The following is a 288358-nucleotide window of genomic DNA, read 5'->3' as shown; positions in this document are numbered from 1 at the left end:
TTTAAGCTGTAGTGTTAAGTCGTTTATTTGTTGATTTCTACTTCTTTTGTTGAATGTGCTCCATGAAACAAATCTTCCTCTAAGTAATGCTTTCATAGTGTCCCAGAGATTTTAATATGATGTGTCTTTGTTCTCATTTATTTCTAAACAATTTTTTATTTCCCTCCTGATGTCTTCTTTATCCATTCATCATATAATAGCGTATTATTTAATCTCCAGGTATTGGCGAAGATTCTGTTTTTTATTCTGTCATTTATTTCTAATTTCAATCCATTATGATCTGATAGAATACAAGGTAGTATCTCTGTCTTCTTGTATTTGCTAACAGTAGCTTTGTGGCAGAAAATATGGTCTATTTTAGAGAAGGATCCATGTGCTGCTGAGAAGAAAGTGTATTCGTTCTTTGTTGGATGGTATATTCTGTATATGTCCGTTAAGTCTAAATTGTTGATTGTGTTATTGAGATTTATGGTTTCTTTATTCAATTTTTGTCTGGAAGATCTATCCAATGGTGAGAGAGGTGTGTTAAAATTGCCTAGTATTATTGTGTTGTGGTCTATTTGATTTCTGGAATTGAGAAGGATTTGTTTGACGTACATGGATGAGCCAATGTTCGGGGCATAGATATTTATGATTGTTATGTCTTGCTGATTTATGCTTCCCTTAAGCAGTTTGTAATGTCCTTCTTTATCCCTTCTGATTAGTTTTAGTTTGAAGTCCACATTATCTGAAATGAGGATGGATACTCCAGCTTTTTTGCTGTGTCCATGTGTATGGTATGTTTTTTCCCATCCTTTCATCTTTAGTCTATGGGTATCTCTTTCTATGAGATGAGTCTCTTGCAGGCAGCATATTGTTGGGTTTTTCTTTTTAATCTAATCTGCCAGTCTATGTCTTTTGATTGATGAGTTCAGGCCATTAACTATTCAGGGTTATTATTGTGATATGATTTGTATTCCCAGTCATTTGACTCATTTTTGTTTTTTGACATGATTTGGTTTCTCCTTTTTTGGCTATTCCTTTAGGCTAGTTCCTCCCATTGCTGATTTGCATCATTGTTTTTCATCTCTTCCTCATGGAATATTTTGCTGAGAATGTTCTGTAATGCTGGCTTTCTTTTTGTAAATTCTTTTAGCTTTTGTTTATCATGGAAGAATTTTATTTCGTTGTCAAATCTGAAAGTAAGTTTTGCTGGGTATAAGATTCTTGGTTGGCATCTGTTGTTTTTTTTTTTCAGGGCTTGAAAAATGTTGTTCCAGGCCCTTCTAGCTTTTAGGGTCTGGATTGAAAAATCTGCTGATATTCTTATTGGTTTTCCCCAAATGTAATTTGATTCTTTTCTCTCACAGCCTTTAAAATTCTGTCTTTATTTTGTATGTTAGGTATTTTCATAATAATGTTCCTTTGTGTGGGTCTGTTGTAATTTTGTGTATTTGGAGTTCTATAAGCCTCTTGTGCCTGGTTTTCCCTTTCATTCTTTAGATTTGGGAAATTTTCTGATATTATTTCATTGAATAGGTTGTTCATTCCTTTGGTTTGTTTCTCTTAGCCTACCTCAATTCCAATAATTCTTAAATTTGGCCTTTTCATGATATCCCATAATTCTTGTAGATTCTGTTCATGATTTCTTACCATCTTTTCTGTTTGGTCAACTTTGTTTTCAAGATTAAATATTTTTTCATCAGTGTCTGAGGTTCTGTCTTCCAGGTGTTCTATCCTATTGGTTATGCATTCTATGGAATTTTTAACTTGGTTTATTGTGTCCTTCATTTCAAGGATTTCTGTGTTTTTTTTTTTCAGTATCTCTAATTCTTTATTGAAATGATCTTTTGCTTCCCTTATTTGCTCTTTTAACTGTCAATTGGTGCCTGCATTTGCTCTTTCATCTCCTCATTTGCTTCCCTGATTGTTTTAATTATGTACATTCTGAACTCCCTTTCTGACATTTCTTCTGCTGTGCTGTATTGGGTTTTATTGATATAGTATCTAGGTTTGTTTGGGACATTTTCTTCCCTTGTTTTCTCATATTGGTCAGATATCAGTGGGACTCTGAGATATTGCAGATTTCCTCCATTGGAAATAGAGGCTATCTTCAGTAGCCTGAAGTCTTGGAGGAACTTGATAATGCAGTGCTTCCAATGAAATCTGCCCCTAGCCCGCTACTGGGTCCAGGGCTGGGTGCTGGTTCTGTGTGGAAATCCTCTCACTAGGTGGTCCTGCTCCTAGAAGCTGGCTATAGACAGGGCCTGCCCCCACCTGAGTGAGTTAGGCTGCTCAGGGAAAGCCTCTCCCAGTCCTGCCTTGGTCCCAGAAGCTACCTGTTGGCCGGGTCCCACCGCTGGGTCCAGCGCTTGGGGTTGGCACTGTGCGGAAAAGCTCTCACTGGGCGGGCCTTCTCTGAGGAGCTGGCTGTGGATCGTGCCTGCTACCAGAGGGAGCAGGGCTGCTTGGGGAAGTCTCTCGATGCCCTGCCCTGGTCCTAGAAGCTGCCTGAGGGCCGGGGCTCGCTGCTGAGTCCGGGGCTTGGGTTTGGCTCTGTGCAGGAAAAGCTCTCACTGGATGTGCCTTGCTCCTAGAATCTGGCTATAGACAGGGCCTGCCCCCACCTGAAGGAGCAGGCTGCTTGGAGAAAGCCTCTCCCTGTCCTGCCTTGGTCCCAGAAGCCGCCTTCAGGCCGGGGTCTGCTGCTGGGTTTAAGGCTTGGGGTTGGCTCTGTGAGGAAAAGCTTTCACTGGGCGGGCCTGCTCTTAGAAGCTTACTGTGGATCATGCCTGCCACGGGAGAGAGCAGGTCTGCTTGGGAAGACTCTCACTGCCCTGCCCTGGTCTGAGAAGCTGCCCCCCGTCCGGGCCTCCCACCCGGGCCAAGCTTCACCTGGTGGGAGAGACTCATCCTGCAGCTCTATGTTGGTCCGAGTCTCTCAATACCTCCCCTTCTTGAATCCTGAGTTCTGGAGTGACGGGAGATGCAGTCACCTTCTAGTCTGCCATCTTGGATCTTCCTAGAGATGTTTATTAGGCATCCAAATGGAAATCTCTGAGGTTGGCAGATGTGGAGCTTGATGATCAGAGGAGAGGTTTGGGCTGGTGATTTAAATTTAGAGGTAACTTGCTTGATAGTGACCCTGAAAGCCACAGAAGTGAGTTCCCCAGGGAAGAGAATACAGAGACACTGAGCCATAAGGAAGTCTCCAATGTAAGGCTGGCAAGAGCAGTCCAAAAAAGCAGGAAGAAAACAAAGAGTAACACTCTTCATCCCTTACCTGGTATAGATGATGCTGTCCTCAGCACCACACCTAAAACATAAAATCACTCAAAACATTTTGGTTTTTCTATGAGGGGCCAAACTAATGTGGCTCAGGTTGTGCAATTCTCTACACTCAAGTTATCCAATTTCTAAAGGCCAGTTCCTTAGCTCCCTGCAAATAAATCACTTTTTAAAGACCAGGTCTCCATGGCAGGGGATAAGAAGAAGACAACAGAGTGAATTCATCTAGAGGCACAGTGATGGGACAGCTGCGTGAACTCGCCTCCTCTCACTTTCACCACAGGCATTAGAATGTGGTCTAATCATCTGAGTGAAGATCAGGCTCTGGGGTTCTGCAATTTCACTGTGATGAACCCTTCTGAATATTCTCCTTTGGAACTGCACATGTGTATTTAGGCTGTTGATTGCCACAATGTGATATTTGACATTTAATCACCAGGAAAAGAGGTGCACTTGTTTGGCTCCAATGCCAAATGCTTGTGTACAATAGTTGACAGTGGTTCCAACTGAAAGTAAACAGGGAAGAGCAGGATTTGATGAGATTCCACAGACAATAAAATAGCAGTCAGCCTGTAGGGCAGGCAGGCAGGATCAGAAAGCATGTACACATATGTGAAAGCATCCCAGGCCTTGCATGATCATCCACACAACAGCATAACTTCCACAGAGACTTTCCACACCTGGGAGAACTGAAAAGATCTCAGGGCCAGGCAAGGCAGGAGGATTGCAAGTTTGAGGCCAACCTGGGCACTTTCATGAGACCTTGTCCCAAAAAATGATGGGAGAGAGCCTGGGATGTGGTAGAGTGTCCCTGAGTTCAATCCCCAGTACTGCATCCACAACAAAAAAGAAACCTTAGGGACCTAAAAGGGCAGCTGAGGATGGGGAAGCCAGGAGAGCCAGGAATTTTCCCAGAGATGTGGTGATAATAACCAAAACATGGGGGGGTTTTGGTCAACACAGTAGCAGTAGCCAGAACCCCAGTGTTAATGTATTCATTCAACACACATTCACTGAGCACTGATTGTGAGTCTTACATAAGGCTCATCCCTAAAAAAAACAAAGAGGAGCAAGACCAAGAAGAAAGAGTTGTGAGAATGTTGTGCTACACCAACTAAGAGGCTGCCTGGCTTCAACTCCATTTAAAAATCTAAATCAGAGTCAGTCTGGTACTTAACTTTTTTTTTCCCTTATGAAATGAGAATATCACATTGCAATCAGTGCTTTGGACTGAGGTGGATAATAGTTAATAGGAAGAATTCTTTCCACCAATGACCAGATTCAGGAGTTGCTGACTCCTCCAAGCTCTCCCAAAACATCAGCAGGCAGAAATATTCCAGAACTTGACCTTGATGGCAGTAGTGAGCACCTCCATCATCTCCACAAGCCAGATAGATGAATCCAATGTGCATGCACAGATCACACTGTAAAGTGCAAACCTGGGTGCAAAATAATCTGACAACGCGTGTTCAGAAATTCTGAGATCTGTGCAACAGTTGACTACACCTCCACAAGCCTCCCTTTTTATCTATGTAAGCCCTGCTCTTTGCATCTCGAATGAACAGTAGGTAACAGTAGGTAAGCCTACCCTTGTGCACTGTCTCCCCTGTGCTAAAGCACAAGCCCCAATAAGGCTTTGTTGAGATGATATTGCTTGCCTTCTCCTCAATTTTATTTAAATTGAGCACAAGAGCCCTTGGGTAGCTGATACCACTAAGAGCTGGGAGTTGGTAACACTAAGAATTGGTAACATCAAAAAGTGCTATACTTTGCCTTTTCATAATTTCTACCCTGAACTGCGAAAAGAATCTTATGCTGATTGATAACAATGTTGTAGCTCACACCAGAAATCTGACCATTCATGGATAATATAGCCTTGTGCCCGGCATAAAATAGGTGCTCAGATGTTTTAATAAGCTAATGTCTCTTAAAGAGACACATGAATCTTGCCCAAGTTTGGAAAATAATTAAAGTCCATAAAAAAATCTTGGTGGCATAGCTGATATAAAGAAAATTATAGCATTTTACTTTGAGTTAGGAAAAAAAAAATCTCTTCCAGGTAGCATCTAGCCTTATCTTTCCACAGAAAATTTTTACTAGTATGTCCCATATTCTAGTTATTATTACAACATAACAAATCACCCCAAAATTCAGTGGTCCATAACTATAATAATCATTTCATTCTCTCATGTGTTTTATAGGTCTGGAATTCAGGAAGGACTAGGCTGGTGCTTTTCACCTTGAAGTCTCTCATTCAGGTTCTGGCAGGCAGTCTGCAGCTGGAAGAGAGAAATTGGGGATCATTTATGACTGCTGGGGTAAGCTGGGCCTTACTCTTGCTTCATCTAGTCAGACCAATATGGTAGCTTTCTGGTGGTTGGACTTCTGGTTCAGGATTCCTGAGTATTCTGGAAGAACAAAATTGGAAGTGTATCACTTTTAACAACCTAACTTTGGAAGTCACATAGTGTCACTTTTGCTATTACCCAAGTCCACTCAGATAGAAGGAGCATGATTATTATGGCATTGTGACCAACTCTGGAAAATAAAATCTACCACATACAAAACTCAGAAGATTGGATTCTTTTTTGTTTGTTTGTTTTTGTTGTCTTTAACTCTGCTAAGAAGTAACTTAGAATTTGACGTTGGTGTTGTCTGCTCTGAATCTGCCAGATAGGATGGCAAAATTAAATCAGAGTGTCCCAGAACTGATGTGGCTATTGCCTGAAAAAAGTTAGACAAAAGAGGGCTTGATCAGGCCTCTTCCTCTGTGGTTTTAATTTTACTTCCCTGTGACTAGTAATGGTGAGCATCTTTTTATGTGCTTATTTGCCATGTGTATAGCCTCTTTAGTCAAATATCTGTTTTATAAATTGGGTTTCTGTTTTATTGAGTTATAAGAATTTATGCATTCTGAAATCTAGTATTTTATCAGTATATACTTTGCCAATATTTTCTTTCAGGGGGTGCTTTACATTTTCATTTTCTTAACTTTTATCTTTGAAAAACAAAAGTTTAAATCTAAATAAGACTTAATTTATCATTTTTTTCTTTTATGACTTTTCCTATCTTAATCAAGGACTCTGTTTTCTTCTGAAAATTTAATACATTCAACACAATTTGTGTTTTCACTTATTTTAAGATAGTCTGTATATCACAAAAATAAAGATTCATGGTTTTGGATATGGATGTTAACTTGTTCTAGCATCATTTATTGAGAAAACCATCCTTCTCCCCAGTGAACTTCCTTAACACCTTTGTCAAAAAGCAATTACTTAGGGACTGGAGCCTGGCTCAGTGACAGAGCACTTGCCTAGCATGTGTGAGGCATTGGGTTCAATCCTTAGCACCACATAACAAATAAAGGCATTCTGTTCATCTACAAATACAAAAAAAAAACCTAAAAAATTTTTAAAAAGAAATAATTGCCTCTACGTATGCTGGTTCATTTCTGCAACATCTATTCAGTTCCACTAATACATGTCTATATTAATTTCTCTACCATACTCTCTGGATCAATATAGCTTTATAGTAAATCTTGAAATTAGTGTAAGGGCTCCACCTTTATTCTCTTTCTTCAAAAATTTCAGGCTATTGTGATTATTTGCAATTCTAAAAATTTTAGAAATATCTTTCAATTTCTACAAAAATGCCTATTTGTATAGCAATTGGAATTGGGTATAGACAACTTTCAATATTGATTGGAATTGTATAAACAACTTGGGAAAAATTGACATCTTAACAATATTGAGTCTTTCTTTCCATAAGTACATTGAATATTTTAATTTTAATTTTTTTATTTCTTTTTTTTATGACTTTTTTTTTTTTACGTTTACATAGGGTAATGATGTTTCTTTTTTTTTTCCCTTCCCCCCCACCCCTCCCACCCTTTTCCCTTTATACAATCCTTCTTTCCTTCATTCTTACCGCTCTCCTTAGCCTAACTCTAAACCTAACCCTAAACCTAATGCTAACCCCTCCCACCCCCATTATATGTCCTCATCTGCTTATCAGCGAGATCATTCGTCCTTTACTTTTTTGAGATTGGCTTATCTCACTTAGCATGATATTCTCCAATTTCGACCATTTGCCTACAAATGCCATAATTTTATCATTCTTCATTGCGGAGTAATATTCCATTCTATAAATATGCCACAGTTTCTTTATCCATTCATCAACTGAAGGGCATCTAGGTTGGTTCCACAATCTGGCTATGGTGAATTGAGCAGCAACGAACATTGATGTGGCTGTATCTCTGTAGTATGCTGATTTTAAGTCCTTTGGGTATAGACCAAGGAGTGGGATAGCTGGGTCAAATGGTGTTTCCATTCCAAGCTTTCTGAGGAATCTCCACACTGCTTTCCAGAGTGGCTGCACTAATTTGCAACCCCACCAGCAATGTATGAGTGTTCCTTTTTCACCACATCCTCGCCAACACCTATTGTTGCTTGTGTTCTTGATAATCGCCATTCTAATTGGGGTGAGATGAAATCTTAGGGTAGTTTTGATTTGCATTTCTCTTATTACTAGGGATGTTGAACATTTTTTCATATATCTGTTGATTACTTGTACATCTTCTTCTGTGAAGTGTCTGTTCATTTCCTTAGCCCATTTGTTGAGTGGATTATTTGTATTCTTCGTGTAGAGTTTTTTGAGTTCTTTATAGATTCTGGAAATTAGCGCTCTATCTGAGGTATGGTTGGCAAAAATATTCTCCCACTCTGTAGGCTCTCTCTTCACATTTCTGATCGTTTCCTTTGCTGAGAGAAAGCTTTTTAGTTTGAATCTATCCCAGTTGTTGATTCTTGCTTTTATTTCTTGTGCTATGGGAGTCCTGTTAAGGAAGTCTGATCCTAAGCCAACAAGTTGAAGATTTGGACCTACTTTTTCTTCTATAAGATGCAGGGTCTCTGGTCTGATTCCGAGGTCCTTGATCCATTTTGAGTTGAGTTTTGTGTAGGGTGAGAGATAGGGGTTTAATTTCATTCTATTGCATATGGTTTTCCAGTTTTCCCAGCACTATTTGTTGAAGAGGCTATCTTTTCTCCATTGCATATTTTTGGAACCTTTGTCTAGTATGAGAAAATTGTATTTATTTGGGTTTGTGTCCATGTCCTCTATTCTGTACCATTGATCTACCTGTCTATTTTGGTACCAATACCATGCCGTTTTTGTTACTATTGCTTTGTAGTAGAGTTGAAGATCTGGTATTGCAATACCCCCTGCTTCGCTCTTGCTACTGAGGATTGCTTTAGCTATTCTAGGTTTTTTATTCTTCCAGATGAATTTCATAATTGCTTGCTCTATTTCTGCAAGGTACATCATTGGGATTTTAATTGGAATTGCATTGAATCTGTATAGCACTTTAGGTAGTATAGCCATTTTGACGATATTAATTCTGCCTATCCAGGAACATGGGAGATCTTTCCATCTTCTAAGGTTTTCTTGAATTTCTTTCTTTAGTGTTCTGTAGTTCTCATTGTAGAGGTCTTTCACCTCTTTTGTGAGATTGATTCCCAAGTATTTTATTTTTTTCGATGCTATTGTGAATGGGTAGTTTTCCTAATTTCTCTTTCTGAAGATTCATCACTTATGTATAAAAATGCATTGGATTTATGAGCATTGATCTTGTAACCTGCTACTTTACTGAATTCACTTATGAGTTCTAAAAGTTTTCTGGTGGAATTTCCAGGTTCCTCTAAATATATAATCATGTCATCAGCGAACAGGGATAGTTTGAGTTCTTCTTTTCCTATTCGTATCCCTTTAATTTCTTTGGTTTGTCTGATTGCTCTGGCTAGAGTCTCAAGGACGATGTTGAATAGAAGCGGTGAAAGAGGGCATCCCTGCCTTGTTCCAGTTTTTAGGGGGAATGCTTTCAGTTTTTCACCATTTAGAATGATATTAGCCATGGGCTTAGCGTAGATTGCCTTTATAATGTTTAGGAATGTTCCCACTTCCCCAATTTTTTCTAGTGTTTTGAGCATGAAGGGATGCTGTATTTTATCGAATGCTTTTTCTGCATCTATTGAAATAATCATGTGATTCTTAACTTTAAGTCTGTTGATATGGTGAATGACATTTATTGATTTCCGAATGTTGAACCAACCTTGCATCCCTGGGATAAAACCCACTTGATCGTGGTGCACTATCTTTTTAATATATATTTGTATGCGATTTGCTAAAATTTTGTTGAGAATTTTTGCATCGATGTTCATTAAGGATATTGGTCTGAAATTTTCCTTCTTCGATGTGTCTCTGTCTGGTTTAGGTATCAGGGTGACATTGGCTTCATAGAACGAGTTTGGGAGGGTTCCCTCCTCTTCTATTTCATGGAATAGTTTGAGGAGTATTGGAATGAGCTCTTCTTTAAAGGTTTTGTAGAACTCAGCTGAGAACCCATCTGGTCCTGGACTTTTCTTTGTTGGTAGGCTTTTGATGACCTCTTCTATTTCATTGCTTGAAATTGGTTTATTTAGGTTGTGTATGTCCTCCTCGTTCAGTTTAGGTAATTCATATATCTCTAGAAATTTGTTGATGTCTTCGAGGTTTTCTGTTTTGTTGGAGTATAGATTTTCGAAATAGCTTCTAATTATGTTTTGTATTTCACTCGTGTCTGTTGTGATGTTTCCTTGTTCATTCCGAATTTTAGTAATTTGAGTTTTCTCCCTCTTTCTCTTTGTTAGTGTGGCTAAGGGTTTATCAATTTTATTTATTTTTTCAAAGAACCAACTATTTATTTTGTTAATTTTTCCAATTGTTTCTTTTGTTTCGATTTCGTTGATTTCGGCTCTGATTTTAACTATTTCCTGTCCTCTACTACTTTTGGTATTGGTCTGCTCTTCTTTTTCTAGCGCTTTGAGCTGTAGTGTTAAGTCGTTTATTTGTTGATTTCTACTTCTTTTTTTGAATGCACCCCATGAAATAAATCTTCCTCTAAGTACTGCTTTCATAGTGTCCCAGAGATTTTGATATGATGTGTCTTTGTTCTCGTTTACTTCTAAGAATTTTTTTATTTCCCTCCTGATGTCTTCTGTTATCCATTCATCGTATAATAGTGTATTATTTAGTCTCCAAGTATTGGAGAAGTTTCTGTTTTTTATTCTGTCATTTATTTCTAATTTCAATCCATTATGATCTGATAGAGTACAAGGTAGTATCTCTATCTTCTTGTATTTGCTAACAGTAGCTTTGTGGCATAAAATATGGTCTATTTTAGAGAAGGATCCATGTGCTGCTGAGAAGAAAGTGTATTCGTTCTTTGTTGGATGGTATATTCTATATATGTCTGTTAAGTCTAAATTGCTGATTGTGTTGTTGAGATCTATAGTTTCTTTATTCAATTTTTGTTTGGACGATCTATCCAGTGGTGAGAGAGGTGTGTTAAAATCACCTAGTATTATTGTGTTGTGGTCTATTTGAATTCTGTAATTGAGAAGGATTTGTTTGACGTACGTGGATGAGCCAATGTTCGGGGCATAGATATTTATGATTGTTATGTCTTGCTGATTTATGCTTCCCTTAAGCAGTTTGTAATGTCCTTCTTTATCCCTTCTGACTAGTTTTGGTTTGAAGTCCACATTATCTGAGATGAGGATGGATACTCCAGCTTTTTTGCTGTGTCCGTGTGCATGGTATGTTTTTCCCCATCCTTTCACCTTTAGTCTATGGGTGTCTCTTTCTATGAGGTGAGTCTCTTGCAGGCAGCATATTGTTGGATTTTTCTTTTTAATCCAATCTGCCAGTCTGTGTCTTTTGATTGATGAATTCAGGCCATTAACATTCAGGGTTATTATTGTGATATGATTTGTATTCCCAGTCAATTGACTCATATTTGTTTTTGACATGATTTGGTTTCACCTTTATTTGGCTATTCCTTTAGGCTAGCGCCTCCTGTTGCTGATTTGCATCATTGTTTTTCATCTCTTCCTCATGGAATATTTTGCTGAGAATGTTCTGTAATGCTGGCTTTCTTTTTGTAAATTCCTTTAGCTTTTGTTTATCATGGAAGGATCTTATTTCATCGTCAAATTTGAAGGTAAGTTTTGCTGGGTATAAGATTCTTGGTTGGCATCCGTTTTCTTTCAGGGCTTGGTAAATGTTGTTCCAGGCCCTTCTGGCTTTTAGGGTCTGGATTGAAAAATCTGCTGATATTCTTATTGGTTTCCCTCTGAATGTAATTTGATTCTTTTCTCTCGTGGCCTTTAAAATTCTGTCTTTATTTTGTATGTTAGGTATTTTCATAATAATGTGCCTTGGTGTGGGTCTGTTGTAATTTTGTATGTTTGGAGTTCTATAAGCCTCTTGTATTTGGTTTTCCATTTCATTCTTCAGATTTGGGAAATTTTCTGATATTATTTCATTGAATAGATTGTTCATTCCTTTGGTTTGTTTCTCTAAGCCTTCCTCAATCCCAATAATTCTTAAATTTGGCCTTTTCATGATATCCCATAATTCTTGTAGATTCTGTTCATGATTTCTTACCATCTTTTCTGTTTGGCCAACTTTGCTTTCAAGATTAAATAATTTGTCTTCAATGTCTGAGGTTCTGTCTTCCAGGTGCTCCATTCTATTGGTTATGCTTTCTATGGAGTTTTTAACTTGGTTTATTGTTTCCTTCATTTCAAGTATTTCAGTTTGGTTTTTTTTCAGTATCTCTAACTCTTTATTGAAATGATCTCTTGCTTCCTGTATTTGGTCTTTTAACTGTTGATTGGTGCGATCATTTAATGCCTGCATTTGCTCTTTCATCTCCTCCTTCAATGCCTGCATTTGCTCTTTCATCTCCTCATTTGCTTCCCTGATCGTTTTAATTACGTACATTCTGAACTCCCTTTCTGACATTTCTTCTGCTGTGCTGTCATTGGGTTTTATTGATGTAGTATCTAAGTTTGTTTGGGACATTTTCTTCCCTTGTTTTCTCATATTGGTCAGTTGTCAGTGGGACCCTGAGATATTGCAGTTTTCCACTATTGGCTTATAGTGTCCCGGTAGATTTCCAGTGTATCACCTCCCAGCCTTCAGTAGCCTGATGTCTTGGAGGAATCTGATAAAGCAGCGTATCCGAAGAAAACTGCCCCTAGCCCCCTACTGGTTTCACGGTTTGGAACTGGCTCTGTGCTGAAATGCTCTCACTGTGGGCCTGCACCGTGCAGCTGGCCGTGTGGGAGGAGCTCACTGCCGGAGTGTGGAAGGCTACCTTGGGAAGACTCTAGCTGCCCTGTCCGGCTCCAATAAGCCACCTCTATCTGGGCCTGCCCCCCGGGCCAAGCTTTACCCAGTGGGCAGACTCACCCGTGGCTCTATTTCAGTCCGAGTCTCTCAATGCCTCCCCTTCTTAACTCCTGGGTTCTGGAGCGACAGGGGGTGCAGTCTCCCTCTAGGCCGCCATCTTGGATCGCCCCGAGAAGAGAGCCTGCAGCCAGAGTGGGCAGAGCCGCCTGAAGAGGTGTCTGGCTGCCCTGCCCTGATCCCAGAGGCTGTTTGCGGATCGAGGCTATCCGTTGGTTCGGGGGCTTGTGGCTGGTTCTATGTAGAAAGTCTCTCACTGGGCGGTCAGCTCCGAGAGGCTAGCCTTGAACGGCACCTCCCACCGCAGGGGTCCAGACTACTTGGGGAAGTCTCTGGCTGCCCTGTCTGGACCCTGAATCTGCTTGCGTGCCAGAGTACGCTGAGCTGCACTGGCTCCGGGACTCGGAACTTGTTCTGGTCAGAAAGGCTCTCACCAGCGGGCCAGTTCCCTTCCGAGAACCTGGAGAAGCTGGCTGTGTGGGCGGGGCCCACCGCCGGAGTGCGCAGGGCTGCCTGTGGATGACTCTAGCTGCCCTGCCCGGCTCCGATAAGCCACCTCTATCTGGGCCTGCCCCCCGGGCCGAGCTGTACCCAGTGGGCAGACTCACCCATGGCTCTATTTCAGTCCGAGTCTCTCAATGCCTCCCCTTCTTAACTCCTGGGTTCTGGAGCGACAGGGGGTGCAGTCTCCCTCTAGGCCGCCATCTTGGATCGCCCCGAGAAGAGAGCCTGCAGCCGGAGTGGGCAGAGCCGCCTGAAGAGGTGTCTGGCTGCCCTGCCCTGATCCCAGAGGCTGTTTGCGGATCGAGGCTCTCCGTTGGTTCGGGGGCTTGTGGCTGGTTCTATGTAGAAAGTCTCTCACTGGGCGATCAGCTCCGAGAGGCTAGCCTTGAACGGCACCTCCCACCACAGGGGTCCAGACTACTTGGGGAAGTCTCTGGCTGCCCTGTCTGGACCCTGAATCTGCTTGCTTGCCAGAGTACGCTGAGCTGCACTGGCTCCAGGACTCGGAGCTTGTTCTGGTCAGAAAGGCTCTCACCAGCGGGCCAGTTCCGTTCCGAGCTAATTTTTTTATTTCTAATAGCTCATTACTATTATATAGAAATAAAATTGATTTTTGTACTAAATTTAGTTATTAGTTCTGGTACTTTTTGTGAGGGGGAGAGGGTAGATTTCTTTAGATTTTCTATATAAAGCTCATGCTATTGTTGAATAGAGATTTTTTTCTTCTAACTTTTACTCTTGTATACCTTGTTTTCCCTATATTGCTTTGAAACAATGATCAGGACCTCTTCTCCAGTGTTAAATAGAACTTGTGAAAGCAGACATTCTCCTCTTGCTTCTAATCTTAGGGAGAAAGGACTCAGTGTTTCACCATTAGGTGTATTATCTATGGTTTATTCAAAGATACCTTTATCAAGTTGAGGAAATTCTTTTGTATTTCTAGTTTGCTAAATAATTTTATGGTGATTGATGCTCAAATTCTTTCCAGTGCTTTCTTGCACCTTGTGAGATGTTTTGCTGTTTGGCTTTTTTAGTCTCTTAATATGGTGAATTAAATTGATTTTCAGTTGTTAAACCAACCTTTCATTCTCAAGATAAAACTAAATTTGTTGTAATATATTTTCATTCTGATGTGTTGCTGGATTTGGTTTGGGTTTTATTATGGTTTGAATGTTAGGTGTCTTCCAAAAGCTCATGTATGACACAAAGCAAAAAGGTTTGGAGGAGAAATGATTGGGTTACAGGCTTAACCTAATCAGAGAATAGATCCCTGATGGGATTAACTGACTGGTGACTGAAGTAGTAGAGTGTGACTGGAGGAGGTGGGAATTGGGATGTGGCTTGGGGGTATATATTTGTATCTAGCTAGTGGCATCTCTCTCTCTCTGCTTTCTAATCACCAAGATGTGAGTTGCTTGCCTCTGCCACACTCTCCTGCCATGATGTTCAGCCTCACCTTGAGCCTCGAGAAATGGAACCAACCTTCTATGGACCAAGACCTCTGAAACCATGAACCCTCAAATAAACCTCTTTTCCTCTACCATTGTGCTGGTCAGGACCTTTAGCCACAGCATCAAAAAAACTAACTAAAACGAATTTGTTAATTACTACTACTACCACTATTACTACTACTATTATTGTTACTGATACTGGGTATTTAACACAGAAGTGACTTTCTGCTGAGTTGCTGGCTACATCCCCTGCCATTTTTATTTATTTTGAGATGGGGTCTCACTGAGATGCTGAGGCTGGCTTCAAACTTAGATCCTTCTGCCTTAGTCTTCTGCGTCTCTGGCATTACAGGTGTGTGCCACCATGCCTGGAAGTTCTCCTAATTTTTTGTTAAGGACTTTTGTAACTATCATGAGGACTGTTAGTGAAGACTTTTTTGTAATTTCTTTTTCTCTGTGGTATAGAGTTGCTGTCTTCACAACATGAGCTAGAAAGCATTCTATTTTTTTCTTTTTTTCTGAAATTTTGTTTCCTGCTTTGTACAGAATTGTTTTATTTCCTCCTTAAATATTTGATAGAATTCACCAGTAAAGCTATCTTGACTTAGAGGTTTCCTTTTGGGAAAGATTTTAAATGTAATTGTAATTTCTTCAATAGATGTAGGACTGTTCAAGCTATTTATTTCTTCTTGATATTTGCTTGATTATGTCTTTCAAATAGTTTCTCCATTTTAGTCAAACTATAGAATTTTTTAAATAAAATATTCATAATATTTCCTTATTAGGTTTTCATTATAGGATCTGAAATGATATTCATTTTTATTTATAATATTGATAATTTCTATCTTCTATTTTTTCATTCCTCATAACTGGCTAGAGATTTTTTTAATTTTATATATCTTATTGAGAGAAGCAGGTTCTGGCTTCATTAATTTTTTTCTATTGTTCTTAAGTTTTCTAATTCATTGATTTAATATCTTTCCTTCCTTCCTTCTGCTTTCTTTGTGTTTAATTTGCTTGTTTTTCTAGATTCCTAATGTAAAATCTTAGATAATTAGTTTGAGTACTTACTAACCTAAGTACTTACTGATGTAACTTCTTCTTAAAGAAATATCTGAAGTCTTTTAGAGGTTTCAGTCCATGGTCACTAGACCCATTATTTTAGGCTTATGATGAGGCAGAAAATCGTGGCAGGGTGTCTGTGGTTGTTATGGTTTAAGGGTGAGACAGCCCCCAAAAGCTCATATGTAAAACAATGCAAAAAGATTTAGAAGTGAAATGATTGGGTTATAAGAGCCTTAACCTGATCAGTGCATGAATCCCCTGATAGGGTTTAACTGAGTGATGACGGTAGGTAGTTAGAGAATGACTGGAGAAAGTGGGTCATTGTTTATATTTTGTTGGGTAAGAAGAGCTCTCTCTCTCTCTCTTTCTCTCTCTCTCTCTCTCTCTTTCTCTCTCTCTCTCCTTCCTGGTATGATTTCTTGAGTCACTTTCCTCTGTCACATTCTTCTGCTATGATGTTCTGCTTCACTTGAGCAAGAGAGTCAGTCATTTATGGACAGAGACTTCTGAAACCAGAGCCCCAAAATAAACTTTTCCTCTTCTGATTGTTCTTGTCAGGTCTTTTGGTCACAGCACTAAGAAAACTGACTAAAATAGTGGTGGAGCTGAGCTGCTTGCCTCATGGCAGTAAAGAAGCAAAGAGAAGGAACAATCAGGGGTCCCAATATCTTCTTTAAGTGCACATCCTCAATCATCTAATTTCCTTCCACTGAACCCCACCACCCAAAGGTTCCACCACCTATGAATAATGCCACAGGCTAGTGACCAAGTACTTAACACATGTTTAAATCTGAAATGTCATTTAGAAGTGACAGATTTAAACAGCAGCAGATCTTTCATTTGTGTATTTACTTATTTATTTATTTATTTTTATATTTATTTTTATTTCCAATTTTTAAAATTTCGATTCATGGTACACGAATGGGGTACATCTAGTATTTCTCTGGTTGTACACAAAGTAGAGTTGCACCATTTGTGTAATCATACATGTACATAGGGTAATGATGTTACCCTATGTAATGATGTCATTCTGTTATTTTACCTTCCCCTCACCCTTTCCCTACCCCTCATTTTCCTCTCCACAATCCATCCTTCCTCCATTCTTGCCTTCTTGCCCCTATTATGTATCATCATCCACTTATCAGAGAAAACATTCAGCTTTTGGTTTTGGGGGATTGGCTTATCTCACTTAGCATAATAGTCTCCAACTCCATCCATTTACCTGAAAATGCCATAATTTTATTCTTTATGGTTGAATAATATTCCATTGGGTATATATACACCACAGCTTCTTTATCCATTCATCTATTGAAGGGTATCTAGGTTGGTTCCACAATCTAGCTATTGTGAATTGAACAGCTATAAACATTGATGTAGCTGTGTCCCTATAGTTTGCTGATTTTACGTCCTTTGGGTATAGGCCAAGGAGTGGGATAGCTGGGTCAAATGGTGGTTCCATTCCAAGTTTTCTAAGGAATCTCCATACTGCTTTCCAGAGTGGCTGCACTAATTTGCAACCTCATCAGCAATGTATGAGTGTACATTTCCCCCCACATCCTCACCAACACCTATTGTTCTTTGTATTCTTGATAATAGACATTCTAGTTGGGGTGAGATGAAATCTTAGGGTAGTTTTTATTTGCATTTCTTTTATTACTAGAGATGTTGAACATTTTTTCATGAATCTGTTGATTGCTTACAGGTCTTCTTCTGTGAAGTGTCTGCACAGTTCCTTAGTCCATTTATTGATTGGATATTTTATATTCTTGGTGTAAAGTTTTTTGGGTTCTTTATAGATTCTGAAGATTAGTGCTCTATCTGAAGTGTGTGTGGCAAAGATTTTCTCCCACTCTGTAGGCTCTCTCTTCACATTGTTGATTGTTTCCTTTGCTGAGAGAAAGCTTTTTAGTTTGAATCTATCCCAATTATTGATTCCTGCTTCTATTTCTTGTGCTTTGGGAGTCATGTTAAGGAATCTACTTTTTCTTCTATGTGATGCAGGATCTCTGGTCTAATTTCTAGGTCTTTGGTCCATTTTGAGTTGAGTTTTGTGGAGGGTGAGAGATAGGGGTTTAGTTTCATTCTGCTGCATATGGATTTCCAGTTTTGTCAACACCATTTGTTGAAGAAGCTATCTTTCCTCCATTGTATGTTTTTGGCTCCTTTGTCTAGTATGAGATAACCATATTTATTTGGGCTTGTCTCGGTTTCCTCTATTCTGTACCATTGGTCTACATGTCTATTTTGGTGCCAATACCATGCTGTTTTTGTTACCATTGCTGTGTAGTATAGTTGAAGCTCTGATATTATGATACCTCTTGCTTTGCTCTTCCTGCTAAGAATTGCTTTAGCTATTCTAGGTCTCTTATTCTTCCAAATGAATTTCATGATTGCTTGCTCTATTTCTATGAGGTATGTCACTGGAATTTTTATTGGAATTGCATTGAATTTGTATAGCACTTTTGGTAGTATGACCATTTTGGCAATGTTAATTCTGCCTATCCAAGAACATGGGAGATCTTTCCATCTCTAAGGTTTTCTTTAATTTCTTTCTTTGGTATTCTGTAGTTCTCATTGTAGAGTTCTCTCACCTCTTTTGTTAGATTAACTCCCAAATATTTTATTTTATTTATTTATTTTTATTTATTTATTTTTTTTTACAAATGGGATACATGTTGTTTCTCTATTTGTACATAGAGTCAAGGCATACCATTTGTGTAATCATACGTTTACATAGGGCAATGATGTTTATTTTTTTTCCCTTCCCCCCCACCGCTCCCACCCCTCTTTTCCCTCTATACAGTCCTTCTTTCCTTCATTCTTACCGCTCTCCTTATCCCTAACCCTAAACCTAACCCTAACCTAATGCTAACCCCTCCCACCCCCCATTATATGTCCTCATCCGCTTATCAGCGAGATCATTCGTCCTTTAGTTTTTTGAGATTGGCTTATCTCACTTAGCATGATATTCTCCAATTTCGACCATTTGCCTACAAATGCCATAATTTTATCATTCTTCATTGCGGAGTAATATTCCATTGTATAAATATGCCACAGTTTCTTTATCCATTCATCAACTGAAGGGCATCTAGGTTGGTTCCACAATCTGGCTATGGTGAATTGAGCAGCAATGAACATTGATGTGGCTGTATCTCTGTAGTATGCTGATTTTAAGTCCTTTGGGTATAGGCCAAGGAGTGGGATAGCTGGGTCAAATGGTGTTTCCATTCCAAGCTTTCTGAGGAATCTCCACACTGCTTTCCAGAGTGGCTGCACTAATTTGCAACCCCACCAGCAATGTATGAGTGTTCCTTTTTCACCACATCCTCGCCAACACCTATTGTTGCTTGTATTCTTGATAATTCTAATTGGGGTGAGATGGTATCTTAGGGTAGTTTTGATTTGCATTTCCCTTATTACTAGGGATGTTGAACATTTTTTCATATATCTGTTGATTACTTGTACATCTTCTTCTGTGAAGTGTCTGTTCATTTCCTTAGCCCATTTGTTGATTGGATTATTTGTATTCTTCGTGTAGAGTTTTTTGAGTTCTTTATAGATTCTGGAAATTAGCGCTCTATCTGAGGTATGGTTGGCAAAGATATTCTCCCACTGTAGGCTCTCTCTTCACATTCTGATAGTTTCCTTTGCTGAGAGAAAGCTTTTTAGTTTGAATCTATCCCAGTTGTTGATTCTTGCTTTTATTTCTTGTGCTATGGGAGTCCTGTTAAGGAAGTCTGATCCTAAGCCAACAAGTTGAAGATTTGGACCTACTTTTTCTTCTATAAGATGCAGGGTCTCTGGTCTGATTCCGAGGTCCTTGATCCATTTTGAGTTGAGTTTTGTGTAGGGTGAGAGATAGGGGTTTAATTTCATTCTATTGCATATGGTTTTCCAGTTTTCCCAGCACCATTTGTTGAAGAGGCTATCTTTTCTCCATTGCATATTGTTGGCACCTTTGTCTAATATTAGAAAATTGTATTTTTTGGGTTTGTGTCCATGTCCTCTATTCTGTACCATTGATCTACCTGTCTATTTTGGTACCAATACCATGCCGTTTTTGTTACTATTGCTTTGTAGTAGAGTTGAAGATCTGGTATTGCAATACCCACTGCTTCACTCTTGCTACTGAGGATTGCTTTAGCTATTCTAGGTTTTTTATTCTTCCAGATGAATTTCATAATTGCTTGCTCTATTTCTGCAAGGTACATCATTGGGATTTTAATTGGAATTGCATTGAATCTGTATAGCATTTTAGGTAGTATAGCCATTTTGACAATATTAATTCTGCCTACCCAGGAACATGGGAGATCTTTCCATCTTCTAAGGTTTTCTTGAATTTCTTTCTTTAGTGTTCTGTAGTTCTCATTGTAGAGGTCTTTCACCTCTTTTGTGAGATTGATTCCCAAGTATTTTATTTTTTTCGATGCTATTGTGAATGGGGTAGTTTTCCTAATTTCTCTTTCTGAAGATTCATCACTTATGTATAAAAATGCATTGGATTTATGAGCATTGATCTTGTAACCTGCTACTTTACTGAATTCACTTATGAGTTCTAAAAGTTTTCTGGTGGAATTTCCAGGTTCCTCTAAATATATAATCATGTCATCAGCGAACAGGGATAGTTTGAGTTCTTCTTTTCCTATTCGTATCCCTTTAATTTCTTTGGTTTGTCTGATTGCTCTGGCTAGAGTCTCAAGGACAATGTTGAATAGAAGCGGTGAAAGAGGGCATCCCTGCCTTGTTCCAGTTTTTAGGGGGAACACTTTCAGTTTTTCACCATTTAGAATGATATTAGCCATGGGCTTAGCGTAGATGACCTTTACAATGTTAAGGAATGATCCCACTATCCCTATTTTTTCTAGTGTTTTGAGCATGAAGGGATGCTGTATTTTATCGAATGCTTTTTCTGCATCTATTGAAATAATCATGTGATTCTTAACTTTAAGTCTGATGATATGGTGAATGACATTAATTGATTTCCGAATGTTGAACCAACCTTGCATCCCTGGGATAAAACCCACTTGATAGTGGTGCACTATCTTTTTTTTTTTTTTTTAATTATTGTACACAAATGGGATACATGTTGTTTCTCGGTTTGTACATGGCGTAAAGGCATACCATTTGTGTAATCATAAATTTACATAGGGTAATGTTGTTTGATTCATTCTGTTATTTTTTTCCCTTACCCCCACCCCTCCCACCCCTCTTTTCCCTCTATACAGTCCTTCCTTCCTCCATTCTTGCCCCCCTCCTAAACCTAACTCTAAACCTAATACTAACTCTTCCCACACCACATTATGTGTCCTCATCCACTTATTAGCGATATCATTCTTCCTTTGGTTTTTTGATATTGGCTTATCTCACTTAGCATGATATTCTCCAGTTTCATCCATTTGCCTGCAAATACCATAATTTTATCATTCTTTATGGCAGAGTAATGTTCCATTGTATATATATACCACATTTTCTTTATCCATTCATCAATTGAAGGACATCTAGGTTGGTTCCACAATCTGGCTATTGTGAACTGAGCAGCTATGAACATTGATGTGGCTGTATCTCTGTAATATGCTGATTTTAAGTCCTTTGGGTATAGGCCAAGGAGTGGGGTAGCTGGGTCAAATGGTGGTTCCATTCCAAGTTTTCTAAGGAGTCTCCATACTGCTTTCCAGAGTGGCTGCACTAATTTGCAGCCCCACCAGCAATGTATGAGTGTACCTTTCTCCCCACATCCTCGCCAACACCTGTTGCTGCTTGTATTCTTGATAATCGTCATTCTAATTGGGGTGAGATGGAATCTTAGGGTGGTTTTGATTTGCATTTCTCTTATTACTAGAGATGTTGAACATTTTTCCATATGTTTGCTGATTGCTTGTACATCTTCTTCTGTGAAGTGTCTATTCATTTCCTTAGCCCATTTGTCAATTGGATTACTTGCATTCTTGGTATAGAGTTTTTTGAGTTCTTTATAGATTCTGGAGATTAGCGCTCTATCTGAAGTATGATTGGCAAAGATTTTCTCCCACTCTGTAGGCTCTTTCTTCGCATTGCTGATAGTTTCCTTTGCTGAGAGAAAGCTTTTTAGTTGAATCTATCCCAGTTATTGATTCTTGCTTTTATTTCTTGTGCTATTGGATTACTGTTGAGGAAGTCTGGTCCTAAGCCGACATGTTGAAGCTCTGGACCTACTTTTTCTTCTATAAGATGCAAGGTCTCTGATCTGATTCCGAGATCCTTAATCCATTATGAGTTTAGTTTCGTGCATGGTGAGAGATATGGGTTTAGTTTCATTCTGTTGCATATGGATTTCCAATTCTCCCAGCACCATTTGTTGAAGAGGCTATCTTTTCTCCATTGCATATTTTTGGCCCCTTTGTCTAGTATGAGAAAATTGTATTTATTTGGGTTTGTGTCTGTGACCTCTATTCTGTACCATTGATCCACCTTTCTACTTTGGTACCAATACCATGCCGTTTTTGTTACTATTGCTTTGTAGTAGAGTTGAAGATCTGGTATTGCGATACCCCTGCTTCACTCTTTTTGCCAAGGATTGCTTTAGCTATTCCGGGTTCTTTATTCTTCCAGATGAATTTCATAATTTCTTGCTCTATTTCTGCAAGGTACATCATTGGGATTTTAATTGGAATTGCATTAAATCTGAATAGCACTTTTGGTAGTATGGCCATTTTGACAATATTAATTCTTCCTATCCAAGAACATGGGAGACCTTTCCATCTTCAAGGTTTTCTTTAATTTCTTTCTTTAGTGTTCCGTAGTTCTCATTGTAGAGGTCTTTCACCTTTTTTGTGAGATTGATTCCCAAGTATTTTTTTTTTGAAGCTATTGTGAATGGGTTAGTTTTCCTAATTTCTCTTTCTGAAGATTCATCGCTTATGTATAAAAATGCCTTAGATTTATGGGCATTGATCTTATATCCTGCTACTTTACTGAATTCACTTATGAGATCTAAAAGTTTTCTGGTGAAATTTCCTGGTTCCTCTAAGTGTACAATCATATCATCAGCAAATAGGGATAGTTTGAGTTCTTCTTTTCCTATTTGTATCCCTTTAATTTCTTTGGTCTGTCTAATTGCTCTGGCTAGAGTTTCAAGGACGATATTGAATAGAAGTGGTGAAAGAGGGCATCCCTGCCTTGTTCCAGTTTTTAGGGGGAACACTTTCAGTTTTTCACCATTTAGAATAATATTAGCCATGGGCTTAGCGTAGATGGCCTTTACAATGTTAAGGAATGTTCCCACTATCCCTATTTTTTCTAGTGTTTTGAGCATGAAGGGATGCTGTATTTTATCAAATGCTTTTTCTGCATCTATTGAAATAATCATGTGATTCTTGACTTTAAGTCTATTGATATGGTGAATGACATTTATTGATTTCCTGATGTTGAACCAACCTTGCATCCCTGGGATGAAACCCACTTGATCATGGTGCACTATCTTTTTAATATATTTTTGTATGTGATTTGCTAAAATTTTGTTGAGAATTTTTGCGTCAATGTTCATTAAGGATATTGGTCTGAAATTTTTTACCTCGACGTATCTCTGTCTGGTTTCGGTATCAGGGTAATATTGGCTTCATAGAATGAGTTTGGGAGGGTTCCCTCCTCTTCTATTTTATGGAATACTTTGAGAAGTATTGGAATGAGCTCTTCTTTAAAAGTTTTTTAGAACTCGGCTGAGAACCCATCTGGTCCTGGACTTTTCTTTGTTGGTAGGCTTTTGATGACTTCTTCTATTTCATTACTTGAAATTGGTCTATTTAAATTGTGTATGTCCTCCTCGTTTAGTTTAGGCAATTCATATGTCTCTAGAAACCTGTTGATGTCTTCAAAATTTTCTATTTGGTTGGAGTATACATTTTCAAAATAGCTTCTAATTATGTTTTGTATTTCAGTCGTGTCTGTTGTGATATTTCCTTGTTCATTCCGAATTTTAGTGATTTGGGTTTTCTCTCGTCTTCTCTTTGTTAGTGTGGCTAAAGGTTTATCAATTTTGTTTATTTTTTCGAAGAACCAACTATTTATTTTGTCAATTTTTTGTATTGTTTCTTTTGTTTCAATTTCGTTGATTTCAGCTCTGAGTTTGACTATTTCCTGTCTTCTACTACTTTTGGTGTTGGTCTGTTCTTCTTTTTCTAGGGCTTTGAGCTGTAGTGTTAGGTCATTTATTTTTTGAGTTTTACTTCTTTTATTAAATGCGCTCCATGAAATAAATCTTCCTCTAAGTACTGCTTTCATAGTGTCCCAGGATTTTGATATGATGTGTCTTTGTTCTCGTTTACCTCTAAGAATTTTTAAATTTCCTTCCTAATATCTTCTGTTATCCATTCTTCATATAATAGCATATTGTTTAATCTCCAGGTGTTGGAGTAGTTTCTGTTTTTTACTCTTTCATTTATTTCTAACTTCAATCCATTATGATCTGATAGAATACAAGGTAGTGTCTCTATCTTCTTGTATTTGCTGACATTAGCTTTGTGGCATAATATATGGTCTATTTTAGAGAAGGATCCATGTGCTGCTGAGAAGAAAGTGTATTCGCTCTTGTTTGGATGGTATATTCTATAAATGTCTGTTAAGTCTAAATTGCTGATTGTGTTATTGAGATCTATGGTTTCTTTGTTCAATTTTTGTTTGGAAGATCTGTCCAGTGGTGAGAGAGGCGTGTTAAAATCACCTAGTATTATTGTGTTATGGTCTATTTGGTTTCTAAAATTGAGAAGGATTTGTTTAACATACATGGATGAGCCACTGTTTGGGGCATAGATGTTTATGATTGTTATGTCTTGCTGATTTATGCTTCCCTTAAGCAGTATGAAATGTCCTTCCTTATCCCTTCTGACTGACATTGGCTTGAAGTCCACATTATCTGAAATGAGGATGGATACTCCAGCTTTTTTGCTGAGTCCATGTGCATGGTATGTTTTTCCCGATCCTTTCACCTTTAGTCTATGGGTATCTCTTTCTATGAGGTGAGTCTCTTGCAGGCAACATATTGTTGGATCTTTCTTTTTAATCCAATCCACCAGTCTATGTCTTTTGATTGATGAATTCAGGCCATTAACATTCAGGGTTATTATTGAGATATGATTTGTATTTCCGGTCATTTGGTACATATTTAAAATTTTATTTACTTATTTATTTATTTTTTGACACATCTTGGTTCCTCCTTTATTTGATAGTTCCTTTAGGATAATTCCTCCCTTTGCTGATATGCTTCTTTATTTTTTATTTCTTCCTCATGAAATATTTTGCCGAGAATGTTCTGTAATGCTGGCTTTCTTTTTGTAAATTCTTTTAGCTTTTGTTTATCATGGAAAGATTTTATCTCATCGTCAAATTTGAAGGTAAGCTTTGCTGGGTATAAGATTCTTGGTTGGCATCCATTTTCTTTCAGAGCTTGAAAAATGTTGTTCCAGGCCCTTCTAGCTTTTAGGGTCTGGATTGAAAAATCTGCTGATATCCGTATTGGTTTCCCCCTGAATGTAATTTGGTTCTTTTCTCTCACAGCCTTTAAAATTCTGTCTTTATTTTGTATGTTCGGTATTTTCATTATAATGTGCCTTGGTGTGGGTCTGTTGTAATTTTCTGTATTTGGAGTCCTATAAGCCTCTTTTTTTTATTATTATTTCTTTTTTTTAATTTTTTTTATGTTTACATAGGGTAATGATGTTTATTTTATTTTTCCCCTCCCCCCACCCCTCCCACCCCTCTTTTCCCTCTACACAGTCCTTCTTTCCTTCATTCTTACTGCTCTCCTTAGCCTAACTCTAAACCTAACCCTAAACCTAATGCTAGCCTCTCCCACCGCCCCATTATATGTCCTCATCCGCTTATCAGCGAGATCATTCGTCCTTAATTTTTTGAGATTGGCTTATCTCACTTAGCATGATATTCTCCAATTTCGACCATTTGCCTACAAATGCCATAATTTTATCATTCTTCATTGCGGAGTAATATTCCATTGTATAAATATGCCACAGTTTCTTTATCCATTCATCAACTGAAGGGCATCTAGGTTGGTTCCACAATCTGGCTATGGTGAATTGAGCAGCAATGAACATTGATGTGGCTGTATCTCTGTAGTATGCTGATTTTAAGTCCTTTGGGTATAGGCCAAGGAGTGGGATAGCTGGGTCAAATGGTGTTTCCATTCCAAGCTTTCTGAGGAATCTCCACACTGCTTTCCAGAGTGGCTGCACTAATTTGCAACCCCACCAGCAATGTATGAGTGTTCCTTTTTCACCACATCCTCGCCAACACCTATTGTTGCTTGTGTTCTTGATAATCGCCATTCTAATTGGGGTGAGATGGAATCTTAGGTTAGTTTTGATTTGCATTTCCTTTATTACTAGGGATGTTGAACATTTTTTCATATATCTGTTGATTACTTGTACATCTTCTTCTGTGAAGTGTCTGTTCATTTCCTTAGCCCATTTGTTGATTGGATTATTTGCATTCTTGGTGTAGAGTTTTTTGAGTTCTTTATAGATTCTGGAAATTAGCGCTCTATCTGAGGTATGGTTGGCAAAAATATTCTCCCACTCTGTAGGCTCTCTCTTCACATTTCTGATAGTTTCCTTTGCTGAGAGAAAGCTTTTTAGTTTGAATCTATCCCAGTTGTTGATTCTTGCTTTTATTTCTTGTGCTATGGGAGTCCTGTTAAGGAAGTCTGATCCTAAGCCAACAAGTTGAAGATTTGGACCTACTTTTTCTTCTATAAGATGCAGGGTCTCTGGTCTGATTCCGAGGTCCTTGATCCATTTTGAGTTGAGTTTTGTGTAGGGTGAGAGATAGGGGTTTAATTTTATTCTATTGCATATGGTTTTCCAGTTTTCCCAGCACCATTTGTTGAAGAGGCTATCTTTTCTCCATTGCATATTTTTGGAACCTTTGTCTAGTATGAGAAAATTGTATTTATTTGGGTTTGTGTCCATGTCCTCTATTCTGTACCATTGATCTACCTGTCTATTTTGGTACCAATACCATGCCGTTTTTGTTACTATTGCTTTGTAGTAGAGTTGAAGATCTGGTATTGCAATACCCCCTGCTTCGCTCTTGCTACTGAGGATTGCTTTAGCTATTCTAGGTTTTTTATTCTTCCAGATGAATTTCATAATTGCTTGCTCTATTTCTGCAAGGTACATCATTGGGATTTTAATTGGAATTGCATTGAATCTGTATAGCACTTTAGGTAGTATAGCCATTTTGACGATATTAATTCTGCCTATCCAGGAACATGGGAGATCTTTCCATCTTCTAAGGTTTTCTTGAATTTCTTTCTTTAGTGTTCTGTAGTTCTCATTGTAGAGGTCTTTCACCTCTTTTGTGAGATTGATTCCCAAGTATTTTATTTTTTTCGATGCTATTGTGAATGGGGTAGTTTTCCTAATTTCTCTTTCTGAAGATTCATCACTTATGTATAAAAATGCATTGGATTTATGAGCATTGATCTTGTAACCTGCTACTTTACTGAATTCACTTATGAGTTCTAAAAGTTTTCTGGTGGAATTTCCAGGTTCCTCTAAATATATAATCATGTCATCAGCGAACAGGGATAGTTTGAGTTCTTCTTTTCCTATTCGTATCCCTTTAATTTCTTTGGTTTGTCTGATTGCTCTGGCTAGAGTCTCAAGGACGATGTTGAATAGAAGCGGTGAAAGAGGGCATCCCTGCCTTGTTCCAGTTTTTAGGGGGAATGCTTTCAGTTTTTCACCATTTAGAATGATATTAGCCATGGGCTTAGCGTAGATTGCCTTTATAATGTTTAGGAATGTTCCCACTACCCCAATTTTTTCTAGTGTTTTGACTATGAAGGGATGCTGTATTTTATCAAATGCTTTTTCTGCATCTATTGAAATAATCATGTGATTCTTAACTTTAAGTCTGTTGATATGGTGAATGACATTTATTGATTTCCGAATGTTGAACCAACCTTGCATCCCTGGGATAAAACCCACTTGATCGTGGTGCACTATCTTTTTAATATATATTTGTATGCGATTTGCTAAAATTTTGTTGAGAATTTTTGCATCGATGTTCATTAAGGATATTGGTCTGAAATTTTCCTTCTTCGATGTGTCTCTGTCTGGTTTAGGTATCAGGGTGATATTGGCTTCATAGAACGAGTTTGGGAGGGTTCCCTCCTCTTCTATTTCATGGAATAGTTTGAGGAGTATTGGAATGAGCTCTTCTTTAAAGGTTTTGTAGAACTCAGCTGAGAACCCATCTGGTCCTGGACTTTTCTTTGTTGGTAGGCTTTTGATGACCTCTTCTATTTCATTGCTTGAAATTGGTTTATTTAAGTTGTGTATGTCCTCCTCGTTCAGTTTAGGTAGTTCATATGTCTCTAGAAATTTGTTGATGTCTTCGAGGTTTTCTGTTTTGTTGGAGTATAGATTTTCGAAATAGCTTCTAATTATGTTTTGTATTTCACTCGTGTCTGTTGTGATGTTTCCTTGTTCATTCCGAATTTTAGTAATTTGAGTTTTCTTCCTCTTTCTCTTTGTTAGTGTGGCTAAGGGTTTATCAATTTTATTTATTTTTTCAAAGAACCAACTATTTATTTTGTTAATTTTTCCGATTGATTCTTTTGTTTCGATTTCGTTGATTTCGGCTCTGATTTTAACTATTTCCTGTCTTCTACTACTTTTGGTATTGGTCTGCTATTCTTTTTCTAGTGCTTTGAGCTGTAGTGTTAAGTCATTTATTTGTTGATTTCTACTTCTTTTTTGAATGCACCCCATGAAATAAATCTTCCTCTAAGTACTGCTTTCATAGTGTCCCAGAGATTTTGATATGATGTGTCTTTGTTCTCGTTTACTTCTAAGAATTTTTTTATTTCCCTCCTGATGTCTTCTGTTATCCATTCATCATATAATAGTGTATTATTTAGTCTCCAGGTATTGGAGAAGTTTCTGTTTTTTATTCTGTCATTTATTTCTAATTTCAATCCATTATGATCTGATAGAGTACTAGGTAGTATCTCTATCTTCTTGTATTTGCTAACAGTAGCTTTGTGGCATAAAATATGGTCTATTTTAGAGAAGGATCCATGTGCTGCTGAGAAGAAAGTGTATTCGTTCTTTGTTGGATGGTATATTCTTTATATGTCTGTTAAGTCTAAATTGCTGATTGTGTTGTTGAGATCTATAGTTTCTTTATTCAATTTTTGTTTGGACGATCTATCCAGTGGTGAGAGAGGTGTGTTAAAATCACCTAGTATTATTGTGTTGTGGTCTATTTGATTTCTGGAATTGAGAAGGATTTGTTTGACATACGTGGATGAGCCAATGTTCGGGGCATAGATATTTATGATTGTTATGTCTTGCTGATTTATGCTTCCCTTAAGCAGCATGTAATGTCCTTCTTTATCCCTTCTGACTAGTTTTGGTTTGAAGTCCACATTATCTGAGATGAGGATGGATACTCCAGCTTTTTTGCTGTGTCCGTGTGCATGGTATGCTTTTCCCCGTCCTTTCACCTTTAGTCTATGGGTGTCTCTTTCTATGAGATGAGTCTCTTGCAGGCAGCATATTGTTGGGTTTTTCTTTTTAATCCAATCTGCCACTCTGTGTCTTCTGATTGATGAATTCAGGCCATTAACATTCAGGGTTATTATTGTGATATGATTTGTATTCCCAGTCAATTGACTCATATTTGTTTTTGACATGATTTGGTTTCACCTTTATTTGGCTATTCCTTTAGGCTAGCGCCTCCTGTTGCTGATTTGCATCGTTGTTTTTCATCTCTTCCTCATGGAATATTTTGCTGAGAATGTTCTGTAATGCTGGCTTTCTTTTTGTAAATTCCTTTAGCTTTTGTTTATCATGGAAGGATCTTATTTCATCGTCAAATTTGAAGGTAAGTTTTGCTGGGTATAAGATTCTTGGTTGGCATCCATTTTCTTTCAGGGCTTGGTATATGTTGTTCCAGGCCCTTCTAGCTTTTAGGGTCTGGATTGAAAAATCTGCTGATATTCTTATTGGTTTCCCCCTGAATGTAATTTTGTTCTTTTCTCTCGCGGCCTTTAAAATTCTGTCTTTATTTTGTATGTTAGGTATTTTCATAATAATGTGCCTTGGTGTGGGTCTGTTGTAATTTTGTATGTTTGGAGTTCTATAAACCTCTTGTACTTGGTTTTCCATTTCATTCTTCAGATTTGGGAAATTTTCTGTTATTATTTCATTGAATAGATTGTTCATTCCTTTGGTTTGTTTCTCTAAGCTTTCCTCAATCACAATAATTCTTAAATTTGGCCTTTTCATGATATCCCATAATTCTTGTAGATTCTGTTCATGATTTCTTACCATCTTTTCTGTTTGGCCAACTTTGCTTTCAAGATTAAATAATTTTTCTTCAATGTCTGAGGTTCTGTCTTCCAGGTGTTCTATCCTATTGGTTATGCTTTCTATGGAATTTTTAACTTGGTTTATTGTTTCCTTCATTTCAAGGATTTCTGTTTGGTTTTTTTTTCAGTATCTCTAACTCTTTATTGAAATGATCTCTTGCTTCCCGTATTTGGTCTTTTAACTGTTGATTGGTGCGATCATTTAATGCCTGCATTTGCTCTTTCATCTCCTCATTAGCTTCCCTGATCATTTTAATTACGTACATTCTGAACTCCCTTTCTGACATTTCTTCTGCTGTGCAGTCATTGGGTTTTATTGATATAGTATCTAGGTTTGTTTGGGACATTTTCTTCCCTTGTTTTCTCATATTGGTCAGTTGTCAGTGGGACCCTGAGATATTGCAGTTTTCCACTATTGGCTTATAGTGTCCCAGTAGATTTCCAGTGTATCACCTCCCAGCCTTCAGTAGCCTGATGTCTTGGAGGAATCTGATAAAGCAGCGCATCCAAAGAAAACTGCCCCTAGCCCCCTACTGGTTCCACGGTTTGGAACTGGCTCTGTGCGGAAATGCTGTCACTGTGGGCCTGCACCGTGCAGCTGGCCATGTGGGAGGAGCCCACTGCCGGAGTGTGGAAGGCTACCTTGGGAAGACTCTAGCTGCCCTGCCCGGCTCCGATAAGCCACCTCTATCTGGGCCTGCCACCCGGGCTGAGCTTAACCCAGTAGGCAGACTCACCCGTGGCTCTATTTCAGTCCGAGTGTCTCAATGCCTCCCCCTCTTAACTCCTGGGTTCTGGAGGGACTGGGGGTGCAGTCTCCCTCTAGGCCCCCATCTGGGATTGCCCCGTGAAGAGAGCCTGCGGCCGGAGTGGGCAGAGCCGCCTGAAGAGGTCTCCAGCTGCCCTGCCCTGATCCCTGAGGCTGCTTGCAGATCGAGGCTCTCCGCTGGTTCTTTGCCGGAGTACACTGCGCTGCAGCGGCTCTGGGACTCGGAGTCTGCTCTGGTCAGAAAGGCTCTCACTAGCGGGCCAGTTCCGTTCCGAGAACCTGGAGAAGCTGGCTGTGTGGGCAGGGCCCACCACCGGAGTGCGAGGGCTGCCTGTGGATGACTCTAGCTGCCCTGCCTGGCTCCGATAAGCCACCTCTATCTGGGCCTGCCACCCGGGCTGAGCTTTACCCAGTGGGCAGACTCACCCGTGGCTCTATTTCAGTCCGAGTCTCTCAATGCCTCCCCCTCTTAACTCCTGGGTTCTGGAGCGACTGGGGGTGCAGTCACCCTCTAGGCCGCCATCTTGGATCGCCCCTATAAGCCTCTTGAACTTGATTTTCCATTTCATTCTTCAGATTTGGGAAATTTTCTGTTATTATTTCATTGAATAGATTGTTCATTCCTTTGGTTTGCTTTTCTAAGCCTTCCTCAATCCCAGCAACTCTTAAATTTGGTCTTTTTCTTGATATCCCACAATTCTTGTAGATTCTGTTCATGATTTCTTACCATCTTGTCTGTTTGGTCAACTTTGTTTTCAAGATTAAATATTTTTTCTTCAATATCTGAGGTTCTGTCTTCCAGGTGTTCTATCCTATTGGTTATGCTTTCTATGGAGTTTTTAATTTGGTTTATTGTTTCCTTCATTTCAAGGATTTCTGTTTGTTTTTTTTCAATATCTCTAACTCTTTATTGAAATGATCTTTTGCTTCCTGAATTTGCTCTGTTAACTGTCGATTGGTGCCATCATTCAATGCCTGCATTTGCTCTTTCATCTCATCATTCAATGCCTGCATTTGCTCTTTCATCTCGTCGCTTGCTTCCCTAATCATTTTAATTATGTACATTCTGAACTCCCTTTCTGTCATTTCTTCTGCCATGCTGTCGTTGGATACTATTGATGTAACATCTAGATTTGTTTGGGTCATTTTCTTCCCTTGTTTTCTCATATTGTTCAGGAATCAGTGGGTCATTAAGATTTTGCAGATTTCCTCTATCGACTTATAATGTCCCTGAAGATTGCTAGTATATCCCCTCTTATTCTTCAGTAGCCTGAAGTCTTGGAGGAAGTTGATAATGCGGATCTCCACGAAGAAGCTGCCTCTCTAGGGTGGTGACCCTCAGGTGGGGTATATTCCCTGCTAGTGGTCAGAGGTGTCTCCACTTGTTGACCAATGGTCATCCAACGGGGAACTAGGCTGCGGGCTGAGGCAAGGCCTATTTGTGCCTGTGTCTCTGGTTTAACCGTCCCTGTGGGAAAACCTCTCCCGGTAGGGAAGACTCACTCGGTGGGAACGTCTCGCTGGTCAGTTCCCCTCCTAGAGGTTCCCCTCAATCTACAACTACCACCTGGGCTGGGTTGTCTTCCTCTGCAACGTTCCCAGGGGCCCGGACCTACCTCCTGGGCCTGGGAGCCTCACCCTCCGCAGGCAAGTCTCCTTAGGCTGCCTCTCCCAGATAATCTGCCCGCAGTCCTGGAAACTTCACTCCGCCCCTAGACATGTCTCTGTGCGGCTCTTCCAGCAAGAAGCCACCTAGCTCCTGGGACCCTACTCTGCACCTAATCGCCTGGCTATGCAGTCCCTCCTCTGTACCGCCACCTGGAGCCCAGTACAATAGCTCCTATACCCAGAGACCTGCCACTCACCTCCTCCACCAGACAGCAACCTGGTTTCCGACACAGTCACTAGGAGTCCAAGCAACTCACTTCGTGTCTCCTCCTCCCGCCAACCTCCCATAGCCCTAGGCAGTCACTCCAAGCCCAAGTGACCCACCCTGTTCCTCCTTCTCCTCCTCGGGGTAGCCCCCCGGGTGTTCAGGGGCGGTGGTTCCAACACCAAGTGACCCACCGCGCTCCTCCTCCAGGCAGGCCACTGGTGTTCAGGAGCGGTTGCTTTGAGTGCAATCAACTCACCACTTGCCTCCTCCTCTGGCAACCGCCTGTGGTTCTGATGCAGTCACTCCTAGACCAAGCGACCCACCGCACTCCTCCTCTTCCTCCAGGCAACCCCCGGTGTTCAGAAGCGGTTGTTCTGAGTCCAAACAGCTCGTGATGCAGCTCCTCCTATTAACCGCCTGTGGCTCTGATGCAGTCACTCCTAGACCAAGCGACCCACCGCACTCCTCCTCTTCCTCCGGGCAGCCCCCCAGTGTTCAGAAGTGATTACTCTGAGTCTAAACAGCTCGCCACTCAGCTCCTCCTCAGGCAGCCGCCCGGAGCCCCAGTGGTTGCTCTGAGTCCAAGGGCTGTGCTGAGCCGCCTCCTCTATTATGATCCCAGTTGTTCGTGTTTACCGCTCCAGCGGGGGGGAGGGGCATCTCGCTGAGCAACTCCACTTCACAAATTCCCTTCGTTCCGGGGCTACCGCCCCATCCGGGACGCCTCCCCAATGGGAGAGACTCACCCGGTGGCTTTGAGTTGGTCCCAAGTCTCTCACTATCTCCTCTTTTGAATCTTGCGTCCTGGAGCAACGTGAAATGCAGCTGCCCTCTAGGCCGCCATCTTGAATCTCTCGCACTATCTTTTTAATATATATTTGTATGCGATTTGCTAAAATTTTGTTGAGAATTTTTGCGTCAATGTTCATTAAGGATATTGGTCTGAAATTTTCTTTCCTCGATGTGTCTCTGTCTGGTTTAGGTATCAGGGTGATATTGGCTTCATAGAACGAGTTTGGGAGGGTTCCCTCCTCTTCTATTTCATGGAATAGTTTGAGAAGTATTGGAATGAGCTCTTCTTTAAAGGTTTTGTAGAACTCAGCTGAGAACCCATCTGGTCCTGGACTTTTCTTTGTTGGTAGGCTTTTGATGACCTCTTCTATTTCATTGCTTGAAATTGGTTTATTTAAGTTGTGTATGTCCTCCTCGTTCAGTTTAGGTAGTTCATATGTCTCTAGAAATTTGTTGATGTCTTCGAGGTTTTCTGTTTTGTTGGAGTATAGATTTTCGAAATAGCTTCTAATTATGTTTTGTATTTCACTCGTGTCTGTTGTGATGTTTCCTTGTTCATTCCGAATTTTAGTAATTTGAGTTTTCTTCCTCTTTCTCTTTGTTAGTGTGGCTAAGGGTTTATCAATTTTATTTATTTTTTCAAAGAACCAACTATTTATTTTGTTAATTTTTCCAATTGTTTCTTTTGTTTCGATTTCGTTGTTTTCGGCTCTGATTTTAACTATTTCCTGTCTTCTACTACTTTTGGTAGTGGTCAGCTCTTCTTTTTCTAGCGCTTTGAGCTGTAGTGTTAAGTCGTTTATTTGTTGATTTCTACTTCTTTTTTTGAATGTGCCCCATGAAATAAGTCGTCCTCTAAGTACTGCTTTCATAGTGTTCCAGAGATTTTGATATGATATGTCTTTGTTCTCGTTTACTTCTAAGAATTTTTTCATTTCCATCCTGATATCTTCTGTTATCCATTCATCATATAATAGTGTATTATTTAATCTCCAGGAATTGGAGAAGTTTCTGTTTTTTATTCTGTCATTTATTTCTAATTTCAATCCATTATGATCTGATAGAGTACAAGGTAGTATCTCTATCTTCTTGTATTTGCTAACAGTAGCTTTGTGGCATAAAATATGGTCTATTTTAGAGAAGGATCCATGTGCTGCTGAGAAGAAAGTGTATTCGTTCTTTGTTGGATGGTATATTCTATATATGTCCGTTAAGTCTAAATTGTTGATTGTGTTGTTGAGATCTATAGTTTCTTTATTCAATTTTTGTTTGGACGATCTATCCAGGTGAGAGAGGTGTGTTAAAATCACCTAGTATTATTGTGTTGTGGTCTATTTGATTTCTGGAATTGAGAAGGATTTGTTTGACATACGTGGATGAGCCAATGTTCGGGGCATAGATATTTATGATTGTTATGTCTTGCTGATTTATGCTTCCCTTAAGCAGTTTGTAATGTCCTTCTTTATCCCTTCTGACTAGTTTTGGTTTGAAGTCCACATTATCTGAGATGAGGATGGATACTCCAGCTTTTTTGCTGTGTCCATGTGCATGGTATGTTTTTCCCCGTCCTTTCACCTTTAGTCTATGGGTGTCTCTTTCTATGAGATGAGTCTCTTGCAGGCAGCATATTGTTGGGTTTTTCTTTTTAATCCAATCTGCCACTCTGTGTCTTTTGATTGATGAATTCAGGCCATTAACATTCAGGGTTATTATTGTGATATGATTTGTATTCCCAGTCAATTGACTCATATTTGTTTTTGACATGATTTGGTTTCACCTTTATTTGGCTATTCCTTTAGGCTAGTGCCTCCTGTTGCTGATTTGCATCGTTGTTTTTCATCTCTTCCTCATGGAATATTTTGCTGAGAATGTTCTGTAATGCTGACTTTCTTTTTGTAAATTCTTTTAGCTTTTGTTTATCATGGAAGGATTTTATTTCGTTGTCAAATCTGAGAGTAAGTTTTGCTGGGTATAAGATTCTTGGTTGGCATCCGTTTTCTTTCAGGGCTTGGTATATGTTGTTCCAGGCCCTTCTAGCTTTTAGGGTCTGGATTGAAAAATATGATATTCTTATTGGTTTCCCTCTGAATGTAATTTGATTCTTTTCTCTCGGCCTTTAAAATTCTGTCTTTATTTTGTATGTTAGGTATTTTCATAATAATGTGCCTTGGTGTGGGTCTGTTGTAATTTTGTATGTTTGGAGTTCTATAAGCCTCTTGTATTTGGTTTTCCATTTCATTCTTCAGATTTGGGAAATTTTCTGTTATTATTTCATTGAATAGATTGTTCATTCCTTTGGTTTGTTTCTCTAAGCCTTCCTCAATCCCAATAATTCTTAAATTTGGCCTTTTCATGATATCCCATAATTCTTGTAGATTCTGTTCATGATTTCTTACCATCTTTTCTGTTTGGCCAACTTTGCTTTCAAGATTAAATAATTTTTCTTCAATGTCTGAGGTTCTGTCTTCCAGGTGTTCTATCCTATTGGTTATGCTTTCTATGGAGTTTTTAACTTGGTTTATTGTTTCCTTCATTTCAAGTATTTCAGTTTGTTTTTTTTTTTTTTTTCAGTATCTCTAACTCTTTATTGAAATGATCTCTTGCTTCCTGTATTTGGTCTTTTAACTGTTGATTGGTGCGATCATTTAATGCCTGCATTTGCTCTTTCATCTCCTCATTAGCTTCCCTGATCGTTTTAATTACGTACATTCTGAACTCCCTTTCTGATATTTCTTCTGCTGTGCTGTCATTGGGTTTTATTGATATAGTATCTAGGTTTGTTTGGGACATTTTCTTCCCTTGTTTTCTCATATTGGTCAGTTGTCAGTGGGACCCTGAGATATTGCAGTTTTCCGCTATTGGCTTATAGTGTCCCAGTAGATTTCCAGTGTATCACCTCCCAGCCTTCAGTAGCCTGATGTCTTGGAGGAATCTGATAAAGCAGCGCATCCAAAGAAAACTGCCCCTAGCCCCCTACTGGTTCCACGGTTTGGAACTGGCTCTGTGCGGAAATGCTCTCACTGTGGGCCTGCACCGTGCAGCTGGCCGTGTGGGAGGAGCCCACTGCCGGAGTGTGGAAGGCTACCTTGGGAAGACTCTAGCTGCCCTGCCCGGCTCCGATAAGCCACCTCTATCTGGGCCTGCCACCCGGGCCGAGCTTTACCCAGTGGGCAGACTCACCCGTGGCTCTTTCAGTCTGAGTCTCTCAATGCCTCCCCTTCTTAACTCCTGGGTTCTGGAGCGACTGGGGATGCAGTCACCCTCTAGCCCCCATCTTGGATCGCCCCGTGAAGAGAGCCTGCGGCCGGAGTGGGCAGAGCCGCCTGAAGAGGTCTCTGGCTGCCTTGCCCTGATCCCAGAGGCTGCTTGCGGATTGAAGCTCTCCGTTGGTTCGGGGCTTGTGGCTGGTTCTATGTAGAAAACCTCTCACTGGGCGGTCTGGTCTGAGAAGCTAGCCTTGAAAGGCACCTCCCACCGCAGGGGTCCAGGCTACTTGGGGAGGTCTCTGGCTGCCCTATCCTGGTCCCTGAAGCTGCTTGTGTGCCAGAGTATGCTGTGCTGCACTGGCTTCAGGACTTGGAGCTTGTTCTGGTCAGAAAGGCTCTCACTAGCGGGCCCGCTCCGGGAACCTGGAGAAGCTGGCTGTGTGGGCGGGGCCCACCTCCGGAGTGCGCAGGACTGCCTGTGGAAGACTCTAGCTGCCCTGCCCGGCTCCGATAAGCCACCTCTATCTGGGCCTGCCTCCCAGGCCGAGCTTTACCCAGTGGGCAGACTCACCCGTGGCTCTATTTCAGTCCGAGTCTCTCAATGCCTCCCCTTCTTAACTCCTGGGTTCCGGAGTGACTGGGGGTGCAGTCTCCCTCTAGGCTGCCATCTTGGTTCGCCCCATGAAGAGAGCCTGCCTATTTATTTATTTATTTTTGAGGTTAGGATGAATGGGATAATTTTCCTAATTTCTCTTTCGGAGGATTCATCACTTATGAATAAAAATGCATTAGATTTATGAGCATTGATTTTATATCCTGCTACTTTACTAAATTCATTTATGAGCTCTAGAAATTTTCTGGTGGCATTTTTCAGCTTCTCTACATATAGAATCATGTCATCGGCAAATAGAGATAGTTTGAGTTCTTCTTTTCCTATTTGTATCCCTTTAATTTCTTTGGTCTATCTTGCTGATGTTTCAAGGACAATGTTGAATAGAAGTTGTGAAAGAGGGCATCGCTGCCTTGTTTCAGTTTTTAGTTAGAATGCTTTCAGTTTTTCTCCATTTAGAATGTGGTTGTCCATGGGCTTATCATAAATAGCCTTTACATGTTGAGTTGTATTCCCACTATCCCTCTTTGTTCTCATGTTTTGAGCATGAAAGGGTGTGGTATTTTATCAAGTACTTTTTCTGCATCTATTGAAATAACCATATGATTTTTAACTTTAAGTCTGTTGATGTGGCGAATTACATTTATTGATATCCAGATGTCGAACTAACCTTGCATCCCTGGGATGAAACCCACTTGATTATGGTGCCCTATCTTTTCAGTATGTTTTTGTATGTAATTTACTAAAATTTTGTTAAGAATTTTTGCATCTGTGTTCATTAGGAATGTTGGTCTGAAATTTTCTTTCCTCAATGTGTCTTTGCCTGGTTTTGGTATCAGTGTGACATTAGCTTCATAGAATGAGTTTGGAAGGGTTCCCTTCTCTTCTATTTTATGAAATACTTTGAGGATTATTGGAATGAGTTCTTTGAAGGTCTTGTAGAACTCAGCTGAGAATCCATCTGGTCCTGAACTTTTCTTGGTTGGTAGACTTTTGATTACTTCTTTTTCATTGCTTGAAATTGATCTATTTAAGTTGTGCATGCCCTCCTGATTCAGTTTGGGTGGATCATATGTCTCTAGAAACCTGTAGATGTCTTCAAGATTTTCTATTTTGTTGGAGTGTAGATTTTCAAAATAGTTTATAATAATTTTGTTTTGTATTTCAATAGTGTCTGTTGTGATAAGTCCTTTTTTCATCATGAATTTTAGAAATTTGAGTTTTCTCTCTCTTTCTCTTCATTAGTGTGACTAAGGGTTTATTAATTTTGTTTACTTTTTAAAAGAACCAACTTTTGTTTTGACAATTTTTTAAATTGTTTCCTTTGTTTAAATTTCATTGATTTCAGCTTTGATTTTAATTTTTTCCTGTCTTCTTCTACTTTTGGTGTTGATCTGTTCTTCTTTTTCTAGGGCTTTGAGCTGTAATGTTAGGTTGTTTATTTGTTGACTTTTTCCTCTTTTATCGAATATGCTCCATGCAATGAATTTTCCTCTTAGTACTGCTTTCATAGTGTCCCAGAGATTTTGATATGTTGTATTCTTGTTCTCATTTACCTCTAAGAATTTTTTTATTTCCCCCCATGTCTTCTGTTATCTATGGATCATTCAATAGCATATTATTTAGTCTCCAGGTGTTGGAGTAGTTTCTGTTTTTTATTTTATCATTGATTTCTAATTTCGTTCCATTTTGATCTGATAGAGTACAAGGTAGTCTCTCTATTTTTTGTATTTGAAGAGTAGCTTTGTGGCATAGCATATGGTCTATTTTAGAGGATTCCTGTGCTGCTGAGAAGAAAGCATATTCACTCATTGATTGATAGAATATTCTATATATGTCTGCTAAGTCTAAATTATTGATTATGTTATTGAGTTCTATGGTTTCTTTGTTCAAATTTTATTTGGTAGATCTGTCCAATGGTGAGAGAGGTATGTTAAAGTCACCTAGTATGGTTGTGTTGTGGTCTATTTGGTTCCATAATTGAGAAGGATTTGTTTGACATACATGAATGAGTCACTATTTGGGGCATAAATATTTATGATTGTTATGTCTTGCTGATTTATGGTTCCCTTTAGCAGTATGAAATGTCCTTCTTTATCCCTTCTGACTAACTTTGGCTTCAAGTTCACTTTACCTGATATGAAGATGGAAACCCCTGTTTTTTTTTTTTTTTTTTTTTTTTTTTACTGAATCCATATGTGTGGTATGTTTTTTACCATCCTTTCACCTTTAGTCTGTGGTTATATTTTTCTATGAGATGAGTCTCTTGAAGGCAGCAAATTGTTGGGTCTTTCATTTTAATCCAATCTGCCAGTCTATGTTTTTGATTGATGAGTTTAGTTCATTAACATTCAGGGTTATTATTGAGATATGACTTGTATTCCTGGTCATTTTGGCTTATTTTTGTTTTTTTAAGTCGGCTTATTTTCTCCTTTAATAGGCTATTCCTTTAGGGTATTTCGTCCCTCTGCTGACCTACATTGTTGTTTTTCATTTCTTCCTCATGAATATTTTACTGAGAATATTCTGTAGTGCAGGCTTTCTATTTGTAAATTCTTTTAACTTTTGTTTATCATGGAAGGATTTTATTTCATTGTCATATATGAAGGTAAGTTTTGCTGGGTATAAGATTCTTGGTTGGCATCCATTTTCTTTCAGAACATGAAATATGTTTTCCAGGCCCTTCTAGCTTTTAGGGTCTGAGCTGAAAAATCTGCTGATATTTTTTTTGATTTCCCCCTGTATATAATCTGATGCTTTTCTCTCGCAGTCTTCAAAATTCTATCTTTATTTTGTATGTTAGGTATTTTTATTATAATGTGCCTTGGTGTGGATCTGTTGTAATTTTGTATATTTGGTTCCTTTGGTTTGTATCTCTGTGCCTTCCTCAATCCCAGTAATTCTTAAGTTTGGTCTTTTCATGATATCCCATATTTCTTGTAGGTTTCATTCATGATTTCTTACCATCTTCTCTGTTTGGTCAACTTTATTTTCTTTTTTTTTTTTCTTTTTTTAATGTTTTTTTAATCAGTTTTTAATATTTTCAGTTATGTCAGAAGTAACCAGGCATGTTAAAGTGACAAACTGATTTATAATATCAAAATGACAGAGATTCAACCCATTTAGCAAGAAAAACAATAAATCATCAAACTCATTCTTTTTTTTTTTTTTTTTTTTTTACCTTTTATCCTCCTGGGAACCACAGTCACCCAATCAGGTCCACTGGAATTGGTTGGCATTTTGATATTGACACCACTTTAAGAGGAATAAAAAAGCACAAGCTTAGATTCAGGGGCATTTATTTCCAGTTATGCATCTTTATCTGCACATGAAAAAAAGGATATGATTTTACAGAGCCTTATTATGATAAAAGGTGTTAGCCAACAATATGAATAATTGACAAACTAGGTCTTTTGTAATAAGTACACTATATGGGTATATAAATTGAAGAGGAAGTTAACATATTCTTAATAAGTTTTCAACACACTATATATTCTTAGCCAGTCCTAAGAGTGCAAAATCCAAAAGGACAAATGCTGGCTTATATTACTTACTCTTCTAGTACTCAGAATAGCTCACGCTGACAAGAATGCCTAATTTGTCACTACCTGCTTTTCACGCTGCACAACTCCGTAGAATGCCAGATTCCTTAGGCCTTGCCAGATCTGAGATGAGACCCACTTGAAAAGACTCTTGCCTCCAGGTACGTACTGATGCAGTGCTTTGTTCATCATTCCTCTGACTCTCAAGTGCCTGTCCCCCTTACCAAAATATATATTCCTCAAAAGACGTGGATGGCACCTCATTCACCCTGTGACAAGCCCTGGACTAGAATCCATGTTCAGATTCTTTTTGAATGGCTGCATGAAAAACTGAGGGAGAGTGAAGATCAGAAGAATACTAAGAACCTGATACAACTATTACAGATACTGAGCCACAATAATTACCTATTATACTTAGATCAAAACAAATTTAAAAATTAAATTTCCAGACTCTTGATGAAGGAACATTCAGTCATGTTTTTTTATTGTTTCATCAATTTCAGAATAGATGTGTTCATTCAACAAATAACTCTCAAGCTTTTACTACATGCCAGGAACTGTCCTAGATGCCAAGAGCTATCATAGTAAACAAAACGCACAGAATCTCTCTCTTCATGGAATGACTTTCTAATGAGAGACAATACAAAAAACAAGTAATGAAGAATGTATTCAGGGCTGGTTACATAGAGATAAGTGATATTTAAGGAGAACGTGACTTTTAAAAGAGCACATATAAACTACTTTCATAAGCTTAGAGAATTATCAAATGACAATTATATAATAATTTTCCCATAAAAATATTTGTAGAAAAATTCCCTCTATAGTTTTCCTGCAAAAATACATAACCTGAATCTAGTCATGGAGAAACAATAAAGCAAACCCAAAGTAAAGGAATTCAACAAAACAGCAATATTTAAACTATCCATGTCATAAAAAATAAAATAGGCTAAATAGACCTCCTGGATTAAATAGAGAACTAAATACACTGTGTAATCACAGATTAGATTAGCTAAAACAGATGACTACAAAGGATATTACTAGGGTGAATGGAAAAACTTGAACATGGATTGAATATTAGATAATAGGACTGTATCAATGATATAATACAAGTCCCCATTGTGATAAATGTGTTATGGTAATATATTAAAGTCCACATTTTTAGATTCATACTTATGGGGTACAGTTACATGATGACTGATTTACTCTCAAATGGTCTAGGGGCAAAAATTACACACACACACACACACACAGAAAGACAAACCAAATGCAGCAAAACATTAACAATGATGAATCTAGGAAAAAGCTATATGGGTGTTCACTGTTATTATTCTTAAAATGTTTCTAAAGACATGAATTTTTTAACACAAAGTTAGAAAAAATATAAATTGTGCTAAAGTAAAAGGGAAATTTTCAGGTAATAAGCTCATTCTTTCAAAAGGCCTTCCCTTACATTAATAACTTTATTTTCAAGATTAAATATTTTGTCTTCATTGTCTGAGGTTCTGTCTTCCAAATGATCTAGCCTGTTGTTTAGGCTTACTATTGAGTTTTTATTTTGGCTTATTGTTTCCTTCATTTTAAGAATTTCTGTTCGTTTGATTTCAGAATCTCTATCTCTTTATTGAACTGATCTGTTGCTTCCTGCATTTGCTCTTTTAATCATTCATTGCCTGCATTTGCTCTCTTAACTCATCATTTTCTTCTCAGATCTTTTTAATTATGTACATTCTGAACTCCCTTTCTGACATTTATTTTGCCTTGTTGTCATTGGATTCTATTGTTGTAGCATCTAGGTTTGTTTCAGATGCTTTCTTCCCTTGCTTTCTCATGTTGTTCATGTATCTTCCCCTCTAGCAGTGCAAATCCAAGGTATTGCTGTTTCCCCCCTACAGACTTATAGAGTCCCTGCAGGTTTCCAATACCTCACTTTGAAGTGAGAGATTAATATTAGCAGCAAATCATACAAACAATATGCACCCTTAACTCAAATAGTTTCTGTTAAGATATTAACCATATTGTCTCAATAAACAGGGATTATGAGTTCAATTATTATCTACAGCTTAACCAATAGGTTTGTAATAAGGACCATAATTTCTAATGTTGGACAAAGAAGATAGGGAGAGGGGTGTAGGATATGACTTTAATAAGATTAGAAGTGAGTCTATAGAGGTACTGTGTTATAGGAGTAGTGAAAGTGGAATTAAAAGAAATGGTTGTAAACATAAGAAAAGAAAGAAAGAGTCTCCAAGGAAACAGATAAATAAGAGGAAAATAGGAAGGGTGAGAAAAATATTAATAAAAGAAAAGTAAGAATAATAGGTATACTAGGAATAATTATAATAATACTACTAATAAAAAATTCTACAATAAAATTATATTGTTCAAACAACCTCCAAGTCTTCAGTAGCCTGATATCTGGAAGGAACTTGATAATGTGGTGACCCAAGAAGGGTGGTGCCCCACTAGGGATCGTGGCCTCTAGGTCAGGAATAATCCATGCTAATGGGCAGAGGTGCCCCTACGTGGTGATACATGGTCAGCCACAGTGTTGGCACTAGACTGAACGCGGTTCAGGCACTGGAGACAGCAGGCTCTGGCTGGTCCAGACCTTCTAGGTGTGGGAGATGTGCATGGGTGGTGCTGGGCCTGGTGACTGGGCCAGGTTTCCCTATTTATTTATTTTGAGGTGGGGTCTTACCCTGTTGCTGAGGCTGAACTCAAACTCCTCAGCAGCCTTACAAGAAGCTGGAACTACAAGCTTACAATACCACATCTTGCTAGATTCTGTCAATTTTTGCTTCATATTTTTCAAAACTTTATTATTAGAGGTATAAATGTTTAGTATTGTTATATCCTCTTGATGGATTGACCCTTTTGTCAATAGGGAGTTTTCTAATATGCTTTGCATGTTAGTTTCTGATATTAATAAAGTCACTCCATTTTTCATTTGATCAATATTAGATTGTTATCTTTATCCATTCTTTTACTTTTGAAAATATAGAATTTTTTTTTAAAAGCACTTTTAGACTTATGGCAAAATTGAGTGGAAAGTACTCAAAGTTCCTATATATTCCCCTGCAGACAGTCAGAGCCTTCTCCACCATCAACATCCCTCATCAGAGTAGTACATTTGTTAGTCAATGAGACAACATGACACATGATTATCACCCAAACTCCATAGTTTATATTAGGGTTCATTCTTTTCCATAATGTTATGCAGTTAGAATTATAAAGAACGTAACCTTTCAGATGACTTCTTTCACTTGGTAAGATGCATTTAAGTTTCCTCCATGTTTTTCATGACTTGATTGCTTATTTTTTTAGTGGCAAATAATATTTCACCATCTGGATCTATAGCAGAGCTTATTTTTCCATTCATCTACCAAGTGACATTCTGATTGCTTTCAAGTTTTGGCAATCATGAATAAAGCTGCACCTGTGAGTAGGCTGTGTGAACATAAGTTTTCAACTCATTTGGGTAAACACAAGGAGTACAGTTGCTAACTCATATGCTAAGAGTATGTTTAGTTGTGTAAAAAAACTGCTAAACTCTCTTTCAAAGTAATATGACTTCAAATTCCTACCAGTCATGAATGAGTTTCCATTGCTTCACATATTTGCCAGCATTTGATATCAGTGGCTTGGTCACTCTAATAGGTATGTAGTGGTATCTCATCGTTTGCATCCTTTTAACTTGTCTTTGCCTTTATAATTAGTGTGTGTTTATATAAAAGGAAGATCAGTAGAGAAAGGGAAGCAAGAGGGAGGGAGGAGTACTAGGAAGTACTGGGGAATAAAATCTACCAAATTATGCTATGTTCATGAACAAATACAGCACAATGAATCCCACATGTATGTACATATGAATACATATAATTATAATGCACTAATAAAATAACAACAATGATAGAACAGAGATCAGTAATGCAATGATAGGAGATCAGAGAAAGTAAATCAGGGTAAGAATGAAGGGAGGAAAAGGAAAGATACTGGGGAATGAGATTGATCAAATTACCTAATATGGATGTATGATTGTGGCATAATAAATCCATTAGGTATAATTTTAATGCACCAATAAAACATAGTTTTCTTTTAAGCATCAGATAGGGCTTGCTTTTTTATCCACCCTAACAATCTTTGACTTTAAATATAAATTGACATTTAATGTGGTCATCTAGAGGGTTGATCTTAAATCGATAATATTGCTATTTCTTCTCTTCTTTTTTTGTTTTTTGTTGTCTGTGTATGTGTGTGTGTGTGTGTGTGTGTGTTTATTAATGCATTATATAATACATAACATTGTGGTTCATTTTGACATAATCATATATGAAGCATGGAATATAATTTGTTCAAATTTAGTCCCCAGTACTTCCTCTTACCCTCTTCTCCTCCCAACCCTGTTTCCCTTTCTTCTATTCTACTGGTCTTCCTTCAATTTATTTATAGTCTTTTAAAGTTAGTTTTTTATAGATATATAAAATAAAATTCACTGTGGCATAGTCATACATATACATAGGATAGTTTGGTCGAATCTAGCTTCCACATATGAAAGAAAACATTTGACTTTCTAAGACTGACTTATTTCATTTAGCATGATGTTCTCCAGTTCCATCCATTTATAATTTCATTCTTCTTAATGGCTGAGTAAAACTCCACTGTGTATATATACACCACATTTTCTTTATCCATTCATTCATTGATGTGTATCTGGGCTGGTTCCACAACTTGGTTATTGTGAATTTCACTACTATAAACATTGATGTGGCTGTATCACTATAGTATGCTGATTTTAGTTCTTTTGGATAAATACTGAGGAATGGGATAGCTGGGTCATACGGTTGTTCTATTTCTTGTATTTTGAGGAATCTCTTACTGCTTTCCAGAGTATTGGATATCCACATGTAGAAGAATGAAACTAGCTCTCTATCTCTCACCCTGCATGAAAGTCAACTCAAAATAAATTAATTAAAATCTAGGAAATAGGCCAGTAAAACTGCAACTGCTAGGAAAAAAATGCAGTCTCAACACTCCAATATGTTGGCATAGGCACCAACTTCCTTAGCATGACTCTTACAGCTCAAGAAATAAAACCACATAACAATAAGTGGGACTGCATCAATTAAAAACTTATGCTCAGCAAAGGAAATAAAAAAGAGTGTGAAGACCTACAGAATGGGAGAAAAAATTTTGCCATCTACTCCTCTAACAGGGAATATTAATCCAGAATATATAAAGAACTCAAAATCGTAACATAAAAACCCTAACTAATAAGCAGACAAAAGAACTAAGCAGACACTTCTCAAAAGAGGAAATACAAATAAATGGCCAGCAAATACATAAAAAATAAATGTTCAACATCTCTAGCAATCAGGGAAGTGCAAATCAAAGGTACTACAGTGAGACTAGTAATTATCAAGAACATGAATAATAACAAATGCTGGCAAGGATGTGGAGGAAAAGGAACACTCGTACATTATTGGTGGAACTACAAATCAGTACAATAACTTTGGAAAGCAGAATGGAGATTCCTTTTGATGAAGTGTTTGTTTGTTTATTTGTTTCTACTGGGGATTGAAACCAGGAGTACTCTATCACTGAGTTACATCCCAGCCTTTTTATTTTGAGGCAGTCTTGCTAAGTTGTCCAAGCTAGCCTCAAAATTGTGATCTTCCTGCCTCAGCCTGCTGAGTAGCTGGGATTACAGGTGTGCACTACCATGCCCATCTTGAAAAAGTATTTTTATGGCTTTATTAATATTCATTATTGTCTTCTTATCTATGTCTTTTCAGTGGCTGCTTTAGTGTTAACAGTATACACTTTATAACTTATCACAATCCACCTCAATTTATCATGCACTTCCTGCACTTCATAATGACTTACAACAGTGTACTTTCTTTCCTTCTCCTAGACATTGCACCATGTTTGTTATACATTTTACTTACACATTATAATACCTACAAAATCTTTGCAATCATTTTGAAAGTTTCTTGTTCCTTTATATAGATCCAAATTGCTGTCTTTTGGCTTTTGTAAAATATATTTATTTTGTTTTCCTTTCTGAAAGATATTCTAGGTTAATAGGTTTTTGTCCATTGGTCATTTTTTCATCAAATGCTTCCTTCTTTTGTTCTTCCCTTTTCTCTTCTTCTGGGACTCCAGCTGTATTTTATAAGGCTACCTGATGTTACTTAGAGTTGATACTATTTTTTAGTCATTTTTCCTTTCTGTTTCCTTTTGGACAATTTTTTTTCTTTTCTTTCTTCCTCCCCACTCTTTTTTTCCCCATGCATGCAATTGAACCCTGGCTTGTGCTAAAGCATTCACTCTATGTATTGCGCTATAACCCTGACTCTTGATGATTTTTTATTGCTATGTTTTAAAATTCACTGTTTTTTTTCTTCTGAAAATGTCTATTTTGTTCATCTCATCCATTGTTTCTTTTTTTTTTTTTTTGATACTGGAAATTGAACTCAGGGGTGCTCAACCACTGAATCACATCCCCAGTTCTATTTTTGTATTTTATTTAGAGACAGGGTCTCACTGAGTTGCTTAGTTCTTTGCTGTTGCTGAACCTGGCTTTAAACTCATGTTCCTCCTGCCTCATTCTCCAAAGCTGCTGGTATTACTGGCATGCTCCACTTCATCCAGCTTCATCCATTGCATTTTTAAAAGATACTGCATTTTTAAAAATTTCTCTTGAAGTTTAATTTGGAATTTTAAAAATTTATCTCACATTCTTTCCTTATGTTTTCCCCTATTTTATGTACATACACAAAATATTTACAATAACTCTATTAACAGACTTGTTTGGCAGTTCCATCCCATTTTTATTTCTAGTTCTAATTTTGTTAATTAATTTTCTTCTGGTCATGGGTCATAATTTTCTATTTCTTTCCATGTCTGTGCTAGGAATCAAACCCAGGGCCTAACATGCCAGGCAAATTCTCTATCACTGAACTGCACCTCCAAACCCCTGTTCATTTTTTACTGGATGCTGACTTTGTGAATTTTCCATTTTTGGTTGTTGGGTTTTGTTATTTCTTTAAGATCTGTGAATTTGCTTCTATTATATAATTAAATTAGTTGGAATAAGTTTGAAGTTACTTTTGAGACTTTTGGGGTAGATTCAGAGTTTATTTAGCCCAACCAATGAAACATCCTTCTAAGTACTCCATTTGGTGCCCTGTATATGAGGAATCCTTTGTTCTTGACTGATGAGAACATAAACTGGATTGTTATTTCTTCATCATGAGAAGGAATGGAGGTTTGTGAGCACTACTAGTAGCATGTAAAAAGAATGTCCTAAGTCAAAAGTAGCTCTCCTAAAAGGGAATTATGGTATAAAGTGATGGTTCTTGAACAGAGTTAATAAGATAAGGGCTATGGGCTACAATGCAAACATACTCTCAAAGTAAGAGTATTAACCTGCAAAGATGAATAGAAAGAAACATTCCATTTTTTAAAGAACATTCTTAAATAGTTGGTCATCCTTTCACTGTCTACAGAAGAGTACAAAATATAAAATAAAAACACATCTGTATGTGTACCTTTATAAATATCTGCCTTTTTTTTTCTGTACTGGTCCTCATGCATGTTAGGTAAGTCAATATCAATGAATTATAACCCCAGTTCTCTGATAACTTTAAAAAAATGTTTTTAACTTTATTTGCATTTAATAGGAGAAAAAAGAATTTAACATTAGGCTAAAGGAATTGCCAAGACTTAAAAATAACAGATGTTTGTGTCTAAAATTATACTCTAAATTTAAAATGGAAATAAGACAATCTTTAAGAAGATGAAATTACATATTTTAAAGTGAAAATTGTTTTTAATATTTAAGGTTTCCAGTTGGTAAAGATTACTCAGCTGTCTCATAAAAGCCAGAAAATACCATTAACATGGCAATAAACTGCTTTTGAAAAGTGAAATAGGGTTATGGATGTAGTTCAGTGACACAGTGTGTGCTTAGCATGCTCAAGGCCCTGGCTTCTAGCCCCGGCACCTAAGGGGCAGGGGTGTGGGAGGAATGAAGGGGGAGTTGGGACATGAAGAAAGAAAGGGAGGGAGGGAGGGAAGGAAGAAGTAAGGAAAAAATAATACTAGCCTAATTTTACAATATTTCTTAGGAGAAAGGGAAATTGTCTTTAGACAAAATATTTCTTAGAAATGTCAGCTCTCTTAGGGGAAAATAAAGCAAATGAGCAAATAAAATAAAATGATTTTAAGTAGTACCGTTAGAACCTAAAAAATAAAATGTATGCATGAATTCAAAATTTCATGTTTATTCTCAATTAAATTACTTACATGACCATTAGAGGTTAGATTTTGTTTCAGAAATTGTTGCTTTTTATATCCCACCAACTGCTTGAAATTGCACCAGCATTTTCCTGTTTACAACCTTCTTTTTGGCAGAACTTTAAATTTCCCAACTTTGTTCTAATTGCCTTTTTAAAACTCTTGTTGATCAGAAAAGCTGTGACTATTCCAACCACTGGCTTTACCAGTTCCTATTTGTACAGAGTGTGTTACTTAGCTTTCTATCCCTGTAAAAAATACCTGGGAAAATCAACTTTAAAGAAAGAATGGTTTATTTTGATTCATGGTTTCAGAAGGTCCAATCCATAGTCACTTGGTCTGGTTGCTTTGGGCCTGTGGTGGCACAGTATATCATGCCAGGAGCCAGGAAGCAAAGAGAGCCAGGAAGGGGCTGGGTCCTACTATTTCATTCAACACCACATCCTCAATGACTTAACATCCTTGCTCTAGGTCCCATTTTTCAAAGGTTCCACTCCTAACACTTCTATCAGCTGAGGACCAAGCCTTTAACACGTGGGCCTTCAATGGAATTCAAGATTCATATACACATGCAGTATATATGAAGTGTATATGATAAATCCCTATTTTCCTTTGGAAGATTCTAGTCATAGAATCCTCCCCCTTTCTCTGTCTCTCTTCTTCCTTCTTTCTTCTTCTTCTGTACTGGGGATTAAGTCCAGGGCCTTGAGAATGATAGGCAATGCTCTATCACAGAACCTGATCCTCAACTTTTTCTATATTGATCCAGGATCTCAAGAGGTTGCCAAAGTTGGTCTCAAACTTCATGTCCTTCTGCCTCAGTCCCTGAGTAGCTGGGATTATAGGCATGTGCCACAGTGCCAAAATACACCCCCTCACTCCTCAACTACATTGTTATTTTTCCTCAGGAAGAGTACTGTGGGTTTGCTTATTACCCACGGAAGCAAAAAAAAAAATCTTAATTTTTCTGGGAAAAGAATTTCTGTTTAAGATTGTGATAAGCAGAATTTGAAGCTGACCTCAATGACCCTCACCATTGTGTGATCTCATTCATTCTCTGGAGGGTGGCAGGACCTGTGAAGATATGTCATTTCTGTCATATGGCAAAGTGGGAGGAGTTCTTCTGTGATGGACAGGATAGGGTGGAATTAGGGAAGCCATTCTCTTAGGGGGAAAATTTCAGGAGAGAGAGAACTACTCTCACACAGTGCCACATACTTCCTGGCAATTCCTAGAAGCCACGTCTCTGTGTCCCATGGCTCAACCTAGTTTGATTCTGCTAAATAAGGATGGCTTCCCGCATCTCCCCCTTTTTAATATTTTAAAATGCAAATGATCGGCAGTTAAGTTGAGGCTCCGAATCTTGGTTCTGAGAGCAAGTCCTAGGTCCTGGCTCTTGGTTTGTAGGGTATAGTAACCTATTATCACAATACAAGAAGAATTAGTAGCAAGCATATTATTCCAATATCATTTAATTTAGGAACTATTTGATCAACCAGAAATGCAGAGTCCATGAAATAAATTTTATCTTTTGAATATCCTCGATGTGGTGATATGATTTTACAAAATCCAGGCTATTATTACTGCTATATCAAATGTCCATTAGATGGTAATTGGGAAGTATGATATTTAGTTGTAACAGCATACATTCTTACAGTCATTATGACATTTAAGCCTTTGTTTAAATTAGAGAGCAAAAGGATCATTACTGATATTTGCAATAGTAGCTGTTAAAGCATTTAACGTTATCTCAATCATTCTATTAATACTTAATTTTCAGGGGCCATAGCATCTTAACAGAAGGAATCATGCCCCTAGATATAATGAATGTGGGAATAAATAGAAACCTAAAAGAATACATTGAAATATATAGGAACCAAACTATCATCAAAGAAATAACTGTTAGAATATAAGTGTAAATTATTCATCTTTCTAGTGTAAAATCAGCTTGTTGGATTCTACTTTGGTCTTTATTACATGGTTACCAGTAGTGCAAAGTAATATCCAAATAATAGGGAATAGTTCAAATTACATGAAGTTTCAAAAATCAGAATGATTGTATATCTAATCTTATTTTCATATATTGAAAATAGTTTTAAACAACTCAATTATTTGCCTAGTTCCTTAGATCGTTCATAGCATTAAAGATTTAAGTTAAACATCGTTGCTTATAAATTCTATTTTTTTTTTTTTTTACAGTGCTGGGGATTGAACCCAGGGGCACTCTACTAACTGAACTATATCTCCAGGTCTTGTAAATTCTTTTTGAGAAGTAAAAGTGAAACATTTAGTGGCAATGTTGCCACGTTAGGCCTTTCTGACTTTGAATCTTCTAGAGGAAAATATGTTGATGTAACTGTCTTTCATCAATTTTTGAATGTCAATCCAAAAACATATCCACTTTTAGAGATAATATGTAGCATTGGCGAGACATTTGCCTGTTTTATCCATTTAGGAAAAGTGTCAGGTTCTATCACAAAACAATTAAGGCAGTAAGATATCAGTGGATATTTCATAGAAATGACTGGCTTTGTATGAGAAAGTCCCATTCTAATAACTGTTTAACGTACAATCCTAAATTCCAAAGGCCAGTATAATTGGCTGGCCTAGGTATTCCTTTTGCTGTCTTTTTCTTAAAGGTTACTTCTAGACAGCCAGAGTCTACCATGGGAACAGCACATAGATAAGTTTCCACTGCAGGCAGTATAGTCAAAGCCAGCCACATGGATAGGTGTAATGTGAATATCTGTAAAACCTCCCATCATATGAATATTATCAGTAAATATTGGGATTCTCTAGTCCATATCATTGGATATATTAAAGGTGGATCTGGGAAATGGGCCCAATGGGTTTCCCATATAGTTTACTTACCTGAGCGCTCAAAGAGCTAGTGTATAAATTTTACAATTGAAGAGTTAACATCTCCTTATTGTAAGATCTGGTGCATTCTATTGCTCCTTGTGTCACTCAGTGGTGGTGAAACTCCTAATAATCATAATTTTTAGATAATATTTTTTGAAATTAAGTGCGTTTATATAGGGATCTGTTTCCCCCTTTTTATTTATTTATTTTTTTAATGTATAAAAAGATGGCTCTAACCTGGAGCATTATTAACCTTAAGTTGTAGACAATGGCCTATCATTGTACAAATATTTAAAGTGTAAGAAGTGACTTAATAAATATTTATATTTGACCAGGAAGATTAATAAAAGTTACCTATTATTAAAGTCAATGTTGTTAAGTTGAAAAATGCATTACAATAAAAGGCCCAGTTTCCACCAAATATAGGATTTGATTTTTCTCTAATAGTAGACTGAGTTGCAAAAATGCAGTCAGTACAAACACGAAAATTAGCCTCAGGACCTGTTTGTTTTATAGGTAATAGCCTTAATATTCTAAATTAACTTAAGCTATTATATTAGAATTGGTAGTATCTGTCAGGATAGTGATTCCATAAATTATTTAAAAAGTCTTAGAACTTATGTCATTGATCCAGCAATTATATTTTAAGGGATCTATGGAAAGATAATCTTTTTTGTATAAATATATAATTGTATGAATATCTTAAATAACCTTATTTTTAAAGTGTAAAAATAATCCAAATGTGCAACATAGGGTTTTGGATAAATAAACTATATGACAAAAATTCGGCATTAAAAATAATGTTGTAAAGGAATACTAATTATGTTCAATCTAAAATGGTATAAGCTTTAAAAATAGCAATATAATTGTGTATGTACAAAATATGTATATCCCCGAGCTTATGTATAGAAAGCAGTTTAGAAGATTATTTAGTAAATGTTAACAATAGCTGTCAGAACCTCAAAAAAAATTTTATGTGTATTTAATTTTTCCTAAGTGAGTCTCTTGACAAAAGGGAAGTTACCTTAATCTTGAAACCATTTTTAGCCTCTTTATCTGAATATTATTTTAAAAAATTTCCATATATAATTCTTTGGATTAATATAAATTAAGTAGCATAATCTAATATCACATCTGAAACATGAAAGAGACAAGCCAACAGCTTCCATTCCCTCTTGGGGGAAGGTGTGAAAATACGTCTATATCCCATATTGTTAGACTTTAAATAAGCCAGTATTTCCTGAAAGTCCTCTAAAAATATAGCTAAGTTTACTTCTTAGTGTAGAGAGTAACATAAAAAGTGTATAACATATTTAATTTAAAAATATTAAATAACAATAATTTATTAATTTGTTATTATTATATAAGTTTGAAGTTTGGGGTGCATCAGCTTAATAACATGTCCCTGTACATATAATATTTTAAAGACTTCTTTATCTGGAAAACAAGAATATAAGTAGCAGAGTAAGTACTAATTGCCATGGTTAATTAAAATGCAGTCATTGATTTTTTTCTTTTGATTCATTGTACACAAATGTACAACTTTTCATTTCTATAGTTGTACACAATGTAGATTCACACCATTCATGTAATCATACATATACATAGGGTAATGCTGTCTCATTGTACCATTTTTCCTTCTCCCACTCCCTCCCAACCCATTTTCCTCTACACCATCCAAAGTTCCTCCATTCTTCTCTTGACCCCTCTGCCACTCCCCACCCCATTATGTATCATCATCCACTTATCAGAGAAAATATTCGGCCTTTAGTTTTTTGGGCTTGGCCTATTTCACTTAGCATGATATTCTCCAACTCCATCCATTTACCTGCAAATGCCATCATTTTATTCTTCTTTATGGCTGAGTAATATTCCATTGTGTATATATACCAGTTTCTTTATCCATTCATCAATCCATTCCACAATCTTGCTATTGTGAATTAAGCAGCTATGAACATTAATGTGACTTCATCACTGTAGAATGCTGATTTTAAGTCCTTTGGGTATAAACTGAGGAGTGGGATAGCTGGGTCAAGTGATGGCTCCATTCCAAGTTTTTTGAGGAATCTCTATACTGCTTTCCAGAGTGACTGCACCAATTGCAACTCCACTAGCAATGTATGAGTGTGCCTTTTTCCTCACCCCCACGCCAACACTTATTATTGCTCGTGTTCTTGAGAATAGTCATTCTAATTAGAGTTAGATGAAATCTCAGGGTGGTTTTAATTTGCATTTCTCGAATTACTAGAGATGATGAGCACTTTTTCATATGTCTGTTGATCACCATATATCATCTTCTGTGAAGTGTCTACCCAGTTCCTTAGCCCATTGATTGGGTTCTTTGTATTTTTGGTGTAAAGTTTTAAGTCCTTTATAAGTTTTGGAGACTAGTGCTCTGTCTGAAGTGTGTGTGGAAGATTTTTCTCCCACTCTGTAGACTCTCTTTTCCATTATTGTTTCCTTTTCTGAGAAAAAGTTTTTTAGTTTGAATCTATCCCATTTATTGATTCTTGCTTTTATTTCTTGCGCTATGGGGGTCTTGTTGAGGAAGTCTTGTCCTAAACCAACGTGATGGAGATTCGGGTCTCAGGTCTAATTCCTAGATCCTTGATTCACTTTTGAGTTGAGTTTTGTGCAGGGTGAGAAGTAGGGGTTTAATTTTTTACTGCATATAGATTTCCAGTTTTGCCAGCACCATTTGTTGAAGAGGCTATCTTTTCACCATTGCATGTTTTTGGCACCTTTGTCTAGTATAGGTTACTGTACTTATGTGGGTGTGTCTCTGTCTCTTCTATCCTGTACCATTGGTCAACCTGTCTATTTTGGTGTTAATACCATGCCATTTTTGTTACTATAGCTCTATAATACAGTTTAAGCTCTGATATTGTGATACCTTCCACATCACTCTTCCTGCCCAAGATTGCTTTGGCTATTCTGGGTTTTTTGTTCTTCCAGATGAATTTCATGATTGCTTTCTCTATTTATATAAGAAATGTCATTGAGATTTTAATTGAAATTGCATTAATTCTGTATAGTGCCTTTGGAAGTATGGTCATTTCAATAATATTAATTCTGCCTATCCAAGAACACGGGAGATCTTTCCATCTTCTAAGTTCTTCTTCAATTTCTTTCTTTAATGTTCTGTAGTTTTCATTGTAGAGATCTTTCACCTCTTTGGTTATATTGATTTCCTTTTTTTTTTTTTTTTTTTTTTTTTGAGGTTATTTTGATGGAGTTGTTTTCCTCATTTCCCTTTCAGATGTTTCATGGCTTATGAATAAAAATGCTTTAGATTTACGTGTGTTGATTTTATATCCTGCTATTTTGCTGAATTCATTTATTAGGTCTAGAAGTTTTCTGGTGGAGTTTTTTGGATCTGCTAAATATAGACTCATGTCATCAGCAAATAGTGACAGCTTGAGTTCTTCTTTTCCTATTCATATCCCTTTAATTTCTTTGGTCTGTCTAATTGTTCTGGCTATTATTTCAAGGAATAGAAATGGTGAAAGAGGGCATCCCTGTCTTTTTCCATTTTTTAAAGGGAATATTTTCAGTTTTTCTCCATTAAGAATGATGTTGGCTGTGGGCTTAGCATAAATAGCTTTTACAATGTTAAGGTATGTTCATACTGTTCCTATTTTTTCTAGTGTTTTGAGCATTATTATTTTTTATCTCAAGTTTTGTAAAATTATTCTACCAACATATACAATTCTTTCCTTACTGGTTTGAAATGCTACATGTTTGAATTGTTAAATCAAATTTGGCTTTTAAAGAGAGATTTGAAATTTGGAATGCAAGGTGGTATTTTAAAATAAGTTATTGTTAAGCCAAATTGTATAAACCATAATGTCTTTGATATTAGCCACTTTTTTAAATAATGGAAATTCAACAGGCACAAGAAATTGTTTTATTATAATGAGAAATTAGTGTTTTAAGTATTTTCTTTTTCTTCTGTCCTTTAGTTAGAAGGTTCAATATTACTTGTAAATAGCTTTTATGATAGAAACTTAGTAGAATTTAAAGAATAAAAAACTTTTAATAACCTTAACTGATTGTGTTAATTATACATAGCCAATTTAATTATTGTAAGAAAAATGTGGCTGAGCTTGGGTCCCAAGGCAGCTCAGATCCTTAAATCCAGGGGAACAGGCACTCCGGATGCCCAGAATTGTGGTCCAACAACAGCACCCAGAAAGCCACTCCGGACAAGGGAACTCACTCAAGAGATTTTATTATGTGGACAACTAGAGCATCCACTTGGGGCTGGAAGGAAGGAAGAGAGATGGCATGGGAGCTTCTCCCAGATATTGGAATCTAACGGGCTGGCAGGAACCAATAGTGGAGGAGAATACTTGCAAGCTGACTAATGAACCAATGGCTAGCTAGGATGTTCACAGACTGACAAGCTAGGATATAACTTGGGAGGTGGGGAAATGTGGTGTAAAGGGTCAGGGAGCAGTTTTATATTAATTATATATATATATATATAATATATATTATATTATATATATATATAGCCAATTATACAGAGCCAATTTAATCACATGTAAATCCTTTAAAAATTATTTTGCACAAATTTTGTTTTTAATTTAACATGTTATAGTCTTCTATTTTATCAGGTGACAAAAAAAATTTTTAGACACTTATATATCACACCTGATAATTTAAGTGCTAGTATCTTGGTTCTCAATGAGACCATAGAGAATAAATGAATTTTAGACCATCTTTATATTAATCAAATTACAAATATGCTTAATGTTTAAATATATTTTAGTTAAAAGTATCTGATATTTTCATATTTAGTAGATGATGTTCCAATCGATGATCTTTTAGCATCCCATCCTTGTAAATCAATTAAGTATCTCCTGTAATAAAAACTTAGATAATTAATTTTATTCACCTCAAATTAAATTTATTCTTGATTGCAAAAGTCAAGATATAAAGCAATGATATTAATAATTCCTTTTGTTAAAAAAACATTAGAAACAAGGAACATAGATCTTAAATATAGAATTATCAATTTAATTATTTATTTGATCACCTGGAGAATGTGAATTAATTAAGAAGCCTGTTTACCTGGAAAATGTGAGTTAATAAGTATAAAGAAGGTTTTCGATTTCAGTTTAATATACATTAAATCTCATTAATTCACATGAATTAAAATTATATGGATCCATTTTTAATTTTAAAGTATGAGTATGCTAATTAAACTTTAAGTAAATTTTGCAATCATGTAAATATAGTCATTGTGTGCACATATTTATAGATCAGTCAAAAAAAGGAAATTTTTATAATTTATTGTAAGTGAAGCTACATAGCAACGAACAAACACGTAAGTGAAGCTCCACAGCAAGGAAAAAATGTACATTAAATATTGATTCAATTTGTCTAAGAATTCAAGACATAAAAGAAAAACTTCAGAATAATTTGAGTTGCCAACTTTTGTCCTGGTGATTGTTATTCACCTTTAAAATCATCCCTAAAAAGCAAAAGATTAATCCACCAAAAAGCACAATTAGAACATCTTTTAGCAACTTCAAAAATTTTTTTCTTTTCCTTTTTCTTATTTATTTTTTCTTGGGTCTGAATGGTTTCCTAGTGGGCCTGCAGTTTTCTCCATTTACATTTCAATGTAAGCCTTCCTGGAGACCTGTAAGAAACTAAAGAGAGATTAGTGGTTCCAGCAAAAAGTTGATGCTGAGGGCATTTTAACCATTTCTTATTTTTAGGGCAGGTTTCTATATCAAAGAAAATTATGAAACCTTACTTTCCATTACTTTTGAGAATAAAGCTACTATGCTAAGCTCCTTACTGTGATATGCCATTGGCTATTGACCTTTTTTGTCCATGGCTGTCTATCTAGTAGTTTTGGGTGAATATTTTTAGGGTTATTTTTCTCTCTGTGACAAACATGTTAAATCTTGTTCCTTAGGTAAGCTGAGAACAGGGACTTGAAGTAAGTCCCCCCATCCCGTTTTTTTTTTTTTTTTTTTTTTTTTTTTTTTTGCGGTGTAGGGGATTGAACCCAGGGCCTTGTGCTTGCAAGACAAGAACTCTACCAACTGAGTTATATCCCCAGCCCAAGACCCATTTTTGATATTTTAAAAACCTTTAGTATGCTTTGGTTGGTGTACAGTTTTTTAAGGAGGCTGTAAAGAGGCTTAGCTAATTCCCTATACCCAGGAATCCAAAACCTGCAGTATCGTTATCCCTAGGAAGCCTCTGTAATGGCCTTGATATTCCTCCTGTGTGGTAGCACATAAAGGATGTCATCTACATGTTGGAGAACAATTACAAATGTTTTATCTCTGAATTTTGTTAAGTTCTTAGCTACAGTTTGTTCAAACAGGTGAGGGCTATCTCCAAATCCTTTAGGCAACACTGTCCAGGTTAGTTGTTACAAAGTCTGAAAAACTTTCCTCTGACCCCTGCCAAATTTGGCTGGGGTTTAGAGTTTTTTCTCCTTGGGCAGGTAATTCTCTCCATGCTCTTTGTGCACATGCACTTATTTGAGCATAAGTTTGTAAACTGTAAGTCAATTGCTGTCCCAAATCAGCAAATTGTCCTGAGTCGGTCAGCATATCCAAGATAGTCTGAACTCCATCCAATTTAATTTCCGCCTGATCTGAACAATGCTCTATCCAATTGGATTTCCATGTTAAATATTCGCCTTCAGAAAGGCAGGAGCTACCTAGTAGGAGCCAATCCCTAGGTGGCAGAGCTTCATTACATATAGATTGTAAGAGACTTACTATGAATGGCGTGTTTACTCCAGGATAGGGTGGAGTTAGGGAAGTCATTCTCTTAGGGGGAAAACTCCAAGAGTTAGGGAACCACTCCACACAGCGCCACATACTTCCCAGCACTTCCTAGAAGCCAGGCCTCTGCGTCCCGTGGCTCAACCTAGTCTGATTCTGCTAAATAAGGATAACTTCCCACAATTTGATGCCTGAGCAGCAATAGAAAACTAATACAAAAAGGCCTTCTCTCAGAATTTGAAGACCTTATACTAGAGGCAGTACAGTCTGATTATGGTCACATGCTATGGACCCAGACTGCCTAGCCTTCAATTCAGCTCTGCCACTTAGCTGTGTGATGTCAACTCCTCAGCAAGTTATTTAACCCTCTGAGCTTCAGTTTCGTCAAATGTGAAATGAGGGCAACAATAATAGTATTTAAGAAAGTGGGTGAGAAGATGCATATGGCTAAGCATGTCTCCTTGCCCTGGCAGATACCCATTCTGTGAGGACCTTGGAAGCACAAGGTTAGGGCAGGAACCCCTCCAGGTTGAGGTTAAGCCCCACTTGCTCCAAACAGACCTGGGTTACACTTCTCACAACGTGATTAACAGAACTAGGAAGTGTTGGCCCAGAGGCAGTAGCATCATCAGTGAGTGGACTGGGCTTTTGGTACAAGTTTTCTAACAAAGAGGTCCAGAAATAACTTCAAAAAGCGTGTCCTCAATTTAAAGTATTAAAGCAAAGATTGTCAGATCTACACCTTAGGAAGTCATGTGTGTGTTTGTGTGTGTGTGTATGTGTGTGTGTACTTCCTTACAAGAGAAGTACCAGCCATCAAGACATTAGTGTAGGCTAAATTTAGGTTTTTGTTTCATTTAACCCAAACCAACCATATATACTTAGTTCCTTTCCCTTCTATTATACAGTAATTCTTTGTGCAAGTTTGAAAACTATTTTTAGCTCACCTTTGTTTTATACAAGTGCTAATCTAGGTCAGTAGTTCTCAAAAGTGTGACCCACAGACTTTCTCAGGTCTAGGATCCTGAGGTAGTTTTTGAGGTCAGAACTACTTTCAGAACATGAAGGCAATATTTGCCTTTGTGGCTGTGTTGTCATTTACCCTACGGTAAACTGCTGCTGCCTTAGCAGAAACTGAGGTAGTTGTACTCAACTGTATCATTGCATTCTCCTTTCCCAAACTCTGTTAAAAAAAAAAAAAAAAAAAAGGCCAACTTCATGAAAAATATCCTTGAAAAAGCAGTAAAAATCACTGATTTTATTAAATATCACCCCTTGGGTTTCTTTTTAATATTCTGTGTAATAAATCAAAGAGAAAACATAAAATATTTTTGTTGCATAGTGATTGGAGAAGAGTCTTTGAGTGGCTGCTGAACTGGACTGCCTTTTCTATGGAATACCAATTTTACTTGCCACACTGGTGGACAAACTGATTATTTATACTTGGCTTCTTTGGCAGACATTCTAAGATAAATGAAATGAGACTATCACTTTAAGGAAATTCACTGACAGTGTTTATTATCATTAATAAGCTTGTACTTTCAAGTGAAAATTAGAATTTTGGAAAACTGATATATCATGGAGAAGTTTAACACCTTCCCAATACTTACAAGGCATTTCTGATGAATCAGTGAAAGTGTGCATTATTTGGTATTGTATAATGAAATATATCAACATTTGGATGCTTTGTATATTTCAGTGAACCAGTAGTTTTCAAATGATCAGTTCATGTTACAAAAACACATAATGGAGAAAGACCCAAAGTACAAAAGAGATCAATGGATTGGATGTAATACAAAAATAGTGAAAATTTCTAAGTTCATTGATATGGTTTCAATTCCATAAAACAATCTTGAAAAAGAAAATGACTATTTGTCATGCTTTTATTTGGAATGAAAGAATACTCGCAAGTATCTGAAAACTATTATTTGCTAATACTTGCGTAAGGACAAATTTTTTTCCACAACAGAACAGATCCAAACACATTAATTGTGGAAACAGATAGGAAATTCCAGCCATTACGCCTGCCATTAAGGAGACTTACAAAAATGTAAAATAGAAGATCCAAGATGGCAGACTAGAAGGTGACTGTATCTCCCGTCACTCCAGAACTCAGGATTCAAGAAGAGGAGGTTATGAGAGAATCAGGCCAACATAGAGCCGCAGGATGAGTCTCTCCCACCAGGTGAAGCTCAGCCCAGGTGGGAGGCCCGGACAGGGGACAGCTTCTCGGACCAGGGCAGGGCAAGAGAGTCTTCCCCAAGCAGCCCTGCTCTCTCCCGCGGCAGGCACGATCCACAGCCAGCTACTAAGAGCAGGCCCACCCAGTGAGAGCTTTTCTGCACAGAGCCAACCCCAAGCCCTGAACCCATCCGTGGGCCCCGTCCCGCAGGCGGTTTCTGGGACCAGGGCAGGACAGGGAGAGGCTTTCCCCGAGCAGCCTGACTCCCTCAGGTGGGGGCAGGCCCTGTCTATAGCCCGCTTCTAGGAGCAACACTGCCAGGTGAGAGGATTTCCATGCAACCAGCCCCCAGCCCTGGACCCAGTAGTGGGCTAGGGGCAGATTTCATTGGAAGCACTGCATTATCAAGTTCCTCCAAGACTTCAGGCTACTGAAGGCTGGGAGGTGATATACTGGAAATCTACAGGGACACTATAAGCCAATAGAGGAAATCTGCAATGTCTCAGAGTCCCACTGATATCTGACCAATATGAGAAAACAAGGGAAGAAAATGTGCCAAACAAACCTAGATACTATATCAATAAAACCCAATACAGCACAGCAGAAGAAATGTCAGAAAGGGAGTTCAGAATGTACATATAAAAAAAATCAGGGAAGCAAATGAGGAGATGAAAGAGCAAATGCAGGCACCAATTGACAGTTAAAAGAGCAAATACGGGAAGCAAAAGATCATTTCAATAAAGAGTTAGAGATATTGAAAAAAAAACAGAAATCCTTGAAATGAAGGAAACAATAAACCAAGTTAAAAATTCCATAGAATGCATAACCAATAGGATAGAACACCTGGAATACAGAACCTCAGACATTGAAGAAAAAATATTTAACCTTGACAACAAAGTTGACCAAACAGACAAGATGGTAAGAAATCATGAACGGAATCTACAAGAACTATGGGATATCATGAAAAAGCCAAATTTAAGAATTATTGGGATTGAGGTAGGCTAAGAGAAACAAACCAAAGGAATGAACAATCTATTCAATGAAATAATATCAGAAAATTTCCCAAATCTGAAGAATGAAAGGGAAAACCAGGTACAAGAGGCTTATAGGACTCCAAATACATAAAATTACAACAGACCCACACCAAGGCACATTATTATGAAAATACCTAACATACAAAATAAAGACAGAATTTTAAAGGCTGCAAGAGAAAAGAATCAAATTACATTTGGGGAAAACCAATAAGAATCAGATTTTTCAATCCGGACCCTAAAAGCTAGAAGGGCCTTGAACAAATTTTCCAAGCCCTGAAAGAAAATGGATGCCAACCAAGAATCTTATACCCAGCAAAACTTACTTTCAGATTTGACAACGAAATAAAATCCTTCCATGATAAACAAAAGCTAAAAGAATTTACAAAAAGAAAGCCAGCATTACAGAACATTCTCAGCAAAATATTCCATGAGGAAGAGATGAAAAACAACGATGCAAATCAGCAACGGGAGGAACTAGCCTAAAGGAATAGCCAAAAAAGGAGAAACCAAATCATGTCAAAAAACAAAAATGAGTCAAATGACTCGGAATACAAATCATATCACAATAATAACCCTGAATAGTTAATGGCCTGAAGTCATCAATCAAAAGACATAGACTGGCACATTGGATTAAAAAGAAAAATCCAACAATATGCTGCCTGCAAGAGACTCATCTCATAGAAAGAGATACCCATAGACTAAAGGTGAAAGGATGGGAAAAAACATACCATGCACATGGACACAGCAAAAAAGCTGGAGTATCCATCCTCATTTCAGATAATGCGGACTTCAGCCAAAACTAGTCAGAAGGGATAAAGAAGGACATTACATACTGCTTAAGGGAAGCATAAATCAGCAAGACATAACAATCATAAATATCTATGCCCCGAACATTGGCTCATCCATGTACGTCAAACAAATCCTTCTCAATTCCAGAAATCAAATAGACCACAACACAATAATATTAGGCGATTTTAACATAACTCTCTCACCACTGGATAGATCTTCCAGACAAAAATTGAATAAAGAAACCATAGATCTCAATAACACAATCAACAATTTAGACTTAACGGGCATATATAGAATATACCATCCAACAAAGAACGAATACACTTTCTTCTCAGCAGCACATGGATCCTTCTCTAAAATAGACCATATTTTCTGCCACAAAGCTACTGTTAGCAAATACAAGAAGATAGAGATACTACCTTGTATTCTATCAGATCAAAATGGATTGAAGGGCTGGGGAGATAGCTCAGTTGGTAGAGTGCTTGCCTTGCAAGCACAAGACCCTGTGTTCAATCCCCAGAACCGCAAAAAAAAAAAAAAAAAAAAAAAAAGGATTGAAATTAGAAATAAATTACAGAATAAAAAACAAACTTCTCCAATAACTGGAGATTAAATAATATGCTATTATATGATGAATGGATAACAGAAGACATCAGGAGGGAAATTAAAAAATTCTTAGAAATAAATGAGGACAAAGACACATATCAAAATCTCTGGGACACTATGAAAGCAGTACTTAGAGGAAGATTTATTTCATGGAGCGCATTCAACAAAAGAAGTAAAAATCAACAAATAAACAACTTAACACTACAGCTCAAAAGTCCTAGAAAAAGAAGAGCAGACCAACACAAAAGTAGAAGAAGACAGGAAATAGTTAAAATCAGAGTTGAAATCAATGAAATTGAAACAAAAGAAACAATCGAAAAAATTAACAAAATAGATTTGGTTCTTTGAAAAAATAAACAAAATTGATGAACGCTTAGCCACACTAACAAAGAGAAAGAGAGAGAACTCAAATTACTAAAATTCAGAATGAACAAGGAAATATCACTACAGACGTGAGTGAAATACAAAACATAAATAGAAGCTATTTTGAAAATCTACTCCAACAAAACAGAAAACCTCGAAGACATCAACAAGTTTCTAGAGACATATGAATAACCTAAACTGAACCAGGAGGACATACACAACTTAAATACTTTCAAGCAATTTCAAGCAATGAAATAGAAGAGGTCATCAAAAGCCTACCAACAAAGAAAAGTCCGGGACCAGATGGGTTCTCAGCCGAGTTCTACAAAACCTTTAAAGAAGAGCTTATTCCAATACTCCTCAAAGTATTTCATGAAACAGAAGAGGAGGGAATCCTCCCAAACTCATTCTATGAAGCCAATATCATCCTGATACCTAAACTAGACACAGACACATCGAGGAAAGAAAACTTCAGACCAATATCCTTAATGAACATTGACGCAAAAATTCTCAACAAAATTTTAGCAAATCGCATACAAAAATATATTAAAAAGATAGTGCACCACGATCAAGTGGGTTTTATCCCAGGGATGCAAGGTTGGTTCAACATCCAGAAATCAATAAATGTCACTCACCATATCAACAGACTTAAAATAAAAAATTACATGATTATTTTGATAGATGCAGAAAAAGCATTTGATAAAATACAGCATCACTGCATGCTCAAAACACTAGAAAAAATAGGGATAGTGGGAACATTCCTTAACATTTTAAAGGCCATCTATGCTAAGCCCATGGCCAATATCATTCTAAATGGTGAAAAACTGAAAGAATTCCCCTTAAAAACTGGAACAAGGCAGGGATGCCCTCTTTCACCACTTCTATTCAACATCGTCCTTGAAACTCTAGCCAGAGCAAGTAGACAAACCAAAGAAATTAAAGGGATATGAATAGGAAAAGAAGAACTCAAACTATTCCTGTTTGCTGATGACATGATTATATATTTAGAGGAATTGGGAAATTTCACCACAAAACTTTTAGAACTCATAAGTGAATTCAGTAAAGTAGTAGTTTACAAGATCAATGTTCATAAATCCAATGCATTTTTATACATAAGTGATGGTTCTTCAGAAAGAGAAGTTAGGAAAATTACCCCATTCACAATAGCCTCAAAAAAAAAAAAAATACTTGGGAATCAATCTCACAAAAGAGGTAAAAGACCTCTACAATGAGAACTACAGAACACTAAAGAAAGAAATTAAAGAAAATCTTAGAAGATGGAAAGATCTCCCATGTTATTGGATAGGAAGAATTAATATTATCAAAATGGCCATACTACCAAAAGTGCTACATTCAATGCAATTCCAATTAAAATCCCAAAGATGTACCTCACAGAAGTAGAGCACGCAATTATGAAATTCATCTGGAAGAATAAGAAACCCAGAATAGCTAAAGCAATCCTTAGCAGAAAGAGTGAAGCAGGGGGTATCGGAATAACAGATCTTCAACTCTACTACAAAGCAATAGTAACAAAAACGGTATGGTATTGGTACCAAAATAGGTAGATCAATGGTACAGAACAGAGGACATGGACACAAACCCAAATAAATACAATTTTCTCATACTAGACGAAAGTGCCAAAAATATGCAATGGAGAAAAGATAGCCTCTTCAACAAATGGTGCTGGGAAAAGTGGAAATCCATATGCAGCAGAATGAAATTAAACCCCTATGGCTCACCCTGAACAAAACTCAACTCAAAATGGATCAAGGACCTTGGAATCAGACCAGAGACCCTTCATCTTATAGAAGAAAAAGTAGGTCCAAATCTTCAACATGTCGGTTGAGGATCAGACTTCCTTAACAGGACTCCCATAACACAAGAAATAAAAGCAAGAATCAACAACTGGGATAGATTCAAACTAAAAGCTTTCTCTCAGCAAAGGGAACTATCAGCAATGTGAATAGAGAGCCTACAGAGTGGGAGAAAATCTTTGCCATTCATACTTCAGATAGAGCACTAATTTCCAGAATATATGAAAACTCAAAAAACTCTACACTGAGTACAAATAATCCAGTCAACAGGCTAAGGAAATGAACAGACACTTCACAGAAGAAGATCTACAGGCAATCAACAGATATATGGAAAAATGTTCAATATCTCTAGTAATAAGAGAAATGCAAATCAAAACTACCCTAAGATTCCATCTCACCCCAATTAGAATTGGCGATTATCAAGAACAGAAGCAACAATAGGGGTTGGAGAGCATGTGGGGAAAAGTTACACTCATACATTGCTGATGGGGTTGGAAATTAGTGCAGGCACTCTGGAAAGCAGTGTGGAGATTCCTCAGAAAGCTTGGAATGGAACCACCATTTGACACAGCTATCCCACTCCTCGGCCTATACACAAAGGACTTAAAATCAGTATACTACAGAGATACAGCCAGATCAATGTTCATAGCTGCTCAATTCACAATAGCCAGATTGTGGAACCAACCTAGATGTCCTTCAATTGATGAATGGATAAAGAAACTGTGTTATATATATATACAATGGAATATTATTCAGCCATAAAGAATAATTATGGCATTTGCAGGCAAGTGGATGAAATTGGAGAATATCATGCTAAGTGAGATAAGCCAATCTCAAAAAACCAAAGGATGAATCATCTCGCTGATAAGCGGATGAAGACACATAATGGGGGATGGGAGGAGTTAGTGTTAGGGTTAGGTTTAGGATTAGGGTTAGGGAGGGTGACAAGAATGGAGGAAGGAAGGACTGCATAGAGGGAAATGAAGGGTGGGAGGAGTGGGAGGGGTGGGAGGGGTGGGGGGGAGGGAAAAAATAACAGAATGAATCAAACAACATTACCCTATGTAAATTTATGATTACACAAATGGTATGCCTTCAATCCATGTACAGAGAAACAATATGTATCCCATTTGTTTACAATTTAAAAATGTAAAATAATGCATTTATAATTTTTGTCATATATGTATATATATATTGCAGGACTGCAGAATGAATTCAAGGCTTTGCAAGTACTAACATTCTATGACTGAGCTACACACCCTGCCCTTTTTATTTTCGAGACAGGGCCTCACTAAATTGCACAAGCTGGACTCAAAACTTGTGATCCTCCTGCTTCAGCCTCCCAAATAGCTGGGATTACAGGTGTGTACCTCCCCAACCCATGGAAATGTATGAAATGGGTTTACTGATAATTTAAAAATTCAGTGGTTTTTAAAATGTCTTAATTTCTGCTATAAACAGATGTCTTGCATCAATACTCTCACTCTTAAGAGTTTGGTGGAGAGGGGTATCGTACAACCAGAGTTTGAAAACTGATGACCTTTGGTAAAATTTGGGTAAATCCTCAAGTGACGTAGTCCCTGGCATGCTACATGCACTAGATGGTGCTGACCAAATTCATGAAAGGCTATGTGTGAAACAGTAGGAGGAACTGATGCCATGACATAGTTCAATTTGCCTTCTAAAGTTCACCTATGACACTAAGCTTTTTCATGACCATCCACACACACTGCCAAACACTATTAGGAATCAATACATAAAGAATAGTTCTACAACCTAGAAAGTGTCAAGAAATAACACATTAATTCAGGTGGTTTTTTTATTTGTTTGTTTTGTTTTAAACTTCTCATAAACACTAATGACTTTAAAATGAATGGAGATGGACTAAAGGTATATGGCATCATGGTTGGTATTAATTAAAGGGAAACATTATTGGTAGGGCAGTTAAGATAGTCACTAAACATTCCAAGAAAATCTATCAGTGTGTTATTTTAAAGTGAGGAAACCACTCAATGAAAAGGCAAACCACAACACACTGGATAAATACATCTATGACTGCATTTGACAAAAGCTTTTAAGCAAAATAAAGAAGATTCCTATATCTCAATAAAAGGACAACCTAATATAAAATGAGGAAAATACTTGAGAACCTTTGACAAAATTAAGATGCATAAAACCTTTGATAAGCATATGAAAAGATTTGCTTGATTACCATTAATCATTAGAGGATGGAAATTAAAATCATAAGGTATCATAACATGGCCATGTATAGCTAAGTTGATGATTGATGATTTTTTTTTTTCAACACTGATCAAATCCAGGACCTTGTCATCCTAGGCAAGTGTCTACCACTGAGCTACATCCCCAGCCCAACTATACCAAATACTGATGAAGATTCAGAACAAGTGGACCTCTCATGGATTGCTGGTAGGGGCAAAAATGATACAATACTTTTGAGAACTGTCATTTCTTAATAAGCACAAATCTACTCTAAGACCTAATAACTATACCTGATACTACATATACAAGAGAAAAATTTAAAAATTGTCCACAACAAAGGTTTGCTTATAGGTTTATTCACAATAGTCCCAAACTGTAAACAATCCAAATACTATCAACAGGCAAATAAACAAATTTGTACAATATACTATTAATAAATTACTAATTACTGATATATACAACATGGATGAATTTAAAAAATCTTGTTGAGAAAGAAGGCAGATACAGTAGTATATGTCAGATTCCATTTCTGTGAGATTCAAACTAGGTCCAACTAACACATGGTGATGGGAATCATTCCAGTGGTTGCCTGTGGGCTAGGGAGTATTGATTGAAACATGAGGAAACTTTTTGGAGTAATGGAAATGCTTTATATCATCTTGATTTGGGTCAGGGTGACATGAAGATTTGTCAAGCATTTATCAAACTGCTTACCTAAGATCTGGGTATTACTGAATATAAATTATAACTATTAAAGAGGAGGAAATTACAAATGTTCTGTTTAAGTAATCTATTACAGTGGTACTTTTCAACCTGTAAACATATGCTAGATATGTCTCATACATATTAACAGCAGCATTAAAAAGTGAGGAAAAAATAGCTACCTAAGACGTTTTTATCTAGTTCTAGTTGGATATTTGGATATAGCATCCAGATTTTAAAAAAATACATTTGAAAACTCATTAACAAATAAATGTGCTTTACGTATTTCTTAGATTGCTGAGTAATACATTGCTGAGTAATAAAACTGATTCCCCATGTGAGTAAATCTGTTTATCGTCAGGTGAAAGAAAATTCTCTAATAGCAATATGGCACATGTACAAAGCAATTATATTATCTGTAGATACTATACTTAATCACCAGAAAAAGGCAATCTTTCTAGTTACACTTGCTTTAGTAAAGGCTAATATATTATTTTTGTTTAGTCATTTGGATTAATGCAATTGTTTACATTTTATTTGCCTCAGTTTCTTTCATGAATCCTGGTTTTCCATGACTCGAAACATTCTGGGTGACATTTCATAGGGTTTTAAAACTCTATTTTAGGTACAAGGAAGATTTCAAAGAAGCCATTAGAAATCAATGAAATACAATTTTTAATCACTAAACTTGACACAAGTTTTTCCAAAGGTAAGTATCTCTTTGCCTTAAATGTTTGAAAATTATTTTTTTAAAGAGGTAAAAATGCTTTTTTTAAACATAAAAAGATAATGACTATGTCAGAATTTTTAATCAATTTCCTCTATATAAAAATTAAGGTTTTTAAGTGTCAGAATATGAGAGAGAATAAAACAGATTGCTTTCTGGAAAATAAAATACTAAGTTTCTCTGTACTCAGTTTCTAGAATATAATCCTTAAGTCCCATTAAAATGAGCTTCCTGGGGTTCTTTGCTTGAGATTTTTGCAGTTATAAGATTTGCACCATATCTACTAAAAAAATCATTTGTGAGACTTCTCATTATTGAATAGATTTGAACTTGAAAGGCTAGTTCTTCAGAGGCTGTTTTCCCAAGATGATTTTTTTCTCCCTTGCGATTGCGAGGCAAGCACTCTACCAGCTGAGCTATCTCCCCAGCCCCAGGATGAATATTTCTGCAATCTTACCAGCAGCCCAAGTAAACATTGGTGACTGGCTTACGGTTATATGAGACTAAAAAATTAAGTAAAAACATTTAGCACACATTCCACTTTTTCTATAAAAATATAACTCTTTATTAAATAACATGCACAAATATCAACTAGTCATTTATTAAACAGATATGATTTAGAACAAGATTTAAAAGAAATACAAATCCTTAGGTACAATTTAGTATCTTGTTCATGATATTTGAATAGTTTAAAAAGAATCACTGATTAAATTAACCATCATTTATTTTTCTTTCAGAATCCAGAACCTTTTTAGGTATATACCCCATTCCAAGTATTTTTCTAGTACTTCGGAGCTTCAGAATATCTTTAATATCAAGAGCCCTTAACTACTTACTTGATTATAAATTTCCAATGAGAAGGCAGTAATGTTTTTTCTTTTAAGCTATCCTGATGAGCTTTTAGTCACCTTACAGAGAAAATCTGTAGTAGAATCACGGCAGAGGCTCCAGCTTTTTGAGGTACCATTGAAAGGGGGAGTACTGTGGTTAAGATTAAAAAGCTGGGATGACTGAAACTTGCCAGATTCCTGATTGCTTGCTTTTTTCTTCTACATCTTGTTCTGTTTGGCCAGTGAAATTTCCCCCCATCCTTTCTCTATCTGGGCCATCAGAACAAAATGCTCTATAAATTTATTCCTTTTATTTTCTATAACTTCAATGCTTACTAATCTGGGTTTATATTTTATGACTTGCCACATGATCCCATCAAATTTTCTTTTGAGGTGAAAATATAAACAAAGTTTGCAGTAAGTTTTTCCTATTAAAAAGTATTGCTTTTATAAATTAGCTTTTAATGTTCCCAGCCTTAATAAACTTAACTTCAACAAAACCAGTGCTTCAAAATCTACCCTGCCTTTCTGGCCTGATTTATTCAATAAAAAAGGCCAAAATCGCTCACCTAAATTTCTAAAGAAAACAAACTATATCCAACCTTTATAATAAAGTCCTTGCACTGTGTATTTTTTTACACGTGCTGCTTTATTGCGCATGCTAAGTACAGTAAGAATGAAAATATAAACTGATGTAAAAATTCAAAAATCCCTAAGCTTAATATGTACCTTTGCACTCAAAAACTTTACATTCTCTCCCAATAGCTGTCATTTCCAACTTGCAAGTTGAATTTAAACCACCTTCATTCCTCTTATTTTCTTTTTACTTGATCAGAAAACATCCAGCATTATTTTATAAATCAAGAAAATACTGTGGAAAGTTTCATAAATTTCATCTCAGATACTTATGAATTTTACATTAATTTTCCTTTCAAAAATGTTTTCGAAGTTCAGCAGTAGATTTTAGATCTGAAATAGTCCTGAATATTTAATCTATATGTTATAGGAGAAACTGGATTTTTCTAAGTATATTGCTATTTATTTTATTATAAAACAGCATACCAAATCTAATTTCAATTATAAAATTTTGCAAATTATGTTTTGCATCTTGATACACAAGGAAAAATACATATTCATCTTTCATAAACATTTCAGAGATCAATTGGAATATTCCTAAGAAGCTTTTACTTATTTTGACTAGCAATATCTCTTTTTTAAGTACTCAGTTTTTATTTTAAAAGTGCAAAGGTTATTAAGCTTAAAACATTAAATTTAAGCAATGTAAAAAAGTTTTACAATGATTTAACATGACCAATAAAATTTATTAAACATATTTACATATATTCACAGATTCTTTCATAGTTGAGTATTAAAATAGACATTTACAATTTCAGAATTTTCATTCAAAGGCATATTTGTTGTTCCAGCAGGAAATAGGCTCTACTGTGAGATGAAAAAAGAGCTGAGTTTCTTCATTTGACTAATTCTAAATAATGTGTCCAACACTGTAAGTCACAGGTTCTACCACAAGAGACGAGTATGAAACGCCTCACACTGTTCCAGGCATCAGTTATGGACAGAGTTAAATTATAGGAAGCATGCAATACAATTAAGTCACAATCTTTACAGTTATGGTGATGAAAACAAGCTAACTCAAACACATGCATGCCTTATTTAAAGATTTACTACTTGAACACACTGCTAGTACACTCCATACAAACTACAACTTTGGTCCAATAAAGCATTAGACAAAACAGTTTTACAGTTATTTCTTTGTACATGTTTTGACTACCAATCCCTTTGTATACATTTTGACCATTAATTACAAGATGTACATCTGCACAATATGTATAAAATAAGTTATTAAAAAGGAAGACAATATTAAAACTTTCAAAAAGAAAACTATACAATTAATTTACAGATATAATAAACTGAAGAAATTTTGTGCCAAGTTTTCTTCCACATTAGAAACTATTTGGTAGGAATGGAACCTTTTAGTTTACTGATAAATTTTTAATAAAACCTGAAAGAGATTTGAATACTAGTGGTTATCTTGTTACTTAAGAGTGCTAACAACTTCCAGCGCTGTTAGCAGATTCTCAACTTTTTAAATAACTACTACAGTCTGCCAACGTGCTCTATCCAATAGTTACCTTTCTTCAATATAAATAATAGTTTTCTGTTAGAAACTGTGTTTGGACCTAGGATCCAAAATATTTCTCATTTTTATAAAATGACAGTGTTTACTACATAACCAACTTTAATCCAATTTTACTAACAACTGTAAAGGCATAGTTCAGTATTTTGTCAAAGGCAGTATTTCCACAGTATAATGCTTGAGCATTATCAGTTTAGAAAAACACCATCAAGATGTTATAACTGCTATATAGGAGTCAATTCAAAGTCGTCATTAACATCAACAAGGGGAACATAAAACTCCTGAATTTCATAAATGCTGATAGATTTATAGGTGGCAGGATCAAGTTCCTGGAGTTTGAGCTGCCATTCTAATCTCTGGACAGCATTTAAAGCTGCAGCTTCATGTTGTTGCCTCATTAAAAGACAGGTCTATTTAAAAGAGAAGAGTTAATCAATTATTATGTTAAACGTGCTCAATTCAAAAAAGTTAATCTCATCCACAGTTTCTGTAGATACTTAAGTACACATATTAGGAGTCCTAAAAAAAAAAAAAAAAACCACTGAAATTATAAGTCTACTTTTGTTCTACCCTATTCATATCAACACACTATTTTTGGGTCTGCACCTCTATCCTCATAAATTTTGATTGAAAAACGTTGCTTCAAATTATGAGATTTCCAAAAAAATTACCAAAGGGATTATTAAATCTACAGAGAATTGACTGAAAATCTCAAATCAAATAATTTTCTTTACAGATCTATATTCCTTCTTTAATGCTTCCCTTTTCTTCATATGTTGGAGCTATAAACCAGACTGTCCACTGGGTAATAAGCATAAAAACGAACATCAGAAGTTGCTTGTTTGATGGTAGTTTGGTCTTTTATATTAGTCCTTAAAATGGACTTGTGATCTTTATTTCCCTTTAGCTTTCCAATTGTGATCCATCATGAAAACTCGTTAATTATTATTTCTGTTCCTAATTATCTCTCCCTAATAGAGCAGCAGCTTCTGACTCAGAAAGAACATTTAAATTACTTCAAACCACACATACCTTTAATTTGTCAAATTTATCATCCACATCCTGTAACCAAGACATGAACTGTCTTGCATTAAAGCGATCTCTCACAGAAGTCTTACTGTCATCAGACTGAAAGAAAACATTAAACACGAATAATACTGTAATAAGCCACAAAATCTGTGTCATTAGTAGACCTTTTTTAATGGCACATATCCCTTTTCCAGTAATGATGGAAATATATTTTGAAAAAGATAAAATATAAATTGAATACTGTTAAAAGTTTAATAAAGCTTTTTTCCCTATCAAGTACAGACTAGTTATTAGAAGTCTCAGGTTGATGTTTTTGTTTTTTTTTTGTGTATGTGTGTGTGTGTATTGGGGATTGAACTCAGGGGCACTTGGTCACTGAGCTATATCCCCTTGAACTGCTTAGCACCTCACTTTTGCTGAGGCTGGCTTTGCTCGAGAGCCTCCTGCCTCAGCCTCCTAAGCCACCACACCCAGCTACAGTTTTCACTAAATAAAATCCTACTGCTATATGAGTCAAATGTTTCTTAAGAAGACATGTCATATGTAACCCTTCCCACCTGTAACATTGTTATTGAAGTGTAATTAATTTCAGATTTAATTTTAATGTTAAAGTTTACCATATATAGGGAGAAAAGTGTATTCAAGTGTGATACAATTGCCACTGAGACTACCTTTTCTTCCAGGACTACTATCTGTTATTTATATTTTAAAATTGTAATCCTTATGTTTTTTTCTCTTCTGACAAATGAACTTCTGTTTTATGAGACACAGAAGGAAAACTGATATGCTGGTTCTGAATTTATGCAATTTATATGTGGCAGTAACCTTATTGAAAATACAGCTCCAGTTTTTCACAATTAACTTATTCCACCAAATCCAAGATCAAAACAGGTCTTAGATCTATCACAACCTACAGATTCACCTGCCTGTACTGTGTTCCATGTCCAACAGCTTTCCAAGCTACCTGAGGTCAGAACTAAATGTATAAACATCCACTTTGAAAACATGATGATCGATAAGCGCACTATCCTAAGCACATATGTGTACACATAACAGAAAACAGATGAACAGCTGCTTTGGAAGTTCTTTGGTATTGGGAGTTTTATTTTTCCACTGACATTTAATGAATGTTTAATTCAACTGTCTTCTACAGAAATAGATTTTAAAAGTAACCAACTTGTAGTTTTTGAGAGCACACTAAATGTATCAAAGAGCACTTTACCTGAGAGTCCAATGGTACATTATATACTTCTGCATCCAGTAAGACAGTACAAGCACTAAATGGCAGTGTCTGATTTGCCAATGTTCTTGCAGCTCTATAATGAACACGTAAAACTTCCTGTTCATTGGATACAATAAGTTTTTCCTAGGTGAATTAAAAAAAAAAAAAAAACTTCATCAAGATGTTTCTGAAATGAGATAATATCACTTAAGAGATGCTAAATAACTGTAATCTCAGAATATCTTTTCCTTCACAGTAGGCTTGAGAAATTAAAAAAAATTCCTAAAAGTATAAATACATTTTCTTTCCAAAACTGGCAGTTTCTCTTTTTAAAGTACAAGGTGGTTTTTAGCATATTTACCAATATGTCCAACCATTACAATTTAATTCCAGAACATTTTTATCATTCCAGAAAGAAATTCTAACTCATTAGCAGGTACTCCCCCCGCTTGCCCTATCTTCTGGCAACCTGCAATTTACCTTTTATGTTTGTGGACATACCAGTTCTGGACATTTAATATAAATGCAGTCATACAATATGTGGCCTTTTGTGATTGCCTCATTTCACTTAGCATAATTTTTTCAAGATTCCTTCACATTGTAGTATGTAGCAATATTTCATTTCTTTCTATGAATATTTCTTTCTGTATGGATATACCAGTTTATTTACCCATCATCAGTTGATCATTTGGGGTTGAGGGTGCAAAATATGCTACACAAAGCCTGCCACTTTAACATGGGAATCACTCTGAGCTTAAGTCACTTGAAAAACAGCAGGTGCAATAGCATTCTGACCTCCCCCTTTCTTCCTAAAAGCAGGACATAAAACTCCACATGAAAGATGTCCTCTCTATACCAAGAGGGAAAAAAACAGTTTTAACATCAGAGATGGAGAGTCAAGGCCAAGTGAATTCTACAAACACATCTTATTAAAATAACTTATATATTCCTTTAGCTTTCTTGGGTTTCTTTTCCACAACTGCCTTTGTACAAGTTTCTTTTTTTTTTAAACTCTTTCTCACTTGCTCCTCCACTAAGATAGAGTCAACATCTGCTGCCAAAGTTAGCACTTCCCTGCCCCTGAGGTTCACATAGGGAATCTGATAAAGGAATCTAGAAAAATTATGTAAGTAGTCCCTCCCACTCTGCTGGATAGAAAACAAGATTTGGTGAATACTAGTCAGATAGTATTTTCTAAAACTACTACTTTTTAAAAAAATTTTAATTTATTTTTATTGTAAACAAATGGGATGCATGTTTCTGTTTGTACATGGAGTAATAGCATACCATTTGCATAATCATATATTCACATAGGGTAATGAGGTTTGATTCATTCTGTTATTTTTTCCTTCCCCCCACCCCTCCCACCTCTCTTTTCCCTCTATACAGTCCCTCCTTCCTCCATTCTTGCCCCCCTCCCACACCCCATTATGTGTCATCATCTGCTTATCATTGAGATCTTTCGTCCTTTGGTTTTTTGAGATTGACTTATCTCACTAAGCATGATATTCTCCAATTTCATCCACTTGCCTGCAAATGACATAATTTTATTATTCTTTATAGCTGAGTAATATTCCATTGTATATATATACCACAGTTTCTTTATCCATTCATCAATTGAAGGGCATCTAGGTTGGTTCCACAATCTGGCTATTGTGAATTGAGCAGCTATGAACACTGATGTGGCTGTATCTCTGTAGTATGCTGATTTTAAGTCCTTTGGGTATAGGCCAAGGAGTGGGATAGCTGTGTCAAATGGTGGGTCCATTCCAGGTTTTCTAAGGAATCTCCACACTGCTTTCCAGAGTGGTTGCACTAATTTGCAGCCCCACCAGCAATGTATGAGTGTACCTTTCCCCCCGCATCCTCGCCAACACCTATTGTTGGTTGTGTTCTTGATAATCGCCATTCTAATTGGGGTGAGATGGAATCTTAGTGTAGTTTTGATTTGCATTTCTCTTATTACTAAAGATGGTGAACATTTTTTCATATGTTTGTTGATTGCTTCCAGATCTTCTTCTGTGAAGTGTCTGTTCATATCCTTAGCCCATTTGTTGATTGGGTTATTTGTATTCTTCATGTAGAGTTTTTTGAGTTCTTTATATATTCTGGAAATTAGTGCTCTATCTAAGTATGAGTGGCAAAGATTTTCTCCCACTCTGTAGGGTTCTCTCTTTGCATTGCTGATAGTTTCCTTTGCTGACAGAAAGCTATTTAGTTTGAACCTATCCCAGTTATTGATTCTTGCTTTTATTTCTTGTGCTATGGGAATCCTGTTAAGGAAGTCTGATCCTAAGCCAACAAGTTGAAGATTTGTTTTAACTTAAGTTTTAATTTAAGTTTTAATATTTCAAGTCTTCACTTCCTTATGAGGGCTATGTTATATAAAACTTACATGAAAGTTTTTCTCCTGTTAATCTGCCTTATGTCAAATTTAATTCTCAGGCCCAGACCGAGGTTCTAAGAGGGCAGAGATAATGTTTTGCCTCCTCTACAGGCTGTTATTCTTTGGAGCTATTCTAAAAAAATGTTATTATAAATATTAAAGCTCAAATTTCTGTTTGGACATATTTTCATTCCTCTTGGGTAAATAACTTGGAGTGAAACTGTTGGGTCACAGGGTCTGCTTAACTTGGTGAACAACTAACAAACTCTTTTTCACAGTAGCCTGTATCATTTTACACTCCTACCAGTAATGTATAAAGGTTCCAATTTCTTTACAATCTTCTCAATTCTTGTAATCTTTTTAATTATTCAAATAGATGTGAAGTAATATCCCTCTGAGGTAACAGCTTCTCTTTTATAATAAACATTTTCATATAAAATACTGTTTGCTGGTGCAAACTGATTCTAAACCTCTGACCAACACAGTAAAATCCTGCTTTAAGGAAATGAGGTCCAAAATTTCCAACTATGTAACAAATGGACTCCTAAAGCTAACAAAATGAAATAAGCAATCTTTAGCATTTAGCAGACAGAATTCCAGGGATCCAGCTGAAGATCTTGCCCCATCCTGGAACTGTCTATAGCCAAGTGCCACCTGGTGGTAACTATTTGGGGCTTAAATATGAATGGGAATATATCTGGAATCTGTGGCTGGTGACAACATCAAGGAAAGAAGTAGTGACTCCAGCTACAATACAGGTATATGACATTCATCATTTGTGGGCCTTGTTTGAGAGGCTGGGCTATGAGAATACACTGGATATATCTTGTCTTCTCACTACATGTTCTCTACTCTGCCCTCAAATGACAAGGACTTTAGTTTTCCTTCATTTGAGAATGCAGGTGACGACTAAAGAACATTGGTCCAATTAACTTGTTATGTGACAAACGATATGAAAAGAGGTTAAATCTAAAGTTTATGATTAAGATTAATTTAAGTACAATTTTAAAGTGGAACTTGAAATGATAAATTCAAAAATTTGATCTAATAAACAGCTTAAAGTACCTTCCCTAAGAAATTGGTTAGCATCCTATAGAAGTTAAGAGCAATAATCAAAATTCCTCAAAAGCCAACACTGTGTGAGAAACATTTTTCCTTTCTTCACTTTTAAGTTTTTATTGGTTTTGGTACTGGGGTCAAAGTGTATTTTGTAAAGTTAAATCCTTCTCCTCTTCAAATAATTAAGATATATGCTGCTTAGTTTCTAGTTCAAATATTCCATTTTAGATCAGTGTTTCTAACTTTGTGTCTTTGAATGCCTAGAGCAGGGTGTGCCAAAGTATTGCTTCTTATTTTTGGTGGTGCCTGGGGCAGTTCTGAGCAAAAGGGCCTGGGGCTTGCTGGGGCAAGCCTTGTTAATTCACTTAGCATGGCATTCAAATTGTATTATTTTCTGCAGGAAAAATAAGCCTATAATAAGAGTTCTTAACTTGAGGTCCTCACACCCCAAGAAGCCTACTTTTAAGAGAGCGGGATGGAGGAGGTGATCTATAAAACTGGACAGGACTGTGCCATTCTGAAGAGCATGATGAAATTTTGCACCATTATATTCTGTCCCATCCAGGATGTAAAGTCATCCCTTTGCCCAGAACATACACACTACCAATGCTCCCTTCTTATTAGTCATTTAGTAGCCCTCTCAGCTACTAAGTAGTTACCAGTAGTTATCAGATTGATTGATATCAGTGTTTTTGTTCAAAAGTACCCTTATTTTACTTGGTAATGCCCCCAAGATCCAAAGAGTAGTGATGCTGGCAATCTGGATATGCCAGAGATGCCAGAAAGTGCTTCCTTCAAGTGAAAGGTAAAAAATTAGGACTTAATGAGAAACGGAACACACACACACACACACACAAAACAAAACAAAAAAAAAATCAAACAAAAATCCTACATACTAAGGTTGCTGAGTTCTAAGGTAATAACAAATTTCCAACCTATGGAATTTTGAAGAAAGAAAAAGAAATTCTCTTTGTTAAGTTTTGCTATTGCTCAGTGTGTATATAGTGCAGGATTTTGAGAGAGAGACCACAATCACATAATTTTCATTATAGCCCATTGTTATAATTGTTTTTATTAAGTAGTCAATCTCTACCTATTTATAAATTAAACTTTATCATGGATGACTATATAGAAAAAAACAGTGTATGTACACGTACACACACACACACACACACACACACACATACACATACATGCTTGGTACTTTCTGCAGTCTTAGACCAAGGATCTTGGAATATATACTTGACAGATAAGCGTGGACTACTGTATGTGTCTGCTCTTCTGGTAAAAACATTTGTGCAACACAGATGGCCCAGAATCAAGTTATTCTATAGCTAGTAGTTATTCAGCCACCAAATGGTAAACCTGTTTGTTCTCATGCTGGTCAGATATTTAAGATACTTTCTATTATTCTGCAATTTTCGATTATTGGTCAATACATAAAAGATGACAATCTTGTTATTTGTTAAAGTTCTGCAAAGTATACAATTCAATTGAGAATCCTAAACTGTTAGTAAGATGGCATAGTGTTCTGTAACCTGAAGAGGAGTTTAGATAAATGCTATCAGGTGGTTTCAAACATGCCTGATGGATGAAATAGCTATTGACACTCTGTACAACCTAATTGCTTATTGCTGTCAGTGGGTCATGCACGGTGCTTCTTTATTTCTTGCTTTTCTCTGTGATTCTATGGATTTCACTTCATTCACTTAAAAACATTATTCCAAGGGGTTCCAAATTTTCCAGATAGTTTCAGGAGTCCATTGTACAAAACTTCTGTCCTGGGGAACCAATTATATACAAAGTAGAGTGTGTATTTCCATGAAGGAGGAGAACAGCTTATATATTTAGTCACTTGACTCTCCTACAAAATTAAGAAGGTGTAATATTTTTATAAATCCAAGTGAAATGACTTTCATGATTTCTACAAATCAGTATTTTTTTTCTATCATTTTATGTCAAGACTAACCACTGAAAACCAGATACTAAGGCAGAACTATAAGGCCAAATAAGCACAGCCTCTGTAGCTTAGTCCTAAAGTAGCCAGTATACTAAGCAAGGATTCAAAAACTTGGAAATTTGAATATCCTTCTAGGAATCTACTGCTATCATTCTACAAATTCAACAATAAGTAATTACTAGAGACTTTTTTTTTGGTACTGAGAGTTGAACTCAGGGGTACTTGGCCACTGAGCAACATCCCCAAGCCCTATTCTGTATTTTATTTAGAGACATGGTCTCACTGAGTTGCTTACTTAGTGCCTCACTTTTGCTGAGTCTGGTTTTGAACTCGTGATCCTTCTGCCTCAGCCTCCCAAGTCACTGGGTGTGTGCCACCACACCCAGCTAGAGACTTCTATGTATCAAAAATACATTTAACAAAAAAAAAAAAAAAAAAAAAAAAAAAGAAAATATACTTAACAAAATTGTAGCATGGAGTAGTTATCCTAAAAGAGGCATAAAATTCTCTTTATTGGATAAGCACAAGATAACAAAGTCAAACTATTTCCCAAAATGGCTCCAAATAAGGAAAATCCACTAATGGAAAAACTATAGGCCATTTTGTCACTAAAATAAATTTTGCATAAATGTATTTAAATATATCTTACCCTTTCAATACTGTGTTGCAAACGTAGTTTCATTCTTACAACTTCCTGTTGCCGAAAAAGCTCTTTAAGTGGATCTGACAGAGAAGGTGGTGGTGTAATCTAATTAAAAAATTGAAAATTAGTTATTTACAAAAATAGTTTCATTTCTTTTAAAATTAAACTTCTGGTATATAACTTTAAATTATGATGTTCTGTGAATTAAATAACAGTACCAATTATACAACTGGTTTTTACTTCTCAGGCAATTCCAACTGTTTGAAATACAACAGAGCATGCAATATGCACAGGTGTTTTGATTCTGATGCACAGAATATTTCCAAGAGTAAATCAGAGTGACAAAGAAGTTATTTACTGTAGAGAACAGACATAATAAGCTTCTTTGTGGACATGATAAAAATCAAACACTAAAATACCTGAGCATTACATTTAGTGAACTAACTCATATAAAAGTAGATGAAATGGCCTAATGAATTTGCAGTTTTCAAATTTCATTAGTATGTGTTGTATCACAAATTTGTCTATCCATACTCTAAAATTAAAGTTTATTGGTTAATTTCTATTTTGATATTAAGAGTGTACTAATAGATGCTGGAGGTCAAGGAAATTGACTTAACATACGCATGCACTCTACTGATAATGTAAAGAGACATCCAAATATGGATGTGATCCCTAAGTATTCTCCTCTACCCCTTGGGGAGTATTTGTACTTTCCTTGTTTATACTTTCTGTCAGCATATTGGGGGAAAGTAAGAAAACTCAGGATGTTTGACAGCTTAACTGTCAACTCCACATGAAAGTGGAAGAATTCCTATTGTAGTATAAGAATCATATAACAGTAAGTATGAAAATCTCTTAGCAAAGAATTGGACCTGGATTCACTAAGACTTTATAATTAGCAGATAAGAATTATGGGAAACCAAAATGTATTAGATAAAATCACAATGATTGAATCATTTCAATCAGAATGGAAAATTTTATATGACAACTCACTGGAGCTGATATTTTTTCAGTTCTCTAATTGCAGTAATACATTTGATTTCTGTTCTGTGAACTGCTTTAAACAAGAACTATAGAGAGTCTGGTGTTCTTATTTTAGTTTTACAAAAACTAGCTATCTCGAGGAACACAGAGGAAGACTATCTAGTCATCTGAGATTGGGGTATTAGAGAAAACTTCTTTGAAGGGGTAGTGTCTGAGCTGCAAAACAGGAGAAATGAATTCCTGCAGGGGGAAAAAAGAGAAAGGGAGGGAGATAGTCACTGGAAAAGAGGGGAGCATAATCCAAGGTATGAAACAAGAAACAATACAATATTTACAGGAAACTACCAGAAGTTTTGAATTTCTTTTGGAATATCTTTTTTCTTCCAGTACTGGAAACTAAACCCATGAGCACTCTACCATTGAGCTACATCCCAGTGATCCTTTTTAAAAATTTGAGACAGGGTCCAGCTAAGTTGCTGAGATTGAACTCTATAAACTTGCCATCCTCCTGTCTCTGCCTTCTGAGCCACCTGCCTGGCATGGAACATCAAATTTGAGGAAAGGAATGGTGAGATACGTGGGTGAACAGATCGGCAGAGGCAAAGTAATGAGCTGTAAATCAGCTTTTCCATAGAACACGTGTCCATACAATCTCCAGGAAATGATTTTAAGAACAAGTAAGTTTGAGAAATGTGGCATATTTGTATACATGTATTTACCTGAGAATTGCACAACTAACACAATTAAGGTTCTGGGAACTCCTGCAACAAAGCAACCTATTTATGTGTAGATAAATGCTATTTACCAAACTTCTGGACCATAAAAATCCCCCCACCAAACACATACAAGGTATTTAATTAACATGCTAGAGAATTACCCATAAAGTTTGGATGTAATAGGGAACCACTGAAAGGTCTTATGGTTTACTGCTGTCTCTGGAGAATAGACAGATATTTGGGGGACAAGACTAGGTAAGGAATTAAGTAGATCAATGTTTTGTTGGTGTGAGATGCAAGATGGAGCAGAGAGGCAGGGTTCAAAAATACTAGTGACTAATATGGATAAAAGTCAAAATTACTAGTGACTAAGAGGGATAAAAGGAAGGAACTAGCTTAAGTCTCTAGTTCTCAAATTAAAACCTACACACTTTGAGAACTAGAGGGTGGCAATAATGAAAAAGACCACAGAGGGAGGGGAGAAAGAATTTTTTTGGTAAATTCAGGTCAGTGCTGACATGTTGAGTTTGTGAAGTACAAGGGACATATGCAGAAGCCAAGGACACAGGGGTTTGGGCAGAATATGTAAATTTGGCAAATAACAAATATCACATACAAAAAGAGAGAAAAATCAAAGGAATATATGCTTTTCTGAGGAAACTTTTCCTTTGAGATCTTCCTCATCTTTAGGTAAATCATGCTTGGAGATATATATTTTTTTTTTGCAGGGTGGGGGATGAGCACTGAACCTAGGAATGCTTTACTACTGAGCTACATCCCTGGTCCTTTTTATTTTTATTTATTTATTATTATTATTTTTTGCAGTGCTGGGGATCGAACCCAGGGCTTTAGGCTTGCAAGGCAAGCACTCTACCGACTGAGCTATCTCCCCAGCCCTCCTTTTTATTTTTTGAGATACAGCCTAAGTTGTTGAGTCTGGCCTCGAACTTGAGATCCTCTTGCCTCAGCCTCCCAAGTAGCTGGGATTATAGGCGTACCACCACAGCAGGCTCTTGGAAATTTTCTTTCAATATTTGACTCCAAGAAGCCCTGAGAATACTCTCTTGATAGATTCTAAGGGCACACACTTTCCTCTATCACTCAAACTTGGGAACCCCCCTGAGGGTGTCTGTGAAGTATGTTGTTACTAGTAACCAGAATAGATACCAAATTGTGATATTTTCTCTCCCTGCTCATTTGATTTGGGAAACTTGACCTGCAGTTTTATTTTTTGCTCCTTGATTTCTTCTGGAAAAATGACAACACTGTTGTTAAAATGTGAGGATAAGAATTTAATGGAAGAATAAATATATAAACTGACTTTAGGACCTTTATAAACCATGGTTATAAAATCATACTAATAGGTTTTATTACCACAGCATATAAATGTGAGTCAAAGTTATTTTGTTAAGACAATTCATTGGCTAGGAGAAAATAAGTGGGTAATACCATATTGGAAAGTACAAAAAATAATGTAGCACCAAAGTGATTGCTATATTTCTGGTGTTTATTAGTTTTCAAATTAAACTATGAACAAACAAGTTTCAGAGTTCAGTAAATTCGAAAGCACAACTTTCTATGAGCAAAAGATTGGCATCCACACATCAATTCTAGTAAAGAGAAGCTTATATTCATTTGGAGTGGGATACAGCAATGGTAGCTTCTTAAATCATTTTTTCAAATTTTTAACAGGTTTCAGGATTACAGTATTTCAAAACCTGCTTTAGGATGGGGCAGACATTTTTCTTGTTTTACAGATGTGATTGCTAAAGATCACAGAAGGGAAAGGAATCATCCAAGAATGCGTATCTGGTGTGTAGCAAAATCTAGACTTTAACTCATTTATGCTAACTGGAAATCTGTTCTTTCTACTACATTGTGCTATGTTTCTCTAGTTAGTAATTCTTGCTATGGAAAAAAAAAAATCCACTATGACCATAAGTATTTCTCAGCTCTGCTTACAAACTCTTTTGAAGCAATATTTGATACAACTAAATTCTGATATAATCAGATACTCCTCAGAATTGCTTCATTGGAATCAAATTTTTATTATGTCACCTTTGCAGGAGTAAGATGATAGTACACATAATAACTTCTCTCTCTCTCTGGCAATTACACAGCCTGTGCAAAGAAGACAACCTGACATGGTTTATTTGAAACTGTTTTTTACTAAGATAAGATATTCAAAATTGTAACTTAAAGATGCCTATAATATATAATATTACAGCCTATTATATTATGTAAATAATAAATAACCCATGATACTATATATTAATTTCAGTTAAAATATCTTACCCATTAAGGAAAAATCAAATTAGAAATCAAAGAAACAAAAAGGTTACTAGCTTAATATACTTTGAATCATTAACAAATGGTTTTACTGCAAGTCTATGAATGACAAATTTACCATTCACTACTATTCGACCACTACTGCTACCTAATTTTCTTTTAGGATTTCAGAGGCACTACTGGCATTGGGTATATTCTGTGGAAGTGGGGCTATAAAATCATCTTATAACTTCTTGATCTTTTCTAAACTGAGCTTTGAAGGATGGAACATCTGTAAAGGCATGATGCAAAATAGCATGTGATAGCAGACTTCAAGTACAGTCAGCATGTACAGCACAGGTAGTAACTAGAATCAAATCTAGGAAGAACCCTGTGTGTAAAAATAAGAAATTGGGACTTTAGCCTATAGAAAACTGGTAGGCCCTCAAGATGTTTAGTTTTGTAATTACATAATCAGATATGTTTTACAATGAACCCAGACCATAACAAGGCTCGATTGAGAGATTATTAGTTGAGAACTAGGGAAATAAGTCAGCAATTTAGGATGTTTTGCTCTTCACAGTGAGCATGTAACTAGTACATAGTTACGAATTATTTGTGAATGCAATATGGATATTTGAATATGCAATATTTGAGTGAATAGTCCAAGAAGTAAATGAAATCTCTGAATGGCAGGGTTAATAAAGAAAGAAGGAAGCTGGGTGCAGTGGCACACTGTCATTTCAACTACTGGGGAGGCTGAGGCAGGAAGAGTCCAAGTTCAAAGCCAATCTGGGCAACTTAGTGAGATTCTGTCTCAAAATAAAAAGAGCTAGATTTGTAGCTCAGAGGAAGCTCTGGGGATGCAGCATTCCTGGGCTCAATTCCTCTGTACCATGCCCTCCGACACACACACCAAAAAAAATTTTAAAAAAAGGAGGTGAAGTGAATCAACATGACTTAGTGACTGATTTAATTGGGAGAGCAAAGACCAAACCTTCAGTGTTTCCCCTGTCTGGGAAATTGGAGAGCAGATAACAATAACTAAGTCTTTAATTACTATCTACTATGAATGTTGTGTATTCAAATATTTATCATATTATATATGCAAATAATTTTGATATAAGATAAATGGGTTTGATATCGGACATAACAATTCTAAGCATCTTGAGGGACATTTATATATTCAGAAGGATATTCAGGGATAAATTTGGGAGTCATTCTATAAAAGATGAATAGTGTCCTATTCCTTAATCAGATTATAATACAAGAGACAGAGATGTAAATAGTAAATTATATTATTATAGGGAAGATATAAGGAAGACACAAACAATTCTGCTTTTATAGAAGCAGAAGTGACATCATGGCTAGAACCAAGGCATGGAAAAGTATCAAGACCTAGTGAGAAGAACATTTTAGGCAGAGGACTAGATAACAGTTCTATCTGCTAGGGCATCAAAAGTACTGAACCAGAGACTCTTGTGGAAGAATGAGTTTGCTTAAGGTACTGTGTGATTCTGGAAGTAGTAATGAGAAAATGAAGCTAAATAGATAGACTGGGGTCAGATTGTGAAATCTAGGGACTAGGCCATGACTAAGAATTGGATTTTAAGCTACAGGTCATGCAAAGCCATTAAACAAGAAAATGTTTTTTTCATTTTTATTGATGAAATAAGTAATTCCTTTTGGTACATGTTAGAGCTTGAGGTCTTAAAGCAAGAATGAAGTACTCATGACCTAGATCCTGGGAGTGCTGGTAGATAAGAACTCACGCTGGAGTCCCTCTCAAAGAATTGCCCTTCAGTTTCCTGAGTACTGGCTGCCCAAGGGCATGCTCCTTCCCTGAAGGCAGGCCAACTTATAAGACAGGCCATTCCACTCCCAAGGGTTCCATTGAGATCACTATTGCAACTGAATTTCAGTTCAACTTTTTTGCTCAGTTCTGCTTCCCTCACACACTTATTGCTGATAGCACACACTAATAAACCTCTTGTAACATTTCAGAGTCTGCTTCCTAAGGAACTCAACCTAAGACACTATTTGAAAAACAGTTCTCTGAAAAGACCTGTTTGATTCTGGAGGTCAACAGAAATGATATATCTAGGTAAGAACTTTCTGAGGACTATCTCCTGGAAGAGTCCTGAAACCAGAGAAATAGATAATTTCCATATCTAAAGAGTGCATAGAGCAAAACGTTGACTGAAGAATGGATAGCCAGAGAACTCATGTCTAAAAGGTGGGTAGAAAAAAGAAGTCATTAAGAGAGACAGAAAAGATGAGTCAGTGAGGCAGACAAACTGTAAGAGAGCATCATTATGAAGACCGAGAAGGGGAGAATTTTATGAAGAACTAAATGGTTACAATGTCAAATTTGACAGAGAAAGAAAAATGAAAAGAGACCAATAAATCTGACCATAATAAGTTCACTGTTCTTCTCTGCCAGTGCACAATAGCAAAGGAATTAACAGGAGACAGGAAAAACATCATACACAGACTATACTCCAAGAGTATGGCAATGAAGGAAAGAGACAGTGAGTGGTAAGCCCCATGAGCTATAATAATCAAAGGAGAACTTTTTTTCACTTTCATCCTGGGGAGATCCAAATATATTCTGTGTGGGTAAATAAAAGACAACAAACAGAAAGGCCTAGTTTTACATACCAGTGAAGACAGTGTTTTAATAGAACATGGTTCCACATAGAACTGGAAAGAATGAAATCAAAAGAACATGGAGAGGCATTAGACTTCAACAAAATAAAAACACCTCCTCCAAAACAAAATCAAAGCAAGTAAGGAAAAGAAAATATGGTAGACTTGAGCTATCAAGGAAGAAAGCTACTAGTTGTAAATGGTTATTGGACACTTTCTGAAATGTGGTTAGTCTGAATTAAAATACACTGTAAACACATCAGATTTCAAAGATTCAGTTTAAAAAAGTAAAATATCTCATTAATAATGTCTACACTGATTATATGCTGAAATGGTTCTTTGGACGTACTGAGTTACATAAAATATTACAATTACTTTTAACTGTTTCTACTTTTTAAGATGTTGACTAGGAAATTAAAATAATGGACAGTGTTGTAGATGTATATCAAGGTACACTTTTACTTACTGTGGGAATACAAATCTTGCTTAAGGGGTTTCCATCCAGGAGGTATGATCCATTAAATGTTACATATTCATCATAATACTGAGGTGCTTGAGGAATAACACTACACAATAATTTGCGCTTTTCTTCAATTTTTTTCCTTATGTGCAAGTATTCAAAATATGGATTTGCTCTCTCTGAACTGTATGGCTGAATCTCATCTAGTTTCAGAGAATCTACAATGGCTGCCAGAGATTGCTGTGTTTTCTCTTTTGCTTGTAGTAAAGAAGGACTCACTTGTACAGGCTGAGGTACACGGGACACTTTCCTTTTCCGTGGATGGTGAATCTGAGGATCATCATCTTCAGTTAATCTTATTCTTCCCCTAGGAGATGAAGATTCACTGTCTTTTTCTGGTAATAGTGCACAGCTAGAAAGAAGCTGTTTGCTTTGATTTGCCACTGTATTTGTTTTGTTTCTAGTCATTCTTTGAGGGATTTGGTTTTCAGTTTTATCATCTTCAGCATTTTCTTCTAATTCTACTTTAACTAACTGACCATATTTATGCATTTCTGGCTGAGCTGACTGCTGCGAGTGGTTTTCCAGACTTGATAAAGTGCTGTGTTGAGATTCATCATCTTCAATGGAAAGCAAACACTTTTCACTTTCAGGACAATGTTTTGGATTATCTTGCTCATTTAGGTTTCCTTTTGGCATCCCTACATTCATTTCACATAAATCAGAATCACACTTATTCAAATGAGTTAAAACCAAACTCTCCAGTTTGTTTTCTTTTTCATGTGAAATAACCTGAATGTCAGTTGTGCTGTTCTCAACTTCATGGCCACTGGAAGATTTATAGGTTAGCTTACTAAATGCATAATGTGTATTTAGTTGGGAGGAGGCATCACTTCCATTAAAGTCTTTTTCTGATGGTAATACAGGCAAACTGTTAGCTTTCTCAAAATTTGGTGATGATTCTTGACTAGTGCTTTCAGAGTACACTGGGACATCTGCTAGGACGAAAGTATTTTCCGTATCTTTTGCAGATTCGTTATCAGTATCTAAAACAGAACTGATCATTTGTATAGCATTTTTCTGTTGTAAAATACTGGGCTCTTGATTGGCAACATATGACAAAGATACGTGTTTGGAGACAGATTCAGCATCTGAAAGTGACTGATTGGGGAAAGAACAAGGTTGCTGTAAAGGAAGAAAGGATGGTGAATCCTGAGCACAAGAGTTTCCTTGCAGTTCAGTCTGGTGGAGAGATAAAAAATCAGTAGGATGTTCTTTCAATAATTTGTTTTCTGAATTGCAAAAACCCTGAATAGAGGACTCTTGATCAGGTATACTAGTATTTGCGCAGATAAAGTCACTAGTACTTAGTGACTCCAGTCTATCAACAGGTATCTCCCATGATTTACTCTGGATCACACCAACTTGATTAGATGGTTCTACATGCACAGGACTGTCCATGGCACCCACTGGAGCAGTATTCTTGATTACATTTACATCAGCTGGAATATATCTGCTGTTTAAAGACCTAGTTGGAGAGGCCACAAAACTGGAATGTATGTTAGACACACTTGAGAGATCTCTTTCAGGCACATTTGAGGATAACTCAGGTTTGGGAGAAGGGCAAATATCTCTTGGCACAGCTAATAAGCTACCTTGATTGCTTTCTTCTGATACTGTTTGGAATTGTTTTGTATGTTCACAAATGACAGATGGCATGCTACATCTTCGAACTTCTACAATAGGTCTCCCCTCATTTATAACTAGTTTAACATCTTCTACAGAAGATGACCTGAGATGGGATACTGGAAGTCTATTTGCATATGGTGGCTTAATCCGTTCTGGCAATTCAGCAAGGCTGTCCGACTCCCTTTCATGAAGAGCTGGAGATTTGGCAATTGGCAAAAATGGCGACTGGGAAAATGACATTTGGGACTCAGAACCCTCTAACATAAAGTCAGAGTCATATTCAACCAGCGGCCGTGGAGTTGTCACGGTAGTATGGCAGGAATCTTCTGAACTAGCAACAGAAATCATGGATACAGATCTGGAGCTGAGACCTGGCTTTTCGTTTTCTGATCTAGGAGACCTGTTTAAGCTACTGTCTGAAACAAAAGATGACTTCCCTAAAGAAATTACGTTTTTGGTGTCAACAGATTGTGATCTATTACTTACAGCATCTTTAGACTGCTTCTCCTTGGCATAAGCATCAGCCAGTTCTGAACTCTTTGACCTAGTAAGCTCTTTATTTTTGGACTCAACTAGGGCATGTTTTGCTTTTTCTTTATCTTTTACTTTAAGTTCTAAGCAATTACGATTTCTTAACCGTTCCTTTTCTTTTTGCTTAATTTTTTCCTTATGTTTTTTATGCCACTGTTCTATTTCTAAGTCTTTAAGGCTTAGCATTCGCTCAAAACTTGTCTGCATTAAATCATCATTCACTAACCTCTTTTCTTTAGGTCGAATATCTTTTGATGCTGGTGAGGTCTTAGATTTAGACTTATCTGTTTCGGATTTTAGTTTGAGTAAACTATTTAGTTGAATTTTATCTTTATGTTTGTCTCGTTCTTTGTATCTATCTATATCTCTATCTTTTTTATCTTTTTCTTTTCCATCGGGAGTTTTCAAAGGTTCATCTTTTGTTTTCTCTTTAAGGGATAAAGTTTTCTCATGTTGTGCTTTACTACTACTGTCTACTGTACTTGATTTTTTCTCTTCCTGTAAGTGTTTGGAGTTAGTAATATTTATACTTTCTTTATCTCTGGACTTTTCCTTTTTATCTACTTCCCTGTCTTTGTCTTTACTTCTGCCTTTTTCTGATTTAGCATACTCACTGTTATCTGATTGTTTATTTCTTTTTTCCAAGTGCTTTTCTTTGCTTTCTGCTAAATGTCTCTCTTTTTCACTTTTTTCTTTGTCATGTTTTCTATCCATCTTTTCTCTACTTTTTTCTCTGTCATCAGTTTTTTTAGTAGTACTATTTTTGATCTTCTCACCTTCTTTATAGCATTTTTCTGTGTGATGTGAATATAGCTTGTCCTTTTCTTTTGTTCTCTCAACACATTCACTAAAATCTAATTTGTCTTTTTCTGACTTATGCTCATGCTTTATCTTCTTCTCTTTTTCAGAATTTTTTCTTTCCATCTTTTCAACATCTTTTTCTTTAGTTGGAAATCGTTTCTCAGATTTTTCCTTACTTTCTCTTATATGCTTTTCTTGTTTTTCAATGTCTATTTCCTTTTCTGTTGAATGCAGCCCTAGAGATTCCTCATTTACACTTAAACATGAAGAACCGAATTCTGTTTCTTTATCTGTAGGTACATTTTCTCTTTCTTCTTTTATCTTGTCTTCCCTAAAAGATTTCTCACTTTCCTTTTTAATCTTTTCCCTTTCTTCTTTAAAGTTCCTCTCTTTTGAGGTATGCTTTTCCTTAGTTGGTTTATCATCTTTTATTTTTTCCAATTTTGATTTCTTTTCTAATGTTAAGGACTCATGCTCCATATTTAAAAAAAGATCTTCAGTTTCATCACTTTTAAAAAAATTCTCTTTCCAAAATTCTCTATCAAATTCCACACTCCTCTGCAGTTCCTTAGCACCATCCTTATTTTTATATTTTTCCTTTTCACCTTCAATTTCTTTTTTGTGCTTTTCTTTTTCTCGCTCTTTATGTTTCAACTTATGTTTTTTCAGTGTTTTGCCCTCTTTATCCATTTTTTTCAGTGTGCAATCAGAATTTTCAAATGTTGGACTATGATCTTCATCCTTCATTTTGGTATTTGATTTTTCACCAAATTCTAAGTGAAAATCTTTCTGATGTTTGTTTTTTTCCTTATGCTTGTAAGATTTTACACATGAACTTTCAGGCAAGAATTCAGTTTCTGTATTTTCATACCGAACAAGATCAGGCTGTAGTGACATTTCAGAGCTTCCTGGTGATAAACATGTTTTAGTATGTTCTTGTTTCAGTGGTGTTGACTGTTTTTCACTCAATCCACAAGAATGTTTGGGAGATTTACCAGTGGAAATATGAAATAAATGTAATGAAGTATCATCTTTTGGACTAAAAGATTTCCTAAAATTCCCCTCCTCTCTGGTCTTTTCTGAACAATCTAGTGCGGTTGTAACTGTCAAGTTTGAAACTCTGGTATTTTCTTTTCCCTCTTTTTCTTGCTTTAACTCTTGGTTTTCTTTATTTTTGTTCTGGTTTTTTAACTTTCTTTTAACTTTGCCTTTCTGTTTATATTCATATTCTTTTTTGTTTTGTATATCAGAATTTGTTGTTTCAGGAATAGAACATGCAGTAGAAACCTTTTTGTTTTGAAGAACTTCTTCATCAGAACTTTCAGTACTTGAATAAAGAACCCTAGATGACTTTTGTTTTTTACTTTTAAATGATTTAGAATAGAAGGATTTCTCTTGTTTTGCAAATAAACTACTTTTTTCTGCTTCAGATTCATTCTCTTTTCGTTGTTCTTTCCTAAGAATATGCCTATCATCAATCATTTTATTTATTTCTTCATCATCATCATCTTTGAACTCATACTCATCGAGGGCAGATGGAAGAGGTGCTTTACTGGGAAGAATCTGTTTACTTTCACAGATGAGAGAGTCCTTCTCTGTTTCAGAGTCAATATTTTCATCAACACTAGAAGGATTGACAGACTGAGCCTCTTCAGAATCTAGAATAAGAAAAAAAAAAAAAGCCTTGTTGGTCAAAATACAATTGAGAAAAATAGGTCAGAAAGAAAAACATAGCTTATATAGTAAATATTTTAAAATTCAGACAAAATCATTTCAGATTTTAATGCAATAAAAATATGTAAGAACTCTGGTACAGTATTATAGAACAGGTTTATAGAGAATCTATTTTATGATGAGATCATTTTGACATTTCAACCAGTATATGTTAAATTCAAAATATATAAAAATACATAAAGAACAGAGGGCTTTGTATTTGGGGGAATCATTAACTACTAAAATGACAGATAAAATTCTGCATACATCTCTTCTGGAGAGAGAATAGTTAACTTACATAAGATCCTCTGAACAAAAAAAAAGGTTAAGAACTATTAAAGGGTTTAAGTAAACATGATAAATTGTTTTATGTGTTCAGAAACACTCATCAGTAAAACTGTAAATGATCATGATTCCCATGAAGAATAATACTTTATAAATAAAGATAATCGCCCCCCTCCGCCCCATGCTGATGACTGAACCCAGGGCCTTGTACATGGCAAGGCAAGCCCTACCACTGAGCTATACATACAGCCATAAGTAAACGGTTTACTTATAACGGAAACATGATTCTTGGGGAAAACAAACTATGAAACCCCCACCAATAATCAAGATTATAACAGATAAATTGGATAGATATGTAATTTGAAAAGAGCTGCTCTGTTCCTTGTTATCTACAATTTTGACTTCTTACTAATACATGGTTTAGTTCAACAGGGCTACCTTCTTATGTATTTTTAAGTACATGAAAGCATAATTTTATGAACTTACAACCAGGCTATTGTATAAACACAGTCAAAGCCTTGCTAGATTCTATTTCATTATAGTTTCTTTAACAAAAAGAATGATTGTATCTCCAGGCTGGCATCTTTTCCTAGCTGAAATATATACATGGAACTATAACTGAAAGGAAAACTTAGGACTCTTAAGGGAAAAGAAAACTGAGACCTCTGACCAGGTGGAACCTCCCCAAACTAATGATAATAATAATAATTAAAACAATTCATTTACTAATTGTGTGTGCATGTGTTTTGGGGATGGAGCTGAGGGCCTTGCACATGCTAGATAAGTGCTCTGATACTGTGCTGTATCTCTAGCTCCTGCTTAATATTTAATAATACAAAATTACACCTTGAATATATTGTTTCCTCTAAAGTAATCTAGTTCCTAAACATTCTCTTCTAATGAAAATTCGAATTCTAGAAACATTTTTGAATACCCAAAAGGTACCAGGCACTGTGTTAGGTAGGATCTCTGAGAGATCACAAATTTTTTTTGAAGACATGGTAATATTCCCATATATATCATTATAAAGTGCTATTCAGTGATGAATTTACTCTCTAAGTACTCATACTCAATGTATTCTATGTACTGTCTATGTACTATCTTACTATCTATATGGTATAAAAAAAGAACAATTTTGGAATTGGAACTCTACATTTAAAATGCTATTTGCAGTCATTAATAGATACAACCACTTTGGAGAGCAGTATGGAGATTCCTCAGAAAACCTGGAATGGAACCAATGTTTGTCCCAGTTATCCCACATCTAGGTATATACCCAAAGGGCTTTAAATGGATGGAACTGGAGACTATCATGCTAAGTGAAATAAAGAAAAAAATCCCAAAAAGTCAAAGGTTGATTTTTCTCTCTGATATGCAGACGCTAACACACAATTAGGGGAGAAGGTTAGGTACGGATAGAAGTACTTTGGATTAGACAAAGGGGAATGAAGGAAAGGGAGTGGGGATGGGAGGAAAGACAGAATGAACTGGACATTACTTTCCTATATTCACATATGAATATACAACCAGTGCAACTCTACATTATGTACAACCACAAGAATGGGAAGTTATACTTCAGGTATGTATAATATATCAAAATACATTTTACTGTCATGTATAACTAAAAAGAATTTAAAATGCTATTTATAGTCATTAAAATTGCAATATGCAGTATCAAACCATAGAACTTTATCCAACTAATCTGAACGTCTATTTTGGGGCTGGTATTCCTATTGGTCCTTGAGAAAATGTATCAAAGAATACATACATGAACATCTTACTTATAATTTGGTTTTGAGGACACGTCTCCCCTTGCAGTTTTCAATATTTCATTTTTTATGGTTTCTATTCTTCATGTGCCTCATTAGATTATTAGTTTTCCTGGAAAGTGGGTTTCCTTTTTATGTCCCATAAAACCCCAGTACAATGCTCTATGCTTAGACTCAGTCTTGGGAATGTATTTACCAAGCTCCACTAGGCACATAATGCTAGGTGCTAAAGGAAGACAAAGTGAAAAGAACACAGTCCTTGCCTCAAGAAGCAACTGCATAATTGCTAAAATGGCAGTAGGTACTATGCCTTGAAAACAAGCTGCTTGGGAGGAATAGAGAATTAAGGAAGGTTTCTCAGAAGTAGCACTGAAATGAGGTATGATGTATGTACAAGAATTTCAGGTGGGATTTAAAGGCATGAAAATATTATGTAAACAAGCAGCTGAAATCACAGTATCATTTCATATATGGCCTTTTTCTCCATTCAAAAGATTCTAGATACTCTGACACTGTATTTTCATTACTATTTTTAATGCCTGGATATTACATTTAATATGTAATATGTAATCACTTAAACTAATTCCTCTACTGAGGATACATTTAGGTGGCTACCACTTACTTGATATTACAGATATTTAACAATGGAGAAAAATTTTAGTGTATACTGTTACTTGGAAATAGCAGTATATCAATATGTGCATGTGTTTAAGAAAAAAGGAACAAGGGAAACATTAAAATAGTATCTTTAGGAAACTAGTTGGAGGAATTATGACTTTTATTTTCTTCTTTGGGATTTTCTATATTTTCCAAATTCCTAGCACAATATATCTATTACTTTCATCATTAGGAAAAATATTTTTTAAAAGTTCACTGCTATAAAATGGTCCCACCAACTTTTTTGGTTACTGGTATGGTTTATTTTTCCATGTATGTACTCTTCTTTTTATGTAATATCACTTTGTAATTTCCTCAGCTATTTTCTTCTGATCTTTTTATGCCTATGAATATTAAAATAGCTCAATTATACTGTACAGATGTATATTCATTTAACACATCACAGTTTTTGAATTTTTGAATATGTGCTTTAAAGGCTAAACACAAATTCTCTCAAGGGAGTTACACATACATGTATACACTGAGAGATGCATGGTTTGTCTTTTATGTTCCTGATTCATCAACTGAATGTATGTTCTCCAATGTAAATGATCCCCTCCCCACAACGGTTCTTAAAAGAGCTGTACTGTTTTAAAAGGAAAAACTATAAACTCTAAAATTAACATGTTAACCTGACAGGACTAATGAACACAATGACAGTTTAGAAATTTCCCTGGGCGAGTGAACTCTATCTGACCTGAAGTGCCAAGTCAGATGCTCACCAGACACATTCTGCCAGTTTCTCTGTACATCTGTGATGATCTCACACTGCTTGCAGAGGCAGAAGCTGGTCACCAGTCTCTGGACTTCAGCAAAGATCATTAACCTCCATGATGACAATTTCACTTGCAGAACAGGCTGAAATCCTTTTCCTTCCTTAAGTAGTCCTCAATTTTAAAAATCTACTTTAACCACTGAGAAACAAAGATCAACCTGGTCCTGGATTCGTGGGGCAGTAGCTTTTCAAAAAAATGTCCTGCCCTTCTTAGATGACTACTGAAGTAAGAAAAACCATCAGTCACCAAATCCTCAAATTCCTATAGTCAAAAATGGCCATGGTTATTGTTATACTAAGTTATCATTTTGTTACCCTTTTAAAAGTCTCTAATGTCTATTTAATTACTAAATTTGAACTTGTACTTAACTTACAACTTGTCAAATGTTTAATTTTATTAAATTTTAACTATTTAAAATTTTTTTGATCTCTACAGACTGCATTTTGATTCATTGTACACAAGTGGAGTACAACTTTTCATTTTTATGGTTCACACCATTCATGTAATCATACACTTATATAGGATATTGATGTCTGTCTCGTTCTACCATCTTTCATATCCCTGCTCCCTTCCCCCTATCATTTCCCTCTTACTTCTAACAAGAGGCTGGAGAGGTAGCTGGGTGGTAGAGTGCTTGCCTAGCAGGGGTGAGGCTATAAGTTTGACTCCCAGCACTGTAAAAATAAATAAATAGATAAATGCTAACAAAAAAATGCACCTTTAAAAAATTTTAACATTTATCATATCAATTTATTCTCAACAATTCTATAATCATATTTGGGAAACTAGGAAGGAAAATGAGAAATAATCAATGTTATAATGTTTTACTAAAATTGTATTAAATAATCTTTCCAATGAAAAATAATAATTAAACTCCATTTTATTACTTAACAAATATACTTAAATACATTTGGAAGTTGTTCTTTTACACTTCAAGACAATTTTAAATACCTGCAACTAAGACTAGCATCATTTAAAAAATTGTTAAATGTTATACGAGTTCTCTATTATTCTTAGGCTTGATGGAATCTATCAGAAAATTCCATAATTTCTTGTATATCCAAATCCAGCAGATGTGACCAATTCGGAGATCACAGTATACATAGTAAATCCACCCCCTTGAATGTTCTCTAATAACAAGCAGATAGGTTTTGACACAACATTTGTTTCATGTTGACATTTGATAAAGCAATTACAAACCACATTTAATAGGAAAGTAAATAGATGATGGGCTTTTAAAACAATCTGCATTGTACATTACACATTTTTAGGAAATATATTATTCTATTAACATCATATAATTTCAGGACAGTGAGATGTTGAATCAAAACAAAATATACCATGACTCTAAACTTAAAGTCAAGTCCAAGTCTCTATCTCCCACCTTTCCTCTGATATTCAGCTTACCAACTCTCTGTACTCCTTTCAATCACCTCAAAATTCAAGATTAAAAACATTAACTCATTGTTTTCTTTCCACAACTACTTCCTCTGCTGCTTAAGCCAGTCTTCCCTGAGTAATAACAAATGATATAGTTACTCAAATTAAAAATCCCAAAGTCATTTTCAACTATCTCAATTTCTCAACTTTCAAATTCAACCATTCAGTTTCAGTCTGTGGAATATCTCTGAAGTCCATGTTTTCTCTGTTCTCCCTGCCACTGTTGCAGCTCAGACTTTTGCCAGTTCTTGCCCAGATAAGGAATCGCTTTAAACCACAATGTGGCCAGCATTATAGACCATATTACATCTTGTCTTATTTGAGGGCTCTCCATGCTAGTATAAATCTCCCAAAATCTAGACTTCTATTTTCACTACTACCAAGACTTAACTACAAGCCCTTAGAGAAGAAATCAGCAATGCATCAGCCAGACAGTAAATGCTGGCTGAAAACTACCTAAAATTACACAGTGAATAAATTTATATTTGATATTTTTATGTTGTTCTATATTTTAGACAAATATCTAATCTTTACAGTAGCTATTATTATTCCCTTTTAAGAGACAAGCCAGAGAACCATGAAGGAGCTGTTCCAGGTCACCTATTAAAGGATGTAACCCAGGGTGTCTGACTTCATAGTATGTTCTACATTGCCTCCCATATTTCATTACTTCTTGCTATACTAGGATAGTATTTCATCTCCCTCAAATTTCAAAGCATATATGGATTCTCAGTTGCTCCTCATTATTTTCCATCTGCTTAATTAGGAGATATTTCAGATAAGTGATCAGGGAGAGAGCAAGTTTAAAGATTTTATATATAAGAAGGGATCAATTCCCAGTACAACAAAATAAAATGACAGACAAGAAGTGGGGGATAAATTAAGTGCTGATGGTGGGATAAAAAAATGTAGGATGGGATAAAAACATCAAATACAAAATTTATTCACCATATAATTTTGTGTAGTTTTCAGGTGGCAACTACAAAATTCATTGCTAAACTCAATACTCTAACCTCAGAAATTAGAAGGGGTAACTAACATTTCTTGTGTGTCATTACTTCCTGTGGAAGCACAGATATACTTGATTAGCTTTACCAGCTACTTTCAGCTTCCACAAAACCTGCCCTTTCATAAATTATACACTGTTATGTCTACCTTCCTATAATGAGTTTTTGCTTTAATACATCAATTGCTGAACCTTTTGTAGTCAGCCAAAAGTTTATTTTATACAATAGCACCATTTTTATATAGCAGTGTTTGCATAATTATTTGAATATATATGTATTTTATGAAAATGAAAAACTTGTAGATTCTAGTATTAATTAAGATAAACATGAAAACTGTTAGATAAAAGTGTTTAACTGTGAAAGAAAGGAACATTAGAGAATCTACATGAAGTACTATACATATGTATATGCATGTGTATAGATACACATACATACACATATACACATACATATAAGCATATATAGAAGAGTGCATGAGCAAGCATGCTGTATAGAAAACATCAACATTTTGAAAAGTGATGAAAAATGAGGTTTGAATTTATGGGTAAAATTAACATGTAAATTATTCTAATAATTTATATAAGGTATTCTGTCAACAGTATGTGCTAGAAATCTGTTCAAAAGAAATCCAGTGTTTACCTTAGGTCTTGACAAAAATTAAAATTGATCAGAACCATGAAAATTAAGATTAAAAAGATTTTATAAGAAGAGTTCAATTCCCTTCTTATATATCCTGTTCAATTGCCACTGAAATCTTGCAAAATCACCACAAGCAACTTTTTCCTTCTCAACACTAAAGTCACCATAGACAAACAGAAAATCTGAATCTGAAATAAGAAATACTTAAAAAAAAAAAACTCTTTAAATCACACTATGAGGATGCAATGAGTAAAATCTAGAAACTGGCAAAATTTGCAAGACAAATGACCATTTTATTTCAACTCAAAATTGCACAAATATAAGAAAGGAGGATGTAAGGATACTCAAATATATGCATGCATAAATACACCACAGTGAACTTCACATTTATGTACCTCTATGAAGTACCAATTAAAAATAAACAGAAGGAAGATGAGTACAGGACAGAAAGGAGATTGGGGGAGGAAGGAAGAGAGCGAAAGGTGGGCCATAAGGGCCTGAAAAGGAATAAATTAAATTCCATGCATGTGTGATTATGTCAAAATGAACCCAACTATTATGTATAACTGTAACAAACTTAAAAAAAAGCATAATTGCTTCTCGGTCTTTTGGGTAAGATCAAGTATAAAAGCATTTAAAAAAGATACTTAAGACATATCAATCAATTTCAATGTATACTTCATTAGGATTCAGATTTTGAAAAACTAATTTTAAAAATATGTAATTGCCTTTACTAATTTGCCAAGTAGTGGTATAAAAGGATTTTTATCACTAAGTAGGTAATTAGGGAGATTTCAGCATAAACATTGTCCTGGATTCAGTAAGTTCAGTTCAACTTGGATCATTCACTCTAATTTTTACTTCTAGCAACCACTACCACTAATTTCCATTGATACTGTACTGTAAACTGGTTCAAAACAGAATCAGAGCTTTTCAATCTTGAGATCAAAATTCCGTGATGATGTAACTCATGAGTGTTCTGACTTCACCCATTCCTGTATCAACTTCCTTTCACCATGGCATTCACATGATCAAATAAATGATAACCCAGAATGAAAATTATCCAGAATATTCAGATATAACCATGTATATAACCATGCAGAATGTATGAATAAATAAATAAATAATGCAGCACAAAAATTCCAAAAACATTCAATGAGAAATGACTTGACATACAGGCTTTCAAGAATTGGCAACTTTTAGTTGTTATTTGCAAATACTGTGGGACTTTAGCAACTTAAAGAACAGCAAAGTTGACCAAATTCTCTTTCTTGTCCTCACAGGATAATTTCTGGACTGATGGGGTGATACTTTTGTTTCTTCTGTATTTATCAATGAAACACTATTTTTAGGGTTTCTAAACATAAAATCTTCTGGGTTTGAAATCAAGTGGTTGGAACACTTTTGACTTTTATCTCAAGCATGCTGTAGATTGAATATTTTCATTGAAGGTTTTGATTAATGTGATCTGTGTGAATCTGTAACGGGAACAGCACTTAATGTTTTTACTTGCTCTGTTGTGAGGACCTATGCTCAAGGTGGATTTATTTTTTAAAGAGCTTTATTAATTAACTTTGGTACTGGGGATTGAACCCAAAGGCTCATTAAGTATAAAAATGTATTTTTTAATTAAGGATTTTAAATTAGGTGATAGTAGGCTCTATAGCAAAAAACAAACCAAGACACACCACTCATTTATTTCATTTTCAGCAGCCCTTTGGTACTCAATAGGAAGTGTTACATTTGAAAACATGATGAATAAGTTTAGTCATGCACATTTCATATTGTGGGGTTAAATCAACTAAATGTATAATTACTAAATTCATGCTTCAGTTATATGCTGCCATCAGAATCATCTGACTCTGAACTTCCCATATTGAGTAACAAACAGCCTGTGGTAGTGGAAAAATACTCAGGTTCTAGCATTAGCCTTAGGTTCAAATGTTTTCTCTGCTACTTAACAGATCAGTAATCTGTTACTAGGGATTAATGCCTGCAGGGCTCTTTTGAGGATTAAAAGAACTAATTTATGTAAAGTGCTTGGACTATACCTGGCACATACCATGCATGTGATATTAACTCCCTGCATAGAAAAAAAAGAATCATGTCTATTTAAAAAAATGTAAGTAACATACATTACTACCAAATGCAATGAAGTACATGACAACTTTAAAAGCCCCAAACCTAATCCCATAACTTTTCATATTTGTTTAATTTTGCACTGAGACTGAAGATAAAGATTCAAGCTGACTCCAGGTACTTACTTCATTTATCACAAAGACACAATGAGAGCAATGGAAAACACCAGACATGATGAACATAAGTAGATACAAACGCTCTTCCTCCACGGGATGAAGTAGTGAGGGGAGAGAAGAAATACAGTGAACCCCAAACATTATATTCTGACATCCAATTTTCTATGTATTAGTGTTTGGTGGAATTCACACACATTTTTCCCCCCAGTGGTGGGTCTCCTTTGTATATGCTAGGTAAGCGCTAAGCTACACTCTTAGCTCCAATTTATACTGTCATATATAAAAGTGTTAAGTCACACAACCACATGTGTAAAGTATGTTTTAGTACTCCTCAAAGAAGAGGGAACAGAAATGGTAGTTGGAGAGAGAGAAAACTACAATTTAATGTTAGTATATAATGATTTTAAAAAGTGTTTTTATAACTCAATGAAAACTTACACTGAAAATTAGCCTTGGTAAAATGAATGCTGCATTTAAACAAGTTCTATTGTCTCACTTATCTATTTTACATGCTGAGAATACTCCTATATAACAATGTTAACACATTTGTCCATGACCATAAAGCTGCTAAGCAGCAGAGCAAGGTCTTCAAAGCCAAGTTTCTCTAACATTGGTATTCACAACCATCATGCTGCAAGATGAACTGCACAAACATTCACTAAAATGAACTTTACAGAAGCATTCAAATACCTTCTACTTCTATCTTTATTTCATGATATGTTCTAGCATATTGAGAAAACTCTGCCACAAAAATCTAGGCTCTACAAAAATTATTATTTTTTAATTGTCAATGGACCTTTATTTTATTTATTTATTTATATGTGGTGCCAAAGATTGAACTCAGGGCCTTACACATGCCAGGCAAGCATTCAACCACTGAACCACAACCCCAGCAACAGAAATTATTTACAATGAGACTTATGGTAATCAATTCACATGTAAAGTGATTTGGGGGAAAAAAACCCACAAATTAAACATACCCACCTGAGATTAAAGTTGAATTTCAAATGTGAACTTGACATTTGTTTATCATTCTCTTGATTTTGAGATATTCCCATCTTTGATATAAATGTTTTGGTTTACATGTATTTTTACATAAAGATAAAAAACTCATTCATCACCATTAATAATTTTCAAAAGGAAAAAGTCATGCCTAAATTACTACAAGTGGCTTAAATTAGTGAATGTGAATGAAATTTTTCATCTCTATAATGGTAAACACAAGTGACATTTTAAGTTTGAGGATTATAAAGCTGAAAACCCATGTATAGTTATGAATATTTTATTTTAAATAAATGTCTTATGTGATAGCTTTTCACTATATTTAAAGCTACCTATGTATCAGCTGCTAATGTGGAGTTAGGTTTTTATGTACATTCATGTATTAACTCATTCAACTTTTACCACACCTCCACAAGGTATCTACTGTGATCCCTATTTTATAGACTGTGATCCCTATTTTATAGATGTGGAACCTGAGCACACACAGGTTAACTAATTTGCTCAAGATCAGAGAGCCAGGGATCAAACCTAGACAGTCCAGGAGTGCTAAAAAACAAGTCTTATGATTAATAAAGCTATTTAAAAAGGCAGAGTGGGAAAAGATTATTGTTTGAATTATTTCCATTGTCAAAATCCCTACGATATAAAGTTTTTTTATGCTTATGCACATAAGGTGCTCAACCAAGATTTAAGTATTCTTTCAACACTATGAATACTAAGAACAAACTATCTTTTACCTGGAAGGTGTTTGTTCATAAGTCATTTTACTCAAAATGGGCTAGTTCTTAAAAAAAAAAAAAAAGTCCTAATCTTTACTTCAAGTGATCTTTTTGCTTCATTTATTTAAAAACAGTATATATTGATTTTTTTTTTTGTTAAAAAAAATAAGACAGTTCATGTTAGAAAACCATAAAAACAAAGAGATGGGTTAAGAAGGGAATAAAAAAAATCACCCTAAATAATTCCACTACCTAAAACAATCATTTTTATAGCTTATTTAAAAGTATTACATTTAATTGTTTGAAATGAATTAACTTATAATAAACAATTTCTAAGCAAGTCTCTGTCCTCCTGGTCCTAAATTACCTGACCTGCTACTGTCATTTCAGAAAAGCACGTTCATATACTTCTTAAGCAACTAAAATCATGCCACATTTAGCTTGCTTCATATTTACTCCACGATATGGTCATATCCCTATAGTTTTTGCCATTTTCCTTTTTCATCAAGAGACAGAATGAATTTGTACCATCAGTAGCACGACACAGTGAACTCTGAGAATCTAATTCACACAATGTGTTAAGAATCTAATCTTTTCTTGAAAATAATTTTCCACAAAACTCTGATATTCTGTATTAAGGTACACCAAATGCTTATTGCTGTCATTCAGTAATTTTTCACCAAAATTCTGCGTTTGTCTTCTCATCTTTCTTGCTTTTATTATTAACATGTTTCCCTGATTCTGTTTCAATAAATTTAAAATAAATCCTTATCCCTTATCGTTAAAGTTATGATGTGTCTAGTTGTGCATTCTTTTTTTATTATTATTATTTTTTTGTCTCCCTCTCCTCTTCCATTGCAGGGGAGAGAAAAGGAAAGAAAAAAAAAATTCCTTTTGATCTGAAAACAAGTCTTTCTTCAGTGAAAAGGCACTTTTCCTTAATTAAAATTTTCTTCCCAGCATTTGCTCTTTTTTGGAATATGAATAACAATGTTCTGGGTGTTTTTTTTTTAAATGCCATTTTTCTTGTATTTCCAATGTTTTTGTTTCTAAATGTTTCATATGTTTACCCTTCTTCCAGATCTCCAATTAGATCTTTAGCAATGTCTGATCTAGTCCTTAGTACTGTATATATACTTTAGTGATCAAAAAGTCTGCTACTCTTTTACTCTTTTTCTTGATATGGTTGGTGGATCCACTGCTCTGTGTTTACTCTGAGGACACTGAGAACTTACCCTTTTTCCCTGCATTATTTACAATGTACGGAATCAATTTTTGGCTTTCATTCAGTTCATTTTTCTCAAATCTTGGAATTTCTTTTCAATGGATAAAGAAAAAAATTCCATTTGGTGAAGCAGTTAGTTTATGGAAGAGTTTCCTGTGAGTTAGAGGCCTGTTTGTAGGAAATAATCTCTAATTCTAGTCTTCCATCTGAGACTGCTCTCTAAATAAGCCTCTTCTACTAAGAAAAAATAGAATTTAATTTAAAAAAAAATGAGAATCTCAGTTTAAGAGATTCTCTAGGACCTCAATTAGGAAAAATGTTTTACAACTGTAGCAGTTGATTTTGAGTAGTTTCTTTGTTCACTAATCAAAACTACTCTATTTATAATTAAGAATTATATAAACATTACTATTAGTTGTTACATAACCAAGAAAGTGACATTTAAAAAATGCACCTGCATTTCAGGAAACAGATCTTTACAAGCTTTCACATCCCCAAACTGACTCATGTAGCTTAAAGAAAGGAAAATAAGTAAAGGGAAATTAGATAATTTCATACTTCTAAATTTACATTTGTAAACCTCAATTCTCAATTCTCCAGTGTTTAGTGTTTTATTGGTAAAAAGTAATTAATTATACTTCTATGTGGAAATAAGTATACCACATGAGCATTTATTTTCATTTTAGTTTTATAGTAATAGATATTGGTAAGAGAATTATAGCTGAGAGCTTAGGAGTGAGGTGGAAAGGGAAGAGAATATAATCAATAGCTGAAAATATGTCTAAAAGCAAAATCTACAAATGAAATAAAAATCAAGTACCACCACACTCTATTTACACCCTGTTATCAAACAGTGTTTTTCTACTAAAATTGTTATTAACACAAGAAATTGGTTCTAAATGAAGTTTTCCTCTTCTGAAAATAGGATAGGTACCACAACAGAAATTTTGATGTCACTAAAGGAAACTGACAAAATCACCCAGTCTCAGATATTCCATCATGAATATATAACATTACATAGAGGTCCTTTAAATCATGACGAGAGAAAACATTTTTCTGCAGACAGGATGATGGAGCTCAAGTTGAACTCATTTAAATGTACACACATATAATCAATATTTAATAGTAAAGGGTCTGTTTTCTTAGGGTTCTGCCCAAATATATCCTCTGTAGAGAGTTTTTCTCTTGAATATTCAGTAGTATCTCACTACAATAATTATGTGACAGACTCACTTTAAGTTGCTCACTGGTAGAAATTCAGTTTTTAAGGAAAACCATCAAAACATTAAAAAAAGTAATCTGCGTATTTGTGATAGTTTTACATTTTGGGGGCAAATACACTTGAAATTTCTACTACATTTACATGAATTTCAAAATTTAAACACTTATAATGTGTTTAACCATCTAGAGCACACTGCAGCTGCAACCACAATTTTCCATTTTACATATATATGTATTTATATGAATATATTTACATATGTATGTATATATATCATGTATGTGCAAGTCAAAGATATAGAATGTAATTTTTTATAGACACTGCTAAAGAGTGAATTTTTACAATGCATATTAATTTAGGTACTCATAATTTCTATCTTTACCTCTACTTAAAATCTGACATATTTTTCTGTAATGATCATTCCACCTAAAATTAAAAATTCTTAGGTTTTGGGACTAGGTTAATATAATTAATCCACATTAAACACATGATAAAAATCTGTATTGATTTAAACTAGCAATTTAATTTAAAACTATGGATTTTATTTAAGATATTGGTAGAAGCAAATGATGGTAATTACAGAGGAAACATTTTAAAAATTAAAATTCAGAACTCTGTGTAAAGCATACATGTTACAAAGAAGAGAAGAAAACAGCATGCAAAACACTATAATGAAATTTCTTTTAAGTAGTAATTAAAGAATACCTTGTTGCCTATTATGGTATGCAATAAGATTCCTAAGTAGCTATTTTGAAGTACTGATAATAATGGGATATATAAAAGATAAGCACCAAATATGGTGCTTGCTACTACTCAACAATTTCAGAAACAGGTTTTATCAAGGACATCACTAACAATTTTGGTAAACTAGGCTCCTGAATTATAAATGGATAGTGATTTTACACAAAAGGGCAAACCTGTATTTCCTAACAAATACACTGAAAGTTATTAAGATATGTCATTTGGAAAGGAACAAAAATGCTATTTACATTTTAACTTTACAAATTAAGTGGAGAAATCCTTAGTATACCAATATGCAAACTACTCTATAAAATGCTCTATCGAGTCTAGAGTCCAATGATCAACATGTTGATATATATAACACCCTAAGTAACCTCTTCCTACAGTTCTATAATTCTAATTAAAGGCTTGCTTTAAGCAGGGTATGGTGGTGCATGCCTGTAATTCCAGCAGCTTGAGAGGCTGAGGCAGGAAGATTGAATAAATTTTATCTCTACAAATTAGCAAATAGATTCTACAGAAAGCCACATCATGTTCACCAGGAGAAGCCCCATTTTGTTAGTTTTCTTTAAATATGGTAGACTTCTCATTTATTCATTTCCTGAAAAACCTGGAAGCAGCACTGTGGCTAAGTGCAACCTTGAAGAAAGAAACAGAAAAATAAATGCAAATGCCGGAAAAGAAAATATGTTCTTCATTTGGGGAAAAAAAAATGACAGGCGTTGTAAGTTGCCCCTTCATTCGTTCAACATTTATTACTGTGCTCTTACTATGTGGACCAATGGTCTAAAACCTGAAGTAATAGCATTAAATAAAACAAGATCTAAGCTGGGTAAGGTGGCACACACCTGTGATCCCAGTGGCTCAGAAGGCTGAGGTAGGAGGATCTTGAGTTTAAAGCCAGTCCCAGCAAAAGTGAGGCACTAAGCAACTCAGTGAGACCCTGTCTCTAAAAAAAAATACAAAATAGGGCTGGGGATGTGGCTCAGTGGTTGAGTGTCTGTAAATTCAACCCCTGGTAACCGCCCCTCCCCCAAAAAAAGGTTTATTTTAAAACTTCCTAAGGTGATCTTCCTTTTTAAAAACTGTTAACACCACATAAGTCATTCAGTTAAAAATTCTGGTATAATGTGACTTAAATATTTGGTTGTTTTTGGAACTCTTGATATATTAGCTGTTATAATTTCCGTATAAGCATGTACCGATATTTGTATTTTCAAAGTTTCTGAAATATGAAACTGAGAAAGTGAGTTTTACAAATTATGACAATGTATTTGTGGTATAATAATACAATTTACTATTTTAACATTGACAAAATGAAGATTCAAAAATACTGGTCATTTTGTATATTTTATGACACAGAAATGCACCAGTGGGTAATAATATATCACTGTCTTTTTACAAGTCTCCTGTCTCAAAAAATAACTTGTTTATTTATTATGATGAAACAGTTCATTTAGTTAAAGTATACACATGAGGAAAGTTTATAGCAGCTGGTAAAGAAACAAGGCCAGATTATTGGCAAAGATCAGAAAAAGGTGAATAGCTCTTATGACAATGACTGACATTTTAAAGTTTGTACAGTGGACAGTGGTTTAAAATAAAATCAGAATCTGGCAAAGTTGTTAACAAAACCTCTACTTTGGCAATCAGTAAGTGTCAGAAATTATGGAAGGGCATTATATGACACAGTCATCCACTTCTCCATTATCATAATCATGGTTTATGAGCAAGATCTGGTTCTCTAAATAGGAATTTTCAGCATGGAAGCAGGAAGCAATTATTGGTAGCAAACATTATTAGACAGAATTGCTATAGGAAGGTAATATGGAATAAGACTATGGGAAAAGGGAAGAAATTAAAGGGAAAAAGACTAAAGAAGTATGCAAATTTAAAAGAATTCATATACAAATAAGCTATATTAACCAGGACATGTATTCCTGCAACATTTTCATGTCTGACATAAAACTGCTACTCCAAGTGTGGTCCATGAAGTGACATCATCTGTAATTCTTTATTCCTGATGCCTCATTAAAAAAGGGGGGTTTGTACCACAAATGGAAATTAAGTATGTCATTAAGCTGTTAATTTTAGCTGACATTTATCCACAGCAGTTTTTTCCTTTTTGATGATGAAGGTACTATGTGGGTTTACATTTTGGCATGAGCTCCTTATCTTGAAGCCTAGTAACAAATGGTTACTCTTAATAGAACTGACATAAAGCACAATGCCTAATGGAACAAAACATATGTAGAGTGCTACTTAGATGACACCCTTTCATTTACTCCAAATTTTTTTTAAGTTCTGAAATTCAGGCTTGGTTATTCTCTAACTTTGCAGCACTTAAAGTGTATCTGTCACATGGATGACATGACATAGCAGATAGATAACAATGCTATCTTTCTACATATAAACATCTATGGGCAGTTAAAGTAATTCTTGATTAAATACTAGTAAGTTCTGAATTTAGACTGACGTTTGATAAAGTTAAGTCTAATAAGGACCTCATGTAAATTAAGTTTTGGGTATTTTCATCAGTCTTTTTTAGCAACTCCAAAATCTTTGTATGATACTTACTGATAATTTTTGCATCATTCCTTGAGGGACTTTGCTTAAGCAATAATTCAGGCACATTCACCAGGTGGAAATAAATATTCTGAAAGATCAATACATAGCTGATGAACACAGGTAATCATTAAGATCAGTGAAAATCAAAAAGGTTCTAAAATATGTGTTCTGCTCTAATTAAACACGTAAGTTCAAATAAAATACTTTTCTTATGGGAAAATTTTGTTGTAGCACTTCTTTCTATGGAAATGTTTTTAACAAAAGCTGCTTTTCACAGTGACAGTTTTCAAAAGAGACCAAATTAAGAGCTCATAGCCATAATAAATAGAATTAATATGCCATATAAAAAAATGCTCTACCTTTCAATCTTACTTTCTTACTTTCTCATGGAAGACAATACAATTTCAGATAATATAACCCTGATTCCACATAGCACAAAAAAATTTCAGAGAACTTTCAGCTAAGAGACAGAGTTAGAAAATATGTGAAGGAAATGAAAATGAGATTCTACAGAGAGACAGAAGGATTAGTCTGGGAAGCTGGATGAAGGTCAAAGAGAATTAGGTCCCAGAAACCAAGGCAAGAGAACTTTAGGAAGAACATGATCAACACTAAATTCTACAGAGTCTAAAAGACAAGGACTAAAATACAGCTAAGGGGATCTGGCAGTAAGAAAAACATGTGTGCTCTGAGTAAAAATAGTTCACAGAAAGTAGTCTATCTTGTACTTTAAGAAACTTAGTTATGAAAGGAAGGAGTTAGACAATTAAATTCAAACCAAGAGAAGATCCTATTCATAGTCTTGTATATTTATGTGCACACAAATATTATCACATGATTGTGGCCAACTCAACATCTACAACACCTTTTCCCTTCCAACAAAATCATCACTTCCTCTGCCAGTAGTCCCCAACACATGCCTCATTAGCAGCCATGCTTATACAATTTTATACAAAAATATTTTATGTACCTATACAAATACATATAGGTTTTCAAAATATTCTTCAGGGCCTGGGGTGTTGTTCAGTGGTAAGACATTTGCCTAGCAGTGTGAGGCCCTGGTTCCATTCCCAGCGTCATAAAAACAAAACCAAACAAAAAACCCTAAAACCAAGGAACACTGCTTACTTAATAAAAATGAGCTATGACTATTCATCTTGATGGTTTCAACTCAATATCTAATGAAAATCTCTCCAAGAAAACTGTAACTCAAAGTATATTACTGACATTCTTTTTTATGATTGTGGGTAATTCATGTCATGGCTGTATCTTTATTTAATAAAAAAATCCTCTAGTGATCATTATACACTTATTTTTACCACCAAAAACATCACTGTAATAACTGCAAGGTATTCCCAGAAGTAGATCAATAAGTGTAGGTATTTTTACAAATACTTTTGTAAAGTATGAACTTTCACAAATAGAGACAGAATCTTACTACCTCAGCTCCAGTAATCATTAATCTTTGGGCAATTCACATCTCCATTCACCCCATTTTTATGTCATTTTGAAGTAGAACTCATTCATCCTATCGTTTCATCCATAAATGCTTCAGTATGTATCTCTAAAATAAAAGTTCTTGTACTTTGTTTACTGTTGCCAGACTTGATAATAACAATTCACATATCCTTTTAATCCCTTCCCCTATTAGGAACTACATTTATAAGATGATTTATTTTTCCATTATTTCTTTCTAAAAACATAAGAAAATATCTATATATTTACATGCTACTTAAATCTTTAAATGTCTGCAATTTTTAAAAAATCTGACGAGTAAATAATATCTTGGTCAGGTACAGGATTCTTAAGTTATAGTTCTTTTCTCTTAGTAGTCTTTTCTTCCACTACCGTAAATTAGAAGTTAAACACTGATCTGACTAGGTCTTTGTAGATAACTTGTTACATTCAGAGCTAAGGAATTTTACCAGTGTATATTTGGGGATTTTTTCTTCAATGCACCTGGGGAATTCACTGAATTTCACAGCCAACTCAGGCTTTTCTCAATTCAGAAAAAAATTTCTTTTATCAATTATGTTATCATTGCCTAGTCTTCATATTTTATTTTTCTTCTAAATTCCTGTAAATATTGCATTAGGCCTGTTAAACCCAATGCCTCACACATAGTAGGCAAATGCTCAAACAGTGAGTCACACAACCTCAGTTCCTAAATCTTTCTTCCTTCATGATTCTTTCACTTAGTATTTTTGCTGTATTGTGCAAAAACAATATTGATTTTTTAATTTAAGTCTTAACAGTGACCATACCATTCTTCCTCTACTGAGTTGTTGTAAAATTACATTTTGTTATAGCCTTTTTGTGCTATATCTGAATTTTCTTAAATGCCCATTTTTATTGTTGAAGTTGTTTCCTCTAGTTGTTTTTATTTAGTTGTTTTATTTAGCTGGGTTAACACTGTTTGCTTGTTCACACTGATAGTTGTCTCTTATTTCTAGGCAGCTATGGAGGGTTTTAACATTTTCTCCTATTGTTGTTGTTGACTAAATGTAACCTAATGTGGGAGTAGTCCAAGTCTCCTGCAAGTTGTGAAAAGCGAAGTGGCCACTACACCTTTAGTTCCCAGGCAGCAACAGAAGCACCAGGAAGTCTCTTTTCTTCTTTAATTCCAGGTCCCCTCAAAGTCATAATGATGGACTCAGCCTATACACAGGTTCAGGTATTCCTTGGATTTATGGGGGATAAGGGCCTTGGCATAATCTCCAAGGGCCAGTGTCTTATCCCAATTTAATAAATATTTATTGAGCAGTACTTATGTACCCTATACTTAAAGATCCATATTTTTTACTGAAGGGTGAAGAGAGGAAAAAATAGAGACCAAGAGCATAATTATGCCTACAGCTTTAGCTCTATTCATTAACATTACCTACAAGTAATGATTGATGTCAATTCTTTACCAATATTATATTTTTCCCTTTATTCACCTCACATACCAACTCCTCTTCCTATAATTATTCTCACTTTTGGATAGATAATACCATAGTGGATCATTTCCTAATGAAACCAAAGAACTATCACTATTGCTAGCCCTTTCTCAAAAATCATAGAATACATTATAAGGCTTTTCTTTTAACATACCATCTCAAGAATCTATCAGTATTTTAAAAAAATGAGTTTATCAATATCCTGAAACTTACATGTGCCATTTAGTGACTTTTGTAAAATCTTTTAGAGAAGAATAAATTGTCTATTAATTTTTAAGTTGTGATCATTATTGGAAAAATATGCCTTTCAAATCATTTTTCTTTTTTTCTACATGATCTCCTCCCCTATATATCTGTTCAAGAATCACATGTTTGGGTTTCCCACAATCTAGATTTTGCACTCTTGGTGCAATTCAACATGCTCTCACTTTGGCATTCCCTATAAATTGGCAACTTGATTCTGAGGGCTGAAAACCTAAGGCTTGCACCCTTTGACAAAGCTGTAGTGGGAGAATAGAGTGTTCTTTCATCTGTGGCACATAATGTTTTCTTATTTGCTTTCTCACTTTTTATTTAATGTTAGCAACTGCTGACACCTGACACTCAAAGCTTAGATAATATTAACTGGGAGTTGCAAAATGGTCTATTTTAAGTTTTTTTTCCACTTATTTTAACTGGATTCATTTTATAAAGATGATTTTCCTTACCTACAATGAGGTTATCCAGTGTCAGGAGTTCACAGAAGAAAGACAAATTATAAACTGATACTCCATTGTCTTCTGATGACAAATTCAGTTTTTATATTATCATAATAAACTCATGGACTTATCTGATGGGTTCCAAACCCCCTTTCAGAACTTAAATTCCATCTTTGACCAGAACAAAACTGCTCCAAGGGGCTGGGGATTTAGCTCAGCTGGTAGAGTGCTTGCCTTGCAAACACGAGGCCCTGGGTTCAATCCCCAGCACAGCAAAAAACAACAAACAAACAAACAAACAAAAAAAACTGCTCCAAGTTGTCTCGTATTTTTTTGTTTTGTTGTTTGAACCCAGGACCTCATGCATGCTAGGCAAGCATTCCACCACTGAGATATAAGATACAAGCCCGGGGCTTGTCTCTCAGGCCTTCTGACAAGACCTCATGTTAGTCTTTGATACCTTTCTTGAAATCTGAAATGAAAAGATGCTTCAAGTTCATCTTACATATTTTCTACTCCTGGTTTGGAATCACCTTTTTCTAAGAAAGTCTTGATTTTCTTTTAGTAGAAAACCTTTTAAGATCATAATCTGAGAACTAGAAATGATTATTGCTACTGTCTTACTGCTCTTAGGTCTTTTTAATGAACAGAGCAAAGAAATTTTTTTATGTGTATATATCTTAAATTTTATTTGGAAACAATTACAAACTTACAAAAAGTTAGAAAAATTAAAAATACCTAACATTATATATCCATTATCTGGACTTGCATATAACTAATGTTTTATTCCTTTGCTTTATAATTCATTTTCTTTTGTTATCTACATGTGCACACGTAAATATATTTTCCTGAAGCTTATGACAGTAATTACAATACATCACAGCACTATACCCATGTGTACTAATAAAAGAAGTATTTCCTAAGATATAAAAATATCCTATGTCACCACAAAACAGTTGTCCACTTTATACAAAACTAATGTCCTGTCCATATTCCTTGTTAAACTATTTGATAATATTCCTCATAATCTTTTTTTTTCCCCCTCTAGTACAGAATCTAGCCTGTGGCATGTATTGCCTTTACGATCATCTCTTCAATATTCTGAAACATTTTATTGTCTTTACTGGTCTCTCATTATCATAGCCATTTCCTCATGGTTATACATAATCAGCAGAAAACTAAAAAGTGATATTATATACCTTTCAGGGTGTTACATCTGGAAGTACATTATGAACATCTTTCCCTTCTGTGATGAAGTTAATTTTGATCACACAGTCTAAGTGTTGCTGTATTTCTCTACTATATCCTTACTGGTTTGTTTTCTTCTTCCCTCTCTTTTGATGAGAAAAGGCTTTGTATTGCTTATTGATTCCCCCTATGTTTATCAAGTCATTTGTGGTTCTTTCCTAATCATCTTGCCATGTTGGGTGTAAAATGATCAATGGTAGGAGTGGGAACTGACCTGGAAGGGGCATGAGGGAACTTTCCGGAGTGTGGAGATATCCTGTACCTTGAAGGGTTTGGATTATAAGTCTACGCATTTCTGAAAACCCACAGAATAATATAGTCAAGAATTGCAAGTCTCACAATGCAAGTATTACCCAAAATTATAAACAAACACTGAACTCGAATGAAATGCATGCTTAAGTATTTAGGGATGTCTGCAACTTATTAGCTAATGCACAAAAAATAAGATGGATTGGTGGATATTTAATAATATGATAATGGACACAGCAAAAGTTAAAGATTATAAAATGCAGTTAATGGGTACAAGTATTCACTGTATAATTCTTAGAATTTTTACTGTGTGTTTAGCTATTTTCATAATATAATACTAGGTTTTTAAAAAAAAATGGTACTCTAAGAAGTTAGGTTATAAAGAACACATACACTAAACAGGTAATTATAACTTGGGATAATTTTCCTATGTTAGCATAGTGTTTAGATTTTGAAAGTACAATACATATAAAAAATTATTGGTGAAAATTAAGATAGAAAACCATTAGATATACCAAAGGTGGTTCTGATGAAGACAAAACTCTAATGTCAAAGTATATGTAAACAATTATTTCAAAAATTGTGGTTGTAGTTCAGTGGTAGAGTGCTTGCCTAGCACATGTGAGGCACTGGGTTTGATCCTCAGTACCATCTAAAAATAAATGAATACAATAAAGGTATCGTGTCCATCTACAACTAAAACAATTTTTTAAAAAATCACGAGAGTAGAGTGGGAACAAAAATAGTACTTCCAAATAATATATGTATATGATTTCAGATGTGTACATTTAAATTAATAAATATTTTGAATAGAGGTCTATTTTCTACATATCACTAAGCAGTTTACTTAAGTAGGCACTTTCTTTTTAAAAATTCTTACTGAAGGAAATGTAGTTTATATTCTGAAATATACAAAACAAAGAAACCAGTTTATAATGTTATTGAAATAATATACAAGCACTATTTTAAATGACTGTACAAGTTACATGTGCTTTAAAATGATTTCTCTGCCCATTTTGGGGCAGTTAGGTCATTTAAAATTTTTATTGTAAGCACTACTGTAATAACAGCTTTATACACCTACTGCCAGCATTTCTGGTTACATCTTTCTGAATTTTTCATTCATATCAAAAAATTGTTTTCCAGAAAGTCCCCTGAGTAAGAGTATATGATACCAGTTTCACTATAAGTTCACAATGTCAGAAAACTATCTTTAAAAAAAAAAGTCTTTACCAATTTTATAGGGCAGTTTTATTAAACACTTCTGTATGCTAAGTACTATGTTATAGTGGAGACTGCTCTGCAGTTTTCTATTGGACTTCCTGTCTCATGGATGAGGATGAGCATTTTACTGGCTTAGAAAAAGTAGCAAGCAGCTGTTAATGCTTTTATATGTTCAAATGAGTCAGAGTAGCAAGGCAGCTTGACTTTGCCCATACCTGCCTCCTAATCTTTCTCCTTTCATCTCTCTCTCCCTAAAGTTGTATCATATAAAATAAAAAGTAGAACTTTCCTGCTTCCAACTATAGATGCTTTACTATTGCTTTCTCAAACTGTCTGAGATACAATTAACTAACATCCAATTGCTTATAGGAATTTTTTAAGATTTTATGAAGATATGGCCATAGACTAATAGAATTCTTTTTCATTGATTTTTATCTAAAATATGATTGAATCTTCTCTATCCATACAAAGACTTTCTTCAACATAATATTTTTTTTATATTTTTATTTTTCAAAACTCCACGTTTTCTAAAATATTATTTTGGCTCTTTAAAAAAAAAAAAAATTTATAGGGAAATTACCCCACCCTACAACAATGTCCAGAGTGAAGATGACTCTTTAATGCCAGAAAAAGACAGGATTTGGTTTGCAGTGCCATAATATAGACTAGACTGAAAAGAAGTCAGGGTAGTAGCTATGTATGGGGAGAGTTTCTACAATAGGCCTGAATGCAATAAAGGAACAGTTCAGCAATTTGGGGGGGAAATATAGAAAAGGTAAAAGCACTATGACATCATTCATACAAGATGTGTGTAGCAAAAACCTACATTACTAACTTCATCATTCTTAGGTAGCTAAGATGCTAATAATAGCTACTAAGCATTATTCTATAGTATTTAAACTTTATGTATTAAAAATCAATCCAGAATGATCTACCAAATGTTGAACAGTTGATTATAAATTATCTAAAACAAACCTGTATAACTTTCATCATCATCAGACAAAGGCACCTCTCTTTTTAGCAATAACTCCAATTCCTCTGTTTCTGCTACATCCACTGGGCGCTCCCCATGTTTATTAGCTTGAAATGGGTTTCCACCATGACGAAGCAACAGTTTCACTATCTGCAACATTAAGTGGTAAGAAGATTTAGTCTCAATAGATAATATCTCGCGATAACACGATATTCTTTACAGTATTAATTCTACTCTTCACCTATTAACTTGCAGTCTACTCTAAATTATTATTCTATTCCAGTTCCATTTTCATCTGCTTCCATCTGATGACTGACATCTACTAAAAAATCTTCCTCATGAACTTTAAACAGGGCTATTTTAGTGCTTAAATCTCTTTGTTTTCTTCCTGTTCCATCACAAAATCAACAAGAATTCAAGTATCTATTACTAAGTACTATTCCAGGTACTGATAAATTAATGAGTAATAACAGCAAGCTCCATAGCCGCTTGAAATGTGTATTCTAGCAGAAATCACAAAGGAAGTAATTCCCTTCTGTTTAAAGCTAATATTACCATCAATGTATTAATGCCCTGATCTTCTTCTCTTCCTCATCTCCCAGGAATTTTATCTAGCATAGTCAACACTTAGAATTAATGAAGCTTAAACTTCAAGGCCTTTCACTTTTCTGGAACCCTTAACAATTTCCTACATCTAATTTTGTACTCATTACTTCAAAATTTTTCGCAAAAAGGACCTCTTTTTTCCACCAAAGTATATAAACTTCAGGAACCAGAATCTGCCCAATGAGTTATCATTTCTTTTCTTTTCTCTTTGTATCCTCTTCCTTTCAATATTTTTGAACCCCTTTTAGTTACTGGCTTCTATCTAGATGACAATCTTTTCAGTTCAAGCCTCTTTCACCTTAAAAATAATAATAATGGCAATGAAGAAATGAAACACAGAAAAAAGACAAAACTGTTCAAACCTATATTCCCAATCCTGGATTCCTGGGAGTCTGAGGTAATAGGATGCCAACCTAGAGGACAACCCGGGCATATAGCAAGATTCTGTCTCAAACTGAAATAAAAGCCAGGCACAGTGGTGCACACTTGTAATCCCAGCAGTTCAGGAGTCTGAGACAGGATGCTAGTTCAAAGCCAAACTCAGCAATGGTGAGGCACTAAGCAACTCAGTAAGACCCTGTCTCTAGATAAAATTAAAAAATAGGGCTGGTGATGTGGCTCAGTTGTTGGGTGCCCCTGAGTTCAATCCCTAGTACCAAAAAATAAATAAATAAAAATTAAATAATAAAATAATAATAAATAATTGAGAGTTTAGCTCAGTGGTAGAGTTTGCCTACCATGCACAAGGACCTGGGTTAGATCCCTAGTACTACCAAAAAAGGAACAACAATAAAAATCAAAGAACTCACTCTCATGCCATATTCTCCTCCTCTAGCTGAATCTTTCTTTAGTCAAGTTCCTGAAAATATATATCACCTCTTGAGGGTTCTCACTTACTCAGACTGAAAGTGATCATTATATAATTCATTCATTCATTTTCATTCTCTTGCTCTCTCTCAGCTCCAAACCCAAATATTCAAATGCTCACTGGATATATCCAATTGAATATATGTATATTTCAATAGAAAAGTCCCAAATCAACAAGTTTCAAATGAAGTTCACTAAAATATGTACCCTTACCTTTTTCCATTCTCAGTGACTGGCCCTGAAATCTATCCATTCACCACAGAATTGGCCAACTGTCATTAATTGTGACTCCTTACCATCTCTTCCCGTTTTGATCTTTTACTTCCACTGACATTGATGTGTTCTACGTGACACAAATCTACATTACAATTTTTCCCCCTTATTCTAGATTATAAGCTTCATATGGGATCAAGTCTCAAAATATATCTCTCTGTACTCCCAACACTTAATGATCATTTTTGGGGGTATTTAGAAAAACATATCTTCTAAAAGAATATTTAAACAAATAACATGAAACAGGTGAGTATTAACTGAATTTATCACTAAAAGAACAATTCAAAGATATTGTAAATCAAGAATTTCAAAATAAATTATTTAATGAAGATTCACAATGAAATAAATGAAAAAATTCTCAACTATTGTAGAAAATCTGAATGTAAGACTGTATAAATTACTTGTAAATCCAACTAATTTTATTCATGATCCTTATTAAATTACAAGTGTTTATGATTTTAAAACATCAACTAGCTTTCCAAAGCTGCTACTGAAGAACAACTGTTCCTGATTCTTAGCCCCATATGGGCAACAACAACCAAGGTAGAAGAGGTGAAATCATCTGGCTATACAGAGTTGGAGAGGGGCTATAAAGGAAAAACCAAACAAAACCCTGATGCAATCATCTTGTTTGCAGTCCTAACAAGCAATTCCAAGGGCAATTGGTGCAATCGATCCCTAAGTTTGTTTCTTTGCAATTCTGTGACATAATGGCTTTGGTTTCAATGTTCTTTTCTCTCCTAAATCAGAGGTGGGCAAATTATGGCCTGTGGGTCCAACAGTTTTTATATTTTTAAAGATTTTTTTTAAAAGAGAAAAGAGTAAAAGAGTGCAAAAAAAGGTGCAAAGTTTAAAATATTTACTATTTGACCTTTATTAAAAAGTCTGCCAAACCCTGTACTAGGTTAGTAACTGTCTATATATCTAATTTCCATCTTCTAAAATCTTGATTTCCCATTTCTTCTGCTCTTTATCCTTGTGGGTCTATGTCTTTTTTAAAATCTCACTTAGGAAAGATGTTTGAGAAGGTTTAATGAAGTTAAAAAAAAACCTTAATCATTACAAATAACACTGTAGTGAACATTTTTATGAGCTGAAATATTTTCCATTTTAAGGTTTACTTTTCTTAGAAAAGAGCTCTAGGATGAGAAAACAGAAAAGAGAATGTTGACATTGCTTCCTATTAATCAGGAAGCAATCAATAAATATTGAGTACATGCCCATGACAATGAGTCAGGTACAGATTCAAGCATGATGCAAAAAATCTAATCAATATTCCAATCAATGTTTTACAGATCATTCTCATAAGCAAATACTCTAAAAAGGATTTAAGGCAAATTAAAGTTACTTATAACAGGCAACAAACCAGAAGTAGGTAAAAATGATGAGGAAAAAAAAAGATAAGACATCTAAAACTACTTGAATGAAGGCTAATATAAAAATATGTATTGTGAGGTACAATACACTTATACAGCAGGTCAAGGATTAGGTTGTCCAGAAGCTATGTTAATCTTTTTATTTATTTATTTATTTTATTGTAAACAAATGGGATACACGTTGATTCTCTGTTTATACATGGCGTAAAGGCATACCATTTGCGTAATCATAAATTTACATAGGGTAATGTTGTTTGATTCATTCTGTTATTATTCAAAATACTTTAGACCTGGTTACAAAACTGCTATCTTTCTGCTTCTTCCACATTAGGAATGTTTTATGGATAGTTGAAGTTGTCATGGCTATCACTGAGTAAAAGAAAACCAATTCCTTAGGGAGAGGCTCATAAGACCAAATACAGATATGCAGAAATCAGAGTTTTGGTAGCTTTCATTTCTTTTCTCCTTAGGCTTAAGTAAAAGAAAAAGGAGAAAATAGATCTCAAATTGTGACTCCTACTATCCTAGGCATGTTGGTGGGAGGAAAAGCAAAGGTCTTTTGAAAATAGAATACCAGTTTTGCTCAGAAAGAGACTGGAAATAATGTTTGAGTCTGTTTTAGTACATGAGCTGAAAGGTCAGCTTCTGGAAATATTTTGGAGCTATGTGCATATTTAGAAACTTATACTCATGTAAACAAACATGTCTTAGTCACAAGGCATAATTCTTTAAAATTACACTGATAAATCAAGAAACTGTTACATAACATGTTTAAAGGAAATTATTCATTTTTGATAACTATCAATAATGCATTTTTAAAAAATGGTACAAAGTATGATATTAGTTAGAAAATACATCTGTTCTGGTAAATTCAGAGGAAAGGGCATGCCTCCTATATTTTCTCAGGCCTTATGGACTAATAAGTCTTTGGCCTTCTGCCTATCCTCAGTCAGTTATCTATGCACCTATCCATCTGTCCATCCATGCCAAATTTATTATTTCTTTTCCAACGAACATTTCCAGAATCATAACAGAAAATGCAAAATGCCTGTATGAATGGTATTCACAGACTAGTATAGGAAACAAGACATTAGAAAAGTAAGCAGGGAAAAAAAGTGCTATCACATAGGTATGTACAAATTGTTGGTGCAGCAAGGAGGAAAGAATGGTCCAATGGTAAGCAAGTTCAATTTAGAGAAAATAATGATTACATTTTCCTTTTATTAGAACTTCTTTAAAGAGAAACATGGAAAGGTATCTTATAAAATTGTAAATGAGGAAAATAGCTTTGTTAATTTCTAAAATATTTGGGTACATTTGAAATAATAATACAGGTAACTTTTAAATTTTCCCCTGACATTTCTACAACATTTTAGAGTTTAAGGTGTGCTTACATGCAGTGTCTTCTTTTCCTTCACCAAATCCCCTTTAGATTGATATTATTTATTATATAATTTTAAGATGAAATGGAAGTTCAGAGGAGAGAAGTAACTTGTTCAACATCACAGCTAGTAAATTGGAAAGGTCATAATTCAATTCAAAATTATCTTCACTATGAATTCCTTTTAAGTCTAAGTTAAAATGCTCTCTAAAAGGTACATAAGTAAAATCTGCTTTAATCACATCTGGTTATCTGACACTAGAATGCCTTGAAATAAAATTTCTTCCAAACTGTTTAACAATCAATTATCAAATCAAAGATTATTTTATTAAAAGATAATGCTAAATCTGACTGAATTAGTAGTTAGGAAAAAAAGGGAAAACAAAATATATATGAGTTGATTAAGCAATGAATAAAACATGACACAATATCATACAACCAATAAGTAAGCTAAATCACTCTGGGTTAAAATTCATGATGGAAATGTACATTATTGATTGCCTCAATCATACTTACATCTCTGTGTCCACTACTAGCAGAATCATGGAGTGGAGTGTCATCATCTAATCCTTGTGTGTTAACATCTGCTCCAGCTGCTATAAGTATCTTAGCAACATCATAATATCCAACATTGCAAGCTTCATGAAGTGGTGTCCAACCTAAAGTTAGAATATTAACTTAACACATGATTTTAAGATACATGTACCAGTTCCAGATATATGCTTCACATATACATAACCTATATGGACACATTAATTCCGAATTGATTTTAAATTGGAGTAATTTAAGATATAGACTTTTCATATTTAGCCTAGATGTGACAAATCAATTCTAAGTCAATCAGCAGCTCCTGAAAAGAAATACCTAAGAACAAAACCAATTTTTTATCAAAGAGGTTTACTCAGGCAGGTATTATTTTTGTTGGAGCTAAATAATTTTCCAGAAGTACTAAATATTGAGCTTATCCCACAAATTTATTTTCTTTCAATTCATATTATACCAAGTTTATACTCAGTATAATTTATAACAAACATCTGATCTATGGAAAAACAAAAAGGAGGTAAAATATGAGTAAGTTTTCTTAGAGACTTTCAGTAAACAAAAGATCCTTGTTTTAATGGTTTTATTCTGTTAATACAATCATTTCTTAACTTACCATTTAACTAAAATAAACATTTTAGCTACATGATAAGAGTTACATTTACAAAAGAAATACTAGAAGATATTAATAAAAAACATACAAAAAATTATCAATAATCTCATCACCCATATACAATAATTTAAAGAATCCAGCATAATAGAGATCAAGATGGCGAACTAAAGGGAGGCTGCATTCCTTGTCACTTCCTGACTTGGGATTCAAGCAGAGGAAATACCGTTTCTCTGCAAGACGGCCATCACTGCCCACCGATTCCCTGTTCTTTACCCCCGATACGACCACCACAATCGCCAGTCATCTGCCAGTATATCACCCACCTTTTTAGTCCTGATCACTTGCTGACCACTGCCTATCATCTGCCATCTGCCTGCCTATCACCCACCTTTCACCTACCCATTGCCTGCCACCCAACATCAACCTGCCAATTGCCTGCAGACCACCAGTGGATCACCTGCTGCCCACTGCTGCCTGAATGTCCATTGTCAACAGTACCCACAGGTTTGGTTACAGGTGGCGGCTGCCATCTTGGGACACTGGCAAGGGCCTGCAGGTTTGCTGCCACCACTGCCACCATCTCAGGGCATGTCCACCTCAATCTGGGGACACCAGTCAGGACCTGGAGATATACTGGTATACCTGCAGGTCTGGTTGCACCTGAGTTCTTCCTGCTGGGTGTGCTAGTGGCAGCAATCTGGCTGCCTCTTTGCAGGATTGCTCCTTTGTGTGAGCACATCCCTAGTGGAATCTCTGCAAGCTGAAAGGGCACTAAGATCTTGGGACCACAGCAAGGCAGAGCCTGGGGAAGCTGAAGCCCAGGTCCATCAGATGGCAGCTGGGTTTGCCTGAGCCAGTCTTAGTCTGGCAAGTCTATGGAAAGCTGGAGACTAGAGGCAGTTCCTTAGGGGGAGCACAGGTTGGAGAAACTGGAGAAAACTGGGCTCTCTGCAGCTCAGTGAGTTCTGAAGTGCACAGGAATGGAAGGGGCCAGCTACTATGGGTGGGAAGACTAGAAGATCGTGTGAGGGCATCTTGTTATCGGCTCGCCCACCCAACTGGTCCAGCATACCACTGGACTACAGTTAATATCAAACTTCAGATAACCCCACCTACTGGGGGAGAAGGGAAGCTGAGAAATTTTCTGAAAACCAACAGAAGTAATCATTCAATTTTCCATTGAGGCTTTCCTTTTATTTTTCCCCCTCTCTCACACTTCTCCCATCTGTAAATCCAAATGTGTTTAATGCATCAATTTATTGAGGAATGGGGTGTCTGAATAGTTTTATTGTGTATTCTTATATTTTACTTTCTTTCTTTTTTTTTTTTTTTAATCTGTATATATTTGCTCTCTCACCTACCTGTTTCCCTGGATTCTCTTTCTCATGTCTCTCATACTAACAGCAAATCTCTATTAACTACTCCCTCACTCTTACTACAAATTTTTGCCTCTATCTTCTCTCCTTCTCCCTCATAAACATCACATCTTACACTACTTCTGTTCCCTCATTGTCCATCATTTGAAATGGTAAACCCTTTTAGCAAAGTAACCGTTTATATTGTAGACAATAATTGAACACATCATTTATGTTTACTGCGATGGAACTGTAGATTCCTTAATAGAAGCTATTTGGTTTAAGGTTGTATATTGTTTGGACTGGGTGCTGTTAATATTGGTCTCCCTCTTAAGGGTGAAGTACTGGAAGCCTTCAGTGACATTGTAAGACTACAGGGTAGAAACTGCACTGCTTCAGATCCATACTGCTAGATGGGAAGATACACAAATAACATGAAAAAATAAGGGAACAAAATGCCTCAAACAAACCAAGATGTCCCAACAAGAGAATTCATAGACAACAAAGTAGAAGAAATGACACAGGAGTTTAGAAAACACATAGCTTGATCTTTGAAATAAAGAATGGTATTGGAGAGAAAATACAGGAGTGAAAGATCACTTCAATAAAGAGGCAGAGTAAAAAAAGGAATCAAGCAGAAACCCTTGAAATGAAGGAAACAATAAACCAAATTAAAAATTCAATGGAAAGTATCACTAACAGACTAGACCATTTAGAAGACAGAACTTCAGACAATGAAGAAAAAATATATACTCTTGAAAATAAAGTCAACCACACAAAAAAGATGGAAAGAAACCATGAACAGAACTACCAAAAAACATGGGATATGAAAAGAACAAATTTAAAATTTATCAGAATAGATGAGGGTGTGGAGATACAAACCAAAGGAATGTACAATCTTTTCAATGACATAGTATCAGAAAACTTCCCAAATCTAAAGAATGAAATGGAAAATCAACTACAAGAGGCTTACTGGATCCCGAATGTACAAAAAACTACAGCAGACCCACACATCAAGGCACACTATAATGAGTATGACCAACATACAGAATAAGGATAGGATTTTAAAGGCTGCAAGAGAAAAAAAAAATCAAATTAAATACAGGGAAAACCAATTAGGATTGTAGCTGATTTCTCAACCTAGACCCTCAATGCCAAGAGGTCCTAGAATAATATATATCAAGCTCTGAAAGAAAATGGATGCAAACTGAGAATTTTATATCCAGAAAAATTAAGCTTCAGATTTGAAGATGAAATAAAAACCTTCCATGATAAACAAAAGTTAAAAGAATTTAAAACTAGAAAGCCTACACTACAGAACATTCTCAGCAAAATATTCCAGGAGGAGAAAATTAAAAAAATAATTAAAAAAAAAAAACAATGAAAACCAGCAAAGGGAGAGATACACTAAAGAAAAAGTCAATCAAAGGAGAAAATAAGTCAAGTTAAAAACCAAAAACAAACCAAAATGATCAGGAATACAAATAATATCTCAATGATAACCCTGAATGTTAATGCCCTAAACTCATTAATCAAAAGACACAGACTGGCAGATTGGATTTTAAAAAAGACCCAACAATATGCTGTCTGCAAGAGACTCACCTCCTAGGAAAAGCCAACTACAGACTGAAGGTGAAAGGATGGGAAGAAACATATCACTCACATGGACTGCATAAACAAGCAGGGGTTTCCATCCTCATATCAGACAAAGAGGCTATCAAACTGAAGTTAGTAAAGGAGAGATAAGAAGGACATTTCATATTGTTTAAGGGAATCATACATCAGCAAGACCTAACAACTGTAAATAACAATTATGATATTAATGGAGTATCTATGAACATCAAACAAACCCTGCTCTATTTCAAGAATCAAAAAGACCACAACACAATAATATTGGGTGACTTTGACATAACAGCACTGGGTAGATCTTCCAAACAAAGATTGAACAAATTAGAGAACTAAATAATGCAATCAATGATTTAAATGTTAAGGACATATATAGAATATTTCATCCATCAAACAAATACACATTTCTTCTCAGCAGCACATGAATTCTTCTCTAAAACAGACCATACATTATGCCACAAAGTAACTCTCAGCAAATACAAAAAAAAAAATACTGCCCTATGTTCTATCAGATCATAACAGAATGAAACTAGAAATCAACAATAAAAAATGGAAGCTATTCCAACAACTGGAGAATAAATAGAATGCTATTAAATGATGAACAGATAGCAAAAGGAATCAGGGAGGAAATTTAAAAATACCTAGAGGTAAATGAGAATGCTGATACAACATATTAAAATCTCTGAAACACTGTGAAGGCAGGGCTAAGAGGAAAGTTCACTGCATTGAGCCCATACATTAAAAGAATAAAAAAAAAAATGACCTAATGTTACATTTGAAAGCCCTAGAAAAAGAACAAATAACACCAAAAGTGGTAGAAGACAGGAAATAATTAAAATCAGAGCTGAAATCAATAAAATTGAAACAAATGAAACAACTGAAAAACAGACAAAACAAAAAGCTGGTTCTTTGAAAAAATAAATAAAATTGAAAAACCCTTAGCCACACTAATGAAGAGAAGGAGATTTCTCGAATTACCAAAACTCATGATGAAAAAGAAAATATCATGACAGACACTACTGAAATAAAATTAGAAGCTATTGTGAAAATCTATACTCCAACAAAACAGAAACTTTCCAAGACATCGACAAATTTCTACAGACACATGCTCCACCCAAACTGAATCAGGAGGACATTCACAATTGAAACAGATCAATCTTAAGCAATGAAATAAAAGAAGCCATCAAAAGTCTACAAACCAGGAAAAGCCTGGAACCAGGCAGATTCTCAGCCAAGTTCTACAACCTTCTAAGAAGTAATACAAATAGTCCTCACAGTATTGTATGAAACAGAAAAGGAGGGAATGCTTCCAAACTCATTCTATGAAGCTAGTATCACCCTGATACTAAAACCAAAGAAAGACATATCAATGAAAGAAAACTTCAGACCAACATCCCTGATGAACATAGATGCAAAAATTCTTAACAAAATTCTGGCAAATCACATTCAAAAACATTTAAAAGAGAGTGCACCATGAACAAATGGGGTTCATCTCAGGGATGCAAGGTTGGTTCAACATCCGGAAATCAATAAATATAATTCATTACATCAATGGACTTAAAAAAATCATATGATTATTTCAATAGATGCAGAAAATGCATCTGATAAAATACAGCATGCTTTGTGCTCAAAACACTAGGAAGAAAACAGGGATAGTAGGAACATACCTCAACATTGTAAAGGCTATCTATGCTAAGCCCAAAGACAACATCATTCTAAATGGAGAAAAACTAAAAGCATTCCTCTAAAAACTGTAACAAGACAAAGATGCCTGCTTTCACCACTTCTATTCAACATCATCCTTGAAACTCTAGTCAGAGCAATCAGGAAGATGAAAGAAATTAAAGAGATATAAATAGGAAAGGAAGACCTCAAACTATCACTATCTGCCAGCGACATGATTCTATATTTAGAGAATTCAAAAAACTACACCATAAAACTTCGTAGAACTAATAAATTAATTCAGCAAAGTAGCGGGATATAAGATCAACACTCATAAATCTAATGCATTTTTATTCATAAGTGAAAGAGAAATTAGGAAAACTAACCCATTCACAATAGCCTTAAAAAATAATAATAAAATACTTGGCAATCAATCTCACAAAAGAGGAGTAAGAATACTACAATGAGAACTACAGAACACTGAAGAAAGAAATTGAAGAAAACCTCAGAAGATGGAATAATTTCCCATGTTCTTGGATAGGCAGAATTAATTTTGTCAAAATGGCCATACTACCAAAAGCACTATATAGATTCAGTTCAATTCCAATTAAAATCCCAATGAGGTACCTCATAGAAATAGAGAAAGCAATTATGAAATTCATTTGGGAAAATAAAAGACCCAGAATAGCCAAAGCAATCCTTAGCAGGAAGAGTGAAGCAGAAGGTATCACAATACCAGACCTTAAACTATACTCTAGCGCCTTAATAACAAAAATGGCATGGTACTGGCACCAACATAGACAGGTAAACCAATGGTATAGAAGACACAGAGAAAAACACACGTAAATACAGTTATCTTATACTAGACAAAGGTGACAAAAACATAAAATGGAGAAAAGATAGCTTCTTCAACAAATGGTGCTGGCAAAACTGGAAATCCATATGCAGCAATATGAAATTAAAACCCTATCTCTCACCCTACACAAAACTCAACTCAAAATGGATCAAGGACCTTGGAATCAGACCAGAGACCCTGCATCTTATAGAAGAAAAAGTAGGTCCAAATCTTCAACTTGTTGGCTTAGGATCAGACTTCCTTAACAAGACTCCCAAAACACAAGAAATAAAGACAAGAATCAATAAAAGGGATAGATTCAAACTAAAAAAGCTTTTTCTCAGCAAAGGAAACAATCAATAAGTGAAGAGAGAGCCTATAGAGTGGGAGAAAATCTCTATTACACACACGTCAGGCAGGTCACTAATCTCCAGAAAAAATAAAGAACTCAAAAGACTTGACAACAAAAGTACAAATAACCCAATCAATGAATGAGTTAAGGAAATGAGCAGACACTTCACAGAAGATATACAATTGATCAACAAATATATCAAAAAAATGTTCAACATCTCTAGTAATTAGAGAAATGTAAATCAATACTACCCTAAGATTTCATCTCACTCCAATCATAATAGCTATTATCAAGAATACAAGCACAACAGGTGTTGGAGAGGATGTGGGGAAAAAGGTACACTCATACATTGCTGGTGGGATTGCAAATTGGTACAGCCACTCAGGAAAGCAGTGTGGAGATTCCTCAGAAAACCTGGAATGGACCCACCATTTGACCCAGCTATCCCACTCCTTGGCTTATAACCAAAGGACTTAAAATCAGTATACTACAGTGACACAACTACATTAATGTTTATAGCAGTTCAATTCACAATAACTAGATTGTGGAACCAACCTAGATGTCCTTCAATAGATGAATGGCTAAAAAAACTGTGGTACATAACACAATGGAATACTACTCAGGCATAAAGAAGAATAAATTTATGGCATTTGCAAGTAAATGGATGAAGAGAGATAAGCCAATCCCAAAAAACCAAAGGCCAAATGTTTTCTCTGATAAGTGGATGCTGACACATAACAGTGGGGAGGAACACTGTAGAGAAAATGAGGAGGGGAGGGGAATGAAAGATGATGGAATTAGAGAAACATCATTACCCTATGTACATGTATGAAACCAGTATGGAAAGCAGTATGAAGATACCTCAGAACACTTGGAATGGACCCACCATTTGACCCAGCTATCCCACTCCTTGGTTTATTTCAAAAGACTTAAAATCAGCATATCACATTGACACTGCCACATCAATATTTATAGCAGCTCAATTCACAATAGCTAAACTATGGAACCCACCTAGATGCCCTTTAACAGATGAATGAATAAAGAAAATGTGGTATACATATATACAATGGAATATTATTCAGCCTTAAAGAAGAACAAAATTATGGCATTTGCAGGTAAATGGATGGAGCTGGAGAATATCATGCTAAGTGAAATAAGCCAAACCCAAAAAACTGAGGCTGAATGTTTTCTCTGATAAACAGATGCTGATCCATAATGGGGGTGGTGGGGGTGGACAAAGGGACTTTGGATTGTGCAGAGGGGAGTGAAGGGAGCAGTAGGAGTGTGGGGATGCGAAGGACAGTGGAATGAGATGGACATTATTACTCTAATAACATGTATGTATGTGTGTGTATACACACAGTGTGACTCTGCACCATGTTCAGCCAGAGGAAGAAGTTGTACTTCATTAGTGTCAAAATGCATTCTACTGTCACACATAACCAATCAGAACAAATTTTAAAAATTAATAAAAAATTTGCAAAAAAGAATCCAGCATAATACCTAACTAGCTTTCTCCCACATTCATGAAAGTGAGATGGATAGTGTTTTACTTGTTCCCTCTACTCACTAAAGTGAAAATGATTCTCCATATCATTTCACTTTTCTACAACACAGTACTGACTGAATATACCATAATTTATCTCAACAAGCTCCTTCTACTGGGGATTTGGATTATTGCCAGTCTTTGAATACTGGAGACAATGTTGCAGCACGTACACTTTCTTACAACTAACTGTTTACGGTAAATCCTTAGAGTTGTCAGGTTAAAGGGAAAGTACATTTTCAAGGTTTGTGATCAATTTCATTCCAGCAGAATGACTGTTGTATATTTTAATCTCATTCTTAAAAGCAAATCCTTTATGTCATTCCTTTCTCCACCAACACCAAAATAGAGAAATAAATTCCAGATATGACAGGACTCCATATAATAAAGTTTGGAAAATGGAATATATAGAAATGTAGTTTTATTATTTAGAATCAAAGAAGGACTTCTTAAACATGAAAGCAAGAATTCAAATAAAAAGATTAATGTAATTACATAAAATATTAAAATTTCAGTACAAAAATAACACTAATGAAAGTTGAACATAAATTATAACAGTGAAAATCTTAATATATGTGATAGAGAAATAAAATCTTTACTTAATGAAGGGCTCTACTAAAACCAATACCAAACCAAAAGAAAATGAACAAAGAACTGGATCACAGAATATAAATTTATAATAAACATATGAAACATTTACTACTATTACTAATTATTGATGTCAAAATTAAAAATTTTTTATGTATTAGATTATTAATAATTAAGTTAATATTACCAAGTTTTAGTGATACACTCTTGATGGTAGTACAAACTGACAGAGGAATTTTTTTGGTGGGCAGTCTGCCATTATTTCAAAAATTTTAACATGCATTTCCTTTGATACAGTAACAATTTCAATAATCACAAGCTACACACAAAGATGATTTTATAACAGTGTTCACTATGGTAATATTATAAAGCTGTTAAAAGTGAAGTAAACTTACTTATACATACTGAAAGAAATACCTATATTACAGACATGTTGAAGAACCACAGAGGGAATAATTATACTTTTTTCAAAAAAAGCCTATGAGTAAGTAAATGTTCATATTCATATATAATCATGAAAATGCAGTGAAATAACTTACAAATTATTAATACCATTTCTGTGGAAGACAAAAAAGTAAAAGGGAAAGAGAGTAGTGTAAGCTGTGAAATTAAGGAGAATTTCTTTATTATTCTCTGTAAACATTTATTTGAATTCTTCATAGAAATAATATTGTGGCATATTATTTGAATAATTAAAGTGAAAATAATGCTACTCTTATGATCTTCATGTTCGAGTTAAAGTTTCTCAAAGAATTATGAATGAATTAACTGTTTTGAAAACAACGTATTCTCAAATTTACTTAGAATAGAACCCAAATTTAATAAAGAATTATACAGTAATATGTCAACTAAAATATGTTTACATGCAAAAATGTAATTACTGACAAGGAAATATAGCAGAGATCAGGGTTTTATGCATATACTCCTGAAGTTTTGTAACAAAATATACTTTAAATACTCTTTCATTTCAGCAAAATGAATGAAGAATATGGATAAAACTGTACCCAGAATCTGTTTCAATATTAGTTCCTGAATATTAGCCTTGAGTTTAATCTTACCTGCAAAATCTTTCACATTCACATTTGCCCCTAAACTTATTAATTCTTTGACTTGTTTCACATCTCCTCGAATAGCTGCCATGTGTAAAGGAGTTTCACCACGTTCATTCCTTTTATTAACTTTATCTTTTTGTCGAGATGAAGAACTGGGAGTTTTCTTTTGGGCTGGTGTTGTTTGTGATGGATGATTTGGTGTGGAATCTGTAAGAAAAGAAAGTTCACAAAAGTCCTAGGCTAAATATTGTATGTACTTACTAAAAGGTTCTTAAAGATAATGTATTTATATCAGAACTTTCTTACTCTAACACCACAAAAATTGACTTGGATGATACATTAATAACTTTATACAAATATATAGAGTGAAATGTTCTTTAGGATTATCAAAGATAACAATTAGAAACATTTTATTCTGTTAACTCATAAAACTGGTTTAAAATGATAAAGTATCAAGTATATACCTTAAAAATATTTGCTTAATGAAGAATTCAATATTATTTGAATAATTAAAGTAAAAATAATGAACTGCAAACAACACTACTTTTCCTGTGCACATTATACTATCAGTCTGACACCTAGATAAAATTAAATTGAAGACCAGAGTTCATACCTCTGGCTCAAAAGCACTGGAGTTTTGTTCTGATGTTAAGTGCAAATTAAGTCAGAGATGATCTTAGTATGAAAATGAAGCCAAAGATCTGAAGTAAGGGTGACTGGAAAAAGTCCCATAGATGATATGCTTTGCTTTGATTCCCAACATTTTAGTTCTTTGTAGTTTTTATATCAAAATCAGGAAAGTTAAACTAAATGATGCCTAAAGCTCCCCTCTCTTTTTAGAACTATGGAGTAGGGGTATGGGGTGCTCTTTTCTTAATTAAAGATATGACAAAATTAATTCTGAAATTTTATAACTATTTAAAAGAAGTAATGCGCTAAGAAAAAACAATCTTGGAAAATAATTTTCCATCATCAGTCTTGCAAACTGACATGATTAGAGTTCTAAACCAATATCAATTACCCTTTGGATTTAAAGTATGTTATCTCAGTAACAGTTTCCTATAATGTATACTCCATAAGAGTAAGAACTTCATCTCTCTTACTCATCACTGTTACTTCTCAACTATTTACAAGACTTCTTGCTATATAGTATAACTCAAGAAAAATTTGCTAAATGAATAAATTTTATTACTCTTTATGGTCAAATTATTAAGACAGTTATCTTGATTTTCTTAAAAACTAAAGGACCTACTTAATGGATAATCAACCTTAAACTCCAGGGTACACCTGTTTGGTAAACAGAGCTTAATATCAGGCTTTCTACTCAGTTATACACATTTTAATAATGAAAACTGACAAGGAATTATCCTTAAGTGAAAAGAGCCAACAACACAATGTTACAGTTTCATTGTATACATACTGGAAAAAATTTTTAAAAACCGAAAGATACATGTCTGTATGTTTATGCCTAAAAAATTCCCTGGAAATGTAGATAAGAAACTCCTTAAGAATGGTGCCTCTCAAAGGGAGGTCACTGGAGATGAAAGAGGACTTCTACTTTTTGCCTTAATGTATTAATTCTTTAATATTCTAAGAATAAAATTCATGGTGTAAAAAAGTCATTTTTATAAAATTCTTTGTAATTCATAACTCCAAGTCATAATTTTACAGAAACATTTAAAATTGTAGCACTATCAAATAATTTGGTCACAGTTCTACTCAAGTTAGGGGCAGAAAAGGTGAGAAAAACCAAAAATACACTATTTTAAAAAGCACAAGGACCAAAGATGTTTTTAGGACTGAAAGATACTATATAATCTCATGCTTTGATGGAAATTAGGATACTTTGAAACATTAAGAATTTAACCACAGTTTCTGCAGTTTTTTCCCCCCCCCAAGAGTCAGTACAGGAAAGGTTCACTGGAAAAACTTCTTCAATGCATTTCAACACTCTTATATAAAGATGCCTTAAATTCAGAGCCGTAAGATATTTTTTTTTCTCCAGACACACAAAAGTCATTTACTTTCCTATATCAGTCAGAGAGAAGTAATGTACTAATAAAATCACCCATTTATCATCAGGGTAGCAATGAACTGGAAGAATGGAAAACATTTTTATAGAAACTGGGATAAATCTTCAATAAGGTAAAAGCACAGTCTTGCCATGAACTACTCAAGTTGTTAACCTATTTCTAAATACTCATTTTATTTAACAATTACTTAATGCACAGTAAGGGCAAAAATCCCTGCTCTTAAATAGTTTCTAATCTAGGGGAGGATTCAGATCATAACTTTTCACACAATCAATCAGAAAATTATGAATTATTGTTACTAATTCTGATTAAATTCAAGACAGGATAAAAATTAAAAGTAGTTAAAAGTAACTTAACACAAAGCTCGATTGCAATATACATTAACTCAAGGATGTTAGGTATCACCTGGACTGTTGTCTCTTGCTGTCATCTGCATGAGAAGTGCCATCTGCTTTCGTTCAGAGAGTGGATAACCAAAAAGAATGCTAACTGGTGTGGATTTCTTATTTCCAGCTTCCTTTTTTGTTTTCTTCTTTTCTGGACCTTCTTTCTCTGAAATTATTAAATACATGAGAATTTGAATAAAAAAAGTACTCCGAAGTAAAACATAAGACAACTTTTTTGATAGGTGCTATAAATGTATATGAGAAACATGTATAATATATGAACTGGTAGTAGCCAGAGAAAGGAGCACTAGCCTTTAATTATATAAGCAATTTCCTACCTAAAAGCTTTGGAAAAAATTTATATTCTTATTTTATTGCTTTCAGGTACTTGAAAATTTATGGTAAGATTTGTATTTTAGTGCTTAGTTCTATTAAAATTTAACAACTTCAAAAACACTTCAAACATTCCTTAGCACAGTCATCCCTTAGTATCTGCAAATGATTGATTCCAGGATCTCCATGTGGATACTAAAATCTGACGCTCGGGTCCTTGACATAAATGGTGTAGTATTTACATATGATCTGTGCAAATCCTCCCATATGCTTTAAATTACCTCCAGATAACTTATAACACCTAAAATAATGTTAAGTACTATGTAATTATACTGTATTGTTTAGGGAATAATGATGAGAAAAAAGCCCGTAAACATACTTTAATATGTTTAGTTGACTCTGCAGATAGAGGGCTAACTTGCATAACATCTTTGAAATTTTTCACTATCATTTTATTCTTACTACTGCTAAACCTACATACCAATGCTTCTTCAAATTACTTTCCTAATTCTAGCAATGACTTGTACAATCTGCCAAGAATTAAGTATTTAAGACAAGTCTTATTACTCAGCAGTTATTGGAAAAAAGCACTAAATCAATTTATTCCAGTCACAACGCAGTGGAGCACGGGATGATATTAATCAAAGCTAAAAATGTGCAAATTAAGGACTCTGTGTGTCTGTGGGTTAGTTAAAAAAAAGTCCTACAAAGATTCAAAAATAGAAATTCTAAGGCCCCTTTCAAAGATATTCCGTCTATCACAAGGTCTGCACTCAGATTCAGATTTTGGAAATCCTTTGGCAAAGCAACTAGCATTTTCCACTAAGTGCCAGGGAATTCAGACTGAATTAGATTCCATAGTAAGAGAAGAAATGTCTTTTCTTTAGGAATCCTCTGGAAGTTAATGCAGAAGACTTATGCAAGTAAATACAGAGACAATAGTCAGACTACTGTCTTGGCATCTATTTCTTGGAAAGCCATATGCAAATACTTGGTATTTTGGGGGTTTGGAGGTACTTGTAAAGTGGAGCTAAAAAGTAAGTAAAATACATTTTAAAATGGTAAAAATGAGTGGGAAAAGGGAAGACTACTTTAGTAGTTAATATACTGGTTTTTTTATCCCCACCTCCCCTCCCCAGCAGGAAAATGCAGCCAGCAGGTAGAATATTTTGAGGTAAGAATTTATTACTCTAATAATTAAAGTTCAAGAAATTAAAATCTGGCATTAGCAGCCATGAGAAATTAAAGGGGCATGACTGTTCAAGCATGTCACGTCAGTTAATTAGGACAAATTGGCATCATAATGGCCTAGAAAAATTGGGTTATAATATTTAACCTCTGCTGCCCAAAAGTCATGGGAAATTCTATAACTTCTAATATTACCATTTTATTAAATATTTGATTTTACATAAAACCAAAAATTTCAAGACTTATTAAAATTGATGTTTATTAATATTTCTAATATAATCTTTCATTTTCATATTTATTTATTTCATATTTCATTATTTATCAATAATGATCCAATTTATTATAATTTAATCTCAATACAATATTTAACCTATTACTAAAATTATTATAAAACCCAAAATAGGTCTTTGAAACAGGCTATTGTTTTTCCTGCAATGTATACTCTTTCTCATCTCTTTCGTCATAATTTTCTGTACATTTTGGTTCCCTAGTATTTAGGAAACAACTACAATTGTTGTTATTTTAATGATTTTCCATCTAAATAAGGATTTTTAAATATAATAGATATATTTCTCTACTAAAATTAAAAGATTTAATATTGTGGTATTTTTATAGAAAGCAGAAAAGATGTTTCAAAGAAAAGAAGTAAAATCTAATCATAGGTAGAAACAAAAATTCTTAGTATTGGTCCCTAAAATATTTTCTAAAATTTGGGGGGGAAATTTGCCTTTTTTTTTTTTTTTAACTTACAAAACAACTAACTTTTTTGTTCTTTCTGCATTTTAAAGTTTTTAAAAAGACACTAAAGTGATATATAGCTGGTGTACAAAAAAAAAAATACTTATAAGCTCATTACTGGAATTTCATTCTGCCGAATAGTCAAATATAAAATCATTATACCGTGGAAAAAAATAAACAAGTTGGAATACTCCAAACATTTAAGCAAAAATTCAAATTAGATATACATGAACTTTAAATGAGAGTCCAGGGTCTGACTTCAAGTTTTCCATAAAACAGGAAAAGGTGTGTAAGTAAATAGTAGCTGGCATAAGGTAGAAGAGTGTGACATCATTATAATATTCTTCAAAAATTTTAAGTGTTAAGACTACTTATGGTGGTACTTATTTTTTTTCAAATTTAAAGCAGTCAGTAAGACTTTGTAACAATTTGATATCTATTCTATGAACTATTCATTTCCTCTTACGACCTGTCCTAAGTCAAAAATGATTCGACAGTCTCCAATTTTCAGTTATCTAAAAAATTTATTTTTCTTTATAATAGACTAGAACTTCAAAATTTAAACTCAGGTATTCATATAAACATGCTCATTTAGCATAGTCTACAGAACCCTAAATTCTACTCAGTTAACCTGCAGATTTTAAGGAAAAATCTGACAGACTTAGGCTACTCAATACAAAAAACTAAATGAACTTTACATCAGTACAACTTCTTTCTGTCAAGACCCAGAGGAGCTTCAGAAAAAGAGAGATATCCCAGTTCTATAATTTGGAAAATTAATGCTTTCTTTTCAGGTCTTGTCAAAATAAACAGAAGTAACATTGTTACTTCCCAATTAAGAGTAAAGTACATTATGAAGACATAAAACTGTTTTTCTTGGGGAACTAGGGTCATAAACCTGTAACAGTCTAAAAAATAAAAGAACATTGCCCTACAAAACAGTCACTGTATAAAAAAAATCAAACCTTGAAGCTACAATTCAAATACAGATGAACATACTTCTATCAATCATGTTTGCAGTGTGCATATTTCAATTCTGATAAACAAAATGTGCCATTATAAGAACATAATCCTAAAGTACTGATCCTAAAGTACTGTGAATTTATAACAGCTAAATGTCTACACTATGACTTATTTCCAGCAATGATACTCAGATCATGAATGGCTTCATCACATTTAGCTCTCTGTATACCTTGGTGGTTAGTTACCTTTCTTAAAGGAAGACCTGATTCCACAGTAACTGATTATAAATATAACCCCCACACAAGTTTGGTAATCAAAAACGACCCACTTAATACTAGCTCAATTAACAACTATCAGAATAATTTTAAGGATAATTGTTTAGTTCTGCCATTATCTCCACCCAACTCCCACAAATTCATAAAATAAAAAAAAGCACATCATAAATGTAAGTTTCATCTCAGTTTTATAGACAAATTTTATACGCTAAAAACTGGACACATAAGTACCCAGGGGCTTAACAATATTTACATTTTAAAAAGTTAAGAAATCAATACATCAGTCCATTTAAAAAACAAAAAACACTTAACTAGTTTTCACATACTAAAGAATACATTTAACTCTTTATTTTAAAGGGGGGTATTTATATATTCTTTGGCCTTCTTTTATATATAGCAATTATGAATCAGTAACATATAATGACTGATGACACAGCCAAATAGAGAGGTTCCAACACAATTAATGGTAACAGCATTTTTCCAGGTAACCTGGTATTTTAATGTACTTAAATTCAACCTGGGCAGCAAAGTCAATGAAGACTTTAAATAGTTCAATGGAAAAAAATTTTAAATGTGCTTTTAAATAAATACCATCTGACTAAAAGGTAAGATGACACTGTGTATTAAAATCAGGGCACTTGGTGTACCTTGTGATGGGAATACAACAAACAGACTAAAGACCTTGGGTATCTTCACATAGGGGTCTTTGTACTGCCCAGCACCATGAGAAGGGGGTTGACTTTCATACTGTTTTCCAAATGAATGGTATCCTCACATTCAAAACTTAAGTGGAGGTATACTGTTGTTTTTACAATGTTCATACACAGCATGTGTTAGATATAATATACTAGTCATCTCACAGGAACAAGTTATCTGTAAGTTCATTTGAAAATAAGTTATTTATAGTACAATACTTAATTGTGAATGTGACAGAAATCACTGGCTGAACAGGAGCACCTGATAATCTAATTACCTGAATATGTCCTGTAAGAAGATATAAGTCTCTCCCCCCAATTTTCACTTGTATGTCCTGGGTCTGAATCTACAGAATGAGAAGAGACAGGAGAAAAGAAAAAGGCACACGAAGGGAAATACAGAATTCAACAAACCAACATTATTTAAAAGACCACCAGTTAGTTAGGCAATGATCTATCATTGTTTTTCCAAAATATTATTTTCAAGGTAAAGCCAAAAGTACATTCAAAACACAGGTGTGGCCACCACATAAGATTTCAGTTTCTTCAAATGGAACTTTTAAAATTAAGAAATTCAACCACATAGTTTTAATAATAGACACTGATGAAATTGCTTATTAAAACATAAATCTTTTGATGTTGTATCTTTTTTTTTTTTTGCAATCTCTGATTAATGGTAAGAGGCAGTACTCCTACATCACTGATTTTCTGTTCAGAATTTGTCTTTGATGACCATGAATCATGCTTTTTACTCTGAGTGCCAAAACTACTCTGAAGACAAAAGAACTCTTTGGACTCAGTATCATCCAAGACCAAAGACCTTTCTACATATTACATATATTTCAATGGAATGAAGTACTACAGAGATCACTACTGAAGAATCTTAGGGAAAAAAAAGCAGATGAAATCAAAATAAAATTTGTTAGTTAAGAATATGGAATTCTGCTTAACAATTCATGACAGAGAAACAAGAATATGAAGTACTGAATTTGGTGATTTGGCCAGAGCAGATATTTTAACTTTTAAAGAAATATGGCATCTCAACTCAAAATATTATCATTCTGAACAATTATATCCTCAATTTATGGACATACATTTTTCTTTCCAGGGTCATTCTTATAGACAGCATTCATGATTTCATTTAGGTGTAAGTAAGTGTGGAAAAACACAAACTTAGAGAACAAGTAACCTCTAAATACAGTATTTGAAAACTTTAAAGATAATCCTAAAAGCTTAGTGATGAGAAGATGCACTCATTCAAAAGGAGAATCATTTAGTAACATTCAGATCAATTCTAAAGAAAGCAGGTAAATGGGCCGAATTATAAGGCCTTCAAGGAACCTTATATTTCAAAATTGAATGCACTAATTTAGCAAGTACAAGTAACAGTATTTTACATTTCATATTAGGACAAGCAAGAGACTGAATATTGCTTCCATATATTGCAAAGCAAAGGTGGCAATCAATTAGGTTATATAAATCAGATTAAATGGCTATTGAAAGTAGATTATATTAAACACATTAAAGCACAGAAGATAAAATGAACTTTCAATTATATTCATTATATAAGGAAGCAGTTTAACAGTTCATCCAACTCTTCCTTTGGAAGTAACCAATTCACCCTGATCCATATACCCTCCTTTAGCTTTAATTTGAATAAGTATGTTTATATTTGGAGCACTCAAATATGTATTCTACAAAGATTTACTTCAGGAGCTGGAAAATAAAAGCTTCCATGTCCTGTCCCTTTACTATAACTTTAGTCCATGCTAAACTGAGATGAGGCTGTATGAGACTATTGCTATTTATTAAACTAATGTAAAACACTGTTAGGCAGAGCTAGTCTCTCACCCTAATAAGTTCTTTATAGGAGAAGTCAATACTTGTATTTGAAAAACAGTCTTCTTTAAAGTTAATATACTCTGCTTTAGGAGTATAGGAGCATAGGAGAAACACACCAAGTATGATTTTGAAAATCTGTACTGTATGTTTCAACTTTTTATAATAAAACATTAGGAAGAGGGCAGGAGTCAATCTGTAGTAGAACATTGACTTTATCTATTTAAGTGTTCCTGTCTGCCAATTTGTTTGACTCACATTCATTAAGGTAAATCCTTTAATGGCATCTAAAGCCTCAGGAGAACAGAACTTCTAAAACTTGCTGTCTGGTAGAGGAACTTAAGCTTATGAAATATCAACATGCTCTATAACTGCCATCACAAGACTTTGGGAAAAGATGATTCTGAGTCTGAATTTCCTCCTATCATATTATCTAAAAATGCCAAAAGAAAAACTATAGTAAACAAATAATGCTTAGTAAAAGGAGACAATTATTAATGAAAAAAATGAATGATATTGTATCTTTCTAGTTAAACATGCAAATTAAAATGATGAAATATTGTTGCTTTACTTTTAGAGGACATTAAACCTATCAAACCTAAAGAAAAACATATCTCCCAATACTCAAAGAACACAGAGTCAAAGAATATTCATATCCTGCTGGAGGCTTTTAAAACTAGAACTTTTAAAACTAGGTATGATTACTTTGGAGAAACATGAAGAATCACAGAAATGCTCCACCCTTTTAATAAAGAAATAGTTCAGAGGATGATAAAAACACAATCTACAAAGATTATCTTGATGGCATCATTCATAACAAAATTATTGCAAATTTAGTTTGAAGCCCAAGAGGAGACTTTTATGTAACCCCCAGAAAGCAGCTGAATACTTTCACACTAAGGGATTATTAATACAAATGTGAAGGAATTATGGTTTTCCCCTGGATGCAGAGTACAGGGAAAGAAGTATGATTTTATGACAAGAATAAGTATGTACAAAGATATGTATAAGAATAAAGTTCATTAAATGGAAACCTTATTGTTAAAGTTAGCAATTATTGATTAGAGTTTATATACAGTGGCAGATATTGTAATCTGCCTACTCAATATTCATTCTCCTCTTCTTCCCAGAATACCCCAATTATGATCAGCATGACAATATGCCTAGTTAAAAGTATTTGACTTTTCAGACTCCCTTGTAACTAGAGGTCTAACCAATGAAATGGACAGATGTTTCTACAGAGGTTGTTTCATCAATAAAAAGGCCAAGTATCACTGGGAAAAAGACATCTTTGTTCTGGGTATTTCATCTTCTACTTTCTGTTAGGAAAAAGCAGCAATCCTGTGACTACAAGTCAAAATGCTTAAGGGCAGGAGAGCAGAGAGATGAATCCAGTCTCAGTTGGCATTACTGAACTGCTATAATGACTCCAGACTGTCTATTTAATTAACATATCACAGAGTGAATTTATGCATTGTCACTTAAAGGTCACAATTTTTTCAGGTTGATATTATAAGCAGGTGAGGAAACTGGGGCTTATAAAGAAGTAAAATTATCTGACCAGGGTTCATAGGAGGTTGAACAGGCAATGAACATTGGTCAGATTCCAAAATCTTCAAAATTAAACATTACAGCTATAAAAACTTATTCTATGTCAAGAATTTGGAGTAGGCAGTTTGAAAGTAAATTTCAAAAGCTAAAAATAAGCAATAAAGCAAGTTGATATGGGAAGTATATCTTCTATATCAGTAGTAGTTGCTTTTAGGTTTTCATATATTCAACGGGTCTTCAGTGTATATACTGGCTTCTTAGTATTCCATACAACAAAATTTGTGCGAATTTTCTAAAAGAATAAGACAATGTGGATAGAGAGTGGAACGATATAAACAGGTATGTTGGTGATTTTTCAAAATAAAGTAATTCTGTATAAAGAGTACTATCATGGAGCTACAAGGACCCATTGGCAAGACTTCAAATTGTACTATAATTCTTTCCAACATTTTATCTGTCTAGCCAACCACATACTTTTCTAGAAAGACTTATCTTTTCAAAAAGTTAATACTAAATAATTAAAATTTCCAAGTTTAAAACACACTAGGTTATTGTAAAATAAGATCAAGAAACCTTGTTCAGTTGATAGCATTATTGCTGATTTGGGGACCACTGGCCTTCACTGGGATAATGAGGCAAATGTCTTTTCAAAAGGTAACTTTATTTTTTAAAAGTAAGATGTGCTTATTATTATAAAGATTCAACCTATACAAGAGTACAAAGAAGAGGCGAGCGCAGAGGCTCATGCCTGTAAACCCAGCAGCTCAGGAGGCTAAGACAAGAGGATCCCAAGTTCAAAGACAGCCTCAGCAATGGTGAGGCACTAAGCAACTCAAAAAGAACCTGTCTCTAATAAAATACAAAATAGGGATGAGGATGTAGCTCAGTGGTTGAGTGCCTTTGAGTTCAATCCCCAGTTGTGGAAGGGAGGGGGGCTGGAGGGGAGGTGCAAAAGAGTACAAAGAGGAAATTAACAAACATCCCAAGCCCTGAAAATAAAGTATAAACATCTGGTGAACATCATTCCAAGCATCCCTCTAAATATATACAAAGACACAGGGACTAATAGAGAAGACACAGGAAGAAATAAAATTTATGTAAGAAAAGGCAAATAACACACACGCACATATACATATGTACATATTTTTAAGATTAATTTTATGTTACTCCAACATAAAAGAAACAGTAAATTGCTTTTTTTCTGTTAAGAGATAGTGCATACTAAAATACAGATACATACACATATAACCTTGCTATAAGAGAAAATGAGCTGAGTACTATTAATACTTCCCATTATTCCTGATTTCCTGGTCTTTTATGCTTTCAAGTCAGGGTTCAAAACCTGTATATTTTGTTCTGGGTCCAAAATACACCCACCAACTTTAGGCTTAGTTCCTACAGTGAAAATTATTTTTATATTTCAATTCTTTATCTTTTCTTATGTGTGTTCATATGCTGTACACATACATACATGCATATAAAACATACCAATGGTTCTATTGCTATTTCATAATCTAGTTTTTCACTTCCAATAACACAAAAGGCTTACCTATCATGCATTTACAATATTATTTTTAAGTGTGAAAAACTATTTCCTCACTGGATTTACCATAATTTAACTAATCCTTTATTATATGATATGGTTTTCCTAGTTTTGTGGGAGGATTTTCTATTATTACAGAAAAGTTAAGATAATAAACATTCTTGAAGATACATTTTGCTCTCATCAATAATTAAGAAATCAGCGGGTAGTAATTTTGTCAATTATTACAAATTATTTCTCTGATTACCACTGATATTTTTTTTTCAGTCTTTCCCAACTTTAATTCTGTTCTTCAGAATTACCTGATGCAAAATTTATTTGTCCTTTTTTCCATTTCCATTTTGTTTACATTTAAGAGATCATTAAACATTACATATATTAAAAGTTGTCATATATGGCATATATCTTTGTCATTATTGTTTCAGATGACAATTTAAAATATAGACCACTCTAATTAAGAAAAAAAAAAAGATCAAGCCAAGTGGGGTGGCACATGTCTGTAATTCCAGCTGCGTGGGGAGTTATGGCAGGAGGATTTCAAGTCCAAAGTAAGTCTCACCAACTTCATAAGACCCCCATATCAAAACAAAAAAAAGGTTGGGGATTGTAGATCAGTGGTAGAGACACTCTGGGTCCAATAGTTTAATTGCCAGTACCACCAAATAAATAAAAATCAATGTTAAGTATAAGTCTGATATTATATTATTTTTCATATGGAAGATGTCACTTAGTAGTATTCTGGATTATTTCTCATATTTTTAATAAAAAAAAAAGTTGGATTGCAAATAATACATTTTCATTTGCGCCTAGGGAGATTCTTCATGTTTTGGTTGTGTGTGGCAAGATTTATAAATTCAGCCTAACTGACACACATTTTTAAATCCATCGAAACTTGGATGAGTTCATGTAACTTTTCTAAAAGAAAAGTAGGAGTTATAAAATGTCCTTCTTTTCTTTTTTTGGTACCAGGGATTAAACCCAGGAGCACTAAACCACTGAGCCACATCCTCAGCCCATTTTTACTTTTATTTTAAGACAGGGTCTCTCTAAGTTCCTCAGGATGACTTTTGAACTTCTGATTCTCCTGTCTCAGCCTCCCAAGCCACTAGGATTACAGGCATGCCCTACACACCCAGCTGTTATGAAATGTTCTTAAAGAGAGTTGTAACATGCCACTAAATGGAAATGACAGGAAAAAATTATCAGGGAAACCAGTATGTAATTTGATTAAAATCTGAATCAGATTATGTTTATTCATTAAAGTTACTTTACTTCCTAAGTAACATTTTCTCATGTTTTTCCAAGTAACATTTTCTCCTTAATTTTACTCTAAATAAAAGAGAAATAATCTACCTGCTTTAATAACAAAGGTTCTCATGGGAAATTTATTTTTTATTTCTTTCTAAAAAAAGATAACAATATTTTAATTTATCAAAATCCCTTCTTCAAACTAATATTAGAAAATATCCCTGGCCAAAAAAGGGACTTCCAAAAAGAAAATATGAGAAGGGTTAAATCTTAAATAGGCATCTGAAGACACACACAGTTATACATCAGTTAAGGAGGGGGAGATGCTCTGAGGAATGAGCCATTAAGAGAGTTCATATTGTTGTGCAAACTGCATAGAGTTCCATATACAAAGCAAAATGGCCACATCAATAGGTGATACAATCTTATGGTATCATCATTGCACATGCAGTCTGTTGGCGACTAAAATTTTATCACATTTCACTGCATAATCATCACCACTGCATTGAGGTTTATTCACAAGTATTCCCCGCTTCTATTCTCAAACAAAAGACAGTTTAGTAATACATGATTTGTAAGTAATACTGGCACAAATTTTCTTTAAAAAAAAAAAGTCTTCATGCAATGCTCATACCCGATCTCTCTCTTTCTTTTTTAAAAAGGCATAAAATCCACAGCTATTAATGCAGTGAAATACAGTATCTGGTAAAAGACTTCTTGGTTACCTGACTAGTAACAGCTTCAGAATACCACTTAAGTAGAGTTGTGGTTCAATAAAAAAGTTTCTGAAACTCTAGAAGAAACCAGTGTAACTTAAAATGAACAAAACATGTCATTTCTTAATTGCCACAAAAAAGAATAGAATTTGAGATTTAAAAATGTCATGACTGAGAAAAATTTCTAATTCAAAATAAAAAAAGGTGAAATACACAAAAGATCTATTTACTAATTGTGTACACTAAAAATTGAGTATTTACTAAAGCTATGCTATCACAGGATATATCAAAATCTTTATTTTCATCGTTTAGTCTAGATTCAAGATCATTCTGGTATTGAAGATTACTAGAAAGATACTAATAGGATATAATCTCTGTACATAAGCTCAAAAATGGAACGATAACTTTCTAAAGGTGAAGCAAAAACATTTTTAAGAAATTTTATTAATATTTCACACAAGGAATAGAACACCTGTGACAAACATATTGAAGTTTAAATTAGTTTCAAAGAATGAATTTTTTTTGTTTAGTTCAGAGCTAACAAACAACCTAGTAATTTATTAGATAGTAGTAAGAAGGTTCTCACCTATCATGAGTAATTTGGATTGACTAATCTCAAACACCAACTTCTGAAATATATGAATTTTGAGAAACTAAAGTTCTATGAATAGCAATTAAGCAGTGAGCCTCTTTTCTGTGTGTGTAAGGGGTCCAATTCATTTCTGAATTTAAAATGCCTGAGGTCTTTGGTGTGTTCAGTCCGTCAAAAAAAACAACTTTTTTTCAAATCTAGTATATCCTAGTGGATGTTTATTAACTGAGCAAAATTTCATCATTATTAAAGAGAATAAAGAATAAACTGTTTCTTTTCTCTAGTGAGAAATCACATTTGTGTGACAGATGAATTTCTGCCCCCAAAATGATAAATCTAAAATACGAATATTTCTCTATAAATTGGGGTATCAAGAGGAGGATACATGTGAAAAGAAAAATCACAGTAAGAAAATAAGTAAGAGTTTACCAGAAAATAACCAATTATTTTACCTGTGTCTGAATCTCGTTCTTCATTTCGTGATGGGCTAATAGTAAAAGGAAGTTTACGTTTCATGGATGATTTCTCTTTCATCTCTTTGCCAACATCACTTCGGTCAATTTTGGGAGTTTTGCTGTAGGACGCAATCTTGTCTTTACTCTATTAAAAAAAGCAAGTATGAATAAAGTTTTATCAACATTATGTAAAGAAACACTATTTAAAAACTACTCTAAGGAAATTTTCAAACAGACATAAATAGAGGGTCTTACAAACCATTATTGTACTCATGACTCAGATCCAACGTTTTTTCTAAGTTCTTTCATATCCCCCTGCTTTTTATTTAATAAAAGGATTTTAAATAACAATAAAATATCTTGACTATAACCTTAGCCATAAGTCGAACTGTAATCTAGATGTTGCACAATGAATAAATATACAACTATGAAAACACAATTCTGGAATGAATTAAACAGACTTGTTTAAAAAAAAAAAAAAAAATATATATATATATATATATATATATATATATATTCTTGGCCTATTATATCCTTGAGTTCATTGTCTGTAGATTAAACCAACCACAGAATAAAAAACATTTGAAGAGAAAATTGTATCTTTATTAAACCTGCAATTTTGTCATTATTCTCTAAGCAAGAGAGTATAACTATTTATAGAGCACTTAATGTTGTATTAAATGTGATAAATAATCATGAGGCAGTTTAAAGCAAATGGAAAGAATATGTATAGGATATCTTAACAAATCCCCTACAAGTATATTACTGCCTAATCATCTATACCAGTTCTTAAGGGATACTGGAATACAGTATCACAGCATTATCTAGGAACTTATTAGAAATATAAATTCTCTAGCTCTATCCCAGACCTAGTGAATCACAACAGCTGGAAGTCTAGTGATCTGTTTTAATATTCCTCCCAGGTGATTCAGTTTGAGAATCACAGTTTTTAATCAATAAAGAAGTAAATATGGAGATCAAAGGACTAGAGAAAGGGTTCATACTTTCCAGCTGTCCCATGGCTTGGGATTCAGCAAGATGAGTGATAAAATTCACTGAAATTCACATCAGGCAGTAAGAGACTTTTACAATTCAGGTGTTTTGGAGAGAAGACAAGAAAGAATACACTGGAGCCAAGGAGGCAGTAACAGTGTTGCCACTTCACCACAGAGTACAGGCGTTAACACAAAATAGAAAGAGAAAAATTCAGCAGAAAAATTTGGTATGTGAAAACTCCATAGAACAAAAAAAAGTCTGAATTTAGCTGAACCAGAGGATTAACACCAGATGGTGTTTGAAAAGTGCACTGTGTTTCTCAACTGGCAAGCAAAGAGCTGAGGTGGGAAGAACTTCTTCTTGAAGAAGTTATGATGTAGCTTGTTGCCACAGGAGCCCAGGAAATTGCGGCAAATATTGTCATACTCTCAGCAAGTGCCTACTGTGAGCCTAGTGTGTACCTAGCAGAATGCAATTGAAACAATCACAGAGAAGACTGTACCCAGGGTTGTTCAGGTTAGAGATACAGAGAATACAACATGCTTCCCTTCTTGCAAGTCTAGAAACTTAACAGGCAAACATAAATGCACTCAGGTCTTAAACCTGGGAAGGCCATATTTGTGGGCAGTATAGTGTGTGAGACCTGTGAAGGGTTGGTTACTGTCCCCTAGAAGTAGAATTCCCCAGAGACCCCTGAGGTCTAGAAGCCCAGAAGAGATCAGCATCTGCCTGGTCCCAGGGATATGCTGATTCACTCTCTCAGGAGCAGATACCATCCAACAAAGTTCCCAAAGGTATGATCAGAGCTAAAACCCAGCTGCTAGAACTTCCTATTTAGGACTCCACATCAGCCCCACACTGGGAGCATATCAATCTAGTCTTTTCAGATGAAACTGCAATGAACAATATTTCCCATTCCATCCTACCTAACACTGGTAATCAGGGAAGCTGAAGGCTATTTCAGTCCATTTGTGTTCCCTGCAACTCCAGCTGGCAGCTTGATAAGCAACAACAACAAAAAAAGAAGCAAAGGTTTAAGATTCCCCAGTTCTTGTTCTAAGAGGTACAGATTCAAAGAATTGGAAAGAAAGGCAGTCTGGCAAAGGCAGTGAACATCCATCCCTGTTGTTAACTGTTTTGACCATTCAGTGGAGATAATCCTTTTTGGCTTTTTCTTTGTTTAGTTTTCTTGCTGTGCTGATTAGTTCATAATAAACATACATGCATATTCCTTTGTAAAGTTTTATTTTGTTTTACTCTTTTCTTCCTTTCTTCTTCCTCTAAGAGCCAACTTCTCTTGTTCTCTATTTGCCCCCACCTTCTTTATAATCATCACTTGCTTTCTCTTTTTCCATTTTGAGTATTTCTTTTGTTCTCCTACCCCATTTTCTTTTATCCTAATGAATTATAATTTTACTGTATTTTAGACCTCTTTAGTTTATATAATTTGTCCCCACCGTTCACTTTGTCACAGTTATTAGTACTGTAAATGGTATAGTTGATGCGTGTTTATTTTAATGCTAGGCCTAGTTCATCACTGTTTACTGCTGTTGTTGTTAATTGCTGACCCTGCCATTCTTGTTTCTGCAGTAGTGTCATAGAGGCCCCAACAGGCAATGGGTATTTATTTTAATGCTGCATATTATTTAATGTTTTTGTATGTATCCCCCTTTTCTGTGAATGGTTAGGAATCTACTAGGACACTATAAGTTCATGGGGTAGAGACTCTGCTAATGAACTATACACACAAACCAATCAAGAGACAGTATACCTTGCTCCACACACAAACTACCCCTGCTCAAGCTTCAACAACATTTTAACACACAGACTAGATACAAAACTCCTAAACCAGTACCCAGGCCACAAGTAAAAAAGGCTATAAAGAGGTGAATTCAGGTCCCACTCATGGACATCTGCTTCTACAACAAAAACAGAGAGAAGCTACAACACAGCATCTCACAGGAACACATTGTTGCACAGCTGAATTACAACAGCAGTTGTGCAAGTGGTAAACTGGCAGCCATTGAAGGTTGAAATTTACACTTTAAGATGAGCCTATGTGTTGAAGCTAAAATACACCAAAAGCACATGGCTTATTACAACAGATACTCAACAAAGGACCTCTTGTGAGAGGAAGAGAACTTCATTTCAACAGATGTACAAGTACACACACCAAATTTATCATCACCCAACTAAGAAATGCAAAGATAATGAAGGGAATGAAATTCCAGAGAAAGTCTGCAAAAAAAAAAAAAAAAAAAAAAAAAAAAAAAGGATTATTGAAATGATTAATGAGCTAAAAAAAAATCTAAGGAACAAATTAAGAGAGAAAACAAACAAGGTAAAAAGGCCATTTCAACAAAGAGAGATTCTGAAAAGAAACCAAAATTTTTGAAATTAAAGACATAATAAATCAAATAAATTCACCTGAAATATCACCAATAGGATAGACTTCACAGAAAATAGAACTTCAGGTCGAACACTCAGACACAGTAAAGAAAAAAAGGCAATGGCAAGAATACAGAAGAATGCTGGGACATGAAGAGATCAAACTTGAGAGTCACTGGAACTGAAAAAGGCTTGGAGATATAGGTTCAAGGTATTCAGAATCTTTTTACTGAAAAAAATAAATAAACTGTACAAACCTTAGAAATGATATAAACATTCATATACAACATGCATATAGTACCCCAAACAGACAAGATCAAAAAAGAACCTTTCCAAGAGGAATCATAATCAAAATGTCTATGATGGAGAATAATAGAATATTAAAAGATGCAAAAGAAAAAAACGTCAAGTCACATTTGGATGTAAGTCAATAATGCTTAAATCTGACTTCTCAGCTAACACTCTAAAATCTAAGGCTTAAATGAGAGAACCCAAGCTTGGAAAAAAAGAAAAAACAAATACAGAAACAACTGCCAAACTAGATTGCTATATGCAGCAAAACTATTATTCAAAACTGAAGAGAATATAAAAACTATCCACAGTAAGGATAAAGTAAAAGAATTCATGATTACTGAGCCAGCACCACACAAAATGTTTAAAGATAAACTATACATGGAATAACTCAAAAACAAATCTTAGAGCTCCCGAGTGGATGGCACTCACAAGAAAAGCAATTAAGGATTGCTTAACTAGATTAAGACTAAATTCAGTATATGAAACAAAGCAAAATGTCAGGAAACAGTAATCGCCTTTCATAATAACTCTAAATGTAAATGGGTCTCCATTCTCCACTTAAGACACAGACTTGGTGAAGTGGATTTAAAAACAAGATCCAACTAAATGCTGTTTGCAAGAAACTCATGAAAGGAAAAGACAACAACAGGTCAAAGTAAAAGAATGAAAAAAGATATTCAATGCAAACTGACTCTGAAAACAAGTAGTAGTAGCTATTTTCACATCCAACAAAGCACATTTCAGGCAGAATTTAATCAAGAAAGACAAGGAAGGTTACAACATAAAGGTAAAGGGGAAACTGCCAATAAGAAGATATAAAAATAGTATATGTTTATGCCTCAACCTTGGTGCACCTAATTACATGAAAAAAAAAAAAAAAAACAATTCTTGATATTAACATCCCAATAGATCCCAATACAGTAATACTGGGCAATTTCAACACACCCTCGTCACCAATAGACAGGTTGTCCAGACATAAAATCAAGATACTTATGGACCTAACAGACATCCATATAACATTTTATCCAACAGTACCTTCTTGGCAGCTCATGGAACCATCTCCAAAATGGACATTATTTTAATTACAAAGCAAGTCTCAGAAAACACAAAAAATTTAAAAAGACAATCCCTTGTAAGTTACCACATCAAAATGAAATGAAATTAGAAATCAACAGCAAGAAAAACTATAAAAACCACATAATCACATGTAAATTGAAGAAGTTAGAAGAGATATTTAAAAAATTCTTAGAAGATATAAGAATTGTGATACAACATATCAAATTTTCTGTAGCACTATGAAGGATCTAAGGCAAGGTTAAAATATTAAGTACTACATTAAAAAGAACAAAGATCCCAAATGAACAATCTAATGTTACAACTCAAGGTCCTAGAAAGCAGGAACAAACTAATTCCATTACCAGTAGAAGACAGGAAATAATTAAGATCAGAGGGAAGTAATGAAATTAAAAAAAAAAAATGTAAGAAAGTATTGGTTCTTAAAAAGGTAAGTAAGATTGATAAACCACTAGTTGAACTACCCATGAAAGAGAAGACCTAAATCAACATGAATGGACATGAAAAAGGAGATATCACCACACACATTCATGAAACTCAAGAGTAACTACAGGCTGCTTTGAAAACTTATATTCCAATAAACTAGCAAATGCAGAAGAAATTGACAAATTTCTAGACATATATGACCTACCCAAATTGAACTAAGAGGATAATAAATACCTAAACAGATGTATGGAAGACAGCAGAAATGAGTTAGGCATGAGGTGGTGATCTACTCACAACACCATAAGGAAGCAATGAAGGAAAAGAAGAATTGAGAAATCACCCATGGAAAATCCACAACCAGATTTTTCCTGCACTCATAGACAGCCCCAAGGATCTTCCACTACCACAAAGAGAACCCAGTAGAGGGGAACAGATACACAGTGATCCACACCAAACACAGAGGCACTTCAGAGCCTGCATCCTGAACTACTGCACACAATAGAAACAGACAACTCACAACACTGCACCCTCTGAGCAGTAAGCTATAGTCCCTGAGCTGACAAACCAGAAACTGCTGCAGAAGGTTCACAGCAATGAGAGAATTGGCTCCTGGGCCCTGCAAATCATGAGAGTTCCACAGTCCAAGACTGATGATGGACAACTGCTAAAGGTTCAAACCCCAATGAAATCCAAATCAAGATTCAACAAAAACTTTCTTCACCTTGACATAGTATACTATAAACAACTCTCATGTCAACACTGATCTTATAAATAACTCCTTAACTTGAACAACATTTGTTAACCCAATAGTCAATACAGCACCTTCAACCCATCTGACTGTATTTCATGTAACAATTTAAAGCATTAACTGGAATCGATCTTCTTATTTTTCCAACTCTAGTTTATACCTGGCTTCTCTTGCCCCCTGCTCATCCTCTTGAGCTTTCATCTATTTCTCCTTTCCACCTTGGTGTAAATTACCCTTTAATAGCTTCCCCCAACCTACTTCCCTCTCCTATTTGCCCAGTCTTTCTTTCATCCCTCCTCTTAGCCCTCACTTAAGGTTATAGTAAGTTTATTTAACAACTAATTTTTGATCTGTTCCAAAACTTTATTATAGGTTTATGGCCTGAATTTCAGGAACTGCAAAGAACAATTGCAACAAGTTGAATAACAACTTTGTGTTATCAAACAGAATGAGGCTTAGCTCAGAAGTGATTATAGTAAATAGGACTCAGTGGTATCTCTTAGAGTAGTGCTGATATTGAGATGAGCAGAGGTCACACACTGACTTAAAATAACATCTGAATATTCACTCAACCCAGGGCTCTTAAAAAGAGGCTCACAAAGTAGTCCTTCACTTAAAAAAAAAAGAAGTCAGAATTATACCAATAAATGGGTAGACATACTAAAATATGAAAAAAATCAAACTAAAAAAATCATCCTAAACAACTCATAATGTTTCAACAAAAGCCTTTACTGACACCACAGTGGAGGAAATGTGAGAAAAGGAATTTAGAAAGTTCACAGTTAAACTGAGAAAAAACACAGGAACTGAAAGATCACTTCAATAAAGAGAAATTCCAAAAAAAGAACCAAATGGAAATCCTTGAAATGAAGGAATCAATAAATCATATTAAAAATTCAATGGAAAGCATCACCAATAGATAAGACCACTCTGAAGATGTATTTTCAGGCCTCTAAGACAAAATATATAATATTCAAAATAAAGTTGAACATAAAAAGAACATGTTAAGAGAAATCTGAGATAACATTAAAAGGCCAAATTTAAAATTCACTGTGATAGATGAAGGCTCTGAAAAACAAAATAAGGCAATGCACAAGCTTTTCAATAAAACAAGAAAAACTTTCCAAACCATAAGAATGAAATAGAAATGCACAAACAGGAGGCACATAAGACTCCAAATATACAAAACACAAGAGATCCACTCCAAGACACATCACTATGAAAATGTTTAACATATGAAAACCTTCCATGATGAACAAAGTTAAAAAATTCATAAAGGAAGCATGCACTTCAAAACATACTTAATGTTTCATTAAATGAAAAATAAAAATGAGACAGACACCATCACTGAGGGACCCCACCTGACCCTGCACCGGAGGCGGTGCCATCACCAGTGGGTCGCAGTTGCAGAGTGAGCTGGCGGTTAAGTCAGGTCACCTGCACCGCGGAGATAGCAGGTGGGCACCCAACCCGCCTGCCTAGCAGAGCTAGGCGGTAGGCAGCCTACCCGCCCAACCATCAGGCCACACACAGACCCCATTACTGGGCGACACCACCTGACCACCACACCAAGGTCTGCTGCTATGGCGGAGCAAGCCGGCAGACCAGCCAGCCCACCTGCATCGCAGAGCTAGGCAGAGACCTCTTTATAGGCTGGTGCAAGCATTTCCAATTATTCCTGAGGGCGTGGCCATCATCATTGGAAGGGCAGCTCCCTTCCTGAGACACATACAGGAGGCCAGAGGACCTTTGACAAGACTCAAGAGCCAAGAAGAGGACGTACCGAGAGACTTGGGACCAACTCAGAGACACTGGGTGAGTCTCTCCCACTGGTCAGGCTCCCCGGATGGGGCAGTAGTCCTGAAACACAGGGAACTTCATGGATTAGAGTGGCCCAGTAAGACTCCCCTGCTGGAGCCGAGAACCCAGTCAACCGGGAGAACTGCAGAAGAGGGCCACACAGTGAGAGGCTTCGATGCAGAGTAAGGGTCCGAGGCCCAGGCAGTAGTTCCAGTCCCCAGGGAACATAGCAGAGGAGGGCTGCTCAGAGAGGGAATCCCTCACAGGGACAGGCTACCAAGCTGAGGCGGTAGATCAAGACCACTGGGAATATAACAGAGGAGGACTTCCCAGTTCAGGTGGTAGTTCTGGACGGAAGGGAACTGCTCAGAGGAGAGCTACCAAGCGAAACTTCCCCACCCGGTGAGTCTTCCCTGCTGGGAGAGGCTTTCCCACCAGGGCAGGAGAACCAGAGACCTGTGCCCAGATGAGACATGCCCCAGTATGCTGTCTAGTCACCCTCTGGCTAACCATCAGTCAACAAGTTGAGGAACCTTTGCCCACTGACAGGGAATATACCCCACACGAAGGCCACCAACCCTAGAGGGGCAAATTCCTAGTGGGCCACGGCATTATCAAGTTCCTCCAAGATTTCAGGCTACTGAAGAGTAAGAGGTGAGTTACTGGAAATCTACAGAGACAATATTAGTCAATAGAAAAAATCTGCAATATCCCAGAGTTTCACTACTCGAGGGGTAGATACCGAAGCAATATGAGAAAACAAGCAAAAAAAAATGTCCCAAACAAACCTAGATGGTATAGCAATAAAATCCAATGACAGCATGGCAGAAGAAATGTCAGAAAGGGAGTTCAGAATGCACATAATTAAAACAATCAGGGAATCAAATGAAGAGATGAAAGAGCAAATGCAGGCATTGAATGATGAGATGAGAGAGCAAATGCAGGCATTGAATGATCACACCAATCCACAGTTAAAAGAGCAAATACAGGAAGCAAAAGATCATTTCAATAAAGAGTTAGAGATATTGAAAAAAACAAAACAAAACAGAAATCCTTGAAATGAAAGAAACAATAAACCAAATTAAAAACTCCATAGAAAGCATAACCAATAGGATATAATACCTGGAAGACAGAACCTCAGATATTGAAGACAAAATATTTAATCTTGAAAACGAAGTGGACCAAACAGAAGATGGTAAGAAATCAAAAAAAGAATCTATAAGAATTATGGGATATCAAGAAAAGGCCAAATTTAAGAATTATTGGGATTGAGGAAGGCTTAGAGAAATAACCAAAGGAAAGAACAATCTATTCAACAAAATAATATCAGAATATTTCTGAAATCTGAAGAATGAAATGGAAAATCAAGTTCAAGAGGCTTATAGGACCCCAAATACACAAAATTACAACAGACCCACACCAAGGCACATAGTAATGAAAATGCCTAACATATAAACTAATGATAGAATGTTAAAGGCCGCGAGAGAAAAGAATCAAATTATATTCAGGGGGAAACCAACATGGATGTGAGCTGATTTTTCAATACAGACCCTAATAGCTAGAAGGGACTGGAACATTTTTTCAAGTCCTGAAAGAAAATGGATGACAACCAAGGATCTTATACCCAGCAAAACTTACCTTCAGATTTGATCATGAAATAAAATCCTTCCATGATAAGCAAAAGCTAAAAGAATTTACAAATAGAAAGCCAGCATTAGAGAACATTTTCAGCAAAATATTCCATAAAGAAGAGATAAAAAAACAACAATGTAAATCAGAAAAATGAAGAAGTACCCTAAAGCAACAGCCAAATAAAGAATAAATCAAGACGTGTAAAAAAAAAAAAAATGAGCCAAATGATTGGGAATACAAATCATATCTCAATAATAACCCTAAATGTTAATGGCCTGAACTCATCAATCAGAAGACATAGTCCGGCAGACTGGATTAAAAAGAAAGATCCAACAATTTGCTGCCTGCAATAGACTCATCTCATAGAAAAATATACCCACAGACTAAAGGTGAAAGGATGGGAAAAAACATACCATGCACATGGACTCAGCAAAAAAAAAAAAAAAAACGAGTATCCATCCTCATATCAGATAATATGGACTTCAAGTCAAAACTACTCAGAAGGGATAAAGAAGGACATTTCATACTTCTTCAGGGAAGCATAAATCAGTAAGACATAACAATCATAAAAATCTATGCCCCAAACAGTGGCTCAGCCATGTACGTCAAACAAATCCTTCTCAATTCCAGAAATCAAATAGACCACAACACAATGATACTAGATGATTTTAACACAACTTTCTCACCACTGGACAGATCCTCCAAACAAAAATTGAACAAAGAAACCATAGATCTCAATAACACAATCAATAATTTAGACTGAACGGACATTTATAGAATATACCATCCAACAAAGAATAAATACACTTTCTTCTCAGCAGCACATGGTTCCTTCTCTAAAATAGACCATATTTTCTGCCACAAAGCTAATGTTAGCAAGTACAGGAAGATAGAGATACTACCTTGTATTCTATCAGATCATAATGGATTGAAATTAGAAATAAATGACAGAGTAAAAACCAGAAACTACTCCAACACCTGGAGATTAAATAATACGCTATTGTATAATGAATGGATAGCAGAAGACATCAGGAAGGAAATTTAAAAATTCTTAGAGGTAAATAAGAACAAAGAAACATCGTATCCAAATCTCTGCAACATTATGAAAGCAGTACTTAGAGGAAAATTTATTTCATGGACTGCATTCAATAAAAGAAGAAAAAAAACTCAACAAATTAATGACCTAACACTACAGCTCAAAGTCCTAGAAAAAGAAGAACAGAGCAACACCAAAAGGACTAGAAGATAGGAAATAGTTAAAATCAGAGCTGAAATCCATGAAATTGAAACAAAAGAAACAACAGAAAAAAATTGACAAAATAAATATTGGTTCTTTAAAAAAGTAAACAAAATTGATAAACCCTTAGCCACACTGACAAAGAGAAGAAGAGAGAAAACTCAAATTACTAAAATTCAGAATGAACAAGGAACTATCACGACAGACGAGTGAAATACAAAACATAATTAGAAGCTATTTTGAAAATGTATACTCCAACAAAATAGAAAATCTCGAAGCCATCAACAGGTTTCTAGAGACATGAATTACCTAAACTCAACTGGGAGGACATACACAATTTAAATAGATCAATTTCAAGTAATGAAATAGAAGTCGTCAAAAGTCTACCAACAAGAAAAGTCCGGGACCAGATGGGTTCTCAGACAAGCTCTACAAAACCTTTAAAGAAGAGTTCATTCCAATACTTCTCAAAGTATTTCATGAAATAGAAGAGAAGGGAGCCCTCCCAAACTCATTCTATGAAGTCAATATCACCCTGATACCTAAACCAGACATAGACACATCAAAGAAAGAAAATTTCAGACCAATATCCTTAATGAACATTGATGCAAAAATTCTCAACAAAATCTTAGCAGATCGCATACAAAACTATACTAAAAAGATAGTGCACCACAATCAAGTGGGTTTTACCCCAGGGATGTAAGGTTGGTTCAACATTCAGCAATCAATAAATGTCATTCACCATATCAACAGACTTAAAGTCAAAAATCACATGATTATTTCGATAGCTGCAGAAAAAGCACTTGATGAAATACAGCATCCCTTCATGCTCAAAACACTAGAAAAAATAGGGATAGTGGGACATTCCTTAACATTGTAAAGGCCATCTATGCTAAGCCCATGGCCAATATCACTATAAATGGTGAAAAATTGAAAGCATTTCCCCTAAAAACTGGGGAATCAATCTAACAAAAAAGTGAAAGACCTCTACAGCAAGAACTACAGAACACTAAAGAAAGAAATTAAAGAAAACCTTAGAAGATGGAAAGATCTCCCATGTTCTTGGATAGGCAGAACTAACATTGTCAAAATGGCCATACTACCAAAAGTGCTATACAGATTCAATGCAATTCCAATTAAAATCCCAATGATGTACCTTACAGAAAGAGAGCAAGTAGCCATGAAATTCATCTGGAAGAATAAGAAACCCAGAATAGCTAAAGCAATCCTTAGCAGGGCAGGGGGTATCGCAATACCAGAACTTCAACTATACTACAAAGCTATAGTAACAAAAACGGCATGGTATTTGCACCAAAATAGACAGGTAGATCAATGGTACAGAAGAGAGGACATTGTCACAAACCCAAACAAATACAATTTTCTCATACTAGCCAAAGTGCCAAAAATATGCAATGGAGAAAGGATAGCCTCTTCAACAAATGGTGCTGGGAAAACTGGAAATCCATATGCAACAGAATGAAACTAAACCCCTCTCACCCTGCACAAATCAACTCAAAATGGATCAAGGACCTTGGAATCAGACCAGAGACCCTGCATCTTATAGAAGAAAAAGTAGGTTCAAATCTTCAACTTGTTGGCTTAGGATCAGACTTCCTTAACAGGACTCCCATAGCACAAGAAATAAAACAAGAATCAATAATTGGGATAGATTCAAACTAAATAGCTTTCTCTCAGCAAAGGAAACAATCAGCGAAGAGAGAACCTACAGAGTGGGAGAAAATATTTGTCATTCATACTTCAGACAGAGCACTAATTTCCAGAATATATAAAGAACTCAAAAAACTCTACACTAAGAATACAAATAACCCAATCAACAAATAGGCTAAGGAAATGAACAGACACTTCACTGAAGAAGATCTACAAGCAATCAACACGTGTATGAAAGAATGTTCAACATCTCTAGTAATAAGAGAAATGCAAATCGAAACCACCCTAAGATTCCATCTCACCCCAATTAGAATGGCGATTATCAAGAATACTAGCAACAATAAGTGTTGGCGAGGATGTAGAGAAAAAGGTACATTCGTACATTGCTGGTGGGGCTGCAAATTAGTGCAGCCACTCTGGAAAGGAGTATGGAGATTTCTTAGAAAACTTGGTATGGAACAACCATTTGACCCAGCTATCCCACTCCTTGGCCTATACCCAAAGGACTTAAAATCAGCATGCTAAAGAGATACAGCCACATCAATGTTCATAGCTGCTCAATTCACAATAGCCAGATTGCGGAACCAACCTAGATGCCCTTCAATTGATGAATGGATAAAGAAACTGTGGTATGTGTATATATATATATATATATATATATACACACACACACACACAATGGAATATTACTCAGCCATAAAGAATAATAAAATTATGGCATTTGCAGGAAAGTGGATGAAATTGGAGAATATCATGCTAAGTAGATAAGTCAATCTCAAAAAACCAAAGGACTAATGATCTCGCTGATAAGCTGATGATGACACATAATGGGGTGTGGGAGGGGGGCAAGAATGGAGGAAGGAGGGACTGCATAGAATGATAAGAGGGGTGGGAGAGGTGGGGGGGGAGAAAAAAAATAACAGAATGAATCAAAAACTATTACCCTAGGGAAATGTATGATTATACAAATGATATGCCTCTACTTCATGTACAAACAGAGAAACAAGATGTATCCCATTTGTTTACAAAAAAAAATGAATTAAAAAAAATGAAGAAAATAAAAGTGAAAAACAGCGTGGGGAAGAATTACCCTAGAAAGGAGAATCAAATTCAATTTTAATTGTAGAAAAAAATCAGAATACCAGGAAATAGAAATCATGTCATAATAACACTGAATGTCAATGATATAAGCTGTTCAATCAAAAGACACAGACTAGCAAATTGGATTAAAAAACAAGACCTAACAATATGTTGTCAACAAAAGACTCACCTCATAGGCAACGACATTTAGAAATTGAAGGTTAAAGGGCGGAAAAAAAACATACCATTCACATGGATCTCATAAACATGGTTTCTATTCTCCTATCAGACAGAGTAGATTTCAAGCCAAAATTAATCACAAGCGACAAAGAAAGTCATTTCATACTGTTTAATGGAATCATACCTCAACACGACATAACAGTTTTAACTATTTATGGCCCAAACAATGGAGCATCTGTGTACATATAACAAAACATTCTCAATATTAAGAATACATTAGAGCACAATACAATAATACTGGGTAACTTTAACACACTTCTCTTATCACTGAATGGATCATTCAAACAAAAACTAAGTGAAAATTCAACAGAAGTAAAAAATACAATTAATAATTTGGACCTAATAGACAGTTATAGAATATTTCATCCATCAATAGTCATTTACTTTCTTCTTAGCAGTACATAGAAAATATTCTGAAATAGTTCATATTTTAGGTCACAAAGCAAATCTCAGCAAATACAAAAAATTGAGCTAATACCTTGTACTATCAGATCAAAAGGGAATGAAATTAGAAATCGGTAAGATAAAAAATAAAAACCACTCTAACACCTGGAGATTACATAATACATTTGTGAAGAATGAAGGGCTAGCAGAAGAAATTAAGGGAGAAATAAAAAAGTACCTAGAGGTAAGTGAGAAGTGATATAATGAATCAAAATCTCTGAGGCAGTATGAAGGTACTTCTAAGGGGGAAGTTCCATAGCATTGAGCTCAGGCAGTAAAAGAACAGAAAGATATCAAATAAATAATCTAATCTTACAGCTCAATGCCTGAGCAAAAGAACAAACCAATACCAAAATCAGTAGAAGACAGGAAACAAAACCAGAGCCAAAATCAATGAAATTAAGATTAAAAAACAATACAAAAGATCAACAAAACAAAAAGTTGTTTTTTTCTCCAAAGGATAAACAAAATTGATAAACCCTTATCCAAACTAACCAAAGGGGGAAAAACTCAAATTATCAAAATCTGAGCTGAAAAAAGAAATACCATCACAGACACAATTGAAATCAAGAAGATCTTCAGAAACTATTTTGAAAATTCACATTCCAATAAGATAGGATATACAAAGAACTCAAAAAGAACTTAATCCAATCAATAAATGGAGAGAGGAATGAACAGACATTTCTCAAAAGAAGAAATACAAATGATCAACAAATGTATGAAAAAATATTCAACATCTCTAGCAATTAGAGAAATGCAGACTAAGCTACACAGAGACTTCATCTTCCTCCAGTCAGAATGGCAATTATTAAGAATGCAAGTCACAATAAATTTGGTGAGTATGTGGCGGGGTAGGGGGTAAGTGTATACTCATACGTTGCTGGTGGAACTACATACTGGTGCAACCACTCTGGAAAGCAGTATGCAGATACCCGTAAAAACTAGGATTGAAATCACCATTTGCTCCAGCTATCCTACTCCAAAGGATTAAAAATCAGCATAGTACAGTGACACAGCTATTTTATAGCAGCAAAATTCACAATAGCTAAACTATACACACACACACACACACACACACACACACACACACAAAGGAGTATTATTCGTATTATTCAGTCATAAAGAAGAATGAATGGAAGTGGAGACTATTATACTAAGTGAAATAAGCCAGTTCCAAAAAGCCAAAGGTTGAATGTTTTCTCTGATATGTGGAAGCTAATCCAAAATAAGCAGGGGGATTAAAAAAAAGAACAGAAGAAAGATGAGTGGAGTAGACAAAGGGAATGAATGGAAGGGAGGAGGGATAAGATGAAGAAAGACAGTGAAATTAATCTGACCTAACATTTCTCTGTACACATGAATATACCACAGTGAATCTCACCATCATGTACACACACAATACACCAATTTAAAAAAATTATAATAGCAGAAAGATCAATGGAGTAGAGGGAAGGGAACAAGGGTGGGAGGAAGCGAGAAAGATACTGGGGTCTGAATTAGAATAAATTATATCTTTTGCTTTTATAATTATGTCAAAATAAATTCTATGTCATTTATAACCAAAATGGACCAATAAAAACATGTAAAAAAAAAAAAAAGAAATAGACCAATATCAAGCAATGAGACTGAAGCAGTAATTAAAAGCTTTCCAATAAAGATGAGTACCAAAAACTCAGATATCTGAGTTCTACCAGACCTTTAATGAAGAAATAATATCAACTTTCAAATTATTCCATGCAATAGAGAGGAAATACTCATAAATGCATTCTATGAAGCCAGTGTCACCCTGATGCCAAAACCAGACAAAGACACAACAAAGAATGAAAACTACAGTCCAACATGCCTGATGAACACAGAAGCCAAAGTTCTTATTAAAATATTAGAAATCTGCATTCAAAAACACAATGAAGACTATACACTATGATCAAATGATTTCATCCCTGGGGTGCAAGATGGGTTCAACAGATGTAAATCAATAATTGTAATTTACCACATAAATAGAATTAAGGACAAGAATCACATCGTCATCTCAACAGATGCAGAAAAAGCCTTCAACAAAATTCAGCACCCATTTAAACACTGAAGAAGTTAGTGAGATAAGGCACTTATCACAACATAATAAAGGCTATATACAACACATCCAGTCAACATCATACTAAATGGAGAAATAATGAAAAAGTTTTCTCAAAAAATCAAGAACATGACATGATTTCTGCTCATATTCAATACAGTTTGTGAAATTCTAGTCAGAGTAATCAGGCAAATGAAGGAAACTGAATACAAAAAAAGAAAAAGAAAGCTAAAGTACTTGTACTTTAGAAGACACATAAAACCTCCACCAAGGGGCATATAGAGCTGATAGATTCAGCAAAGTAGGATAAATGATCAATATACAACTATCAATAGCTTTCCTATACTCCAATAATCAATATGCTGAGGAAAAAAAAACTAAGAACAATTACATTCACAATAGCCTCAAAATAAAATCAAACATTTGGGCATAAATCTAACTAAGAAAGTTAAAGACCTATACACTGAAAAGTACAGAACACTGATGGAGGAAACTGAAGAAGACCTTAGGAGTTAAACAGACCTCCCACGTTTTTTGTTAGGCAGAATTAGTATTGTCAAAATGCACATATGACCAAAAGCAATTGACAGATTCAATGTGATTACATTAAAATACCAATGACAACCCCCCCCCAAAAGTCCTAAAATTTACATGGAAGACCATAAGACCCAGAATAGCCAAAGAAATACTAAGCAATAAGAGTGATGATAAGAGCTGGGTGTGGTGGCACACACCTGTAATCCCAGTGGCTCAGGAGGCTGAGGCAGGAAGATCACAAGTTCAAAGCCATCCTCAGCAAAAGTGAGGTGCTAAGCAACTCAGTGAGACCCTGTCTCGAAATAGAATACAAAATATAGTTGGGGAATGTGGCTCAGTGGTTGAGTACCCCCAAGTTCAATCCCTGGTACCAGTCCCCTAAAAAAGAGTGATGATAGAGGCATAAAATACCTGATCTCAAATGGTACTACAGAGTGATAGTAACAATAGTAACAAAATCAGCATATTACTGGCATAAAAACAGACATGAAGACTGATAAAATAGAATACATGAGACAAATACATATGAATTCAATCATCTGACCCTGAAAAAAATGCTCAAAAAAAATTGGAGAAAAGATAACCTTTGTAACAAAGGGTACCAGGAAAATTGGATATCCACGTGCAGAATAAAATGATGTTATGTCCCACTCATGCTGAGTAAAAATCAACTCAGTGTATCAAAGACCTGGGAATTAAACCAGAACACTGCAAGTGCTAGAAGAAAACAGTGTAAACACTCCCTTATACAGGAACAGGCACTGCCTGCCTTAGTAAGACTCCTGACTCTCAAGAACAAAACTGAGATCCAATGAGTGGGATGGCATCAAATTTAAAAACTTGTGCACAGCAAAGGAAACAAAGGTATGAAGGGAGAGACTACAGAATGAGAGAAAATCTTTTCCAGTTACATGTCATAGGGGATTAATATCCATAACATATAAAAAACAAACAAAAATATTAACACGAACACATATAAAATAACCCAATCAATATACTGGCAAACAAGCTAAACTGACATATCTCAAAAGAAATACAAATAGCCAACAAATGTATAAAAAAAATGTACAGCATCTTGCAATCAGGGAAATGCAAATCAAAACCATACTGAGATTTCACCTCATCCCAGTAAGAATGGCAAAGCAGGAGTAGAAATAACAACTACCAGCAAGGATGTGGTGGGGGAGGTATAGTTATACATTGTTGGTACAACTGTAAATTGGTACAATTACTTTGGAAAGCAGTATAGAGAATTCTCAAAAGCTAGAAATGGGATCCACCCATATGACCTAGCTATAAAACTAACTGGGTATTTAACCAAAAGAACTAAAATCAGCATAATATAGTGTTGTACACATAACAAGATTCAGAGCAGCACATTCACAATAGTCAAGTTTCGAACCAGTCCATGTGCCTATGAACAGATGAACAGATAAAGAAAATGTGGTATATATACACAATGGAGTTTTACTGAGCCATAAAGAATGAAAATTATGTCATTTGCTACTAAATGGATGAAAGCAGAGAACATCATGCTAAGTGAAATAATCCATACTCATTAAACCAAGGATAGGATTTTTCTCTCACGTGGAAGCTAGAGAAAGAGAACCAATCTCACAGAAATAGAAGGGAATCCAACAGAGGAGGAATGGGGATCTTGAAGATGGGAGGAGGGAAGAGGGAAAGGGAGGAGGAAAGCCCTTTGCTTCCCAGTCACCTTGTGAAACATACTAAGGAATGAGACTAATCAAATTATGTTTGTGCATGTACAAATATGGCATAATGAATTCCACTATTATAATGCATCATAAAAAGATTAAATATAAAAAATGAATAAAAATCCTTGTTAACTTTAGATGTCAAACTAAGTTCACAGTCACAAGCAACATATGACTGTCAGCATTTAAAAACATTCAACCAAAAGTTAAAAAAAATAAATAAATATACTTGGATGGAAGGAACCAAAAGTTAATCTATCCAGTTTAGTAGGAGACTACCACACTTCCTTACATCAGAGAAACAAAAGTAAATTTCTAATTCAATTTGGAAAAAGAAAATATATCATCTATTTCCTGCCACTCTGGCACTTGACACGGTCTGTTGGAGTAGAGGATCCGACACTTGACAAGGTCTGTTGGAATAAAGGACTCAACACTTGACACCATTCTGTTGATCGTCCACCCTCTTGGGGGCCATAGGCGTGGCATGTCTCCATGTGTAGTTGCTTTTTAATATTAATAATCAATACATCATTTAGAAACTTATTGGAAAAACATTGGGAAGGTTTTACTATATTGGGACACAAAATAGTGCACAATAAAAATCTGGTAGTAGTACAGAGATAAAATATATGAAAATAAACAACTGTAGCTGTGTTCAAGTTAAAAGGAGCCTGTGATCGCTTTAGTATAATAATAGATGGATAAAGAGGCATTCCTCTGAGCATGGATGTCGTGTTTAGCCTTTTTTGCTTTCTTAGTTTCAATAGTTGATTCTAGAGATACTTCACATAATAAAAACATTCAGGTTAGTCATAAATATAATTTGTGCTTTTCCTATGTTTAGTCTAATTCTTTAAGAATCAGAATAAGATTGTAGTCTGCTACTATATGAAATTAGAATAGACTAAATATTAACTATAAGTTGATTTCTTTGCCCTTTAATAATAGTAAAAGTTTCTCACTGTTAAACACTGGAGTTCATGGTGGGGGTGGTTTCTCAGAAAATCTAGTAACGTGTTTGTTCTGAAGGTTAAAGGCTGGCAGATCATGGTGCCCTCAGTTTAGCTGAAAGAAAAGGTTGTTTTAGTTTAGCTGGGAGACAAGGTTGTTTTACTGTAGCTGGGAAATAAGATTGTTTTGGTCTGGACTGTCATACAGAGAGAATGTGTACTTTGAGAAGAAGCATAGATTGTACTTTTGAAGGTTTTTCTTCTTTTAAACTAACCAAAAATGATATAATCGTTACTAAAGAAAAATATCTATAAAAAGACTGGCAGAAAAATAGAGAGATTCAGCCTCCCATCCACCTAGACCCCTCCGACACCTGCTAGGACTGGACCCCGGCATTTTATGTACCTACCCAGTCAAGTCAAGGTATCCTACTCTCCTGTTCTATACTGAAACCCACCACTCAAACATATGTCTAAACTAGGTTATGAAGCAAAAGACTATCGATAAAAGCAAAGGTCATCCTAAAAGAACAAGAGAATAAACAAACTTGTGGCAAGTTTAATTGTGAAAACGAAAGAGAAAAAAGATAGGTATTACACTTAAGCACAATTCCAGAGTGGGTATTAAAGTTATAAAACCACATTTTTTCTTCTTTATACTACTAGAAAACTTGCTTGGAAAAATTGATAATTTTCTTAGAAAGCCTGCATAATTAAAAACTGGCTTATGAACAGAAGAGAAAACCTGTACCCTAAAGGTTCACATGTTAAAGGCTTGGTCCCCAAAGCAGCAATGTGCAGAGGTAGGACTTTTGAGAAGTGACTGGCTCTAACCTCATCAATGGGATTATCCACTGATGAATCCATGGCTGAATGGATCACTGGAAGGTGATGAAATCTGTAATTGAAGGGAGTGGTACCTTGAGAGTATGCCCTTGGGGACTATATCTTGCCCATGGTCCTTTCCTCTCTAGCTCTCTGCTTCCTAGTCACCTTGAGGTAAGCAGTTTTGCTTCACCATGCCCTTTAGTCAAGGTATTCTACAACTCACCATGGGCACAGAAATAATGAAGCCAGCCAACCACGGACCAAAACCTCTGAAAACATGAGCCAAAATTTTCTCCTTTTTTTTTTTCCTCCTTTGTTTTCTCAGGCATTTTGTCACAGTGACAGAGAACTAACAGAGAGGCTCAGGAAACAGGCACAAATGCTGATCTTCTGGCTACTGCTATTTCTATGAGTAATAAACATTTCTCTATCTCTCCCCACGAATCCTGTGTCATCTGCCAGCATCCATAAAACTGATCAGCTCCCAAGTAGGGTAAAATCTCAGGTCTCTTGTGGTTTTTGAAAATGTAATTTCGTAAAAAAAAAAAAAAAAAAAAAAAAAAAAAAAAGGAAAGGTAATTTCTTATATGTATTTTGAAATTCTTCTACAATAAACATGTATATTACATTACCTGAATAAGGGGCTGAGTTGTGGCTCAGTGGTAGAGCACTTGTCTCTCATGTGTGAGGCACTGGGTTTGTCCCTCAGCATCACATAAAAAACAAATAAATAAATAAATGTACTGTGGCCATATACAACTAAAAAAAATTACAAAATACGAATTGCAAAAATACAGGTATTTGATATGGTCATTCTTTCTCTCTCCCCACCTTTCTAATTGCTTCATTTTGTCTTAAGGAGCAGAAGCAACATGGCCTATGAGGAGGAAATTACTGCCCTTCCTCTCTTAAGACACAAATAATCAGAATATTAATCCATAAAATGCTGAGGGAAAAACATCTAACAGCAGCTTTGGATGTCATGTTGCTATGAAATCCCAAAGCATACTAAAAAGTGCACCAGGCATATTGCCTCAGAAGAGCTTTTCATTTCTGATTCTCACCCATATAAATGTGATATGGAAAATACACAGTGTGAATAGAGATTGAATAGAGTAGTTAAAAATACTTTTATAAAGCTAAAAGTTAATAAAAAGGATTTTAATGGTTTATATTCATTCTTTCCACTTTAAAAATCTAGTGATTAATAAATATTCTTAACTTACCTAAAGCATTCTAATAGAAATGGGGAATATGTTTGCTTTTTTGCTTGTCAGTACACTTTCAAGAAATCACACGTTTAAGAGGACAATTCTCAGGCACTGCTTATTTGATGGCAGCTTTCAAAAGACACAAAGTACAGAGGAAAAATAAAAGCTCCAATGAGTTTAGCTTTACAAATGTAAACTCTGAAAAGTGACATCAAGAAGCCCAGATGAACTGTCAAATGTAATCTTCAAACGTATTTAAAAGTTGTTTTTTTCCCCACTCCATCATTTTATTCTGTACCAACTCACTGAAACTACATTTACCAAGGTCATATAAAGTGAAGGTATATCACTGGCCTCATCTTTCAGATTAATTGCCTGTGGCATTTGGCAATAGAGATTCATTCCTTAGTTACTCATCTCTGTGGAACCTCAGATTTCTCTGTTCTCCTCATGATTTTACTATATTGACTTTCCTAAAATATTTGAATCTCTCAGAGTATGTCCTCCTCCATTCATACCTGACTTTTATACATTGAGTGATAGCTCTGAACCCATAGCTTGCTTTTTCACAAATTCTCACATACTTGATTCCAATCTAGACTTCTGTTTTGAGCTCTTAAAAGACTACTTGTGGGAAGCTGTCCTTATTTATCAGAATCAGACTAGGTTGAGCCATGGGATGGAGAGGCCTGGTTTCTAGGAACTGCCAGGAAGCATGTGGCACTGTGGTTCCCTGTCTCCTTCTAGAATAGACCCTCTTAAGAGAATGGTTCCCCTAACTCCACCCTATCCTGTCCATGACAGAACAAACTCCTCCCAGTCCTGGTCCCCTTACCTGTATGTTATAAATAAAAGAGAGTTAAGCGAGTTGTTGTAAGAGGCCAGAGCTGGTATGGCCAGATCATGCGCCTTCTCATCTAAAATGAGTATTGGTTTTTGTGTGTTTACTGAGTAGATAAGTTTTTTGGGTAACTGACTGATATACAGCCAACATCCTCCTCCAGCAGTTAACCCTCTTCTTGAGAGGCCCCCCACAACTACTATTGCCTATTAAAAAAAAAAAAAATTCTACTTGGACACTCTGATAGCCCACTGCATTCAAAAAATACAAACCAAATTTACTATTCTCAAAAGAACCTGTTCTTTTCCTTGAATTCCCTCACAAGGAATAGTCCAATATAACCTAGTCATTCTAAACAGAAACCTCAGAATATACCCAGACTACTTTTTATACAAAAACAAATAAATTTAATTCATTTAGTGTCTTTTAGTTAGGCTACTTCTCTCCATCCTCTCAAAGTCACTGCCTACACTACCTCTTCTTTGAATTTTTAAAAATAGCACTCTGACTGATCTCCTCTATGGCCCTTCCCTTCAGGCTCAATACTAAAGAATAAATTCCAGGATCCTTACCTCGGATCTCGGTAAACTCATTTCTGTCTAACACCACAGTGAAGTCACTCCTATCTAATGCTACAGACTCATCACCTATCCTTCATTCTTTTTTATATACGTATATTTTTCAGTTGTCAGTGGATCTTTTATTTTATTTATTTACTTATACGTGGTGCTGAGGATCTAACCCAGGGCCTCACACGTCAGGCAAGTGTTCTACCACTGAGCCACATCACCAGCCCCTATCTTTCATTCTTCATGAGTTATATCTCAACTTAGTACTTACTACTACAACAGATTAATGTCTGGTTTTATTTGCTGTTTCGTTTGGTTAGGCTATCCTTTACATCTACTTTCATGTGAGTAAAATTCATATCCTTGATAATACTAAGTATCTTTACTACCCTGAGGTCACCCTTAAACTGACCATCTCCTTCCTTCCCCATCTGTGTTCTCTTCAATATTTTAATTAGTGTGCTTATTACATTGGTACAATTCTCAATTATGGTTCTGAGACCATTTAGAAGATTATATCTTTCTCATTCTCTCAAGAGGGTATGTTGGGGTAAAAATGTTCTAAAATCAAGTATGGTTATGACTACACAACTTTGTAAATATACTAAAAACTACTTAGTCATATAATGAAATTCATGGCAGGTGAATTACATCTCAATAAAACCAATAAAAAGTGACTTTAAATTTTAAAGGTTCTATCAAGATCAAAGAACTTAGAAAATTCGTGTAAGTACGGTAAATCTCAATGAAAATTCTTATAGGCCATAAGGAAGTAACTTGAATTCATAAGAAAAAAATTAAGAGTGCCAAAACTTATAAATTTTATAACATTCTGTTACTGAATTAGTAACATGAAGAGGTAATCTATATTACAAAAATAACACAAAGAAAGGGAAGGAAAGGGAAGTGAATTGGAGTGAAGTTGCTATTTTTTAATGAAATTATCACTACTAACCTGTGGTAGACTGGAAAATAAGGATGTATATTATAACCTCTAGGTCAAAATCTAAGATAATTTGAAAACTTTCTAAAATCAGAAAAATCGACCAGGCACTATGGAACACACCATAATCTGTTACTTGGGAGGCTGAAGCAGGGATTACAAATTTGAGGCTGATTTTACCAAAGTGGTGTACAATTTCAAGCAACCCCCATAAAATTACCAGTAACATTCTTTAGAGAACTAGGGGGAAAAATCATAAAATTGATTTGAAATACCAAGAAGAGACAAGGCAATTCTAAGCAAAAAGAGCAAGGCTTAAGATATCACAATACCTGACTTCAAATTACACTACACAGCTAGAGTAACAAAAACAGAACAGTACTGGCATAAAAAAAGATACAAAACGAAGAAGGAAGGAAGGAATGGAGGAGAGACAAAATTACCTGATATAGTTACCTGATCCTTAACAAAGGTGCAAAATGATACAATGGAGGAAAGATAGCATCTTTAAAAAATGGTGGTGAGAAAACTGGATATTCATATGTAGAAGAATGAAACTATATCCCCAGCTTATCTCTCACCCTACAAAAAAGAAAGTCAACTCAAAATGAATCAAAGACATAGGAATAAGAACAGAAACTCTTCAACTGCTAGAAGAAAACATAATGTCAACACTCCAACATACAAGGACAGACAGGAACTTCCGCAACAGAATGATTAAAGGTCAGGATACAATTCCAATAATTAATGGGATGGCATCAAATTAAAAACTTCTGCACAGAGATTTAAGGTGGCTGATCAGAGGAAGACCTCATTTTCGATTGCTCTGTGATTCAAGATTCAAGCAGTAGGAGTTACTGCTTTTCACTGATGTAATGAAAGAAGGATGTCACTAAAATTCAGCATTAGTGTCTTAAAAACTCAGAAATCTGAGTGCACTGAGTCAAGAACAAGAACACTGGAGTCGACCCAGGTATAGTAGCTGCACTGGTGCAACACAGAGGGGAGGGACAAAAGAGAAACTCAATACATTTGACATGAAAAAAACCTGTAGATCAGAAAAGGAACCTAATTTAGCTAATTCAGAGACTGCACAGGGAACTGGTGGTGGAAAAGTGCTCTGTATTTCTCAACCAGCAAGTTGAAAGCTAAGACAGTAGCCACCCTGAGGAGTCCACATTGCAACTTGCTGCTGGAGCTCAGATCATAGCAAACATTCCAATACTGCTCTGGTAAGTACCTAAAGTGCGGCCTAGGGTATACCTAGTAGAACATGAGTGAAAAAGGCACAAAGAAAATTGTGCCCAGGGGGATTCAGGTCAGAAAAATGAAGGGGAGTCCAACTCGCTTTCTCTTTGAATCTGGAAGCTAAAGAGGGTCAGGAATCTGAATAGGGTGTGAATACACTCAGGGACTAAACCTGGGAAGACTGTTCATGGGCAGCAGTGTGTGTAGAGAACTGGCTCCCCTGATTCATGAGTACAATTGTTAGGAAGCTCCCGAGACCCACATTCACATGAGAGACTGGAATCTGCTGGGGCCCCATGGTGTGCTATCTAATCTCTCCAGAGCAGGCACCACCCAACAAAGCCCCTAAAAGCCTGATTAGACCAAGTCTCAGTGACAACTCCCCTCACAGAACTCTGCAGCGGCCCCACCCTGAAAGTACCTCAATCTGGACTGTGCAGACAGGATTCCAATTGACAATACTTTCATTCTGTTCTACATTATACTGGTGAGAAGAGGAGCTGAATGCTATTTCAACCAATCTCAGTTTTAGGTCACTCCAAATGGCCACGTACAAAAGCAGGAAGAGTTAACTCCAGCCCTTGCTCTTGCTTGCTCTCAATACACAGTGCTAGAAATGGAAAAGAAGGACATTGGGTATAGGTGGTAACCAACCAGTCTTAAATACTTCAGTGAGAAGATTCTTCCACTATTTAAAATAGTTTTCCTTTTGCGTGTTTGTGTATGTGCACTGATTGCTTTGTGGACATAAACATATACATACATATATATATTCTTTTTCTTAATCATTTTTAGCATTCTTAATGTGGTTACATTTCCTTGTCATTTGAGGTTTAAACTTTTTGTTTGATTTTATTTCTTTCTCTTTCTCCCCTTTCATCTCCCACTAACAGTCAAATTCTCTTATTCTTTGTCCTATTTATTTTCCTCCTTTCTTATAATCATAAGTATTTGCATCTCTTCTGCATTCTATGTTCACATTTAGAACACTACAGACTCTCTTCCACCTTCCTATTATATTTTCTTTCTTATTAATGAACTGTTATTTTTATAACTTTTTAGAACTATTTGGTTTATGTAACTCCTGCCCCCGCCAGTTCTGATATCTTAATTATTACTGCTATGGGTGATATAGTTGGCACCTGCTGTCTACTTTAATGCGAAACCCAGTTCACAGTTATTGTTTCTGCTGTTAGCAACTGCTGATCCCACCATTCCGGTTTTTGTGGCAATTAGTGGTAACTGTGGTAGTTTAGTGGTGTTATAGTTGCCACCAGGATTTATTTAAATGCTGTATATTGTGTGCATCACTTGTTGCTACTGTTTGTATCTCATTTTTCTGAAAGGTTCTGAGAATCTACTGGGAGACTACAAGTTCACAGGGTAGAGACTCTACTGCTAACAAACTAAACTCAGTCAAAAGACAGCACATCTTGCATCACATGCAAATTAAAAATAATCAAACCACTTACACTTTAACGTAAAGAAGAAAAAACATACACAAAAATTAAACTAACAACAAGGCATCTCAAGGATCTTGAAAAAGGGTAAACCAATTCCAAAACCAGTAAAAGAAGGAAATAACTAAGGTTAGCACTGAAATCAATAAAAATTGCAAAGGATCAATGAAACAGTTGGTTCTTTGTAATCATAAGACTGATAAGTCCTTAGCTCCAACTAACAAAAAGAAAAGACCCAAAGACGATATCCAGAGGATTATCAGAAACTATTTTGAACTCTTTTATATTCCAATAAGTTGGAAAACTAGAAGAAATGGATACATTTTTAAATACCTGCAACCTGTCAAAATTGAATAATGAGGACACAAAAAACTTGAACAGACTAAAATAGCAATGAGACAGAAGCAGTAATAAAAATCTTACAACAAAGAAAGTTCCAGAACCAGATGGATTCTCAGCTAAATTCTACCAGACCTTTAAAGAAGAACTAATGCCAATGCTCTTCAAATCATTCCATGAAATAGAAAGAGATGGAATAGTTCCAAATTCATTCTATGAAGTCAGTGTCAGTCATACACCAGATAAGGACACATCAAGGAGGAAAACTGCACACCAACATCTTTGATGAACTTAGATGTAAAAACCTTAATAAAATATTAGCAAATCATATTTAACAAATATTAATAACATTGTATATTATGACCAAGTTGGTTTTGCCCCAGGATGCAAGGATGGTTTAACAGGCATGAATCAGTAAATGTTAATTCACCACATAAACAGATTAAGGACAAAAATCAGTAATCTCAATAGATGCAGAGAAAGTTTTCAACAAAATTCAAAATTCAGCACACATTCAAGATAAAAACACTGAAGAAACCAACCTCAGAAAGAGAACATCATAGAGGCTATACATAAAAAGCCCAAAGCCAACATCATAATATTGAATGGGGAAAAACCAAAAGCATTTTCTGAACCTGGAACAAAGCAAGGATATCCTCTCACATCACTCCTATTTAATATACTACTAAAAATTCTAGCCAGAAAAATTACAGAAATATTTTAAGAAAAAAAAACTAGGGGAGATCCAAGATGGCAGACTAGAGGGTGACTGCATTCCATGTTGCTCCAGGACTCAGGATTCAAGAGAAATACTGAGATAACTAGGACAAGCACAGAGCTGCTGGGTAACACTTCCCTGCTGGGAAGGTAGAACAAAAGACCCAGGTCCAGACCAGCCAGGCCCCAGGCCGCAGTACAGAACCCCTTCAGTAAACCATAGGTCAACACGTGGAAGCGCCTCTGCCCACTAGCAGGGAATATACCCCACCTGGAGGCCACCATCCCTAGAGGGGCAGCATTCTTTTTGGGTCACTGCATTATCAACCTCCTCCAAGACTTCAAACTACTAAAGGCGAGGAGGTGAGTTATTAGAAACGTGCAGGGAAACTATAAGTCAATAGGAGGGAAACTGTAATACCTCAGATTTTCACTCCTAGAGGAGAAGATACCTGAGCAATATGAGAAAACAAGAGAAAAAAATGTCCCAAATACACCAAGATCGTACATCAATAAAATCCAATGACAGCATGGCAGAAGAAATGTCAGAAAGGGAGTTCACAATGTACATAATTAAAATGATCAGAGAAGCAAACGATGAGATGAGAGAGCAAATGCAGGCATTGAATGACTGCACCAATCAACAGTTAAAAGAGCAAATGCGGGAAGCAAAGGACCATTTCAATAAAGAGATAGAGATTCTGAAAAAAACAAACAAATTCTTGAAATGAAGGAAACAATAAACCAGATTAAAAACTCTACAGAAAGCATAACTGATAGAACACCTAGAAGACAGAACCTCAGACATTGAAGACAAAATATTTGATCTTCAAAACGAAGTAGACTAAATAGAGAAGATGGTAAGAAATCAAACAGAATCACCAAGAATTATGGGATATCATGAAAAGGCAAAATTTAAGAATTATTGGGATTGAGGAAGGCACAGAAAAACAAACCAAAGAAATGAACACTCTATTCAGTGAAATAATATCAGATAATTTCCCAAATCTAAAGAATGAAATGGAAAATCAAGTACAAGAGGCATACAGGACACCAAATACACAAAATTACAAAGAACCCACCCCAAGGCACATTATAATGAAAATGCCTAACATACAAAATCAAGATAGACTTTTAAAGGGTACAAGAGAAAAAAAATCAAATTACATTCAGGGGGAAACCAATACGAATATCAACAGATTTATCAACCCAGACCCTAAAAGCAAGAAGGGCCTAGAACAACATATTTCAAGTACTTAAAGAAAATGGGGGGGTTTTCAAGATGGCGGACTAGAGGGCGGCTGCATTTCATGTTGCTCCAGGACTCAGGATTCAAAAGAGGAGATAGTGAGTGACTTGGGACCAACTCAAAGCTGCCGGGTGAGCCTCTCCCGTTGGGGAGGCGTCCCAGATGGGGCGGTAGTCCCGGAACCCAGGGAACTTTGTTTAAGTAGAGTTGCCAGGCGAGACACCCCTCCCCCCACTAGAGCGGTAAACACGGACCACTGGGAACTTTGCAGAGGAAGTTGCTCAGCACAGCGCTTGGTTTCAGAGTAACCCGCCAGGCATCGGGTGCAGAACAGGGTCCCAGGTCCTAGGCGGCTTTTAGGTGGAAGAGCTGCAGAGACAAGCTGAGGGGCGGAGCGAAGTTTCCAGGACTGCGGGGAGATTCTCTGAGGAGAGGGAGCCTAAGGAGACTCGTCTGCAAAGGGTGAGGCTCCCAGGCCCAGGAGGTAGGTCCATGCCCCTGGGAACGTTGCCTGGGAAGGCTGCCCTGCCCAGGTGGCAAGGTACCCTTCTCCCTGCTGGAGCAGTGAACACGGGCAGCTGGGAACTTTGCAGAGGAGGCCGCACAGCACAACGCTTGGTTTCGGAGCAACCCGCCAGGGCTCCGGCGGCTGCCAGAGGAAGAGCTGGGCGGTGAGCTGTTTGGACTCAGAGCAACCTCCTGAACAACGGGGGGGCGGGGCTGTCCTGAGGAGGTGGAGGTGCGCAGTGAGTTGCTTGGTCTCCAAGCGCCCACACAGAACAGCGGGTGGCTGCCTGGAGGAAGAGGCCAGCGGCAGGTCACTGGGGCTCGGAGCATATGAACGAGGCTCCAGGTGGCTGCTCAGAGGAGGGATCGAGTAGCCAGGCGATTAGGTGCAAAGCACAGTCCGGGGACCTAGGCGCCTTTTGGTGGAAGAGCTACACAGAAACAAGCTGAGGGGCGGAGCGAAGGTTCCAGGACTGCGGGCAGCTTCTCTGAGGAGGGGCAACCTAAGGAGACTCGTCTGCGAAGGGTGAGGCTCCCAGGCCCAGGTGGTAGGTCTGGGCCCCTGGGAAAGTTGCCTGGGAAGGCTGCCGTGCACAAGCGGTAGTTGTGGACTGAGGGGAACCTCTAGGAAGGGAACTGACCAGCGAGACCTCCCCATCGAGTGAGTCTTCCCCGTCGAGTGAGGTTTTCCCACAAGGACGGTAAAACCAGAGACACAGGCCCAAACAGGCTTTGCCTCAACCCGCAGCCTAGTTCCCCTTTGGATGACCATTGGTCAACAAGTGGAGGCACCTCTGCCCACTAGCAGGGAATATAAATATACCACACCTGAAGGCCACCACCCCTAGAGAGGCAGCTTCCTTGGGGAGCACCCCAGTATCAACTTCCTCCAAGACTTCAGGCTACTGAAGGATAAGAGGGGATACACTAGCAATCTTCAGGGACATTATAAGTCAATAGAGGAAATCTGCAACATCTCAGCAGTTACTGATACCTGAACGACATGAGAAAACAAGGGAAGAAAATGCCTCAAACAATTCTAGATGTTACATCAATAAAATCCAATGACAGCATGGCAGAAGAAATGTCAGAAAGGGAGTTCAGAATGTACATAATTAACATGACAAGGGAAGCGAACGATGAAATGAAAGAGCAAATGCAGGCACTGAATGATCGCACCAATCAACAGTTAAAAGAGCAAATACAGGAAGCAAAAGACCATTTCAATAAAGAGTTAAAGATATTGAAAAAAAAAAACAAACAGAAATCCTTGAAATGAAGGAAACAATAAACCAAATTAAGAACTCCATAGAAAGCACAACCAATAGGATAGAACACCTGGAAGACAGAACCTCAGATATTGAAGAAAAAATATTTAACCTCGAAAACAAAGTTGAACAAACAGAGAAGATGGTAAGAAATCATGAACAGAATCTCCAAGAACTATGGGATATCATGAAAAGACCAAATTTGAGAATTATTGGGATTGAGGAAGGCTTAGAGAAACAAACCAAAGGAATGAACAATCTATTCAATGAAATAATTTCAGAAAATTTCCGAAATCTGAAGAATGAAATGGAAAATCAAGTTCAAGAGGCTTATAGGACTCCAAATACACAAAATTACAACAGACCCACACCAAGGCACATTATAATAAAAATACCTAACATACAAAATAAAGACAGAATTTTAAAGGCTGTGAGAGAAAAGAACCAAATTACATTCAGGGGGAAACCAATACGGATATCAGCAGATTTTTCAATCCAGAACTTAAAAGCTAGAAGGGCCTGGAATAACATTTTTCAAGCCGTAAAAGAAAATGGATCCAGCCAACCAAGAATCTTATACCCAGCAAAACTTACCTTCAGATTTCACGATGAAATAAAATCCTTCCATGATAAACAAAAGCTAAAAGAATATACAAAAAGAAAGGCAGCATTACAGAACATTCTCAGCAAAATATTTCATGAGGAAGAGATGAAAAACAAAGAAGCAAATCAGTAAAGGGAGGAGCTATCCTAAAGGAACTCTCAAACAAAGAGGAACCAAGTCGTGTCAAAAATAAACAAATAAATGAATACAATGAGTCAAATGACCGGGAATACAAATCATATCTCAATAATAACCCTGAATGTTAATGGCCTGAATTAATCAATCAAAAGACATAGACTGGCAGATTGGATAAAAAAGAAAGATCCAACAATATGTTGCCTGCAAGAGACTCATCTCATAGAAAGAGATACCCATAGACTAAAGGTGAAAGGATGGGAAAAAACATACCATGCACATGGACTCAGCAAAAAAGCTGGGGTATCGAACCTCATTTCAGATAATGTGGACTTCAAGCAAAAGTTAGTCAGAAGGGATAAAGAAGGACATTTCATACTGCTTAAGGGAACCATAAATCAGCAAGATATAACAATCATAAACATCTATGCCCCAAACAGTGGCTCACCCATGTATGTCAAACAAATCCTTCTCAATCTCAGAAACCAAATAGACCATAATACAGTAATACTAGGTGATTTTAACACACCTCTCTCTCCACTGGACAGATCTTCCAAACAAAAATTAAACAAAGAAACCATAGAACTCAATAACACAATCAATAATTTAGACTGAACGGACATTTATAGAATATACCATCCAACAAAGAGTGAATACACTTTCTTCTCAGTAGCACAAGGATCCTTCTCTAAAATAGACCATATATTATGCCACAAAAATAATGTTAGCAAATACAAGAAGATAGAGACACTTCCTTCTATTCTATCAGATTATAATGCATTGAAATTAGAAATAAATGAAAGAGTAAAAAACAGAAATTACTCAAACACCTGGAGATTAAACAATATACTATTATATGATGAATGGATAACAGAAGATATTAGGAAAGAAATTAAAAAATTCTTAGAGGTAAATGAGAACAAAGAAACATCATATCAAAATCTCTGGGACACTATGAAAGCAGTATTAGAGGAAAATTTATTTCATAGAGCGCATTTAATAAAAGAAGTAAAACTCAACAAATAAACGACCTAACACTACACCTCAAAGCCCTAAAAAAAGAACAGACCAACACCAAAAGTAGTAGAAGACAGGAAACAGTTAAACTCAGAGCTGAAATCAACGAAATTGAAACAAAAGAAACAATACAAAAAAACTGACAAAATAAATAGTTGGTTCTTCGAAAAAATAAACAAAATTGATAAACCTTTAGCCACACTAACAAAGAGAAGACGAAAGAAAACCCAACTCACCAAAATTCGGTATGAACAAGGAAATATCACAACAGACACGATTGAAATACAAAACATAATTAGAAACTATTTTGAAAATCTATACTCCAACAAAATAGAAAATTTCAAAGATATCAACAAGTTTCTAGAGACATATGAATTGCCTAAACGAGGAGGACATACACAATTTAAATAGACCAATTTCAAGTAATGAAATAGAAGAAGTCATCAAAAGCCTACCAACAAAGAAAAGTCCAGGACCTGATGGTTTCTCAGCCGAGTTCTAGAAAACCTTTAAAGAAGAGCTCATTCCAATACTTTTCAAAGTATTCCATGAAATAGAAGAGGAGGGAACCCTCCCAAACTCATTCTACGAAGCCAATATCACCCTGATACCTAAACCAGACAGAGACACATCGAGGAAAGAAAATTTCAGACCAATATACTTAATGAACATCGACGCAAAAATTCTCAACAAAATTTTAGCAAATCGCATACAAAAACATATTAAAAAGATAGTGCACCATGATCAAGTGGGTTTCATCCCAGGGATGCAAGGTTGGTTCAACATCAGGAAATCAATAAATGTAATTCACCATATCAACAGACTTAAAGTCAACAATCACATGATTATTTCAACAGATGCAGAAAAAGCATTTGATAAAATACTTCATGCTCAAAACACTAGGAAAAATAGGGATAGTGGGAACATTCCTTAACATTTTAAAGGCCATCTACGCTAAGCCCATGGCTAATATCATTCTAAATGGTGAAAAACTGAAAGCATTCCCCCTAAAATCTGGAACAAGGCAGGGATGCCCTCTTTCACCACTCCTATTCAATATCGTCCTTGAAACTCTAGCCAGAGCAATTAGACAGACCAAAGAAATTAAAGGGATAAGAATAGGAAAAGAAGAACTCAAACTATCCCTATTTGCTGATGATATGATTATATACTTAGAGGAACCACGAAATTCCACCAGAAAACTTTTAGAACTCATAAGTGAATTCAGTAAAGTAGTGGGATATAAAATCAATGCTCATAAATCTAATGCATTTTTATATATAAGTGATGAATCTTCAGAAAGAGAAGTTAGGAAAACTACCCCATCCACAATAGCCTCAAAAAAAATAAAACACTTGGGAATCAATCTCACAAAAGAGGTGAAAGACCTCTACAATGAGAACTACAGAACACTAAAGAAACAAATTAAAGAAAACCTCAGAAGATGGAAAGATCTCCCATGTTCCTGGATAGGCAGAATTAATATTGTCAAAATAGCCATACTACCAAAAGTGCTATACAGATTCAATGCAATTCCAAATAAAATCCCAATGACGTACCTTACAGAAATAGAACAAGCAATCATGAAATTCATCTGGAAGAATAAGAAACCCAGAATAGCAAAAAAAAAAAAGAAACCCAGAATAGTTAAAGCAATCCTTCACAGGAAAAATGAAGCAGGGGGTATTGCAATACCAGAACTTCAACTATACTACAAAGCAATAGTAACAAAAATGGCATGGTATTGGTACCAAAATAGACAGGTAGATCAATGGTACAGAATACAGGACACGGACACAAACCCAAATAAATATAATTTTCTCATTATAGACAAAGGTGCCAAAAATATGCAATGGAGAAAAGATAGCCTCTTCAACAAATGGTGCTGGGAAAATTGGAAATCCATATGCAACAGAATGAAACTAAATCCATATCTCTCACTGTGCACAAAACTAAACTCAAAATGTTTTAAGGACCTCGGAATCAGACCAGAGACCCTGCATCTTATAGAAGAAAAAGTAGGTCCAGATCTCCAACATGTCGGCTTAGGACCAGACTTCCTCAACAGGACTCCCATAGCACAAGAAATAAAAGCAAGAATCAACAACTGGGATAGATTCAAACTAAAAAGCTTTCTCTCAGCAAAGGACACTATCAGCAATGCGAAGAAAGAGCCTACAGAGTGGGAGAAAATCTTTGCCAATCATACTTCAGATAGAGCACTAATCTCCAGAATCTATAAAGAACTCAAAAAACTCAACACCAAGACTGCAAATAACCCAATCGAGAAATGGTCTAAGGAAATGAACAGACACTTCACAGAAGAAGACCTACAAGCAATCAAAAAACATATGGAAAAGTGTTCAACATCTCTAGTAATAAGAGAAATGCAAGTCAAAACCACCCTAAGATTCCATCTCACCCCAATTAGAATGGTGATTATCAAGCATACAAGCAACAACAGGTGTTGGCGAGGATGTGGGGAGAAAGGTACACTCATACATTGCTGGTGGGGTTGCAAATTAGTGCAGCCACTCTGGAAAGCAGTGTGGAGACTCCTTAGAAAACTTGGAATAGAACTACCATTTGACCCAGCTATCCCACTCCTTGGACTATACCCAAAGGACTTACAATCAGCATATTACAGAGATACAGCCACATCAATGTTCATTGCTGCTCAATTCACCATAGCCAAATTGTGGAACCAACCTAGATGCCCTTCAGTTGATGAATGGATAAAGAAACTGTGGCATATATATATATATAATGGAATATTACCCAGCCATAAAGAAGGATAAAATTATGACATTTGCAGGCAAATGGATGAAAATGGAGAATATCATGCTAAGTGAGATTAGCTAATCTCAAAAAACCAAAGGAAGAATGATCTCACTGATAAGTGGATGATGACACATAATGGGGCATGGGAGGGGTTAGTTTTAGGGTTAGAGTTAGAGTTAGGGAGGGGGGCAAGAAAGGGGGACGGAAGGACTGTATAGAGGGAAAAGAGGGATGGGAGGGTGGGGGGAAGGGAAAAAATAACAGAACGAATCAACCAACATTATCCTATGTAAATTAAAAAAAAAAAAAGTAAATGGATGCCAACCAAGAATCTTATACCCAGCAAAACTTACTTTCAGTTTGACGACAAAATTAAATCCTTCCATGATAAACAAAAGCTAAAAGAATTTACAAATAGAAAGCCTGCACTACAGAACATTCTCAGTAAAATGTTCCATGAGGAAGAGATGAAAAACAACAATGTAAATCAGCAAAGGGAGGAACTACCCTAAGGGAAGAGCCAAATAAAGGAGAAACCAAATCATGTCAAAAAACAAAAATAAATCAAAATGACTGGGAATACAAATCACATCTCAATAATAACCCTGAATGTTAATGGCCTGAACTCATCAATCAAAAGACACAGACTGGCGGACTGGATTAAAAAGAAAGACCCAACAATATGCTGCCTGCAAGAAACTCATGTCATAGAAAAATATACCCACAGACTAAAGGTGAAAGGAGGGGAAAAAACATACGATGCACATAGACTCAGCAAAAAAGTGGGGATATCCATCCTCATATCAGATAATGTGGACTTCAAGCCAAAGTTCGTCAGAAGAAATAAAGAAGGACATTTCATACTGCTTAAGGGAACCATAAATCAGAAAGACATAACAATCATAAATATTTAGGCCCCAAACAGTGGCTCATCCATGTACGTCAAACAAATCCTTCTCAATTCCAGGAACCAAATAGACCACAACACAATAATACTAGATGACTTTAACATACCTCTCTCACCACTGGATAGATCTTCCAAACAAAAATTGAACAAAGAAACCATAGATCCCAATAACACAATCAATAATTTAGACTTAATGGACATTTATAAAATATACCGTCCAACAAAGAGCGAATACACTTTCTTCTCAGTAGCACATGGATCCTTCTCTAATACAGACCATATATTATGCCACGAAGCTACTGTTAGCAAATACAAAAAGAGAGAGATACTACCTGGTATTCTATCAGATCATAATGGAATGAAATTAGAAATAAATGACAAAATAAAAAACACAAATTACTCCAACATGTGGAGACCGAATAATACGCTATTAATGATGAATGGATAACAAAAGACATCAGAAGGGAAATAAAAAAATTCTTAGAGGTAAACAAGAAGAGATACAACATATCAAAATCTCTGGGACACAATGAAAACAGTACTAAGAAGAAAACTCATTTCATGGAGCACATTCAATAAAAAGAAGAAAAAGTCAACAAACAAATGACCGAACACTACAGCTCAAAGCCTAGAAAAAGAACAGCTCAACACCAAAAGTAGTACAAGACAGGAAATAGTTAAAATCAGAGCTGAAATCAATGAAATTGAAACAAAAGAAATAAATGAAAAATTAGACAAAATAAAAAGTTGGTTCTTTGAAAAAATAAAATTGATAAACCCTTAGCCACGCTAACAAAGAGAAGAGAGAAAATTTGGGATGAAAAAGGAAATATCATGACACACATGACTGAAATACAAAACATAATTAGAAGGTATTTTGAAAATCTATACTCAAACAAAATAGAAAATCTCAAAGACATCAACGGATTTCTAGAGACATATGATCCACCCAAATTGAATCAGGAGGACATACACAATTTAAATAGATCAATTCCAAGCAATGAAATACAAATTCTCAACAAAATTTTAGCAAATAGCATACAAATACATATTAAAAAGATAGTGCACCATGATCAAGGGGGTTCTATCCCAGGGATGCAAGGTTGGTTCAATATTCAGAAATCAATAAATGGAATTCACCATATCAACAGACTTAAAGTTAAGAATCACATGATTAGATACAGAAAAAGCATTTGATAAAATACAGCACCACTTTATGCTCAAAACACTAAAAAAAATAGGACAGAAGGAACATTCCTCAACACTGTGAAGGCTATCTATGCTAAGCCCACGGCAAGTATCATTCTAAATGGAGAAAAACTGAAAACATTCCCCATTCAAAACTGGAATAAAGCAGGGATGCCCTCTTTCACCAGTTCTATTCAACATTGTCCTTGAAACTCTAGCCAGAGCAATTAGACAAACCAAAGAAATTAACGAGATATGAATTGGAAAGGAGAACTCAAACTATACCTACTTGCCAATGACAACATTCTATATTTAGTGAAGTCAGAAAATTCCACCAGAAAACTTGGAGAACTCATAAATGAATTCAGTAAAATAGCAGGATATAAAATCAGTGCTCATAAATCTAATACATTTTTATTCGTAAGTGATGAATTCTCTGCAAGAGAATTTAGGAAAACTACCCCATTCACAATAGCCTCAAAAATAAATAAATACTTGGGAATTAATCTAACAGAAGAGGTGAAAGACCTCTACAATGAGAACTATAGAACACTAAAGAAACAAATTAAAGAAATCCTTAAAAGATGGAATGATTTCCCATGTTCTTGGATAGGTAGAATTAATATTGTCAAAATGGCCATACTACCAAAAGTGCTATACAGATTCAATGCAATTCCAATTAAAATATCAATGACTTACCTCACAGATATAGAGCAAGCAATCACGAAACTCATTTGGAAAAATAAGAGACCCAGAATAGCTAAAGCAATCCTTAGCAGAAAAAGTGAAGCAGGGGATATCACAATACCAGATCTTCAACTTTACTACAAAGCAATAGTAACAAAAACGGCATGGTATTGGTACCAAAATAGAAAGGTGGATCAATGGTACAGAATAGAGGACATGGACACAAACCCAAACAAATAAAATTTTCTCATACTAGACAAAAGTGCCAAAAATATGCAATGGAGAAAAGATAGCCTCTTCAACAAATGGTGCTGGGAAAACTGGAAATCCATATGCGGCAGAATGAAACTAAACCCCTATCTCTCACCCTGCATGAAACTCAATTTAAAATGGATCAAGGACCTTGGAATCAGACCAGAGACCCTGCACCTTATAGAAAAAAAGTAGGTCCAAATCTTCATCATGTCAGCTTAAGATCAGACTTCCTTAACGTGACTCCCAAAGCACAAGAAATAAAAGCAGGAATCCATAATTGGGATAGACTCAAACTAAATAGCTTTCTCTCAGCAAAGGAAACTATCAGCAATGTGAAGAGAGAGCCTACAGAGTGGGAGAAAATATTTGCGACACATACTTCAGATAGAGCACTAATCCCCAGAATCTATAAAGAACTCAAAAAACTTTACACCAAGAATACAAATAACCCAATTAACAAATGGGCTAAGGAAATGAGCAGCCACTTCACAGAATAAGATCTACAAGCAATCAACAGATATATGAAAAAATGTTCAACATCTCTAGTAATAAGAGAAATGCAAATCAAAACTACCCTAAGATTCCATCTCACCCCAATTAGAATGGCGATTATCAAGAACACAAGCAACAATAGGTGATGGCGAGGATGCGGAGGGCTTGCAAATTAGTGCAGCCACTCTGGAAAGCAGTGTGGAGATTCCTTAGAAAACTTGGTATGGACCCACCATTTGACCCAGCTATCCCACTCCTTGGCCTATATTCAAAGGATTTAAAATCAGCATACTACAGTGATACAGCCACATCAATGTTCATAGCTGCTCAATTCACAATAGCCAAATTGTGGAACCAACCTAGATGCCCTTCAATAGATGAACAGATAAAGAAACTGTGATATGAATATTACTCAGCCTTAAAAGAGAATAAAGTTATGGCATTTGCAGCCAAATGGATGAAGTTGGAGAATATCGTGCTAAGTGAGATAAGCCAATTCCAAAAAAACCAAAGGACGAATGATCTCTCTGATAAGTGGATGATGATACATAATGAGGGGTGGGAGGGAGGCAAGGATGGATTACAATGAGGAAAAAAACAGGTGGGAGGGGTAGGGGGAATAAAAAATAACAGATTGAGACAAACATCATTACCCTATGTACATGTATGATTACACAAATGGTATGACTCTATTTCATGTACAACCAGAGAAACAAATTGTATCCCACTTGTTTACAATGAATCAAGATAAATAAATTTTTTAAAAATTGTATTAATACACACAAACTGCCATGGAGAATCATACAACTTAAAACAACAATTTAAAGCAAATAAATTATGAAACTAGCCTAGGTGTCCATTAACAGATGAATGGATAAAGAAAATGTGGTATACATACACAGTGGAGATTTATTCAGTCATAAAGAAAAATGAAATTTGCAAGAACATGAATGGATCTTGAGGCAGACCATTACATTAAGTGAAATAAGCCAAATGCAGGAGATCAAGAGTTGTTCTTTTATTTCATTATATGGACACTAGAGAGAAAAAACGAAAAGAAAACTGGGGGATGGGCAGGAATCTCATGAAAACCAAAGGGAGATCAGTAAATGGAGGGAGGGAGGAGGGGAAAAGGGGGAAGTGCTGAGGAATGATATTGGCTGAATTATGTGTTATATTGTGTGCATGTACAAATACGTAACAATAAATCTCATCATATGTACAACTACAATGCATTAGTAAAAATCTGGAAAGGGAAAAGAATTTTAAAAAGGATTGATAAAATACTTAAAAAAAAAGAAAAAAAAACTAAAATGTGGGAGAAAATCTTTACTAGTCTTCTGACAAAGCATCAATATCTAGAATACAGGAAACAAAAGGAATAAAAATAGGAAAAGTAGATGTCAAATTATCACCATTTGCAGATGACATGATCCTATACTAAGAAGATCCAAAAACTCCATCAAAAGACTACTACAGTTAATAAATTCTGCAGAGTAGCCAGTTAGAAAATCAACACATGAAAATCAAGAGCTTTTCTATGTACTAATAATGAATCTGAGAAAGAAATCAGGAAAACAACCCCATTCATAACAGCAGAAAAAAAAAAAAATACTTAGAAATAAATCTAACCAAGGTAGTGAACAATATCTACAATGAAAAGAATAGAACACTGAAGAAAGAAACTGAAGACTTCAGGAGATGGAAAGACCTCCCATGTTCATGGAAAGGTAGAATTAGTATGTTAAAATGGCCATACTTGCAAAAGCAAAATACAGATTCAATGTAATTCCCATCAAAACACCAATTACTTTCTTCACAGAAGTATGAAAAACAGTCCTTCCTAAAATTCATCTGAAAGAATAAAGACCCAGAACAGTCAAAGCAATTCTCAGTCAAAAAAAGAAATGCTGGAGGCATCACAATACCTGATTACAAATTACATTACACATCTACAGTAACAAAACTGTAGTGGCATAAAAAGAGATACAAAGACCAATTGTTCAAAAAAAAAAGACACAAAAAAATACAGATACAGTCATCTGATCTTCAACAAAGGTGGCAAGAACATACACTGAAGAAAAGACAACCTCTTTCACAAATGGTATTAAACTAGTTATTCACATGTGGAAGAATGAGACTAGTTCCTTATCTCTCTCACCCTACATAAAAATCAACTCATAATGGATCAAAGAAACATTTGGAATTGGACCAGAAACGATGCAACTCCTAAAATAAAACAAAGGATCAATCACAATCAGTCACAAAAGGGGAATGGGGAGAAGCAAGTTTTTGCACAGCAAAAAATTAAAAGCATCAAGAAAAAAAACCTAAAATGTGGGAGAAAATCTTTACTACTCTTCTAGAATACATAAAGAACTCAAAAAGCCACTGAGAAACAACCTAATCAACGAATTAAAAAATTAACCAAAGATATTTCTCAAAAAAAAAGAAACAGAATTGCCAACAAATGTATGGGAAAAATATACATCTTTAGCAATTGGAAAAATGCATATCGAAACTACAGAGATTTCATCTCATTCCGGTTAGAATGGCAGCCATCAAGAATACAAATAATAGTAAAAACTAGAGAAGATATGGGGAAAAAGGAATACTTTGATGGGCAAAAATCATTATGGAGGTTCCCCAAAAGACTAGAAATGAAATCACCATGTGACCCAGCTATATCACTCCTCGGCATCCATCCTAACACACTGAAGTTAGCATACTATAGCAATAGATGCCCATGCTTAGAGCAGCAAATTCCCAACAGCCAAATCATGGAACCAGCCTAAGTATCCATAAACAGATGATTTAAAGAAAAATGTGGTTCATATACACAATTAAAAGAGGAGTGAAGTTATATCGTTTGAAGGTAAAGAGAGAGAATGAGAGCACATGTAAAGCAAACTAAGACAAACTCAAAATTGACTGGTTCATATATCTTTTTTATGTGAAAGGTAAAGAAAAAAAGAGGAAAAGAAGGTGTGTGTAGATGTGTGTGTGTGTGCGTGTGTGTGTGTGTGTGTGTGTGTGTGTGTGTGTGTGTAGCAGGGGTCTCATGAAAATAGAAGGGAGACAAGTAGAGTAGAGGAAGGGAACCAGGGGGATCAAAGGGGAGATAATTGGGAACAAAACTGACCAAATTATATTGTTAAACTGCATGCATTTACAAATATGTAACAACAAATTCCTTTCTTGTGTATAATTACAATGCACCCAATAAATAAATAAATAAAAGTTTGAAGCCAACCTGGACAACTCAGCAAGACCCTGTCTCAAAAAAGGTTGGAGACTGTAGCTCAGTGATGGAGTACCCCTAGATTCAATTCCCAGTACTGAAAAAAAAATAGTAATAAATAAGATAAAAATCAGAAAAATAAAAGAGTATACTGAAAAATATGTAAAACCAAAAAAGGCAACATAGGAGAAATAAGAAACATATATGAACAAAGAGAAAAATAGATATTAACTCTTACTAGATAAAAACCACATCAATAATTATATTAAATGTGAGTGGACTGAATACACAAATGCCAGAGACTCCCATTGTAATCAGGCAAGAAAATATAAAATCCAGACCAGAAAATAAGTAAATTATCTTAAGTCACAGATGACATGACCTTGTATGTAGAAAATCCTAAACAATCATAAACTTTTAGAGTCAATAAACAAGAAAGATCACAGGATACAAGACCATTTAAAAATAAGTTGTATTTCTATTCTATCAACCAAGAAATCTAAAATGAAATGATTTACAATAGCACTGACATGAAAATACTTATGAATAAGTTAACAATAAAAGTACAAAATTGGTACATACCACACACTTGTAAGGAAAACTGAAAGGACCTAAATAAGTGGACCAAGCATGCTTGTGTACTGGAAGACAATATTGTTAAGATGGCACTATTACCCAAAATGACGTAAATATTCAATGTACAGCTTCAATAAAACTCCCATTAAAATCCCAGTAGGCTATTCTTTTCAAAAACTGACGAGCTGAACCTAAAAAATATATATGTGTGGAAATGCTAAGGATCCTGAATAGCCGAAACTGTTTTGAAAAGAAGACAGTATGAAAACAGACTTCTTGAATTTTCAAAGAAGATTTAAGGTTGCTCAGGTATGGGGCAGGAGTGACAACCAATTGCAAATAGGCAACAAGGATCTTTTTGCAGTGATGGAAACAGAGTAAAACTAGATTGTGATGATAGCTACATGAATCTATTGGCAAAAAACTAGGGAAAAATCTTGGATGTCCTTCAACAAGAAAATGGCTTTAAAAGAAAAGACTCAAAACAAAAAAACAAAGAAAAGCTTAAAAATAATGCATAAAAACAACTAGAAAAGGAGACTAGAGATAATGAGATCAGTTAGAAGACATTAGTTTATAGGCTAAGTATCTAAATTAAATAGGAATGGAGGACAGATGTAAAAAGAATCACCTGTCGTTGGCAGTAATTATTAAGAAACTGTTAACATTTACTAAGCATTTACTAGGTTGCAACCTTGTGAAAAGCATAATATGCTATTTCTCCAACAAAACAACTGTTTAAAGCATGATTTCCCTCTAATACAGACAGAGATACGGAGGATGGAGAAGTTATATAAATTTACCCAAGGTTACAGACCTGAAAAATGCAGCAGCTAGTGCGTCTGTGAGTTTTTGCCACCAAAAGATTAGGAGGTGGGGGAAGAATGCCAAATAAGTGTGAGGTCTTGGCTTTTTCCCCCACTTCTCAGGATTAATTATTTTTTAGTTGTGCAATCTTAGTAACCATGTTCATATAAGGGAATGAAATAATTGTATCTTCAGGAATCCAACTGATTTCTGGAGCTTAGATAAACAGTTTGGACTTACCTGGTACTATAGTTTAGATAAAGAATGTTCCCCAGAAGCCCATGTGTTTTTTTAAGGGCTGAGTCCCCAGCATGGTGTCATTAAGAAGAAATGGAACCTTTAAGAGGTGGTGTCCAGTTGTAAATCTTATGTCACTGGGTGCATGCCCTCAAAGATGATAATGGAACCCAGCCTTAATTCTTCTCTTCTTTTACTGGCCATGAGGTAAATGACTCAGCTCCTCCAAAAATCTCACTGCTATGATGTACTCCCTTATCAAAGACATAAGAGCAATGGGATCAATTGCCCATGTGCAGAAACCTGCAAAACTATAAGCCAAAATAAATCTTTAAACCTTTCTTCATTGTAAGTCACCTGGGGTATTTGTGTTATAGTAATGGAAAGCTGACAAACACATTCATGCTGCTTTTTATTTAATGAGTAATTACTAAAACTACCAAATTGGGTGTCATTTCTCTCAGTTCCAAGAGAGTAAAAACAACTTGAGTTACAATCATGTACCTTTCTTCCATATGGTTTCTCTACCATATTGCTGTCACTGTCAGAATTTTCACTCTGAACTGGTTTTGCGAATCCAGATTTGGGCATTTTATAGCTGTTCAGCTAGCTTCTTCTTTTATCAGTCTTCTCATCCTGGATCTGTAAAGAATGGATATATAAGAGTTATTGGTATATACACACAATAGAACCTCTTAAAGTTAAGCACCACTATTAGTGCAATCTTGTTTTCCTTACGTCTCTATAAGATCATTATTTTCTTAAGTCTATTCCAACCTAAATAAGTTTTTACTTAACAATTTGAGGTTATAATTAAGGTTTCATTGTTCAAGTCCACTCAACTAGTCACTGACAAAAGAGAATTATGTTATTTCCCATCTTCTCTACACTACTAGTATCTTTTACATTCTTGATAACCAGAAGCAGTGAAATCTCCAGAAAGATTCCCTGCTAGTTCTGTGAATCTTCATTTCTGAAGATTCGACCAAGAACCATATAGTCTGATTGGTTATTTTACAACATCTAATTTCCTATATTAAACCACTCCACCACTTAAAATCCCTGGTGTAGTTTCCAATTCTTCACTAAATATCCTCAGGCATTTTAACCTGTTTGCCAATACAATATTTATACTGTATTGAAATTATTACTATGTGCACCATTTTCTTCCAATTTGTTCAGTCTTTTCGCTCCTACTCTGTAAACTGACTGAAGAGGTTAAGTGTTTTGCCAGAAGCTTATACTCAGGACAAGATTATGCTTGAGAAAGCTAGAAAAAAATATTGAGGTTTTATATGAAAAAGAGGAAGTTGAAAGCTAGACTCATTTTGCTGTCTGATGAGCTATTAGCTACATGTGGCAATTTAAAGTTTAATTAAAATTAGATGACATTAAAGTAGCTATTACAATTTACACTATAGAAATACATTTCTTTCACCACAGAAAGTTTATTGCACTCTAGTGGGTTAGACAGAAGCTCTTGGTCAAGAGTCGCACAACAAACAGAATGACTGATGAGTTTCTTTTTAACTCTTTCACACTATCAATCTCCTATACATATCACTGGTCTAAGAAAACTGTCATTTTGATATTCACGTGAATAATTAAAACCCAGACACTGTCAACAAAGTATTAATAAAATCTGCTAAGCTCTTCAAATTGTTCTACTGGTGCTTAAAATTTTGGTTTTGGTCTTTTTTGACATTACACAGAAGAGGCACAGCTTATACCTTAGGGCCACTTAACTGTTTCAGCTATTACCAAATAAACAATCGCTTAAATAGCACTGTCTTCAAAGGGGGCTATGTGTAAAGCTTAGGTAAAGGTAAAGTTACATAACTCATATAAAACAGCTCAAAGCCCTAGAAAAAGAAGAGCAGACAAACACCAAAAGTAGTAGAAGACAGGAAATAGCTAAAATCAGAGCCGAAATCAATGAAATTGAAACAAAAGAAACAATCAGAAAAATCGACAAAATAAATAGTTGGTTCTTTGAAAAAGTAAACAAAATTGATAAACCCTTAGTCACACTAACAAAAGAGAAAGAAGGAGAAAACTCAAATTACTAAAATTCCAAATGAACAAGGAAATATCACAACAGACACGACTGAAATACAAAACATAATTAGAAGATATTTTGAAAATCTATATTCCAACAAAACATAAACCTCGAAGACATCAACAAGTTTCTAGAGACATATGAATTACCTAAACTGAACCAGGAGGATATACAAAACTTAAATAGATCAATATCAAGCAATGAAACACAAGAGGTCATCAAAAGCCAACCAACAAAGAAAAGTCCGGGACCAGATGGGTTCTCAACCGAGTTCCACAAAACCTTTAAAGAAGAGCTCATTCCAATACTCCTCAAAGTATTCCATGAATAGAAGAGGAGAGAACCCTCCCAAACTCATTCTATGAAGTCAATATCACACTGATACCTAAACCAGACAGACACACATCAAGGAAAGAAAATTTCAGACCAATATCCTTCATGAACATCGACACAAAAATTCTTAACAAAATTTTAGCAAATCACATACAAAAATATATTAAAAAGATAGTGCACCACGATCAAGTGGGTTTTATCCCAGGGATGCAAGGTTGGTTCAACATCCGAAAATCAATAAATATCATTCACCATATCAACAGACTTAAAGTTAAGAATCACATGATTATTTTGATAGATGCAGAAAAAGCATTCGATAAAATACCACATCCCTTCAAGCTCAAAACACTAGAAAAAATAGGGATAGTGCGAACATTCCTTAACATTGTAAAGGCCATCTACGCTAAGCCCATGGCTAATATCATTCTAAATGGTGAAAAACTGAAAGTGTTCACCCTAAAAACTGGAACAAGGCAGGGATGCCCTCTTTCACCACTTCTATTCAACATCGTCTTTGAAACTCTAGCCAGAGCAATTAGGCAAACCAAAGAAATTAAAAAGATAAGAATAGGAAAAGAAGAACTCAAACTATCCCTGTTCGTTGATGCCATGATTATATATTTAGAGGAACCTGGAAATTCCACCAGAAAACTTTTAGATCTCATAAGTGAATTCAGTAAAGTAGCAGGTTACAAGTTCAATGCTCATAAATCCAATACATTTTTATACATAAGTGATGAATCTTCAGAAAGAGAAATTAGGAAAACTACCCCATTCACAATAGCATCGAAAAAAATAAAATACTTGGGAATCAATCTCACAAAAGAGGTGAAAGACCTCTACAATGAGAACTACAGAACACTAAAGAAAGAAATTCAAGAAAACCTTAGAAGATGGAAAGATCTCCCATGTTCCTGGATAGGCAGAATTAATATCGTCAAAATGGCTATACTACCTAAAGTGCTATACAGATTCAATGCAATTCCAATTAAAATCCCAATGATGTACCTTGCAGAAATAGAGCAAGCAATTATGAAATTCATCTGGAAGAATAAAAAACCTAGAATAGCTAAAGCAATCCTCAGTAGCAAGAGCGAAGCAGGGGGTATTGCAATACCAGATCTTCAACTCTACTACAAAGCAATAGTAACAAAAACGGCATGGTATTGGTACCAAAATAGACAGGTAGATCAATGGTACAGAATAGAGGACATGGACACAAACCCAAATAAATAAAATTTTCTCATACTAGACAAAGGGGCCAAAAATATGCAATGGAGAAAGGATAGCCTCTTCAACAAATGGTGCTGGGAAAACTGGAAAACCATATGCAACAGAATGAAATTAAACCCCTATCTCTCACCCTACACAAAACTCAACTCAAAATGGATCAATGACCTCGGAATCAGACCAGAGACCCTGCATCTTATAGAAGAAAAAGTAGGTTCAAATCTTCAACTTGTTGGCTTAGGATCAGACTTCCTTAACAGGACTCCCATAGCACAAGAAATAAAAGCAAGAATCAACAACTGGGATAGATTCAAACTAAAAAGCTTTCTCTCAGCAAAGGAAACTATCAGTATTGTGAAGAGAGAGCCTACAGAGTGGGAGAATATCTTTGCCACTCATACTTCAGATAGAGCGCTAATTTCCAGAATATATAAAGAACTCAAAAAACTCTGTAACAAGAATACAAATAATCCAATTAACAAATGGGCTAAGGAAATGAACAGACACTTCACAGAAGAAGATGTACAAGCAATCAACAGATATATGAAAAAAATGTTCAACATCTCTAGTAATAAGAGAAATGCAAATGAAAACTACTCTAAGATTACATCTTACCCCATTTAGAATGGCAATTATCAAGAAAACAAGCAACAATAGGTGTTGGCGAGGATGTGAGGAAAAAGGAACACTCATACATTGCTTGTGGGGTTGCAAATAAGTGCAGCCACTCTGGAAAGCAGTATGGAGATTCCTCAGAAAGCTTGGAATGGAACCACCATTTGACACAGCTATCCCACTCCTTGGCCTATACCCCAAGGACTTAAAATCAGCATACTACAGAGATACAGCCACATCAATGTTCATTGCTGCTCAATTTACCATAGCCAGATTGTGGAACCAACCTAGATGTCCTTCAATTGATGAATGGATAAAGAAACTGTGTCATATATATACAATGGAATATTACTCTGCCATAAAGAATGATAAATTTATGGCATTTGCAGGCAAATGGATGAAACTGGAGAATATCATGCTAAGTGAGATAAGCCAATCTCAAAAACACAAAGGACGAATGATCTTGCTGATAAGTGGATGATGACATATAATGGGGGGTGGGAGGGGTTAGCGTTAGGGTTAGGGTTAGGTTTAGGGTTAGGGTAAAGAGGGTGGCAAGAATGGAGGAAGGAAGGACTGTATAGAGGGAAAAGACGTGTGGGAGGGGTGGTGGAGAAGGGAAAAAAATAACAGAATGAATCAAACAACATTACCCTATGTAAATTTATGATTACACAAATGGTATGCCTTGACTCCATGCACAAACAGAGAAACAACATGTATCCCATTTGTTTACAATTAAAAAAAAAGAGGCTTACAGAGCACCAAATGCACAAAATCCCAACAGATCCACAACAAGGCACATTATAATGAAAATGTCTAACATACAAAATAAAGATCGGATTTTGAAGGCTGAGAGAGAAAAGCATCAGATTACATATAGGGGGAAACCAACACGGATATCAGTAGATTTCTCAGCCCAGACTCTAAAAGCTAGAAGGGCTTGGAACAACGTATTTCAAGCTCTGAAAGAACAAGGTTGCCAACCAAGAATCTTATAACCAGCAAAATTAACCTTCAGATTTGAAGATGAAATAAAATCCTTCAATGATAAACAAAAGTTAGAAGAATTTACAAATGGAAAGCCTGCGCTACAAAATATTCTCAACAAAATACTCCATAAGGAGGAAATGAAAAACAACAAGGTCAGCCAAGGGAGGAACTACCTTAAAGAAAAATTCAGTCAAAGGAAAAAACAAGCGAAGTTAAAAACCAAAAATAAGCCCAAATGACTGGGAATACAAATCATATCTCAATAATAACCCTGAACGTTAATGGCCTAAAACTCATCAATCAAAAGACATGACTGGCAGAATGGATTAAAAAGAAAGACCCAACAATATGCTGCCTGCAAGAGACTCATCTCATAGAAAGACATCCACAGACTAAAGGTGAAAGGACAGGAAAAAACCTTCCACACACACTGACTCAGTATAAAAGTGAAGGTTTCCAACCTTATTTCAGATAAAGTGGACTTCAAGCCAAAGTTAGTCAGAAGAGATAAAGAAGGACATTTCATACTGCTTAAGAGAACCACAAATCAGTAAGACATAATGATTGTAAATATTTATGCCCCAAACAAAGGTGCATTCATGTACATCAAACAAATCCTCAATTCCAGGATTCGAATAGACCAACACACAATAATTCTGGGTGACTTTAACACACCGCTGTCATCATTGGATAGATCTTCCAAACAAAAACTAAACAAAGAAACCATAGAACTCAATAACACAATCAATAACCTAGACTTAATAGACATGTATAGCATATTCCATCCATCAATGAGCGAATTCACTTTCTTCTCAGCAGCACATGGAACCTTCGTGAAAATAGACCATATGTTATGCCACAAAGCAGTCCTTAGGAAATGCAAAAAAATAGAGATACTGCCTTGTGTTCTATCAGATCATAATGGAATGAAATTAGAAATCAATGACAAAATAAAAAACAGAAATTACTCCAGCACCTGGAGACTAAATAATATGCTATTGAATGAAACATGGATAATAGAAAACATCAGGGAGGAAATAAAAACATTCTTAGAGGTCAATGAGAATGATGATACAACATATCAAAATCTCTGGGACACTATGAAAGCAGTACTAAGAGGAAAATTCATTGCATGGAGTGCTTTCAAGAAAAGAATAAAAAGTCAACAACTAAATGACCTAACATTACAGCACAAGTCCTAGAAAAAGAAGAATAGAACACCAAAAGTAGTAGAAAACAGGAAATAATTAAAATCAGAGCTGAAATCAATGAAATTGAAACAAAAGAAACAATTCAAAAAATTGACAAAAAGTTGGTTCTTTGAGAAAGTAAACAAAATAGACAAACCCTTAGTCACACTAACAAAGGAGAGAAAAAACTAAAATTACTAAAATTCATGACGAAAACAGAAATATCACGACAGACACAACTGAAATACAAAACATGATGAGAAGCTACTTTGAAAATTTATAGTCCAACAATATAGAAAATACCTAAGATACTGACAGATTTCTAGAGATATATGCTCCTCCCAAACTGAACCAGGAGGACATACACATTTAAACAGGTCAATTTCAAGCAATTAAATAAAAGAAGCCATCAAAAGTCTACCATCCAAGAAAGGCCCAGGACCAGATGGATTCTCAGCCAAGTTCTACAAGATCTTCAAAGAAGAACTCATTCCAATACTTCTCAAAGTATTCCAGGAAACAATAGAGAACCCTACCAAAGTCATTCTATGAAGCTAATATCACCCTCATACCAAACCAGGCAAAGATACATCAAGGAAAGTAAATTTTAGACCAATATCCTTCATGAATATAGATGCAAAGATCCTTAACAAAATACTGGCAAACCGTACCCAAAAACATATTAAGAAAATTGTGTACCACGATCAAGTGGGGTTCATCCCTAGAATGCAAGGATGGTTTAATATTCATAAATCAGTAAATGTAATCCATCATGTCAATAGACTTAAGGATAAGAATCATATGGTTATTTCAATTGACGCAGAAAAAGCGTTTGAGAAAATACAACACTCCTTCATGCTCAAAACAGTAGAAAAAATAGGGATAGTAGGAACATACCTGAACATTTTAAAGGCTATTTATGATAAGCCCACAGCCAACATCATTCTTAATGGAGAAAAACTGAAAGCATTCCCTTTAAAAAATGAGAACAAGACAGGGAAGGCCTCTTTCACCACTTCTATTCAACATCCTCCTGGAAATACTAGCCAGAGCAATTAGACAGACTAAAGAAATTAAAGAGATACGAATAGGAAAAGAGGAACTTAAGCTGTCACTATTTGCTGATAACATGATTCTCTATTTAGAGGATCCAAAAAACTCCTCCAGAAAACTTCTGGACCTTATCAATGAATTCAGCAAAATAGCAGGTTATAAAATCAACACACATAAATCTAAAGCATTTTTATACATAAGTGATGAAACATCTGAAAGGGAAATGAGGAAAACAACTCCATTCTCAATAGCCTCAAAAAGAATAAAATACTTGGGAAGCAATCTAACCAAAGAGGTAAAAGATCTTTACAATGAAAACTACACAACATTCAAGAAAGAAACTGAGGAAGACCTTAGAAGATGGAAAGATCTCCCATAATCTTGGATAGGCAGAATTAATATTATCAAAATGGCCATACTTCCAAAGGTGCTATACAGATTTAACAATTCCAATAAAATCCCTGTGGCATTTCTCATAGAAACAGAAAAAGCAATCATGACATTCATCTGGAAGAACAAAAGACCCAGAATAGCCAAAACAATCCTGGGCAGGAAGAGTGAAGTAGAAAGTATCACACTACCAGACCTTAAACTCTACTATAGAGTAAAAGTAACAAAACAGCATGGTATTGGCACCAAAATAGACCGACCAATGGTGCAGGATTGAAGACACAGAGACATATCCACATAAGTACAGTTATCTCATACTAGACAAAAGTGCCAAAAACTTACAATGGAGAAAAGACAGCCTCTTCAAGAAATGGTTCTGGCAAAACTGGAAATCCATATGTAGTAAAATGAAACTAAACCCCTATCTCTCACCCTGTACAAAACTCAACTCAAAATCGATCAAGGATCTAGGAATTAGACCTGAGACCCTTCACCAAACAGAAGAAAAAGTAGGCCCAAATCTCCATCATGTTGGCTTAGGACCAGACTTCCTCAACAAGACCCCCATAGCGCAAGAAATGGCATAGAGTCAAATTAAAAAGTTTTTTCTCAGCACAGGAAACAATCGACAATGTGAAAAGAGACCCTACAGAGTGGGAGAAAATATTTACCACACACACTTCAGACAGAGCACTCATCTCCCAAGTTTATAAAGAACTTAAAAAACTTTACACTCCAAATACAAAGAACCCTATCAATAAATGGGCTAAGGAAATGGGCAGACACTTCGCAGAAGATCAACAAATATATGAAAAAGTGCTCATCATCCCTACTAATTAGAGAAATGCAAATTAAAACCACCCTAAGATTTCATCCAACTCCCATTAGCATGGCTATTATCAAGAACACAAGCAATAATAAGTGTTGGTGTGGATGTGAGGGAAAAAGCACACTCATACATTGCTGGTGGAGTTGCAAATTGGTGCAGCCGCTCTGGAAAGCAGTATGGAGATTCCTCAGAAAGCTTGGAATGGACCCACCATTTGACCCAGCTATTCCTCTCCTTGGTTTATATCCAAAGGACTTAAAATCAGCATACCACAGTGATGCAGCCACATCAATAGGTTCACAGCAGCTCAATTCACAATAGCTTGATTGTGAAACCAACCTAGATGCCCTTCAACTGACAAATGGATAAAGAAACTGTGGTATATATACACAATGGACTATTACTCAGCCATAAAGAATGGTAAAATGATGGCATTTGCTGGTAAATGAATGAAGCTGGAAAATATGCTAAGTGAAATAGGCCAAGCCCAAAAAACCAAAGGCCGAATGTTTTCTCTGATAAGTACATGAAATATATAATGATGGGAGTGGTGGGGGGAAGAGAAGAATGAAGGAACTTTGAATAGTGTAGAGGAAAATGTGGTAGGAGGGGGTGGAAATGGAAAAACAGTAGAATGAAACAGACAGCATTACCCTATTTATATGTATGATTACATGAATGGCGTGAATATACATTGTGTACAATAAAATAAAAAGCTGTACCCCATTTGTGTACAATGAATCAAAATGTGTCTGTAAAAATAAAAAAGATTTTAATAAAACAAAAAAATTTTTTTTTTTAAAAAGTAAGTGGTGGAAACTTTAAGAGGTAGGGTCCAGTGGAGTTCTTCAGGTCACTGGGGGTGTGTCCTTCAAAGCGACTGTCAAACCCCAGTCTCTCCCTTTTTTCCCCCCTCTCTTTTGCTGCCTGGCCATTAGGTGAGCCATTTTATACCACTATGATATGTGGCTTTGTCACAGTCCTAAAACAATAGGTTCAACTGATCATATCCAAAACCTCTAATAAAAATTTGAGACAAAATAAACCTTTTCTCTTTATAGGTTGATTACCTCAGGTATTTGTTACAGAAAGGGAAAAACTGACCATCACAAATATAAGAAACACTGAATTCTTAAGGTTACATATAACAAAAGGATCTAAACCTAAATCAAAACATTACCCAATTTCCTTCCACATTTACTATAAAGACAGAGTAATCAAGTCAGTATTTACTAACCTAATGTAAATATAGACATGAAGATTAGTAGAACAGAATGGGATATCCAGAAATAGATAAACAGGTATGTCCAACTGATTGTGTCAAAGAGCTGACAATCCAATGCACTGGGAAAAGGATATATTCTTTTCAACACATGGTATTTGACAACTGCATATCCACATGCCAAAAAAGTGGTATTTGACACTCACCTCATATATCAAAACACATCACACATCTAAAAGTATGAGCTAAAACTATACCACACCAAGCAGAAATATAGAATAATATTTCTGTAGTCCTGGATTATACAAAATTTTCCTAAGTGGATTATGAAAAACAAACTTTATAAAAGGAAAAAAATGAATAAACTGGATTTCCAAATAAAACCTTTTGCTCTTTAAATGACCTTGCTAGAAAATGAAAAGTGCCAGGTGTGATGGCACACACCTGTAATCCTAATGACTTGAGAGGTTGAGACAGAAAGATCCCAAGTTTGAGGCCATCTCAGGAACTAGGCAAGACAGTGGCTCAAAACAAAAAATAAAAAGAGCTGGGATGTAGCTCAGTGGTAAAGCACTCCTGAATTAAATCCCCAATACCTCCCCAAAATGAAAAGCATTTCATATAGGGAAAAAAATACCTGCAAATAACATCTCTGCAAATCACATCTTTATAAAAGATTCATGTCCAAAATATATCAATAACTCCTATGACTCAATAAGACAAACAACCCAAATTTAAAAGGAATAGAAGATTTTAACAGTTCATCAATATATAATGAGTTGGGTGCAGTGACACACGGCCAGCAGCTAGGGGGGCTGAGACAGGAGGACCCCCAAGTTCAAAGCCAGCCTTAGCAACCTAGCCAGACCCTGTCTTAAAACAAAAAACAGGACAGGGGATGTGGCTCAGTGGTTAAGTACCCCTCAGTTCAATCCCTGGTGCAAAAAAACAAACACACACACACACACACACACACACACACACACAGAGTGAATGGCAAACAAGCACAGGAAATGATGCTCTACATCATTCGTCATCAGTAAAATTAGTAATGAACCACAATACACACTCAACAAAATGGATAAAATTAAAGTCTAAGATCAAGGGTTGGTAAGGGCATGGAGAAACTGGTACTTTCATATAGTCCTGGGGGTTCGGGAGGAAATGTATAGTGACACAGTCACATAATAAATGAAAATAGCTGGTAGTATCTTCATGTAGCTAAGAAGACTCGTGGTATCTATTACACTACTTGTACTTTAACCTCTTTGCCCTAAGGGTTGCAGAGATGCATGAGTACTTGTTAAAGCGATACTTTATTCCCATCCCCCACCTTTGTCTAGTTCAATGAACTTCTAATCCCTTCTCTTATTGTGGAATATCATCTGCATACTACAGTGACACAGCCACTTCAATGTTTACAGCAGCTCAATTTACAACAGTCAAGCTATGGAACCAACCTAGGTGCCCTTTAACAGATGAATGGACAAAGAAAATGTGGTATCTGTACACAATGGAATATTATTGAGCCATAAAGAATGAAATTATGGCATTTGCTGGTAAATGAAACTGGAGAATACCATGCTAAGTGAAATAAGCCAGTCCCAAAAAAACAAAGGCAGAATGTTCTGTCAGCAAATCTTTCCCAACAAAATTATCAGGTACACTTAGCTTTACCACAACTCCACAGCTAGCTAGAACTGATCCTGTAAGAGTACATTCGGACCAAGGTATTGGGGCCTGGAATATTGGAGCCTGAGACGGCTATAAAAAATTTATTTTTAAAAATTAAGGGGGTGGGAGAACAACAAGGAGAACTGGGTGCATGGTATAAATCAGTGGCAGAGTGTTGCCTATCATACACAAGGACCTGGGTTCAATCCTTGGAACCACAAAATAATATAAAAGTAATTTTTAAAAGGACAAAAGTAGAACAAAACACACCAAAATTGAAAAATACTACATATTAAAACTTACCCTGAAATCTAAGCACAGATGCAACAAGCTGACCTGTTGCATATACAGGTTTCTTTTCCTCATTTCACCTCATCTAAGCTAACCTTTAAAGATCGTCAAACTTGCCAGACGTGGTGGCACATGCCTGTAATCGCAGTGGCTTGGGAGGCTGAGGCAGTAGGATCAAGAGTTCAAAGTCAGCCTCAGCAATTTAGCGAGGCCCTAAGAAACTCAACAAGACCCTGTCTGCAAATAAAATATTTTTTTAAAAAAGGGCTGAGGGATGTGGCTCAGTGGTTCAATCCCTGGTACAAAAAAAAAAAAGAGCTTCAGACTTACTAGCATTGTTTTTAGCTTTGATGACATGCTCCTTGAATTTGCATTACTGCTTCTAGAACATTTTAATTTCTCAATTTTAAAAAGCTCTGCTTTTAGGCTCTTGTTCCTTGATAATTCAAGCTTGCCTGGTTACCAGAAGCAAAAACACTTTTTCAAAGATACAGATTCCTAGCTTCATTTCAGAATACAGAACCAAAATATCTAGAGGTGGTGTGTGTGTGTGATGAAAATCATTTTCTAAAAACCCAACTTAGTAGTTGCTGGTGGATAGAGGAAAGGGGAACTGCCTGATGGGTATAAGAGTTTTTTTTTTGGGGGGGGGTGAAAAAGTGTTCTGGAATTAGTGGTGACAGTTACACATCATTGGAAAAAAAAAACACTGAAATGTACTTCAAAACAGTGAATTATGTGTTATGTGAATTTTATTTCAATTTTATAAAAAAGCTTTCCAGAAAGTACAGGTTTAATAATTCTGAAACCACTATACATGTACATACTGGAAATGAACAACTGAGTAAATGGATGTTGAATGGTGTGAGCCAGATTTGTCACTTTTGGAATGGGAAGTTAAGTAGGTAAGTCAAGATAATGCTAGAATGTAGTATCAGATTACAGCTGGAGTTATCAATATGAACTCATGTTTGGTTTAATATATAGGTGCAGATGGTTACATACAATATTTATAGATATGTATACAGATCTGGTATATACACATATTCCTTTCCAATATCAGCTGTGAGTTACAAGCAGAAATACCTCAGCACCAAGATGTATATCCAAGATGCAGATCTTTGTTATTATATGTCCATTTATTTTATTACTATAATGAGATCTAAGGCTGGTACTTATAAAATACAGAGGTTGGAGATTCAAAGGTATGGTACAGGCATCTACTGAGGGCCTAAAGGTGGATGGCATCAAAACAGCGGGAGCACATGTGAGAGACAGAAAGAGATCACATTGTCAGGAAGAAAAAGAGATTTCAAGGGTCAGCCTTGCTCTTGTAACAACTCTCTTTAGAACTAACTCTGGTCCCATGAGAACACTTTAATCCCTTCCAGGGACACCAGGAATAGTCACCTAATTCCCATTAGGTTCTACCTTTTAAAGGTCTTATCACCTCTTAATATCAACACAATGAAGACAAATCTTTCACACATGAACCCTTGGAAGATAAATCACACATTCAAACCATAGCCATTATCAACACCTTTCTCTAATAAAAGTGTTCCTCAGAGAAATAGTACTAAGGCAGGATACATACAAGATAAGACGAGAGAATCTTATACTGATAGAAATTAAGGAGGTAATCAAAAATATGCATAAATATATAAAACGCAACAATGGTGGACATTATCAAAGGCAAACAGGTGTCAAATGAGAGAGAACCCACTGGGGAAAGAAAAAAATGATTGAGCAAGAGAATGAGTAAAATACTATTATAGACCAAGATATAAATATCTATGCATCCACAGTGACATAAGTGATTGAATAAATAAGTGGAGAGAACAGATAAATCTTCTATGAAGTACACATAGTTTATGCAGATATTATTCTTCTAAAGAAGTGGAGCGTAAGTCCTCACTCTGTTACGTCTGGGCTGGGTATAGTGACATCCTTTCAAAGAGTAAAGAAAGGTGAGGGAGGGAGTAACAGTACTCTAGAAAGACCTAACAAATATACTACTGTGTCAGCCAGGTGATCAAAGTTAAAATCAATGGTGGTAAGTCATATTGATAGTATATACTCTTGATTGATGAAAATGACAATTTACCTGTGTAATCCTCCTCCCCAAACCAGTCTAATTATGGAAAAAAAACAAATTCCAATAGGGGATCATCCTACAAATATCTAATCAATACTCCTTAAAACTGTCAAGGTAAGACTGAGAAACCAAAGTCATGATTACTAAATTTTATATAATGTGGCATCCTGGAGGAGATGCAGGAACAGAAAAAGAACCTCAAGTAATCTGAAGGAAATACAGACTTTGGCTAATCATAATCTATAAATACTGGCTTATCATTTGTGAAAAATTCACCCCATTAACACAAGTTATTAAGAACAGAGAAAACTGGTGTAATGTATAAAGAACTTTGAAATTTTTCTGCAAATCTAAAACAGAATAAATTCACCTAAAAGAAAAATGCTCCCCAGGTAATTTTGATGGCTTGGGAATCAGTAAGAAACAACTCTCTCCACCCTTTTCAGTGTATCTACAATGCTTTCCAGTCACTTTATGTTGACTTTTTGTCACGGCAGTTATTTCTACCTACAGTCCTATTCCCCAGTCTGGTTTACTTCGAAACTCACATCCCACATTCTGGGGGTTGCTTAGGTTAACATCTATCAAAACTTTTCCCAACCTACTTCATCCACTTATTCTCTATTTTGCCTCTTCAGAATTTTGTTAATATACTTTTCAATTTGCCTACTGTGGTAATCACCATTTCTCTATTTATTTCTGAAAAGAAGAAAACCTATGCAATCGTTTTTGTTGCATTGTTTTTAAATTTGTGATTAAATATATATAACAAATTTGCCATTTTAATTACATTTTAAGTATTTTAAGTATACTTTTAAAAAATATTTTTTAGTTATAGATGGACACAATATCTTTATTTTTATGTGGTGCAAGGATTGAACCCAGTGCCTCACGTGTGTAAGGCAAGCGCTCCACCATTGAGCTATAGCCCCAGTCACTTTTAAGTTATTTTAAGTATACAGTTTTGTGGCATTAGGTATATCCACACTGTTTCACAACCATCACTACCATCTACCTCTCAACTTTTTCATCTTCCTTCCTCCCAGCTTCTGATAGTCATCATCACTCTACTTTCCCCATGAAGGTGACTACTCAGGCCCTTTTGTAACCGGCTTAATTCACTCAGCATAAAGACTTCAAAGTTCTGACACATGCTACAACACTCCATTTCCATGCTCTTTCCTGTAAGGTTATGTAATAATCCATTATATATATGTAACACATTTTATAACCCATTCCATTCATCAACGGGTATTTAGGTTGTTTCCATTTAAGATTTGGATACAAAATGTTTCCCAAAAGTTCCTGTGATAATGTGCAAACTGTATGCAGGTAAAATGACTGGATGGTGAGAACTGTAACCTACTCAGTCTATCCTAGTTTGAACAAATTAACAGGGTGGTAACTGCAGGCAGGCAGTTGGGCATGGCTGAAGAAGGTGCATCACTGGGAGCATGCCCTGGAAGGATTCATCTTCCATGTTGCCCCTTTCCCCTTCTCTCCCTCTCTCTCTGCTTCCTGGCTTCCATAGAAGCTTCCCTCCACCACACCCTTTCACCTTGACCTGCTCTCATCTTGGGCCCAGAGCAATGGACTCAGCAGACCATGGTCTAAACTTCTCAAACCTTGAACCAAAATAAAAACTTTCCCTCTTCTAGCTGTTCTTGTTGAGTATTTTGATAACAGTGACAAGACGCTGAGTAACACACATTTATCTTTCAGTTGCTATCAACGATGCTGCTAAACATGAATGAACGACATAATATATTTTTGATGTCTGTAATTTTCTTAAGTCCTTTGCTTTTACATTTTTTCTCTACCTCAAGACCAGAAAATATACTTATTCCTTTAATTTCTTTTAATGTTTAATTCTTCCAACTTATTTCTCTGTAACGCCAACCTAAAAAAAAAATCACAATCTTATTCCTTTATGTAATTTTCTGAACTTTTTAATCTGTTCTATTCCTCTCTCCATTTTGTGTCAATACTACAATATTGTTTTCTCATACTGATTTTAGTCCTTTCCCATTTTTCTTTTTCAAAATTATCTTGACAATCTCACCAAATATATTTTAGAATTAGTTTGACAAGTTAAAAGGATTGGTACCTAAGTAAAAGAAATAACCATAAAAATTAAACCACCTAAGTAGTAGGAAAGAAAAAATCCTTTGGTGGGGAAACTTTTCCAAAATATGATTATGAAAGCTAAAAAAGCATTTTTTTAAAGTCCTAAGTAAAAATTTAAAACTACAATACCATAAATGTAAGTCAAAAGACAAATGCATTTGCAAAACTTAGGAAACGAATAATCAAAAAGTTATAGCCAATCAAAAACAAGGACTAAAATTTAACTCAAGAGAAGGCAATTCAAAGAATAAAAATATTGAGTAAACATAGAGAATTCAAATTCATAGCTTTAAAACTACAAAATAATGACAATATCTCACTTAAAACCCTGACAAAAGATTAAGGCTGTGTTGGCAAGCATACAGGAAAACCAGCATTCTCATATATTAATTGCTAGTGGGGAAGAAATTTTGGATATCCTCTTCAGAATTTGGCAGAAACCATCAAAATAAAAATACATGGCCTTGCCAGGAATGGGTGGTGCATGTCTGTAATCCCAGCAGCTAGGGAGACTGAGGCAAGAGGATCTCAAGTTCAATGCCAGTCTCAGCAAAAGAGAGGTGCTAAGCAACTCAGTGAGACACTGTCTGTAAATAAAATACAAAATAGGACTGGGGATGTGGCTCAATGATGGAGTGCCCCTGATTTCAATCCCCAGCACTCCCCTCCCCCCAAATTTAAGTTCAGTAAAAATCAATAAAATTCAAGCAGAGCAATGATATATCAGATATTTAGTTTTTAAAAATCATTCTGGCTGCTGCCTATAAAGACGGGGTTGTGTAAGTGGGGAGTACAGGCAAGAACAAAAGTAGGCAAATAATTTGGAAAGATTTTGAAATAGTTTATTCAAGAAGTCATTGTGATTAGGGTGGTAGCATTTGAGATGGAAAAGCATGGATTTTATTTATTTTATTTTTTATTTTTTGGTACCTGGGAACTGAACCCAGGAGCACTTAACCACTGAGCCACATCCCCAACTCTTTCTATATTTTATTTTGAGACAGGATCTTGCTGAGTTGCTTAGGACTTCACTAAGTTGCTGAGGCTGGCTTTGAAGTCGAGATCCTCCTCCCTCAGCCTCCTAAGCTACTGGGATTGCAGGGGTGTACCATCACACTTGGCTGAACTTAAAATTTAAACTCAAACTAAACCATCTATACTGTATGAAGCTGAATTAAAAGTAACAAAAACAGTAAGAATGTTAAAAAGACATTTAAAATCCTCAAAGAGACACAAGATTGATAAAAAGAACCAGGAATATACAATTATAAAGAACTGAAAAGAAATATAGGATATGAACATGTAGAACTCTACTGACTAGGTAAATAATGGAATGGATAAGCCAAAGAATATACTAATGAGCTAGAAAGATTACAGTCCTAGAAGCAATTAAAAAAAAAAAAAAAAAGACATTTTGGTCAACAAGAGATAACAGATACAACAGTGGTACCATAAGGTTATATATAACACAGTCTAGGTGTGCAGAAGGCAATACCACCTAGGACTGTGTAAGAACACTCTATGACACTCGCATAATGATTAAATCATTTAATGACATATTTCTCAAAGTGAATCTTCATCATTAAGTAATGACAGTGCTATAATTACCAGGGAGAAAAATGGACAGAAGAAAATATTTGAAAAAAATGACCATAATTTCTCAGAAAAGATGTGAAAACTTCAGATTAAAATGTCTGAAATATGTCCTGGCACACAGCAGGATACCATACGTTAAATACTGGTTGAATTACTGTATAAACATGAATCCCAAGGCAATTTTTCAAAAGAATACAGAAAATTCTACTTACACATTGTCTGAAACTGAAAAAGATGAAAAAATTCAAAATCAGATAAAGAGCAAATGCCCATGAACACATAGGGAAAGAAATCATCTTGACCCCAGAAATTCCTAAAAAGCAACATCAGAGGCAAGATAATAATAGCCACATTTTCAAAATGTGGAAAGGAAAAGAATTTCAAAATGAAATCATCAATTGAACTGAGTTATTTGGAAATAAGGGTTAATTAAAGACATTTTCAGGTATAAAAAGGCCTTAGAAGGTTTACACACAAATACCTTGTTTGAAAATTGTTTTTGCATAGAAATTAAAATATTTTAAATCTCTGAGAATGTAATGTAGTATCTGGAAGATTGCACAAATAACCTAAAAAAAGTATATTTCATAGAAAAAGCAAGAAAAAAGATGGATGGACAAAAGAATATCCCTAACAACTCAGAACAAAACTCCACATAGTATCAACATGGCTACCAGGAAAGGTCAGGGGATCAGAGGAAAGTAAGAAAGCACTTGGCTTAGAAGGATGACACATATTAAGACAGCAACTGTGGAAAATCAGTAGAAACATAAGTTGCAATAAAATAAATCAAATGTATGCTTTTGAAACAAAACAATAATCTACATAACAGAAGTCAAAAATATTTAAAAATCAGTAAATAGAAATGTATATAATTTCCAACACATGTGTGAAGACAAGAAATAAAACTTACTAATCAAAAGGCTAAAAGTTGGGCTGGGGTTGTGGCTTAGTGGTAGAGAGCTTGGCTAGCACATGTGAGGCACTGGATTTGATCCTCAGACATAAAATAAATAAATAAAATAAAGACACTGTGTCCATGTACAACTAAAAAAATAAAAAATAAATAAATTAAAAAAGAGACTACCAAAGGACTCTAAATATGACTGAAAAAAAAGAACAGGAAAGAAGATATACCAAGAAATATAAACTCAGACTGGTAGATGCCCCCCCCCCTTTTTTTTTTTTGGTCAAGCCAAAGGGAAAGTTTACTGGGAAGAAGATGTGGGGGAAAGCCTGGCCAGCCCACACCTAGGGGACACACCTGGGAAATAAATTAATTATGTCTATTACACGTCTACCCACAACACAGGTTTGCATCTCTCCCCTCAGCAGCTCAGCAGCAGCAGGCTCCCCAGCACCATCTCCTAGGTCAGGCTCCTCTCCTGGTCCTCCAGCTCCTGTCGCACCTCCTCCATGAAGCCGCCATCTCCATACTCATCAGGGGCCTCCCTGAGCAGCAGGCTCTCCTGTCTTGGCTGCAGCTACCAACAAAGGCTGGCTGGCACACATACACCAGGCTGTGGCTGTGGTGCTGGCAGAGGAGGCCGCTGGCACGTGGGCATCCGTCCAAACTCCCTCAGGCTCCAGCTCTCAGGTGATGAGATCCAGGAGCCGGCTGGCAGGGTCATGGCAGAGCTCATTCTCCACCGGCAGGAGTGTGTACACGGGGAACAGCAGACCTCTCTGGAAGGCACAGCACAGCCCAGGCTGGCAGTCCCTCTGGTTGTCACAGTTCCATTGCCGCCTCTGGTGGCCTTTTCGTTGCAGTGACCCCAGACGCAAAGCTGGTCTCCACAGCACTCACTGTCCCAGGTGCAGAGCATCTGTTGCTCCCGGCACGTCTGGCAGGTGTACTGGAAGCTAGCGAACTGGCAGTACCTGGAGGGTCCGCAGTCCTGGTCAATGACGCACTCGTGGCTCCTTTTGCCTTCTTCATCTCCCACAGATGTAATTGCTATCTCCGAAAAGACCGTCTATCCAGTTTGGTTGTTGGTTATCTTGTGAATTTCTCGGTGCATGTGGATGGTGCTATTTCCCATCGAGGTGTCTGTGTGGTATCATTGTGATAGCTGGCAGGTAGGTTTGCCAGGTTCACTTCTGATAATGTCTTAGCAGCAGCAGCTTCTGCCTCCATCTCCTCCACTACGCTGCGCAGTTTGTGCTGCGTGTCCTCCATCAGTTCCTCAACCTCGCGGAACATCTCGTTGAGGGTGGCCTCCTCCTACCGGTAGCTGAGAGCTGGGCCTGGCTCAATTGGAGCTGAAGTCGCCGTTGGTGCGGAGTCGATGCGGGAGCCGTGGGGACTACCACTGGCAGCAGGAGGCATAGCAGGGTGCCTCCGAGCCGCTGCATCTTTGCTTTGCGCCGGCCGCCGCCGCCCCGATTGGACAGAGCTGCTAAGCCCGCAGAATCTGCTTGCGCCGGGTGGGAGGCTGTCACTGAGCTGCGTGAGGGGGAGTGGTGCGGCTGACTGGAGGTTGGTGCGGGGATGCAGCAGCCATCGATGGACCTTTTTAAAAAACCAATTTATGAATAATTCAGCCTTCCTGGTCTGGGATTTTACTCAAGGAGCCTAGTTTCAGCTCTCTGCCATTGCTAGGCCTATGGATTCTACCACGGCATTAAAGCTCATACAATAAGGAGTATCTGTTTATTTTCTCCATGGGACCTGGCTTCAATTTTTGTTTACTTCTATCATTTTGAGTTCCTTTTCATTTTAGACATCTGTAGATTACCCTCCTTTCTCACTTTCAAGTTCAGCTGTGTATTTTTACATGTTTTCTTTCCAGCATTTTCATACAATTGAAAAAGGGGGGCTTTCACAGTTCTGCCATTTTGTCCAGAAATCCCCAGCACATGCACTTTAAATACAACTGAATGCAAAACCCAGATTAATTTCATCCTTTGGATTATAAAATGATAAAGTTCAACTCACAAGGCTAGAAAAAGTAAGTAAAATTATAATCTGAGTATAGTCCTTGGTACATAATCCAAAATATTTCAATCCTCCCTCTAACTTACTACCAATTTTACATTCTACCTAAAGAAACCAAAACAAAACTTTGAGCATGGAATGGGAATTCCTAACTTTATCCTGGTTCCAGTTTCCACTGTCCCAGCTGTTCTGAGGGATTCCAGCTGTTCTGGGGGTAAAAAATTGATCTGGAAAAAAAAAAAAAAAAAAAAAAAGGGCAACTATAAAAGGACCAAATTATAGTAACAGATTTCACTGGCCCTTAAAGGATATACACTTAGGAAAGTGACTATTACTTTCTCTGTGATTTGATCTGGGAGCTTGAAGTCCAAAATTCTATTCTGAGATCTACCACTGACTTTTTGGTTGACCATCATTTTTCAATACTGTTTCTTCCTGAAAGTAAAAGTAGATGGCATTTAAAATACTCTTTTCTTCCAAAATTCTGATTCCCGATTAAGAGGTTTGAAATAAATTTCATTCAAATACTAATGATACTTCTTTATGAACACAAAATAGCTTAAATGACTAAGTAATCACAGGCATTCTTATTGCTGTTTTTCCCACATGCAAAGAAAGAATAAGCTACTAGTCAGAAACACTAGTATTTCCTTACTTAAAGACCAAACAACTTAACTGTCTCACATCTGAAAATGGGTTTTGAAAAACAATAATGCAAAGGTTCTCAAAATAAAGGTCCAAGCTTCTGAGATATTAACGGGAGTGCCTCTTCCCCTGAACCATTTAAGTCATTCAAATAAGAATTCGGTCTATCAAAGGGGAATAGGCTTTCTCTATCAAAACTTCTCAAAGTAGTGATTACCTTTCACCACTATCTTTTCTGGCTACTATTCCATAACATTTCTCAACAAAAATCTAATGGTTTAGTTCTATGAGCACATTATTTTCAAAATTCCACAAAAGTAAGCCTAGAGTACAGTTATATTTAGTCAGTCCAATATAAACAACCAAAATCTACTAATCCAAGCCAAGTCTAAGGCAAAATGTATTGGGAATAATGAGCAAAGCAGAAAAAAGCTTTAGAGGACAGGTTCTAATTGTAATGAGAAATTCTGACAAACTGGGTTTCAGTTTTCTCATTTTTAAATGAGGTCCATTCCAGCTCTAAAATCCTTTGTCTCCCCACTTCCTTTCCTCAAATGTATCTGAATAAATAAATGAATTTTAATTCTTCTCCAAACTTCAGCAAAAATGAACTGTGACATTAAATTATTTAACTATGGGTGTTTCTTTTAGCTATTGTACCACAACTGATCATGTAGTTATTCTTTCATTTAACATTTACTAAGTATCTGCATCCCATATAATGGAACTGAGATAAATAAGACACAATCCTAGCATGAAGTTTTAAAAGAGCAAAAGACAAGCTAATTACCATATGAAAAAATAAGTGCTAGGGAATTGTGATAAGAACACAAAAGGATGACCCTTGGTGTGTTGAGTATAGAAGTAGGGGTGAGGGAGACGGGATAACACTAAAATAGTCTTAAGGGTGACTACAAGCAGATAGATATGGATGAGGTTAAGATGGGGAAGGATAAGCATATGCACAGCTGTGATGCATGCCCACACAAGAAAATAGGCCACCTTGAAGGGAAATCAAAAAATGAAAGCACACAGATAGAAAATGAAGCTAAAGAAAAGTAGGAAAAATCTTCATGAAATACCGTTTCACTCTGCAATTTGAACTTACAGTGACAAAAACTAATATAAGGCTTTGTAAAAGATAGTAACATAATTCAGGTAGTATTTAGAAAGGTGCCCTTGATGAAACTCTGGAAGCTGAATTTAAGAGGAATTAGATGACGGACAAGGAGACCACTTAAAGTATAACCAAATTATGAGATAGGGTGGAAAAGCAAACAAGGAGGAGGCTACAATGACTTAAATGTTCTAGCTCCAGCAAGAGGTAAAAATGCTTTGGAAACAATCTAAAGAAACAATTAGTGTTTATCTATTGCATTTATCTTCTAATAGTAATAAACAATACCTCAAATGTTTAAAGTACAAAATTCTAAAAGATTAGTTTTTCAAAAAAAATTGACAATAAACATCTTACTATAAGGAATCCCATTCTAACACCACATTTAGAATTCATAAATAATATAATTAGTTGAATTTACAATTATCTTGTGTTTGTGTGTGCATGAGAGAGAAATGTTTCTCTCCAGAAGTTAAGTGGGTATGTAAAATATTCATCTATAGTCCAAAGGTTTGGCACAGCCAACTTGTAAGGATTTAAGATTGTGAAAGTGAGTTGCTTAGTTTACTGACGTTCTGGCCTTGGTTCTAAATTGTTGCAACCTCCATAAACCAGTAGAGGGCTGCAACAGCTCAGAGAAAATGGTTAGGCAGTTTTACTTGTATTTTTGCCATTGGGAACTGAAAAAATTACCAATGCTTAAGAAAAATCTAATAGCCAGTACATTCACTTCACTGTCAACAATGAAAAAAATCTTACAGATTCAAGGGGTCAGGTGTAAACTCTCAAATCCTAAAAAGCAGAAACACCCATAATTACAGATTCTGCCACCACCTCCTTTCTCTTCTTGCAAACAGGTAAACTATGTGAAAGCCAACTAAAATCTAACATAGAGTAACTGGGGGGAAAAATAAAATAAGTTAGCAATTCACCACTCACTTAGAGATCCCTAGCCCACAAGGCTGCTACTAGACTAATCTTCCTAAAACTATTATTTTGTTAGTTTACTCTTGCATCTACTTTATCAAATCTGTTTGGCAGGCAGTGTAGTGTATAAGTCTAATTTTCCTTTCAACGAATTTAAAGGTAGATTTCTACCTCATGTACACAATCTTTTCACCTCCTACTTAGATGCTCCTAATTATCGTACACAATGCACAACAGGGTTAAGATGGAAAAGGTCAGACTTTTGTTTTGATTAGGTCACACTTGAGTTGAACTCTGAAGAAAGATTTACACAGGACTACAGGAGGGGAAAAGTTACTGTTGCGAAAAGCGAATGCAAAGAAAGAAATCCACACGGGGGAAATGAATTAAGTATATAGGAGCTTCCTTTACATTTGTAATGTTTAGTTTTTAAATTCATTATGCTATTTTTGTATCTCTTAAATTACCTTCTGGTAATATTACAAAATAAAAACAAAGTTTAGGTATTTCAATTTTGCCTCCTCTTCTACCTCTCTCAAAAGACAAGCTATTACAGCCAATCTTTTCAACATGTCGTAACAATTATGAATAAGCCTGGTGACATTCTAAGCACTATTTACAGCTTAAGCTCAAATAGCACCCTATCTCACTCTTACTGCTTACTTTTCAAATCACAGACACATACTTTAGCCTTAAGTAAATGGAAATAACTCTTTAATTGCAGGGATGACAAGTAGTATCAATGGTGGCCACATAAAGTAAAACTAGATTAGTATCATTTAAAAAAAAAAAAAAGAGCTTACAATAATCACTGCTTCTGCAATATAAGTCTGTGATTTCCAAAACTTCTTTACCTCTGCCCAAACTCTTTATGCAGTTATGGAGAACTGTAATTAATACCCTACAGGAAAGAAATGCTAAAGGAAGCAATTTCTAATTCACATACTTCTCCTGACCTAACTATATTGTGATTTTAACATCACTTCAATTAAAGTTTAAAATTGTCACTTCCATGATCTCATATCAGGACTGAACTGTTTAGATCTTACTTTAGTCCTAATCTGCTACCTCACTTTTTCTCTTTCCCATGCACTTTCTAACATAAACCTAGCTCCTCCTATACCAAGCATAAGAATCCAGGACTACTGTATATTTTGCGGCATTTGAAGGAAAACACACTCCACAATGGTTTACGATAGTAATATGTGTCGAGGTAGCTCTTCTGGTCAGAATACTTAAGAATTACAAGCTGTTTTCCTGCCAAAGTATGTTGATAAGAATGATAAGGAGAAATGCGGTAATGAGGGACTGGAGCAGAGTAAGTCCACTATGATCTAATAACTGTAACAAAATAATATGAAAAGGTTGGTACTTTGAAAACTCCAACCCCAAATGGGAAAACATAAGTGCATATTTAGTTTCATTTTTTAAATAAAACATTTCCTGATATATAATCATACAAATGTTTTGAACCAAAAAAAAAAAAAAAAAAGGAAAATCTCACTGGTGGTACAAATATTAAAAAAACTTTGTTAAAGAAAATACACTATAAAAATACCTAAAAATGAAATTTAGAACTATTTAAGAATGTGAGAATGATATACCAAAAACTAAATTTTCAAGTCAGTGGTTCTGAGCCTTTTTTGGAGACCTATTTTTTTAATATGTTCTTTTTAGATATACATGACAGTAGAGTGTATTTTGATACATTACACATATATGGAGCATAACTTATTCTAATTAGAATCCCATTCTTGTGGCTGTGCATGATGTGGAGTTTCACTGTGGTTATTTAGAGACCTATTTTAAAATCTAAATTCCAAAGATCCTATTCTCTAAACACATGTTCATTAAAAAAATTTACAACTTCGAAATATTCACAGAACCTCTTCCTAATTATAGATCCTTGTTTTAAGTAATTTATCTCCTCCTGCTAGACTTTAAGCTTCCCATACTCAGAGATACATGTCTTCTTCAGATACATCCTCAGCACTGGGGCCCAAAACCTTACAACTTAAGAATCTTTCCAATGATCTTCTTTTCATTTGAATTCCACATAATTTCTAGATTATCAAATATAGAATATTGTAATTATATCTGTATCAGTCCATTAGCACTTCATAATGAGTATGACTCAAGTTTGAGACTCCATGCTCTTTTCTGTGCTCAAAGGACTCTCACTGTTTTCAGATAACAGAAGTGTATATAAAAGCTATAGGCAAATTCTTGGACCAGGGATGTGAATGGAATAATAAAAGAGTTTAAAGAGGTATCACCCCTATTAGATAGAAATCAGGAGAAACCCAGATACTCTCGGGATTTGTGAAGGAGTAGTGCTGCTGTAAGAGTTACAATGCAAAAGATAAATGGTAAATTAGGAAAAATACTTGTAACAAACAAAAAGACACTCTCTACTATATGAAGGTTGTGCATTAAGAGGTTGGAGAATTGTTAACCTTTTTATTATACAGTTTTTACTATAACGAAAAGATATACTAATATTAAAAAAAGTTAGAATATTATTTGTCTAAATCTTTTAACTGCTACTCCTAGATGTTTTGTGTAAGAAGGAACAGAGAGAGAAAAATGGCCAACGAATATGAAGTGTCAATTCACAGAAGAGAAAATGCAAATGATTATTTCCCCACATATTAGCAAGTGATCCAAATTACTACAGCTAAAGTCAATACCTTTAACAACTAAAGACAAAAACCTTCAAATATAAAAGTGGTAATAGGATTTATATTTAATAATACAAATATAAGTATATATAAGTACAGATTTTTCACTGAGTGTTTGCAAAGCAAGAGAACACTAACACCTGAAAGAGGAGGAGCCATGAAGGGGGGAAAAGGACAAAGGAAAGAATGAGTAAGCCAATTTGCTGCCAATCATTCTTGTTTACTTTCAGTAACATGAGGACAAAAAATTTGGGAAAGAGGTATTTTTTGTCTTGTTCAACTGTAGCTCAAACAGAACATTCTTCTTCATTCTTGAGATGCTTTTACAAATTCTGGAAGATAGGAATATTTTCTGAAGACTGAGTGACAACCACTGGATAATCACCTCAACAATAAATACGTGAATGAACTGAGTTGATTATAATCAAGAAAATGTTTCTCAAATAGACTGACATTTATATAACACTCCTAAATTTCAAGTTAATTCTCAATAGTATCTAGAGCTGGAGATACTCCAATGACAGCTTATTGCAGTGTTTTCCTAACCAGACGTGTAAGATACCTACTCTGGTCATGTATTAAAATGATGTACGTGCCAACATATATACCTAATATGCAGCTCATAAGAGTTCTTGTCCTTAAGAAATTTCTAATAGTGAGAATTAAAATCTGCTCATACTTCTCTTACCTGAGTGAATTTCAAAGAAGTTGATCACTCCAGATAATTTTAACCTAGGTTCAATCCATAGCTTGGTATCATCAGATTAGCCGACAAACTTTGCTTCACCTAGCTCACGGAGTGTGAAATTAAAAAGAGATCAGATGCAAAAAGTACTTTGTAAACTACAAAGTACTATAACTTTTAAGGCACTCTTTTATCTTGAGTCGATACAGCTATTTCTAGGCAGAAGAGTACAACACATGATTCTTGTTCTCTTTTAGAAAGCAGAATGCTGACAAAACTATATAGGAGGAAAAACAATCTGATATCTGAGGAACTATGCAGTGCACTTGTAACTCTTTCACTAAGTAATGAAGGAAGTAACATATTTCCTCCATTACAACCCACATAAAAACTGATAACCAGTAATGTAAACTGCTACATATTTTGAATCAATTAGTGCAATAAACAGATATTATGGAATTGGCCAAAAACAATTCTATTTTAAAATTTTTAGAATTTTTAAAAACCAAAGAAAACTTACTTCCACCCTACAATTTGCAGCTTCATTAATTACTTCATTTACTTATATTGATTGGAAACATTTCTGCATTTAAACTGATTTTCTAAGGATTTGAGTTAAAATTTAAATTTGCACAAATTTAGTTTGGAACGTCTCACTAACCAGAAAACCCAGTCTTGGATGCTACTTTCTAACTTGAACAAACTCAAATTTTCTATTGCTGGATCTATTCCTTTATAAAAGTGCTGAATTAATTTGGTAAATTATCTTTTTTCCTTCAGTGATTATGATTAATGGCTTATTAGAATGACATCAATAGTAAGGTGGAGTTTTTTAGGAGAGCTTCTTGTAACATTAACAATTGTAGCCCTTCTGTAGCTGGTGGAACAACCTGCTTTTTACAATTGATGTAAAAATGAGAATTACACAGCAACAACTACATCACCATCTCATAAAAAGACTTGTTGGCTTATTTTCTGTGATTTTTCTTTTCTTTTTTGACTACCCTGTAGAAGGTAGAATAGCTAGCCGCCAAAGCATTTTTCATGAAGACTGAAATTCAAAAAGCACTGCCTTAAAATTCTTCAAATCCAGCTAACTGCTCTTAATTAGAGAGAGGCAAAGCACCAAGCTATGGTTAAGAAAGGGGACCATGGAATCTTTTACTTACTTAGCTAGTAAACATTTAATATTACCATAACTATGTACAGTTCAGTTTCTTCTGCCATATATTAGAATAATAACAGTATGTTTTTATAAAGTTAAAAATTATGTAAAACACTATACTTATGCAGTGAATATGCACTCACACATTCTAAGTACTCATCAAAGTTATCTACATTTATCACCGTTTTTATTTTCACGGTTACACACACTCTGGTATTCTATGTAATACTGATATAATTGATTTCCAGTATTATCAATTTAAAGCCCCAAGGGGGGGAGAAAGTTTTTAAACTTAATACCAAAGGCATAAATATTTTAATATTTATATATATTTCAGAATAACCTTAATATGAACTATTTAAGACTGAGTTTATAAAGGAAATTATCTGCCTATCTGCAGACTGATACTTTCATTATTATTTTGAAAAAGTCACTGTAAAAGAAACAGATTATGCAGGCATGAAAGTATACAGGAATGTTTTCAACTGTTACACAAAGAAATGTTATATTCTCTATGGGAAGACAGGCTTTAACAACTGCAATATTTAAAATGTTCATAAGCAGCTTTACTAAGATTAGAACTAAGTGGGGATCAGAAAAATGTTCCTACAGGGAGTTACAATCTGAAACACAGCAGGCACAGAAAACAAAAAAGTGAGGACAAAGCAAAAACATAAGGATCTAAACATCTGTTACCCTTTAAGAATTCCATTTTCCTTTTAAAAAAAAAAAGGTAGTATCCCCTTTTATCTGTATAAAATTTACAGTATAAAATGTGTTTTCTATTCACTGCTTTCATTTGTTCTGTCCAATGGTGCTATAACAATCTACTTTTAATAGACTAAGAAGCCAAGACTCTGAAACTTAATGTGATTTGTCAAAAAACCCTGTTAGAGAGTGACAAATTTACCCTATGTAAATTTATGATTACACAAATGGTATGCCTTTACTCCATGTACAGAGAAACAACACGTATCCCATTTGTTTACAATAAAAAAAAAGAATAAAAATGAAGAATGCCTTTCAAAAAAAAAAAAGAAAGTAACAAATCATGGGGTAGGGAGGAAAGATAACAGAATGAGACAAACATCACTAACCTATGTACATGTATGATTAACTAATGGTGTGACTCTACTTCGTGTACAACCAGAGAAATGACAGTCATACCCAATTTGTGTACAATGAATCAAAATAAATATGTAAATAAAAAAGAAAGTGACAAATCAAGAGTTTAAACACAGGTCCTCTCATCTCAGATTTCAATATTCTTTCCACTACTCCATAAAACTGTTTATTTTTTTGGTACCAGGAATTGAATCCAGGGGAGTTTTACCACTGAGCCACATCTCCAGCGTTTTTTGAGACAGTGTCCCTAAATTGCTGAAACTGGCTATGAACTTGGAATCCTCCTTCCTCAGCCTCACAAGCCACTGGAATTATAGGACTGTGCATAGTTACTTCTAAAAGAGAGAAATAAGCATCTCACGTGACGGAGGGGCCAGGAACCTCCAGGCAAAACCACACAGTTCTAACCAGCTATAGACTGTTTCATAGGATTAAAAATTATCTGATTTACAGACTAGCTGTAAGTGATTTTACCTTGCCAGCCTATATTTCTCATCTGTAAAATGAGGAACATGCATTAGAAAATTTTAGGTCTATTCCAGATTTAAGGACAAATCTCCAGGACTTCACCATTTACAAAGCAAAGGCATTTTACAAATACATGCTGTTAGCAACAAATTACAAGTCAAATGACTAACTGTCCATAGTCACTTCTAAAGCAGCATATTACTGGAGAAGTTTGTCAAGGCTATGCGATAGATGTTAGTATAACTTCATTAAATTTATAAACAGAAAGCATGAGGGCATGGTGGTGCAAATCTGTAATCCCAGTGGATCGGGAGTTCAAAGTCAGGCTCAGCAAAAGTAAGGTGCTAAGCAACCATTGAGACCCTGTTTGTAAATAAAATACAAAATAGGGCTGGGGATGTGGCTCAATGGTCCAGTGCCCCGGAGTTCAATCCCTGGTACCAAAAATAAATAAAAATAAATCATAAATAATAAATTTATATACAGAAAGCAAACTAAACCTTTTGCAGACTATGACAGAAATGACTGATCTCACTAACAATTCTCCTTTTGTACTGAAATGTTCTTGCAACATAAAAAATAGTGTAATTTTTTTAAACTACAGGTCAAATTATACCAAGAAATTGAAAAAAAATTACAATTATCCTTTATACTTTTGAGAATAAAAATCTCTTTCCCTAGGAAGAGTTTCCATATATGCCAACTGACTACCATTTCCCCACTCTACCTCAGATGCATACATTTTCTAAAAACTTCTATAGGGAAAAAAGTTAATACTGGAATTTGGATAAACATCTTCCTTTTATATTCACTCCAGTGACTGGAGACTTGTCTCCAAATAAAATCAATTATTTTCCTGGTTATTAAAGAACTGATACCAGAGACAGTAAAACATTTTCAGCTACTGAGTTCTTTCCTTGTCTGAATATTTTTGTTCTCAGTACTCTTCCTCCAGTATTCTTCATGGAATATACATCCAAGGATTTCCACTTTTCCAACTCTGCTTAGTTCATAAAACTATTCTAACTACAAATTCTAAATGACTACAAAAACCCTAAGAGATGAACACTAAAGACAGCGTACTTTCAACGCAAATTTTCCTTCCACGAATCCACTTAACACACTAGTTTTCCTTCATTTTAACAACTTGCCTGTCTCTAAAATAGGACACATACCCTGAATAGTGAAGCTTGACCTAAGTCAACCTGTCTGAAGAGCTTTAGAAATTTAATTAGTGCTTATATTAATTATAAAAAATTAAGTAGTGAAACCTTTCTCTCCATATCTATCATCTCCAGGAGAAGCAATTTAAATCTTCACAGATTTTTGTTTTTAGCCCAAATTAAAGACTATTCTCCACAAGATTAGTTAATATAACGTCTTCATCTTACATAGTCGACACTATCTCATTTTGCTTTTAAGCCACTTGGCACCAATAAAGCCTATGTCCTGCCAATTCTGAGCTAATCTCCAGGAAAGCCTTTGTATAAGGATTGAAGAAATTGAAACAGATCAGTGCTCAAGATTTTTAACTGCCTACTTGGGCATAAGAACAGTTACTTTAGTCAAAAATAGCATTTTACTATGTCTCCTCCCTTTATAATTCACAGACCATTTTAAAATAAAAAAGATTTCATAACCCAGAACACGAGTTCACTTCAATTTCAGTATTAAAGATAATCTCAAAGCGTTACAGATCACTAGATTCGCACATTTCACCGGAGTTCGAGGTTTACCCAATGGGTGTCCTGTGGAAAACACAATGCCGACGAATACACTGCTTGAAACGTTTCCTAGTTACAACTAGTGCAATGTCGTTCATTTCCCATCCCAAACAGTTTCTTACTGTGATTATTAAAACAGCTGTCAGCTGAGCCTCAGAAACCTCTTTGTACAACCGTTTGTTCAGCGCTTTGGGATCGCGAGGATGCGTCATCTCACATTACTCTTCAAAATGAGATCCAAGAACCCGACGTGCTCCAAGGATCTTTGAACATCATTCCAACCAGCGCTTGAACAACGATGAAAAGACCTGAATGCCCAATGCGGCAAGGATAGATTACGCGCAGACAGAACTGCAGCGGTTCTCCTTTCTCTTGGACTTCTAGGGAGAAATTTCCCTTCTCGCTTTCACCCACCTCGGCTAGGTCCGCGGTACCTCCGACGGCCCTGGCCAGAAGGTCTGGGGCCACTATTAGGCGTCCGCGCACACCCCGCGGGTGGCTGCGAGAGCGCGCAGCAGCCGGCGCGTCTCCGCCCCGCCCCACCCCGCCGGGTCCGGCCGCGGCACGCCGGCAGCGCCCTCTCGGGCCGCGCACACTTGCACGCACAAGCTCCGCCGGCCCCGCCATGTTCCGGGAGCGGCGGCAAGGGGCGCCAGTGCCAAGCCCCACACCCCGCCCGCTGCCCGCAGCCCTCCACCCGGCTCCGCCCCGATACAGGCGGCGCCCCCGCCCAGCGGGCAGCTCCCACCAGAGCCGCGGATGCTCAGGAGGCCGGGAGGGGCGACAGGCGGGCCCGGCGAACCCGCGCCGGGGCTACTAACGGCCTGTCACTGTCAGGACGCGTCGCCTCGGGCCAGGCCCGGCGGTGTGCGGCTCAATGGGTGTAGCGGAAAGGGCAAGGCACGATCCTACCTTGCTCGGGGGAGGGGAGACGGGAGCAGCGCGGAACCGAAGGGTCTCCTCCCAGGCGCCGGGGACAGGCTCGAAACCGCGCCCCTCCTTCCTCCTCTCCTGTCGCCACGCCCCCCTCGCCCGCACGAACCCGAGGCACGGCGGGCGCAGGAGGGTTTACCCCCTGAACGACTGACTTCGCGTGACTGTCGCTGTCGTTGTCTTCGTCGCCGCTGCAACCGCCACTAACGCCGTCGGGACCGGGCTTGAAAACATCTCCGGTCTCGGTCCGTCTCTCACCACAGCCTCCTCGCTCCCAGTACAGCGTCGAACAGCGATTGGCTGCGGTGTGAGCACGTGACTCCCGCTGCCACGTGACTCCTGCGGGCACGGGACGGGCGGTGCGATGACCCCGCCCCCTGTCGCCCGCCCCTCTCGCAGCTCTTTGGGGAAGCATCTTGAGCCGCAGAACGGGGGAGGCAGAACGTACCAACTGCAGGAGGCGGGGAGTGCGGTCCGGAACTCCTCCTCCGGGCTGGTCGGCCTCCCCTCCGCCGTCACCGGCCCAGGGAGGGGGTGAAAATCGAAGGTTGGAAAAGAAGGCAGCGGTTCCTCTGACCCAGCGGGGCGAATGGACTTAGCAGTCGCCTTTTGCGGCGACCACAGTAGTGGCTGTGACTGGAAACTTTTGGAAATGGTGGCGGCGATGAGGAAGCTTCACATAGGGTATTTACATGTTATTTCTGCATTGGTCGTGGACGCGCTTGTGAATTTGGTCGGGGCGGGGGGGGGCAGAACTACGCCTCGACCAACGCTTGGGTTCGAGGCGGGAACTTCCTGATGTTAAGTCGTGGCTGCAGGCTGCTCGCCTCGCAGTGCGGAAAGTGGGGCAGACGGGGGCGCGCTTGCCTTGGGCCCAGTGCGCCTGCGTGGCTACAGTAGGTCGCACCTCCGCCTGGAGCTTGCTGTAACCTGTGCCGGGTGGCCGCAAATGCCTACCCAAAAACCGCAGTGGCATGGGTTCGGTGGCTTTAGAATATGCTTTCTCCCAGCCACACCTTCCAGTGATCTTTTTAACATAAATTTCAGCATTTTCCATATATAGCACTAAGGATTTCAGAAGTAACTGCTCCAGTACAGAAGGGTGCATGAGAATTTAGTCTCAGCATAGCTGCAGTGTGTGCTTACTTTTAATCTGCAGGTTTGTACATGCCGTAACTATCCAAAGCAGGGAGAAACGGTTTTTTTCTTATCGTTAAGTGCCGTCTTAAAACTTAAGCATCCTATTTGTGACTTAGTGTAAAGGTTTACGTTGACTTCTTTTATGACAGTTTCGTAGCGTTCGGATATGACATTCAAACTTGAAAGGGAAAGCTAAATTCCAGCAAAGTACTAAATAAAACCCACCCGCATTATAGAGGTATCCTCCCCCCTACTCCTTTCCTATATTCCTCATTTCTCCTACCTATAAACAGGTTCAGTGTGGAAAAAAAAGAAGCCGAGCGTGGTGGCACATGCTCGTAATCCTAGCAAGTCCCGAGGCTGGGGCAGAATGGCAGATTCGAAGCCAACCTTGGCCAGACCCTATCTCAAAATTTAAAAACAAGAAAGGCTGGGGATGTAGCTCAGAGCTTAAGTGTTCCTGGGTACCTCAAATAATAATGATTAGTAAGAGCACCTAATGAATAGAGATGGAATAGTGTTACATTTGACATATTTATGGTATGAAATACAGACAAAAGGTTGCTCATAATTTGTGTTACCTCTTGTGGTGCTTAGAAAATTAGTTATTAACATTCTCTTGACTTCAAAAAAAAATAATTTGTAAAGACAATAATTAATTAGGGGCTGGAAGTGTAATTCAGTTGTAGAGTGCTTACCTAGCATGTGGGAGGTCCTGGAGTTGTAAAAGAAATGAAGTTTTAGGCATCATAATTACTAGTGAAAAGTCATTCTGTCAAGTACAAGACCAAACAGTGACTTTGACAAATCCTGAAACAATCTAATTAAATTTGTTCATGTAAAACTCTTTTTCTCAGTTTGTAAAACTCATGTACCACATATAGCTAACTTCTTGAATTGGATATAATATACAAACAGTTGTATTCTTACTTCTATATTATAATATCCATAAACCAAGCAGTGTATTTTGAAGGTGCACCAATTTTTCCAACTCATGATTATACATCCAGTTTTCCCCCCAATTATTTTTTTGGGTGAAGGACATTCCAATACTTGAAAGTATCGAAGTGTTTTGTACCTTTCTTTTTAAAAGTGATAATGCTTGTAGACAAAAACTACCTCTTATTCCTACACTGTGCTTGAAGTCTTCTGTACCAGTTGGAAACACACTAATATTTGTGTGTGTACGCTAAAAATATTAAAATAATTGAAGTACTGTCATAAATAATAAGTTTACAGAAAGATAATATGAACTGAAACTTAATTGTGGTTAAAGATGGGAAGGCAAAACATTTGAAATTTAACAAAAATTTTACTTTATAATAACAGCATTACTGATAAAACATGATTTGGCAGTTGGAAATTTGGGTGACACTGGAGTAACTGTTAACTTGATTATGTAATATGACTTCTTAGCCATTGATAGCAGACAACTTTAAAATCTTGTTCTGTCATTTTGACATAATATTTACACCTGGAAGTTACTGTTACTGCCAAGATAATACAGAGTAGAATAAGAAAATATAAGAAGTTTATGTAGATAACATTTTATTTCTGCAATAACATATTTACAGTTGAATATAAATTAAAGGCCTGCTTGCACACCAAAGCCAGGTCCTTTGGGTGGTTCAGTCAAAGAGGTAAGACCTCCAGCTGGCTCACAACAGAAACGTCCACTCCTGAAAAAAGTAACATTAAATTAATGTTAATTAATGATGAACATTTGTAAATTCTTAAAAAGTTATAGTTGTTACTTCACAACAGCTCAGTTAATTAGCACCCCCAAGAACTAACATGAATTAACTCAAACATTTCAAAATGTATAAGATTTCTTTCTTCCTATGAAGACATGTCAAAACTCATCATACCACAAATACATAAGTAGCACTTAGTCCCCATCTACTAAGCAGTGTACATACAGTAGCTTATCTAATCTTTACAACAATACTATGAGACAAGTGATATTGGCTTTATTTTACAGATGCAGAAAGCAAGGTTGGTAGTATTCATCATCTGTCCAAGGATCACAGCTAAGAACTATGGCAAAAATAGCTCAAACCCAGAAGACGTTTTTAAATTATACTTTAATAAACTAGGCTACTACAGTTCTTCTTTAATACTTTAGTATTAAAGATTGAAATTCACTGTCACAGTAAATGGAAAGAAAACACACACACTTGCACACTGCATTTGGAAATAAGTGAATTCATGGAGAAATCTGAACAACTAGGAGGCAATGAATTCTAAATCTACTTGTGTTTGATTTTTAAGGATATAATTAAAAAAGGTTTTTAAGTTTCCAGACTTAGGACAGCCACTAATCACTACAAAATGAAGAAAACAACAACAGGTCCCAATGGAAAGGCAGTGCAGGGCTAGGGGATGTAGCTCAGTGGTAGAGCACTTGCCTAGCAAGTCGATTCCCAGCACTAAAAAAAAGAAAAGGCAGTAAAAAGGGCAGAAGAATCTTTTTTATCCCCACACATACTTTCCCAGGTAATTACTTATGCGTACCTTATTTGAACTCTGTTGCTACAACCCATCACAGTATCTTTATATCACCTCAACCACTACACACTATTTTCCCTTCCTCCATTTCCTGGCTTTGCTGATTTATATTGTTCCTGTCAGACTTTAGCTGAAGAATTTACTTAATCTTTTCAATCTCTTCTGGCTTTGCCCCTCATGTTCTGTCATCAATCCAATAAGTCTGTTCTTTAGAGTCCCAGTATATCACTTTTTGTTGAAAGGAAAAGAAAGTGACACCACATAATAATTTATAAGATCTTTCAAGGTATCACAGTACATAATACAAGGAATTAAGTAACATACTGTAGTGACTTTGCCTACAAAGTCAGAAACCAATATATGTTTGCATTATAAATCTTTTTTGTTTACTATGAAAAACAGATCAAAAAGCAGTCACTGGTTTGTACTACTGTTAGAGCATAAAGTAGGTTAAGTAGCAAAATGATTTTTAACTTAAAAACGAAAAGGAGTAAAAGACTTATTTGGCTTTTTATTTATTTTTCTGGTACTGGGGATTGACCCCAGTGGTGCTTTACCACTGAACTAAATCTCGGTCCATTCTATTTTGAGACTGGGTCTTCTGAATTGCCTAAGGCTGGCCTCAAAATTTCAATCCTCCTGTTTTGGCCTTCTGTATAATTGGGATTACAGGCCTATACCCACCTCTCACAGGTGGCTTTGTAATTTTAAAATATTTAGTAACACATACACCTACTGCTCTTAAACTGCCAATGAAATAATGAAATTTATTTTGAAGGACCTTTGATATCCCCTATCATCAGATTTCTTTCTCTACCTACAACTTTTTTCTTATAAAATGTCAGAATGGAATGATTTAAATGTTTCATTTTAAAAGTCTACAGATAGCTGAGCATTTAGTATCTTAAACCCCTTACCAGTTTAGATATGGGTCTTTATACATGAATAAACTCCTTAATATTGATACATTCTTTATCAATACAAAGGATCAATTTAAGTAAAGTAAAAAAACTGAAGTTTCCAGAAAAATAAATGGGAGAATTAATTATGTATACTTACTAAGATCTTCACAGAATTAAAGAATTTTACATATGGAAGTAATTTTTAAGGAATCTAGTCCAAAGTTTCCTCAAGTTTTTTCCATGAAATTACAATGCTACAATATATTTAGAGGGGGAAAAAATGTGTTGCCAGTGGTCCAGTATGTCTAGCTGCAAATCTTTTCCTTTCTACATCATTCACACAATGCATATTAAAATATAAGGCTATAAAAACCACCAGAAAATCCTGTAACTTTATTAATCATCTAACCATTTAATGAACAAAAAAGTGATTTCCTGATACCACATTCTTAAAGTGCTACCTAGTACCCCATCTTCATTAAAATCTCAAAAATAAATGATTTTTCAGTCATTCCAGCATTATAGGTATAAGCACCAATCTAGCTCATTTGTATTCTAGAAATCCCTTTCTGTGAATCTCTATGGCTTAAAAAAAGTGCTATACATTAAACAGAAAAACTTCTTTAGTGCTTATTTTACTACTACTGAGATACACTTACTTTTAATATTAAAAACCCAAAGTTACTTTACTGTCTTGAATTGTCTAGCAACAACTGCATGGAACTAGATATCTACTTTTACATCTTGGATAGCACCTGCATGCCACAGAATTCTGCAGAATTTAAGATCTCTTTATAAAACCAAATATGAATAAAATTAGACTTGAAATTTATAAATGGATTATAAATTAATCCATACCAAAAAAATCTTATATTAGTAAATTGAAAGCATGCTTATAGTTTTTCAGTGCCTTAAATTGAAAGAGCAATCTTGGTTCAAAAATATTAAGTCAAAGAGTATTATCTTAGCATTTTTTTAGTATTTTCTTAACAGTCATTTACCAAAAATAATTTACAAAACAATTTTGAACTACACAGACACATCAATCTTGAATCATTTTGGCCATAGTAGACTTGGTGATAGTACTTAAAAATCAATTACTAGTCCAGCAGTTTAATTTCTCTCAGTTCTTCATTACTTTAAGACAATTAAAAGAGTACTTTAAGTACTCTTTGAAATACATGAGCAGACAGCTTTATTATAAAAATACTAATAAAAAATAATTAGCTAGTTTTGGCTAAGGAATAACATTTTTTAAAAAAATTTTAGTTGTAGATGGACACAATACCTTTATTTTATTTATTTATTTTTATGTGGTGCTGAGGAGCAAACCTAGTGCCTCACACATGCTAGGCAGTGCTCTATCACTGAGCTAATGAGTAACTTTTAACACATTGTGGTTATTGCTATCCCAGTCTCTTTCAATTTCCATCAAATTAATGAAGGGAAGAAAAAGTGAAAAGTTCTCATTCTCATGTCCTGATAAGCCCATATCCAAATATAGGCTTCAGACATCATTGGCAGAAATCTCTACACAAGTATTGAAAAACAAGTATATTTATGTTTGCTCTTTTAAACAACAGGTGATAAGGAGAAAATAAAAGTTAGACCCAGTAATTGTTATCAACAAAATCTCCAAACTGTTTAGGCTTACCGATAAACATCCGTATTATTAGATTTTTAACTGTGGTACTTTTTTCCTGCTTACTAATGTTAAGAAATGTTATAGTATCTCCCAAATTAAAAACTACAAATTCTATTTTAATCCTAATAATCTTATCTAGACTTATGACTTTAAAAACTATAATAAGTGATGAATCCTCCATATCTCTAGCTCTAATCTAATACCACTCACATATCTACCTGTCAGCATTCTACCATGATGTCTAATAGGCATCTCAAACTTTCCACATTCAAAATTTCTGACTTTTCTTCCTATAATTTAGCCTACCTGTTATGGTTTAGATATTAGGTGTTCCCGAAAAACTCATGTGAGACAATGGAAAAAACATTCAGAGGTAAAATGATTGGGTTATGAGCCTTAACTCAATATCCCCTGATGGAAATTAACTAAGTAGTAACTGAAGATAAGTATGGTGTGGCTGGAAGAGGTGGGCATTGGGTGCATGCCTGTGGGGTATATATTTTGTATCAGCTAGTGGAGTCTCTCATTACTCCCTAATGTGATGCGCTCTAAGCCACTTTCCTCAACCACACTCTTCCACCATGGATTTTCAGGCCTTGGGGATTGAAGTCAGCCATCTATGGACTGAGACCTCTGAAACTGAGAGCCCTAAAATAAACTTTTCCTTCTTAAAACTGTTGTCAGGTCTTTTAGTTGCAGTAGAGAAAAGCTGACTAAAACAAACTGGTACTGCAGTGGGGCTGTTGCTGTGACTAACCAGACCATGTGGTTCAGAAGCTTTTGGAGCTTTTTGGAATTTGGAGATGTTTAGCAGTGCAAGCTAGAAAAGCTTTAGATTGTTGCAAATGGAGCTTAATGGGTGTTTCTAGTGGAGCTCAGAAGACCAGAATGCCAATAGGACTGTGGACAGTGAAGACAGGGCTCAAGAGGGTTTAGAGGAAAAGGAGGACACTATTGGTAATTGGACTAGAGGCCATTCATGTTACATTCTGGCTGATAAGTTGTGTACATTTTGCCCACGTCCTGAAACTTTCTGGTGAGGCTGATTTTAAAAGTGATGGAATGCTTGATCTGGCAGAATAAGTTTCCAAGCAGTATAGAATTCAGGCAGTGGTGTAGGCATTGCTGGTGCTTTTAATCAAGTTTATTATGATACTCAGGAGCAAAGAGCAGAGCAGAAAGATTTGAAAACCTTGAACTTTGATCATCATTCAAGTTACAACTCAAATGTTACCATGTCAGGCACCTCTTGGCTGAATATACTTCCATTCTCTTTACCCTATTTCAGTTTTCTTCATGGTATTTATCACTCAGATATTACATTAGTTGTCTGTCTCCATCAACAGAACTTAGATATATAAGAACTTTATCTTCTTTATAACTGCATGCACTACCTAAAATAGTGCCTAGCACACAGCAGGCACTCAAAGTGTTTGTAAAATAAATGAATGTTCGGTCTTTAATGCAGTTTATCATAATCAAGTAAATAAAGTAACTTTTGTGACAGGAGAATAATATTGGATTAATGTTGTAAACCATTGATCATAGTACACACGAAGAGATGTAGGAGGTTCTAAACAACAATTTTGATCATAGAATTATAAGCATCGAATCCAAAGAAAGGAGACCATCTAAAGAACGTAAGTAGAGGGGCTGGGCTGTAGCCCAGTGGCAGAGCACTTTCCTAATACATGTGAGGCACTGGGTTCAATCCTTAGCACCACATTAAAAATAAATAAATAAATAAATAAAATAAAGGCATGCTGTCATCTACAACTTTTTAAAAAGAAAGAACCTAAGTGGATTTCACAAGGAAATTTGTTCTTAGGTTTTGGGGGACATTGTTTTGTTTGCAGTACTGGAAAGGGAAACCAGGGGCACTCATCTAAGCTACATCATCAGCCCATTTTATTTCTGAGACAGAGTCTCACTAAGTTGCCAGGCCTTGCCTCAAACTTGAGATCCTCCTGCTTTAGCCTCCTAAAGAGCTGGGATTACAAACATGTGCCACTGTACCCAACTCTTGGATTTACATTACTTTTAAAAACATCCAAAATCTGAAAGAAGTTAGAGGTTACTTATGAACTATCATAAACTCATTTAAAAATATCTAAATCCTGAAGGATCTGAGGCTTATGAAAAATACTATGAAATAAAGATGTTTGAGGGGATTGAGGGAGAAATCAACATCTGAAGCAATAAGTTTAGACAGGAGGTCTGGTTCAGTAAGATACTATAATGTAAAATGGCAAGAAGTTTTTCACTTTATTTTCATCCAAGAATGAATGACTTTTCACAATGGAAATGTTTTACCTCCTAAAAAAGCAAGAATAATCCAATGAAGTGAGGAACCTGGAAGAGAATGCCAAATCTCTTTAAGCAGATTCAAGTATACAGGTTCAGTGTGTTGAAAATAGTACGTGTTTGTTAGAAAAGAATAGTCAATAGGGTCAACTAGTATTTACTAACCTCAAGTTACCTTGTACTGACCTCATTTTCTCATTAAGTAGAATTTTTAGTCCACTAGAATAATGGATGCATTCTTCTAAAACACAAATTACAGAACCACTCTATACTCTGACTTTATAATTCAACTTCAAGGAATTGTTATTTATAATAAAAATTAAGATCAGGGAAATAAAGATCATAACTATTTTAAAACATCAGTTACTATATGGATATTAAGATCTAAAAATGTATTGAAAGAAGGAAATGTCTATGTGATACAAACCAAATACAGAGGGATTACAACTATATAAAAACATTTGGTGTTGCTAATATTAATAAAGAGTTTTTCAGTAAATGAACACTTACATGTGGAACGGGTTTATTGAACAGAAGTTCAAGTTTATAATGGAAAGAAAACTAGTATAATACAACTATAGAATGAGAACCTGAATAAATAGTTGATAAGTTGAAAAAGATCTGAGCATTCTATATAAGTGTGATTAATTGTGTAATTAAACTGAAATAAGAGTTGATGTAATTAGGTTACATTATTGTATCTGGAACAAAGGAGGTAGTTGACAGTGCTCTATATTGATTAGTACACAAATCAAATACACTTATGTGTTGTTTAAGGACAGTTCCTGAGAAATGCATCATCACCCAATTTTGTTACTCAGGTACATCATAGAGTGTACTTACAGAAATCTAGATAGCCTAATGTATACCTACCCTACATATCTTTATTGTTTGGTATAGCCAACTGCTCCTAAGCTACAAACCTGTATATATGCAACTATAAAACATATTTTTATGTCTAAACATATAAAAGCATAGAAAAAAATGTAGTAAAAATACTAGTTAATAGAAAATTTTCAGCTTCATTTTAATCTTATGGAGCCACACCATTGCTTTTGTGATCACTTGTTGAGCAAAATGTCATTATGAGGCATATGACTGTACTGTGATCAGTTTAAATATCACTTTGAAGACATGAACCAACTAGAAATCCCACAGAAATGGGAAACCAAAACTGTGTCACATAAGGAAGAATAATGAAAGAACTGTGGACATTCATCTGACAAAAAGATATGAGGAAAACAGCTATTTAATAAGTATTAAAATTATCTTGTGTTGATTTGAAGGACAGAATTGTACACAGAGCCAGACTTTAGGTCAAACTTTTAACAGTATGAACTCATTTCAACAGAACAGATGTCTATTTGTTGTAAATTTTCCCTTTCTATAAATTTATTCAGATTATCTGATAGGATTTTAGAAAATCAAAATTCTTGCTCTACATGACAGATTTAGATAGCCAAAATCCCTGCTTAGGGTATAAAATTTTTAAAATTAAGTTTACATGAAATATAAATTTATGTAGTCATTAAAACTTATGATATATAAACAAAAGCATATATATAAATATATATATATTAATAAAAGGCATACCTTGGCCCAGGTTTTGGAATTTTACCAGCTTTGAGCTCATCAATAATTTCTTCAATATCCTTTGGTGTCAGATCCTCCTAGAAAAAATTTCAGCAGTCACTGAAATTACTTCTACTGCTTCAACCTGTGTAAATCTCCAATACCACTTAGTTTACTATCTCTTTCAGATCAGAAGATAGTTATACCTAAATAGCAATAACTGAATAACTCTAATGTAGAGTACATATTACTAAATGTAACATGCAGCAAGAGATAAGGCTGAAGAGGCAAAACAGAGTATGCTTGAAGTGAAACACTTGCATTGGAATCTTGGCTCCACCACTGACAAGTAATCTTCCACAAGTTACTCAGCTTTGTCAAGCTTGTTTCTTACTTGTAAACCAACCTGTACCTGCTTTTGAGGATTAAATGAGAAAATACATGAAGAACAGTGCACCAAGGCACAAGACCAATAAATATTATATTCTTAAAGAAACAGTGAGATACAAATAGTTACTGTACCAGTTATTATTGTAACTTACAAGTAGGTGTCTAAAATCTATCACTAAAGATATAACTACTAACTAACTGAAAGAATCTCTTGTTTCTTAGACAAAGCTTTTTGTAATCTACCGTGTTTAGGCTTATACTGTTTCATACAAAGCCTTGACTGTCTAGCCTATTTAAATTGAGAAATAAATACCCAGAGGCCAAAACTTCAATGAAAACCCAAGAAGATAAGTAGAGCACCAAGAAAACTTGGCTTCAAATCCTAGAAGAAACCAGCAAAACTCCAGGCCAGCCCATAAGAATCTGAGACCACCCAAACTACACAGTTAAGATCCCAACAACTGTACCCTCGATATAAGGATAAACTAGAAATTAAACTGTTCCACAAAAACTGAGTCTGAAGTGTTTTATGTTGGGGGATGGGGAAGGCTAGGGTGAAAAGTGATGGGGGTTTGGGGAGGAGGGTTCTTTCAATAAGCAAGAGAGAAGCAAAGTAAATCGCTTCTTGAAGACCTATTTTCAAAATACACCTCAAAGAATTTCCATAACAGATTTCTAAAAAATACAAGCTAACAAGACATCACAAATGATAAGCAATATAATTAAGAGAGCAAGCAATTTAAAAATGGTAACTAGAAAATTACACACATTTGAATATTAAGAACCCTTCTAGGGGCTGGGGTTGTGGCTCAGCAGTAGAGTGCTCACCTAGCACATGTGAGACACTGGATTTGATCCTCAGCACCACATATAAATAAATAAAATAAAGGTATTGTGTCTACCTACAACCAAAAAAAAAAAAGAACCCTTCTAAAAAAACTTAGGTCAAAGACAAATCGAAATAAAAAATATCAGTGTTTGTGAGATCCAGGTTAAAGGTACTTAGAAAGGTATGCTACCATTTTCTCTAAAATTTTTTAAAACAAACATTATATTAGTATGGATGCATACATATACAGAAAAAGAATATGATAATGGAAATCTCTGCAGATGAAGAGAATAGGATTTGGAGAAAGAGTTTTTCACTTGGTATGTAATTCATTTTTATGACAATGATGATTAATAATAAAATCTGCAGTAAATTTGGCAAAATCTTATTATGAAGTCTTACTTGCTACGCCAAGGTTATCTGTATTTGTATGTAAAAAATTAAATTTTTCATAATTTTAAGTCTTTAAAATTTGTCATTATCTTCTGGAGAAAATGCAAAAATGTTTTAAGGTAATTTTTTAAAGCCTTCTAGGTATTAATGCTGTTTCTTTTAAATGAATAATTCAGAAACCAACATTTGAAAGGTATAAAACAAAAATTTTAAATATTTTAAATATGACATCACAGAACTTTAGCTGACATAAAATGGAATACTTACATAGTAGTTATCATTTATTTGAACCATTGGTGCATTTACACAGGCCCCTAAACATTCCACCTCTATAAGGGTGAAAAGTTTGTCAGGTGTAGTTTCACCAACTTTTATTCCTAAAAAATATAAATGATCACTATGAGGTTAGAGCATAATATAGGTTATACACTGTGAGGTTATAACATAGTAACAATCTGGTTTAAGCAGGGTGAGAAGGAGGGTGAAGAAACCCCACAATATTATAGAGGTATACAAAAAGTATTTAAGAGCATTGAATTTCTTTAAGGAAAAACCTCTAATTTTAGCAATCAATGATTTCTTAAGTAGACTTGTTTCTTTAAAAACAATCAAATTTTGGAACTCATTTCCAGTGTTAATTATTATGTAGCAATGTGTAAGAATGCATTATTTTCATTCTGATTGTGATAACTAAACTGCTAATATTACAGTCACACTAAGAGATTAGCAAAGACTCAGAAAAGCCCCACTGTCAAAGACTATTAAGGAAGTGAGGAAAATTTAGGAGAAGCAATGTAGGAAAATATGGCAAAATCTGACCTAGCAATTCTACTTATAAACAACTTCAGTAAACAACAGGACAAGTTATGCAAACAGTTTATGTACATTTAGGTACCGAATAATAAAAAGTTATAAAATCTGTAACTAATATACCAGTTATCAGAATTTATACCTGGGATATGGGGCCAACTTAAGTTTTTCTGCTTTCTGTACTTCAATACTGTCCAACTATTTTTACAACATGTAAATACTATATTTAATAACAAAAATAAAAGATACTTTAACTTCATTTCACATATACAAAAGCAGCAATGGCAATTTTGTATGGAAAACACCCATTTATTTTGTAAATGTTGCTGTAATAATATCTGCTTTAAATTTCCCATCCTGGGAAGCATTATTACTATGTTTGTATCCTATTTACTCCATGGCATCTTTGGTAGAATACACAGACAATACATTCACTTTTTTATGTACTATCTGCTATCATAAAATAAAGGAAATAATTTTCTAGGCAATGAAGAAATTCAGGGCTTCTAGAAAGCTTTACAAAAATACTTGATGTTTAAAATAGAAAAGGTAAAAAATCCCAGGCATGCTGGCACAAGCCTATAATCCCAACAACTCCTGAGGTCAAGGCAGGAGGATCTCAAGTTCAAGGCCATTCTCAGGAACTTAGTGAGGCCTTAAGAAATTTAGTTAGACATTGTCTAAACATTTAAAAAAAAAAAAAAAAAAAAAAAAGGAAGGATGGAAGGAAGGATAAAAACTCAGCTTTGAAGCTGAAAATTAAGGGCACAAAATAAAAGGAATGAAGGTAGGCAAACAACAGTAAGACAAAAATTTATTAGGGATATAAAGGTCCCATAAGATGGGAGAAATTGGAAAATTTAGGTAGAGATACATCAAATCTAGAAAAACAATTCTGTTTTTTAAAATAATAGTTAGATATAATACATTCCATACCAAGCTTATTCTGAATGGCCTCCAGTATGCTGTCAGAGTTGCGAAGCATGCAAGGTGTGGTAGTGCAAACCTGAATGTGATACTTTCCAACTGGCTTTCGATTATACATTGTATAAAAAGTTGCTACTTCATATACTCTCATTGGAGGTACTTGTAAAACTTCTGCAACCTAAAATATTAGGAAAATTTTAAGAAGATAATGTGTTTATTTGGTATATTGTAAAACATGTAATTTTAATATTGCCTCAATTTAGTAAAAACAAAAATTCTTCAGGAGCAGAAACATACTTGTATCTAGTAATTGTGATAAAAACTCTGGAATTCTTAGAAACAACTTATACTTAAACCACACAGAGTCCAGAGTACCTAACAGAGTTTTTATAGTACTTCTTCCTGCTCCTCAGAAGGATACTGCACTATTATGAATTTCTACTTTGATCATTTCAAACTCTTACATTTTGCAATTTAAACCATTTCATTAATTTTTTAAGGCACTGATGTCACTGTAGATATGTATGTATGCAAAAAGTAGGGCAAAAGAAAAAAGGTCGCTATGGGTCCACAATGGTTTATATATCTCTACATTTAGATATAAAACTTAAAATTTTATATATCTACTATGTTATGTGTAGATACACACCTCTTTTCAGGATAATACAAAACACTACTTTTATTTCATATCACAATACTTTTTAACAAAGCCAGGTCTTATAGACTAGTACTTCCCAACCTTCACATCAAGGAACTGACAGAAAATACCTGTGATTTTAGGTTTTAAGACTAAGGGGATCATTCTCTGAGCACAGCACACCTCTTAGGGCAAGTCTGTATGGAAAACAAGGCTTTGTAGCTGTTAGTTAGGGCTGGTCTATCATGACTATAATTCTGGCTTTAACTTTCTAGGTGACATAACATCCATAATCTTTCGACTTTTCTAAGGCTTCAATAAATCTGAAGGAAGACCCGGATTGTCTAATTTGAAAAGCTACCCCTGGAATTCTGCTGCACACTTCCCTACACTTTAGTTACTATTAACAAACTAATGACTGAGCTTCTGGATTCTTTTATTTTGTAGGCTGAATGTTTCTTGGATAGGAGGAAGGTAGCACAGTACATTAAAAGTCTCAAATGTAAAACAGAAAGAACCTTAGTTTTAGTCTCTGTATTTCCTGTCTCTCCCTCACACATATTTAACTCTAAATAGGACATTATGTTTTAAATGCTCTCATATTAGTTTCTTACATATTTTATTTTGCTCTGCTAAGCTTGCCATTCAGCAAGACTTCTAATAAGCTTGCCATTATTGGTAACAGAAATTTCTGCAAGTAAACAAAAACTATGATTAGAAATATATACTTAAATCATTACTTAGAAAGTAGGTTATATTAATTTTAAAAACAATGTAACTCCCAAAAAACATTAAGATAAGAAAAAAAAAAAGTATTTACTAAGGATAGTACTTAATTAAACTAGCTTTATAACTACTTTCATAAAGAAAAAAAAAAACATAAAGGTCTACACAGTATTAGCAATCACTCAACCAAAACAAAAATTTTCATTTAGAATTCATTTCTAAATTCTATTAGATAAGTGGAGGACATTTCTATTCGCCAAATAAATATGACAGTCTACCCTAACTGTTGTGACCAAATAAAAAGTTTGGAAAGTGATAAAAAGAATGAAGTACAACAGAATTTCTGTGATAGCTGATCAAGTAGAAAATAAACTGAATTGGAAATGAATTCAGCCCCAGCTCTGTCATTTAGAAATGACTTAATGACTGGAAGAGATCAACCTACTTTAAAAACTTTATTGCTGATGAGAAAGTAAACCCAAATAAAAAGGTCTCTTAGTTCTAAGTCAAATATATTTTCCACTCTTAATAGTTTTGTGATTCTCATAATAATGAAATTATATGATATACCATATTATCACACAAATGTAGTTATTTTATAAACAGTATATGAGTAAATCTGAAATTTGGATTATTACTGAAAACAATTAGAAAAAAATGAATCTTAAAATATGTATGAGTAGACCAACTTCATATTAAGTGGGTCACCCATGTCATTTCTATAAGATTGATCCTAACACAAATATCACATATTATATACTTTTTTATTATAGCCTATAGCCAAAGATGCAAAATACTAAGGGTCATATTGTGAGACTTTTTCCTATAATTCTAGTGTTGAAATACATTACTTTTCAGAATATTAATACCAAAGTATGTACACTTGAGATCTTTTATCTTTATTATGACCCTCAAACAGGAAAAGAAAAAAAAAAAAAAGACTCCTTCACCATGATGCCTTCACTAGTTCCTGCAAGAATAGAAGACTACATTTCCGTTCTCTATATTAAGGGAACCAGTAAAAACATAACTATGTTCAAGGAAACATATAAATGACTAAAGAGCTCCAAACTTCTAGATTCCAACACTAATGATTATCAGTAATTTCTATATAAGAAAGTCACCACACACAATCTCCCCCCTTTTCTAACAAAAGCAAAAATGAATTCAATACCTTGTTCATAGCAGAGATGGGCAACCACCCATTCTGCCTTTGGGCCAAATCCAGGACTGGAAGCACAGCTGCTGCTTTATGCCCTTCTGGATAGTTTTTTATAATTGCCTCTATCCTCTGTATAAAAGAAAAAGATCCCATTTTATACTCTGGAAGATAATATTTTATAAATTAATTATAATATTAATTTAGTCATACCTTATAGTTTTCTGGTGTGAAATCAAATGGAATATCTGGGTTATTCGCAGGAGTATCCCTGTGCTACACAAAGAAGAAGAAAAGGTTTTCCGAAATTATCAAAATTCTCTCTAAAGTGTGAATAGCACTGTATATTATTATACTATTATTGTTCATTTAATCCCTCCACGTTAGTTCGAACCTATGTCAAACTAGCCATCCATCAAAAAGAATGACTAAAATATACATTTGATGAGTATGATTACCAAAATAAAGACAGTAAAGTTCAAAATTTTCAAAGTTTCAGAAAGTACACATTAAAGGCTAAAAGAAGTAGTTTCCATTTAAAAACCAAAAGGTCAAAAAGTTTTATCCAACTTCGTTGGGAATCAGATCTTCTAATTAGGTTACCACAATATTACCAATCATTGCAATCCTTACGAAATTAAGACATTTATGAGTGTTAACATATGTATGTTTTTCCTAAATAGAGGGTTATTAATCAGCATCAAAGGGATCTGGAGTCAAAAAAGTTAACTGCTTTAGGGAGGTATGAAAACACCATCTCTTCCCCACAAGTTTTCCACAACAGAAACTAGCCCACATCAAAAAGCTTTATTTCTTCTCCTTAAAAGAGCAGAGCAAGTTCAACTGAAAAACTAACATGAAATGGCATGTCAACAGGAAATTAAGTGAGTCACACTGAAATTAACACATCAATTAATGCTTTGTACATGTGCTGAATACAGAATTTAATTCTTGAAGTTAACTCCAAGAGTTTTGCTTTTTAAAAGGACAAAGAGGAAAGAAAACAAACTCTGACAATTTTAAGTATCTGGTCAATTTGATATGTTTTTAGACAACACTGATAAAGCAGGAAGCTTCTTATTATACCACTAACATTAAATAATCATACAAATCTACTGCATTGCCTTTAAACACTAAACCCTGAAAACTGCATCATGTCAGAAAAAGTAGACACATTATCTACTTTCTGAACTATCCAACTAAGCTAGGGAGTTCATACACTGGAAACAAAACTATGAAGACCAAATGCTAATGTATTTACTACATTACTAAAATCCATGAGTTTCAAACTTGTGCCATTTTGGGATTTCCCAAAGTAAAGCCTCAGAACCTTTAGCCAACATAACTCACTTTAAAGAATCTAAAGTGTGATAAGAATCAAATGAGGTTTCATAGTAGTTTCATCAAAGAACAATCAAAATTCCTATTTCAAGTTTCCCTAGTGCCAATTTATATTTGAGAGGTTTATTTAGAACCATAATTTATTGAAATGTAGTTTATTAAAATCAGTTATATTTAAATTCAAACAATGGTCAACATACACCATTACTTTTTGGGTTTTTTTTTTTTTGCAATCCTGGGAATTAAAACCAAAGTTTTGCACATACTAAGCAATCACTCTACTACTGAGCTACACGCCAAGTTCAGATATTATAATGAATTCAAATTTCCAACTCTTGCCACTACAAAGAAATCTAATTACTTACCACAAACAAGGCTCCTCCAGCACCATTCTGCACAGCTGTCTTATGCAAATTCCTTATATGTCTTCCCTGAAATTTAAAATGTTAAGAAAATGTAGTAAAAATCACAAACCTTAGAAATTTTTCACAAGTAAATACTTTCAAGTTCTACGTAAAAGATCTTAAGGATATGGTCTACTACCCCACCCTTGCTGATCTCTATTTTATGAGAGGCAGAAGGATGGGAGATCCAAAGGCAAGGTTATTAACTTGCCTGAGGTCATATATAAATAGTGGAAGAACCATGACCACAACCCATGTCCACTGATTTATATACTCTTTCTACTACACTGCTGACATGCACTTGGAGAATTAATGTACCATTTAACTTACTGCCTTTCACTTTTACTGTCTGAATCAAGTTGGATACCAGTTTTCGTTTAATGTGGATATTCATAAACATGTTTTCATACAGTACAAAATGAGTCATATACACTATACAAATGAGTCAACAGTATCTTCCCTTTTAATTTTTAACTAAATTAGTTCAGAAACTCCAGCCATATGAGTAGTTTCTGATAGTTGTTTATGATGCCAAGCAGATCAATAAGGTACAACCGCTTTGAATGGTACATGATTATTCTGTTACATTTCATTTCTCTTTACTTTCTTGCTCCTCGCCCCCCGGCTCCTGCCCTCCCCACCCCAAGTAATTCAACTATTATTCTAAAATTCTATAATTTCTAAGTTTTATATACCACATATGGCAAAAGATTGGATTAAATCAAACATGAAACTTAATAGAAAAGTAACAGGAGTAATATAATGTAACAGGAGTAATATATTTAAAAGTAACAGGAGTAATATATTTAACCTTTGTCTAGGTCCAAGTATTATTTCAGTTGAAGAAATAGGTTTCCATGGAACATAAGCTTTCATTAACAAGAAAAAAACCCAGGCAGATATGGGACATGAGAACGATAAATATCAGTTCCAGGATAACTGAAAGGGTAAAAAGAGAGATACAAATTCTCTGGCATTAAGCAAAAGCTGGCATTCAAGGGGATTTCAACTGTATTGGTTTCATCCAGTGCTGGGCAGATGGTGGATACACAACTGTTAACATTCTTTATGTTTTCTGTTGTAAATATATAACTTTCTTTAAAAAAAAGATAAACTGTGACACATATTCAAGGAGACATTCATTGTAGGTTCTTAAACTTTCATTCTGTTTCTCTCAAATTGCTTCTAGGATCAATGTATGAATTAAACACAAGGTTATGCCTAGATCCCTAATTTGCCTGTCCCGAACCTGAACAGATAATGATAAAACTAAGGCAGTAATTCCCAAATAATTCCATAAGAACATATGTATAAAACTTTAAAAATTAACCAAAACACTGCCATTACTTCAGCTGAGAATGTTTAAAAAATCAAAATAATGTTTGAGCAACGTAAGTGAGATACTTAACTAAATTCTGAGAGAAAGGATCTCATAATAAGGAAGGAATAAAGCAAGAGTAATATTAAGGAAAACAATCAATCCTCTCTTAACTTCTGAATCCTAACATATTCTGCTTATTGGCTTCTAACCCACTCATAGGTTGTTCTCTCATTCATCTCCTATGTTCTCCATAAATCCTTTGCATCCGAGAGTTTACCCATTAACATCTATTAACTATGCTGATGACTATAAAAGACACATCTTATACACATTTGGTGACAGAGGTTGACAGCCTGCAGAGATCATACATGTATTTAAAAAGATCAGAAAAAGAATAAAGATCATAAACAAAATTTGACAAAATTCAAAGTTATAAAATTTACTAGTACTTAAAAACATTCAGTTTAAAACATTTTCAGTTATCAAGTTGACGAATTTGTTTTAAAGATAAAATTCCATGTTAAACACAAGGAGATATAGGCATACTGATATGTTAGGGAAATTCTGCTACAATCTTTTAGAGAAACAAATTAGTATAACTTATGGAGAGACTAAAAGTTTCTATCTTTTAACCTAATAATTCTAATTTTAGGAATTTATCCTAAAGAATATTTTAAAATGAGGATAAGATTTACATAAAAACATGTTGCTTCTACCATGTTTCTTATAAATATACAAGAAACATAGGGAGGATTTTACTAAACATTAAAAATGCTAACATTGGAATATTATGTAGCTAACAGACAGACATGAAGACCAATGGAATAGAAGACAGAGAGCCAAACCTATAATGATGCAGTCAATCTGATCCTTGACAAAGGTGCAAAAACCATAGCATTTTTAACAAATGCTGTTGAGAAAACTGGATATCCAGAGAATGAAACTATATCTGAATCTCTCACCAAGCATAAAATTCAACTCACAATGGATCAAAGACCTATGAATTAAACCAGAAACTGTAAATAGTAGAAGAAAACAAAGAGTCAGTACCCCAACATATTGGCACAAACATCAACTTCCTTAATAAGACTACTAAAGCTCAAGAAATACAACATAAAAAAAAGAAATAAAACCAAGAATAAGTGGGATGGCATCAAATTAAAAAGCTTCTGCACAACAAAGGAAACAGGAATATGAAGAAAGAGCCTATGGAATGGGAGAAACTTTTCCAGCTACTCTTCCAATAGGGCATCAATATCCAGAATACATAGAGAAATCAAAAACCACCAAACACAAAAACAAAAAACACAACCAGTAGGTGGTCAAATGAACTAGACATTTCTCAAAAGAAATACTAATGGCCAACAAATAATTTGAAAATTGTTCAACAGCTTTTTTATTTAAACAAATGCAAATCAAAACTACACTGAGATTTCATCTTATCCCAGTTAGAATGGCAATCAAGAATATAAATAATAATAAATGCTGGTGAGAAAGTGGGGAGAAAGGAACACTTATACATTGTTGGGGACTGCATATTAGTACAGCCACTACAGAACTCAGTATGGCAAGTTCTCAAAAGAATAGGGATGGAATCACCATATGACCCAGAAATCCCACCCCTTGGCCTTTATCCAAAAGAACTGAAATCAGCATACTATAGGGCTACCTGCATTCCAATGTTTACAGTAGTACAATTCACAATAACAACGTTGTGGAACCAGCCTAGGTATCCATCAATAGACAAATGGCTTAAGAAAATGTAGTGCATATACACACATACACACACACACACACACACACACACACACACACACACAATGGAGTTTTAGTCATAAATAAGAATGGAAGTATGTCAATAAAAGGAAATGAAGAACATAAGCAAAATGAAATAAAACAGACTCAAAGTCAAGAGTTCAATGTTTTCTCTCACATGCAAAAGAGAGAAAAGAGAAAAGGAACTACAAAGGAATCTCAAGAAAACAGAAAAGAGGGCTGGGGCTGTAGCTCAGTGGTAGAGCACTGGGTTTGATCCTCAGCACCACATAAAATTAAAGATATTGTGTCCACGTACAACTAAAAAATAAAAAAAAATAAAAAAAACAGAAGAGAGACCAACAGAGCAGAGGAAGGGAATCTAGAAGGAAAGGGAGGTGGAGAGGGCAAAGGAAGGTACCAAAGAACAAAACCCACAGAATTAGGCTATGTGCATTTATGAATATACCATAATAAATGCTACTTTTATGTATAATTATAATAAACAAATAAAAAGAGCAACAGGGGAAGCAAATCAGGAGGGGAAAAGAAGAGTACTGGGGAATAATATTGCTCAAATTTTGTTATGTGCATGTATGAATATGTCATAATGAATCCCACAATTATGTATGTACCAATAAAGGCCACTAAAACAACTTCCTAAAAATAATGACACTGAAAACAAAGTATTGGTGCCACAATTTCATTTGGAAACTATGACCATTAAACAAAACAAACAAAAACAAAAAAAAAATACAACAGCGTAAATTATATTAAATATTGTTTAGTCATATATTATTTAATTATATTGAATATAAATACTAATGAAAAGATTGGAAGGCCATAAATAATTTTTTATCTCTCACTGTTACATTAACAAAATCATACTCATGTTTTCCAAATTTCCAATTCAGCATGGATATACAAACTGAAAAATAAAATCTCATTTAAAATAAAATATTCATCCATTATGAAATGAAACATCACCTCCCTCTATCAAATTAAACACAACTAATCTCTAAGACTAAATGTAGCTTTAGTTTGGGATCTATATTTGATCCCTTTCTCATTAATCCAGAATGTATCATGTATTTTCATTTAAAATAAAAATTACAGAAGTAATCTTAACTGTTCTTTAGCTGCACAGGTAGCGACACATTGGAAAATCTATTTTTGAGGCATTGACTTGTAACTATGGATAAGCACATGAGTTAGGCACATATTTCTACTCAAAATAAAATGTTTTAAATTCTGATTCATGGAATACAGATCTGATTGAGGAAGGTCAGAAAAAAACAGTTAAGTTCCTGGGGGAAAAAGGGGAGAGGTTGGGTGGTTGGCTGCTTGTTTGGGGAGATTAGATTGCCGCTTACTGATATGTGACTTTGCACAAGTCACTTAATACTTTTAAGCCTCAATTTCTGTACCTATAAAATAGGAATGGATATCTTCTTACTAGACTGTCCTCATATTTAAATAATGATGTTTTTCTGAAAGTACTATATAGCCAGTTAAAGCATTATTATCTACTTAGCTGACACAGGATAAACCATTTAATAACTGAAAACAGAATCAAACTGCATTTTTAAAACTGGACAGACTTTTAAAAACTGTGCTTCTTAGCTGACTTTAACAAAGAATCTGTCAGAACAATTACTGAGAATTTCTTGCATTTGCACATAATTATTTTTGTTATCCACATAAGGCTATGAATTTTTTCTAGTGAAATTATAGTATTTTAGGTGACTAAAATACATCATCTACTTCCTTGCCACTGAAATTAACATATACATTTCTTTCTTTCTTTTTTTTTAATATTTTTTTAAATGTGGATAGACCTTTATTTTATTCATTTATTTATTATACGTGGTGCTGAGAATCAAACCCAGTGCTTTACACATGCTAGGCAAGCGCTCTACCACTGTGCCACAACCCCAGTCCCATTTCTTTCTTTCTTAAAGAAACCAGGGAAGGACAAAGTAGTAATGCTTGTTGAATATATTCCATCAGTTTCAGGCTTCTGCACATCTTGAGCAAAAACACTGACAGTTTTTGTTCCAGACCTGGGCAAAGGTGGAACAAGTTTTCTTACAGTTGGGGTTTTCAAAGACCAGAGTTCCTCAGCTAGGATGCAAAGTATTCATCTAAGCTGCTGTTCCATCTCACTCCCATGGGACTTTAGAATCTACAGGAACATGAGGCTTATGCTGCCTGGTGTGTCATGAATAGTAGTAATAGCCCTCCATCTCTGATCCTGGAGCCTCCTGTCAGCATCCATGAAACTGAGACAGGGTAAAATCTCAGTCCTTTCACAGTTCTTAACAAGAAAGTCAACCAAATCTATAAATACACCAGTTTCCATGTCCTACTCGTTTTCCATCAGAATGTCTCTGGGAATACTGATACTTAAAAAAAAAAAAAAAAAAAAAAAAAAACAGGGACTCTTCTCTAGGGAGAAGAACCAAGGACCTGGAGTGGGAAGGAAATCTTTTCTGTAATACGTAATACATCTAGCACATGCTATATTTTTGTCATAGTATGTATCCTTATATTGCCTACTCTGTAATGTCACATTTACTACTATATCTTACTGTTTTGAATTTTTGCTGCATATGTGTGTGTGTGTGTATATATATATATATACCTATATACATATATATATATAATAAGTGCTTAGAAACAAATGTAGTCCTTTTCATGTCCTCCTATCACCACTACTTCAAACATTATTTCATGTCTGTGCATTACGTCACCAGTCTTCTAGCTGATCCCTTTCTCAATCTAAAATATCCCATCTAATATCGCCAACTTTTTCTTTTTTTGGCAGTACTAGACATTGAACCCAGGGCCTCTGGCATGCTAGGCAAACCCTCTACCAATGAGTTATAACCACTGTACTTTTTACTTTGAGACAGGGCTTGCTAACTTACCCAGGCTGGCCTCAAACTTATGATCCTTCTGCTCGACCTCCCAAGTAGCTGGAATTACAAGTGTGTGCCACCATACCAGGATCCAAATTAATCTTACATATTCTCTTCCTGATGGCAGCTGTGGTGAAAGAGGACCAACACCAACATGTTCTAGCATAAGAAATGTCCATTTCATTGTTTCTTAACAAACACTCTTCATTATTGTCTATACCACCTCTGAAACTGGGACATATCACTAGAATCTAATATACCATACATACCCTATATAGAGAGATAACTTAACAAAGTGGTTAAAACCTCAACTCTAGAGCAAGTTTCTTCATCTGTAATATCAGAGTTACTATGTATTTCACAATGTTGTTGAAAAAAGGTATTTCACATAAACTGCTTAATATACTGCATGGTACATCTTAAGTACTTTTTCATTGTTACCTATCATTAGCTACTATCAGTAGAAGTACTGTGTCTCAGGAACTAAGTTTTTCATGTATTACTTAATTCTCACAATATCCTGCAAGGTATTATTTCTAGAAAATAAAGTTTAAGCAAGTTATGAAAACTTCAAGGTTACTTCATTAATTAGTGGCAGAATTCATAATAAGTCCCAGAGTCATATGACACTATTACTTGCTATCTGAAGTAATTATATGATGACATTAGAGCTCTGAAAGAACAGAGATCTAAGTAAGAAGTTTAAGGCAGAAAGCTGGGCATCCACGTACAGGAAGACAGATTAGAAATGAAAGGGCCTACCCTACCTCCTTGGCTTACGAGCTGATTTAGAGAGAAAGATGTAGATTAATGGTTTTTACATAATGTTTTTTACAATTATGTTTTTTACATAATTGCCCACCCTTCTCTAGTCCTCTAGAAAACCTGAAACGCGCACACACACGCGCACACACACACACACACACACACACAGAGTACATAAATATATATAAACTGAATATATACACACATACAAACCCACCCACATACATATACATATATATGTATGTATGAATGTATGTATGTATAAGAATACTATTTGAGCAAATTAACCTCAATATCAACACCTGAAGCTGATCTATTTAAAAGGAGTTCAGATAATATATTTAAAATGAAAGAAATAAGCAAAAGAGTAAAGATAAACTGGTAAACATATGCCCTCATTTTTTTCAACTGGCACAAACTGTTACTCATCCATAGCAGGTTTTGTGTATCTTTTTGAAGCTGCCCTGTTTTTCAATATGTTTAAGAATGTCACCTATTTTATATTCATTATGATATTTTGTCAGACCACTTTTGAATAAAGAATTAAGGAAAATACTTTAAAAGGTTGAATTAACATGTATACTACCTTTATTGGTCATTTTAACTCAATTTTACTCAGTAATAAGAGGCATTAAGGACCAACCAGTCTTAGAACTGGCAGAGGGTAGAGGAACTTAAGCTAGACTAGACTGATTCAGTGAATAAGCTGAGTTCTATTCCAGGATCTCCTTGAGCCAGAGTTTAGTTTTCTTTCTGTAGTTTCTCACTAGACTCAGAAATATCTATGCCTTTACATCTAAAAATTTTTAAAAAAGAAACGAAACTCAGGCTCAGTGACAATAACTTGTCCCACACCACAGTGACAGAGAAGGATTTTCAGCCCAGGCTTAAGTACTATGTTCTTTCTACTAGCCTTTTCCTCTTACTGTCATGAACAATATCATCACCAAAGCTCAAAATGACAAAAAATATGTAACATTTTATATTCTCCCTGAGAATAGATTCCTTAATGATGTTTTCATGGTCCCTATTCTATTTCTGAGTTCCTTCTGTTGCTAAAGCAGTAGTATCTAACTCAACTCACATTTCTGGTCTATAATACATTTGAATTATAAAAGGACACATCTAGCCAGGAGAGCTTAATAAGTGACAAGGAAGCTCAAAGACAAAACTGAAAGACTCATTAACTTCATTTGATAAGACTAAGGTCAAATAAATGAAAAACAATCTTTCCCTTTACTGTCAGTCAACTCAGGTAAGGACTATATACCATATTTTAAACAATCCCTCATATTTACAGATTAAACTCACCAAGATATGTTCACCTGAATAGAGTCAAAGTACACAGGTGAAAAATCTCCCAGTGATGTGGGATCCCTCCATACTTTCTTCACACTGTTCACAACTCTGGCTAATTTGTTACCTACAGCCACCCCATTACCAGTTCAAGCAACAAAATGAAAAGCTCCCCCAAAAGTCAATGTTCATGATACATTCACAGTAGATATTTTCACATTTAAAAAAAATAAAAATATTTGAAAAACAAGTTTTTCAATTCATTTCATTTTAACAAAGTAACTGCTGAGTTTATAGTAACTGTGAAATCTATTTCAAGGACAATCGTAATATAAATGCTAACCCTGCACCAAATATTTATAATTTGATCTGCTAAAAATTTTATAAATACTATATATAACTTATTTACTCCTCACAGCACATCCACCAGATAGGTATTATTATTATTATCCCATTTTAACCAGCAAAGAAAAATTAAATTAAAATTTAAAGTCACTCTATACTTTCAAATATACATAGGAACACATTTACAAATACCCTTTAAATAAAGTTTCATTGATAATTTAACTAAAAACATTAATTCGGTTTAAATAAATGTAAATGAGTTTCCCCACACTATGAAAATCGTCAAATAAAATTTGGCTAATTTTGTATTACAAAATCTATTTGAACAGCCCAGGCATTACAAGTATGGTGCCGCACAAATTAAGATAACCATATTAAAGATTACTTCCAGTTATCTTGACCATAAATTAAAGAAAGCATTCTTTACACATGTAAAGTACAGCATGTAAACAAGTAACACCAAATTGTTCTAAGGACAAGAATAATTTAATGATGCTAAGACATCATTTTAATCAATGGACCTGAATTCTGTCTCATCTTTACCAACAACTATTAACCTTAGACAAGTTGCTCACTATGCACCTAGATTTCTGTACCTAAAGCAAATGTTCATTTTAAAAATTTCAAATGATTTCAAAGATTTTGGGCCTCAAAAATTAACTGGTAAAATCTACAACACAAAGAAATGCTGTATAAATTCAAATTGCTTTCTTTTCTAGTACTTAAGGATTAATATCTTATAAACATGCACAGGTTGCGTATCCTGTATTGGAAATCCTTAGAATAAGAAGTGTTTCATGTTTTGGAGTTTTTAAAGATTTTGAAATTCTTGTATAGATCTTTCAGCTAAACACCCCTAATCTGAAAATCTAAAACTTCATGAGTGTCAAAAAGGTTTTGGATTTTAGAGCATTTCAAATTTCAGATTTTCAGAAAAACGATACTTAACCTGTATTTGTTTAAATCTAAGAAACCTATGACCCAGGAGGAGTCTGAGTATTCTTAAAACATCTAAGTAAATCTTTTCATCTGGTTTGGGACTTGCTATCTTAGGGTACACTGTACTTAATATATATCCTAGCTCACAGTTCATGAATTTTACTAATAATCTTCAAAGTGATAATAAATCCAAGAATAAGAAATGCCAGATGGTCTTTTCCAACCTGGAATCTTTAAGTATTAAGGCACAGTTCGTTATTTTAAGGAATTTCCTTCTTCACACCACAAAAGATTAAAAGACACACAAAATCACTATCAGTGTAACCACCTAAATTAGTTTTCCAAACTAATTTTTTTTCCATTGGTACTAACATGAGATCCCCTGGAAACAGAACTGCATTCTTTTATTAGAGGCAAGAATATTTTCTTTGAGTGCGCACTGCATGAATAAAATCCACTTGTTGGAACCAAAAAAAAAAGAAAAGAATATTTTCTTCTGGAGACTGGAGATGTGATTCAGTATCAGAGTACTGCCTAGCATGCTGAGGCCCTGGATTCAATCCTGGCACCAAATAAATAAATAAATCCTTTAAACATCAACTACTACTAAAATAGAGAATCCCTTTAAAAATTAAAAGCAATTGCTTTTCTACATCCCAAACTTCCTCATGCTAAGAATAAAACCCAAAAAATGACCCCCTGGCATAAAAGAGTACCAGGGAAACTGGAGACTGTGACATGTTTCTTATTTGGACAGACTAGCTAAATCTGTTTATTTCTTGTGTCCCATTATGCTTCCCTCCTCTTAAAAGTTCCCAGTGGTGCATAGGGGCTCTGGTAATCCCAGTAGTTTGAGAGGCTAAGGCAGGATCGCAAATTCAAAGCCAGCTTCAGCAACTTATCAAGGCCCTAAGTAATTTAGGAAGACCCTATCTTAAAATAAAATAGAAAAAGGGTTGAGGATGTGACTCAGCGGTTAAGTGCCCTTGGGTTCAGTCCCCAGTACAAAAAAAAAAAAAAAACTCTTAGCTGCCCCTGAAAATGGAGATTTGAAACAGAAAAAGGTCTCCTCTATCTTCCTACCCTTGTTTTGAATAAATCTGTTTTCCCTTCACCAAAACGTCTCCTGAGCTTGAGTGGAACTTTCTTCCCAGTAACTCTACTATTTTGTAGTTGAGTTAACAAGTCTTTGCACATTCTCTCATCTTCATAATTCTGTCTTTGCTTCCCCTTCTCAGGTAGTCAAAGATTTTCAAGTCAATCCTCGTACAGGAGTCAACACACTGGATTTTAGTTACCTTCTTCTAGACATTTTCTACCTTCATTATGCTATTATTGAGCTAAAGAAAGACTAAAAGCTGTGCAGTAGTCTATGTGTATTATATTATACATTAATTAACATTAACAATTATAATGTTGATCTACTTCCAACAGTCTATTGATCATGCATATTTTACTATTACAGCATATTAAACTGATAATGACAACAAGATCACCTTTCTGGGTTGTAAATCATGGCTTAGAACCTTAACTTATAAACAGCATTTCCAAATTCCTCCACCCCATGATATTTACTTTTACTGTGCTGGTAAAATTAAACTTCTGCCACTCACCATCATAGCTACATAATTCTTCAGCTTAATCCCAAACGGCTGCTTCTCTACCAGAAATAATTTGTAGATGGGTACCCTCTTACCTGTGAAATTATCAAGAGGGTGTCTATTATACTGATCCCCAAGATAACCAATTAAAACATCTTCATTATGAGAAATGTAATTTTATGTTTACATTTTCCTATCTTTATGTCAATTTGCTAGTGATTTTTAAAAATTATTCCTCATCTCAATCAGAAAAGGACGTAACAAAGTATTTTTCAGGCCCACAGTACTTCTACATGAGATGGGCATTAAAGACAATACCCTACACTGTGATCATGAAAAACATTCCAGGATCCTCTTTTCTTTCTCACTTCTCAATCATCAAAATCTACCCATTTTACCCATACAAATTTTTAAATTGGTATTCCTACCCCTCCATTTTCCCTGCTTATATCCCCACTCATGTTTCTTATTCCTCCCCTAGATTACTGCAGTAAGCTTCTAACTGGTTCCCTACCTTACAGTCTCACCCTTCTCTACATCTCTAGAGTTTCTTACCAAAATTATAATGGGGAAGCAGGTCAGGGGTCATCGTGGTCTACTTAAAATTGTCCACTGCTGGTGCTTGCCTAGGGATATAGCTCAGTTGGTAGAGTGCTTGCCTCGCACGCACAAGGCCCTGGGTTCAATCCCTAGCACCACGAAAAAAAAAGAAAAAAAAAAAAATTGTCCACTGCATACAGAATAAAATTTAAACCCTGTGGTACCATATATACCAAGCCCTTTATGACCCTTTCCCGTGTCAACTTCCAATCTGCTTATTCTTTCTCCATCCTACCATACACTTCAGTGTCCTTTGCCTAGACCTATGACACTCTCTCATTTTATACCTCCCATTCATCCATCATGACAAGGTTAACCTTGTCTTACACTCTACAGCTCCTGAACTCCATCTCTTTTTCCCTAAGCATAATGAAATCACTTCCACAGATTCTGTGCACACTGGCACAGCCTCCTATTATTACAGCACCTATTAAACTTAGATCTTCATCATATGTAACAATTTCCCTTGATACACCTAAGCAATTTCAGAAAGAAAGATTAAAAAAATAAATAAAAACAGACATGCAATCATGAGGGTGAACAACCAATACTCCACAGCGTACTGTGTTGCTAAGCTATGTTGTTCCACAGGTTAGGTGAACTGAATGCATTTTCAACTTAAAGATATTTTCAGCTTTACAATAGGTTTATCTGGACTTGACAGCATCATAAGAGCATCTATATACAATATCTGGGGGGATTTGCTCACATTAAAAAGAGAACTCTTTAGAATCTGTAAGCCAAAATGGAAATCCCTTGGTATATTACAAAATAATGTTTAAGAATCTCTAATTTAGGAATTGGGAGAACATTTCATTCCGCACAACTTAAAAATTGGAAAAGAAAGGGGCTGCAGTTGTGGCTCAGTGGTGGAGAGCTTGACTAGCATGTGTAAGACACTGGGTTTGATCCTCAGCACCACATAAAAAATAAGTAAGTAAAATAAAGGTATTGAGTTCAACAAAAAACTTTTTTTTTAATTTGAAAGAAAAACATCGCGGAAGGTAGCATACTTCTAGAATGATCACTTAGATATATCAACTCGAACCACTGGGTAGCAACTATAAACTTAAAAACTCTCAATAAAATGTTAAAAAAAAAAAAAGAATTCTGAAGGCATTGGAGAACAACCCAAGCAGGCAGACACACACAAAGCAAGGAGTCTATATTCAGAAGAAGCAAAAGTCAGTAAGATTTGATTTTGTTTTTTCTTTACATCTTTTATCCTGAAGACACTACCCCAGTTTGCCAACCCCTGCTGCTGGACAGTTCGGACCAAGAGAAAACATGCAGCCTTAATGGTTTGGACCAAAGGAAGGTCTGAGCAACCACAGCTACAGGAAAGTGGAAAATCTCAGAAAACGAAGTACCAAAATGAGGAAGCAACATGTTCTGAATATAAACTCTACCTGTCTCTAGCTGAGCCCTGTGCATGCAACAAACTGTAAGCAGCCCAACTAAAACAACCGAGTCAATATTTGATGTTAGTCACCACAGGTAAATACATAGCAACAACAAAACAAACTCTTTGAAGGAACAAAATAGCATTTAGAGACTCTATATTTTTCACAATGATCAGGACAAAATCCAAAATTATTCAATATGGTTGGGGGAGGGGAACACAACCTATTTTCAAGGGAAAGAGAACAGTTGAGACGGTTTCAAAAGTAGCTTTAATCACAATTACAGTCATAAAGGAAAATATCCTCAATGAACTAAAAAACACACAATACTTGAAAATGCCACCATAACTTCTCTCATCTACAAAACCAAAAGTTGTAGTTTGGCAATGAGGCAGTTCTGAGTTTGAAGTGGTGTCAACATTGCACAAACTGACATGTAATTATTAAAAGAGAGGAATAAGTATTATTATTATTTTTATTAAAGAAAGGAATATCACTATAATTTTTAGTCAATTCTTACAATCCCCCAATGTGGTGTTAATCCACTTTACAGGAGAAAAAAATATGAAGCTCAGATTGGTATTAAATTCTGGGTTAGGGTGGGTAGGGGTGTGTGTGCCACAGTTTGCAGTGAAGGCCTCCAGCTTGTAGGCAAGAGCTCTAATACTGAATCACATTCCCAGCCCTAGGCATTTTTTAAGCAACTATGAACTGAAAAAAAAAGTTTTCACTGAAGAATGTAATGGCTAACTAGCAAGCAGAAATTAGAATAGTAAATTGTTTTGAAAATGTAAATGGTCAAGATTTCTCTTAAGAAAAGAACTTACTCTTACTTGACCTGATTTTTGCTAAGTTCATTTTGACATCCCACTATATATAAAAGGTTAGAATGGCCTGGCTATGCAAGTTATAGAACATCCTCAAGATAAAATAATATACAGCATTAAAATGACAGTAATGTCAGGGTGGGGATATGGCTCAGGTGGTAGAGTGCACAAAGCCCTGTGTTCAATTTCCAACACCACAAGAAGGAAAAAAAAAAAAAAAAATGTAATGTCAACTGATAAGCTGAATAAACTACATTATGAGAAAAACCATGTGACTGGTACCTTCTGATTTTTGTATATAAAAAATTATAAAGTCTATTATTGCAGACATCAAACTGTTAACAGTGGTAATTTTCAGGCTGATGAGACTAGGGATGGTTTATATTTTTTGAGCTTATTCCACATGCTATTCTCAATATTCTGTTTTTCCGACAATGTATTACTTGCATAATAAAAAATTAAACTTGTCAACAAATATTATTGGACACGTACTTCATACTATGTACTCTTTATGAAAATAAAAAAGTGGCAGACACTAGCATAAAACTTTAAAATTTTCCAAAGTTCCTTTATTCATTGTTAAAATCTCTAACCCTATTTACACCTCTAATCCCATTTGCCCCAAAATAAATTGATGGGTATTCTTATTTCTGTTCTTCCTACTAACAGACAAGGTCTGATCCTCATCATCTTTCATCTAAGGTTCTGCAAGCCTCTATAGATATAGCTCCCTGTTTCTAGCTGGTCAAACCCATTCCACCCTCAGTCCCATTCAGTTACCTATCCAAACCAGAAACCTCACTGAATCCCTCTACTCTAAAACCTTTCACTGACTCCTCACTACATCCAACATAAAATCAGATTTAGTATGGCTGCATGCAAGGTGCTCCAAGATCTGGCCGATGCCACTCTCATTTAATGAGGAAACTTGCCTTAACTCCAACAGTAGAGTTGGCTGCTCATACACACCAACCTTTCTCTTGCTAACATCAGTAAGTCTTTTTTCAAGTTGCCCTGTCCACCTAGGTCATCTTCTGACCTTTCCCCACTCTGTTAATATTACCTCCAGGAAAAAGCTTATCCCACCTTTAAACTAAATTGGATAGCCCTATTCAGATCTCTAACACTTTTTTAAAACTGTATCATATTTACATTAACAATTTCACAAGAACAGAGATTAAGTTCATTTATAATCTGTAATAAGGAAAAAAAAACTACCATCTCAAAGATGAGATGTAAAAATGTATATACTTAACAGTGTTCAGCACACACAAAATAGTCACCAAATGTTACCATTACTATTATCCACAGTAACCTGCATCCAGCAGAACATGACCCACTCAAATATAAACTGAAAGAAAATATTACCATTTTACAGCTAAGGAAACATTAACAGCCCAAGGCCACATAGCTACAAAAAGCAATGAAGATACTATCCAAACTCGTATCTAACTCTATAGTCATGAACTCATTAATAGACACTACCTTCCCTTCTTTTGCTGAAAGTTGATTCAATCTTTCCTTTTAACTTACAGGAAAAAAAAAAAAAAAAAAATTGACCAAAGACAAATTGGGCTTTTTTGGTAGTAAATGATCTGCTATTATAATCATAATTTCTGAAGTCTGCAATAACTAACTTGAGTGCTTCAACCTCTCTACAGTTCAACTTCCTTGCCTATAATGATATGTACTTGAGCCTCAAAAGACCACCGAAACTAGGATTCTTTAGTTAGGTGCAGTTATTTGTGACAGAGTTCTTTCGCACTTGGCACCATACGATTATTTACTGCACATTTCCGATGCGAAAAGCACAACTGCAATTAATCAAACACTGATCACCCTTATCTAGACCTAAAGAAACTCGGTCTTCAGCAAGCAAGCCAGAGTTTTCTGAGGTATGCTGCAACCCCACAACAACGCAGTTGCTAAGCTTTAGGTGTGCAGTGCCTCTTTTCCTGGGGTCCGGGGAATCTTAGACACAAACCGACCAACCCGGGGCAGGCCTAGGATCCGCGCTAGAGCAAACCACCATTATTCATCGGTAGTCCTGCCTTCTTGTCCTGTGACCAAATTAGGCGTACACTTCCCAGTTTGGAGAGGGAAGCCATGTACCCGCCGCAGCTACAGTTGCCGACCCTCCCTCCGGCATCCTCACTCTGCGTGAAGCTGCAACCGCCTCCTTGAGGAGAGAGCGAAGGCCGCAGTGTCCTTGCCACCGCCTGCTGACCCGTCCAGAGCCCAAGGTCTTCCTGTGCTCAAAACTAGGGGAGACACGATGAGTGGGAGAAGGGTAGCGGCAGTGCCCGGGCTTATCCCGAGCCTCCTTACCCACGGGGCGGCGAGACCTCCCGCCCGGGCCCGGAACACCAAGGAGAAGAACATGGCTGACTAAATCTTTCGCCTTTCCCTGGCCGCGCCGAGCGAGAATCCCGAGCGAGCCAGGGACGTACGGCGTGCGCGCCCCCGAGCTCAGGCCTGGCGTGCCGAGCGGCTCGCCGCTGCCTACGCCGAGGGGCGGTGGCCGGCTGGGATGCGCGGAGGCTGCTGGGTCTAGTGGGCGGGGCGGGGCGGGTACCAGCCAAGGCCCTAAATGGCTGGGTGCTTTGGGTCAGCCTGGCGTCCGGCCTTGAAAGGAAGCGTCCCTGAGCTGCTCCCTGGGCTCCTGAGGGAATAAAACGCCTCCAAGCGGGATTGATAGGGTGAGCTTCCCTCCGGGAAATTCTTATGAGGATTGACTGCCTCCTCTTTTGTTGCATTTACTTTAAAAAAAAAGTTGTAAATTTTATTTTTACAAATTACGGCATTCCAGACACAGAAGTAGGTTAGATAGAAATGCCTTGGTCCCCATTTCTTTGCTTTAGAGTTGTGTAACGAAGTATTTAAGGGTGAAATGATATACTGTCTGTAATTTACTTCCTAGTGATAGGGAGTGGTAGGTAAAAATTAAGGCTAGTCGTTAGGGATGGCCGTAGTACCTCACGCGACTTCTCATTACTGTTCCCCGTAATTCTACGTATCAGAAATTTTCCAAGTAAAGCTTTTAAAAAGCCACTTCCTTCTTCATGTTTGTTTGGTCATCTCTGGAAATTCCAACAAGTATTTATTCAGTGACAACTACAATACTCACAGCACTGTTTCCTACTATGGAGAGTTTACCTGGCACTTACTGCCTCTTGATTTTTCCTTCAGTGCCTTCCCTTCTTGTGTGTCACATCCTTACCTGCCCCCTTCCTTTTGCCCATTTTTTTGCTCTAATAAACTTGTAAGTAGTTTCTGGAACTTTCACAGAGCACAGAATTTTTAAAAGTTTAACCTTCATGAGTTTAAAAACTCAGTCTAAAATATTCCACTGCATTCCCTATGAATTATATTTTACAAATTATAGAATTCCATCAAAGCTTGTCCAACACGACTTTGGCTTATCCTTAGTCCAAATAATTCTCAAGTGAAAATGTCAGGATTAACATCTCTCACACCCAGAAATGTAAGTTGCTTTCCAGAGCCACTCCACTTATAAAGTAACCTAATGTGTAATCAGCTATTCTTCCTGGAGTCCTTAGGATAAAATTGTGAGGGCTGTTTGAAAAATCTCTATTCTTCCTCCCACTCTCTAAGTTACTATTTCGGGGCACAGACCCAGATGGCAGTGACTTCAAATGAAAGTAACCTGGGCTGGAGATATAGCTACAGTGGTAGGATATGTGCCTAGCATGCTTGAAACTCTGGATTCAATCCACTGAGGGAGTAAAAAAATTAGTAACTTAATTCCATGGGTTTGATTGATTACATACATTTAATGAACAGGATGTCTGCCAAGTTAGATATATTCTACTATTCTAAGTGTTACTACTGTAAGTTCAGGAAAATTGGCCCTAACTATAGTGATCAACTCTTTAAATAAAGAATGTGTTTATATTAGAGGGTGGGAATGCGGGCCTCAGAGTTGGGCAAGCTAGAAAAATGTCTATGGGATAATCAAATATGGGAACTTTGGCTTTCTTCTCATGATTTCTTCTTCATTTAAACCATCACACATGGGCCCTACGGAGGACATGGTATAATTAAAATGATAAGCTTTGTAATGAGATAAACTTGGATTTAAATTCTGACCTCAACATTTACTGGATTCTGTGAAGCTTTGGTTCTCATTTTCTGAAAATATAATCAGAATATTAAATCATTCTGTTTATAAAAAATGATTAACATGTAACCTGGCACACAGTAACAGTTCAAAAATGCTTCATTTCTTTCCAGTGTGAGTTGCTCCATCTATGGAACACTTGAGTCAAATATTTTAAATCATAATTCTCTCCTAAGTCACATCCTGCTTGTTAAAGCAGCCACAGGCAGATCATGTACTCTGCCTCTCAACTTGCCTGCACATGACAGTACTGGCCTGTGTACCTCACTGGGCTTTCTATGAATAAGAGACAGGTTCAGTCCTGTTTTTCTGAAAGACATACTAAGAGCTAGTAGTTATAAAGTCAAAAAGTCTATAGAAAGAGTTGGATGAGTAAGAGAGAGCATAAGAGAAATTTTTTAAAAAAAGGATTTCCAACAGGAAATGTGAGTTGCAAAATAGAGCAATCTGGTCACAATGATAAACTGAATTGTTAGATCTGTTTCACACTGGGATGGGGGGGGTGTAGAAGTGAAGTTAGTTGAATAAATTCTTCATGACCTTTCCAAATTCTTCTCAAGTGAATCATGGATAATGTGGGACCAAAGGGGAATGGAAGTCATAATAGCCAGTAACATAACTATATAGACTTCGAGAACAGACTGTTTAAAAAAATAAGCAGATTATCACTGAAGCCATTATTATATTCATGTCACTCGTTACTTCCCCAACATGGCACTGAATTCTGTTCGTTTCCATGGTTAATGTGAGATTCTTCTGTCATATTTGATCAGTCCTTTCCTAGCAAAGTAATTGTCTTAACTTCCTGTTACTATAACAAAATACCTGAAATATTAAGCTTATGGCAAGAAAAGGTTTATTCTGGCTTACAGTTCCAATCTGTGGTCCATTGACCCCATTGTTTTTTAGCCTGTGGTGAGGTAGGACATCATGGCAGAGAGCACATGGTGGAGCAAAACTGCACAACTCGCAATGGCAGAGAAACAGGAAGGGACTAGAGCCCTATTTTTCCCTTCAAGAACATGCTCCCAGTGACCTAGTAACCTCCCACTAGACCCCGTCTCTTAAGGTCCACCACCTCTCAATAGTGCTAAGCTAGGGACTAAGACTTCAACACATGGTCTTTAGGGAACGCTCAAGATATAACTATTGCCGTAAGTAAATAACAGGGAACACAATTTTTGCCTAATAGGTTGGAAAATTTTTGAGATTTCTAATAATTGGTATTATTAATGTGTGGTGTACCATTCTCATCCAGTGATGGTGATAATATAAGATCAGCCTCTAAAGAGTATAATCTTGCAATGTATATTCAGTTCTTAACAAGAACTTATGCCAAGGAAATAACTGGAAAAGTGTACAGAAATGTTTATTACAATATTATTCAAAACCTTGGAAGCCTGGAAGCCATGGAAACTATTATCAATAGAGAATCAAATAAATTTACAGTATATCTCTTCTAGGAGAAATGTTTACCTGCAGATTTTAGAAATAACAGTGAAGCTCAATATTTAATGTGTTGTCTTTCAATCAGTGTTGTTTTTATTGCAAGAAAAAATAAAACTATGTACATTTTGAGAAATAATAAAGGAAAAGGAAAAAATTAACCTCTTACACACATTTCTTTTTAATAAATGAAAACTTTTTTTGTTTACTGCTATTAACTTTTAATATAGGTTTTAGTATAGAGTATCTATGAGTGTGGTTAGCATGAGAGAAATGGGTCAGTTCTTGGGCTTTTTGGGAAGCTTGCATTCTAGGCAGAAGAAACAGCTCTGGACTCCCCCTCCCGCTCCCAAACCTTCTTAAAATCCCTGTATTTTAATTCATGTCTTCCTTGCCCAGTTACAAAAAGATTCATATAAAATTTCTTTAAATACCAATTCTCATTGCATGTATAAAATTTTTTGGCTAGGAAAATTATATTGAATCTCAGTAGTTCATTTGCTGCATATACTTGTGAGGTATAATATGAACAGCCCAAGTAGTATAATAAAAGAGTGATCAGAACAAGGTGAAATTGGCCATGAAAAAAACTTTTACTTATTCATTTAGTACACAAATATATTTTCAACCCCTCTTGTGTGCTGGGCATTACAGCATTGGAGATACAAAAGCAGAAGACCATAGCCCTTCTTAGGAAAACCTTACAGGAAAATAATTCAGAGTGTGCATGCAAAGTGAATTGAGAACTTACAGAAAGTAATGTCAAAGTCTTACTGAGAGAGTCAGAGTAGCTTTCCCAGGGTGTGAAACACTTGATTTTGGCATAAATATGTCAAGGGGGCAAAACTAACCTTCCTCATCCTTTATAAAAGCAAAATGCTTTTGGCGGAGACTGGCACACTACTGTGTATTGGTATCGAGATGATATGGGATAGAATCTCCAAACCAGGTAAGAAGGGGCTGTGGTATCAGGGCAGTGGAAGAATGGGCACTATTGCATGGATTCTGAGATAGCCTGTTGGATGGGTACAGGTATCACCATTTTATCAGAATAGAATGGAACACATCTGATCCAATCTCCTCAATCTACAAATAGAGGGAGGGAGGGAAGGAGGGAGGGAGGGAGGGAGGAAGGAAGGAAGGAAGGAGAGGAAGAAGAAGGGGAAGGCAAGGAGTTTGGGAGGAAGGAAGGGAGGGAGGACTAAAGGAAAAAGAAAAAGTTTACCGAGATTGCCAAGAACTTAATAACTTCCTTCTTCATGAATAAATGATTGAATGTAATGTTCTATGTAATGGCACTCTTGTATATCTCTGTAAAACACAATGGGAAGATTTCTTTTGTTGATCTGGATAGCAGAAATGTCAGGCTGTGTTCCCTAGCTCTAGCTTGTGTGGTTCTTGTATTTATATAGTCAAAGGTCAAAAGCTGACTAAGAACAGATGAGCTCTTTCCTTTTGCATCATCTTTCAACCTTTCAAAGGGCTTAAAATAAACTATCATTTTCCACTATTTACTGAAGGGATTTGTTTTTCAGAATTTGTAGTTCTTGGAACCTCCTTGTCATACTCATAAAGTACACAATCTGACTCTTACTCATCTATCAATACTTAAGGAATGCTCGTGTTAAGATGCAATGCTTTAAATCACCCAAAACAGTAAGAAGGCCAAATTGACCAGCAAATGTTTGTGATTTTCCATAAATATCTCTCATGTGTAGAATCAGGAAATCACTCCTTGAGACAGAGGACATTATAAACAAAATCATCAAAGAAAAGAAAGTTTGTCCTTATCATGGACCTTGCCTGCAGAAGGATACTAATAGCAGACCAGTCTGACTTTTTTGCAGCCATGTAGGAATATACCATGAGATGCAGGAGAATGAAAGAAGTGAAGGTTAGCATTGTCTGATAAATATGTTTATGGAAGTTAAAAGTCTCAATCTTCAGCTACAAATGTCATGATATATCTAAATGAGAAGAATCATGGAAAAAATGTGAAAATATCTATTAAAAATATCTACTCAGATTGAAACTCAATCTGATTTTGCAAGTAGGATACATTTTAAAATGTTGATTTGGCCTAAAAATAAGAAAAGAGCTCAAAAAAATTTTGACATTTTTATGGCATTTCCCAGTGACTCAGGACATACATATGTGTATTGAAAGAAAGATGAAAAAGGGGCTAGGAATATAGCTTAGTGGTAGAATACTTGCAAAGCCCTAGGCTAGGTTCAGTCCTATCACTGCTGAAAAGAAGCAGGAAGAGGAGAAGAAAAATGGAATGGAATGGAAAGGAAAGAGAGAAGGAAGAAAAAAGAGGGAGAGAGAAAGGGAAGAGGAAAGAAACAACAGATGAATGAACTTTTCTAAGCAGCATTTCTTCTGAAGTAAATAATAAAACAACGAATGTAATCTTTTTTGTTGTTGTTCTGCTGGGATTCCAACCCAGGGCCTTGTGCTCTACCACTGAACACATTCTTAAAAGCCACTGGAGTTCCAGACATCAAAGGGCTTACAAAAATTTATAGTTGTCCTTGTGTAGAGAAGGATTTGCACAGATTTTCACTCTTTTACCGAACTGTAACTTTAAATCTCTTTGGGGCACAACTACCCAGAGTACATCTAGTACCTAAATCCTTTATAACAACCTCTCAATAAATTTAGATTCTGAATTCTACTTGCCTGAGGTCTCAGTTGTGAAGACTCCCTCTGACTGTCATGGCAAGTGCAGTTTTTACTAGATTCAGATTTTCACAAAACGGATTTTCTCTGATTAACATTTTGAAAAACATTATTGAAAAGTGAAGATATCTAGAGCCATCATGGGGAAAGATTGTTGACATTTGTTTCATCAAATATTTATTTGGTATTCCTGCAGTAGAGAATTTCCCCTTTCCATGACTACTTTCTAAATTCCATATTTTATTAAATGTGTACCTTGGGAATTATCCTAGGAGGGACAGATTTTATCATCCTCTACAATTTCTCAACCAATTTTATATTTTCCAAATTCTTTTCATGTTTCAGGGTTGGGCACACTGAGTGTTGAAGATGTTGTGATAAAGGATACAGTCTTGCCTTCAGGGAACATGTCAAAGTTCTTACATGGATCTGTCCGCTAGAGAGAATGGGATTTGCAAATCCAAATTCGCCTACCATATTATTCTGCTCCATCTGAAATCTGATGTTTATCTTGCTGTAGTGCAATTTTCAACTCTTGTGTTGTCATAGGAAGATAAAAAATAAAAAACACCATTAAGAATCTGCTAAAAAATTTTTGTAAAAAGGAATCTGTTATAATCAGGTGATAAAGGGTAGGCAGACTTCTAAGATGGCTTCCAGTGATCCCCACGTCTTTGTGTTCATGAAAGTAACCTTATGTAAGTAACCTCCTCATCTAGTGTGTAGACTGGACCTAAACAATTAAATATAGCAAAGGAGTTGGAATGTCATTTCCACAATTAGGTTTGAAAATATTGTGAATTCAGTCTCTCTTGCCTTCCTGGCTTACATACTTTGGTAAACTGCCATGATGGAGAAGCAGGAAATTGAAGGTGACTGCTATCCAACCACAATCCAGTAACTGAGGTCCTCAGTTCACCAATCGGTGAGGAACTGAATCCTGCCAACACCCACACGAGTTTGAAAGAAGATTCTTCCCCAACTGGGCTTCCAATAAGAAGAGCTTTGTCTGCATCTCAATTTCAGCTTTGTGAAAGATTCTGAGAAACAGGACCCAGTTAAGCTGAGCCTAGGTCCCTGACTCACAGAAACTAAGTAACACATATATGTATCTTGTTTTAAACTGTTGTGTTTTGAGTAATTTGTTATGCAACAATAGATAACTCATACAGAAATCATCGGTGTTTTTAAGGAATTGATGGTAGAATTGGAATCAGACATCTGTATAGCACAATGTTAAAAGTAGTACCATCTGTGGTAGATCTGCAGAGGTGACTAATTCTGTGATTCTGGTATTTTAATTCTAGTCTCAAATCACCTTAATTTCTGTTTTTTACAGATTTTCTAACTGTAAAAGCTCTTGAGAAAGTCCATTCCTTTAGTTCTTATCCTGTATTCCACCTGAAAAGAACAACAATACATAATGTAATTGCCCAACTAGACTACATGTTTCTCAAGGACAAGGAGAGTATTTTATACTTAGTGCTGTTTCATAATATTTAGTTCATGCCCTTTTTCAGATAGGGAGAGGCTAACTAAATAGTGTATGATAAACTATATTTTCAGAGTTAGTAAAAGCAAAAAATGTGGGAAAGGTCTCTGAGAATTCTGAATGTACCTGTCGACAGGTTGAGGTGAGAGGACTGCTAAAGCAGCCTTCTATAGGGCTCTGATAATGCAATTCATGAGCCAAATGTAAGAAACCTAACAAGAGTCCATTGTTGATACTAAGTACTTCCTCCTGAAACTTTCCAGAGTCACTAAGACAAAGGCTTTGATGCAGATCATAGCAGATACTACCTGTGGTCTGCCTATAAATAGGTCCTCACCATCACAGTATGTGCCAAGAGCAATCTACCACAAGCACCCATGACTCTGCACTTTAGGGCTCTGTCTTGAAGTGCAGGTACAGCCCTCAGTCAGACCATGGGAAAGCCTCCAAGTTTTCTTTACTTCCTTGCAAGGAAAGACTAGGGTGTGTTTCATGTTGTCATTCAATAGGACTGAATCCTGTGTGCATACAGGGGGAACCACTCAATAACATTTCACCTCCAAAATAAACTACTTGGACTCAGATTTTTGTCACCAGTTTAAGACACTAGTGAATGAAGAGAAGGCTTGAGTCAGTCTTGTTGATTTAGTCCTGCTGAGGTTGTCTTGCTCAAGAGCCTCAAGAAAAAGCCAAACTTAACATGGTTAATGGTATTCAGTGAAGAAGTTTAGGAGGGTCAGGACTTGTAAGCTTACTAACTCACTGGGCTGGGGTTAATAGTAGGGGCTCAGACCAGTGGCTGCTGCTGAAAGAAAATTGGACTCCAAGGCAGTAGCCAAGAGTGTGGTAGTAAAAACTCATAATTTATATAAGCAGTTGGCTTCAGGAATCTGGTACTGTTATCAGACAGAAATGTATAGTGATGATGATTGAGGTTATGTTTGAATATCCAGTGAACCAGGTAGTGATAGAGCACATTGTCAGAAGAAAGCTGGACTCTGGCATGCCGTCATGGTCAGAGGAGCGTTCCATTCTCTGAGGATGAGCTGCTAAAACATGGCAGAGTCCTATCCTTAGGAAGACCTTGGTTCTAAACATGAAACAATATGTGGACTCAGGCACAATGAACAAGAGAAAGCCAAGTCCAAGTGACCAGGGTCATAAGATAGTGATTAAGAGCATAGGTTTTGTAATCTGAGAATTCTTATTTTGAATCTTAGTTTCTCAATTTCCAGAAGGGTGACTTTGGGCATGCTGTTTTAGCCTTTCAGAATCCAGTTTCCTCATAAGTAGAATGGGGAATAATAGTTCCTCCCTCAGAAGATTGTGGTAAGATTTTAATGATGTAAATATAAAGTGGGAAGAAGAGGTCAGTGTCTCACTTCTACAACTGAGTAAGCAGAGACAGCACAGACAGGTCACAATTTCCACTAGGACCAGAACTTGCATAGAACACAGAAAGAAGGCAATGATGTTCTAAGAAACTTGAGTGATCAAAGAACCCTATCACATCCTTTCTTACTCATGTCATTTCCCTGTAACAACCAAACACTTTTACTGAAAATGATGCATTCCAGGCAGACAGCAGAAGAGACATGGGTAAAAGGTACATTACTAGTGATAATAAGCAGGGTGGCATAGCCCAAGAACAGTGGAGCACATTTAAATGTCTGTGTACCAGAGAGCTGGGGGCACAGGGATTAAGGGGTAGGGTGATAAGTAAAGCCAGAGAGGTCTTTAGGTGTCAGACCATGTATTCCCTACTATGAACTCAGCACCAAATCCAGGGTGATGAATAAAGAAATTAAAATACTTCCTGCCTGACATTTGATGAGCTTTGGAGACTACATGAGGTGAAAATGAGGATCAGATGTCTGTCAATGGGAAGAGAAAGGCTGGAGGAGCAATAGGGCTGAATGCTGGTATATCTCAGGCAATAATGGGCTCCTGGGCCATGACTATATCCACAATGTTGAACTCCTGGTAAGACTCAGGCATTAACCTAATTGAACACTGGTCAATATGCTGGTACATACCAGTGTCTGTTGAATATAACCTTGTCTCCAAGCATCTGCCAAATTCTGCCTGGAGGACATTTGAATGGTGCTTCAGGTTGTAATTAAAACATAGAACTTACTGAATGTTTTATTTCCAAGACTCACAATTACCAGGCTAAATTTGCCTTAGGCCTATTACAAAGGAGGGGAGATTACAAAACACGTAAGAGCTTTTTGGGGAAATGTAACTAATCACAACACTTACAGTGCTTGTATCAAACATGGAATCCTTAAATTGATCAAGAAATCTAAAAAAAGAAAAAATCAAGTTGTACTTTTCTTTCTTTCTTTCTTTTTCTTCTTTTTTTTTTTTTTTTTCTTTTTCTTGGTAGTACTGTGGACAGAACCCAGGACCTCACACATGCTAGGCAAGTGCACTACCACTGAGTTATAACCCCAGTCCTCAAGTCTTACTTTTCTCAAAACAAAATTATTTGCCTTATATTTGGGTTGATAGATAGTTTTATTAAATGATAGAGACTTCCCAGTGATTTTTAGAATATTGACAAAAAGTGGATAACAGCTACAAATCAACGTAAAGCCACTTCTTTAGTGAAGCTGGAGAAATATTTGTTGTCCCACAAGTTCCATCTCTGCCCAGGCAAGGTCCAGTAAATTCCCAATGAGGTGGCTACACCCTCACTTTGACCTATTGGCCTCCTAAGCCATCCCAGTTCTTGAATGGCAAAAAGCCAACAGTGTGGGTCACTTTTGTGGCACCTAGCTCTGGCTCTAACTACCCAAACCAAGCCTAAAGAGCCCCTGTAACACTGGAAAAGTACAAGTGTTTATTTATGTTACTTTTTTTCTGATTTAATCAAAAAGCTTTTGATAAAGTTTGGGTTTAAACCATATGTAATTCATCTCTGATGGATTTGGCCAAGTTTTTCCCCCATCTCTAGTCTTTTAATGTGGACATGACACTATTTAAAGTAAAGCTATTTCTAAGCCCACAAATCAACACTGTATAAGGTTAAATAAGATAACCATAGCAGATAAGAGAGTTTGGAACATACTGACCAGGTGCTTTTGAAGGAAACTAGATGTTGAATTCAACACAGTGTAAAAGCAAACACATTTTAGTGTATAAATTTGCAGATTTTGTGTTTGTATCTTGGTTTTCTGTCTTCAGCTTAACGAAGAGTTATGTACAGTCTTTAGTAGACAGATGTACCATAGTATGTGTTTTTAATTAGTATTCTATAATTACAGTGAAACTGAGCATGTTTTGTGATTTTTCTTGGTAAGTCTGTCTTCCTTTTCTATTTCCTGCTTATATTTTTGCTCATTAAATTTATTTTTGCTTATTAATTTTCTCCCTTACTTATCTTGGATACTAATACTTTGTTATACATGTTAAATATACTTTCTGGTCTGTGGTCTATTGTTTAACCTCATTTAAAAGGTTTTTAATTTTGGTATTTATAATTTTTAAGCAAATGTATACATCTTTTTCTTTATGATCATGTTCTTTCTGTCTTAAGAAATTCTTCTTAAATCAAGCTCATGAAAATAACCTATATATTTTCTTCTAATAGTATAATTGTTTTTTCTGTGGTGCTGGGGATTGAACCCAGGACCTCATGTATGCAAAGCAAGCACTCTACCAATTGAGCTATATCCCCACCCCTAAGTTTTTTGCTTTATATTTTTTCTTTAGTCCTTTGCCTGTAAATAGAGGTAAAGATCTAATTTTATTTATTTACATATAGGAAACCAATTTTTCCAATACTGTTATTTTTACAATGGAAACAGCTTTATTTTACCTTTCTAGTTTATAAATAATTCATGATCATTGTTAAAATAATCACAACAACAATCATTATTTCTAATGATGCTGGGAAATCAAACCCCTCATGCATGCTAGGCAAGTGCTTCACCACTGAACTATAACCCCTGCCCCAAATAATTTTTCTTAAATTTGAAGAAATATATTAGAATTTGTAGGAAATCCTTCTTCCCTAGGATGATCACCATTGATATTTCCAGCACTATTTGTCAAATAATCCTTTCTGTCCCCACTTGTTTATAATACTACCTCCGTAATACAAAGAGCATACTTTCTATTATTTGGGAAAACTAAAGAATTGATAATAGATTTGGATATAGTTTATACAATTTTAAGTATCGTCTTAAAGGATTTTCAAGCTCAAGGAGATCATATGGTAACCTGATTTCATTAAGCAGGGTAAATAAATAAAAAGAATAAAAAGAAGTGTCACGTGAGAAGTAGATTTCCTAAGAATGGACAGTAATTTTATGGTTTGAGGAAGTATGAAAACTAAGAATTGCAAATTTATGAAACAGAGGCACAGATTGTCTTGTTTCACATCCAGCATAGCCATATGCATCTTGCTAAATGTTCTTAAATTAAGACCACTAGCATTTCCTCTTACAATTAATTTATCTTTAATGTGTCATGGAAGTGTGCAAGTGAAAACAGATAATTTCTAGAAAAGCACTGCATGACCAGTCTTGCTAGAATGTGAAGCCAGGAATACCTGCATTACTCTGTTTTGGAGGCTTTCTGGAAAGAAGTAATTTGTTATATTTCACCACCACCATGAAACAGATGACCATAACTTTGCCCTACCCATGATTACCATCTTTCAGGATATTAATAACTTGCCATTATTTGTAAACTTGACAGTTACATTCCTCATGAGTGCACTAAAATATCTTTGATTTGTAAATTTAAAAAATCATTAATACCAGTTACAGACCATGTTGATCAGCATTTAGGATAAGAGTCCTTTTGTTTTCTGCCCTTAGACCCACTTTTCTTACCAAATGAACACGGATGAGGTTACTCAGCTTTTAAAAAGACATCCTATGATATACATGACATGAAGTTTTGAAAATGTAGTCAGTTATTACTCATTTCTCTTCCATAGTGGTTTAAAATGTTTTAAATGATTAAAGTACAAACTGTCCCCAACCTAAAAATGGTTTGACTTACAATTTTTTATGATGATATAAAGTGAGACATGCAATTAGAAACTAAACTTTGAATTTTGTGATGTATTTGTGATTTGCGGTATCATCCTTTCTTGTGATGCTGGGAGGTGGCAGCAGCTTCCAGTCAGCTAGCCATCAAGAGGAAATAACCAATACTCTGTAATAAAATGCCAGCATTTTTGAAATACAGATATTCAGTGACATTAGATGATATTATCCAACTGTAGACCAATTTTAGTATTCTAGATATGCTTAAAGTAGAGTAGGCTAACTTGCAATATTCAGCACATTAGGTGTATTAAATGCAATTTTAATTTATGATATTTTCACCTTACAGTCGGTTCACTGGAATGTAACCCCATTTTAAATCATGGAGCATCTGTATTCAGTTTAGTATTCAGTTATAAATTGCAGTACTATATGAAGAGATTTGGAATAATATTCAAAAATTCAGTCCCTCACCCCAAATATAGCAATGCAGAATTTTAAAAAAAGTAAAAACTAAAAAAAAAACTAACATACATCTCTTCTTTTTTTGCCTTGTCTCAATTCTATATGTTTCCCATTTAACACAACCCAAAAACAAATTGGAAAAAAGGAAAAGCACCAAAAAGTATAGCCAGTATGTTACTGAGACTGAATTCACAGCATCTGTGACTTGTGAGTTTGTGTAACCCCAGGTGAATCTGAATGAGTACTTTATGAAGAACCTGCAATTTAGCCAGACACCAGTGAACTCCAAATTGTCCTTGATACTCAAAATCCACTTGCTGCTTGTTATAGTTTGGATGTGAGGTGTCCCCCAAAGGCTCACATGTGAGACAGTGCAAGAAGGTTCAGAGGAGAAATGATTGGGTTGTAAGATTCTTAACCCAGTCATTTAGTCCCCTGATGAGGATTAACTGAGTGGTAACTAAAGTGGTAGAGTGTGGCTGGAGGAGGTGGGAATTGAGACTTGGCTTTGGGTATATATTTGTATCTGGCAAGTGCACTCTCTGCTTCCTGATCATGACGTGAGCCGCTTCCCTCTGCCATGATGTTCAGCCTCACCTGGAGCCTCAATGAAGGACTGAAACCTCTGAAATGGTGAGCCTGCAAATAAACTTTTTCTTCTCTATGCTGGTTGGGTCCTTTTAGTCACAGCAACAAAAAAGCTAAGACACTGCTCAACCCAAAATTAACTCAAGCTTCTAAACTATTCTGCAGCTCTCACAGGTTCGATTTGAAACACTGCTTTCCTTGAAAACATGCCAAAGAATAAAAAGGATATTGCTCACACGTGTGTTTCCGAAACAACTTAAGGGATTTTCAGTGGACAGAAATTTTCCTTTGTGTGTGTGTGTGTGTGTGTGTGTGTGTGTGTGTGTTTGTCTCATCTGAAAGACACTATGGTTTTCAACTAACGTGGTGCTATTACTATAGTCATTTTACCTGACCTCTTTCTTTAAACAGGCATAAAACAAGACTGAGCTCATGCTTTCATGAAAGCCACTCTGCCACCTAAGCAAAACTAGCACTGTCAGAAGAGCAGGCAAATTGTAATTTTAAAAAACTCCATAAGCCAGCAGTTTCTTTTAACCACAGTGATTTTTCTCCCTCCTGCTCATTCTGCTGATACAGCAGCATTGTTGTGAACAGCAAAGCTTAAGCTTTCTGCTCTAATTTGCTGTGCTTCTGATGAGAATTGTGCATTTGAGGACATTGTTTCATGTGTAAGTGTCACACATCCAGCTGGATTTTGTATCTAAAGCTATGAACCCCACTCCCTTTACCTCTCTCTTCTATAGGATCCACTGTGGTGTTCCATTGTAGGTGTTCAATTATTCTCTTGAAAGAATGCATCTATTGACTAAATAAGTGACTTAACAAATATTTCTAATCTCTCATTTTTTAAATGAAACAGTACAAACTGGATGGGATCCACTTCAGTCATACAGGAGGATCTGTAGTAATGCAGAAATGAAAACATGAGAATAGGAAATAAAAAGGAGATAAATATAAGAAATTTATTTATATCATATTACAATATAATAACGACAGGAGTGTGGCTCAGTGGTAGAGAACTTCCCAAGCATGCACAAGGCCCTGGGCTTGCTTAATCCTCAGCACTGCAAAAATTAATAAATAAATCAATACAATAAGAAATAAAGATGAGAATAACAACCAAATTGAGGCAGGAGATAAATTCAATAGTGAAGATGGTTTAGATGTAAATAGATAAATATATGTAGAGGAATATATATATACACACACCCATACATTTATACATACACACATATATACACACATGTATACACACACACATATAGCGTATACACACTTGGGAAGATGCTTAAGAAATTTTATTTATATCTTAAAAAGTGAATCTCTGAATTCCTTAAAACTAGGTTTAAGGAAGGTAATTCTTTCTGCACTTTAACCAACCAGTCTCTTGTATGATCTAATTAAAGCACAAATTTACTAAACAAAATCAAGAAAATAAACTCACCCCAGAGTCTCTTTGAAGGGTTGTTAGTGATAGATATTCCACCAGGGAGATCTTGTGAGCAACTACAATTCTGATTCTAGTGCCAAATCTAAGCAGGTGCAATGCTCCACACAGATGTTCCTGCTCAAGCTGATAGCCACATGCCTCGCCTTAGCAAGATGCCCAGATGAAGGCACCAAAGAAGCAGTCTATGAAAATATGGCAGATACCTGGAAATATTTGTTTATTTCCACCTTTTCATCAGGACTTATTTAGTTAAAACATTAAAAAATATAAGGGTAATTTTTGCATCCCTATTATATGAATAGTTACTGTTCCTGTTTTACAAGTCAGAGGATTGTGCCATAAGCTTGCTCAGCACTAGCAGGGCAGAATTCTGAGTGAGGAATGATGATTTCCCAGGCTGGCCTTGGTTCACTGAACACCATTGTCCTCTACAAAGCATTTATTGTGAAATGTTTACAAAAGCACTTTTAGGAAGAGATCAATGTCTTTTTCTATGTTGGTTAAAATGTGGGTGAATCTGTATGAGTCCCCTAGCAGAAGGAATTAACACTTGCTGTGTTCTTACCATGAGCCCTTCATCAGTGCCAAGTTTGGAAATAGTATGAATGTTCATGTGTTGGAAGCTGGGTCCTTTGTGTAGTAATATTGGGAGATGGTTTAAACTGGTAGGAATCATCATTAGAGGCACTACTCTTAGAGTAGATTAAGGTAGTTGTTCTTGCACAAGAGCGTTGTTATAAAAGAGCAAGTCTGACCCCTGTCCTCTTTCTTATTTCCTCTCTCACCATGAAATTTCTCCCTCTTGCATGCACTTCCACTATATGATGTTACCCACTGTAAGATCTTCACCAGAACCTAGCAGATGCTTAGCTAAAGCATTATGCTCTTAGAATTCCCGAACTGAGCTAAGTAAAATGTCTTTTCTTTTATACAATACACAGCCTCAGGTATTTTGCGATATCAACAGAAATTGGATTGAGATAATCCATGTTCTTTACTAATATTCTTTGCCCTTTCTGAAAGATAAAGCAGAAGGGACAAATTTTCTGGGTAGATGTTATATTCTATCACCTAGTAGAACAGTTATAAGATATACATTTGTCAATAAACATCAAATAGTACACTTAAGGTTTGTACATTTCACTGTATTTTAAATTTTACCTTGAAAGAAAAAGAACCATATATTGAAGATATATAACTAGAGGTAAGATGGACTGATAGGTAGAGGGATTGTTAAATGGATAGAAATGTGATAAAGCAGATTAAGCTAAATGTTACTTGTAGAACTTAGGTGATAGATACATGAGTGATCATTAATGCTTTTGACTTTTCCATATGTTTGAAATTTTTCATAATTAAATATGGGGTGGGGAATGGTACTGATATCTCCTACTAGTCTGACTATTACAGAGAGCCTAGTAATCTGACCATTTTGAGAACTATTTCAATCAGATTGGTTTCATGGCTATATGTGTAAAAATCCTCCTTGAAAATAAAGGATACCAGCTACTCATAATTGAAATTTCTAGAAAGGCAACTTTTCATCTCTAACATGAAGTTCTCTTCATGTGCTTTTCTGTACTTCACAAACAGACTGTGGTCTTACTTCATTGACCACTAAGCAGTTGGCCACTTCCTCCTTATGGAACATTCTCTCTTCTTGCCTTGTAGGAGAAAAAACAAGAGTGTGGTGTTCAACTTTTCTGGTAGGCACTTCCCAAGCTCCTTTACTGTTTCCTTCTCCTTTACCATTTTTAAATGTAGACATTCCTTTGGGCTAGATTCTGGTTCTTCCTTTCTTTTCTTTGTACTCTTTCTACCTTTTGAATGCCATTTTTAGGATGACATCTCCCAATGCAATTAGCTCTAACCTGACCCTCTCTTTTCAACCACACACTTAAATCCAGACACCTCCTTGACATCTCTACTTGAGATGTCTCTACATGGTCTCATCCCTAATAAGCCCATATGTTAACTTCAGAGGACAACACCCCTCTGATCTTCAAAGCGCTCTCTCTCTCTCTCTCTCTCTCTCTCTCTCTCTCTCTCTCTCTCTCTCTCTCTATCTCTCTATCTTTCTCAGTGAGTGACAGCCCTAGGAACCCTTTCCCAAGCCAGACCCAGGAGGCCAATAATAATGGCTATCCAACTCCCAAGTCTATGTGTTTCTCTGTCCTGTCACCTCCTTAGTGCTGTTACCATTATCTGACACCAGACTACCTCAGGTACATCTGATTTGATCCCCTGCCATGAATGACTCCTCCTTTCCATTCTAATTCAATGGAAGCTGCCAGTGTCATTTTTCTTACATTGATATTTATTTTCTAGATTTTATATTAATAAGATCTAATTTTCCCCAACCAATTAAGCAATTATATATATTTAATATCGTAACAGAGATCACATTGTATCCAAGCATTTTATTATCATATTAAAATTATTTTCATTTCCAAGTGGTATGTGCTTGGTTTTCTAAATTAGTAAAGCTGGGTGTGGTGGTGCTTGCCTGTAATCCTAGTGACTCCAGAGGCTGAAGCAGGAGAGTCTAGCAACTTAGAGAGACCAATCTGGGCAACTTAGAGAGAACCTGTTTCTATTTTTTTTTTTTTTTTTTTTTAAGTAAAACGGACTGGGGAAGTAACTCAGAGGTAAAATACCCTGACTTTGTTCCCTAAAACAGAAAAAAAAAGTAAACACTTTGTTAAAAGTTTACTCTTAGCTTCGTGAATTTATAGGTATGAAACCATAGATATGATATGATTATTCCTTTCTTCCTTTTTTTTTTTAAGGTTGGGGGATTGAACCCAGGGTCCTGCACATGCTAACCAGGCATTCTTCTGAGTAAAACCCTTAGTCCCTTGTGTTCCTTTTAAAAATATATGTTTTCTTTAATTGACACATCATAATTATACAATGTTTATGGGGTATAGTGTGACATATGTTTATTTATTTGTGGCACTGTGGATTAAACACATACTGGGCACTTTACCACTGAACTACATCTCCAGTCATTTTTATTTTTTGTTTTGAGACAGGGTCTTGCTAAGTTGCTGGGGCTGGCCTTGAACTTCTGATCTTCCTATCTCAGCTTCCCAAGTTGCTGGAATTACAGGTTGTGCCACCGTGCCCAGCTACAGTGTGACATTTCAATAGATGGGCAATGATCACATCAGAATAATTAATATATTCATTACCCCAAATGTTTATCATTTCTTTGTTTTGGAAACATTCAAACTTCTACTAGCTGTTTTGAAATGTACACTTTTCAAAACTCTTTTGTTGTCAAGCATAGTTGCCTTACTGTGATATAGAACGTTAGAAATTACACTTCCTATTCAACTGTACCCCTGTACCCATTAACCATCCTTTGTCCATCCCACTTTACAGGTTTGCAATGTCATCTTTTAAAAATGCAAATCTAATTATAGCTTTTTTTCTACTTACAACTTATCAATGGCTTATCACTGATCTTAGGACAAAATACAAAATGGTTACTGTGGACAGCAAAGTCTGCAGTGCTGGGGCCCTTGCCTACCCTATCCCTGTCTTCAATCTCTTTCCCCTTAGCTCACAAGAATCTCTAACAAACTAAACATTCCTACCTCAGGCCATCGCATAGAGCAGACCGTCTTGGAACTTTTCTTACAGTTGTTCTTGGTAAATACCTACTTGTTGTTTAGATCTCATCCTAATTAACATTTCATGAGAAAAACTTCCTGATCCACATAGCCAACCGCTGTCCAAAAATGTTATATGGAAAGTTCCAGAAATAAGCACTTCATAAGTTTTAAATTGCATGCCATTCTGAGGAGGACATAATCTCATGCTGTCCCACTCTGTCCTGCTCAGGATATGAATCATCCCTTGATCCAGTGTATCCATGCTTTATATACTACCCATACTTTAGTTTCTTAGCAGCTGTTTTAGTTCAGATCTACTATCATGGTATTGCTGTGCTTGTGTTCAAATAACCCTTACATAAAGGTCTAATTCTATGTTTGTCACAATGCCTACATCATTCACTTTAGGCCTTTTGCCATGAAGGCATTCTATCATCTCATAGCATCAGAACGGTAAATATGATACAGAAAGATATCTTGAGAGAGAGAGAAAAAAAAAAAACATTCATTTAACTTTTATTGCAGTGTATTGTTATAATTGTCCTATTTTATTGTTGTTCTACTGATGTCACAGATTAATATGACCTTAAGATTCAGCATTAATAAGATCTGTATTGTGTACCTCAGAGCTGCCGTAAAGAACACATTCAATATTTGGCATGAGAATATGATGGGCACACAGCCTGTTCTGGATGATTCCTGTCCTTCTGTGTTCCTCTTCCCTCTCCCAGCCCTCTCCCTGCCTGAAGAGGAAGAAAAAGCAACAAAGAACATCCAGAACTTTAAATGCCCAGTAAGAAGTCTTTCTCTTCTCTTCCTCATCTATACCTCTGAAACATTTGTGGGCACAATCTCTAGGTCCACAAAATGGAAGGCACTAGCCTGAACTCAGAATCAAATGGTTGGTCCTTCCACATGTAGAGAACGCCACCTTTTACAGATATTCTAAATATCTTAGAATTTTATATCTATATGCCCCATCTGTCTTGTATAGTCATTAGGAGTACAGAGTGAGCTAATGTACATGAGAATGCTTCTTAGACTATAAAACTATAAACAAACACTTGGATAGCTTCAAGAATTGTAAAAAGTTGCTGGGTGTGGTGGCGCACTCCTGTAATCCCAACAATTCTGCTGGCTGAGGCAGGAGGATTGAGAGTTCAAAGCCAGCATCAACAAAAGCAAGGCACTAAGCAACTCAGTGAGCCTGACTCTAAATAAAACACAAAATGAGGCTGGGGATGTGACTCAGTAGTCAAGTATCCCTGAGTTCAATTCCTGGTACAAAAAAAAAAAATTGTAAAATGTTAAATATACTGATTTTGTTGTTTTGTTTTTTTTTTACAACTATAGGTACTACTACTGGTTTTCTGTTTTCACTATAAGAATAATGAACAACTTGCTATTCTTTCTACTTTAAGAAGGATATTTAATTATATAGAGGGATATGGTAAAAATGACCTACATCCAGAAATATTATTTCCAAAATCAGCAAGTCATATTAAAGATCAACCTACATAGCACTTAATTGGCATGAGGATTCTATAACTTATTGGAAATAACTTACTAGATTGTCTCATAATAAAATTCAGAATTCATGTTTTCACTCGCAGTTATGTATCATTCTATAATAAAATGTCTTTATTATTCTGTTGGTAAAATAATACACAGTCACAAATTTCAAATGATATGTAAATATCAATAGCAAAATAAAATGATTAATTAATATCTTCTCTTTTATCTACTTCAAAAGTATTCTAAAAATAAGCAAACAAATTATTTTTGCAAACTGCATCACCTATGAAGATTTAAAAAATCTCTCATACGTGTATTTATTTCAAAAGACTATTACCATTGCAAAAAATAGTATACATTCTTGTTTATGACACATTTTCAGCTATCATCTATTAGCTCTTTCAGGGAAAATGGCTTGCCAATGTGTATTTGAGAAGACTAATCTTTCCAGTTGAGCAATAACAACCAAATTGTCCATCAGTGGCTTTATAGGACAACGAAGAAATATAGAAATTGTTAGCAATGGGAAATGACAGGAGGAACCAAAGTATTTTTTAAATGTTAGATGGAAAGGGTTAGAAACAAAAGCTTAATGCATATTGTTACCTGATAGATTATTAATAGATGCAGACAGTATACTGATTTTGACTTTACACAGCTTCAACTCATCTGCATGGTAATAAGGAAATAGACAATGAAGTTACTAATTTTAAATACCAAACTGTTGGCAAGAATGAAGTGGAAATCCAGGAATGTTCAAAAACAAAAAAAAAGGTATAAACATGCCAGGAGCACTGAGCAAACTTGCAGGCAGAGTTCATGTGAATTATCGGGTAACCCTGGATTTCTAAATTCCTTTGCAGCACACACCAATGCTAGCAAAGCCTATTCCTGTTCGATATTGCCATCTAGTGGACAATGATTCACCTATTTCTTGGTGCATTTGCTTCAGAGAGAGATGTGCCCTAGTTAATAAATGAGCTTATGAATATTATTGAAGACACCAAAGCTGACCTAAACTTTGAGTTTTAGTTTCCTTTGGACATTGTTTAGTGAAGTAAATCTGGTATCTCATCATCTTTGATCAGTCTATAGGGAGAAAAAAAGCAGCATATAAACAGCAGCATCTTTTCAAGAATTAAAAATGCATAAGGTTGTTAAGATTTCCACTGAGTTGCCATCAATAGCTACTTTTAAAAATTTATCTTCTTTCCTCCCTTTCTGTCTGTTTTTGCTAGCCACCCCACAGTCTTTAACTACTTTCTTTTGTAACCTAAGGCAAAAGAGTAGTACTGGAACTTGGCTTCAGATTTCTTTGCTGCAAAAGCAGTGTAGTGGATCCTGATATCAGTAAATTGAGCTGTGACCAGCAATAAAAAAAGACAAAAAAATGAAAATATATATTTTAATTTTTTTGAGGTACTTCCATTCTGTTTTCCACTGCATGATTCCACTTATATATGATAACTGAAATAGTCAGACCCATAGAAACAGAGAGAAAATGGTGGTTATCAGAGCCTGCAGGGAGGGGGAAATGGAGATAGAGATGTTCAATGAATATAAAGGTTCAGTTATGCAAAATGAGTATGTTCTAGACATCTGCTGCAAGATCATGGCTGTAGTTGACAACACTGTGTACATCAAAAGTTCTAAAAGGGTAGATCTTATACTGTGGTTTTGCTGTTTTGTTTTTAAAAAGGAAGTTAAGGAAGATGATGAACCATTTAAAAAAAAAAAAAAAAAGGAAAGAAACTAGACCAGAATCTAAAATGTCACAGTGCTTCTTATGAGTAAGCATTGTTCTGTAAAACTTCTGTAGCATACATGTGTATTTGTGTGTGCTAGGGCATGATGTAAAGAGATTTTCATTCTGTTGGTCAAGGTCAAAAAAGTTCAAAAACTTCTGTTCTATTCTAAAAAAAGTCAGACAAAAGCAAACTAAATACACTCTCGTATTTCTAGCGAATTAAGTTTTCTTCTACATAAACATGTTTTTATAATTCTTTCTAAAAAGTTGTTTAAGATATGACAAGGTAGTAAACAGGATAGAATTAAGGGTACATAAATGGTTAATTTTATACTTGCTTGCCCAATCTGTTCTTTCTGTTTGATTTAAAGATTTTGTATGACTTATCTGAAATCTTCAGAATCTTCATATTGATGATGCATAGACTTTGAAGCAGGAAAAACCTAGTTTTTAGTTCTGATCCAGAAACTTGTTAGCAGAGCCTCCAGTGTCTGCTATGGTTTGTACATCCCTCCACAATTCATGTTGAAATTAATTACCATGGTAGCCATATTGAGAAGAGAGACCTTTAAGAGATTATTAGGTTATGAGAGCTCTTCTTCCTGAATGGATTAAGGCTGTCATCATGGGAATGGATTAGTGATTGGGACAGTGGATTTGTTCTATACTCAGCTCCCTCTTACACCTCCCTCTGAATCTCATGTGCTCCCTTACCCTTCTGCTTTGTTTTGACACAACATGAAGACCCTCACCAAGAGGTAGCCCTTTGGTTTTAGACTTCTAGCCTTCTAGTTCCAGAACTATGAGCCAAAAGATTTCTTCTTTTTTAATTTTTAAAATTTGTTGTAATTATTTATACATGAAAGTAGAATGCAATATAGATTTCTTTTCTTTATAATTCACACAGTCTTTGATATCCTGCTGTAGCAGCAGCGAATGGACTAAGATAACATCCTAATCTCAGAATGAAGCTAAAAATTCTTTTACATGAAGTTGTTGTAAATGTGCCCATCACAAGGTAGGTGCCCAGTATAAGTAGCTATGAGAAAGAGCAAGAGTCACCAATTTGCCGACACTTTGAAAAATAGTTCTCGTCTTCCTTTATTGCCCTAGATGTCTATGTTTTAGAATTGTAAATGTCTTTCAACAATTTAAAGCTGACAACTGAGTCTGACCCCCAATCAGGCCTTGTTTCTTTTTCTTTAGGGAAGTCTGGGAAAATCCTTAACTCTCCTCTCAATCTATTCACAACTATGTTTAATTTATCATAAATCTCAGTGGAATTGTTTTCCTTATTTTTGTACTGCCTTATATATTTTACAGAGCACATGGATTTCTGATGGGTTTCCTTCTGAAGTGGGGCACCAACCTGGGTGATTGATATCCAAACATGATGACAGTGTTTCCTTGTAGGAGTGAAAGCCCTGTCTCCCTAGTGTGCCTTTCCCTTAGCCTGATCTCTTGGCTCTCTTTCTGCTTCTTCCTTCCATCCCAGACCTGCCACTCTTATCCAAGAGGAAAAGAAGCTGACAAACTGTTGCTAAAATTAGCACCTGTCAGGGCTGGGGCTGTAGCCCAGTGGCAGAGGCTTGCCTCATACGTGTGAGGCATTGGGTTTGATCTTCAGCGCCACATAAAAATAAATAAAATTAAGGCATGCTGTCCATCTACAACTACAAAATCAATTTTTTTAAAGTAACACCTGTCTTGCCTCCTCAAGGGAATGTTCTGATGAGGAAAGGAGAAAATGAATGTATTCTCTATAAGAACAATGAGGGTTACTCAAACATTGAAGGTTGTTTACACATTATGGATCCACTGATGGTAATGTCAGGGAAACAGTAACTTAGTAAGACTGTCTTGGCTTGCCCTTTACTAGCTGTGTGACCTTTGGCAAGTCATCCAGTCTTTGGCAACCTCCATGAACTCATGTGGAAACTAATACCTGCCATTCATGGGGTTCTTTAAGAATCAAACACTCAATGCACATGGAGACCTTGAAATAGATTTCAGGCAGTCATAGAAGTGACCAATAAAATACCCATGGTTGTTATGACAATATCTCCTTAGATTTTTGTGCCTTCAAAGAACCAGAAAGATGGTTCTTAAGTTATAGTTAAAAAGTTGAAGTTTTATTTAAGTTAAAATTAAAATCCCATGCCTTGTACACCTGTGAGTTGTGGGAAAATGGGGGAAAGCAAGAAACTTGGGGCAGAGGAGTCTTCTTGATACTCTCCAATCATATCATGTGTGTAATTAAATATACTGCATTGGAGGGTGAATTTCCCGTTGACTTGAAATTTGACTTTAGAGTGACTAGTGGAGTGACTGACTCCATGAATGGTGCATTATTCTGTTTTAAGTTAACGGTTTTCAAACCACAGAGGTTGGTTATAGCTTTGTAAGTCTCACTTTAGACTTCTGCTCAGAAACTGAAGCTACTGAAGCATCCACCAACTGATGGATAAAGAAAATGTGGCACATACATACACACAATGGAATACTATTCAGTCATAAAAAGATGAAATCCTGTACTTTTGATAATAGGAGGGAACTGGAGGTCTTTATGTTAAGTGAAATAAGCCAGGCACAGAAAGACAAGTACCTTGTGATCTCACTCATACATGGAATCTAAAACTGCTAATCACATAGAAGTTAAGAGCTGAATGGTGGTTTCAGGAGTCTGGGGAGAATACTAGGAAGGGAGGGAGGGAGAAGGAGAGGTTGATCATCACATATTAAGTTACAGTTATATAGAAGCAAGAAGTTCTGGTGTGCTCCTGATGGTAGATAACAATAATCCACTGTATACTTCAAAAAGCTAGAAGAAAATATATTGGAAGTCTTTACCACATAGAAATGATAAATGTTGAAGGAGACAGATATATGTTTAACCTAATTTAAACATTATAACGTGCATTGAAATATTATATATTATTCCATTAATGTGTATAATTTCATCCCTTTATACATTAGTTAAAAATAAATTTAACAAGGAAAAATGCATTTGCTCATCTGCTGCTAATTGCCTTTCACTCTTAGTTTGTGTCCCGTTTTCAGAGTCATAGAAGATAAGGACCTATTAGATGCAAAAGTGGAATCACTGGTGAGGACATGAGGAGGAAAAGAGAAATAAAGGAAGTGAGAGAAAGGAAATACTGTTGTACCATTCATAGTATATGAAGTGATTTTAGGTGTTAAATGGAACATTTAAAATTTCATAATCCCTGGTAACTCCCCCAAAGAAAAAACAAAAACAAAACAAGAAAGATATTCATAAGGTTTTAGGATTCAAGTGGCTTAAGGAGGACCTTTCAAAGTTGAGAATAGTTTGGGGTCAGGCATAGTTTAAGATAAAGTAGTTTAGGATTGTAGAACATAGCAAGATGAGGGTCTTTTTTTTTTTTTTTGCGGTGGGCGGGGAGGTACCAGGGATTGAACTCAGGGGCACTCAAACACTGAGCCATATCCCCAGCCCTATTCTGTACTTTATTTAGAGACAGGGTCTCTCTGAGTTGCTTAGCGCCTCGCTTTTGCTGGAGGCTGGCTTTGAACTCTCGATCTTCCTACCTCAGCCTCCAGAGCCACTGAGATTACAGGCATGCACCACTGTACCTGGCAAGGTGAGGGTCTTGAGTAATCTTATCTAATAAGAGAGCTCTCTGCTCAGTTAAGCAAACATTTCCTCAGATAAACTGGTTTGCTAGAGTTTTCTGAAGTGAACAATAAAGTTATGCATTAATTTACAGTCTTACGTTCCTAGCAAGAATTTACTGGAACAAATGTTTGTATCACATTAACACAGATGGACTCAGTTCTCATAACCATTTGTTTAGTTAAAATACATAAGTGGTACGGACAACCACTGATTTTAAAGATGATATTATTTACAGTAACATGAAAGTAAATTCAACTGAAAGTTAAAAACTGAATTGATGTAAAGAAGAAATCCATAATACAGATGGAACTTACCCATGACAAAAATTGTGACTACTATATATGAAAGCCTGACATATGAGAAGTACTGTTGGGTATTGTAAGAATGTCCCACATTCTAGGTTGAAGGATGATCCTCTTATGTGGAAGACTGTGAGCTCACAGATGACTCATGAGAAAGAATGGGGAGAAGAGAGTGAGACTGGTCCAACTGGTCACCAGGCAGGCAGGGACATGGATACCCCTGGAGTTAGTGCTATTTCTGTTGAAATAGCACTAGCAAATGAGCCGAGAATTAGAAAATTACCCCCAGCTGGAAACTGACTTAGTGGTGGACCTACTTGTGGCTTAAACTTTCAAACAGGAAGTAACAGCTGGTGTTGGACAATTCTATGCAAGGTAGATGCATTCCCCAAGAGTGGCATCTGCTATTGTGGTCACTAGGCCCAGCTGCAAGTGGGCCAACTGAATAGTGTGGTATAAAGGAGTTAAGATTTGTTTAAGAAAAAAACAACTTGAATAGGTTGGTGGTGAATATTTTAAACTGAAAAGGAAGAGATGCAAAGGTAAGGGCAGCTTCTGGTTTTCCAGGACCCTGGGCCATAGAAACTTCTGAATTAGAGTCATTGTGCAGGGGAAGGAAAAAAATACCCAAGACAATTCAAGACGAAGTTAATTTGAATCCAAGGATAGGAAACTTTGGGACTAGGTAGGGAAGGACCAGCAACAAGGGAAGAGTCTTGCAGAATTTGCTATCCCCAAGTAGCTGCTGAGAAACAAATGAAGCTTTGTCTTGGGTCCAAGGGCTGATGGGGTAGAAAGGGAGTGTGCACAGGGAAGCAGCTTCTGAAAGTTTCTGGAATTCTTAGAACTGTGCTCATCAATAATGTCAACTTGAACCATCCTGGGGCCTAATCTGGTTTTACCAGAATTCTATTCAAATCACATTGAATGAGGACCACCCTAGAGTAAAACCTAGAGAACTAGGAAAGAAGACTCTAAAACCCTGACACTACTACTCTTATTGTTTGACAATGGTTTGCCCCCATGAAATCTCAAGTGCAGGCTTGGGCGCCAATGTAACAGTGTGGAGAGGTCATGGGTCCTCAAGAAGGATTGCTCTCCCCCTCCCTTTGGAGTAAGTTCTCTCTCGACTGAATTTGTCATCATGAAAGCAGGTTGTTATAAACCAAGCCTGTTTCACCTTGGTCTGTCTTGCATATGTGTTCTTCTGCATGCTCTGTTTTCCATTTTTCTTCATGAGTTGAATCTTTGTGAGGCCTGCACTAGAAACCAAGTAGGTGCTGGTACATGCTCTTAGAGCTCCAGAACTGTGAGTTTGTTGTACCCAGATTGCGAATCCCCAAAGACCACCAGGGAGACGTCTCTGATGCAAAAGCAAAAGGGTCTTTATTGCAAGCTCGAACTCAGACTCACAGTGTTCACTGACACAGCAGGTACTGGCTGAGAGTCCCGAGTCTCGATTCAGTGGGATTTTTATGAGCTCCACAGTAGAGCGGGAAATTTGAACAAAGCAGAGTACACAACTGGCTGATCTTTCAGCATGTGTGGTTTGGCATGTTTCCATTGGCTTAGGGTACCCAGGTCTTAACATTTTGACGTATATGGTTTGGAATGCTAGGCATTGGCTTGTTAGCTCCTGATTGGTTGTTTGCCAAAGGCCAGTCCTAATCTAGTAATCTTCCTGGAATCGGCTATCTAGGCCTGAAATCTTTCATGCCCCAAATGCAGCCTGTCATGGCCGTGGTTTAGCTCCCTTTTCGAGTTAAATAAACCTCTGTTCTTTGTAAGGCACTTAGCCTCATGTACTTTGTTATAGCAACACAAAATGGACAAAGAACATTACCTTTCCTCATAGACAAAGACTAAATATTGATAATATTCTACACCTCAACAATTTCTATGATTTCTTAAAACAGCTGCAGTTTTTCTCAGGGAATAACAGCTGCTTTGTTACTCCTTCTCAGTTTCCCTGACCCAGTGTCTCAGTGACTGGAGCTAGGCATCAGTCTTACTGTTTAGGAACAAATAATTATTCTATCATTTAAAATTCAGGTCACCTCAGTTGAGTTGCCTACCATCTCTGAGCCTGAAGATTTTGCATGTGTACCTACCTCATGGTAGTGTTTTGAAGTTCAAGTGACAGAATATGTAGAATGCTCGTCACATTGTCAATTTTTAATAAACACTAGGGATTAGCTATTACTTTTATAAGCCTTTTTTATAAGGGGATTTTGGTTTGGAGTTTTACTTTTACTTTCCATGGGCTTAGGGGGAAAGAAAGGTAGGCTAAAAAGTGAGAGGTATCAGTGAAGAGGAATGGACAAAGTGCCATGGTTTTGGAAAAAGAAACTACATGCAGTCATCTCTTGGTTTCCATGGGGGATCGATTCCCAGGACCTTTCAGATACCAAGATTTGAGGATGCTCCTTCATATAAAATGGCATAGCATTTGCATAAAACCTATATATCTGTCTTCCCATATACTTTAAATCACTTCTAGATTACTTATAATGTCTAATGCAATGTAAATGCTATATAAATGATTATTACAATATATTTTTAGGGAACAGTGACCAGAAAAATGTCTGTGCATGTTCAGGACAGATGAAATTTTTTCCCAGGTATTTTCTATTCCTGATTGGTTGAATCCTGGATGTGAAAGTCATTGATATGGAGGGCCAACTGTATTTGGCACAGAGGATTAAGTTACCTATATGACCTGAATTTCACTGTCAAAACACCACCACCACCCTCCAAAACTAACCAACCAACCAACCAATCAACCAGCCAACCAAATCTACAGACTTCTAGGAGTGGAAGAAGAAATGAAGAAGAAAGTGAAGAAGAAAGAGGAAGAAGATACTCAGGAGAAAATTGTAAGAACAAACTGATTTTGTAGCCTTGGCATATAAGGAAAAGACTCTATTTAAAAACAATTTTTTTTTTTTTAGTTATAGATGGACACAATATCTTTATTACATTGGGGAAAAAAGGAATGAATGTTCATACAATTATAATTTTGTGATACATGCTTCTACATTAATAATAATTAGAAGAAATTTTGGCATAATTAAACTAAAAAATTTCAGTAACTTTCAAAACAAATTCATATAAAAAGTAAAAAGAGCAGTATGAAATAATTTTAAATTATTCTTAAAAAACTATATGGGAGGATTGTTTTTATTGATTCCCATGTTATTACTCTGTGTCTTTTCTTTGTAGAAAAGTACTTGATCACTGATCTACCACTGAATTACAAATCCAGTCCTTTTCATTTTATTTCAGGTAGGGTCTTGCTAAGTTGCGTAAGCTGGCAATCCACTGGCCTAACCTCCTGAGTAGCTAGAATTATAGACATGTACTAACACCCCTTGAAATACTATTACTTTTGATAAGAAAATGTTCCCTCACTTTGCTATTAACTATAAAGGCAATAATATACGTTTATAATGATAATTAAAGGAAAATTACCAGAACTCCCAGGGTGGGATAAGATGCTGGGTTCAGCAAATTGAAGCATGCCGGATATCAGAAGCTACTATAGCTTCTGGAATCTTCCCCAAAAGCCTATGTGTTAAAACCTTGGTCCCCAGTCCATGGAACTATTGGGAGGTAGTGGAAAGTTTAGGAAGTAGGGCCTAGTGGAAGGAAGTTAGGTCACTGGGGGCATATTCCCTTTGAAGGGAATATTGTGGCTCTGGCCCCTTCCTGTCCCTCTCTCCTTGCTTCCTGGCTGTCATGAAGTGAAGGAATTTCCTCCACGGTGTACTTCTACCATGATGTTCTGCCTCATCTATGATACACTCAAAAGCAACAGGATCAAACAACCATGAAGTGAATTTTTTGTTGTTGTTGTTGTTGTTTTTACTGAGGATTTAACCCAGTGGTGCCTAACCACTAAGCCACATCCCCAGTACTTTTTATTCTTTATTTTGAAACAAGGTCTTGCTAAGGTGCATAGGGCTTCTCTAAGTTGCTGAGACTGGCCTTGAATTTGTGATCCTCCTACCTTAGCCTCCATAGTTGCTGGGATTACAGGCATGTGCCTCCATTCACAGCTGACTGATACATTTGGAACTGAGCCTAAATAGACATTTCTTCAAGCTTTTAGATTATTTATCATATGTATTTTGTCAAAGTGATAGAAAGGTGACTTACACAAAAGGACTTCCTTGAAGGTCCTTATTTTTAAAAGAATTCTCATCTGGCTTTCCCCATTGTAGCCTTTTTTTATAACCCTGTAATACCCTATACCCCAAATGCAGCACTTACAAACTGTATTAAAAGTACCTGTTGAATTGTCCTTCTCTCTCAGACTATGAAAAGGAAAGGTAATAGATAAATATTTGTTGAATTAGTTAATTCAGCAATTATTTATTGGATATTGTATTAGTCTGTTTTCACATTGTTATAAAGAAAACCCCTGAAGGTAGATACTTCATAAAGAAAAGAAATTTATTTAGCTCACACTTTTGGAGATTTAAGAGCATGGTACCAATATCTGCTCAGCTGTTGTGAGGGCCCCCTTGGCTGTGTCACATGGCAGATGGCCTCATGGCAGGAGGGTGTCTGAGAAGGTGAGGTCACATGGTAAGACAGGAGGTCAGAAAGTATGGAGGGATACATTTTGTTCTTTATAACAACCTACCCTAGCAGGAACTAACATACTCCAAGACACCAGCACTAATTCCTTCCTCGGGCAGTGTCCCCAGGGACCTAATTTCCTTGCACTACAGCCCACCTCTTAAAGGTTCCATTACCTCTTAATATCACCACACTGAGGACCAAACATCCACAAACAAACTTCGGGGGACTTACTACATCCAAATGATAGATACCTACTGTATGGCAGGTACTTTCTAGGCATTGAGAATATAGCAATGCACATAATCAAAAAAAGAATCCCTTACATCATGGAGTGTTCATTCTAGTAGAGGAAATGGATAATAAAGAAATAAATATTTGTAGTATGTCAAATAGGGATAAATGTAGGGATAAAAGCAATGCCGAAAAAAGAGGGGTGGAGAATGTTGGGGCAGGGGTTGAACAGAGACCTGAAGTAGGAGCTGAAGTGGGTCCTGTGGACATCTAGAAGAGCAGTACCCAGCAGAAGGAGTCACAGTGCAAATGCCTTGGGCCAGGGGTGAATCTAGTATACATAGAACCAGAGAGACTGGAGGGGAGGCAGTGAGAAGAGATCAGAGATCAGAGAAGGAAGTGAGCTTGCAGCTCACTATGAGAATTTGGCCTTTTATACTGAATGAGGTAGAAAACAAGGGGAGGTTTTGAGCAGAGAAGTGGTATGATCTGGTTTTCTGTTTAAAAGGATCTGTCTGATTGCTGCATTGAGAATGGGCATGAGAAGGTAAAGATGGGCAGTAGAACAGTTCAGTGCTCTTGTAATAATCCATGCAAGAAATAATAATGTCTTCTGAATACACTTGGAGGGTTGAGGGGGCTATGAACTTGAAGAGGAAAAGAGGAATCAAGAGCAATTCCAAGACAGTCGTTCTGAGTAATTGGAAGGAAGGCACGGTGTCTCTGTGATGGAGAAGCTACAGGAGGAAAAGTTGGTGAAGAAGTTTTATTTTGGGCTTATTAAGTTTGCTTTGCTTATTAGACATTTTTCTTATTTGTCTTGAATATGGAGAATAGGTAGTGTTTCTTTTTCAATATTACAATCTAACAGGAACTGAGCACTTATATAACAGATCAGTAGGAACTGAAATAACGGAAGGGTTTGGGAAGAGGTTTTGTTTAAACATAGGAAAGCACAATTATATCCCATAGTCTACTTTCCTTCAGCAGCTAATAATGTATTTTAAGCTATTTTCAACAGCCAGCACAGGGCTGTTAGTAATCAGTGTTGTAGATCCTTGGTTTAAGGTAATTTCTGAAAGGAAAAGTTTGGGATTATAAAAAGATGTGGGCCCTGTTGGAAGATAATTGGACCTGAACGTCACTGCACATTCTTGCAGAGTGTGCAAATTATAACACTGATCTGTCTCCTGAATCTGGACAGTTCTTCCAGTTAGTCTCTTAGGCAATTAAATAGGTCACAGTGGAGAGAGATTAGCTTGTTTGTTGTTGCTTGTGGGCTTGGTTTGAAGCCCTGATTTCCTCTTTTGAAAAGCAATCCATTGTGTGCACTGGTGTTGGCTGGAATCATCACTGTGTTATATAGAGGCAAGGAAACTCATACAAATATGCTGATGTTATTCGCTGTGCCATTAGTAATAAAATCTGGTTTCTAACCTGAGAGACTTGTATCTTCTGTCAGCATCAATGAAATAGTAGCAGTGTAAGTTGGATAAAGTTTCAGATCTTTTTGTAGTCCTTGATGGGCCTCAGCTCTCTCAAAGGAGTTGTCTAAAGCCATTTTCTGGGACTGAGCTTGAAGCAAAACATAAAGGGATCAGGCAGATGCTGAGGGATCCAGCTAGAGAGGAATCCACTTCCACCTGAATGAAGTACTTGATGGGGCAAGACAAAGGAAAACATCAGATGGAGTTGTAGGAATTAGGCTAATTTCCAATTCATGGAAACTCCTTTACTCAACAAACAGGGTAAAATGTGAGTCCTTTCTATCCTTTAGGATTGAGTAGAGGATAGGGAGAGGTGGAAAGAACATTTTTAGAGTAAGGGTTACAGATAATAGCAACTAAAACAAAAGAAGTCCTAGACCACATTTGCTTGTGGATGGACAGAGAGTCGGTTCACACACACACACACACACACACACACACACACACACAAAGGCAGGACCTTTATTTTAACAAAGAGAATCCATTTGCCATTTACCTTTATGAATTTTAGATTAACTAGACCACTGCATTGCTGAATACTCCTTGTTTACACTCATGACTATTGAGTCCACTTCCCTCCTCTGTGGAGTTGGTGCTGAATGAGGAACCAGCCAGCAGCACCCATTAAGGTGTTGAGGAGAAGTTTGGAGACTTAGAAGAGTTGTTGATTATCTAAGAGAATACCAAAATGGAACATTACTAAAGTAAGCATTACCCTTTTAAAAATGTATGTTACTATTATGGTTTGAATATAAGGTGTCCCCCCAAAACTGCTGTGTTAATAATGCAGGAATGTTCCGGGGTAAAATGCTTAGGTTATGAGTGAAGGATATGGTTATACTACCCCACCCTAAATGATCCTGCCACCAAAACGCCTCCCATGACCTGGCCCTGCTAAGGCTGTATATAAAGCCCAGAACTGCATGGCCAGCAACCATTTTACCCCTGAAAATGAGACACATCAGGTGTTTGTCTGATTGACCCTGCTGTGGAATAAAGAAAAGCTTGCTGATATGAGGTCTGCTCCCTGCCTCCCTCATTTGTGTGCCATGTGCTTACAATGAGAGCTATAAACTAATCAATAGATTTCATCTACTTTATGGATTAATAATTTGAAAGTACTACTGTACTGGGTGGTAACTGTAGGCAGTTGGGATGTGGGTGGAGAAAGTAGGTCACTGGGAGTGTGCCCTTAGGAACTGCATCTTCTCCCCCTGAATCCTTCTCTGTTTCTTTGCTTCCTAGATGCCATGAGTTGAGCAGTTTTTCTCTGCGATGCTCTCCAACCATGATGTTCTTCCTCACCTCGGCCCCACAGCAATGAAATCAGTCATGAACCAGAAAGAACATTTTCTCCTCTAAGTTGTTCTTGTCAGGTATCTTGTCAGTGACAAAAATCCAACTGGTAGAATTACTAATTTAGTAAGTCATTAAATTCATAAAATATTACAAATCTATTACTTACATTGTAAGTAATCTTCTTTCTCTTGGAATTCATATTTCTGAGGGGCTCTTAATGATCAAAAAGGGAGGAGGTGTGTAATGGTAATTAATCATCTAGAACCATCAACAGAAAAAGCACAGATTAATCAATATTGCAGAAGTAGGTTCAAGTGAGATATGGTGAAATCTCATTTCCCTACCAGTGAATTCTTTGGTGGTTAACCCAATGTCCCCTATGGTTTCTTCAGTCAAAATCTTTTCTTAGATGATGGAAGAAAGGGTTGGAATGGCACACTATGACAAATGATACTTAAATAAATGAATATTGATATATTATTTGCTCACTTTTCTCCTCTAAAAATGTAGAAAATACTTTAATACTTCTCCATATCCATCTGAACTGTGTTGCCATCCCAAGTAGGAAGAAATGAAAATGGAAATATGGTGAAATTCAAAGATGCCTCAG

General features: G+C 35.7%; 3 protein-coding genes and 1 pseudogene across 11 annotated transcripts; 1 reads left to right on the top strand and 3 right to left on the bottom strand.

Annotated features, from left to right (window-relative positions):
* Nucleotides 1-68035: 68035 nt before the first annotated feature.
* On the bottom strand, nucleotides 68036-220862 carry Ankrd12 (ankyrin repeat domain 12). 9 transcript variants are annotated; one of them, XM_047526120.1, is made up of 14 exons: nucleotides 220552-220862; nucleotides 188972-189109; nucleotides 145052-145199; nucleotides 137389-137457; nucleotides 132938-133084; nucleotides 130506-130706; nucleotides 120847-120989; nucleotides 115830-115977; nucleotides 113596-113676; nucleotides 87467-92139; nucleotides 80387-80485; nucleotides 74333-74476; nucleotides 73114-73209; nucleotides 68036-72491 (listed from the first exon to the last, which is right to left on the bottom strand). In XM_047526120.1, exons 2-14 carry the CDS (start codon nucleotides 189056-189058, stop codon nucleotides 72306-72308), a joined length of 6222 nt encoding a protein of 2073 aa, XP_047382076.1. In that variant the 5' UTR covers nucleotides 189059-189109; nucleotides 220552-220862; the 3' UTR covers nucleotides 68036-72305. The 9 variants fall into 9 exon arrangements, with proteins under 9 accessions (XP_047382076.1, XP_047382077.1, XP_047382079.1 ...); XM_047526121.1 differs by having other exon boundaries at nucleotides 220682-220862; XM_047526123.1 differs by lacking the exon at nucleotides 220552-220862 and adding an exon at nucleotides 220461-220478.
* Nucleotides 207532-208537, bottom strand: LOC124965309 (dickkopf-related protein 3-like; annotated as a pseudogene).
* Nucleotides 213092-261672, top strand: LOC124965308 (basic proline-rich protein-like). Its single transcript, XM_047526208.1, has 3 exons — nucleotides 213092-213109; nucleotides 220114-221256; nucleotides 260647-261672. Exons 1-2 carry the CDS (start codon nucleotides 213092-213094, stop codon nucleotides 220777-220779), a joined length of 684 nt encoding a protein of 227 aa, XP_047382164.1. The 3' UTR covers nucleotides 220780-221256; nucleotides 260647-261672.
* Nucleotides 223240-254509, bottom strand: Ndufv2 (NADH:ubiquinone oxidoreductase core subunit V2). Its single transcript, XM_047526130.1, has 8 exons — nucleotides 254361-254509; nucleotides 238221-238286; nucleotides 236728-236790; nucleotides 236530-236646; nucleotides 234002-234170; nucleotides 232523-232632; nucleotides 230665-230741; nucleotides 223240-223391 (listed from the first exon to the last, which is right to left on the bottom strand). The coding sequence occupies exons 1-8, from the start codon at nucleotides 254412-254414 to the stop codon at nucleotides 223298-223300; spliced, it is 750 nt and encodes a 249-aa protein (XP_047382086.1). The 5' UTR covers nucleotides 254415-254509; the 3' UTR covers nucleotides 223240-223297.
* Nucleotides 261673-288358: the final 26686 nt, after the last annotated feature.

This window comes from Sciurus carolinensis, chromosome 15 (assembly GCF_902686445.1).
Source record: "Sciurus carolinensis chromosome 15, mSciCar1.2, whole genome shotgun sequence".
Lineage (NCBI taxonomy): Eukaryota > Metazoa > Chordata > Mammalia > Rodentia > Sciuridae > Sciurus > Sciurus carolinensis.
This window is presented reverse-complemented; position numbering and strand designations above follow the sequence as displayed.

What these genes read in the sequence shown, in the direction of transcription:
- Ankrd12 (XM_047526120.1), bottom strand. Translation starts at nt 189,058, where the DNA reads ATGCCCAAATCTGGATTCGCAAAACCAGTTCAGAGTGAAAATTCTGAC. An exon ending in GAATGTGAAAGATTTTGCAG is followed by an intron (nt 120,990 to 130,505) that starts GTAAGATTAAAC and finishes TTCTAACTTTAG; the next exon opens with GTTGGACACCACTTCATGAA. An exon ending in TGATGATGAAAGTTATACAG is followed by an intron (nt 113,677 to 115,829) that starts GTTTGTTTTAGA and finishes GTGGGTTTTCAG; the next exon opens with AAATGCGTAGACTTATAATC.
- Ndufv2 (XM_047526130.1), bottom strand. Translation starts at nt 254,414, where the DNA reads ATGTTCTTCTCCTTGGTGTTCCGGGCCCGGGCGGGAGGTCTCGCCGCC. An exon ending in TCACACCAGAAAACTATAAG is followed by an intron (nt 236,647 to 236,727) that starts GTATGACTAAAT and finishes TCTTTTATACAG; the next exon opens with AGGATAGAGGCAATTATAAA. An exon ending in AAATAAATGATAACTACTAT is followed by an intron (nt 230,742 to 232,522) that starts GTAAGTATTCCA and finishes AATTTTTTCTAG; the next exon opens with GAGGATCTGACACCAAAGGA.